The sequence below is a fragment of the Leptodactylus fuscus genome, chromosome 11 (genome assembly GCF_031893055.1).
Source record: "Leptodactylus fuscus isolate aLepFus1 chromosome 11, aLepFus1.hap2, whole genome shotgun sequence".
Taxonomy (NCBI): Eukaryota; Metazoa; Chordata; class Amphibia; order Anura; family Leptodactylidae; genus Leptodactylus; species Leptodactylus fuscus.
In genome coordinates this window covers 12,427,069-12,709,845 of record NC_134275.1, presented here as the reverse complement: position 1 = coordinate 12,709,845, position 282,777 = coordinate 12,427,069, and the positions used below count along the sequence as shown (strand labels likewise).

The window sequence follows — 282,777 nt, the reverse complement described above, 5'->3', positions numbered from 1 at the left end:
GTGACGTATGTAGTACACAGGTGCAGGGGGGTGCGGTGTGTGACGTATGTAGTACACAGGTGCAGGGGGATGCGGTGCGGTGTGTGACGTATGTAGTACACAGGAGCAGGGGGATGCGGTGCGGTGTGTGACGTACGCCGTACACAGGAGCAGGGGGATGCGGTGCGGTGTGTGACGTATGTAGTACACAGGTGCAGGGGGGTGCGGTGTGTGACGTATGTAGTACACAGGTGCAGGGGGATGCGGTGCGGTGTGTGACGTATGTAGTACACAGGTGCAGGGGGATGCGGTGCGGTGTGTGACGTATGTAGTACACAGGTGCAGGGGGGTGCGGTGTGTGACGTATGTAGTACACAGGAGCAGGGGGATGCGGTGCGGTGTGTGACGTACACCGTACACAGGAGCAGGGGGATGCGGTGCGGTGTGTGACGTATGTAGTACACAGGTGCAGGGGGGTGCGGTGTGTGACGTATGTAGTACACAGGTGCAGGGGGATGCGGTGCGGTGTGTGACATATGTAGTACACAGGTGCAGGGGGATGCGGTGCGGTGTGTGACGTATGTAGTACACAGGTGCAGGGGGATGCGGTGCGGTGTGTGACGTATATAGTACACAGGTGCAGGGGGATGCGGTGCGGTGTGTGACGTATATAGTACACAGGTGCAGGGGGATGCGGTGCGGTGTGTGACGTATGTAGTACACAGGTGCAGGGGGATGCGGTGCGGTGTGTGACGTACGCCGCACACTGGTGCAGGGGGATGCGGTGCGGTGTGTGACGTAAGCTGTACACAGGTGCAGGATGATGCGGTGTGTGACGTACGCCATGCACGGGGATGCGGTGTAATGAGGTGGTGCTGTGCTCCCAGGTTAAACTGGGGCAGGAGGAGAGAGACTTCATTCTGTGGGGTAATTGGAGGGTGCATATAATGGGTGACTGTGGGGGCACATAAAAAAAAAAAAAGGGTGAATGGGTGGAGCTTAATTTGCTGCACATTGTGTCCCTCTATGTTGCTTGAGATTTGGGTGGTATGGAGACGGTGTAACAATGAACGGTGCGTTGTGTGTACAGTACACATGGAGACATTGCGTCATCCTTGGTGGCGAGGTCGCCTCACCCATCCTGTATATACACATCATGTGACCATGTGAGTGACATCACTAATCCTCTTCTGTTGTAGGCAGTTCGGACTCTGGACTTGGCTGCTGTGGCTGGATCCTGGTGATCGTCTCCTTCTTCTTCACCATCATCACATTCCCTGTATCAATATGGATGTGTATAAAGGTAAGGCAGGAAAGAGTGATAACGCGGTGTCCTCTGACCCCGCCCACTGATGACATCACTGTATGGTAATGATGGATCTGCCCCCACTGATGACATCACTGTATGGTAGTGATGGATCTGCCCCCACTGATGACATCACTGTATGGTAGTGATGGATCTGCCCCCACTGATGACATCACTGTATGGTAGTGATGGATCTGCCCCCACTGATGACATCATCGCTTCTCTGTAATGTCTTTTTTCCTGGTCTCAGATTGTGAAGGAATACGAGCGGGCAATCATCTTCAGACTGGGACGTATCCTGCGAGGAGGAGCGAAGGGGCCGGGTGAGTGACCCTACAATGTCCATGTTACACTGAACGGGTGCAGGATATTTGGGCCGCTGACCATGTGACTCCTCCGCAGGTCTATTCTTCGTTTTGCCCTGCACCGACAGCTTCATCAAGGTGGACATGAGGACCATCTCATTCGACATCCCCCCCCAGGAGGTAAGAGACGGGAGGTCCAGACTCCCATGAAGATAGCTGGAGTCACCGAGGCAGGTTGTCTGGTCCCAACCCCTTATGGATAACATGGGGCCACGCTGGGATTTTAGGGTTTTTCTCCCTCGTGTCTTCTCAGATCCTCACTAAAGACTCAGTGACGGTCAGCGTGGACGGCGTGGTGTACTACCGGGTCCAGAATGCCACCCTGGCTGTGGCCAATATCACCAATGCCGACTCTGCCACTCGCCTGCTGGCCCAGACCACCCTGCGCAACGTCCTGGGGACCAAGAACCTGTCCCAGATCCTGTCTGACCGCGAGGAGATCGCCCATAACATGCAGGTACCCAGCTCGCCGGCACCCCAAGGTCTGAGGCGCCCTAACGTACCCGGCCCACCAACACCCCAAGGTCTGGGGCACCCTCACATTCCCGGACCCCAACACCCCAAGGTCTGGGGTACCCTCACACACCCAGCTCTCCGCAACCCCAAGGTCTGGGGCGCCCTCACCCTTCACACATTTGTAGGCCCCTCCCTAATATAAAGAACATTCCAGAAGCTGCCCCCTGTCTTAGAGTCTCTGACCCAGTACAAATCTCCCCCCCCCTTTCCCGACAGCCTGTACCCGGGGGCTGTGGGGTCTTGAGGCAACCTAACCTGTCCCACGTGGTCTTGTCTGTCCCAGAAGTCTTGGGCTTTGTTCACACAGAACTTTACAAACTTAAGCCGCGCTGTCATGCTCTTCATAGATTGAGGCAACCCAACCCGACCCACATACGACCCCTCCCCCACGACCTTCCCCTCGGGCCAGGCTTATCCAGTCTTCTTCCTGACCACCCTGATGGGTGGCTTTGGTCTCTGAGGTCGTCACTGATGTCTGTCTTCTTTCATTTTGTATTAGTACACCTGAATGCTCCAGACCAGCAAACTGCTAAAAATTCTCTTGTACTAAAGACTGGCCCACCCCTGCCCCAAACCACGCCCATGGCCCCTCCCACTCAGGGCAAACATCATAAACCAAAAACCATTCCCATTTGGGCAGACAGTAATGGTGCCTGACCACCTCATAGACGTGGCTGACACTGTCTATTGTTGCCCTGCAGTCTACCTTGGATGTCGCCACAGATGACTGGGGCATTAAAGTGGAACGCGTGGAGATCAAAGATGTCAAGTTACCAGTCCAGCTGCAGAGGGCAATGGCGGCAGAAGCGGAGGCTGCACGAGAAGCCAGAGCCAAGGTAAAGCCTCAGCAGCACAGAGTATTTCAGGAGAGCAGTGTGCTGATCTTATAGGTCACAGGGTGAGAGTTACATAGTGGGAGGAGCAGGGTCCCCAGCAGTACAGAGTACATCAGGAGAGGAGTGTGCTGATCTTATAGAGGAGGTCACAGGGTGAGAGTTGCATAATTGAGGAGCAGGGTCACAGCAGTACAGAGTATTTCAGGTCACATATACCTATATTGTATGTACATTCTTGTGATTCCCCAGGGCTTGGCACGTCATCCATTCCCCCCCCCCCGCCTTCAGCCTGGTAGTAGTCAGGTGACCGGGTGTCTCCAGCACATACCAGTACTTATAAGGCAGTGATCTGGGGTTAGGGGTCACTGTACTTCCTGCCAGCACAATCCTCCCCAATCTGGCATACCAGTCCCTCTATAAATAACACTGTGACTCTTGCCCAACCTCAGCCACTGCTGGAGCCGCTTGTGTGTGTGTTACAATAGATCTGTAACCTGGGGTTATGCAAGTCTAAGACAGCAGCGCCACCACAGCTTGTGTCTGGTATTGCAATTGAAGTAAACTGGTTAGAGCTGCAATACCACACACAACCTGTAGAGGTGCTGTAAGAAAACCGCCGTGTTTCTGCAGTCAGCAGAACACGTAACAAAACTCCAACATGTGCAAGACCAGCGGCCACCAGCCTGTAACCAGCAAGGAAAAAATACTGACAGCAGCAGATATAGTTACCGTATTTTTCGGACTATAAGACGCACCTAGGTTTTAGAGGAGGAAAATAGGGAAAAAAATTTTTGAAGCAAAAACTGGTAAAATATTTAATATATGGGAGTTGTAGTTTTGCAACAGCTGCAAGGCCACATTGACAGGTGACCCTGCAGCTGTACGGGGATGCATAGAGTGTTTTTTTTTTTGCGGGGCCAGAAGTACTTTTTAGTTATACCATTTTGGGGAATATCTATTTCTTAGATCACCTTGTATTGAAAAAAAACCCGGTGGTTTATGATATGATTTTCTACTTTTATATATATATATATTCTAGGGACAGGAGGTGATTTAGAACTTTTATTTATTTCATATTTTTATTATACATTTTAAAGCTTTTTTTTTTTTTGTACTATTTTATTCCCCCCCCGGGGGCTTGAACCTACGGTCACTTGATTGCAAGTCCCATGGACGGCAATACAACTGTATTGCCGTCTATGGGACATTCTGTCTATTAGTATTACGGCTGGTCATAAACCCAGCCGCAATACTAATATAGCAGTGACAGGCCGGGGAGCCTCATTAGGCTCCCGGCTGTCACCCGAACAGGTCGGCTCCTGCGATATCGCCGCGCAGGAGCCAGCCTACAACTTCACAGGTATGGGGCCGGTGGGAGAAGGAGCCACCGATACTGACCCGGCATCCGCTGTACTAGAGAGGCGGATGCCGGCGAGGGATAGACGCTGGCACAGGTGCCGGGGCCTGAGACATCGCTGCGCTCCTCTGCCCTGCATGAAGCCAGCGGCGGGGGGACGGAGGAGCGGAATAGCATCACTCCTCCCGCCGCTGCTGGCTTCATGCAGGGCAGAGGAGCGCAGCGATGTCTCAGGCCCCGGCACCTGCATCTATCCCTTGCCGGCATCCGCCTCTCTAGTACAGCGGGTGCCAGGCGCCACATTCGGACTATAAGACACACCCTTCTTTTCCCCCCAAATTTGGGGGAAAAAAAGTGCGTCTTATAGTCCGAAAAATACGGTATATAGTCAATGGCAACCCCCCGATCCCGCACACAAGCAGTGTGACATAAGGAGCTGCCTGTATATAGAATATACAGTCACCACTAGGAGGAGCTCACTACATACAGAATATACAGTCCCCATTGGGAGAAGCTCACTACATACAGATTATACAGTCACCATTAGGGAGAGCTCACTACATACAGATTATACAGTCACCACTAGGAGGAGCTCACTACATACAGATTATACAGTCACCACTAGGAGAAGCTCACTACATACAGATTATACAGTCACCACTAGGGGGAGCTCACTACATACAGATTATACAGTCACCACTAGGGGGTGCTCACTATATAGAGATTATACAGTCACCACTAGGGGGAGCTCACTACATACAGATTATACAGTCACCACTAGGAGGAGCTCACTACATACAAATTATACAGTCACCACTAGGGAGAGCTCACTACATACAGATTATACAGTCACCACTAGGAGGAGCTCACTACATACAGAATATACAGTCCCCATTGGGAGAAGCTCACTACATACAGATTATACAGTCACCATTAGGGAGAGCTCACTACATACAGATTATACAGTCACCACTAGGAGGAGCTCACTACATACAGATTATACAGTCACCATTAGGGAGAGCTCACTACATACAGATTATACAGTCACCACTAGGAGGAGCTCACTACATACAGATTATACAGTCACCACTAGGGGGAGCTCACTACATACAGATTATACAGTCACCACTAGGGGGTGCTCACTATATAGAGATTATGCAGCACCTGTTGCCCTCAGGATGGTGACCTGGGCTCACACTGACTCCATCATGTACCTTTCCCTGCAGGTAATCGCTGCAGAAGGTGAAATGAACGCCTCTCGTGCCTTGAAAGAAGCCTCTATCGTCATGACAGAATCTCCAGCTGCGTTGCAGCTTCGCTACCTGCAGACTCTGACCACTATTGCTGCGGAGAAGAATTCCACCATTGTCTTCCCCCTGCCCATCGACCTGCTACAGGGAATCCTCTCAGGCCGTAAATAATCGCAGTAATATAATTGCGTCCTATCAGTACTGCGGGGCATGTTCCATTCCTCCAGTCCCTGCTCAGTCTGCCCCCGCGCTCTGACTTGGCTTTTTATTTAATCACATTTTATATCTATAATTAAATAAATGGAAGTTTCCATACGAGGCGACTCCTCCGCTCACTACCGTGTCCAGCATATCCTCTAGTCACAGCCAGAGCTGCAGCCACAATTCTGGGGATTGGCTATTGCAGTGGTAACCACAGCTCCGGCTGTGACTAGAGTCTGAGAATTTTCATTGGTTGGATCCAATCAAAGCTTTATTATTTTAAATATCCAAAACCGGCGCGATGTGGGGAAGGGCTTGTACACTCTGCGGGGTGCAGGGAGGGGCTTGTACACTCTGGAGGGTGCGGGGAGGAGCTTGTACAGTCTCTGGGGTGGGGGGCTCATAGGCAGTGAAGGCACATTAGTCGCTGACCACACATTATGGATCACATGTTCAACTCCGCTAGCGCCTTCTCCAGGGGATCCACCGCCCAGAAGTCACCATCCCAACCGAGGAACCAGCCTGTGAAGGTGGGGGGCTCATATCCCTGCTTGATAACTGTAATGGGGGTCCGCTTGTCTCTGCAGGAGGGGTCTGTCTCTATGTACTTGTAGGCTGAAAGAAAAGGGGGCAGCGTGAGACCCCATAATATGTACCAGAGGCTGGAGTAACCCCCTAAGCGCCCGCTTGCATATACACATACAGTGTGTGTGTGTGTATATATATATATATATATATATATATATATATATATATATATATATATATATATATATATATATATATACACACACACACACACACACACACGGAATATTCTGGAGTCTCCCCCCATATCTATCTATATATACACCCCGCTCACCTGAGGACTGCGCTTCTTTCTTCTCTTCCTCTTGAGCTTCATTTCCAATCCAGACAAAGACCTGAGAAGACAAGGAGGGGCCGTGTGGGTGATTGTCCTCTGGTGTCAGCCGTGTCCAGCACAGACAATGGAGGCCATTAACCTCTTACCTGGTCCCAGGTGTCCAGGATCATGACATCATCTGTGGCCAGATCATCCTGAGTGATCTCTCCAGGAACCTCCTCGATCTAGAAGAGACAAAAGAAGACGTGAGAACAGGGGCAGAGCCAAAACCTACCCACAAGACTCCGCCCCTGAGAAGCCACTTACGAGGAATCTGCCGGTTTTGTTGGAACAGGCGAAAAGACGCGGTGGGTGAGCGTTAAGCCGGTCCCTCAGCCTGGAGGAGGTGCGGTATGGAGCCTTCCCGCCCAGCGCCCCCCAAAAATCATCTGCAAGAGAAGAAGAAGAGTTAACCCCGCATAGTCCATGACCGCTGCATCCAATCCCCGCCCACACAGACTCCACTTACACCAAGAACATCACACGGCGTTTTTTGGGGTGAAATCTAAATCTGTTCCTACTGTAGAAATACAATCTCTCAGTCTGCCGGTGAGCCGTCTCTTACCGGTTTCTCTTCCTTCTGCGATTTCTGTGCCGGAGGCTCCAAGGACACTCAGCAGTTCCCGGGCTCCGCGCTTCTCAGGCTCGCTGGCGCCTTGTCCCACCCACAGGTAGGCGGCTGTCGGCGTCTTCAGGACAAAGGCATCATTGGAGTTGAGGTTGGCGGCAGAAGCGTCCACCTAGGGCAGGAGAGAAAGTCAGGGGGCGCCGGCGCTCTCCAGAGTCCTGTGCTCTGACTCTACAGCCTACTCACCTCCACTGCTCGCGTGCAGCCAGAAGATGAGGCGCGGACCTGGAAGAGGCGAATATCGGCGGCCACGCTCTGCCCCCCCTCGCGGGATGTCCCCCCCTTGTGGACAATCAGGGGTTTCCCTCCAAACAGGCTGAGCAGATGAGCCGGCTCCTTCCCCTGCACTACACGCACCTGCCGGACACAAGACGCCATCAGCGACCGCACTACAACTCCCAGAAGGACACTCACTGATATGAAGGCGCATTATCATTGCAGCGGTCACCTCCCAGACCAACACAACCCAGAGCAGTTGTCAAAGACAAAAACCAGAGAAAGATTAACAACTGTATAATCTGTATGTAGTGAGCTCCCTCTAGTGGTGACTGTATAATCTGTATGTAGTGAGCTCCCTCTAGTGGTGACTGTATAATCTGTATGTAGTGAGCTCCCCCTAGTGGTGACTGTATAATCTGTATGTAGTGCGCTCCCCCTAGTGGTGACTGTATAATCTGTATGTAGTGAGCTCCCCCTAGTGGTGACTGTATAATCTGTATGTAGTGAGCTCCCTCTAGTGGTGACATGTTTAATCTTCCTTGCACACCTGTACGGGGCAGCCACCCAGCTCCTCATCCAGGTTGGTGCTCAGGAAGGCGGAGGCAGTTATCTCGTCCTTTGATGAATCCAGTCCCTGCCTGTGAAAAGAGCAGAAATCAGTGGGGGTGGGTGGCAAGGCAGAGAATAACCCCTGAGGAGGGGTAGGGCAGGTCACAGAGCCTCATAAATGCCGTACCTCTACAGGAGTCCTAACAAGAGTTTCAGCGCCCTATGTCTTACACTCCGGTCACCTCCAGAGCTGCAGCCCCTACGCCTGTGTTGTCTATCACTTTTACTAGGGCAGGTACATTACAATTCTTTGCCCCAGCTCAGTGTGTGGCTTGGGGTATGCAGTGGATGTAATGCCCCTCCTGACCATAGCAGGGTAGGGGCGCTCATTACCAGGTGTAGATGATTTGTCCTTTCCTTCCGCCGTGGCTGTAATTATACAGAATGATGTAACTGTCACCGCCGTAAAACTGACCGTACAGATCAGCCGGAACCGCAACCTTCTCCGAGGACTCAACGCGCCAAATCTGTAAGAGAGCGAGAGACACTATAATCAGAACAACCACAAGACTGCCCCCTAGTGGGGGGGAAGAGAGAGAGAGAGAGAGAGAGAGAGAGAGAGAGAGAGAGAGATAGAACACTGCCGAGAGAGAGAGAGACAGAGAGAGCTAACATTGCCCCCCTAGGGGAGAGAACACTGCGGCTCCATCTCTCACCTGCTTTTCGCCGCTGCCGTCATCCACCATCCCGTGCTGTGCAGCCATGGCTGGGGACTCGTGCAGAGAGCTGACATCAAACGGAATGTTCTCGATTTTGGCGATGTGGTTGGGGACGTAAGCGACGCCCATCCCCTCCGTCTGGTCCTTGTCTCGCCAGTTCTTGAAGAATTGCTTGAAGAGCGGCGTCTCCCCGGACTCGGGGAGGACTTGGACCTGCAGGAGGGAGAAAACTGCCATGAGAGTGGGCTCAGCGCCCCTGGAGGACCTGCAGAGCGCACCACTGTCATCCCCAAGACACCTAATCTGACCGCAGGGGGCGCCAGAGACGTAGGAGAGGGCGGGGGGCGTCACAATGTCAGAGATCTTTTTGTAGGATCTGGCCTGGCTGTGGTTAATAGGGGGGCAATTACTTGTTCACATTGGGGCTGGGTGTCCAGACAGATCTTAATAATGAAGTCGCCATCTTGTGGTCACTCCGGGGATCTCGGCCTCATATTCACATCTGTTAGATTAGAAGTGATTGAGAGAAACCTGTAGGGCCGAGTTCACATCTGCGTCTGGTGTCTGTCCGCTTGCAATTAGTTTTTAGAGAAAAACAGTTTGGTACAAAAAGGATCCCAGTCGGTTACTGGCAGATCCCACAAAGATCAGTCAGTGGGAGTCAGTTCAAAGAAAATGGCCGCTTATGACGAGTGACCAGTTGCCAATTGTTTTTTTGGTTATGCTAATAAAGCCCTTTTGTATTTTGTGCCCCATTACTGCCCCCCCCCCCCTAATCACCCCTCCACCTCCGCACTCACCACCATATTTGCTTTGGCAATACCAAATGTCTATTCGGATGTGCCAATAAAGCTTTTTTTATTTGATTATATCTATGTATAGGTGTATGTATATGTGTATAGGTGCATGTATCTGTATAGGTGTATGTATATGTGTATAGGTGCATGTATCTGTATAGGTATATGTATAGGTGTATGTATAGGTGTATGTATAGGTGTATGTATAGGTGTATGTATAGGTGTATGTATAGGTGTATGTATAGGTGCATGTATAGGTGCATGTATAGGTGCATGTATAGGTGCATGTATAGGTGCATGTATAGGTGCATGTATAGGTGCATGTATATGTATAGGGGTATATGTATCTGTATAGGTGTATAGGTAGCTGTATAGGTGCATGTATATGTATAGGTATATGTATAGGTGTATATGTATCTGTATAGGTGTATATGTATAGGTGCATATATCTATGATACAAGATATAAGACATTTGGTGTTGTCAAAGCAAAAAGGAGGTTGGGAGTGGTGGAGGGGGGTGGGTACGGGGTCCGTGGATTGGGGGTTTGAGTGTCCTTAGGGTCTCGTCATTCTTGTTTGGGGCATGTGTATAGGTGTATGTTTGCAGCTATATATGTCTATATGTTTGTGTGTCGGGGGGGGGGGGGGGGGAATCTGGCACCTATACAGTATGAGTCACTTGACTGCGCCCTCACCTGGGTGTGTTTGGGGTATCCCATCTTGGAGATGAATTCGGTGGCGGTCTTCAGGGCCATCTTCCTCTCCTCCACATTGGCGTTCTTACCTGCACACATGATGGGGGTTATAGTACACAACATACTGCAGTACCATAAGGAGGCACTTACTTCCCTGCCCCCAACCCACATCTCTTCTATCAGTAAGGGCGTGGTCTGTGTGGTCAGAGGGTGTCACACTCCCAGCCCCCCCCCCCCCCCCGTACAAACCTTTCCAGACGAAGATCTTGCCGTCAGATCCATGGTCCAGGATGAAGCAGTCGTCAGAGTTGAGCGCAGATTGTGTGAAAGGGTTTTCATCGGCGACCAGAGACACCGACATCGCTCCGCCGCCATTAGAGACCTGGAATCATACGCCAGAGCGTCACCTGACAGCAGAGCAGGGAGTGGGGCGCGGGCTGGGAGCGGGAAGCAGGGGGCGGGGGCCAGGGAGCAGGAGGCAGGGAGAAGGGAGCACAAAGCAGGGGGCGGGGGCCAGGGAGCATGGAGGGGGCGCACACGCACCTTATACAGCTTGGCCAGCTTCCGGTTGGTGGCATCTGCTTTTACATCGTCTGTCGTTCCCTCCGGCAAATCCGGTTTATCGCCCAGAACCTGCCAAAACCGAGGCGGGAAAGTCACTCACTACGTCATGACAACCGCGCAGGGAGCCACAACAAGCCCCCAATGACCCCTAGTCTCCATCTCTCCCCACCCCATGACCCCCCTCAGTCTCTATCTCCCCATGACCTGTGGGGTACTACAACTCCCTGCATGCTATGGTTATTGATGATGAGGCGTAGCGGTGCAGTCCCAGTAGTGTCCAGCAGGTGTCGCTGAGTGATCAGGGGGGCGTCCTCCTGGCACCGCTCACTGTATATAATCTGCCCCCCCATTTACCGCAAAGTCCAAAGGGGGGGGGGGGGGGGGGCAAGAGCTGGAATGTCAGATGGGGCCAAAAATTATTAACCCTTGTGGTATCAGAAATCTCCAACTGAGGCAAAATAGAGAGCAATGGCGGCAGAAAAGGGTCCCAGAGGAGTCACTACAATCCAGGGGACAAACAGAGGAGACACTACAGCCCCCCCCCCCCCCATCCCAGGAACAGACAGACACCTACCTGAGGCTGGAGCTCAACCAATCAGGAAGCTTCAAAGCAGCAATAGAAACCCTGAAAGCAAAAGCCTGCAGAACCTTCTACGCCAGGGGCAGGGGTCTCAAACTTGCGGCCCTCAGGACGATAGTTCGCGGCCCCTGCGCAGCCCTCTGCATGTCCTGCTATGTCCCTTTAGTGTTTTACTTAAACTTACTTCCGATCACTCCCCCGCTCTTATAACAGCAATAGAAAGTGATGGGTGATCGGTGGAAAGCTAGTACTACTGAAGTTTAAAACTCAAGGACCTGTGTGTGACGTCAGACGTCACGAGACTAGGGAGGCGTGTCTTAGTGTGCCGGCCGGAAGATGAAACTGGGGCCACAGATGGAATGGGAACATGAAACTAGGGGCAGAGATGAGGGGGAGCATGAAAATGGGGGCAGATGGAGGGGGGGACATAAAATGGAGCAAATGAAGGGGGATATCAAACTGGGGAAGAAATGGTGGGGGGGAGATGAAACTGGGGGTAAATGAAGGGGGGCACTTAAACTGGGGACAACTGCAGGGGGGAGTAAACCGTGGGAGTAGCTGGAGGGGGACCTGTCTGCCTCTAGTTGTCCCCAGTTTATTGTCACCGTCCAGCTACCACTACAGTTTAATGTCTGCTTCTAGCCTCCCAAGTTTAATGTCCCCCACTAGTTGCCCCCAGTTTAATGTCCCACTTCAGCTGCCATTAATTTATTGCCCCCCTCCAACTACCCCCACTGTTTTATGTCCCCCTCCAGCTGCCCCAGTTTCATGTCCCCTCTAGTTTCCCCCAGTTTAAACTGGGGCACCAGGAGAGGGACCTAATACTGTGGGGCAGTTGGAAGGGAACATTATAATGTGGGGACATATAATGTACGGGTGACTGTAGGAGGATTATACAGTGTGGGGGCACATGAAAAAAATGAATAAGAATGGGCGGAGACATCATAAAATCGGGCGGAGCTAAATTTGCTGCGGTAAGCATAGCTTGTGGAAAACCTGATGCGGCCCGGCCTCACCCAGACTCTACCTCCAGCGGCCCCCGCGTAAATTGAGTTTGAGACCCCTGTTCTACGCTATCAGAAGACAACTGTACCACCTCAAACCACCGGTGAGGGTCTGGCTGAAGATATTTGACGCAGTCATCTCCCCGATCCTTCTCTATGGCAGCGAGGTTTGGGGCCCAGCCACCTACCCAGACCAGTCAAAGTGGGATTCCAGCCCAACAGAGACCTTCCACCTGGAGGTCCTCCATGTCCATAGCAGCACCTCCAACATGGGATGCCGGGCAGAGCTAGGCAGACTCCCCCTATGGCTCACCATGCAGAAGAGGGCGCTATCATTCTGGACACACTACAGCCCCCCCTCCCCATCCCGGGGACAGACAGGGGGGGGGGACACTACAGAGCCCATCTATAGCCCCTCCCCCCTTTACCTGGATCATCTTCTCGCGCTCCATCCCCTCCTCCACCACGTAGACCCGGGCCCGTCCGTGCCGCTCGTTGTCCCGGATGTCTTTGGCCACGGCCGTCGCTTTCAGCTTCTCAAACCGATTTGCCTTTGATCCGCACCACTGGTAGACTTCCTGTAAACAGGGGCGATCAGAGCGCAGGGTGTGAACAGGGACATAGCCCAGCGGTGACAACCAACAAGGCCGCCATTCCACCTACCACACAGTGTAACTATTCAGGGGTGCAGGAAAGCTGGGTGACACACAAGGATAACATGACAGCAGATAGGGCCCCAGTAACACTAGGATAACATGACAGCAGGTGGGGCCCCGGGGCCAAGTAACACTAGTATAACATGACAGCAGGTGGGGCCCCGGGCCCCAGTAACACTAGTATAACATGACAGCAGGTGGGGCCCCTATAACTTCTCTTACATCGCCCAGGTCCAGGATGAAGCAGTCTCCTTGGTTGAAGCTCCCCCAGGACACAGGGACCTCTGTGGCCCTCGCCATGCGCCGGCCCTTCACCTGCAGCAGTCGTTGGATACTAACATCATTGGGGACCACGTGATTGAATCCGGAGACCACGCCGCCAGCCTGGGGGCGCAAAACACAGACATTAGAAACCCCGCCCACAGTTCCGCTGACACACTGTGACGACACAGCCGCCACTTACCTTGTACTTGATGCCAGATTTAAAGTAACCCAAGAAGGCGGCGGACTCGTAGCCCTGGACCTCGCGGTTCTGGATGGGTTTACCCCCGAGGTGATCGTCCATCTGGACTGTGAAGATGGCAGCTGACCCGCTCTCATCCTGCGTGCACTCATCACCTGCCCCAAGACACCGGCCATTACCGCATGTAAGCCATTCTCCTCTTTTATCAGCCACCCCACCAAACCAGTTATTACACAGTGCAGAGGGGGGCAGAGCTCACTACACTAGCACCCCAGGGGGGGGCAGAGCTCACTACACTAGAACCCCAGGGGGGGGCAGAGCTCACTATACTACTACGCTGGGGGCTCTTCATGTTGGGGGTTGTGGCACTCACCCAGCCAGTAATGGAGGTCGTACTGCAGGTTGCCGGAGCGCTGCTTTATGGTGTTCAGGACGAGGTAGGCGTCTCCGGTGAAGAAGGATCCGTACTGAGAGCGCGGCACGGCCACCAGGTCAAACTTCTCCACCCTCCAGACCTGCAGGCCCGGTTCCCGCCCCGCCTTCTCAAACTCAGGGTGATCGACCACCATCTCTGCAGGCTGAAAGACAAGGGGGCGTCACCAACAAGCTCCACCTACCACCTGGCCACACCCACTCTGAAGGCTCCTTAGGCTGAGTTCACACAAATTTTTTTGATCAGGATTTTGATGCGGAATCCACGTCAAAATCCGCCTCCAAAAACCGCCTCCCAATAGAGTCCTATGTAATCCGCTAACAGAAAAAAGAAGCGACATGACCGTTCCTTAGGCGGATTCCACCTGAATAAAATCAATGGGAGCCAATGGGAGGCGGAAAAAGCCGCTTAAAAAAAAAACAAACCAAAACCGAAAAATGCTTCAAGTAAAAAACCATTTCCTAATTCCTGAAGCAGATTTTTTTCTCTCCAAAATCCTCGCCAAAAAACTGTGAACTTACCCTTATACACTGTATCAGATAATATACAAGAGCCCAAACTTCTCCTGTCCTGCACTGACACTTTGTATCAGACCCTCAGCTGTGAGAGCCAGACAAGGAGGCGGAGCCATGATGTCATATACAGAAAGCATCGAGTTTAGCAATAATAACCCCAATAGTATTCACACGACTATACTTCAGTCACAGCCAGAGCTGCGGCCCCACCAGGGATAATCACACGACTATACTCCAGTCACACCCAGAGCTGTGTCCCCACCAGGGATAATCACACGACTATACTCCAGTCACACCCAGAGCTGTGTCCCCACCAGGGATAATCACACGACTATACTCCAGTCACACCCGCAGCCCCACCAGGGATAATCACACGACTATACTCCAGTCACACCCACAGCCCCACCAGGGATAATCACACGACTATACTCCAGTCACACCCAGAGCTGTGTCCCCACCAGGGATAATCACACGACTATACTCCAGTCGCACCCAGAGCCGCGTCCCCACCAGGGATAATCACACGACTATACTCCAGTCACACCCACAGCTCCACCAGGGATAATCACACGACTATACTCCAGTCACACCCACAGCCGCAGCCCCACCAGGGATAATCACACGACTATACTCCAGTCACACCCAGAGCTGTGTCCCCACCAGGGATAATCACACGACTATACTCCAGTCGCACCCAGAGCCGTGTCCCCACCAGGGATAATCACACGACTATACTCCAGTCACACCCAGAGCTGTGTCCCCACCAGGGATAATCACACGACTATACTCCAGTCACACCCACAGCCCCACCAGGGATAATCACACGACTATACTCCAGTCACACCCAGAGCTGTGTCCCCACCAGGGATAATCACACGATTATACTCCAGTCACACCCAGAGCTGCTGTCCCATTCCCCTGGTCCTCACCGTGTGTCACTTCCAGGGTCAGCTATTTGCAGCTTCTATATTTAGACAGTGGGCGAGGCGTGAACTCCCCGAGACTGCCAGAAGAGCCCCCCAAATCCAATAGGAAAGCTGGGTAACAGCCAATATGGTTGATTCTCACATAGGCAGGCACTCAGCTTTCCTAGAGTCCTGCAGGGTAAAGCAGCTGATAGTCCGAGCAGACGTCTCAGCAGTGAGTCATGAAAACCACAAATATTTCGGGGCTGAGATCAGCGCCTCAGCATTAACCATTTCAGGAGTGGCAGAGCTGCGCTCTGGGCTGAATACAAGACCAGGCCGCAGTATGGACTGACACAGGTGGAGGGATGGAGCCCTGAATACCGGACATCGCCCCACGTAACGCGCACCAGACCTGAGGAGCGAGTCACACAAGGCGGACAACACCCAGCGGAGACTTCTGAGCCACATGGGGGAAGTAGTTCATGTCTGCCGAAACCACAATGACTCAATGACAGATGGAAGGAAGAAGGGGGGGGGGGAGAAGGGGGACAGGACAGACATGTAATATAAGCGAGCAGTGTATGTGACCCCCCCCCCCCCCAGGGTGAGCATGTGATGCGTGCAGGGTCAGGACACACATGTAGTATAAGCAAGCAGTGTATGTGACCACCCCCCCAGGGTAAGCATGTGATACATGCAGGGTCAGGACACACATGTAGAATAAGCGAGCAGTGTGAGCATCTGATGTGTGCAGGGTCAGGACACACGTAGTATAAGCGAGCAGTGCATGTGACCCCCCCAGGGTGAGCATGTGATGTGTGCAGGGTCAGGACACACGTAGTATAAGCGAGCAGTGTATGTGACCCCCCCAGGGTGAGCATGTGATGTGTGCAGGGTCAGAACACACGTAGTATAAGCGAGCAGTGTATGTGACCCCCCAGGGTGAGCATGTGATGTGTGCAGGGTCAGGACACACGTAGTATAAGCGAGCAGTGTATGTGACCCCCCCCAGGGTGAGCATGTGATGTGTGCAGGGTCAGGACACAAGTAGTATAAGCGAGCAGTGTGAGCATGTGATGTGTGCAGGGTCAGGACACACATGTAGTATAAGCGAGCAGTGCATGTGACCCCCCCCAGAGTGAGCATGTGATGTGTGCAGGGTCAGGACACACGTAGTATAAGCGAGCAGTGTATGTGACCCCCCCAGGGTGAGCATGTGATGCGTGCAGGGTCAGGACACATGTAGTATAAGCGAGCAGTGTATGTGACCCCCCAGGGTGAGCATGTGATGTGAGCAGGGTCAGGACACACGTAGTATAAGCGAGCAGTGTATGTGACCCCCCCAGGGTGAGCATGTGATGCGTGCAGGGTCAGGACACACGTAGTATAAGCGAGCAGTGTATGTGACCCCCCAGGGTGAGCATGTGATGTGTGCAGGGTCAGGACACACGTAGTATAAGCGAGCAGTGTATGTGACCCCCCAGGGTGAGCATGTGATGCCTGCAGGGTCAGGACACACATGTAGAATAAGCGAGCAGTGTGAGCATGTGATGTGTGCAGGGTCAGGACACACATATAGTATAAGCGAGAAGTGTGAGCATGTGATGTGTGTCCTGACCCTGCACACATGTAGTATAAGCGAGCCGTGTATGTGACCCCCCCCCAGGGTGAGCATGTTATGTGTGCAGGGTCAGGACACACGTAGTATAAGCGAGCAGTGTATGTGACCCCCCCCCAGGGTGAGCATGTGATGTGTGCAGGGTCAGGACACACGTAGTATAAGCGAGCAGTGTGAGCATGTGATGTGTGCAGGGTCAGGACACACATGTAGTATAAGCGAGCAGTGCATGTGACCCCCCCCGAGTGAGCATGTGATGTGTGCAGGGTCAGGACACACGTAGTATAAGTGAGCAGTGTATGTGACCCCCCAAGGTGAGCATGTGATGTGTGCAGGGTCAGGACACACGTAGTATAAGCGAGCAGTGTATGTGACCCCCCCAGGGTGAGCATGTGATGTGTGCAGGGTCAGGACACACGTAGTATAAGCGAGCAGTGTATGTGACCCCCCCCAGGGTGAGCATGTGATGCGTGCAGGGTCAGGACACACATGTAGTATAAGTGAGCAGCACACACCCGTGGTACACAGCACGCTCCTGATGACTCCGTGTTGCCCATGACTTCCCCTCCTGGTGGCAGCGGTGCAGCTGTCAGTGGCGGTCATCCATGTGCCCACTAACCTAACAAAGCATGCGGCAAAAAACACAAAACACAAGGAGCGAGCACAAGATCACCGATTAGTGGTCATGGCAGTTTCAGGCTGTTATATGGGAGGGCCGGGAGCAGAATATCCACCACCCCCCCTCCCCATAGCTGCACACTGCGGATCACCTCCTCACCATGGGGGGCGCTGTAGGACTTTAGGATTTCCATTTTTGGTTATTGTGCCAGTTTTGGCTGCTATATCTTTAGATGGATCTGGCCCAAGGCACAGAGGGGCCCCAAAATATAAGAGCCAACATCTGAACAATTGTACCACTTCTGATCCATCTCCCTCTGAATAAGCTACACAAGAATCCCGAGGGATGATTGGAGTAGCCGCTACGCCGTCTCCGCTAGGAGGAGGAGGATGATTGGAGTAGCCGCTACGCCGTCTCCGCTAGGAGGAGGAGGATGATTGGAGTAGCCGCTACGCCGTCTCCGCTAGGAGGAGGAGGATGATTGGAGTAGCCGCTACGCCGTCTCCGCTAGGAGGTGAAGGATGATGGGAGTATTAAACAGAGGAAATAGAGAGGGCAATCCTATTAAGGCCTCCAGAAGGAGGAGGAGGAGGAGGAGGCTGTATATAACTAGAACATCCTATGTGTGTGTGGGGAGGGGGGTAATTATCTCCCCCACTGCACATGTACAAGGCCTAGGATTAAAGCGCTGGCGCCGTCTCCTGCACAGCAGCGCTCACTTTGTGTCATTGATAGCAAATATCACATCCAATATCGCCAAAACCAACACACAGTAAGGCGCCACTAGCCGAGGGACCGGCCATGACACAACTAGTCAGCGAGGATCAGGCAGGGGAGGGGAAGGGGGTCTCCTGCCTCGCACACCGCCCGGGGGGAGGGGGGGGGCGGCGGCTCGCTCCTCCTGCTTCACATCGTCTCAGCGCAACAACAAAAGCAACTAAACTCTGCAATCCCACAGCCAATGCCAAGTCAGCCCAAAACTCCAGACTCCGCCTCCTGTCAGTGGAAAAGTCTAAAGGGTTGAGGGCCTGAGGGTCTGCAATAAGTTAGTGCAGGTAAGGCGGCATTCACACTATGCCTTGTGCTGTACCCCAGTGTGACAGGAGTCTGGCGGATGGGCAGCTGTGAGCGCCAATCTGGGTACAGTTACTATTGGTCCCAATGACAACAGCCAAATACTCCCATCACCCACATTACAGGCGAAATCTGGAGGCCCCTTACACAGGACTGCCGCCTTCCCCTCCGCCCCTTACACAGGACTGCCGCCTGCCTCTTACATAGGACTGCCGCCTGCCCCTTACACAGGACTGCCGCCTGCCCCTCCGCCCCTTACACAGGACTGCCGCCTGACCCTCCGCCCCTTACACAGGGCTGCCGCCTGCCCCTCCGCCCCTTACACAGGGCTGCCGCCTGCCCCTCCGCCCCTTACACAGGGCTGCCGCCTGCCCCTCCGCCCCTTACACAGGGCTGCCGCCTGCCCCTCCGCCCCTTACACAGGGCTGCCGCCTGCCCCTCCGCCCCTTACACAGGGCTGCCGCCTGCCCCTCCGCCCCTTACACAGGGCTGCCGCCTGCCCCTCCGCCCCTTACACAGGGCTGCCGCCTGCCCCTCCGCCCATTACACAGGGCTGCCGCCTGCCCCTCCGCCCATTACACAGGGCTGCCGCCTGCCCCTCCGCCCATTACACAGGGCTGCCGCCTGCCCCTCCGCCCCTTACACAGGGCTGCCGCCTGCCCCTCCGCCCCTTACACAGGGCTGCCGCCTGCCCCTCCGCCCCTTACACAGGGCTGCCGCCTGCCCCTCCGCCCCTTACACAGGGCTGCCGCCTGCCCCTCCGCCCCTTACACAGGGCTGCCGCCTGCCCCTCCGCCCCTTACACAGGACTGCCGCCTGACCCTCTGCCCCTTACACAGGACTGCCACCTGACCCTCTGCCCCTTACACAGGACTGCCCTCCATCCCTTACACAGGACTGCCCTCCATCCCTTACACAGGACTGCCCTCCGTCCCTTACACAGGACTGCCACCTGCCCCTCCACCCTTTACACAGGACTGCCCTCAGCCCCTTACACAGGACTGCTGCCTGCCCCTCCACTCCTTACATAGGACTGTCACCTGACCCTCCCTATGCTGCGGTTCTTATCACAGTGTGTATAGGGTCTTACGTGGCGCAGATGGAGAAGGTTTTAGTGCCAGAAGAAAGTTCTTACTATGTGTGCATATTGGTGCATGCAGGGAGTGGGCTGCACTGATTCCCACAGTGTGCCCAGCTCGGGCCCCCACCCCAGGGGCCCCACAGGGGCTTCTTACCTGCTCCTTATATACCCCGCACAGACAGCAAACCGGAGAGAAGTGAAGAAGAGGCAGGAAGGCAAAAAATAACCCCGGGGCGGCTCCACCCTGTGAGTCATGGCCAAAGCTCTGCTGACACCCCTGGAGAGAAGCGGTACTGCAGCCAGAGCTGCACAGTCTGATCGGGAGGGGATGTGCGAAAGAGGGGGGGAGGCAGGGGCAGCTAATGCATACCTCCCAACTTTTGAAGGGTAGAAAGAGGGACAAAATGTGCAGCAAATTTGGCTACGCCCACTTTTATGTTGACTTTGCCCATTCTCATTCATTTTTTATGTGCTCCCACACAGTATAATCCTCCTACAGTCACCCGTAAATTATATGTCCCCCCTCTCCATACATGAAAAAAAAGTCAAATCATTGATCATTTTACACAAAACTCCAAAATTGGTCCGGACAGAAGTATTGGCCCCCTCAACCTAATACTTGGTAGCACAACCTTTAGACACAATAACTGCGCACAACCGCTTCCGGTAACCAGCAATGAGTTTCTTACAAGGCTCTGCTGGAATCTTAGACCCTTCTTCTTTGGCAAACTGCTCCAGGTCCCCCCTGAGATGTGAAGGGGCCTTCTCCAAACTGCCACCAAGAGATCTCTCCTCCTCCCCCACAGGTGTTCTATGGGATTCAGGGCTGGACTCATTGCTGCCACTTTACAAGTCTCCAGGGCTTTCTCTCACCACCATTTTCTAGTGCTGACCTGAAGTGTGTTTTGGGTCATTGTCCTGCTGGAAGACCCCTGACCTCTGAGGGAGACCCAGCTTTCTCACACTGGATCCTACATTATGCTGCACAATGTGTTGGTCGTCTTCAGACTTCATAATGCCATGCACACGGTCAAGCAGTCCAGTGCCAGAGGCAGCAAAGCAACCCCAAACCATCAGGGAACCTCCGCCATGTCTGACTGTAGGGGGCGTCTTCTTTTCTTTGAAGGCCTCTTTTTTTCCCTGTAAACTCTATGTTGAGGCCTTTTCCTACTTTTGTCTCCTCTGACCAGAGAACATTCTTCCAAAACGGTTTTGGCTTTCTCAGGTAAGTTTTGGCAAACTCCAGCCTGGCTTTTTTCCGTCTCTGGGTAAGAAGTGGGGTCTTCCTGGGTCTCCTACCATACAGTCCCTTCTCATTCAGACGCTGACACTGAATAGTACGGGGTGACACTGTTGTACCCTCGGACTGCAGGGCAGCTTGAACTTGTTTGGATGTTAGATGAGGTTCTTTATCCGCCATCCGCACAATCTTGTGTTGAAATCTCTCGTCAATTTTTCTTTTCCGTCCACATCTAGGGAGGTTAGCCACAGTGCCATGGGTTTTAAACTTCTTGATGACACTGTGCACGGTAGACACAGGAACATTCAGGTCTGTGGAGATGGACTTGTAGCCTTGAGATTGCTTATGCTTCCTCACAATTTTGCTTCTCAAGTCCTCAGACAGTTCTTTGGTCTTCTTTCTTTTCTCCATGCTCAATGTGGTCACACAAGGACACAGGACAGAGGTTGAGTCAACTTTAATCCATTTCAACTGGCTGCAAGTGTGATTTAGTTATTGCCACCACCTGTTAGGTGCCTCAGGTAAGTAACAGGTTAATTACACAAATTAGAGAAGCATCACATGATTTTTCAAATAGTGCCAATACTTTTGTCCACCCCCTTGTTTATGTTTGGTATGGAATTATATCCAATTTAGCTTTTTTGACAATTCTTTTTGTGGTTTTCAATTGAAGAAAAATTAAATGAAGATAATAATACCAAAGAATTTGTGATTGCAATCATTTTCTGGAAGAAAATGAGTATTATCTGACAGAATTGCAGGGGTGCCAATACTTTTGGCCAACACTGTAGTTGTAGACGCGATGTGACCTCATCACAGCGCAGCGTTAAAGCAGGAGCTGAGCTGTGACAGTGCTTGCTTTAAAGAGGACCTTTCATGGTCCGGGGCACAGGCAGTTCTATATACTGCTGGAAAGCCGACAGTGCGCTGAAAGAGCTAGCAGTCCTGGTACCGTAGCTCTTTACAGTCAGAAGGGCGTACCTGACAGTCTGTCAGGAATGTCTTCCTCCACAGCAGTGCCTATCGCGCTGTGCTGTGTAAGCGGGGAGGAACGCCCCCTCCCCTCCTGATAGTACTCATCTATGGACGAGCACTGTGAGCAACAAAAAAACGCATCAAAAAACTGCTTGACATTTTGTCACCTTCCATTGACTTTATCTCCCTGATGTGGCTGAGAAAACCGCTAGTGGAAAAAAAATGCCAGTGACTCCCATTGAAATTAATGGGAGGTGGAAAAAAGTCCATGCGAACAGAATGGGATGTGTTTTGAAGCGCTCGTGTATACGTGTCTGAATGAGCGGAGCGTAAACTCTGTGTGAAGGGGCCCTAAGAGCCATCATACTCTGCAGCGCTGTACATTGTGCTGTATTCCCTATCTGTAGAGTGTGGGAGGAGAACATACAAACTACGTGCAGAGGTTGTGCTTGGCTGTAGTGATACTGAGCCATTGTGCTAACCACTTGGCCAACATCCAAACCACTGAGCCACCATCTTAACCACTGAGTCACTGTGCCAACCACTGAGCCAACAACCTAGCCACTGAGCCAACATTCTAACTACTGAGCCAACATGCTAATCACTGAGCCACCGTGCTAACCACTGAGCCAACACCGAGTCACTGAGTCACCATCTTAACACTGAACCACAGTACTAGCCACTGAGGAGTTATACAGGCAGTGAGGAGGTATACAGCTAGTGAGGAGGTATACAGCTAGTGAGGAGGTATACAGGCAGTGAGCAGGTATACGGGAAGTGAGGAGGTATACAGGCAGTGAGGAGGTATACAGCTAGTGAGGAGGAATACAGCTACTGAGGCAGGACAAAAACCCCAAAGAGGTCACCTAGCAAGAAAAAGCCAAAACCAACCAGAACAGCCCAGAACACTGACATAGAGACGATAAAGAGAATAGAGTACGCAGCCACTACAATGGCCACAACAACAGTGCACATAAACCAATCTGTCACCTACCTGGCCACACTGCTACCAACCAAAAATCCAGCCCGTCCTCTGCAGGACAGCTCATTACAAGGTTTACCCACCAAAGATGATACCACTAACTATCAGTAGTTGGAACATACAAGGGCTGAACGCCTCAGCCTTTGGATCTAAACCAAAAGATCCAGACTTCATAGACAGAATAAAAAATATAGACATCCAAATCCTCCAAAAGACATGGACCCGGGCAGAAAACGAGTCCCTAACGCCAAAGGGCTACAAGGAATTCTCTGTGCCCGCCCAGAAAAATAAGACCACCAAACATGGCCGGCACTCAGGAGGCCTACTAATATGGTTTAAGGAGGAGCTCAAAGAACACGTAAAAGCTACCAAATGTGGAACCAATCACATATGGATAAAAATAAGCAGCTCCATCCTCAGTGGCCAACAAGGCATCTATCTCTGTGCAGTATACATCCCCCCACCAGGGTCCCCCTACCATGACCCCGACACCTACGAGGTCCTACAAAGGAAAGCTGCCCAATTACAACCCAAAGGCAGAGTACTGATATGCGGAGACCTCAACACAAGGACAGGCACAGAGATAGACTAACTGCCCCCTGACGACACCCCACATGCCCAGGCCATACAATATACCAACGCAAACAACCGACCCGAAATCAAGACAGTGCTCACAAACTTCCATAGAAACACCTAGCATCCAGACCAACAGGGAGTCACCAGAGCTGTGAAGGATCTCAAGTACATCCTACAGACCACAGCAGAACTAGCAGGCCTGAAACTAATTAAACCCACAAACAGTCTCACAAATGGTTCGACAGCGACTGCGGAGCACTACGCCGTACCCTAAGAACAGCCTCCAACCAAAAACACAGAGACCCCAACAACAGAGAGACAAGGGAAGCCTACAACAATCTATGCAAGCAATACAAAGGCACCCTCAGAGAGAAGAAACAGAGGTACCTCTCCCACAAAATAGAGCAACTAGAGGACTCCCTCCAGGACAGCTCATTCTGGGAGACCTGGCACCACATGGGCACAAAGCCCAAGAAAAACTCTCTCCACATCCAAAATGGCAATATCTGGCTCAACTACTTCAGAGGTCTCTACAAAAACATCCCTGAAGAAGACCTAACCCCAGAACAGCAACAGATAATCACCAAACTGAGGGACATGGAGAAAGTCATCAAAGACTTCCAGAACCCTCTGGACTTGCCAATCACCATAAAAGATATACAGGAAAGAATTGCCCTGCTGAAAGGCAAAAAGGCCAGTGGCCCTGACGGCATCCTACCAGAGATGATCAAATATAGCCCTCCAGCAATACACGCAGCACTGGCAAAGCTATTCACCCTCGTGCTCAATGCTGGACACTTCCCCGAAGACTGGAACAAAGGCCTCATAACCCCCATCTACAAGAATGGAGACCAATATGACCCCAACAACTACAGAGGAATCTGCGTCAGCAGCACGCTGGGGAAACTGTTCAAATCATCAATAACAGAATCCTCACCTTCCTCACACAACACGGGGTCCTCAGCAAGAGCCAAGCAGGGTTCATGCCAAACCACCGCACCACAGACCATATCTACACCCTGCACAGCCTCATCAAGACGCACGTCCACAACACCAGAAGAGGCAAGATATTCGCCTGCTTCGTGGACTTTAAGAAGGCGTTCGACTCAGTATGGCACCCAGGCCTGCTCCTAAAACTCCTAGAGAGTGGAATAGGAGGAAGAACGTACGACGTCATCAAGAGCTCCTACACCGGAAACCAGTGCAGTGTGAAGGTGAATGGGAAAAGGACAGCATACTTCCAACAGGCCCGAGGGGTCAGACAAGGCTGTAGCCTGAGCCCAACGCTCTTCAAACATCTACATCAATGAACTGGCTACAGCCCTGGAGGCCTCACCAACCCCAGGCCTCACCCAGAACGACCCTAAGGTGAAGTTCCTGCTATACGCCGACGACCTCCTACTCCCTACCTACCGAGAAAGACCTCCAAGAAAGCCTGTCAGTGCTGGAAAACATTCAGTACCACATAGGCTCTACCCATCAACCAGAAGAAGACCAAAGTCATGGTATTTCAGAAGAAGGGCCACAATAAAGCCCCCACCCCAAAATTCACACTGAACGGCTCCACACTGGAGAAAACCAACAGCTACACCTACCTGGGGCTGGAGCTCAGCCAATCAGGAAGCTTCAAAGCAGCAATAGAAACCCTGAAAGCAAAAGCCTGCAGAACCTTCTACGCCATAAGAAGACAACTGTATCACCTCAAACCACCGGTGAGGGTCTGGCTGAAGATATTTGACGCAGTCATCACCCGATCCTTCTCCATGGCAGTGAGGTTTGGGGCCCAATCACCTACCCAGACCAGCCAAAATGGAACTCCAGCCCAACAGAGACCTTCCACCTGGAGTTCTGCAAATACCTGCTCAATGTCCATCGCAGCACCTCCAACATGGCCTGCAGGGCTGAGGTAGGCAGAGGCCTCCTATGGTACCATAAAGAAGAGGGCGCTAGCTTTCCAGGCGCACATTCAGGGGAGAAACCCCGACTCCTACCACCACCAAGCATGGCTAAGCCACATAATTCGAAAAAAACTAGACACCCCCCCCCCCAACCAAACAACAGCCAACCACCAAATCAAAAACACCAACAGATGACAACCAAGGCCGAAATAAAGGCGATCACAGAGGCAAACAGAGAGCGGTACATCGAGGAATGGAGAAACGAAATAAATAACTCCAAGAAACTCACCATGTACCAATCCCTAGAAAGGGACTACACCATGGCCACCTACCTGGAGAGAATACGCCACCCCAAACACAGACAGACCCTGAGCCGGTACAGATTGAGCGCCCACAACCTAGAGATGGAGACGGGGCGATACAGGCAGACGTACAAGCCACGGGAGAACAGACTGTGCCAGCACTGTGACCAGGGGGACCCTAGAAGACGAGACCCACTCCCTGCTACACTGCACCAAATACTCAGCTGTGAGGGCCGTCTACTACCAAAGACTCTCTGTCCACATCCCAGACTTCATATCTGCAGACGAGAAGAGGAAACTCTACATCCTACTGGGAGAAGAAGAGGCCACTGTGGAGATCGCTGCCCAATACGTGTCCAGCTGTCACCAAACAAGAAGAAGATGAGACACATGGACTATCAAACCACCCATTCCCCATTAAACCCCCCTAAGCCCCCCCCCCATCACCTGTCTACACCATACCCACCGACACCCACACGCCCCAAACAAGAACGAGGATACTCAAACCCCCAACCCATTGGACCCCGTACCCACCCCCCTACACCACCCTCAACATCCTTTGCTTTGGCAACACCAAACATTCTATTTTTTAGTATCACTAATAAAGCTCATTTGTATTTGTGTTCGGTATACAGGCAGTGAGGAGGTATACAGCTAGTGAGGAGGTATATAGGCAGTGAGAAGGTATACAGCTAGTGAGGAGGTATACAGGCAGTGAGGAGGTATACAGGCAGTGAGGAGGTATACAGCTAGTGAGGAGGTATACAGGAAGTGAGGAGGTATACAGTCAGTAAGGAGGTATACAGGCAGTGAGGAGGTATACAGCTAGTGAGGAGGTATACAGGCAGTGAGGAGGTATACAGTCAGTAAGGAGGTATACAGGCAGTGAGGAGGTATACAGCTAGTGAGGAGGTATACAGCTAGTGAGGAGGTATACAGGCAGTGAGGAGGTATACAGGCAATGAGGAGGTATACAGCTATTGAGGAGGTATACAGGCAGTGAGGAGGTATACAGCTAGGCAGATAGGGACAATAAGTGGGAGGGGGCTGTCACTGGCAGCCACTGATGGAAAATGCCTGTGGTCAGGGCCAGGAGGCTGCACAGCTGGACAGACAGGCGCTGGGATTGGACTGGTTTCCAGTGAGTCATTGCTGGAGATAATAGAAGACATGTGTCACCCTAAAGAGGATGTACCGAGGACTGTAGTGGAATACTGCCCCCTAGTGGACAAGCACAAACAACCACAGCACAGACAGCCACAGCACAACCAACCACAGCACAGACAGCCACAGCACAACCAACCACAGCACAGACAGCCACAGCACAGACAGCCACAGCACAAACAACCATAGCACAGACAACCATAGCACAGACAACCATAGCACAGACAAAGACAACACAGACAACCACAGCACAGACAATCACAGCACAGACAACCGCAACACAGACAACTGCAGCACAGACAACCACAGCAGAGACAACTGGTACTGTGTGCAGATGCACACATCTAATCCTCCCCCGTGTGGTATTGTGTGAAGAGGCGCGTATCTAATCCTCCGGCAAGTGAAACTGTGTGCAGACGTGCGTATCTAATCTTACGGCATGTGGTACTGTGTGCAGACGCGCGTATCTAATCCTCTGGCGTGTGGTACTGTGTGCTGAGATGCGTATGTAATTCTCTGCCATGTGGTATTGTATGCAAAGGCATGTATCTAATCCTGCCCCATGTGCTACTGTGCGCAGACGCAAGTATCTAATCCTCACCTATGTGGTATTGTGTGCAGTGGCACGTATCTAATCCTCCGGCATGTAGTATTGTGTGGAGAGGCGCATATCTAATCCTCTGGCATGTGGTATTGTGTGGAGAGGCGCATATCTAATCCTCTGGCATGTGGTACTGTGTGCAGAGGCACAAATCTAACCCTCCCCCGTGTGGTATTGTGTGCAGTGGCGTGTATCTAATCCTCTGGTGTGTGGTATTGTATGAAGACACATGTATCTAATCCTCTGGCGTATAGAAATGTGTGCAGATGTGCATATCTAATCCTCTGGCGTGTGGTACCGTGTGCAGATGCGCATATCTAATCCTCCCCCATGTGGTATTGTGTGCTGAGACGAGTATCTAATTCTCTGGCGTGTGGTACTGTGTGCAGAGGCATGTATCTAATCCTCCAAAGTGTGGTACTGTGTGCAGACGCACGTATCTAATCCTCCCCTGTGTGGTATTGTGTGAAGAGGCGCGTATCTAATCCTACGGCGTGTGGAACTGTGTGTAAATGTGCGTATCTAATCCTACGGCATGTGGTACTGAGTGCAGATGCGTGTATCTAATCCTATAGCGTGTACAACTGTGTGCAGACGCGCATATCTAATCCTCTAGCATGTGGTACTGTGTGCAGACGCATGTATCTAATCCTTCGGCATGTGGAACCGTGTGCAAACGCATGTATCTAATCCTTCAGTGTGTGGAACTGTGTGCAGAGGCGTGTATCTAATCCTCTGGCGTGTGATACTGTGTGCTGATCTGTGTATCTAATCCTCTGATGCATGTATCTCAGTTTGGATATCAGTGTTGTATTGTGCATGTGGAGTGACCGTGTGTATTGCAGTTGGAATATGAGTGAAAGACTTGCAGGTTTGTATTGGCTAAGGGGGCGGGGGGTATTGTGTCTGGAATGCTGTATCTCAGCAACGGTACATCCGAGCGAGTTGGAGTCTCGTCTTAAACCTTCCCGGATACCTGAAGTATCTCTGTACCAAATTTGGTCAAGATAGGTACAGTTGTTTGGTTTGCAATAGAGAACAGACAGACAGACAGAAATTCATTTTTATAATATAGAGAGATGAGTGGGGTTCTAGGCGCTGTTCACATGTATTGCACTGTATTTTCTTGTGTATATTCTAAATACAGATATTCTCTTCACTATTGACTGATAATATTTATTCAGCAGATTCCAGCTGTGACTGCCCCCTAGTGGGAACCTACAGCAGGAGCAGTATCACACTGTATTATCTGTGTATTATTTCCTATCTCTTTCTAGTCCTAACACTACACTAATCCATAGAACCCCCGACACTGTATTATCTGTGTATTATCTCCTATCTCTCTCTAGTCCTAACACCGCACTAATCCCCAGAACCCCACACACTGTTTTATTTATGTATCATCTCCTATCTCTCTCTAGTCCTAACACTACACTAATCCCCAGAACCCCCCCCCACTGTATTATCTATGTATTATCTCCTATCTCTCTCTCCTAAAACTACACTAATCCCCAGAACCCCCCCCCCCCGCACTGTATTATCTGTGTATTATCTCCTATCTCTCTCTAGTAATAACACTACATTAATCCCAACCCCCCCCTACACTGTATTATCTGTGCATTATCTCCTATCCCTCTCTAGTAATAACACTACACTAATCCCAGAACCCCCCCACACTGTATTATCTGTGTATTATCTCCTATCTCTCTCTAGTAATAACACTACACTAATCCCAGAACCCCTCCCACTTTATTATCTATGAAATATCTCCTATCTCTCTTTAGTAATAACACTACACTAATCCCCAGAACCCCCCACACTGTATTATCTCCTATCTCTCTCTCCTAACACTACACTAATCCCAGAACCCCCACACTGTATTATCTCCTATCTCTCTCTAGTCCTAACACTACACTAATACCCAGAACCCCCCACACTGTATTATCTATGTATTATCTCCTATCTCTCTCTCCTAACACTACACTAATCCCCAGAACCCCCCACACTGTATTATCTCCTATCTCTCTCTATTCCTAACACTACACTAATCCCCAGAACCCCCACACTGTATTATCTCCTATCTCTCTCTCCTAACACTACACTAATCCCCAGAACCCCCCACACTGTATTATCTCCTATCTCTCTCTCCTAACACTACACTAATCCCCAGAACCCCCCACACTGTATTATCTCCTATGTCTCTCTATTCCTAACACTACACTAATCCCAGAACCCCCCACTCTGTATTATCTGTGTATTATTTCCTATCTCTCTCTAGTAATAACACTACACTAATCCCTGAACCCCACACACTGTATTATCTGTGTATTATCTCCTATCTCTCTCTAGTAATAACACTACACTAATCCCAGAACCCCCCCCACTTTATTATCTATGAAATATCTCCTATCTCTCTCTAGTCCTAACACTACACTAATACCCAGAACCCCCCACACTGTATTATCTATGTATTATCTCCTATCTCTCTCTCCTAACACTACACTAATCCCCAGAACCCCCCACACTGTATTATCTCCTATCTCTCTCTATTCCTAACACTACACTAATCCCCAGAACCCCCACACTGTATTATCTCCTATCTCTCTCTCCTAACACTACACTAATCCCCAGAACCCCCCACACTGTATTATCGCCTATCTCTCTCTCCTAACACTACACTAATCCCCAGAACCCCCCACACTGTATTATCTCCTATCTCTCTCTATTCCTAACACTAATCCCAGAACCCCCCACACTGGATTATCTGTGTATGATCTCCTATCTCTCTCTAGTAATAACAGTACACTAATCCCTGAACCCCCCACACTGTATTATCTATGTATTATCTCCTCTCTAATCTCCCATGAGAATTCACAGGCACCTGCAAGCACAAGTTGTTTTCAGAGTCTCAGTAGTGCAGCCTCAGGCTTTGGGCCTGTAGGCCGAGTTCACACAGAGTTTTTTTGGTCAGGTTTTCAGGGAGAATCCATCTCAAAATCCTGACCAAAAAAATGGCTCACACAATGACAGCCGGTCAGTTTTTTTTTCCGCGAGCAACATGCCCATTCTTCAGGTGGATGCCATGGTCGGTTCAGCCTCGGATGTCCGCCTGAAGACACTCCCTCCCGACTAGTCCTAGGCCCATTCATTTGGGCTTAATCCGGAGTGGAGTGCAGTGGCTGGACGCCAATGCACTGCACCAACATCCAGTCACGGCTACCGTTTTTTTTTATCCGGAATCTGAGGCGGCCTCTGCATCAAATTTTTGATCAAAAAACTCTGTCTGAATTCAGCCTAATGTTGACTGGTTAGCAATGTCTGTCAGTCTCTTTGGAGTATGTTGGCGCCAGTGGTGAACCGAGCCTCTCTGCTGCCTGAGGTGGACGATCAAAAGACGCCCCCCCCCCTCCCCCCCGGTATAGAGTCTGGGGCGGGGGGGGGGGGGGAGGTCTTCATCTGTTGATTGTCCGCCTCAGACAGGAGGGGGTTGGGGGTGCTAACGGTAACATTACAATGTATACAAGGCAGTAATATTTTGTGCAGTAATACTCACAGGAGACGTCTTCCCACATTTCCCGTCTCTTCCCTTTGTACCGCCATGACCCCTCGAATTTAATAATCGGAGCCCCAGGGGAGGTGAGAGAACATAATAAACAGTGTTACTCACCTCTCCAGGATCCGATGTTAATCCTAGCAGGCTTCAGGCCTATATGGTAATGTGTCAGATGTCATGTGGTCTGGGATATTACCATATAGTCCCAAAGCCTGTGCTAGCAGTACCATACAGGCCCAAAGCCTGTGCTAGCAGTAACAGGCTATTACTACTAGCACAGGCTTCGTGCTTATATTGTAATATCCCAGACCACGTGACATCTCAGACATTACCATATAGGCCCGAAGCCTCCTAGAAGTAACATCGGATCCCGGAGAGGTGAGTAACACTGTTTGTTATGTTCCCTCACCTCCCCTGGGGCTCCGATTATTATACTTATTAGACCCCTGAGTATAATAATAGCCGTGGCCTATAGTACAAGGGGAAGCGGGGGCGGCAGTGAGCAGGTCCGGGAGGTTGGTAAATAGGCCGCTGCAGGCTGGGGATTCTGCAGCAGGTATCGGCCTATTAGAAAACCAAAAAAAAAGTTATTTTACTTAGCGACCTCGCACTGCTCCCGCTGCCGCCTCCTCTTCTCCCGGCAGTAAGACGTCTGCGTCTCAGCTTGGTGGCGTGATTAGGTGCTGAGACGCAGAGGTCAGAACGGCCGCTCTCCGGCGTTAGTATAGCGGAAAAAAAAGAGTAAAAATAAATAAATAAATTGCCCGTGCTGCCGCCCCCTCCGCAGCGCCGCCCGAGGCCGCTGCCTCACCTCGCCCTCGCTGGTCCCTCACTGGTTGGCACTGGTTGGCACTATATATCTCATATAGATCTTACACATCTCCTTGCACTGCCATTCTCACTCTCTGGATTTATACGCCATCATTGGCTGACCTGAGGTGTATTATTTATTCTGTAAATCACGTGTCCTTTCCCGGCCTGACAGGAGGAGCATTGGAGGAACCACAGACTGTAAGGCTCAGGACAAACCACAACAACCAATCAGACTGCAGCTACCACCAGACTGAGAATGATGCCATCTTTTTTGGTTGCCATGGGCAACCCCTGAGCCTGCGCCTCCACACTGTTAATATAAATAAAGTTGAGCTGTTTCCCTGACCACACCCACAGCGCAGCGTCTGACTGGACGAGGAGGCGGGGCGCGGAACTGAGAGGGTTAAGCCTCCCAGCTCACGTGATCCTTCGGACCGGTCCCGTGACAGCGCTCGTCCTCGCCTATTGCTGCGGCTGTTGAGGCGCGTACACATTAGCCCTGCCCACCCCTGACCCATTGGGAGCGCGCAGGGAAACCCCGTGCAAGCGCCGCAGCCATCTTGGAGAGACGGAGGCTTCCACTGAGAGAACTGAAGAGAGAAACCCCGGGAGCTGCCAGGACAGCGCCGCACAGTTAGGCCCGACCCGACTACACACCGTGCCGGACACGGAGCCTCCAGCGGAGACTGCACAGGTGAGGAGAAGGGCGGCGGCGGGGCCCGGAAACCTGACATCCGGCTCTATGTCAGCCGCCCCTAGTGGACAGCCTGTGGTATACACCCCGGCCCCCTACTGTATACCCGGATATCACCGCTATAGATGTCACCTCAGTATACACCCCGGCCCCCTACTGTACACCCAGATATCACCCCTATAGGTGTCACCTCAGTATACACCCCGGCCCCCTACTGTACACCCGGATATCACCCCTATAGGTGTCACCTCAGTATACACCCCGGCCCCCTACTGTACACCCGGATATCACCCCTATAGGTGTCACCTCAGTATACACCCCGGCCCCCTACTGTACACCCGGATATCACCGCTATAGATGTCACCTCAGTATACACCCCGGCCCCCTACTGTACACCCGGATATCACCCCTATAGGTGTCACCTCAGTATACATCCCGGCCCCCTACTGTACACCCGGATATCACCGCTATAGGTGTCACCTCAGTATACACCCCGGCCCCCTACTGTACACCCGGATATCACCGCTATAGGTGTCACCTCAGTAGACACCCTGGCCCCCTACTGTACACCCGGATATCACTGCTATAGGTGTCACCTCAGTATACACCCCGGCCCCCTACTGTACACCCGGATATCACCGCTATAGGTGTCACCTCAGTACACACCCCGGTCCCCTACTGTACTCCCGGATATCACCGCTATAGGTGTCACCTCAGTATACACCCCGGCCCCCTACTGTACACCCGGATATCACCGCTATAGGTGTCACCTTAGTATACACCCCGGCCCTCATCTATTGTACACCCGGATATCACCCCTATAGGTGTCACCTCAGTATACACCCCGGCCCCCTACTGTACACCCGGATATCACCGCTATAGGTGTCACCTCAGTATACACCCCGGCCCCCTACTGTACACCCGGATATCACCGCTATAGGTGTCACCTCAGTATACACCCCGGCCCTCATCTATTGTTCACCCGGATATCACCCCTATAGGTGTCACCTCAGTATACACCCCGGCCCCCTACTGTACACCTGGATATCACCCCTATAGGTGTCACCTCAGTATACACCCTGGCCCCCTACTGTACACCCGGATATCACCGCTATAGGTGTCACCTCAGTATACACCCCGGCCCCCTACTGTACACCCGGATATCACCGCTATAGGTGTCACCTCAGTATACACCCCGGCCCCCTACTGTACACCCGGATATCACTGCTATAGATGTCACCTCAGTATACACCCCGGCCCCCTACTGTACACCCGGATGTCACCGCTATAGGTGTCACCTCAGTATACACCCCGGCCCCCTACTGTATACCCGGATATCACCCCTATAGATGTCACCTCAGTATACACCCCGGCCCCCTACTGTACACCCGGATATCACTGCTATAGGTGTCACCTCAGTATACACCCCGGCCCCCTACTGTACACCTGGATATCACCCCTATAGGTGTCACCTCTGTATACACCCCGGCCCCCCTACTGTATACCCGGATATCACCGCTATAGGTGTCACCTCAGTATACACCCCGGCCCCCTACTGTACACCCGGATATCACTGCTATAGATGTCACCTCAGTATACACCCCGGCCCCCCTACTGTACACCCGGATATCACCGCTATAGATGTCACCTCAGTATACACCCCGGCCCCCCTACTGTACACCCGGGTATCACCGCTATAGGTGTCACCTCAGTATACACCCTGGCCCCCCTACTGTACACCCGGATATCACCGCTATAGATATCACCTCACTATACACCCCGGCCCCCTACTGTACACCCGGATGTCACATCAGTATACACCCCGGCCCCCCTACTGTATACCCGGATATCACCGCTATAGGTGTCACCTCAGTATACACTCTGGCCCCCTACTGTACACCCGGATATCACTGCTATAGGTGTCACCTCAGTAAACACCCTGGCCCCCCTACTGTACACCCGGGTATCACCGATATAGGTGTTACCTCGGTATACACCCCGGCCCCCTACTGTACACCCGGATGTCACCTCAGTATACACCCTGGCCCTCCTACTGTACACCCGGATATCACCCCTATAGATATCACCTCAGTACACACCCCGGCCCCCCCTACTGTACACTCGGATATCACCCCTATAGGTGTCACCTCCAGTATACACCCCGGCCCCCATCCATTGTACACCCGGGTATCACCGCTATAGGTGTCACCTCAGTATACACCCCGGCCCCCTACTGTACACCCGGATGTCACCTCAGTATACACCCTGACCCTCCTACTGTACACCCGGATATCACCGCTATAGGTGTCACCTCAGTATACACCCTGACACCCCCCCCCCCCCCACCACCACACACACACACACACACACACACACACACACACACACACACTGTACACCCGGATGTCACCCCGATAGGTGTCACCTCAGTATACACCCCGGCCCCCTACTGTACACCCGGATATCACCGCTATAGATAAGCGTCACCTCAGTATACACCCCAGCCCCCCCTACTGTACACCCAGATATCACCGCTATAGATAAGCGTCACCTCAGTATACACCCCAGCCCCCCCTACTGTACACCCAGATATCACCCCTATAGGTGTCACCTCAGTATACAACCCGGCCCCCTACTGTACACCCGGATATCACCCCTATAGGTGTCACCTCAGTATAAACCCCTGGGCCCCCCCTACTGTACACCCAGATATCACCCCTATAGGTGTCTCCTCAGTATACACCCCGGCCCCCTACTGTACACCCGGATATCACCCCTATTGGGCAGCGATCTCCACAGTGGCCTCTTCTTCTCCCAGTAGGATGTAGAGTTTCCTCTTCTCGTCTGCAGATATGAAGTCTGGGATGTGGGCAGAGAGTCTTTGGTAGTAGACGGCCGTCACAGCTGAGTATTTGGTGCAGTGTAGCAGGGAGTGGGTCTCGTCTTCTAGGGCCCCCTGGTCACAGTGCTGGCACAGTCTGTTCTCCCGTGGCTTGTACGTCTGCCTGTGTCGCCCCGTCTCCATCTCCAGGTTGTGGGCGCTCAGTCGGTACCGGCTCAGGGTCTGTCTGTGTTTGGGGTGGGGTATTCTCTCCAGGTAGGTGGCCATGGTGTAGTCTCTTTGCAGTGACTGGTACACGGTGAGTTTCTTGGAGTTATTTATTGCGCTTCTCCATTCCTCGATGTACCGCTCTTTGTTGCTCTCAATGACTCCTTTTATTTGAGCCTTGTTCAGGGCATGTTGGGGGTTTTGACTTGGCAGATGGCTGATGCTTGGTTGGGGGTGTCGGGTTTGCTCAGGGCTCTGTGGCTCAGCCAGGCTTGGTGGTGGTAAGAGCCAGGACTGCTGCCCGGTATGTGTGTCCAGAATGATAGCGCCCTCTTCTTTATGGTACCATAGGAGGCCTCTGCCTAGCTCTGCCCTGCAGGCCATGTTGGAGGTGTTGCGATGGACATGGAGCAGGTACTTGCAGAACTCCAGGTGGAAGGTCTCTGTTGGGCTGGAATCCCACTTTGACTGGTTTGGGTAGGTGGCTGGGCCCCAAACCTCACTGCCATAGAGAAGGATCGGAGCGATGACTGCATCAAATATCTTCAGCCAGACCCTCACCGGTGGTTTGAGGTGGTACAGTTGTCTTCTGATGGCGTAGAAGGTTCTGCAGGCTTTTGCTTTCAGGGTTTCTATTGCTGCTTTGAAGCTTCCTGATTGGCTGAGCTCCAGCCCCAGGTAGGTGTAGCTGTTGGTTTTCTCCAGTGTGGAGCCGTTCAGTGTGAATTTTGGGGTGGGGGCTTTGTTGTGGCCCTTCTTCTGAAATACCATGACTTTGGTGGTCTTCTGGTTGATGGGTAGGGCCCATGTGGTGCTGAATTTTTCCAGCACTGACAGGCTTTCTTGGAGGTCTTTCTCGGTGGGGGACAGGAGTAGGAGGTCGTTGGCGTATAGCAGGAACTTCACCTCCCGGTTTTTCAGGGTGAGGCCTCTAGGTGTCCCCTCAGGATACACCCCTGGGCCCCCCCACTGTACACCCGGATATCACCCCTATAGGTGTCCCCTCAGTATACACACCTTCCCCCCCCACACACACACCTGTACACCCAGATATCACCATTATAGGTGTCACCTCAGTATACACCCTGACCCCCTACTGTACACCCGGATATTGCCCTGCACCACTACAGATGAGTGTGTTATCTTCACATTCCCAGAATATTATCCTGAATCCCAATTTATCAGACTTCCCCCTCACCCCCCTTGCCTTCCCCCCAGAATACCTCCGTGTGTCTCTACTGGGGTAAAGCAGAGCACATAATACATCATCTACAGTGTTGGCCAAAAGTATTGGCACCCCTGCAATTCTGTCAGATAATACTCAGTTTCTTCCTGAAAATGATTGCAAGCACAAACTCTTTGGTATTATCTTCATTTAATTTGTCTTCAATGGAAAACCACAAAAAGAATTGTCAAAAAGCCAAGTTGGATATAATTCCACAGCAAACCTGTAATTAACAGCACCTGTTACTTACCTGAGGCACCTAACAGGTGGTGGCAATAACTAAATCACACTTGCAGCCAGTTGAAATGGATTAAAGTTGACTCAACCTCTGTCCTGTGTCCTTGTGTGACCACATTGAGCATGGAGAAAGGAAAGAAGACCAAAAAACTGTCTGAGGACTTGAGAAGTAAAATAGTGAGGAAGCATGAGCAATCTCAAGACTACAAGTCCATCTCCAAAGACCTGAATGTTCCTGTGTCTACTGTGCGCAGTGTCATCAAGAAGTGTAAAGCCCATGGCACTGTGACTAACCTCCCTAGATGTGGACGCAAAAGAAAAATTGACGCAAGATTGTGCGGATGGCGGATAAAGAACCTCGACTAACATCCAAACAAGTTCAAGCTGCCCTGCAGTCCGAGGGTACAACAGTGTCACCCCGTACTATCCGTCGGTGTCTGAATGAGAAGGGACTGTATGGTAGGAGACCCAAGAAGACCCCACTTCTTACCCAGAGACATAAGCCAGGCTGGAGTTTGCCAAAACTTACCTGAGAAAGCCAAAACCGTTTTGGAAGAATGTTCTCTGGTCAGATGAGACAAAAGTAGGAAAAGGCCTCAACATAGAGTTTACAGGAAAAAAAGAGGCCTTCAAAGAAAAGTAGACGCCCCCTACAGTCAGACATGGCGGAGGTTCCCTGATGTTCTGGGGTTGCTTTGCTGCCTCTGGCACTGGACTGCTTGACCGTGTGCATGGCATTATGAAGTCTGAAGACGACCAACACATTGTGCAGCATCATGTAGGGCCCAGTGTGAGAAAGCTGGGTCTCCCTCAGAGGTCAGGGCTCTTCCAGCAGGACAATGACCCAAAACACACTTCAGGTCAGCACTAGAAAATGGTGGTGAGAGAAAGCCCTGGAGACTTGTAAAGTGGCAGCAATGAGTCCAGCCCTGAATCCCATAGAACACCTGTGGGGGAGGGGGAGAGATCTCTTGGTGGCAGTTTGGAGAAGGCCCCCTTCACATCTCAGGGGGGACCTGGAGCAGTTTGCCAAAGAAGAATGGTCTAAGATTCCAGCAGAGCCTTGTAAGAAACTCATTGCTGGTTACTGGAAGCGGTTGTGCACAGTTATTGTGTCTAAAGGTTGTGCTACCAAGTATTAGGCTGAGGGGGCCAATACTTCTGTCCAGACCATTTTTGGAGTTTTGTGTAAAATGATCAATGATTTGGCTCTTTTTTTTTTTTTTTTTTTTTTTTTTTTTTTTCATTCTCTTTTGTGTTTTTTCATTGCAAGCAAAATAAATGAAGATATTACCAAAGAGTTTGTGCTTGTAATCATTTTCTGGAAGACACTGAGTATTTGACAGAATTGCAGGGGTGCCAATACTTTTGGCCAACACTGTATAATCTTGTTCTGTCACTCACATTGCAGATACACCCTAATATGCACAGACTCCTGGACAGCATCCTTATATACCACCCTGTACCCCAATATGTCATTGCTATAGGTAGCCCATATTAATGCACCCTGGTATGCATGTCTCCAGAGAGACAGTGGTCTGTCCTTCTGGTCTCCAAGAAAGAGAGTGTTCCCCGGTGTACGTGGCCTGTGAGAGGGTGAGCAAGCGCTCCCTGACATGGGTTTGTGTCAGGAGGCTCATGGTGTGGTAGGGGGTGCAGGCAGGGGGGGTTGAGGGTCCAGGAACCGCTCCTAGTATAGATGGTGGGTAGGAGCTGTTGTGGGCCGGCGGCGCACACCATATGTGTTGCAGGGGAGGAGGTGAATGAGGAGGGTTGTCCCTTTGTCAGGCCTGAGGAGAGGTGACGGAGGCTTCCTGAGACGCTGCCATGAATAAGTCATGATTACAGGCCAGGGACAGGAAGGAGAATCCAGAAGGGACTCGCCCTCATAGGCTCACGTGATGTCTCTGTAGTGTTTGCCACTAGGTGTATATACACAGGCTGTCACGTGATGTCTCTGTAGTGTTTGCCACTAGGTGTGTATACACAGGCTGTCACGTGATGTCTCTGTAGTGTTGGTCACTAGGTGTATATACACAGGCTGTCATGTTGTTCTTATTTATTTATATAGCACCATTACTTCCATGGTGCTTTACATTTGGGGGTTACATACAGTACACAGAATATACAGGTAGATATAATACTAACAATGACCGCCTGGCACAGTGGGGTAGAGGGCCCTGCCCGCGAGGGCTTACAATCTATGAGGGAAGAGGGTAGAGACAGAAGGAGAGGGGGAGACAGTACAGATGTCAGTGCGGTGATAGTGTTATTGGAGGGTGTAGGCCTTCCTGAATAAGGGAGTCTTCAGGGCCTTCTTTAAGCCTGTGATTGTGGGGGTCAGTCTTATGTGTTGTGGTAAGGAGTTCCAGAGTATGGGGGATGCACGGGAGAAATCTCGGAGACGGTGAGGAGCGGATGAGAGCAGAGCAGATCTCTGTAGTGTAGTGTTTGTCACTAGGTGTATATACACAGGCTGTCACGTTGTATCTCTGTAGTGTTGGTCACTAGGTGTATATACACAGGCTGTCATGTTGTATCTCTGTAGTGTTTGTCACTAGGTGTATATACACAGGCTGTCACGTTGTATCTCTGTAGTGTTGGGCACTAGGTGTATATACACAGGCTGTCACGTTGTATCTCTGTAGTGTTGGTCACTAGGTGTATATACACAGGCTGTCACGTTGTATCTCTGTAGTGTTGGTTACTAGATGTATATACACAGGCTGTCACGTTGTATCTGTAGTGTTGGTCACTAGGTGTATATACACAGGCTGTCACGTGGTGTCTCTGTAGTGTTGGTCACTAGGTGTATATACACAGGCTGTCACGTGGTGTCTCTGTAGTGTTGGTCACTAGGTGTATATACACAGGCTGTCACGTTGTATCTCTGTAGTGTTGGGCACTAGGTGTATATACACAGGCTGTCACGTGGTATCTCTGTAGTGTTGGGCACTAGGTGTATATACACAGGCTGTCACGTTGTATCTCTGTAGTGTTGGTCACTAGGTGTATATACACAGGCAGTCACGTTGTATCTCTGTAGTGTTGGTCACTAGGTGTATATACACAGGCTGTCACGTGGTGTCTCTGTAGTGTTGGTCACTAGGTGTATATACACAGGCTGTCACGTTGTATCTCTGTAGTGTTGGGCACTAGGTGTATATACACAGGCTGTCACGTGGTATCTCTGTAGTGTTGGGCACTAGGTGTATATACACAGGCTGTCACGTGGTATCTCTGTAGTGTTGGCCACTAGGTGTATATACACAGGCAGTCACGTTGTATCTCTGTAGTGTTGGTCACTAGGTGTATATACACAGGCAGTCACGTTGTATCTCTGTAGTGTTGGGCACTAGGTGTATATACACAGGCTGTCACGTGGTGTCTCTGTAGTGTTGGTCACTAGGTGTATATACACAGGCTGTCACGTTGTATCTCTGTAGTGTTGGTCACTAGGTGTATATACACAGGCTGTCACGTTGTATCTCTGTAGTGTGGTCACTAGGTGTATATACACAGGCTGTCACGTGGTATCTCTGTAGTGTGGTCACTAGGTGTATATACACAGGCAGTCACGTGGTGTCTCTGTAGTGTTGGTCACTAGGTGTATATACACAGGCAGTCACGTTGTATCTCTGTAGTGTTGGGCACTAGGTGTATATACACAGGCTGTCACGTGGTGTCTCTGTAGTGTTGGTCACTAGGTGTATATACACAGGCTGTCACGTTGTATCTCTGTAGTGTTGGTCACTAGGTGTATATACACAGGCTGTCACGTTGTATCTCTGTAGTGTGGTCACTAGGTGTATATACACAGGCTGTCACGTGGTATCTCTGTAGTGTGGTCACTAGGTGTATATACACAGGCAGTCACGTGGTGTCTCTGTAGTGTTGGGCACTAGGTGTATATACACAGGCTGTCACGTTGTATCTCTGTGGTGTTGGTCACTAGGTGTATATACACAGGCTGTCACGTGGTGTCTGTGTAGTGTTGGTCACTAGATGTATATACACAGGCTGTCACGTGGTATCTCTGTAGTGTGGTCACTAGGTGTATATACACAGGCTGTCACGTGGTGTCTGTGTACAGTCGGTCTCGGTGCTCACAGCCTCTTCTCTCTTTCCAGCAGGCTCGGACATCGGCTGACATTTGGTCGTCTCTTCCGCCTCCTGCCATCACGTATCAGGTAAGTCTCCAGTCACCTCTCAGGGCCCCTTCACACGGAGTAAATGCGGGTGTATTTTGGCAAAATACAGGTGTAAAAAATACACGTGTAAAATAAGACTCCCATTGACTTCAATGACATTTTTTTACACGTGTCAAAATACACATGTAAAATGTCATTGAAGTCAGTGGGAGTCTTATTTGTACACGTGTATTTTGCCAAAATACACGCGCGTTTACTCTGTGTGAAGGGACCCTCACCCTGCCCTGACCAGGTCGACCCCACAGCCCCTTTTTGGTGGGTAAGGACTATGATGTAATGGTGATATTGTGCTCGCTCTGGGGTTGTCCTGGTAGCATCAGCAGATGTTGTCACATGACTACCTTAAAGAAACACAAGACTGGAGGACACATGACAGGAAGTCCATATAGATTGGAGAAGCTGGGGTTATGTGTTAGGGTGCAGTGATGGGACGGTGACCCTGTGACCTGGGGTTATAATGGAGGGGGGTGCAGTGATGGGTCGGTGACCCTGTGACCTGGGGTTATAATGGAGGTGGGAGGGGGGGGGGTGCAGTGATGGGACGGTGACCCTGTGACCTGGGGTTATAATGGAGGGGGGAGGGGGGGTGCAGTGATGGGTCGGTGACCCTGTGACCTGGGGTTATAATGGAGGGGGGTGCAGTGATGGGTCGGTGACCCTGTGACCTGGGGTTATAATGGAGGGGGGAGGGGGGGTGCAGTGATGGGACGGTGACCCTGTGACCTGGGGTTATAATGGAGGGGGGTGCAGTGATGGGACGGTGACCCTGTGACCTGGGGTTATATTGGAGGGGGGGTGCAGTGATGGGTCGGTGACCCTGTGACCTGGGGTTATAATGGAGGTGGGAGGGGGGGGTGCAGTGATGGGTCATGACCCTGTGACCTGGGGTTATAATGGAGGGGGGGTGCAGTGCTGGGACGGTGACCCTGTGGCTATAACGGGTTAGGGGCACAGTGATGGGTCGGTGGTCTCCGGTACTTCTCACGTGAATCTTTCTTCTCCTCAGCACCATCATGGCCACCGCTCCTTACAACTACTCCTATATCTTCAAGTACATCATCATCGGTAAGTGGCTGCGCTGGCTCCTGGGGGTGGGGTTAAGTTTCAATCTTCAGGTGTATCCTGAGAATCAGTGGGAGGGGCCCAGCTCATGACTCCTCCCGCACAGTAGTTCCCAGTCCATGCTGCAAAGGAGATGTAACTCCTCCCACTTGTCATATATTTGTGTGACTCGCTGTGACAACTTTACTTGTGTTCTGTAGGTGACATGGGAGTCGGGAAATCCTGCCTGCTGCACCAATTTACAGAGAAGAAGTGTAAGTAAAGGGGGGGGCAGATATATATATGTGGAGGGGCGGGATGTAGATGTGTCTATCCCGCCTCCCTGCTGCTCACATGACTCTGCCCTCTCTGCAGTCATGGCGGACTGTCCTCACACTATCGGGGTGGAGTTTGGTACCCGGATCATTGAGGTCAGCGGCCAGAAGATTAAGCTGCAGATTTGGGACACGGCAGGGCAGGAACGTTTCCGGGCTGTCACTCGCAGCTATTACCGCGGAGCAGCCGGAGCGCTGATGGTGTATGACATCACCAGGTAAGTGCGAGCAGGACTCGCCGTAATCTGCCCCCGTGTGCCCCCCCTCACCTTGCTCTCGTCTCTGTAGGAGGAGCACATACAACCATTTAAGCAGTTGGCTGACAGACGCACGGAATCTCACCAACCCCAACACTGTAAGTATGGTGGGAGGGAGGGTCATGTGACCTGTCTGGAGGTGCGGTGGGAGGGAGGGTCATGTGACCTGTCTGGAGGTGCGGTGGGAGGGAGGGTCATGTGACCTGTCTGGAGGTGCCGTCCTGACTCCTCCCCTCTCTCCACAGGTCATTATTCTCATAGGCAATAAGGCGGACTTAGAGGCGCAGCGCGACGTCACCTACGAAGAGGCCAAACAGTTCGCTGAGGAGAACGGTACGTAGAGATCATCGGCAGGGGGAGCACTCTCCTCATCGGCAGGGCGAGCACTCTCCTCATCGGCTCTCACCCCCACACTCATCTCCTCTCTCCTTTCTCTCTAAAGGTCTCTTGTTCCTGGAAGCGAGTGCAAAAACGTAAGTGTCCCATGTGTAGCGATGCTGGGAGTAGTAGTGCCTGATGGGTGGGACTAAATGTGAACTGCAGTCTACCAGAACTCTCCCCAAATAGCTGTGTAGTGTGACCTATGTGGGGTGATGGGGTTCTTCTGCACTCCTTAGTGGGAGACCCTTCGGCCTCCTTCACATAGGTGCAGGTTGAGGTGGGCTCCGGCTTTGACTGATGGCCTTTTGTCCTCCCCTTGGGTCATGTGACTTGTCTCTCTTTCCACCCCAGAGGAGAGAATGTAGAGGACGCGTTCCTGGAGGCGGCCAAGAAAATCTACCAAAACATCCAGGATGGGAGCCTAGACCTGAACGCTGCCGAGTCCGGGGTCCAGCACAAGCCGTCAGCACCCCAGGGGGGCCGACTAACCAGCGAACCCCAACCCCAGAGGGAAGGCTGCGGCTGCTAGTGACCTGTGCGCGGGGGCCGCCATGTCTGACCTTTCCTCCTCTGTCTGTCTCTCGCAGTATTTTTGCTGCCCCGTTCTCTTCTGTCCATCCTACTGGTTAAATGAAAGGTGGGGGGTGGGGGGGCGCTGCGACAACGACAGTAACCGATACTAAACTGCTACGTAACTAGATGTATTCAGGTTGTCACGGCCGAAACGCCGCCTAATAAACACCCAAAACTCCAAACATTTCCTGCATGGTGTCCGTGTAGCCCCGTCTGTGACCTCTGTACAGCCCCACCCCCTCTCGTCCCCTTTCTCTCCTCCTCTAGCGCTTCATTTGCTGTGAATAACACGGTTGATCAGGGGCTCCGCCCACCCGCGGTCTGTCGCCCCTGTCGTCTCTTCCTGTCCCATGGGGGGGGGGGGGGTGTTAATACTTTTTACTTCTGTCTGAACTCTTTGTTGAATGAAAAGGATAAAATGTTTTGATTTTTTTTTTTTTTTTCTTCTCCGTGTACTTGGGGCGCCCCCTCCTCCGCGTCCCTCCCTCCATATTCGCCGTTTGTCCGTTTTTTTTGCACTGTGGCTTCTTTTGAGCTGTTTATTTTCGGAGCCCCCCTCCATTGTGGGCGGCTGCTGATGGGTGTAGTAGTCCTGATGACTCCCGAGGCCGCCGACTCCTCGCACATGTTTGTGTCTGGAGACTCTCTGGCTTTTAGATGGGATTTCTTGTGCGTTTTTAACACTACACTTGCTGGTGTGTCGGCGGTTTGGGCATTGGCTAGTTAGTGCGCTGACCCGACACTGCTACATGGAAGCATCACATGCTGTAGGCTCCACCCACAGGGCGAGGCCAGGTGGGCATGTGCGGTGTGGCCCCTTGAACATGGCTCTCTTTTTAATGATTATTCCGGGGTGTCTTTTTTTTTTTTTTTTGGGGGGGGGGGGGGGTCAGTGCATTTTGCATCCATCAGATCGGCAGATCATGTCTTGTGCAGGGACCACTCTATGACCACGGCTCGTCTCCCCCCGCCCTCCCGAGTGGCGGCCTCTACAGGCGGCTGCAGGATTTTCGGGCTGCTCTACTTCCCCTCAATGTAACAAGATGCTATTAATCTAAATATTTGTAAATAAAGTTCCTGGATCTAGATAATTTATGCGCAGTCTCCTCCTCCTTATTACCGCCGTCACATGACTCCACTGACCTCAGAGTGTCAGCTGCTTCCGATGCTTTTCTCCATACACGGCGCCCTGGTTGTGCCTGGTATTGCAGCTCATCGAGTTGTGGACAGCAGGGGGCGCTGTATAAGGAAAATGTCTGCCCCGGGATACATAGAAAGTATAAAGCTGCAAGATCACAGGCCAACCCCGCAGAGACCTGGATGGAAAGCAAGTCCCCCGGGGGGTGCTGTGATGCCACGGCTCTATACCATACACATACTGGGTACTCTGGAGGGGGGGCGCTGTGATACTGTGGCTCTATACCATACACATACTGGGGACTCGGGAGGGGGGGGAGCTGTGATACTGTGGCGCTATACCATACACATACTGGGTACTCTGGAGGGGAGGGGGGGTGCTGTGATACTGCGGCTCTATACCATACACATTTACTGGGTACACTGGAGGGGAGGGGGGTGCTGTGATACTGCGGCTCTATACCATACACATTTACTGGGTACACTGGAGGGGAGGGGGGTGCTGTGATACTGCAGCTCTATACCATACACATACTGGGTACTTTGGAGGGGAGGGGGGGCGCTGTGATACTGTGGCTCTATACCATACACATACTGGGTACTTTGGAGGGGAGGGGGGGCGCTGTGATACTGTGGCTCTATACCATACACATTTACTGGGTACATCGGAGGGGAGCTGTGATACTGTGGCTCTATACCATACACATTTACTGGGTACACTGGAGGGGAGGGGGGCGCTGTGATACTGCGGCTCTATACCATACACTTATACTTTTTGGGTACCCTGGGGAAGTTTTTTTGTTTTATATATATTTTGCCCCCTATATTTTTTTATAGGCCTCTGTGGACTCTCCAATTGGTCGGTTGTGTTACTTGTAGGCCACTTTTTTGTGTTAGATCTTCTGTAACTCATGCAGAGGTGAAAGAGTTAAAGGAACTTTTTGTGCAATGTCCCTTTAACAAAGTTAATATCCCTTTAATCTCTGCCACCTGGTAAATTTTCCTGAGTGTTGTAGTTCTCCTGCTTGAGCTCTTGGGCCGTGTTCACATATGCACTGAAGGCTGTTGTAGACAATGGGAGAACAACACCATCTACTATGAGCTGATGGCCTCTGACTACGCCGCCCCCCATAATGCCGGGGTATTACTATATATCGGGTCAATAAACTCAACCAGCACGTGTGTGCACATACGCCCCGCCCAGGAAGTTGCTCCATTTCCCGCAACACCAACAAGTGCCTGAAAAAGTCATTTATTCATAAAAATTGCCAGATACAAAAATAAATAAATCTGTACAAATAAGTCATGTGCCCGACTCCGAACCTCGAGGGGCTGCAAGTCCTGTCCTTGTGAGCTGGAGCGTGACCCCCGAATATAATGCGACCACAGCAACCCCTGAAATACAAGGAAAGTCCAATAAACCCAAATACACAGGATAACAAGTGCAAAGGTACGTACATAGGGGGCAGTATTATAGTAGTTATATTCTTGTACATAGTATTATAGCAGTTATATTTTTGGACATAGGAGGTAGTATTATAGTAGTTATATTCTTGTACATAGGAGGTAGTATTATAGTAGTTATATTCTTGTACATAGGAGCAGTATTATAGCAGTTATATTCTTGTACATAGGAGTAGTATTATAGTAGTTATATTCTTGTACATAGGAGGTAGTATTATAGTAGTTATATTCTTGTACATAGGAGCAGTATTATAGCAGTTATATTCTTGTACATAGGAGCAGTATTATAGTAGTTATATTCTTGTACATAGGAGTAGTATTATAGTAGTTATATTCTTGTACATAGGGGGCAGTATTATAGCAGTTATATTCCTGTACATAGGAGTAGTATTATAGCAGTTATATTCCTGTACATAGGAGCAGTATTATAGTAGTTATATTCTTGTACATAGGAGCAGTATTATAGTAGTTATATTCTTGTACATAGGAGCAGTATTATAGTAGTTATATTCTTGTACATAGGAGGTAGTATTATAGTAGTTATATTCTTGTACATAGTAGGTAGTATTATAGTAGTTATATTCTTGTACATAGGAGTAGTATTATAGCAGTTATATTCTTGTACATAGGAGCAGTATTATAGTAGTTATATTCTTGTACATAGGAGTAGTATTATAGCAGTTATATTCTTGTACATAGGAGTAGTATTATAGCAGTTATATTCTTGTACATAGGAGCAGTATTATAGTAGTTATATTCTTGTACATAGGAGCAGTATTATAGCAGTTATATTCCTGTACATAGGAGCAGTATTATAGCAGTTATATTCTTGTACATAGGAGCAGTATTATACTAGTTATATTCTTGTACATAGGAGCAGTATTATAGTAGTTATATTCTTGTACATAGGAGAAGTATTATAGTAGTTATATTCTTCAACATAGGGGGCAGTATCTATTGCATGATGTATACCTGATGATGTCTTACCTAGTCACTATTGGGTGTTGGGCTGTTTGAGGGCGGAGCTGATAATTCTGCTAGATCGGGTGCAGGGGAGATGCTGGATCTTGGTTTAAAACCCTATAACATAAGAGAGTTGTCAGTCCTGTGATCCTGGCGGAGTTTGGATTCGGGACACTCCGCCCTGTAATGGGTCACCAGTGGGGTCCTACAGGTCACTTCTTCTCTTCCAGCTCACCTGACTCTGTGACTGGATCAAGCCTGAAGAATTCTGGGAGTAAAACAGAGAATCTGCCGATACATTGGAGACCAAGTTGTCTAGTGTGTCGAGCTGTCGCCGGAGACTGTGCAGGGAGCCCTCCGTCTGCTGCCGCCCCCGGCTCAGCACATCCGCCTGTTTGGTCATTTGCTGGTGGAGCTGGGCCTAAAAGAGAGCACATGACATCATCCTGCACCAATCACAACCCAGTATCAGAGGAGTAAGAACACTGCGGCAGCTCCGCTTTGTTGTCACCCACCTTTCCCAGACAGAGATAATAAACTCCAATAATAAAATCCGCTGCCACTCACCTTCAGTCGGTCCTCCTGCTGTCGCAGCTTTTCTCGTAACGCCTTGCCGCGCCATTGTTCGTCCTGTGTAGAGAAGCAGCAGCAGCGCTGTTAGAGAGACGCAGGATCTTGTACATGATCTGGCAGTACAGCAGTGATCCGCTCACCAGTACATGATTCCTAGAGGTGATCTGATTCTCCAGGGGTGCGGAGTTTGCTGAGAAGGGGTCGTCGTCCTGCAGTCGCTCCAGCTGTGCCCGCAGGCTGAGGTTGTGCTGCAGGATGGGCTCTATATCCTCTGGCATCTGGTCAGCTGCGGTGCTCTGAATCTCCCGTAAGCTGCTACGGATCTCCAGCTTCACCTGGGCTTTTAACTCTTTCACCGCCTCATTGACCTCCTGCTGCCGCCGGTCCAACTCTTCCTGACTCTTCAACTGTAAAGACAACAGATCCTGTAGTACCGCACTAGAGCCACGAGGAGGGGGGTGTGTTACAATGTGTCAGTGCAGACAATCCTCTGTAAATGGTGCTCACCTGTCTCTGCAGCCGCTTGGCTCGCTCATGGTTGTCGTACGTGGCTTGTTCCATTGTTGTCAGCCGTTTCTTTAAGCTGCTGTTTTCTCGTTTCAGTTCCTAGAACGAACAGACGATGGTGGTGACACCTCACAGGACAGACAAGACTACAACTCTCAGCAGGCTCTGACCAGTTGTCACACCTCAGCCTCCTCTTCATGCTGCAGCCGCTGCTTGTTGATGGTTTCCTTCAGTGTGACAATTCTCTTCTTCCCGGAGGTCACCTCCTCTTGTAGCTGCCTCAGAACATGCCCAGACCTCTCCTGCTCCATCTGCAGAGCCGCCACCTCCTTGGCTTTTTCCTGTAGTTGTTCCTCTCGCTGTGACAGGCGGTGTTCTGGGAGAATAAGGAGATAAGCGTGAACGGGATAATGCAGCGCCACTAATCATAGGAGCTGTAGACCTCAGGGGAGACATCAGATAAGGCACACCCTGGGCGCTGCAGGTTGACGGTGTGGCTGCTCGTTGTGATCGGCGGTGACAGCGATATACTTACTGACTGTCTCCAGCGCCTCGCTCCACCTCTCTTCCTGCTGCAGTTTCAGGCTGCGCTGCTCCTGGACAAGCACTCGCTGGCTGATCATATCCAGGTTGTTCTGTCGCTCGGCCAGTTCCCTCTCATAGTTCTGCCTGTCAGTCTCTAGCTGTGCTGTGGCTTCCCTCAGTTGCTCTTCCTGGCCTTCACATTCTTTCATTATTTGCTTCAATCGCTGTGAAATTTTTTTTTGTGTATTAGAAGCAAGAAAAGCGATCCCTGTAAGATTCTGCAAGATCTTCTGACCCGATCCTGCCAGGGCATCACAATGAACAATCACATGATCCAGGGCAGGGGGAGCAGCAGAGGATCAGCTCAGACCCTACCAATCCCTAAAAAGGCTCTCAGCAGCCCCGGTCATGGGAGTGTGCTGCGGTCAGGGCACCAGTACTCTGCGGTGCCCCCTTGTGTCCTCACCCATTCCTGCTGGCTGACTTCCCGCCCCTTTGCCTCCACAGATCTTTGCAGCTGCTGCAGACGTTCGTCCGTCCTCTTCTCCTTCTCCTGCAGCAGTTGGTGTCTCTCCGCAGCATCTCGAATTTCCTCCTGTAGAGCCACCCTCTCCTGTAATGCCTCATCTTGCTGCTTGGTGGCAATCCTCAGATCCTGGAAGACAGTGGTCACATAAGGGAGGCTGCACACACGCCACTGGCCTACTGCTCTAGACAAGACGGGTACAGGCGGCCCTCTGCTCTAGCCAAGACGGGTACAGGCGGCCCTCCGCTCTAGCCAAGACGGGTACAGGCGGCCCTCTGCTCTAGCCAAGACGGGTACAGGCGGCCCTCCGCTCTAGCCAAGACGGTTACAGGCGGCCCTCCGCTCTAGCCAAGACGGGTACAGGCGGCCCTCCGCTCTAGCCAAGACGGGTACAGGCGGCCCTCCGCTCTAGCCAAGACGGGTACAGGCGGCCCTCCGCTCTAGCCAAGACGGGTACAGGCGGCCCTCCGCTCTAGCCAAGACGGTTACAGGCGGCCCTCCGCTCTAGCCAAGACGGGTACAGGCGGCCCTCCGCTCTAGCCAAGACGGGTACAGGCGGCCCTCCGCTCTAGCCATGACGGGTACAGGCGGCCCTCCGCTCTAGACAAGACTGGTACAGGCGGCCCTCCGCTCTAGCTAAGACAGGAACAAGGCGGCCCTCCGCTCTAGACAAGACGGGTACAGGCGGCCCTCCGCTCTAGACAAGACGGGTACAGGCGGCCCTCCGCTCTAGACAAGACGGGTACAGGCGGCCCTCCGCTCTAGACAAGACGGGTACAGGCGGCCCTCCGCTCTAGACAAGACGGGTACAGGCGGCCCTCTGCTCTAGACAAGACGGGTACAGGCGGCCCTCCGCTCTAGACAAGACGGGTACAGGCGGCCCTCCGCTCTAGACAAGACGGGTACAGGCGGCCCTCCGCTCTAGACAAGACGGGTACAGGCGGCCCTCCGCTCTAGACAAGACGGGTACAGGCGGCCCTCCGCTCTAGACAAGACGGGTACAGGCGGCCCTCCGCTCTAGACAAGACGGGTACAGGCGGCCCTCCGCTCTAGACAAGACGGGTACAGGCGGCCCTCCGCTCTAGACAAGACGGGTACAGGCGGCCCTCTGCTCTAGACAAGACGGGTACAGGCGGCCCTCTGCTCTAGACAAGACGGGTACAGGCGGCCCTCCGCTCTAGACAAGACGGGTACAGGCGGCCCTCCGCTCTAGACAAGACGGGTACAGGCGGCCCTCCGCTCTAGACAAGACGGGTACAGGCGGCCCTCCGCTCTAGACAAGACGGGTACAGGCGGCCCTCCGCTCTAGACAAGTTGAGAACTAAGCTTGAAATATCTGCACCGATTGTTAAGTCTTGACCATTTTTGCCCATTTTTCCAAGGGCCGGTCTCCACCACCTACTTGATCCAGTAGCCGCATCTGCTCCTTCAGGTCACCAAGTTCCTCAGTCAGACATGTCAGCTCCGCAGTCTTGTCTGAAACGTAACATGGATCAGTGAGTCGTAGGCTCGAGAATAACTGGAGCAGCAGCGTTTAGTGTCTCACCTTCCAGTATCTGCTGGACAGACGCCGCTTCCTGCCGCACGATTTCCTTCTGCTTGTTCAGCTGATTCAGCTCCTTCCGACAACTCCTTGTATCGGCCTCCAGTCTCTCCAGTGCGCTGGACGCCATCTTGTTACACTCCTCGGTGTCTGACAACACTCTGACAATGGGAAACAAAGGAACCAACTTACATAAAGTAAGGGAGTCAGACATCTATGTGCTCACCCTGCTGTAAACGACTGACCTGACTCCACCCCCAGCAGCTGACCCCACCTCCTGCTGCAGGTTAGTAACCTGACTCCGCCCCTGCCATCACCAGACGCCCTTCTGCTGCAGTGGTCCGCCCCCCAATGCTACAGGACTTTGCCCTTATCACAGGTGATCACAGGAGATCTCAACAATAGCAGGAGTTTTTCCAGCTACAATGCCTGTGGACACTGCCCCTAGTGGTGCTGATGGTGTATGACAATTACTTTTTGCTCCGGCCCAGTCTGCGTTGCAGCTCCAGGTTCTCTTCCTCCAGTTTCTCCCTCTCCTTGCTCAGGGAGTCCACCTTGTCCTGCAGGCCGTTCATCTGCGTCTTGAGGAGCTCCATCTCTTGCTGATCCTTCTCCAGTAGCTGCCGCTGCCGCTGCGCCTCTCCATGGACTCGTTGCAACGTCTTTTGCAGGTTCTCCAGCTCCAGCTTTCCCTGAAGACATAGAACTCATATATAACCCATTACTGGCACCGATCCCACAGTCACTGCACTCCAAAAGCCCAAACAGACGCCAATCTGGAAAACACACAGGATCTGCCATAAATGTCTTAGTGATGGAACTGGGAAGAAGCCACTGCAGTGGGCTGGAGCTGACGGGCAGCGTCGCCAGGCGGGGCAGGGCTGGAGCGAACAAGCAGCCTCACCTGGCAGGGCCGGAGCTGATGGGCAGCCTCACCTGGCGGGGCAGGACCGGAGCTGACGGGCAGCCTCACCTGGCAGGGCAGGGCCGGGGACTAATGGGCAGCCTTGCCGGGCCGCTACACTCCAGAAGGTCAGCCCATCAGACCTTTTATAGGAAACCCAGAGGGTGCAGACACCGCAGCACATCTCACCTTCAGCAGCAGTGACTGCGTCTTCTCCAGGTCATTGATCTTCTGCTCGTGCTGCAGTCTCAGGCCCTGGATCTCGCTGTTCTCCAACTGCTGCATTTCTAGAAGATGCTTCAGCTCTGATAAAGAAAAAAAATAAAGCCAAAAATCTAATAATACAAAGACCTGGTCTGCACCGATCCTGATGATGTCACCAGTCTACTGATCTAATAATACACAGACCTGGTCTGCACCGATCCTGATGATGTCACCAGTCTACTGATCTGATAATACATATACCTGGTCTGCACTGATCCTGATGATGTCACCAGTCTACTGATCTAATAATACATATACCTGGTCTGCACCGATCCTGATGATGTCACCAGTCTACTGATCTAATAATACATATACCTGGTCTGCACTGATCCTGATGATGTCACCAGTCTACTGATCTAATAATACACAGACCTGGTCTGCACCGATCCTGATGATGTCACCAGTCTACTGATCTAATAATACACAGACCTGGTCTGCACCGATCCTGATGATGTCACCAGTCTACTGATCTAATAATACACAGACCTGGTCTGCACCGATCCTGATGATGTCACCAGTCTACTGATCTAATAATACATATACCTGGTCTGCACTGATCCTGATGATGTCACCAGTCAGATATGATGTATATACCCTGTATCTCACCAGATTTCTGTTTTTGGCTCTCGGAGAAAGTTCTCTGCAGCTTCTCTTCTTCCTCCAGGATTTCCTGTCTCAGGGCTGCGAGCTGCGTCTTCTTCTCGTTCAGTTGTGCGCTCAGTTCTCCTTTCTGAACACTTAAATCTTCCAAGACAGATTTTACCTCCTTCAAAGATAAAAGTGAGGTTGAAAGAGGGGGGTGATGGCTGAGGAACCCAAAATACTGACCTTGCAGGCTCCTCCCCCACTACTCCTATTCCGCCCCTTTGCTGACCACACAGTCACAGATCTTACTTGTATTTGCCGCCTCTTGTCAGCCACGTCTCGCTCGCCATCCCGCAGGACGTCCTTCAGGTTCACTTTCTTCTGCTCAATGTGACTGTGGAGGAGCTGAAGCTGCTGCTTCTTGTGGCCCAGGATCCGATCCAGCTCAGCCGCCTGCTCCTGCTGTGCCAATATCTGTGGGTGACAGGCAGTGAGGACATTGCTGTGCCCCTGATCCCACCACAGGCAGGGGCGATGTACACGTACCTGTCCGCACAGTCGCTCCAGCGCGCTCCTCCGCTCTGCCACACTCTGCTGATGTTCTTCTTCCTTCTCCTCGGCCACTCCCATTTCTTCCTGAAGTTTCTGAAGACTGAAAAATGCAAAGTTAATAGAGAGGAGACAATGTGCGGAGCGGAGGCTGCGCCCGTGCACATGGAAGGGCCCTCACCTTTCTGACATGGCCTCTATTTTGTGGTTCAGGGACTGGAATTCGGCGTCTTTGCTGGCCATGACGCTGTTTATGCCCTGCAGGATATTCTCCTGCACCGCTCTGTGCTGCTCCAGGTCCCGAGCGCTGCTCTGCAGGACCCTGAGAAAGAAGGACCCCTCATTAACCCCATCCTGACCCGAGACCCCCCCTCCCCCCCCGAGGCCTCCACCACCCACCGCAGCTGCTGATCTGCTTTCACCAGGTTCACTGCCGTCTCCTGAGCTCGCCGCTCCAACTCCTCGGCATCACTCTCCGCACGGCACAGGCGCTGCTCAGCCACAGAGGATCTCTCAAGTAAAGCCACAGTCTGGAAAGGTAAAGAAGGATCTAAGATATTCACTATATACAGTACAGATCACTGATACTCGCTATATACAGTACTGATCACTATGATACACGCTATATACAGTACAGATCATTATAGATCACTATGATACACGCTATATACAGTACAGATCATTATAGATCACTATGATACACGCTATATACAATACAGATCATTATAGATCACTATGATACACGCTATATACAGTAGATCACTGATAGACGCGATATACAGTGCAGATCACTGATGCACACTATATACAGTACAGTACAGAGTTTCAGTCTCTTGACCAGTCTGACAGCAGGCAGTGTGTGATACAGCTGATGCAGACGTTGCAGCCCGTATTTGCCTGTGTGTATTAGGTCCTAGACTGAGACGCTTGCCATCAGTGCAGGTTCGGCTTATTGTCCTGGAGCCGCAGGCGATTTTCAGACTATAAATCAGTCTCTCTCAAAGTGGGCGATAACTCCCCCTTGTGGGCGCTGGAGGCCTAAAGGGGGGCGGGTAAAGGGCCCAGAGAAAATGGGGGGTGTTGAAAATATTAAGAAACTTGTTAGAAATCATCAGATCCCTTCACATTGGATTCGTTTTACATTGAAATGTTATAAGTGGAATAAAAGTTTTTCTCCATCTTCTCTCTAACATTGCGTTCTTTGCTCAGTCTCACGTACGATGTCAGAGAAGAGTTCTATGGCCGCGATCATTAAATGAAAGGAATGATTGGAGTGCGAGCACCTCTGATATAGGAGACAAGATGGGGCTGCAGCCTCCCCAGGTACCAACCTTGTCCTGTGTGTCCTTCATCTCGCTCTCCGCCCCCGCCAGACGCCGCTCGGCCTCTCGCAGCTCCGCTCTGCGTTTCAGGAGGGTTTTCTCCAAGCAATCGATCTCGTCCTGGATCTTGTTATGATCCTGCAGCGATCGCTCCAGCTCCAGCTCTGTGATCAGACTCTCCACATGACCATCCACAAAGCTCCTGGAGAAGGACATGACAGTGAGGTCAGAGCCATCACCAGGATTCTGCCCGGGCTGCGCTGCCCTGACAATCTCACATACTTCTGCTTGTGTCTCTTGACCGTGTCTTGTAACTCCTGGACCTCCCGCCTCAGCGCCTCTCTCCGATTCTCCAGGGCCGCCATGTCCTCCATTAAGGTCGCCTTCAGCAGCTTCTCTTTCTGCCGCCGAGACTTCAGGTGATGGATGATGTCCTCCAGACGTCTGAGCTCACTGTCCTGGAAACAAGCAAAGGATATACCTGTACAGAAGGGACGTGCCTGTACGGAGGGGATGCACCTGTACGCAGAGGACGCGCCTGTACGGAGAGGATGCACCTGTACGCAGAGGACGCGCCTGTACGGAGAGGATGCGCCTGTACGCAGAGGACGCGCCTGTATGGAGAGGATGCACCTGTACGCAGAGGACGCGCCTGTACGGAGAGGATGCACCTGTACGCAGAGGACGCGCCTGTATGGAGGGGATGCACCTGTACGCAGAGGACGCGCCTGTACGGAGAGGATGCACCTGTACGCAGAGGACGCGCCTGTATGGAGGGGATGCACCTGTACGCAGAGGACGCGCCTGTACGGAGAGGATGCGCCTGTATGCAGAGAACGCGCCTGTATACAGAAGCTCCCCCTCCCCCCCTTCCAGGCCTACAAACTCCATCATCCTACTGTAGGGAGATAACTGGGTAGCAGTAGCCAAATCTCATGTGTGGGGGCAGACGCGCAGACGGACCTCCTGGCTGCAGATAAAAGATAATGCCCCCCTTCCCCTGCTCACACATAACGAAAGGCACCTACCAGCTCATGGTGCGCAGACACGTTGCAGTGGAGGACGCCTGCTGGGATGATGGGAATGGTTAACTGTAGTGGCGGAGGTCCATACACAACTTGAGAGCCAACGGGTGGGGGTCCGTAAATAACAGTCCCGGGAGCTACCGGTCTGCCAGCAGAGGGTGGCGGGGGCCCATAAATCACAGAACCTTGTGGGACCGGAGCGCCATCTGGGAATACCGTATAAATAACAGAGCCAGGAGGAGGAACAAAGTGGCCGGAGTGCGCAACATCGACCGCATCATCTGCAAGGGAAAGAGCGATGAGTGGCCATGACAGGTGAGGGGCCCCACATACCGAAAACACTTCGCCCCTATTACCATGGCAGCGGGCGCTGACAGGACACGTTGAATACACCCAATGGCCGCCAGCAGTGGGCACAACAACGTCCTTCGCCCTGTGGTGACAGCTCTGCTGCTTAGCTGTGGAGGAAGTCATCGGGGAATGAAGGCCGACACCGGAGTCCTGACTGGAGGTCTGTCAGAGAGAAGGAGCGAAACATTATACAACGGGGAGACACAAGCAACTTCGTGTGGGGCGGCCCCCTGTCAGTATAACAAGGAGCGATTCCCCCCCTGCCAGTCAGTACTTTCCATCCTGTAAAGGGTTACTGCTCAGCCACATACTGAAGAGGTTCTCTGGCTTGTGGATAGACTACATTTCCAAGGACTCATCAGCTCTCACTTGGTGTGCCCCTCCTTTCTCCATTTGCTCGCTGAACTGCTCACAGGGAGGAGTAGTAAGCTTGCAAAGCATCAAGTGACCTCACATGTGGGAGGTGCTGATGATGGATGACAATTACTTTTTGCTTTGCAGATCCAGGTTACCTGTGATTTCATTGAAGGAGAAAGGAGGGGCCAGAGCGAGAGCGAAGACCGATGCAGCGAGTAAAAAAAAGCCAAGCAAAGGCTGCACAAGGGAGCAGCGAGGTCAGTGCTGCTGGAAATGGATCTGCAGTAGAGATAAGCGAGTACTGTTGGGATCAGCCGATCCGAACAGCACGCTCCATAGAAATGAATGGATGCACCTGGTACTTCCGCTTTGACGGAGGCCAACCGCTTAACCCCCCGCGTGCCGGCTACGTCCATTCATTTCTATGCGAGTGTGCTGTTCGGATCGGCTGATCCGAACTGTACTTGCTCATCTCTAATCTGCAGGACAGTTCTGGAAGCTGGAGCACCCCTTTAACCCTTTCCTGACATCCGCTGTACTAGTACGGCGCATGTCGGGTGTTTAATAGAGATGAGCGAGTACTGTTCGGATTAGCCGATCCGAATAGCACGCTCGCATAGAAATGAATGGACGTAGTCGGCACACGGGGGGTTACGCGACCGGCCGCCGTCAAAGCGGAAGTACCAGGTGCATCCATTCATTTCTATGGAGCGTGCTGTTCGGATCAGCTGATCCAAACAGTACTCGCTCATCTCTAGTGTTTAACTATGGTGGCCGCCCGGAAGTCGGGTGGCCGCCATAGCCACCGGGTGTCTACTGTGTTACACAGTAGACAGCCTGCGCTAATGCCTTCGATTAGTACCCGGACCGTTTAGAGGCATTAACCCCTCCGGTGCCTCAGTCAAAGGCGCCGGGGGTGCCATTTTCCCGGCGGCGCATGGGTGCTGCCATTTTGCCGGTGATCGCCGGCGCCTGGAGCAAGCTCCAAGGCCGAAGTCACTTTTCCATGACAGCCGGGAGCCTTGTAAATGCTCCCGGCCGGTCTGCAGTCTCTTTCTTTTGCAGGTTGGTCTATGCAGCCTGCAAAAGAAATGATGATTTTTTGCAATGAATTAGCATTGTAATGCATTGCATTAGTGATCAGACCCCCTGGGGTTCAGCACCCCTAGGTGGTCTAATAAATGCAAAAAAAAATAAATAAAAAAAAAAGTAAAAAAAAAAAATAAAATAAATTTTTTTTAAAAAGTATTAAAAATTCAAATCACCCCCCTTTCCCTAGAACACATATAAAAGTAGTTAAATACTGTGAAACACATACATGTTAGGTATCCCCGTGTCCGAAATCGCCCGCTCTACAAATCTATAAAAATATTTTTCCTGTACGGTAAACGCCGTAGCGGGAAAAATAGTCAAAATTGCCAAACCGCCGTTTTTTCACTGTTTTGATTCTGATAAAAATTAGAATAAAAAGTGATCAAAGCAATAACATTTCCCGAAAATGGTAGAACTAAAAACTACACCCGGCCCCGCAAAAAAGACGCCCTATACATCCCCGTACACGGACGTATAAAAAAGTTACGGCTGTCAGAATATGGCGACTTTTAGAAAAAAATTTTTTTAACACAGTTTTGAATTCTTTTTAAGCGGTTAAAATGTAAATAAAACCATAGAAATTTGGTATCCTCGGAATCATAACGAAACACAGAATACAGGGGACAGGTCATTTTGGCTGCACAGTGAACGCCGTAAAACCGAAGCCCATAAGAAAGTCGCAGAAATGCATTTTTTCTTCAAATCCACCACATTCTGAATTTTTTTCCAGCTTCCCAGTACATTATACAGAATAATTAATGGCGGCATCATGAAGAAAAATTTGTCCCGCAAAGATTAAGACCTCATATGGCTCTGGGAGCGGAGAAATAAAAAAATTATGGGGTTTAGAAGGAGGGGAGTCAAAAACGAAAAACAAAAAAATGCCATTGGCGGGACGGGGTTAAACCTGCAGTCAGCTGGTCAGTGTGAATGTGGAGCAGCCTTACAGGCGTCTTTTCTCTACTCACGTTGGAGGAGGTCGGCACGTAATACCAGTAACCCTTTCTCCAGAGCGGGTCGGCCATACTGCTGATGTAATCGCCCTGAGCGAGCGCACGTCTGAGCGAATCCACTTCATCCAGAAGATTCTCAATCTCCTCAGCGTTATCTGCAAGACACCGAAGTAATAGGAATAAGGAGGAGGGGGCGAGACCCCAGCCAAAGGGAAGAGCGGGCGAGACTTCATCCAGGGGGAAGAGCGGCGAGACCCCAGCGAAAGGGAAGAGCGGGCGAGACCCCAGCCGAAGGAAAGAGCAGGCGAGACCCCAGCCAAAGGGAAGAGCGGGCGAGACCCCAGCGAAAGGGAAGAGCGGGCGAGACCCCAGCCAAAGGGAAGAGCGGGCGAGACCCCAGCCAAAGGGAAGAGCGGGCGAGACCCCAGCCAAAGGGAAGAGCGGGCGAGACCCCAGCCAAAGGGAAGAGCGGGCGAGACCCCAGCCAAAGGGAAGAGCGGGCGAGACCCCAGCCAAAGGGAAGAGCGGGCGAGACCCCAGCCAAAGGGAAGAGCGGGCGAGACCCCAGCCAAAGGGAAGAGCGGGCGAGACCCCAGCCAAAGGGAAGAGCGGGCGAGACCCCAGCCAAAGGGAAGAGCGGGCGAGACCCCAGCCAAAGGGAAGAGCGGGCGAGACCCCAGCCAAAGGGAAGAGCGGGCGAGACCCCAGCCAAACACAGGAAAAGGGAAGAGCGGGTGAGACCTCAGGGAAAGGGAAGAGCGGGCGAGACCTAAGCTCCCCCACCCCCCTTACCTATAGCTTTACCAGTAGTTGTATGACAGTCTTTTAACCCCGTATTTCACCGGGTACAACCGCCATCCTCCTACATACACACATCATACAGTGCCCCCTGGTGGCCAGGTTGGGGTCTTACCTGCTCTGTTGTGCTTCAGCAGGTGTCGGAGTCGTTCCATCTCTGCTCGTTGTCTCTGCAGGTCCTGACTGAGTCGCTCAATCTCGGACTGTTGGGATTCGCTGAGTCCGTTCTCTGCATCCTGCAACTGTGACAAAAGCAGAGGCTGTGACCAGACAGAAGACACAGAGAGCAGTCACGGGCGGGGTCCCCCTGAATGCATCACCAACAGCCTAAGGAGAGGAAGGCCCCTATGCCGCTGACCCTCCCCCAGTAGTGTGGCTCCTGTGCCGCTGAACTCTCCCCAGTAGTGTGGCCCCTGTGCCGCTGACCTTCCCCCAGTAGTGTGGCCTCTGTGCTGCTGACCCTCCCCCAGTAGTGTAGCCCCTGTGCCGCTGACCCTCCCCCAGTAGTGTGGCCCCTGTGCCGCTGACCCCCCCCCCTAGTAGTGTGGCCCCTGTGCCGCTGAACCCCGCCCCCCCCCCCAGTAGTGTGGCCTCTGTGCTGCTGACCCTCCCCCAGTAGTGTGGCCCTTGTGCCGCTGACCCTCCCCCAGTAGTGTGGCCCCCTGTGCTGCTGACCCTCCCCCAGTAGTGTGGCCTCTGTGCTGCTGACCCTCCCCCAGTAGTGTGGCCCCTGTGCTGCTGACCCTCCCCCAGTAGTGTGGCCCTTGTGCCGCAGACCCCCCCAGTAGTGTGGCCCTGTCACCTGCTTCTCCTTGGTGCGGAGCAGTCCCTGTAGTAGTTCTATCTCTGCTTCTGCTTTAGAAAGGTCTTGAGCGGCCCGGGCCTGCTGGGAGTTGTAGTTCTCGGCTTCCAGCATCTCCTACAAAACAGTCCAGAAAATATTAGTCGTGTCAATCCTACAAATAAGATCAGTCTGTGGAGAAGAGGGCATGCTGAGAGTTGTAGTTTTCCCTGCAACAATAACAGGAACTGAACCTCATGGGGCCCCGACCTGAGATCTGAGCACATTGGAAGCTTACATGGGGCCCCGAAGTGAGATCTGAGCACATTGGAAGCTTACATGGGGCCCCGACCTGAGATATGAGCACACTGGAAGCTTACACGGGGGCCCGACCTGAGATCTCAGCACATTAGAAGCTTACACGGGGCCCCGACCTGAGATCTCAGCACATTAGAAGCTTACACGGGGCTCCGACCTGAGATCTCAGCACATTAGAAGCTTACATGGAGCCCGACCTGAGATCTGAGCACATTGGAAGCTTACATGGGGCCCCGACCTGAAATCTGAGCACATTGGAAGCTTACATGGGGCCCCGACCTGAGATAATTGAAGTTGCCAGTTTTGTACCTGTGCCCGCTCCTGGTTGATCTGGTGTACAGTGCCGTGCAGAGACCTCAGCTGGTCTTTGGTGTTAGTCAGTTCTGAGGCCGCCCACTTGTCGGACATGGCGACCGCCCTCCTCAGATCCTTCAGCTCATGGTCCAGGCCTGACAACTCTGCATGAGATTGAGAATCCTCCAATATCCTCTATATGACAAAAAAAAAACATTTACGAGTGGTAGGGAGCACTGTTATATACAGTTTACAGGGGGGAGCACTGCTATATACAGTATATGGGGGGGCACTGCCATATACAGTATACAGGGCAGGGGGGGGGCACTGCCATATACAGTATACCGGGGGGCACTGCCGTATACAGGGGGGAGCACTGCCAAATACAGTATACAGGGGGGGCACTGCCATATACAGTATATGGGAGGGGGGCACGCCATATACAGAATACTGGGGGGGGGCACTGCTATGTCTGTACATGGGAGGGCTCTGCTATGTGCAGTATATGGGGGGAGGCTCTGCTATGTGCAATATACGGGGGGCTCTGCTATGTACAGTACATGGGAGGGCTCTGCTATGTGCAGTATACGGGGAGGGCTCTGCTATGTGCAGTATACGGGGGGGAGGCTCTGCTATGTGCAATATACGGGGGGGCTCTGCTATGTACAGTACATGGGAGGGCTCTGCTATGTGCAGTATACGGGGGGGCTCTGCTATGTGCAGTATACGGGGGGGCTCTGCTATGTGCAGTATACGGGGGGGGGGGCTCTGCTATGTGCAGTATACGGGGGGGGGCTCTGCTATGTGCAGTATACGGGGGGGCTCTGCTATGTGCAGTATACGGGGGGCTCTGCTATGTGCAGTATACGGGGGGGGCTCTGCTATGTGCAGTATACGGGGGGGGCTCTGCTATGTGCAGTATACGGGGGGGCTCCGCTATGTGCAGTATACGGGGGGGGCTCTGCTATGTGCAGTATACGGGGGGGGGGGCCTGCTATGTGCAGTATACGGGGGGGGCTCTGCTATGTTCAGTATACGGGGGGGGGGCTCTGCTATGTGCAGTATACGGGAGGGGGGGGGCTCTGCTATGTGCAGTATACGGGGGGCTCTGCTATGTGCAGTATACGGGGGAACTCTGCTATGTGCAGTATACGGGGGGCCTGCTATGTGCAGTATACGGGGCGGGGGGGGGCTCTGCTATGTGCAGTATACGGGAGGGGGGGGGAGCTCTGCTATGTGCAGTATACGGGGGGGCTCTGCTATGTGCAGTATACGGGGGAACTCTGCTATGTGCAGTATACGGGGGGGGGGCTCTGCTATGTGCAGTATACGGGGGGGGCTCTGCTATGTTCAGTATACGGGGGGCTCTGCTATGTGCAGTATATGGGGAGGGCTCTGCTATGTGCAGTATACGGGGGGCTCTGCTATGTGCAGTATACGGGGGGCTCTGCTATGTGCAGCATATGAGGGGGCTCTGCTATGTGCAGTATACGGGGGGGGGGGGCCTGCTATGTGCAGTATACGGGGGGGGGGGCTCTGCTATGTTCAGTATACGGGGGGCTCTGCTATGTGCAGCATATGAGGGGGCTCTGCTATATGCAGTATACGGGGTGGGGCTCTGCTATGTGCAGTATATGGGGGGCTCTGCTATGTGGAGCATATGAGGGGGCTCTGGCTCCTCCTTCACCTCGGCCTCCCGCTCCCGCAGCTCCTCTTGCAATCTCTCTCGCTCTTCCTCAGCCTCCAGCAGCTGCTGGTCAGCCAGGCCCTGTATCTCCTCCATGGTCTTCAGCTTGTCGTGCAGCTGCAGCACCTCTTTCTCCAGCTGACGCACTTTTGCCGCGTTTTGCCTCTTTTCCAGCTGGATCTACAGGGCAGGAAAGAATCTGCGATCAATGTCTTCATTCCTGGAGGGGTTGGCGTCATCTGCAGTGAGGAAAACTTCAAGCAGCTTTAATGGCCGCCACAGCTTACAGCGGAGCTGACCTGTATACAGTACAGTCATACACTGCACACAGTCAGCAGAGGAAAAGCTGCTCTATAAGTGCCCCAGGACCATGCAGGAAATATGAAGAGAAGTACTGACTGTACTGCTTGGTGTCTGTTCAAACCCTCCTCCTCTCTCCTTACCCTGCTCTCAGCTGCCTTGTTGCAGGCCCTCTTATAGTCCTCGGGGGCCTGGCGGGCTCGCTCCTGCAGTGCGGCAACGTCTTCCTGCAGCTTCCTCTGCCGCTCCTGGGCCTCGCTCTTCTCTTCTTCTGACTTTGCCAGGATCTGATTCATCTGTTGCTGCAGCTCCGCAAGGTTGTGGCCCAGAACATCAGAGGGCCCCAGGCCCCTAAAGGGAAGAAGATGACCAATGACTCGGCCACATCTACAGCGGCAAAACTAGCACCAGCCTGCGGCGACGGCACATTGTGCTGCACTATAGAGTGTCCTCCAGCAGTCACCACCATCTATATGTACAATGGCTGGTACAACACTGACGTACCGGACATCCTCAGCGCCATCTATATGTACAATGGCTGGGATAACACTGACATACCGAACGTCCTCACCGCAATCTATACGTAGAATGGCTGGGATAACACTGACGTACCGGACTTCCCCCACTCCTGTCTGCAGTTTCCTCTTCAGCTCTGATATTCGGGCCGTGATCTGGTCGGGATGCACCAGGGTGTTTGTAGCGTCGCTGAGCTGAGCCTGGAGATTCTCCACCTGCGTCCTCAAGGAATCATTCTCAATCTGCAAAACATGTAGAAGATGTAACGGCAGAACATCTGCAACTAGTAAGACACATCTATGGTCCTGAGGTCAGCACTGAGGCTGGTCTAAGAGTCGGTCCTGGGGTCAGTACTGAGGTTGGTTGAAGGGGTGGGGGGGGAATCAGTACTGAGGATAGTCTAGGGAGTCAGTAATGAGGATGGTTGGGGGAAGGGGGGATTCAGTCGTGGGGTCAATACTGAAGTTGGTCGAAGAAGTGGGGGTGGGGGGGGGGGGTCGGTCCTGGGGTCAGTAATGAGGATGGTCCTGAGGTCAGTCTAGTGGTTAGTACTGGGGTCAGTCCAGACCATGTGGATTTACCTGCAGCTGCTGTACATGTGTTTGGTGCCTCCTGTTGTCCTGAGCTTGCTCTTGCAGGTTCTGGGCTGTGGTCACTGCGTTCTCCAGGGCTTGGCGCTCTTTCTCCAGCTCGGCTTTCCATGCAGAGTTCTCGGCCTGTGATCAGAGCAGATATTTGCGGTGTTTACTCCCTGGGGTGCACTCGCCCCTTCACCCGCTGTACCTGGTACTCACTTGCTGTTGTTTTCTGCACTGCTCCAGCTGCTGCTTTAGTTGATTGATCTCGGCCTCTCTGGCTCGGACTTGGGCCTCCATCTCAGCTTCATATACGCTCAGGTTGTCCTGCGTCTGACGTAGGGCCTCGTTCACATCCTGCTGCTCTTGCAGACTGCACTCCAATTCTTCAATCTCCTGTAATTACAACATCCAGTGCCGACACCAATATTACCGATTCAGGAGACGGAACGGAGAAAACTGCGAATATCAGACCCTTCAGGAATGATGAAGATTCGCTTTCAACATGAAAAATTATCAGAGCGATAATAACATCACTGAGGGATGACGAGAGGAGTGACCTGTGACCTGTACCTTCCTCAGGTGCTCGGCCTCCTGTGCTGCAGCCTCCAGCCGCTCGCGTTCATCATCCAGCTCCTCCAGCCTATGAAGCAGCAACGACCTCTCTGATTGCAGCTCCCGACACTCCTCGTGCGCCTGCCTGGCCTGACCCTTCACACTCTCCAGGTATTCCTGCAGGCCGGATATGATGCCCTCCAGATCTCTCTTCAGAGCCTCATTGGCAGCTATCTGACCTGTACATGGGAGGGGAGACAATGAGCAAGTGTGAACTGACACCAACAAAAGAGACCTGAGGAGCCACCAATATGGTGCAGAGACAGAAAGTCAAGGACATAAGAGAGGGGTCTGCACTACTTGTCACTCATCACACATGGCCCTCCTGACATGGCTGATAACAGATAGTAATAGATTGTATTCCCCTGTCCTACAGTCGGCCTCTCCCCTCCTGACATGACTGATAACAGATAGTAATAGATTGTATTCCCCTGTCCTACAGTCGGCCTCTCCTCTCCTGACATGGCTGATAACAGATAGTAATAGATTGTATTCCCCTGTCCTACAGTCGGCCTCTCCTGACATGGCTGATAACAGATAGTAATAGATTGTATTCCCCTGTCCTACAGTCGGCCTCTCCTGACATGGCTGATAACAGATAGTAATAGATTGTATTCCCCTGTCCTACAGTCGACCTCTCCTGACATGGCTGATAACAGATAGTAATAGATTGTAGTCACCAGTCCTACAGTCGACCTCTCCTGACATGGCTGATAACAGATAGTAATAGATTGTATTCTCCTGTCCTACAGTCGGCCTCTCCTGACATGGCTGATAACAGATAGTAATAGATTGTATTCCCCTGTCCTACAGTCGGCCTCTCCCCTCCTGACATGACTGATAACAGATAGTAATAGATTGTATTCCCCTGTCCTACAGTCAGCCTCTCCCCTCCTGACATGGCTGATAACAGATAGTAATAGATTGTAGTCACCTTTCCTACAGTCGGCCTCTCCTGACATGGCTGATAACAGATAGTAATAGATTGTATTCCCCTGTCCTACAGTCGGCCTCTCCTCTCCTGACATGGCTGATAACAGATAGTAATAGATTGTATTCCCCTGTCCTACAGTCGGCCTCTCCTGACATGGCTGATAACAGATAGTAATAGATTGTATTCTCCTGTCCTACAGTCGGCCTCTCCTGACATGGCTGATAACAGATAGTAATGGATTGTATTCTCCTGTCCTACAGTCGGCCTCTCCTGACATGGCTGATAACAGATAGTAATAGATTGTATTCTCCTGTCCTACAGTCGGCCTCTCCTCTCCTGACATGGCTGATAACACATAGTAATAGATTGTATTCCACCCCATCCTACAGTCGGCCTCTCCTCTCCTGACATGGCTGATAACAGAGGACAATAGAGCCATGTATACATTGTATAAGTGATTTCTTGAGTACGTTGCTACTCCAGTCGCACACAGAGCTGCAGCTTCTATTCTTTTGGTTTGTGAAAATTCTTTTCCCATTAGTAGTGTATCAGTCGGGGCAGTGCAATGTATCAGTCGGAGCAGTGCGGTGTATCAGTCGGGGCAGTGCAGTGTATCAGTCGGAGCAGTGCGGTGTATCAGTCGGAGAAGTGCGGTGTATCAGTCGGGGCAGTGCGGTGTATCAGTCGGAGCAGTGCGGTGTATCAGTCGGAGCAGTGCGGTGTATCAGTCGGGGCAGTGCGGTGTATCAGTCGGAGCAGTGCGGTGTATCAGTCGGGGCAGTGCAGTGTATCAGTCGGAGCAGTGCGGTGTATCAGTCGGAGCAGTGCGGTGTATCAGTTGGAGCAGTGCGGTGTATCAGTCGGAGCAGTGCGGTGTATCAGTCGGGGCAGTGCGGTGTATCAGTCGGGGCAGTGTGGTGTATCAGTCGGAGCAGTGCAGTTATTTCTGGCTCTTGCTCTACACAAGACAGATAAGAACATTCCGGATCCGCAGAGCACATCAGAAGGATAGTGAGTGAGGGCGAGGTTATTGTACCGTCTCCAACTTATCCACTCATTGCTGTATAAGATAATATGATCAGTGTCTCCGGAACGTCAGACAGGAGAGACCTACACCCCGTGTACTACAACACCCAGCAGTGCACAGGAATGACCAAGAGATAGATCAGCGGTGACATCACTGAGAATACAGCCTATGTATATACTAGAGATCAGTGGTGACATCACTGAGAATACAGCCTATCCATATACTAGAGATCAGCGGTGACATCACTGAGAATACAGCCGATGTATATACTAGAGATCAGCGGTGATATCACTGAGAATACAGCCTATGTATATACTAGAGATCAGCGGTGACATCACTGAGAATACAGCCTATCCATATACTAGAGATCAGCGGTGACATCACTGAGAATACAGCCTATCCCTATACTAGAGATCAGTGGTGACATCACTGAGAATACAGCCTATCCATATACTAGAGATCAGCGGTGACATCACTGAGAATACAGCCGATGTATATACTAGAGATCAGCGGTGATATCACTGAGAATACAGCCTATGTATATACTAGAGATCAGCGGTGACATCACTGAGAATACAGCCTATCCATATACTAGAGATCAGGAGTGACATCACTGAGAATACAGCCTATGTATATACTAGAGATCAGTGGTGACATCACTGAGAATACAGCTTATGTATATACTAGAGATCAGCGGTGACATCACTGAGAATACAGCCTATCCCTATACTAGAGATCAGGAGTGACATCACTGAGAATACAGCCTATGTATATACTAGAGATCAGCGGTGACATCACTGAGAATACAGCTTATGTATATACTAGAGATCAGCGGTGACATCACTGAGAATACAGCCTATCCATATACTAGAGATCAGCGGTGACATCACTGAGAATACAGCCTATCCATATACTAGAGATTAGCGGTGACATCACTGAGAATACAGCCTATCCATATACTAGAGATCAGCGGTGACATCACTGAGAATACAACCTATGTATATACTAGAGATCAGCGGTGACATCACTGAGAATACAACCTATGTATATAGTAGAGATCAGCGGTGACATCACTGAGAATACAGCCTATCCATATACTAGAGATCAGCGGTGACATTTCGAGGTCATACCTTCGGTGAGCTGCTGCTCCAGGTCTTTGATCTCCTCGGTCTCCCTGGCGATACGTGACAGCATCTCGTCCAGCCGCCCCTCCAGCTCCTTGTACTGTCTGTCCATCATCTCCAGCTGCTGTTCTTTACTGATCTTCTGAGCCGTTACATGGGACTGCAGAGGAAGGAGAAGCTCAGATACAGAGGACAGTTCTGTGTGCGGAGCTGCAGCGCCCCCCTACATGTAACAGCCAGCCGTATACACTCCCCTACCTGCAGACAGAGCGGAGGGAACAGGAGCCAAAATCCCCCCTGCAGCCAGGAACAGGTTAATGATTCATGAGCGAGGCCAAGCAGGAGGCGACAGCCTGGAGCTACCAGTGTGAACGGGGCCCCAGTAGGCTATACAATCCGCTGTGAGCCGGCCGACCTGCAGAGCATTGCACCCGGTCACTTCCTCAAACACTTTCAGAAACTTTGAGCGGTGGGTGAGAGGAGGTGGCGGAGCGCAGGATGTGACCGGACAGAACTGCAGCTCTGAGGGTTTGAAATCACAACACAGGAAGCCCTGAGAGCAGCCAATCAGAGGCAGCCTCTGCCCCCCCCCCCCCTTCCCTGCCTGTACAAGGAGCCGGGAAGAGATCATTAATAGATCCCTGAAGGGCAAAACATTATTACTGCACACAGTGTTTGTACACAGGATGATGAAAGAGGTCACATGTGTTATATATATATATATACATATATATATATATATACACCGTATTTTTCGGACTATAAGACGCGCTTTTTTCCCCCCAAATTTCGGAGGAAAATGAGGGTGCGTCTTATAGTCTGAATGTGGGTGGAGGAGTGGGTTTGCAGCATGGCCGCGCTACTGCCACCGCTAGTTTTCTTCAGCGGCAGTAGCGCGGCAATCTGCAGGCCCCGGCAGCTAAGACAGTCCCCGGCATCTGCTGTAATAGACCGGCGGATGCCGGGGACTGTCTTAGCTGCCGGGGCCTGCAGATTGCCGCGCTACTGCCACCGCTGGTTTTCTTCAGCGGCAGGAGTGTGACAATACTGCAGGCCCCGGCAGCTAAGACACTCCTGGCATCCGCCGGTCTATTACAGCAGATGCCGGGGACTGTCTTAGCTGCCGGGGCCGCGCTACTGCCGCTGAAGAAAACCAGCGGTGGAAGTAGCGCGGCCATGCTGCAAATCCACTCCTCCTCCACAGGTCCCGGCAGTCAGTTAGCCCCCCCCACCGGCCCCATACCTTTAGTGATGCAGGCCGGCTCCTGCACGGCGAGGCCGCAGGAGCCGACCTGTTCCGATGACAGCCGGGAGCCTAATGAAGGCTCCGGGGCCTGTCATAGATATATATTACTATCGCGGCTGGTCTATGACCCTCCGCGATAGTAATGTATAGAATCTCCCATAGACGGCAATACACTTGTATTGCCGTCTATGGGACTTGCAATCAAATGATTGCAGGTTCAAGCCCCCTAGGTGGGGGATATTAAAATAGTAAAAAAAACAAAAAAAAAACACTTAAAAAAATATAATAAAAAATAAAATAAATAAAAGTTCACCTCCTTTCCCTAGAATACATATAAAAGTATAACATTACTGTGAAACATACACATTAGGTATCCCTGTGTCTGAAAATGCCCGGTCTACTAATAGTTTTATGTACAGTGAACGTCAAAATCAAAAGTGCTAAACTGCCGGGTTTTTCTCTCTGTTTTGCCTCTGAATTAAATAAAAGGTGATCTAAGCAATAAACATTTCCCAAAATGGTATATCTAAAAAGTACACCTGGCCCCACAAAAAAAAACCGCCCTATACATCCCCGTACAGCTGCAGGGTCACCTGTCAATGTGGCCTTGCAGCTGTTCCAAAACTACAACTCCTATATATTAAATATTTTACCATTTTTTGCCTGAAAATTTTTTTTCCCTATTTTTCTCCTCTAAAACCTGGGTGCGTCTTATAGTCCGAAAAATACGGTATATCTCCACACACCAGGGAGGAAACGGCAAGGAGAGCGCAGGATACAGCTAATGCAAAGAGCGCAGTATACAGCTAATGCAAAGGGGAAGTAGCTGTGTACATCTGATATCTGGGGGGGGGGGGCTATGTACTGAGAAGTGTAGGATGGGCTGTGTACACCTCACATCTGGGGGGGGGCTATGTACTGAGTAGTGTACATACATTACATTACTTATCCTGTATTATACTCCAGAGCTGCGCTCACTATTCTGCTGGTGCAGTCACTGTATACATACATTACATTACTTATCCTGTATTATACTCCAGAGCTGCGCTCACTATTCTGCTGGTGCAGTCACTGTGTACATACATTACATTACTTATCCTGTATTATACTCCAGAGCTGCGCTCACTATTCTGCTGGTGCAGTCACTGTGTACATACATTACATTACTTATCCTGTATTATACTCCAGAGCTGCGCTCACTATTCTGCTGGTACAGTCACTGTGTACATACATTACATTACTTATCCTGTATTATACTCCAGAGCTGCGCTCGCTATTCTGCTGGTGCAGTCACTGTGTACATACATTACATTACTTATCCTGTATTATACTCCAGAGCTGCGCTCACTATTCTGCTGGTGCAGTCACTGCATACATACATTACATTACTTATCCTGTATTATACTCCAGAGCTGCGCTCACTATTCTGCTGGTGCAGTCACTGTGTACATACATTACATTACTTATCCTGTATTATACTCCAGAGCTGTGCTCACTATTCTGCTGGTGCAGTCACTGTGTACATACATTACATTACTTATCCTGTATTATACTCCAGAGCTGCGCTCACTATTCGTCATTGTCAGCAGCAGGCACTGATCTGGCCACAGAGGGAGCTCTGACCACTGGAGACACCTGGGATATACACTCAGTGGTCACAAGTCACGTGTAAGCGAGTCCCAGTGATCCCAGTGCCGGTTGTGTAAGATGTGACGATCAGTGTGACACGATACAGCCCATGGCGCTAGTGTCACCAGGATATCTGAGCAGTCTGAGGCAGACAGGTGTCTCGTGAACATGGCAGCACGTTGCGAGTTAAGTGACTTTGAACGAGGGATGATAATCGGAGCATGGAGCATAGCATTTTGGAGATTACCCGGGAATTTGGGTTTCCGAGGTCAACAGTGTCTCGGGTGGACCTGCAATATCTAAGAGACAACGTTGGCAGCCGTGTAAACCAGCACACCAGTCGACCACGAGTGTTCGATGAACGGACGTCACGTCACCTCCACAGAGTCGTACGGGGCTTTTGACGGTCTACTGTGAGTCAAATCGACACCAATTTGAATGTGGGGAGTCAGGAGCCCATTTCCACCAGGACTGTACGCCGTGAACTGAACCGCATAGGCTTCAACAGTCAACGCCCAACCCGGGTCTCTTTGTTGAAACCACAACACAGAGATTGAAGACTGGCACGGGCCCGTGACCATCGTCATTGGACCATGGAACAGTGGCGGCATGTGGCATGGTCTGATGAATCACGGCTCCAGTTGTACAGAGCCGATTGGCGTGTGAGAGTGTGGCATATGCCCCATGAAGCCATGAATCCTGCACGCCAACAGGGACATGTCCAGGCGAGAGGTGGCTCCGTCATGGTCGGGGCCGTGTTCACATGGTCACAATTGGGCCCTATTGTCTGGGTGCAGGGATCAATGACCGGTTCTCCATACCTGCACCTTCTGGCAGACCATCTGCACCCCTTTCTGGTGTTGGGAGTTCCCTGATGGGGAACAGGACAATGTAACATGTCATCGCTCGTTGGTGGCACGGGACTGGCTTAGTGAACACACCAGTAACCTCACGACCCTTGATTGGCTTGCCCACTCGCCCAACCTCAACCCCATAGAGCATTTATGGGATGCTGTGGATACCGGTGTCCGCTCCATGGACCCAGCGCCAACTATACAGGACCCATTGTGGGCTGCAATGCAGACTGCGAGGATCAACATCCCTCCAGAACTCTTCCAACACCTCGTGGAGTCCAGGCCTCGCCGTCTTACTGCAGTTATCAGGGAGCGCGGAGGGCTGACCTGCTATTACCGGAGCGGCCGGTACCTTCCCATGACTTTTGGCCACTGAGTGTATATCTATATCTCATCATGATACTGTCCGCCCTCCCCTTCCTGACCACCACTCACATGTCTCGGATCTTGGGGGCTGAGGTTGTCGAGGTGTCGCTGCAGCTCCTGGATCTCGCGCTGCTTCTTGTCCATGTCTCTCCGCTGACGCTCCATTTGCCTTTCCAGCGCCTGCGCCTCCTCCCTCAGCTGGTTGAGGAGTCCGATCCTGGCGCTCAGCTGGTGCCGAAGCTCCTCCTTCTCAGAATCGGGTATCTACATAGGAAAAAAAAAATCACGCCCATCAGACTCCGAGGAAAGCTGGATTGTAATACAACCTCCGAGATACTGGAGCAAAGGAGAAGGCGCAGTGAGCTACACCCCATTACAGCTGACACAAAACTTGTCACCAGCTTTCCTAGACTCCTGCACAGTAAATATGCATTGCTAATAGTCTAGCATACACTGCTGAAGGATTTGCTCTTCAGAAGAACAGGAAAGCTGAATGAATAGCCTAGCCAGTCAGCAACCAATGAAGGGGTTAATACGAAGGTCAGGGGCCTGTGAGGGGCGGCCGGTCTGATTCTGCCCCCTGCATGGAGGGCAGTCTGGCTGTTGGGGCAGGGAGATACTAAAAACAATTATTGTCGCTCTCTCTACGGATGCCCTCCAGGGGGCGCTGTTTACAGAAGTGCACCCCCCCCCAAACGCCCCCCACACCTTCTTCTGGGTCACAGCATCCTCCAGCTCCTTCAGTTCTTCAGACACTTTCAGGATCTGCTGCTCGGCCTGGACAATCTCCTGACGCAGCTCACTCAGCCTGGCTTCAGCTAAGACAAGAAAAATGAAGAAAATTCTGGAGCCACAATGTGAACAGACACCAACAGGTCTGCAAGTGTAACTACTAACCTGTAGTACTACAGCCCTCCTCATTGTGCTGCGCCCCCTAGTGGTCTCCTACAGCCTAACCCTCCTCATTGTGCTCTGTAGCAGGTTCTGCCCCCTAGTGGTCTCCTACAGCCTAACCCTCCTCATTATGCCATGTAGCAGGTCCTGCCCCCTAGTGGTCTCCAGAAGGCTAACCCTCCTTATTGTATTGTGTAGCAGGTCCTGCCCCCTAGGGGTCTCCTACAGCCTAACCCTCCTCATTGTGCTGTGTAGCAGGTCCTGCCCCCTAGTGGTCTCCTACAGCCTAACCCTCCTCATTGTACTGTGTAGCAGGTCCTGCCCCCTAGGGGTCTCCTACAGCCTAACCCTCCTCATTGTGCTGTGTAGCAGGTCCTGCCCCCTAGTGGTCTCCTACAGCCTAACCCTCCTCATTGTACTGTGTAGCAGGTCCTGCCCCCTAGGGGTCTCCTACAGCCTAACCCTCCTCATTGTGTTGTGTAGCAGGTCCTGCCCCCTAGTGGTCTCCTACAGCCTAACCCTCCTCATTGTGCCATGTAGCAGGTCTTTCCCCCTAGTGGTCTCCCGTAGCCCACCTGTGTATATTCTCACCTGCACGTATGTTTTTCTCCTTCTCGTTCAGGTCTACATCGAGGCTAGTGTGTATTCTGGCCCGGATCTGTTGATTTTTGATCTGGTCATCGGCATCAATCTCGATCCTTCCAACCTGTGCTTGCTGTGCAGTCTGGGGCAGGTAGTCCTCCTGCACATACAGGTTCCTTTTGTACCGGGCTTTACCAATGTACGGACTTTCTCCAGGAGCATCTTCAGCATCTGCCTCCTGTACAGGACAAATACATCAGGACCTTGCCGCAGGGAGTAAAACTCCGATCCTGTACTGTAGGAAGTAGTGCTGCTCAGCCTAAATATTAAAGGGGGCTTTTATCTCAGCCAGAGAGGTAATCAGTATATGACCAGTGGGATTGACACGTGGAACCTGCACTGACTAGCTGATCTGAGCACGTCTTGGTGCCTGAAGCCTCTGCAAAACATGGGTCCAAAAGCAGCTCTACAGTGCTGCTGGGGGTACTGCGGCCCTGTACACTGTATAGCGATGGTGTCGGAGTACTGCAGCCCTGTACACTGTATAGCGGCGGTGCCGGGGTATTGCGGCCCTGTACAGCGGTGGTGTCAGAGTACTGCGGCCCTGTACACTGTATAGCGGTAGTGTCGGAGTACTGCGGCCCTGTACACTGTTTATAGCGGTGGTGTCGGAGTACTGCGGCCCTGTACACTGTATAGCGATGCTGTCGGAGTACTGCGGCCCTGTACACTGAATAGCGGCGGTGCTGGGGTACTGCTGCCCTGTACACTGTATAACGATGCTGTCGGAGTACTGCGGTCCTGTACACTGTATAGCGATGGTGCTGGAGTACTGCAGCCCTGTACGCTGTATAGCGGCGGTACTGGGGTACTGCGGCCCTGTACACTGTATAGCGGCGGTGCTGGGGTACTGCGGCCCTGTACACTGTATAGCAGCGGTGCTGTCGGAGTACTGCGGCCCTGTACACTGTATAGCAGTGGTGTCAAAGTACTGCGGCCCTGTACACTGTATAGCGATGGTGCTGGAGTACTGCGGCCCTGTACGCTGTATAGCGGCGGTGCTGGGGTACTGTGGCCCTGTACACTGTATAGCGATGGTGCTGGGGTACTGCGGCCCTGTACACTGAATAGCGGCGGTGCTGGACTACTACAGATCTTTTGGCGGTGAATTCCACTGCAGAGGTGTCAGGCGCCAGGGTGTGGCCGGATCAGCTGACCAGTGCGGGGTGCAAATGTTCATTTCCGAATACAACATTAGAATTTAAAGAGAACAAAGGAACCTGAGGTCTGGAAATCCCTTTAAGACAGTCAGTAATTTACCTCACTATAAGAGCCTGGTGACAACCTCCACAGGTTCAATTATTGTCACCCTATGTGGTCACCCAGCTTGTCAAGAGGTCTGAACAGACTTGTCCTGCATGCAACACTATACGTGGCTGATCTGCCATTTAGGAGTTCAGGAAAACTGGGTAGCTGCTCATGTGGGAGATGTAACGATTGTCACCCAGCTTTCCTAGAGCACTGAGTAACAGATCTGACCAATCGTGAGATGGGAAGAATGGCAGGAAATAAGTGGGCACACAAGTGAGGAGATGAAGGCTGCACGGACTACGACTCTCATCAGTCACCTCAGAGGTCAGATATCCCAGGGGCTCAAACTTGGCGTCGATCTTGTAGAAGGCGAGCTCCTGCTCCAGCTCGTACTGCTTCTGACAGGCTCGGGTCAGCTCCAGCGTCTTCTGCTTCAGCTACAAAGGCAAGAAAGGAGATAAGCGAGGCAGGGCGACACCGGGACGGGCTCCACCTAGATCACAGCACACACGGCACAGGCTGCAGGGCGAACATGCTAGGGGTGGTAGTGCCCAACAGCCATCATATGACCAGCAATGGTCGAGTACCTCACACACGGCATGCAGGATGCCCACAAGTCTAATGGAGGAGATGACATGGAGGACTCATGCAGATGGCATGTGTCATGCAACCCACTATGGGGGAGACGGGCTCCGGTACCTGCACACAGGGGGCTGGACAGACGCTGCAAGGAGAAGACAAGGAGGAGTCAAAAAAGGAGATCCTGGAGCCACGACTGGCGCACGCACCGCTGCAGAACACCCCAACATACCCCATCATTACACAGCCGTTCTCAGTCTGAAGCTCACAGGCACAGCAGTGTGTTTCCATGACTACAGACTACAATCCCCTGTGTCAGTACAAGAAGGGGTGCCAGGGGCATCTGCCCATTCTCCAACCCTGGCAAGTAGCACGAGCGTACAAGCTTTCTATAATCCGGTATCAGGAGAATCAGGATGAGCAGAGCTGCAGGGTCTAGTAGAGCACAAACTTATGAGATAAGGAAAAGTCCTCAGTCACATGATGGGAGGGACCAACGAGGGGTAAGGAACCCCCCAGTGTAACCCCTCAGCTGGGCTGCACATATGGGGGGCTGTAGGAGGAAGTTCTCATCATCAATCAAATAAGACTACAAACCTATCTTCAAATACTTGTCATGTCTTATACTCCAGTCAGGCTGTGTTCACACCTCCCCTCCGTCTCCACTAGGATTTACAACCTCAAATCCGCTCAAAAAAAAAATGCAAAGAGAAAAGTCCTGGAAGCAGCGCCCTCTGATCTGCAGGTGTCTGCCTGTCTCTAGGTGTGCCCTCTTATTACACCGGTACAATAAGACCTTGTCTCTAGATGTCCCCTCTGTAAGCCGATGGCTGGTCAGGTAATGGAGGGGTGTACATCTCTCCCAGACTACTAAGGTGGGTGAGATGAGAAAACTCCAGAAGGAATGTTTGTTCTCTGCAGACAACTTTCGTCTGCTGATCATTTTGGTAAATGCTCAGTATTGGGCTGGATTTTTAGGAATGGCAGTGGGACCTGTCATTCCACCCCCCTCCAGTCCACACTTTGGGGATGTTCCAGCAGTGACTCAGCTGCAGAGAATGTCCTCGTTAAGGAGGCTTAAGAAGTCAGCTCCAGCAGCAGTCTTTGGCATTGCTTGGCTGTAGAGCTGACAGAGAGATCATATTTGTGGAGCTGTGTCCTGAATGATTCTACTGGCTTTTGATTTCTGTTCTTCTAGGTGAGGTAACCTATTCTATGTTAGTTAGAGCCTAGCCGGGCAGGGATTTATTTTTTTATTGTTTCCTTTTGTTGCTGCACTGACTTTTTTTTTGAGTGAAAATAATCTCTACCTTTGTTTTGGACTAAAAGAAACTGGACTTGTGTGTCTATGCCACCCCACCTAGCAACCCCAGACCCTGACAGACCTTGTCTCTAGATGTCCTCCCTTATTACACCCTGTACAATAAGACCTTGTCTCTAGATGTCCCCTCTTATTACACCGGTACAATAAGACCTTGTTTCTGGATTACACCCTGGATGTCTCTGTCACTCAGTGACTTACAATCTCACTCTTGGTGTCCATCTCTCGCTCCAACTCCTTGTAGTTCTTCTTGTGCTTCTGCACCTCCTCCCGTAAAGTCTTGTTCAGCTGGTCCTGATTGTGCAGCTCACTAAGGACCTTCGCCTTCTGAGCCTGCAGATCCTCGATCTCCTTCACCTTCTTCTCCACGTCCGTCTCCAGTTTCTCCATCTCCTCTACAAGAGCATTGGGTCAGGAGTATTAGCACATAACATTGTGGGACTATTCCTAATAAAAAGCCTCTGCAGGCCTTAGATTAATCCTGAGCAATGGGTGAGCACCTGAGGAGCCCGAGTCTGTGCTGCCCCTCCTGACCGCCTGGCTCAGCCCCCCCTCCCCCCAGTGCTTGGACTGCCCAGAATTACAAAAACATGCCAAAACCAGCGCCCACTTCTTTCTATAAGTTTTCTCTATTATTACATCTCGTTCCACACAAATGTTAGGAAGGAAGCCGCCATGGTTTTCCCCTTAGACACCTCCTTAAGGAGTCAGCATGCTGGGCACAGGGTCGCTGCTCCTCTCTGCAGGAATGTGAAGGTACAGGTAAGACTTAAAAAACACTAGTGGGAGACTCACCTAGATTAAACCTGGCGTGGGCCTCCTGTCTCTCCTGCTTGGTTATCATCTGTCCGTCCAAAGTGGTCAAGGAACGCAAGTGGAAGATGACGTAGTGGCGGTAATGGGGGAGACTGGCCACCGGGTTATCGGCCAAGGACAGGGACATCAGGTCCTTCAGTGGCTTCAGACGGGAGACATCCTGCAGCTGGAGGAGGAGGAGGAGGAGGAGGAGGAGGAGATGTTACCCGCAGCACGCACACACCTCACTGAACAGAACATCCCGACTTACCGATGAGATGACATTCTGCCCCAAGTTCAAGACCCGCAGAGCCTTCAGCTTCTTCCCCATCCAGGCAGGGATGTGCTCAATCTCATTAGCAGATAGGTTCAGTTTCTGAAGACTCTGCATGTGCTCCAGAGCTTCAATCTTACTGCAACACACAAGTCACATGTATGTGAAGTTGTGTTCATTCATAATGCCCTCTGAGCAGAGAAGGACAGCATGATAGCCACATACTGACAGTGCGGTGTAGTGTGAGGGTGGTGGAACTCAACTGATCCTGTAGGGGGAGGTATAGGGCTGGGGTGACAACAGCGCCTCTGCCGACAGTCAGGTCCTGGTGTCAGGGTGGTTTAGGGTTGTGGGTGACAGCGGCTGCTCTGCTGACAGTCAGTTCCTGGTGTTAGGGTGGTGGTACTCACCTGATGCGGTTGTGCGCCAGGTTCAGCTCCCGCAGTCTGCTCTGCCGCTCCAGCCTCTCGATCCTCTGGAGGAGGTTATGGCTGAGGTTCAGCACTTCCAGCCGCTCAAACTTCTCCAAGTTCTCTATATACTGTAGAGTAGATGAGCAGTCAGTCCTCTCATCAGCCAGCACCAGAGCTGCGTACACTAATAGTAAAGGTCCACAGACCCCCAATTGAAGGTCCCAGCTGGGCCTGTCCAGCATTTACACATGGTAAGACACACCTCTAACCCCCCCCAGTCCTGCCAATGTCCCCCCAGATTATGTTGTGCTCCCATACAGTTATACAGCCCTCCTGTGTATAGTGTATTGAGGAAGCCCCATATACAGTATAATGTCCCATAGTGGCCCCTGCACACACAATTATGCCCCGTAGTGGCCCCTGAACACAGTATTATGTCCCATAGTGGCCCAAGCACACAGTATTATGTCCCATAGTGGCCACTGCACACAGTATTATGTCTCATAGTGGCCCCTGCACACAGTATTATGTCTCATAGTGGCCCCTGCACACAGTATTATGTCCCATAGTGGCCCCTGCACACAGTATAATGTCCCATAGTGGCCCCTGCACACAGTATTATCCCCCATAGTGACCCCTGCACACAGTATTATGCCCCATAGTGGCCCCTGCACACAGTATTATGCCCCATAGTGGCCACTGCACACAGTATTATGCCCCATAGTGGCCCTGCACACAGTATTATGTCCCATAGTGGCTCCTGCACACAGTATTATCCCCCATAGTGGCCACTGCACACAGTATTATGCCCCATAGTGGCCCCTGCACACAGTATTATGCCCCATAGTGGCCACTGCACACGGTATTATACCCCATAGTGGCCCCTGCACACAGTATTATGTCCCATAGTGGCCCCTGCACATAGTATGCCCCCAGTTTTACACCCCATTAGTGTCTGAATTCCCTTCATAATGACAGTGAGAGCCCCAGATCTCCTACCCTGGATAAACGGATACAGCACGGGGGGGGGCAATGATCATGACATTGGAGCAGAGGTCCAGAGAGTCCACCAGACGAGCGCCCACCTACTACAGATCACAAAACTCACCTTAAACTTTTTACCTTCATCCTTAGAAAGGGAAAGATTCAGAGAGACGACGAGCGCCGGGTTGTCTTGCTTGGATAATTTCTGGATGAGAGATTCAGTGATGTAACGAACACCGGGGTCATCGCTTTCTAACAGGGAGAGAAAGGTTACGGTGAGAGAGGGCACATACACACACATTACTGTATACATTGTCAGGGTCTGGGGTTGCTAGGTGGGGGGCCAGACACACAAGTCCAGATTATTAGTCTGAAAATGATAGTGTTTTATTTTCACTCCAGAAACACACAGCGCAGCAACAAAAGAAACTATACAACAATAACTCCCGGCCCGGCTCTAAGTGATCACAGAACAGGTCACCTCACCTAGAATAGCAGACTCTATAGTAATTGGCATCATCCAGGACAGCTCCAATAGTGCGCCCATCCTGCCGGCCGTCCAGCCAAGCTCTGCCCCCGGTCTTCTGCTGGAGCGACCTCTTATATCCTCAGTGATGAGGACAATGCTCAGGAGCTGAGCCGCTGCAGGAACTGCCACAAAGTGTGGACTGGAGGGATGGGGGGGGTGGGGGTGGTGTAAGGAATGACAGGCCCCATCCAGCCCAAAAGTTATTGCTGAGAACAAAAATCATTCCTGGACTTTTCCCATCTCGCCCACCTGAGTAGTCTGTGTGACATGTGCACCCCCTCCATTATCTGACCGGCCACCGGCTTATGAGTACTGATAAACTGACTAGTCTGCGCCCGATGGAGAGCCAAAACTAGTCTGCGCCCGATGGAGAGCCACAATTAGTCTGCGCCCGATGGAGAGCCACAATTAGTCTGCGCCCGATGGAGAGCCACGACAAACTAGTCTGCACCCTATGGAGAGCCACGACAACTAGTCTGCACCCTATGGAGAGCCACGACCACTAGTCTGCACCCGATGGAGAACCACAACAACGAGTCTGCGCCCGATGGAGAGCCACAATTAGTCTGCGCCCGATGGAGAGCCACGACAACTAGTCTGCACCCTATGGAGAGCCACGACCACTAGTCTGCACCCGATGGAGAACCACAACAACGAGTCTGTGCCCGATGGAGAGCCACAACAACTAGTCTGTGCCCTATGGAGAGCCACGACAACTAGTCTGCGCCCTATGGAGAGCCACAACTATTCTGCGCCCGATGGAGAGCCACTACAACTAGTCTGCGCCCGATGGAGAGCCACGACAACTAGTCTGCACCCCAAGGAGAGCCACGACAACTAGTCTGTGCCCTATGGAGAGCCACGACAACTAGTCTGCACCCTATGGAGAGCCACGACCACTAGTCTGCACCCGATGGAGAACCACAACAACGAGTCTGTGCCCGATGGAGAGCCACGACAACTAGTCTGTGCCCTATGGAGAGCCACAACAACTAGTCTGTGCCCTATGGAGAGCCACGACAACTAGTCTGCGCCCTATGGAGAGCCACAACTATTCTGCGCCCGATGGAGAGCCACTACAACTAGTCTGCGCCCGATGGAGAGCCACGACAACTAGTCTGCACCCCAAGGAGAGCCACGACAACTAGTCTGTGCCCTATGGAGAGCCACGACAACTAGTCTGCGCCCGATGGAGAGCCATGACCACTAGTCTGCCTACACCTGCCAGGGGTCCGGCCTGAGCCACCTACACCAGCCAGGGGTCCGGCCTGAGCCACCTACACCAGCCAGGGGTCCGGCCGGCGCCACCTACATATAAGTTTCTCACCTTCTTTTATTTCAAACTCGGAGATGTCACTGTCCAGAGTCAGATGACGGCTGTGTCCGGAGGAGCCTCTTGGAGCATTCCTGGCAGTTGAAGATCTCATTTTCGGATTAGAAATGGCTGACAGTGGAGATCTGGAGGATTTCTTCATAATGCACTTTATGCAATGGAAAATAACATCAATATATCACCATCATGAGCTGTAGTGCTGTACATTACTGCGCAATACAGAACCCACAGAGGAGAACACAGTCCTGATCACAGGAGCTTACAATCTATAGTGTCCTCAGCACCAGGAGGAGGAGACAGACCTGATCACAGGAGCTTACAATCTATAGAGCGTCTCCAGCACTAGGAAAAGGAGACAGTCCTGACCACAGGAGCTTACAATCTATAGAGCGTCCTCAGCACCAGGAGGAGGACACAGACCTGATCACAGGAGCTTACAATCTATAGTGTCCTCAGCTCCAGGAGGAGGAGACAGTCCTGACCACAAGAGCTTACAATCTATATAGCGTCCTCAGCTCCAGGAGGAGGAGACAGACCTGATCACAGGAGCTTACAATCTATAGAGCGTCTCCAGCACTAGGAAAAGGAGACAGTCCTGACCACAGGAGCTTACAATCTATAGAGCGTCCTCAGCACCAGGAGGAGGACACAGACCTGATCACAGGAGCTTACAATCTATAGTGTCCTCAGCTCCAGGAGGAGGAGACAGTCCTGATCACAGGAGCTTACAATCTATAGTGTCCTCAGCAGCAGGAGGAGGAGACAGACCTGATCACAGGAGCTTACAATCTATAGAGCGTCTCCAGCACCAGGAAAAGGAGACAGTCCTGACCACAGGAGCTTACAATCTATAGAGCGTCCGCAGCACCAGGAGGAGGACACAGACCTGATCACAGGAGCTTACAATCTATAGTGTCCTCAGCACCAGGAGAAGGAGACAGTCCTGATCACAGGAGCTTACAATCTATAGAGCGTCTCCAGCACCAGGAAAAGGAGACAGTCCTGACCACAGGAGCTTACAATCTATAGCGTCCTCAGCACCAGGAAGAGACAAATGAGGAAAGAACACAAAACACTAAAGAGAAACTTCCTTCCTCTTCTCTGTATTTCAGAGAAAGATGAGCCGACCCTTCACCCCTCCCCTAGACACCAAACATGGTACAGACTGAACCACTACAATGTAAAACAGTCAGGAAGTCACTGGGCGGAGTAATAATATAATAATATCCCATATAGACCCAGGACATTATATAATAATATGACATATAGACCCAGGACTGTATATAATAATATGACATATAGACCCAGGACTGTACATAATAATATGACATATAGATCCAGGACTGTATATAATAATATGACATATAGATCCAGGACACTATATAATAATATGACATATAGACCCAGGACTGTATATAATAATATGACATATAGACCCAGGACTGTACATAATAATATGACATATAGATCCAGGACTGTATATAATAATATGACATATAGATCCAGGACACTATATAATAATATGACATATAGACCCAGGACTGTATATAATAATATGACATATAGACCCAGGACACTATATCATAATATGACATATAGACCCAGGACTGTATATAATAATATGACATATAGACCCAGGACACTATATAATAATGACATATAGATCCAGGACTGTATATAATAATATGACATATAGATCCAGGACTGTATATAATAATATGACATATAGATCCAGGACACTATATAATAATATGACATATAGACCCAGGACTGTATATAATAATGACATATAGACCCAGGACACTATATCATAATATGACATATAGACCCAGGACTGTATATAATAATATGACATATAGACCCAGGACACTATATAATAATGACATATAGATCCAGGACTGTATATAATAATATGACATATAGACCCAGGACTGTATATAATAATATGACATATAGACCCAGGACTGTATATAATAATATGACATATAGATCCAGGACTGTATATAATAATATGACATATAGACCCAGGAGACTATATAATAATATGACATATAGACCCAGGACATTATATAATAATATGACATATAGATCCAGGACTGTATATAATAATATGACATATAGACCCAGGACACTATATAATAATATGACATATAGATCCAGGACTGTATATAATAATATGACATATAGACCCAGGACTGTATATAATAATATGACATATAGATCCAGGACTGTATATAATAATATCACATATAGACCCAGGAGACTATATAATAATATGACATATAGACCCAGGACATTATATAATAATATCACATATAGACCCAGGACTGTATATAATAATATGACATATAGACCTAGGACACTATATAATAATATGACATATAGACCCAGGACATTATATAATAATATGACATATAGATCCAGGACTGTATATAATAATATGACATATAGACCCAGGACACTATATAATAATATGACATATAGATCCAGGACTGTATATAATAATATGACATATAGATCCAGGACTGTATATAATAATATGACATATAGACCCAGGACTGTATATAATAATATGACATATAGATCCAGGACATTATATAATAATATGACATATAGACCCAGGACAGTAAATAATAATATGACATATAGACCCAGGACAGTATATAATAATATGACATATAGACCCAGGACTGTATATAATAATATGACATATAGACCCAGGACTGTATATAATAATATGACATATAGACCCAGGACTGTATATAATATGACATATAGACCCAGGACTGTATATAATAATATGACATATAGACCCAGGACAGTATATAATAATATGACATATAGACCCAGGACAGTATATAATAATAAGACATATAGACCCAGGACTGTATATAATAATATGACATATAGACCCAAGACAGTATATCATAATATGACATATAGATCCAGGACATTATATAATAATATTACATATAGATCCAGGACATTATATAATAATATTACATATAGACCCAGGACATTATATAATAATATCACATATAGACCCAGGACAGTATATAATAATATGACATATAGATCCAGGACTGTATATAATAATATGACATATAGACCCAGGACTGTATATAATAATATGACATATAGACCCAGGACTGTATATAATAATATGACATATAGATCCAGGACTGTATATAATAATATAACATATAGACGAAGGACAGTATATAATAATAAGACATATAGACCCAGGACTGTATATAATAATATGACATATAGATCCAGGACATTATATAATAATATTACATATAGATCCAGGACATTATATAATAATATTACATATAGACCCAGGACAGTATATAATAATATGACATATAGATCCAGGACTGTATATAATAATATGACATATAGACCCAGGACTGTATATAATAATATGACATATAGACCCAGGACAGTATATAATAATATTACATATAGACCCAGGACAGTATATAATAATATGACATATAGACCCAGGACAGTATATAATAATATGACATATAGACCCAGGACTGTATATAATAATATGACATATAGACCCAGGACTGTATATAACAGTAGAGTATACACTTTTGTCCTGTACCTGCAGTATTATATAACATAAGAGTAGACTATAAGATATAACCCATCAGATCTGCCGCACTCACTTCCCTACAGCCGCCGTCTTTCACCTCCGCTCAGTGTGTACAGGCGTCAGCGTCTTGTAGGCCGCCGTTGTCATGGTAACGGTATGGCCGCCGCTTCCTCCAGTATTTTCCCGCCTCGCCGTCCTGTGATCTTCGGAGGAGGAGACTGAACGAGCAGGGCTCACCGAGACGCGGCCACAGCCGGGGAGAGCGGCCGGAAACGGGAGCTGCCAGCCGCCATCTTACCGGAGACACGGCCTCAACTGACAGGAGAACCACCTGATCCGGGGAGGGATAAGAGGAGAGACCGAGGAGAGACTGACAGGAGGAGAGACCGAGGAGAGGCTGACAGGAGGAGAGACCGAGGAGAGGCTGACAGGAGGAGAGACCGAGGAGAGGCTGACAGGAGGAGAGACCGAGGAGAGGCTGACAGGAGGAGAGACCGAGGAGAGGCTGACAGGAGGAGAGACCGAGGAGAGGCTGACAGGAGGAGAGACCGAGGAGAGGCTGACAGGAGGAGAGACCGAGGAGAGGCTGACAGGAGGAGAGACCGAGGAGAGGCTGACAGGAGGAGAGGCTGACAGGAGGAGAGACCGGGGAGAGGCTGACAGGAGGAGAGACCGAGGAGAGGCTGACAGGAGGAGAGACCGAGGAGAGGCTGACAGGAGGAGAGACCGAGGAGAGGCTGACAGGAATAGAGACCGAGGAGAGGCTGACAGGAGGAGAGACCGGGGAGAGGCTGACAGGAGGAGAGACCGAGGAGAGGCTGACAGGAGGAGAGACCGAGGAGAGGCTGACAGGAGGAGAGACCGAGGAGAGGCTGACAGGAGGAGAGGCTGACAGGAGGAGAGACCGGGGAGAGGCTGACAGGAGGAGAGACCGAGGAGAGGCTGACAGGAGGAGAGACCGAGGAGAGGCTGACAGGAGGAGAGACCGAGGAGAGGCTGACAGGAGGAGAGGCTGACAGGAGGAGAGACCGGGGAGAGGCTGACAGGAGGAGAGACCGAGGAGAGGCTGACAGGAGGAGAGACCGAGGAGAGGCTGACAGGAGGAGAGACCGAGGAGAGGCTGACAGGAGGAGAGGCTGACAGGAGGAGAGACCGGGGAGAGGCTGACAGGAGGAGAGACCGAGGAGAGGCTGACAGGAGGAGAGACCGAGGAGAGGCTGACAGGAGGAGAGACCGAGGAGAGGCTGACAGGAATAGAGACCGAGGAGAGGCTGACAGGAGGAGAGACCGGGGAGAGGCTGACAGGAGGAGAGACCGAGGAGAGGCTGACAGGAGGAGAGACCGAGGAGAGGCTGACAGGAGGAGAGACCGAGGAGAGGCTGACAGGAGGAGAGGCTGACAGGAGGAGAGACCGGGGAGAGGCTGACAGGAGGAGAGACCGAGGAGAGGCTGACAGGAGGAGAGACCGAGGAGAGGCTGACAGGAGGAGAGACCGAGGAGAGGCTGACAGGAATAGAGACCGAGGAGAGGCTGACAGGAATAGAGACCGAGGAGAAGCTGACAGGAGGAGAGACCGAGGAGAAGCTGACAGGAGGAGAGACCGAGGAGAGGCTGACAGGAGGAGAGACCGAGGAGAGGCTGACAGGAGGAGAGACCGAGGAGAGGCTGACAGGAGGAGAGACCGAGGAGAGGCTGACAGGAGGAGAGACCGAGGAGAGGCTGACAGGAGGAGAGACCGAGGAGAGGCTGACAGGAGGAGAGACCGAGGAGAGGCTGACAGGAGGAGAGACCGAGGAGAGGCTGACAGGAGGAGAGACCGAGGAGAGGCTGACAGGAGGAGAGACCGAGGAGAGGCTGACAGGAGGAGAGACCGAGGAGAGGCTGACAGGAATAGAGACCGAGGAGAGGCTGACAGGAGGAGAGACCGAGGAGAGGCTGACAGGAATAGAGACCGAGGAGAGGCTGACAGGAATAGAGACCGAGGAGAGGCTGACAGGAGGAGAGGCCGAGGAGAGGCTGACAGGAATAGAGACCGAGGAGAGGCTGACAGGAGGAGAGACCGGGGAGAGGATGACAGGAGGAGAGACCGAGGAGAGGCTGACAGGAGGAGAGACCGAGGAGAGGCTGACAGGAGGAGAGACCGAGGAGAGGCTGACAGGAGGAGAGACCGAGGAGAGGCTGACAGGAGGAGAGACCGAGGAGAGGCTGACAGGAGGAGAGACCGGGGAGAGGCTGACAGGAGGAGAGACCGGGGAGAGGCTGACAGGAGGAGAGACCGGGGAGAGGCTGACAGGAGGAGAGACCGGGGAGAGGCTGACAGGAGGAGAGACCGGGGAGAGGCTGACAGGAGGAGAGACCGAGGAGAGGCTGACAGGAGGAGAGACCGAGGAGAGGCTGACAGGAGGAGAGACCGAGGAGAGGCTGACAGGAGGAGAGACCGAGGAGAGGCTGACAGGAGGAGAGACCGAGGAGAGGCTGACAGGAGGAGAGACCGAGGAGAGGCTGACAGGAGGAGAGACCGAGGAGAGGCTGACAGGAGGAGAGACCGAGGAGAGGCTGACAGGAATAGAGACCGAGGAGAGGCTGACAGGAGGAGAGACCGAGGAGAGGCTGACAGGAATAGAGACCGAGGAGAGGCTGACAGGAGGAGAGACCGGGGAGAGGATGACAGGAGGAGAGACCGAGGAGAGGATGACAGGAGGAGAGACCGAGGAGAGGCTGACAGGAGGAGAGACCGAGGAGAGGCTGACAGGAGGAGAGACCGAGGAGAGGCTGACAGGAGGAGAGACCGAGGAGAGGCTGACAGGAGGAGAGACCGAGGAGAGGCTGACAGGAGGAGAGACCGAGGAGAGGCTGACAGGAGGAGAGACCGGGGAGAGGCTGACAGGAGGAGAGACCGGGGAGAGGCTGACAGGAGGAGAGACCGAGGAGAGGCTGACAGGAGGAGAGACCGAGGAGAGGCTGACAGGAGGAGAGACCGAGGAGAGGCTGACAGGAGGAGAGACCGAGGAGAGGCTGACAGGAGGAGAGACCGAGGAGAGGCTGACAGGAGGAGAGACCGAGGAGAGGCTGACAGGAATAGAGACCGAGGAGAGGCTGACAGGAGGAGAGACCGGGGAGAGGCTGACAGGAGGAGAGACCGAGGAGAGGCTGACAGGAGGAGAGACCGAGGAGAGGCTGACAGGAGGAGAGACCGAGGAGAGGCTGACAGGAGGAGAGGCTGACAGGAGGAGAGACCGGGGAGAGGCTGACAGGAGGAGAGACCGAGGAGAGGCTGACAGGAGGAGAGACCGAGGAGAGGCTGACAGGAGGAGAGACCGAGGAGAGGCTGACAGGAATAGAGACCGAGGAGAAGCTGACAGGAGGAGAGACCGAGGAGAGGCTGACAGGAATAGAGACCGAGGAGAAGCTGACAGGAGGAGAGACCGAGGAGAAGCTGACAGGAGGAGAGACCGAGGAGAGGCTGACAGGAGGAGAGACCGAGGAGAGGCTGACAGGAGGAGAGACCGAGGAGAGGCTGACAGGAGGAGAGACCGAGGAGAGGCTGACAGGAGGAGAGACCGAGGAGAGGCTGACAGGAGGAGAGACCGAGGAGAGGCTGACAGGAGGAGAGACCGAGGAGAGGCTGACAGGAGGAGAGACCGAGGAGAGGCTGACAGGAGGAGAGACCGAGGAGAGGCTGACAGGAGGAGAGACCGAGGAGAGGCTGACAGGAGGAGAGACCGAGGAGAGGCTGACAGGAATAGAGACCGAGGAGAGGCTGACAGGAGGAGAGACCGAGGAGAGGCTGACAGGAATAGAGACCGAGGAGAGGCTGACAGGAATAGAGACCGAGGAGAGGCTGACAGGAGGAGAGGCCGAGGAGAGGCTGACAGGAATAGAGACCGAGGAGAGGCTGACAGGAGGAGAGACCGGGGAGAGGATGACAGGAGGAGAGACCGAGGAGAGGCTGACAGGAGGAGAGACCGAGGAGAGGCTGACAGGAGGAGAGACCGAGGAGAGGCTGACAGGAGGAGAGACCGAGGAGAGGCTGACAGGAGGAGAGACCGAGGAGAGGCTGACAGGAGGAGAGACCGAGGAGAGGCTGACAGGAATAGAGACCGAGGAGAGGCTGACAGGAGGAGAGACCGAGGAGAGGCTGACAGGAGGAGAGACCGAGGAGAGGCTGACAGGAGGAGAGACCGAGGAGAGGCTGACAGGAGGAGAGACCGAGGAGAGGCTGACAGGAATAGAGACCGAGGAGAGGCTGACAGGAATAGAGACCGAGGAGAGGCTGACAGGAGGAGAGACCGAGGAGAGGCTGACAGGAGGAGAGGCTGACAGGAATAGAGACCGAGGAGAGGCTGACAGGAGGAGAGGCTGACAGGAGGAGAGACCGAGGAGAGGCTGACAGGAGGAGAGACCGAGGAGAGGCTGACAGGAGGAGAGACCGAGGAGAGGCTGACAGGAGGAGAGACCGAGGAGAGGCTGACAGGAGGAGAGACCGGGGAGAGGCTGACAGGAGGAGAGACCGGGGAGAGGCTGACAGGAGGAGAGACCGGGGAGAGGCTGACAGGAGGAGAGACCGAGGAGAGGCTGACAGGAGGAGAGACCGAGGAGAGGCTGACAGGAGGAGAGACCGAGGAGAGGCTGACAGGAGGAGAGACCGAGGAGAGGCTGACAGGAGGAGAGACCGAGGAGAGGCTGACAGGAGGAGAGACCGAGGAGAGGCTGACAGGAGGAGAGACCGAGGAGAGGCTGACAGGAATAGAGACCGAGGAGAGGCTGACAGGAGGAGAGACCGAGGAGAGGCTGACAAGAGGAGAGGCTGACAGGAATAGAGACCGAGGAGAGGCTGACAGGAGGAGAGACCGAGGAGAGGCTGACAGGAGGAGAGACCGAGGAGAGGCTGACAGGAGGAGAGACCGAGGAGAGGCTGACAGGAGGAGAGACCGAGGAGAGGCTGACAGGAGGAGAGGCTGACAGGAGGAGAGACCGGGGAGAGGCTGACAGGAGGAGAGACCGAGGAGAGGCTGACAGGAGGAGAGACCGAGGAGAGGCTGACAGGAGGAGAGACCGAGGAGAGGCTGACAGGAGGAGAGACCGAGGAGAGGCTGACAGGAGGAGAGACCGAGGAGAGGCTGACAGGAGGAGAGACCGAGGAGAGGCTGACAGGAATAGAGACCGAGGAGAGGCTGACAGGAGGAGAGGCTGACAGGAATAGAGACCGAGGAGAGGCTGACAGGAGGAGAGACCGAGGAGAGGCTGACAGGAGGAGAGACCGAGGAGAGGCTGACAGGAGGAGAGACCGAGGAGAGGCTGACAGGAGGAGAGGCTGACAGGAGGAGAGGCTGACAGGAGGAGAGGCTGACAGGAGGAGAGGCTGACAGGAGGAGAGACCGAGGAGAGGCTGACAGGAGGAGAGACCGAGGAGAGGCTGACAGGAGGAGAGACCGAGGAGAGGCTGACAGGAATAGAGACCGAGGAGAGGCTGACAGGAGGAGAGACCAGGGAGAGGCTGACAGGAATAGAGACCGAGGAGAGGCTGACAGGAGGAGAGACCGGGGAGAGGCTGACAGGAATAGAGACCGAGGAGAGGCTGACAGGAGGAGAGACCGAGGAGAGGCTGACAGGAATAGAGACCGAGGAGAGGCTGACAGGAGGAGAGACCGGGGAGAGGCTGACAGGAATAGAGACCGAGGAGAGGCTGACAGGAGGAGAGACCGAGGAGAGGCTGACAGGAGGAGAGACCGAGGAGAGGCTGACAGGAGGATAGACCGAGGAGAGGCTGACAGGAGGAGAGGCTGACAGGAGGAGAGACCGAGGAGAGGCTGACAGGAGGAGAGACCGAGGAGAGGCTGACAGGAGGAGAGACCGAGGAGAGGCTGACAGGAGGAGAGACCGAGGAGAGGCTGACAGGAGGAGAGACCGGGGAGAGGCTGACAGGAGGAGAGACCGGGGAGAGGCTGACAGGAGGAGAGACCGGGGAGAGGCTGACAGGAGGAGAGACCGGGGAGAGGCTGACAGGAGGAGAGACCGAGGAGAGGCTGACAGGAGGAGAGACCGAGGAGAGGCTGACAGGAGGAGAGACCGAGGAGAGGCTGACAGGAGGAGAGACCGAGGAGAGGCTGACAGGAATAGAGACCGAGGAGAGGCTGACAGGAGGAGAGACCGAGGAGAGGCTGACAGGAGGAGAGGCTGACAGGAATAGAGACCGAGGAGAGGCTGACAGGAGGAGAGGCCGAGGAGAGGCTGACAGGAATAGAGACCGAGGAGAGGCTGACAGGAGGAGAGACCGAGGAGAGGCTGACAGGAATAGAGACCGGGGAGAGGCTGACGGGAGGAGAGACCGAGGAGAGGCTGACGGGAGGAGAGACCGAGGAGAGGCTGACAGGAATAGAGACCGAGGAGAGGCTGACAGGAGGAGAGACCGAGGAGAGGCTGACAGGAGGAGAGACCGAGGAGAGGCTGACAGGAGGAGAGACCGAGGAGAGGCTGACAGGAGGAGAGACCGAGGAGAGGCTGACAGGAATAGAGACCGAGGAGAGGCTGACAGGAGGAGAGACCGGGGAGAGGCTGACAGGAGGAGAGACCGAGGAGAGGCTGACAGGAATAGAGACCGAGGAGAGGCTGACAGGAGGAGAGACCGAGGAGAGGCTGACAGGAGGAGAGACCGAGGAGAGGCTGACAGGAATAGAGACCGAGGAGAGGCTGACAGGAGGAGAGACCGAGGAGAGGCTGACAGGAATAGAGACCGAGGAGAGGCTGACAGGAGGAGAGGCTGACAGGAATAGAGACCGAAGAGAGGCTGACAGGAATAGAGACCGAGGAGAGGCTGACAGGAATAGAGACCGAGGAGAGGCTGACAGGAGGAGAGGCTGACAGGAATAGAGACCGAGGAGAGGCTGACAGGAGGAGAGACCGAGGAGAGGCTGACAGGAGGAGAGACCGAGGAGAGGCTGACAGGAGGAGAGACCGAGGAGAGGCTGACAGGAGGAGAGACCGAGGAGAGGCTGACAGGAGGAGAGACCGAGGAGACGCTGACAGGAATAGAGACCGAGGAGAAGCTGACAGGAGGAGAGGCTGACAGGAATAGAGACCGAGGAGAGGCTGACAGGAGGAGAGGCTGACAGGAGGAGAGACCGGGGAGAGGCTGACAGGAGGAGAGACCGGGGAGAGGCTGACAGGAGGAGAGACCGGGGAGAGGCTGACAGGAGGAGAGACCGAGGAGAGGCTGACAGGAGGAGAGACCGAGGAGAGGCTGACAGGAGGAGAGACCGAGGAGAGGCTGACAGGAATAGAGACCGAGGAGAGGCTGACAGGAGGAGAGACCGGGGAGAGGCTGACAGGAGGAGAGACCGAGGAGAGGCTGACAGGAATAGAGACCGAGGAGAGGCTGACAGGAATAGAGACCGAGGAGAGGCTGACAGGAATAGAGACCGAGTAGAGGCTGACAGGAGGAGAGACCGAGGAGAGGCTGACAGGAGGAGAGACTGACAGGAGGAGAGACCGAGGAGAGACTGACAGGAGGAGAGACCGAGGAGACGCTGACAGGAGGAGAGACCGGGGAGAGGCTGACAGGAGTTGTCAGATGCTTTAGTCCAGGTCTGGGAGGAGATCTCTCAGGAGACCATCCACAACCTCATCAGGAGCATGTCCAGGCGTTGTAGGGAGGTCATACAGGCCCGTGGAGGCCACACACACTACTCAGCCTCATACTGACAGGTTATATGGACATTACATCACAGTTGGATCCGCCTGTAGTGTGTGGGGGGGGACTCCAAATCCAGGCCTCCATTGGGTAATAAATGTGATTTCCATTGATGATTTTTGTGGGATTTTGTTGTCATCACATTCAGCTTTGTACAGAACAAATAATGAGAAGATTTCTTTCCTTCACATCCAGGAGGTGTTATTGGGGGGGGGGGCTGTAGTGTTAGAGCAGTGTATACATATCAGTGCAGATATCTATAGTGTAGATGTACTGTATATACACACACTAAACCAAAGTAGCAGGAGGGGCTCACTCCAGGCCTCACACATTACCAGACATCAGGACTGTCACAATTTACTGAACAAAATTCACGTTCTTATAAAAGGAGAGAAAAAAATCTTTATTACACATTACAAAATGTCCATCATGAGTATGAAATATCTATAGGGCATGTCTCTGTTTGCGTGTATCTAGGGTATGTGTGTCTATATTATAGTGTGTGTATCTATAGGGTATGTCTGTGTGTATAGGGTATGTTTGTGTATATAGTGTGTATCTATAGGGTATGTGTGTGCGTGTATATATAGGGGGTGTATATAGTGTGTGTATCTATAGGGTATGTCTGTGTGTATATATGATGTGTGTATCTATAGGGTATGTCTGTGTGTATATATGATGTGTGTATCTATAGGGTATGTCTGTGTGTATAGCTAGGGGATTTAACAATGGAAACAAGTTTCAGGCCATAAAGGACACTCAACCCTGAGAATATACCAAAGTACTTTGTGGGGCCTATAGCCGACACTATTATTCACATTGACCATATATAGGTTATATAGGCCATAGCCCATGAAGTAAGGTTATAGGGTAGGACTTCCTATTTATTGGACATTATATTGGCCGGTCTTTTCTAGTATTCCATATGTTACTCGGATATATAGTTATGTCTCCTTAGTTGAGTATTTGGGCCATGACCCATATATAGTGACCTGTGAATAATAGTGTCTATAGCGTTGACCTCATGTGATATATGTATTATGCCGCACACCTGATATAGGTGGGATTGTCTTCTTCTGGATACAAACAAAAGACTTGTCTAACATCAGTACCCTGGAAAGAAGGGCCATACAATCCCTGAGAAATAACAAAGACGTCATCGTTAAACCAGCCGGGGGTGCCATAGTCATGATGAACACATCAGCCTACATACAGGAGCCACACAGACAACTGACTGATACACACTATTACTCCAAATTAGATTCAGGCCCTACAGTGGAATACTCCAAAAAACTGAAAAAGGTTATCTCCGGCCTATCTGATGGAGCAAAAAGCCTAATCGACCTCATACCAGCAAGGACGGGGACCTTTTATATGCTTCCAAAACTGCACAAATGTGGGAACTCAGGGAGACCGATCATTTCATGTGTTGGCACCCTCACTGAACAGATCTCTGGATGGGTGGAGGGTACGTTTAAACCCTTAGTGTAGGATACAGCCAGCTACCTTCAGGATACTACAGACCTATTAAATAAACTATCCACTATAGGTCCTCTCCCAGATGGAACCATCCTGGCCACCATGGATGTAGAATCCTTGTACTCCAACATCCCACACCAGGACAGGGTAAATGCCTGCCAGATATTTATGGAAAAGCAAGGTATGAACGCTGAACCTGTGGTGAAACTCACAAAATTCATCCTTACCCACAATTACTTCTCCTTTGGTGACTGCATCTATCTACAGCAGACCGGCACCGCGATGGGGAGCAAAATGGCGCCACAGTACGCTAATCTTTTCATGGCCAAGCTTGAGCGTGACTTCCTATCCACCTGCACCACTATCGCTTCATTGACGATATCCTAATCCTGTGGACTGGGTCTGAGCAATAGCTGAAAACCTTCCATGAACAATTCATCCAGTTCCATCCCACCATCAACCTGACGCTCAATTACTCCTCTGAAATAAACTTCCTGGACACCATCATGAAGATACAGGACAACAAAGTTGAGACATCGCTGTATCGGAAGCCGATGAACCGCCCTACCTACCTAAGATGGGATAGCTTTCATCCCAAACACATAAAGAACTCCATTGTCTACAGCCAGGCTATCAGATACCATTGCATATGTTCAAACCCTGCAGATAGAGACGAACACCTTGGGGGCCTCAAAAACACATTCTTGAGGCAGGGTTACCATCCAAGAATAGGTGATAACCAAATTAACAGGGCCACAAGAATACCAAGATCAGCGTTATCAAAATACAGTACCAAATAGGAGAACAATCGGGAGCCCCTGGTCGTCACATATAACCCACACCTGGAGATGCTGAGAGGAATCACACGCAAATTACATCCATTACTACAAAAAGACAACCGTCTAAAATCCATATTTCCAGACCCCCCTCTCCTGTGCTATAGACAGCCACCAAACCTCAGGAATATGGTGATTAGCAGCTCACTGTCACCTCCAACTAACACAGGAACATTTCCATGCGGACAGAAAAGGTGCAAAACATGCCCCCACATACTGACCACTGACAAGATAGAGATACCAAACTCTAACAGGGAATATAAAATCCCAGGTATGTTCACCTGTAACACACCTAATGTAGTGTATTTAATAATATGCACCAAATGTTCCACTGAAAATCTGTATGTTGGAGAAACTGGTCAGAAGCTCAGAATGAGAATGAACGCACATCGCCATACAACTAGAGAACGAAGAATGGACCTTCCTGTGTCAAAACATTTCTGCAACGAAGATCATAATATCACCAATGACATGAAAATTGTGGTTTTAAGAGGGAATTTTAAATCCAGGAAACAGAGACGGATTTATGAGTACAAGTGCATGACCTTGTTTAACACTCTCCAGAAAGGGATGAATCTGTCATACGGGTTCATGGCATCCTACAGAAATCACTGAACTGAGACAGCCATAAAGACACTCTGAACTGATAAGAACATTACAAACTGATGAATTGTTTATTTGTATGTAACAATAACCTTCTTCCCCCCTCCCTCCTAGAATTCTATTCCTATGTATCCCTCTTGTACATAAATATGCTCCTTCAGAAATTGTTTTTAGATATACCTGAAGAAGAAGCCGAGAGCTTTGAACCGTTGTAATCTGTCATCATTATTAGTTAGCCATTAAAAAAGGGATCAATTACTGAAGACCACGGTACAAAAACAAACGTCTTCCTTTATCTGGATACTTATAGTGGACGCACATGACACACTAACCCTATAGATGTATATTCCTGCTATCCATAGGAGCTTGTCACTTATATTTTCAGGGTTGAGCGTTCTTTATGGGCTGCATCTTATTTCCAGCGGTCTGATGTGTATATATATATATATATATATATATATATATATATAATCTGATGTGTAGCGTGGCCCAGAGCCTCCCCGTTTCTCACTTAGTATTGCCCACTATACTGTATATATTGATTAGCTATATCTCTGGTAAGTATACATGTATAGGGGATGTCTATGTGTATCCAGTGACCTGCAGAAGTTTGCACACTCCGGCTCACAATGATATTATTGTCAACAGTTCAGCAAAAAATAAAAAAAAATCCTAAAGAGATGAAACAGAAGAATAATGGAAATTACAGACGGACGGCGAGCGGCCGTAACTGGACTGGTAACGTAAAGTAATCCAAAAGTCTGACTATAAGGTCAATCTGAACACGTGCCTATATACAAGTCTGTGCAAACACATGAGAGCCCTGAAATGTGGATATTATATACCTATATATATATACCCATATATATATATACATACACATATACCCATATATATATATATACCCCAGTCACTAACTGCAGAAGTATATATGTATGGGAGTGGGAGGGGTTTATAGAATCTGATCTCCGCCATCAGGAAGAGACCCCGACTAATGAGGGTTTACACTCTAGAACTCGCCCATCGCATTTCACCCCCATTGTATTCACGGGACCATCAGGAGGAACAATAAGATAGAAACAGAAATACGGTGAAAACTGCAACTCCTGTCACCCGCTGCAGCCGCGCTGTTGTACTGGCCCCTCCCACATGGCGGTTTTCATGTTTTGTTATTTTGAAAATGTAAAATATGAAAATAAATTATTATTTTAACCAAACAATCCATTGGGAATCTGTAATGTAATATGTAACGTGTAATATGTAACGTGTCATCTGTAATGTATGTAATATGTAACGTGTCATCTGTAATGTATGTAATATGTAACGTGTCATCTGTAATGTATGTAATATGTAACGTGTCATCTGTAATATATAACGTGTCATCTGTAATGTATGTAATATGTAACATGTCATCTGTAATGTATGTAATATGTAACGTGTCATCTGTAATGTATGTGATATATAACGTGTCATCTGTAATTGTATGTAATATGTAACGTGTCATCTGTAATGTATGTAATATGTAACGTGTCATCTGTAATATATGTAATATGTAGTGTGTCATCTGTAATGTATGTAATGTCATCTGTAATATATGTAATATGTAGTGTGTCATCTGTAATGTATGTAATATGTAACGTGTCATCTGTAATGTATGTGATATATAACGTGTCATCTGTAATTGTATGTAATATGTAACGTGTCATCTGTAATATATGTAATATGTAGTGTGTCATCTGTAATATATGTAATATGTAACGTGTCATCTGTAATGTTATAGGTTATATGTAATGTTGTATGTAATGTTATATATAATGTATCATCTGTAATGTTGTATGTAATGTTGTATGTTTATATGTAATGTTATATGTAATCTTGTGTCTTATAGATCACTTCCTCTTCACCTTGCTAAGCCCTTCACAATAACAATCTCTCTAACCAGGGGTGTCCAGACTTTTCTAGGCCACTGTGGCTGACGTGGCATGCCTGTGGTTGTAGTGTATACAGGTTTATACAGTATTTTCCTGTCACGTGTAGAGTCCAAGCATGTAGTCCTCCTGCCATACAGTCCGCTGCAGAGCTCCGTCCATGTTCTCCTCAGTCAGGCCATGCTGGGAGTTGTAGTTCTGCAGTGGACCTGCTGGTGACCTGCGCTAGATCTGATCTAACTTTTTGGCCACAATGAGATTCTCATACTCGGCCTCGAGCTGCAGCAGGGAGTCCATCAGGGGCCGACTACCTAGCTCTGCGGCCAGCAGTTTATGGCGCCTGATGCTGGACAGAGCATCTTTTAAGGCCATTGGCTCCTCAGCAGGGGCAGAAGCTTCCGCATCATTGGCCTCAGGGTCACTTTGGGGGTCGTCGTCCTCACAGCTGCCTGTGCCGTTGAAGCATTCGAGGTTTTCATCGATATTTTCAAAGTCAATGTTCACACTGGCCGCTTTACCAAGCTGGTTGAGAATAGCCAGAGTGCGGGCGATGTCCTCGTCATCATCATGGCTGACGTTAACTGTGGGCATGAACCCGCTCTGTAGGAAACCCCGCGTGATTGTCTCCGGCCTTACGTTATCCCATGCCATTTTCACCCAGCTCAGTGCATCGGCCACAGTGATGTCCTCAGCCAGCGCCTGCACCGACTGGCCGTCCTCCGTCCTGGCCAGCAGGGAACACAGCAGTTTCTTCCGGTAATGGATCTTGAAGGCGCGAATCACACCTTGGTGCATCGGTGGCCCCCATGATGTGCCGTCAGCTGGGAGGAGCTTGACCTCCACGTGTGACAGCTTTTCTGTACTGTGGCAGGGCACAATACCTGCAAAGAGTAAGATTCTTCGCTCCTGCAGCCGCATTCTATCATTCAGGTTCTCTATCCATGAGCGATAGATCTGACGTGTCATCCATGCTCTCTTGTTAGCATGCCGCCACACCCCCAGCGAGGGGTCGTCTGTCCTGTGGGGGTGCCCTGTAGTCGTGTGCACCACCAGCGGCTGCTCCTTGTCACCGCACAGGTTGGCACATAATGCCATGGTCAGTCTTTCTTCTGGCCAGCCTTTGCACTGGGCACTTTTTTCTAGTGATGTCTGCTCTGGGATGGCTTTGAAGAAGAGGCCGGTCTCCTCCATGTTGTAGATGTCGCTGTCCGCGTAGCCCCCTGTTATGACCTGTAAACATTCCTTCCAGGCCATGGCGTCATCGTCTCTCATCTCCACACTAGCACCTGAGACGGGATGGAAAACAATGTTGTGCCGTGTCCGGAACCTATTCAGCCATCCGTTACTGGCGTGAAAGTGGTGGAAGCCGAGCTGAGCGGCGATGTGTAGGGCCTTCTCCTGCAGCATGGGACCGCTTATAGGGAAGTGTTCGGAACGGACGTGGTAGAGCCAGTCCAGCAGCGCCTTGTTCACCTCCTCGTATGGCTGCCAGCGGCGTCTTCTTGAGTTCTCGTTCACATTCTCCTGCCACTGTCTCAGGTAATGTTCCCTGTTGGCTAGCGTGGCCTGGATCTGGGTTTTGCTGCAGTTAAACTCCCTGGCCAGGTCCCGCTGGGAGCGCCCCGCTTCACTCTCCTTAATCACTGAGATCCGGTCCCGTAGGGTCAAGATGCAGATTTTCCTTTTACTAGCAGAAGTTGCCATGTTTGCTACTCAGCCCTGGAACAAACCAAAGGAATCTCATAAGTTATGTCCTCATAAGACAACAATGTCCAACCAGCAGCAAGGGCATCACGAGACCACATATAGCCCCGCCATGCAGGACACCCCAATGACCCCTGCCCTGTCCCAGGATCATCCCCTCTACTACTCATCATGGCTGCCTCTTTGCCCAGTATGACACCATCGTGTAACAGTATATACTCCTCTCTATTCCTCTCCCCAGTATATACTCCTCTCTTTCCCTCTACCGGTATATACTCCTCTCTTTCCCTCTCCTAGTATATACTCCTCTCTATTCCTCTCCCCGGTATATACTCCTCTCTTTCCCTCTCCCGGTATATACTCCTCTCTATTACTCTCCAGGTATATACTCCTCTCTATTACTCTCCTGGTATATACTCCTCTCTTTTCCTCTCCCGGTATATACTCCTCTCTTTCGCTCTCCCTGGTATATACTCCTCTCTTTCCCTCTCCCGGTATATACTCCTCTCTATTACTCTCCTGGTATATACTCCTCTCTTTCCCTCTCCCGGTATATACTCCTCTCTTTCGCTCTCCCTGGTATATACTCCTCTCTTTCCCTCTCCCGGTATATACACCTCTCTTTCGCTCTCCCCAGTATATATTCCTCTCTTATCCCCCTCTCCCCGGTATAACCATCTCCTTACCAGTATGCTCCCTCTTTCCCCGTCTCGTGTGGCTCCTTCTCCCTTTCTCGCATGAGGATGGAGTTTCTCTTGGTTGGTGGGTGACGTAACAGTCAGGTGGTCTTGGGCGGTCATGTGATCCTCCAATGGTTTCAGTGCAGGAGGCAGTGGGGGGTGTAATGTGCTGAGGCAGGGGAGGAGGGTCTGCACAGACCTGGAGGGGGGAGACATTGGGAGCTGCTGTTGGAGGGGGAAGTCTGGTGCTGGAAGGGTTAACGTGCTGTAGATGGGGGCTGGGGTCCTGCACATCACCAATTTATTAATGTTTATTTATACAGCACCATTACTTCCATGGAGCTGTACATTATTATATTATTTCCATGGAGCTGTACATTATTATATTAATTTCATGGTGCTCTGTACATTATTATATTAATTTCATGGTGCTCTGTACATTATTATATTAATCCCAAGGTGCTGTACATTATTATAATAATCCATTGGTGCTCTGTACATTATTATATTACTTCCATGGTTCTCTCTACATTTTTATATCACTTCCATGGTGCTGTACATTATTATATTAATTCCATGGTGCTCTGTACATTATTATATTAATTCCATGGTGCTCTGTACATTATTATATTAATTCCATGGTGCTGTACATTATTATATTAATTCCATGGTGCTCTGTACATTATTATATTAATTCCATGGTGCTGTACATTATTATATTAATCCCATGGTGCTGTACATTATTATATTAATTCCATGGTGCTCTGTACATTATTATATTAATTCCATGGTGCTCTGTACATTATTATATTAATCCCATGGTGCTGTACATTATTATATTCCATGGTGCTCTGTACATTATTATATTAATTCCATGGTGCTGTACATTATTATATTAATCCCATGGTGCTGTACATTATTATATTAATTCCATGGTGCTCTGTACATTATTATATTAATTCCATGGTGCTCTGTACATTATTATATTAATCCCATGGTGCTGTACATTATTATATTCCATGGTGCTCTGTACATTATTATATTAATCCCATGGTGCTGTACATTATTATATTACTTCCATGGTGCTGTACATTTTTATATTAATCCCATGGTGCTGTACATTATTATATTCCATAGTGCTCTGTACATTATTATATTAATCCCATGGTGACAGGGGACAGGTGAGGTCAGTGATATATGGAGAGGACAGGCAGGGGCGGTTTTAGGCAAAATGGGGCCATACTGTAACATAGAGGCGCTGCCATACTGTAACATAGGGGTGTCACACTGTAAGGTAGGGGTGCTGCCATACTGTAACATAGGCGTGCTGCCATACTGCGCTCTCGGACACATACGTTTACTGCTATTTGCCTGGATACTCCTGTGCTTTTCCATTAGAAGCCATGTCAGTACATGTGTAACCTACAATTAGTGGTGAATGTATGTGGCTGGTAGCAGAGTGAGGTAACACCTGTAGGGGGCGACACATGATGTACCTGGATGCTGCCTTTATTCCCCGGCCACCGGTACTTGCACTTTTCTATAAGTGAAACGCAGATTAATTTCAGCCATTTTTATTTCCTGACTGTGCGGCAACAGCAAAGCCACAGCCGGGAATTAATGGGTGTCACACTTACCCCAAAGTGACGGCACTGATACCAGGGACTGGATTTGGCTATATCTGCACCCGGGTACACAGTGTCACCACCTGAAAAGAAACACCCAGAGGCTGAGGCCCCACATTGCAGAAACGCAGCTTTTGGATTATATTCATTAGAATTGTTCAGCAAGTTCTTCTCACAGTTTATGATCAAGGTCTCCTGATAAGATGGTCGGCTGTCCTCCTCACTCCCATACTCCCTTCATGTGGGAGACATGATACAAGAGCAAGGCCTCATCGTCAAACATTTCCAAGGTCTACTCACAATAATGAGCCAGTGTTGCCAGGTGTCCAAGATGGCGGACACGGATATTCATGTGTTAACGAATGTATTGGCCACGTGCTCATCGCCCATTTTATTAATTAACCAATTCTAATCTGCATTTCTATGTGATGTATTTTGTGATGCTTGAGTTGGCGTGAAGCCATTATTTCCTTTTATAATCTCATGCGCAGCCTCAATAAACCTGAGAGAATTATCATAGAGAACACACGTTGTGTCCTGTGAGCTTTCTTTTCCGAGCTCGTTATGATTAATTAATTTGGACATCTGACAATCTGAGACTGGAACCGCTTGGGTTCCGATAACAAGGGGGTTCTGTGCACTGACGCTGGGGGTCTGGGATGAGCTGACAGTAGGGATTTTCTGGGGGGGTCCAGGATTAGGGGATGTCACCAGAAGTAAGGAGTAGCTGGGAGGGGGACAGCGGGGGTAAGTAGGAGGGGAGGTGTCTGGGGCGGATAGCCTGCAGGTCTGTGAGTAGCTGTGCAGAGAGGGGCAGATGGGGGGGTACGAGAGATGGAGAGATGAGGGCTTTCTTACTGACATGGCTAGTTTGGGGTCAGTGGCGTAACTAGGAATAGCAGGTTCCCGTGCTGAACTTTTGACATGACCTTTACCCCCCCCAACACTGAAGATCCAAACCAACCGACCCCCCCCCCACACACATTCCTGCGCACATTTATAGCTTGCAAAACTGGGTGATAGTGTTGCCTCCATTAAGCTCCAGCTTTCCTAGGGTCCTGAATGGTAAATCCTCCCTGTTGCATATGGTGGTCGTGTTCTTCCTGTTTGCTTACACGGCTGCCCTCTGCTGTTTCCTCATAACATCCGTCTTACGTAACCTGAATATTCCCAAGATGATCGGAGGCCCCATGTAAGTGTGAGCCAGAAACTTCTCAGTGAGCTCCGGAGATGATTCTCCTGCAGATCCCTCTGCTGTGCCTGCTGTACGGGGACGGATGGGGCAACCCACTGATGTAAGTACAACGCCACGGCTACTGCATGATCTACAGTAGAGGCCACCGCCTTCCAACAGGGGTCACAGCAGCACAGAGTATTTCAGGAGAGGAGTGCGCTAATCATGTGACTTATTATGTATCCTATGTGTCTTCTATGTTTCTAGCCCCCACGTGACTGCCCCGGGAACATGGAGACTTGGTGTCCTGGAGTCGGTCGTCATTCGGACCCCCCAGCAGTCGGAGGGTTTCCCTGTGAAGGTTTCATTACTCAGTTACCCAGATAAGAAGACGACGTTCTCCTCGGCACTGCTGCCTCTGACTCCTGACAACCATTTCCAGGGAGTAGTGAAGTTGTCGGTGAGTGGGGGGGGAGATGTGCGGGGTCTCCGGGACTTGTACCTCATCTCACTCTGGTTCCCTCTGTGGTAGATTACAGCGGAGGATTCCCCCGGAGAGTTTTTGTATCTGATGGTGGAATCCAAAGTGTTCAGGGAAGAGGCGAGAATCCCGGTGAGCAGAGAGGCCCGGACCCCGATGGATGAGCCCGGTAATGTCTGCACCGCAGTGAGGGATATGTACTGAGGAGGAGGATGGATGAGCCCGGTAATGTCTGCACTGCAGTGAGGAATATGTACTGAGGAGGAGGATGGATGAGCCCGGTAATGTCTGCACTGCAGTGAGGGATATGTACTGAGGAGGAGGAGGATGGATGAGCCCGGTAATGTCTGCACTGCAGTGAGGGATATGTACTGAGGAGGAGGAGGATGGATGAGCCCGGTAATGTTTGCACTGCAGTGAGGGATATGTACTGAGCAGAAGGAGGATGGATGAGCCCGGTAATGTCTGCACTGCAGTGAGGGATATGTACTGAGGAGGAGGAGGATGGATGAGCCCAGTAATGTTTGCACTGCAGTGAGGGATATGTACTGAGGAGGAAAAGGATGGATGAGCCCGGTAATGTCTGCACTGCAGTGAGGGATATATACAGAGGAGAAGGAGGATGGATGAGCGGGTAATGTCTGCACTGCAGTGAGGGATATGTACTGAGGAGGAGGAGGATGGATGAGCCCGGTAATGTTTGCACTGCAGTGAGGGATATGTACTGAGGAGGAAAAGGATGGATGAGCCCGGTAATGTCTGCACTGCAGTGAGGGATATGTACTGAGCAGAAGGAGGATGGATGAGCGGGTAATGTCTGCACTGCAGGATATGTACTGAGGAGAAGGAGGATGAGCCCGGTAATATCTGCACTGCAGTGAGGGATATATACAGAGGAGAAGGAGGATGGATGAGCCCGGTAATGTCTGCACTGCAGGATATGTACTGAGGAGAAGGAGGATGAGCCCGGTAATATCTGCACTGCAGTGAGGGATATGTACTGAGGAGAAGGAGGATGAGCCCGGTAATGTCTGCACTGCAGTGAGGGATATGTACTAAGGAGAAGGAGGATGGATGAGCCCGGTAATGTCTGCACTGCAGTGAGGGATATGTACTAAGGAGAAGGAGGATGAGCACGGTAATGTCTGCACTGCAGTGAGGGATATGTACTGAGGAGGTTGCTGTTACTTTCTCTACTGGTCTATTATGGTTTATGCTGGCTTATGAAGAGTTAATCCGCCATTAATGTGCTGCTATGTGGATGGGCGTAGCACTGTACAGAGTCTTCTATAAGGTGGGAGGAGCTAGCTGTTACTTAGCGACCCCTCAGCCAGTTTGGGCTTGTACTGTCGGGTAGTTTTCTGACCATAATCAGTGGTCGTGTCCCATGTTATCCATGTATCCGACCATCGGCACTGCTGTACTGGTGAGGACACCCAGTGTGCCCATCATTCCCCCAGTAGTGACAGACATAGGCCTCTGATCCAGGGATTGCCCAGATGGACATGGTGACAAGGGTCAGAGGTCTGAGGACAGGTGAGGAGCAGAGGAGACTTCTGACCATGGATTCAGGTACGCCTGGAGTGTGAAGGAACCTGTCCCTCCATGTCACCCTGTGACCGGAGAAACTAACTAAGTAACCAGAGCGCCAGCTCTGCCTGTTTTATCGCCATCACCAGGGTAACCCAAAACATCACCCCCATGACTGTGCGGCCCCAGGGTCTGTGCGAGACCCTGTAGTGCTGATCATAGCAATAACGTAAAATGTGCGCCTTATCATATAGTAACCCCTTATAGAAGGAAGACGTCGGCGATGAAGTGGGTATAGAGCATGCAGTACGTGGTGTCCGCCCCCCAGAGCAGCGCTCCGGCCGAGGATTCTGGGCAGGGGACGATTCATTCTGATGAGAAACTTTTCTAATTCCAGATAAATCCAATCTCCGGAGAAGCCGGCGACAATCTGTGCGATCGGTGCTGACCGAGACGCAAATCCAGAGGATGAGTACGTTCCAGCTTTACATCCTTACATGGGGTACAGGGTAAGGGGGAGACCGCAGACTGTTACCCATAGCAACCAATCAGAATCCACCTCTACAGTATGGAGGCTCCTCCCCTAACATTGTGTCCTCCATATGATCTATACCCTCTATATACAGGAGGTCACCACACCTGACGTCTCCTATATATGCTAATGACCTTCTGATCCATTTTTCTATAAGATTCCATTTTCCCTCTGTTGGACACACCCCTGATCAAAGACACATGACTGACATAAGGTTATAGATAAAGTATGTGAAACCCTAAAGCTTGTTGACTTGTGTGACGTCTCTGTTCTCAGCCGCCGTATACCAGCCACATCCCAGACTCCTGAAATGTTGTCGTGACGGCTCTGACCATTATTCACAACATGAGAATTGTGACAGTAAACACATCGAAGAGTTAAAACCAAACTGTTACCGGGTCTATGGGGAATGCTGCAAGTACACGGAGAAGCAAATGGTCAAGAGGACGAGGGTATCTGGACTGGAACAGAACCCGGTGCTAATATACCCAGAGGAGCGGAACCCAGTGCTAATACACCCAGAGGAGCGGATTGCAATCAGCGTGACACACACCGGTCCCGGGGGTGTAAGCACCAGAACATTCATCAGCAGGATGGACCAGGACCTGTCTGTACAAGTGAGCAGCAAGATGTCTGAGACTGAGGTCAAAGTGTCGTTCAGGGCTCCGCCCCCTACGTATGGCGATCAGTGATCGGACAATATTAAATGCATTTACTGTGAAATCATTACAAAACTCATCAAGTTTAAATATACGGTCATATACTGAATCACCTGCTTACATTATCACTTACAAGACAGTGGATGCACCGCAGGCCCTCTCACAGTCCATATTAGACACCCGCTGCAGCAGGACGGAGACGGGCACATGTCTGACATCACAGAGGGGAGGAGGCAGGCACTGGTCTGACATCACACATGGGAGGAGGCGGATACATGTCTGACATCATATAGGGGAGGAGGCGGGCACATGTCTGACATCACAGAGGGGAAGAGGCGGGCACTGGTCTGACATGACACATGGGAGGAGGCGGATACATGTCTGACATCACAGAGGGGAGGAGGCTGGGACTGAATGGTGAGGACTCGGAGCAATAAGAAAACGCACTATCCAATGGACTTAAGGAGGAGGTGGAAGGAGAAGTGGTGGTAGAAGAAAGACTTGAATAGCTCGACCTGCTGGAACCATTTATATTTTGTTGATTTCTTTCCTTCATTATTGTACTTGCCTGAGTTGACCTCCGGGGTTGTTTTCATGTTCGGGCCAAGTTCTTCCTGTAATAATTTCTGACTTTCCGGCTGCAGTTGCTTTAGCTGGTTTATGTAGTCAATGTGATTGTGTATTATGGTGGCATCACAGCGAGATTGGCGGGTAACTGGCTCATGGTCTTGGGCGGGATGCCTTGAACTGAGACATACACTTGGTTCTGAAGAGCATCTGTCTCTAGCTGGACTCAGGCAGAACCAGAACCATTGCAGTTTAGTGGGCCATTGCTATAGCATTCTAGGATATCCATCTTGATTTTGCTCTGATAGCAGGCTGCCATTTCACTACACAGATCTCCTCTAATAACAAGGACTCCTCAAACATAACATCATCATCGTTTAATAAATTTGTCTCAGACTTGTCCAGGTCTGAAGATGCAAATTCGAGTTCATCTGAGGAGTCTTGTGCGTGTATAAGATGTATACCTATAGAACAGTCAAACTCAAGTCTATAGGTCTGAACTCACAGAAATGACAATTTACATAAAGATGTTGTGAGTTGCATATACGAACCTTACATTTAACAATTTTAGTGAATTTCTAAATTTCTATTAAATACTATTTTTTTTTTTTTTTTTTTTTTAAACCCCAAAATAGATTCTAAATCCTAAGGCCTGAAGTTCCTGTCAGTGGCATCCACAGGAAATCAGAATGGATTATTTAATAGCATGCCTACTAGGAATGGCGGGGGCCTGTGGCAAACTTTTGACATGGCCTCCCCCCCCCCCCCACCCCGACCGACATGGCCCCCTTTTCAGACCCCATAATATAATAATTGGAGACCCAAGGGAGGATACAATCATAAAAACACTGTTACTTAACTCTCTTGTGCTCCAGTGCACTCTCCGCTGATGTCGGCCATCTTTCTACCATTAAAGGCTATTCGTCTCTTACCTTTAGATGTGATCTCCGCCGCGCTGTTCCTTAGAAATACCGTTTTTTACCGGTATGTAAATTAGTTCTCTGGCAGCGATGGGGGCGGGCCCTAGCGCTGGAAATGCGATGGGGGCGTCCCCACTGCTGATGGAGAACACGATCCTGTGACGCCTCTATCTTCGGCTGGATCCTCCCCTTCTCTCTCGTCTTCCTCCTGCGTCACCTCTGACGCCTGCGCAGTTGGCTCTGCAGAGACACTAGTAGAGCCCACTGCGCATGCCATTTTTGGGAGGCCGCTCTTGCTCTTGTAGTTCAATGCAAAACCGGTATTTCTAAAGAACAGCACGGTGGAGATCACATCTAAAGGTAAGAGACGAATAGCCTTTCTAAAGGCTATTCCGACGTCTTATCCACAAAAAAAGAGGTTTTAATGGTAGAAACCCTTTAATGATGTACAGGACATCATATGAGCCCAAACTTGTCGCAACGCATAATGACGAAAGGCCCGACCCACGTGACATCTGGGACATAACATAAGTAGGCCTGAAGCCTTCTGGAGCCAGGAGAGGTAAGTGACTGTGTTTTTTATGTTCCCACACCTCTCCTGGGCCTCCGATCATTATACTCGGGGGTCTGAAAAGACCCCCCCCTCCCAAGTATAATGATAGCGTTTGTGGGGATCATGGGCCTGCAGACTCACTTTCCGATCCCAGTTCCTATTAAGAAAAAAAATCTGGCTCGGCCACTGCTACCCCAATAGTTACGCCTCACCTCCGCAGACTAAGTAGTAGCTATGTCAGGTACAGCAGGTCAGCTTTCATTTAGATGAATAGGAGCTGAACTTCGGTGGCCCACATGGCCTTTGCACAGTCTATGGAGCTGCGTGCCACTGGCTTCATACACTGTGCAGTTTCGGTGGGCCAAGACTGCTGATATTGGCTAGTTGGTATCTTTATCCCAGAAAAAAAAACAAGGAAAAAAAATGTAGCTCTGACCACCCTAAAGATATACAGCATACAATAAAGGAGTTCATCTAGTTTGGACTCATTTAGATTATATATCCTGAATTTCTTGTTGAATGATTTCTAACAGTTTACCTGACAAGTCATCCGTACTCCCAGATTCCAGCTTTTTGTGTTCGTTAAAGAGGGATGTAGCATCTGGTCCAAAGATAAGCTCGTAGTTTTCTATCTAGAATTGTACCAGAAGGGCCACCTGTATGAACAGAGCACATAGAAAAGTCAGTTAAAAGATCCCATTCTAAACATTGGTTTATGTGTATTCAGCGTTACCTTAGCTTGGGTTCGGTCAATCATTTGTACAGTCCATTGCTCTCATCCATTATAGGATGAAAACAATTAACTTATTCGTAATAACATGACTGATGTAGACAGAGTCCCGTCCTTCTGCATTCACAACAACAGACTTTACTAATGGAAGTGGAACGTACCCTCAGGACAGCAATTGAATAAAGTATCACAACATCCTAGCATAACCTGTGACAGACTGCAACTCACAACACAACCACTGAGTGGCAGCACAGACAAGGAGAGACGGCTCATAAAACTATGTTATCTTTTAAAAAGCTGGTCATGCTTCTCATCTCCTGAGCCAAGAGGAAAGGTAAGGAAGGACGCATCTGTAGTTCAGAAGACAGATTCATTTATTTTTTTCATTACTTTCAGATTGACTTATTATAATTAATATGCAAATCTATTCTCCAGGATGTAGGAGAGGAGAACAGTGCACTCTGTACGCCGCCCTCTAGAGGGCAGCATCCTTAACATCATGCATGACTCAGTTATGAAGTCTAATTAATCATGATGCGGATTTAATTGCCAAATTAGTATTTCTTTAGTCATTTCTTAATGAGTCAAAATGTTTAGATATTAAAGGGGTTGTCCCATCACAAGGATCCTATCTATACTGCTAGTTTATGTGGATTTAAGACTTTTCCTAAATGCATTGCTTTATCAAAACTGCTTTGTTTGGCCGCTATCTTAATTTATTCACTTCATTGTTTACACTCCGTTTCTATGGCCCTTGGGATTATCTGCTCATTTGTCAAGTGATGTAGCTGCCTGCTCTCAGAGGGGGAGGGAGGGGCTGGGAGCAGCTCTGAGGTGTTTGTGTCTGATAAGTAGCGGAGTTCTCAGATAGGGGAGGGGACAGCTCCAGGATTTCTGAGCTCTTATCAGTCGGTTTAATTGAATTTGGCTGATAAGGGCTCAGATAGGGAGTCCATTACCTCTGTATGTAATGCAAGCTGACTCAAATCCAGCTCTGATACATCAGCTTCACACTGTGGTAATTCATTTACAACCAATCCCGTGCAAGTGAAACCCCGCCCACCTATGTGCCAAGAAAAGCAGGAAGTGAAGAGAGCACAACAGCCTAAAGGTTAGTGAACAAGCGTCATGGGAATACCCCTTTAAGGAAATCAACAAAAAAAAAGGAACAAAGTGTGCAGCCATGTCAAATATACAGCTCAAAGGTGGACATCAGCCAGCAAACCTAGCTTCACACGAAATGAGTCCCCAGTACATTTAGTGTTTCTTTCCATCGCTAAGGGAAATATTTCTATAATTAGGATATCTGGAGTGCAAAATAGCAAATATACATAATAACTGCACCATGATCCCTGCCCTAGAATACTTACAGTGTAAGGTCAGAATAACGCTGGGTTCACACTAGCGCCCGGAATCTGTTCTGAGCTTTCCGTCTTCTGCATGCAGAAGACGGAAACCTGTCAGACCGGGTCCGGCCGGCCCGTAAATTTGCGGCCGCAAAATAACGCAGCGTATACGCTCGTTAAAATCAATGGGATCTTTTTGAGCGCTCAAACTCTGACACGCCGTATATGTGCCAGATCATTTTACATCGTGTGAACGCACCCTGGTGGTTGAGCTGATCTTCAGATTTCAAACTCCGATTTCCGATCATTTTCCAGCTGATCGCGATCGTGAAATTTGCTCGATCTCCAATCGGGATCCAATCCCGATCGCTCAACCCTACAAAGGATGTGACATGTAGAAATCCAACTGCCTGCATAACTGAATGTAAATAGGCAGCTTAAAGGGACAATTCACATTTCTAATACTGATTAGGACAGGCTATAATATTGTGAAGTGCCCTCAGAAGAAGGTTTTTCTACGGTCTGGCTAACTATAAATGAGATAAGGAAGCAAGAAGACATAATGGTAAATATTGTACTTGGTCTCATGATCTAAACTGACTTTAACCCCTTAGCGCTATTTCACAGGTTGTCCTTCAAAAAATAAGCCCTCAACCAACTCTGTGAACCAAAAAATAAAAACATTACACATCTCAGAAGATGGTGATGCAAAAATCATTGATTTATGTCCCCAAATGTGTTTTTGTTCTGCAGAATGACTAACGCATAATAATATAATATAAATGAGGTATCGCCGTAACCGCTCCGACCCGCAGAATAAAGGTCACATGTTACTTATGCTGTATGCTGCACGCCGTAACCGTACCGACCTGCAGAATAAAGGGAACATGTTACTTATGCTGTACACTGCACGCCGTAACCGTACTGACCCGCAGAATAAAGGGAACATGTTACTTATGCTGTACACTGCACGCCGTAACCGTACTGACCCGCAGAATAAAGGGAACATGTTACTTATGCTGTACACTGCACGCCGTAACCGTACCGACCCGCAGAATAAAGGTGACATGTTACTTATGCTGTATGCTGCACACCGTAACCGTACCGACCTGCAGAATAAAGGTGACATGTTACTTATGCTGTATGCTGCACACCGTAACCGTACCGACCTGCAGAATAAAGGGAACATGTTACTTATGCTGTATGCTGCACCGCTAAAAAAAAATATGAAAAGGTAAAAAGCTGGGAACGGTCTCTTTTTGTGATTGACAGGTATCTATGTATGACTGTATATACAGAGCTTTTCCTTTTGTATAATAGGTTGTTTGCAAATAGCACTACATGTCCCATGTCATGGGTTAGTAGCATTTTGCACAGAGGCACAAAAATCCAAAATTCGACAGAAATCTGATGTAATACGACATCAAGCCAAATAATAATTAACTCCAAACTTCAGTATAAATGTGAACCCTGCCCAGAAACTTCTCAGTGAGTTCCAGAGATGATCCTCCTGCAGATCCCTCTGCTGTGCCTGCTGTACGGGGACGGATGGGGAGACCCACTGATGTAAGCACAACGCCACGGCTACTGCATGATCTACAACAGCAGCACAGAGTATGTCAGGAGAGCTAATTATCTTACGAGAAGGGAGTCCCAGAAACACAGAGTATATTAGGAATGGGGTGTACTCATCATATGGGACCTCAAAGCAGCACAAAGTATTTTAGGAGAAGAGAGTGCTGATCTTATAAAGAGGTCACAGGGTGAGAGTTCCCAGCAGCACAGAGTATTTCAGGAGAGGAGTGTGCTAATCATGTGACTTATTATGTATCCTATGTGTCTTCTATGTTTCTAGCCCCCACGTGACTGCCCCGGGAACATGGAGACTTGGCGTCCTGGAGTCGGTCGTCATTCGGACCCCCCAGCAGTCGGAGGGTTTCCCTGTGAAGGTTTCATTACTCAGTTACCCAGATAAGAAGACGACATTCTCCTCGGCACTGCTGCCTCTGACTCCTGACAACCTTTTCCAGGGAGTAGTGAAGTTGTCGGTGAGTGTGTGTGGGGGGGGGGAGATGTGCGGGGTCTCCGGAACTTGTACCTCATCTCACTCTGGTTCCCTCTGTGGTAGATTACAGCGGAGGATTCCCCCGGAGAGTTTGTGTATCTGATGGTGGAATCCAAAGTGTTCAGGGAAGAGGCGAGAATCCCGGTGAGCAGAGAGGCCTGGACCCCGATGGATGAGCCCGGTAATGTCTGCACCGCAGTGATGGCTATGTACTGAGGAGAAAGATGGATGAGCCCGGTAATGTCTGCACTGCAGTGAGGGATATGTACTGAGGAGGAGGATGGATGAGCCCGGTAATGTCTGCACTGCAGTGAGGGATATGTACTGAGGAGGAGGATGGATGAGCCCGGGAATGTCTGCACTGCAGTGAGGGATATGTACTGAGGAGGAGGATGGATGAGCCCGGTAATGTCTGCACCGCAGTGAGGGATATGTACTGAGGAGGAGGATGGATGAGCCCGGTAATGTCTGCACCGCAGTGAGGGATATGTACTGAGGAGGAGGAGGATGGATGAGCCCGGGAATGTCTGCACTGCAGTGAGGGATATGTACTGAGGAGGAGGAGGATGGATGAGCCGGTAATGTCTGCACTGCAGTGAGGGATATGTACTGAAGAGGAGGAGGATGGATGAGCCCGGTAATGTCTGCACCACAGTGAGGGATATGTACTGAGGAGGAGGATGGATGAGCCCGGGAATGTCTACACTGCAGTGAGGGATATGTACTGAGGAGGAGGAGGATGGATGAGCCGGTAATGTCTGCACTGCAGTGAGGGATATGTACTGAAGAGGAGGAGGATGGATGAGCCCGGTAATGTCTGCACTGCAGTGAGGGATATGTACTGAAGAGGAGGAGGATGGATGAGCCCGGTAATGTCTGCACTGCAGTGAGGAATATGTACTGAGGAGGAAGAGGAGCCCGGTAATGTCTTCAATGCAGTGAGGAATATGTACTGAAGAGGAGGTGGATGGATGAGCCCGGTAATGTCTGCACTGCAGTGAGGCATATGTACTGAGGAGGAAGAGGAGCCCGGTAATGTCTTCAATGCAGTGAGGAATATGTACTGAAGAGGAGGAGGATGGATGAGCCTGGGAATGTCTGCACTGCAGTGAGGGCTATGTACTAAGGAGGAGGATGAGCCCGGTAATGTCTGCACTGCAGTGAGGGCTATGTACTAAGGAGGATGGATGCACTGCAGATTAATATGTTTTAATCTCAGTATACAGTCTAAATATATTACACTATACACTTAGCTGTAAGTGTTGACACCCCTGAAATTTCTCCCAGATATTTCTTATAACTCTGCTGGTTTTCTTTCTCAGGTTTATTTCCTTTGTGTGTTTTGGAACAAAAACACAGGAATAAAAATGTCAAAAATGAAATAATTTCACCCAAAACTCAAAAAATGAGCCAGACAATATCCCCCTCCCCTTCCTCAGCTTAATATTTGTTTGCTGATCCTTTGGAAACAATCCCTGAGATCAAGGTCTCCCTATACCCATCCACAAGCTTCTTACACCTCTCAGGTAAAATTTAAGGCCCCTTTTCTTTTGCTCCAGGTCTCTTATATTTGGGGTTGCCTCTTCTGCAGACGGCTCCAGATCTGTTCTTCTCTTCTGTCCACATCCAGGGAGATCCGCTACAGGGCCATGGGGTGGAAACTCCTAGATTATGTTGAGCAGCATGAACAAAGGAACAGATGTCTGGAGATGGACTTGTAACCTTGAGAATGTTGATATTCTCCACACTTTTGGTTTTCAGGTCCTCAAACTCTTCTATTCTTTCTGTTCTCCATGCTTAGGCGCACACAGACAAACAATGTACAGATTGAGAGGGCTTCTCTCCTTTGTATCTGGTTATATTGCCCACACCTGTTACTTGTATCCTTTGTATGTGGTGTCAGAGAGGATTCTTATATTACCCACACCTGTTACTTGTACACTTTGTATCTGGTGTCAGGGAGGATTTTTATATTACCCATACCTGTTACTTATATCCTTTGTATCCAGTGTCAGGGGGATTCTTCTACCACCTACACCTGTTACTTGCTTACTTAAAGTTATTTAACTCAAATTGTGTCCAGCCCATGTTTTGGAGTTTTGTGTGAAATTCTATCCAATTTTCCTTTTTCTCTCTGTTTTTTGTGTTGTTCCAATGCATAAAATAAACCCGAAAATAACAAAACCTGTGGAATTATAAGAACTGAATGAGACAAATGATTAATTTTCTGGAAACATTTCAGAAGTGTCAACACTTAAGGCCATGACTGTTCTTTGTCCCCTGCACTATCTGCTCCCCCTCTTACATCCCGCCTCATGCAGCTCTATAATCATGTAGTGAATGTGTGCAGCTCCAGAGCAGCGCTCCAGACAAGGATTCTGTGCAGGAGACATTTTATATTTCTTCTTCCAGATAAATCCGATCTCCGGAGAAGACGTCGACAGTCTGATCAATCTGTGCTCACCGAGATACAAATCCAGAATATGAGTATGTTACAGCGTTACCTCCTATCAAGGGGTACTGGGTAAGGGGTGACTGCAGTCCATTGGGGAGACCACAGACTGTTACCCATACCAGAGCGGACAGATAGGGTAGCCTCATATGATGTGATATAGTATATAAAGGGTTAGGTGAGTACTCTGGATATGGTGGAGAGCGGACAGATAGGATAGTCTCATGTGATCTAATGGATTATATGGAGGATTAGGTGACCTCTCTGGATATGGTCTAACAACTTTCCCAACTATCTAACTCAGTACCACTGACCTGGACCATCTACTCCACATCTCAGGAGCAACAAGCTGTTCAGGGGTACGTACTACACTACATAGACGTCTATCAGGGGCTTCTATTCTTACATCGCTAGCTAGTCACCTTCTCATCCACCTAGTATCTGATGTACAGACCAAGCACAGTCACTGCCCTGGCTACAGGAAATCCAAGGACCTAATTCACATGTGGCGCTGGCACTACAGTCACCAGTCTGCACTGAACTCAGTTATTCACCATCTAGTCACCTAACCCAGGACCCTTGTCTCTTAGTCCTCCTCGCAAACATCTCACCAGTCTCTGTATGGCATGGCTTCGCTCCTCTAGTACAGGCACCGACACACACAATGACACATTGCACCTATCACCTGTCATGCAGGTGTTGCCAGGGTTGTGGTTACATCCAAGCACACACGTAGTTTGCCAACTACTCACACCTTAGTATTGTGGGTGGAATCCATTCCCAGGTTTGTTATGAACATGGGGTCCGATACCTACTGCAGAGGATCCGCTCCACAGGACTCTCCCAGGATGGAGACCCAATCGTCCATGTGCTTTCCACTCCCCGTGATCCCTGCTTCCAGTCCTTATATAACCACCCCTCACAGGACCAGACAGTAGGAAGGTCAAAGCCGCCCCTAGGTCTAGATAAAAGAAACCGCGCCTGCACATCATCTACACATAGCAGATACCGCCCCCGCACATCATCTACACATAACAGAAACCGCCCCCGCACATCATCTAGTCATAGCAGAAACCGCCCCCGCACATCATCTACACATAACAGATACTGCCCCCGCACATCATCTAGACATAGCAGAAACCGCCCCCGCACATCATCTACACATAACAGATACTGCCCCCGCACATCATCTAGACATAGCAGAAACCGCCCCCGCACATCATCTACACATAGCAGAAACCACCCCCGCACATCATCTACACATAACAGATACTGCCCCCGCACATCATCTAGACATAGCAGAAACCGCCCCCGCACATCATCTACACATAACAGATACTGCCCCCGCACATCATCTAGACACAGCAGAAACCGCCCCCGCACATCATCTGGATTTATATACTCAATTATTTATTCCTTCTTTACAGACTGAACCCATTATCCCATTTTAGAATAAATTTCCTTTCTTCAAAGTCAAGTCTGTATGCCATCACCCTGTATATATATATATATATATATATATATATATATATATATATATATACATACCCCGAGTGCTGTAGACTGCTATTTACCTGAGTAACTTCTCTCTTCCCAGCCGAAATCTACCAGCCATATCCCAAACTCCTGAACTGTTGTTGGAAAGGCCACAGCCATTATTTACAGCATCAGAATTGTGAGCTGGAACGAAATAAAGGGTTAAAAATGCAGACCAAGCTGTACTGTTACCAGTCCAGTGTGGAGTGCTGCAAGTACACAGAGCAGCACATGTACAAGAGGGAGAGGGTATTTATGAGTTCATCCATCATGGAGCTTCCTCAACAGTTAGAATGTACAATCTATATAAACGACTGCAACATCACCATAGGGGCCGAGATCTCCGAAGACCAGCAGGAGCCGCCAACCACCGTCACCATAACACAGAGCAGTGCCGACGTCTCTGAACAAGATGGCCCCAACAAGAGGGGTTACACCTAGATGAAGACGAGCGGCCGAGCACAAGAAGGTTAAGATGATGCCATTGGACAGGTCTCCTGTTTCTGTTCCTTCTTCAGAGTAATAAGATTCTGCTGAAATAAACGCCTGGAACTCCATCGTGCAGAGCTGATCTTATACGTGTGTGTATTGTGTCATTGCATCGAACGCCGTCATGGTGTCATTCATATTGGGGCAGGGGGTCCTACTGCCAGAAGAGTATTAGACTGTGATCGCGTACAGCAGAACGAGTGCAAGCCTGGTTAGAAATTGTGGGTGTGGTTAGAAATTGTGGGTGTGGTTAGAAATTGTGGGTGTGGTTAGAAATAGGGATGAGCGAATCGATTCTGCAGAAGTGGAATTCGATCCAAATTTCAGGAGATCTTCGATTCGCCTAGAATCCGGATTTCCTCACGCTTTGATGCATCAAATTTCATTTTCTTATAAAATGGCGGCTGCACACGTTAGGACAAGGGGCAGGAACTCTGGGAACGCGGGATCCCCCATAATGCCAAGCGTGCAGCCAATCAGCAGCCACCCCAGTGATGTCACAGCCCTATAAATACCAGCCGCCATATCAGGTGCAGCTATTTCACATCGCACTCACTGCAGGGACAGACGTCAGCCGGAGCTCAGGACACGGAGAGAAAACAGATAGAAGATCAGGGAAGGAGGATTGTAGGGGAAGTATAGGGGGGAACCAGAGCGCACTACAATAACCAGCAGTCAGTGACTGAGGCCACATTATATGGCTGGAGATGGAACAAGGCGCCCCCCAAATACCCTCCCACCCCGGATACTCCCCATTTATAATCTACTCCTAATCAAAGCCTCACGCAACCCCCTCTAGAGCGCCTACCTGTGGAGGAGAAGAGAATCCAGACAGAGAGGAGTTTGCACGATGGAGCCGGCCCCGGCGAGAGTCACCGGTAATCCAAGGGTTAACACCAAAACCGCTAAAAAATAATGGTAATCAAAGGGTTAACAAGGAAACAAGATGGTGGCAACACAAGACTGAGACTATAAGTAGGCGGATACTTGGAGAAAACTGACAGTGACATCATCAGTCAGCGCCTAGATTAAAAGACCTCTCTTAGTAACCTGGTGTGCACTACAATAATTGTTCCCTAGAAACACTCCCCTGAGGTAGATGGTTCCCCCTAGTGTCACATTACAAGACCTCCCATCTCCTAGTAACCTGGTGTGCACTACAATAAGTGTCCCCTAGAAACACTCCCCTGAGGTAGATGGTTCCCCCTAGTGTCACATCACAGGACCTCTCGTCTCTTAGTAACCTGGTGTGCACTACAATAAGTGTCCCCTAGAAACATTCCCCTGAGGTAGATGGTTCCCCCTAGTGTCACATTACAAGGCCAAGCTCCTATCTGTGCCCAAGGATCCTCCATAGGTTACATATAGAGATGAGCGAACAGTGTTCTATCGAACTCATGTTCGATCGGATATTAGGCTGTTCGGCATGTTCGAATCGAATACCGCGTGGTAAAGTGCGCCATTACTCGATTCCCCTCCCACCTTCCCTGGCGCCTTTTTTGCTCCAATAACAGCGCAGGGTAGGTGGGACAGGAACTACGACACCGGTGACGTTGAAAAAAGTAGGCAAAACCCATTGGCTGCCGAAAACATGTGACCTCTAATTTAAAAGAACAGCGACGCCCAGCTTCGCGTCATTCTGAGCTTGCAATTCACCGGGGACGGAGGTTTCCGTCCAGTTAGATAGGGGTTAGATTCTGGGTAGGCAGGGACAGGCTAGGATAGGAAGGAGAAGACAACCAACAGCTCTTATAAGAGCTAAATTCCAGGGAGAAGCTTGTCAGTGTAACGTGGCACTGACGGGCTCAATCGCCGCAACCCAGCTTTCCCAGGATCCTGAATGGAATACACTGTCAGTGTATTCCCGTATACCCGATATATACCCCCGATACCCGTTCCAACGGTGTGCCCCCCCACCTTCACCCCAGAAATACCCTGCAAGTCCCCTAGCAATAGAATTGGGGCTATATACACCCACTATTTTTGCTACTGCCATATAGTGCCATTGTCTCACTGGGAATTCAAAGAATATATTGGGCTTACATATAACTTCAATTCCAAGGAGAAGCTTGTCAGTGTAACGTGGCACTGACGGGCTCAATCGCCGCAACCCAGCTTTCCCAGGATCCTGAATGGAACACACTGACAGTGTATTCCCGTATACCCCATATATACACCCCAAATCCCCGTTCCAACGGTGTGCCCCCCCACCTTCACCTCAGAAATACCCTGCAAGTCCCCTAGCAATAGAATTGGGGCTATATACACCCACAATTTTTACTACTGGTATACAGTGCCATTGTCTGACTGGGAATTCAAAGAATATATGGGGGTTACGTGCACCCACAATTTTTGCTACTGCTATACAGTGCCATTGTCTCACTGGGAATTCAAAGAATATATTGGGGTTATGTGCACCCACAATTTTTACTACTGGTATACAGTGCCATTGTCTGACTGGGAATTCAAAGAATATATGGGGGTTACGTGCACCCACAATTTTTACTACTGCCATATAGTGCCATTGTCTGACTGGGAATTCAAAGAATATATGGGGGTTACGTGCACCCACAATTTTTACTACTGGTATACAGTGCCATTGTCTGACTGGGAATTCAAAGAATATATTGGGGTTACGTGCACCCACAATTTTTGCTACTGCTATACAGTGCCATTGTCTCACTGGGAATTCAAAGAATATATTGGGGTTATGTGCACCCACAATTTTTACTACTGGTATATAGTGCCATTGTCTGACTGGGAATTCAAAGAATATATGGGGGTTACGTGCACCCACAATTTTTGCTACTGCTATACAGTGCCATTGTCTGACTGGGAATTCAAAGATTATATTGGGGTTATGTGCACCCACAATTTTTACTACTGGTATACAGTGCCATTGTCTCACTGGGAATTCAAAGATTATATTGGGGTTATGTGCACCCACAATTTTTACTACTGGTATACAGTGCCATTGTCTGACTGGGAATTCAAAGAATATATGGGGGTTACGTGCACCCACAATTTTTGCTACTGCTATACAGTGCCATTGTCTGACTGGGAATTCAAAGAATATATGGGGGTTACGTGCACCCACAATTTTTGCTACTGCTATACAGTGCCATTGTCTCACTGGGAATTCAAAGAATATATTGGGGTTATGTGCACCCACAATTTTTACTACTGGTATACAGTGCCATTGTCTGACTGGGAATTCAAAGAATATATGGGGGTTACGTGCACCCACAATTTTTGCTACTGCTATACAGTGCCATTGTCTCACTGGGAATTCAAAGAATATATGGGGGTTACGTGCACCCACAATTTTTGCTACTGCTATACAGTGCCATTGTCTCACTGGGAATTCAAAGATTATATTGGGGTTATGTGCACCCACAATTTTTACTACTGGTATACAGTGCCATTGTCTGACTGGGAATTCAAAGAATATATGGGGGTTACGTGCACCCACAATTTTTGCTACTGCTATACAGTGCCACTGTCTCACTGGGAATTCAAAGAATATATTGGGGTTACGTGCACCCACAATTTTTGCTACTGGTATATAGTGCCATTGTCTGACTGGGAATTCAAAGAATATATGGGGGTTACGTGCACCCACAATTTTTGCTACTGGTAGATAGTGCCATTGTCTCACTGGGAATTCCACAAATAATTTGGGGATTCATTCACCCTACATCTCAGGCTCTTGCCATATTCACCCAGGTTGTCAGTGCTGCACCAGCTCGTTCCCAGACAGCTCGGCCCGAAAAACACGTTACCTATATAGAGGATTTGGACAATGAAGACAACATGTTCTAAATCTAATGTCTGCACCTTCTCCAGAATTAAAATAAAGGCAGCGTTTAACTTTCAAATAGCACTGCACAAAGGAAGAGCTTATCAGCTTGTCTCATGACATGCTACTGAAAAGTGTCATTTGTGTATCTTAATGTAAATATAGTTGTATAAGCTTTTTGGGTTTTAGGCACTGCCAAGTTATTTATTACCACCCGCTCCCTTATAATGATGATGACGCCAAAGTCACTGTGGGTGTTCAGAGCTCACAGCTTTGGTTGACATTTGTCTTGCTCTCTGTCGGTACCAGCTGTCTTTTTGGATACCGTAAAGTTATGTTGACTTTATTAACAGCTATAGAAGCTTTAGCCAGGTTGTGACGGTGTGTAACCCTAACAACACTAAGTGGGATACACATTAATAGTCAGTCTATGTACGCTAAACGTATCACTGAAGTAATTTTTTTTCCCTCTCCCCTAATATAAGAAAGGAACAGACATTAGACCTAGACCGGGGTTCGAGGCTTGTAAAAATCCAGTATTATTTGTTCTTCATGATGTGAAATATGTGTTGAAAAGCAACCCAAGATGAAGTCAGCCATGTGTGCCAGTGTGTTACTTGGCATGCCTTTGCTGGCCCCAACTGTAAGGGTCACTCTCCATTTCCTCCATTTTCCACTCCCCTTCACACCATTTGTAGTGAAGCAATGGGATGCACTGAAGTGCACCCTCTAGCCTCGTGTGGGATAGGGACATCAGATGCCACTCCAACCCCCTCGTCTTCCTCCGCCAGCCAACGGTGCGAAGATGAGAGGAGTGTGCTCTGAATGTTTTCTGCCTAGCAGAGGCTAGTTCTCACTTACGAAAATGGCTCCACTTTGACCTGTATATCAGGCACAATGGTGTAGGTTTCAAAGAAACATGGCACCAACAAGTTGGAAAACGTGGGCCATGCGTGGACCGTGTTTGAGTCTGGCAAGCTCCAGATCTGCTACCAGGTTCCAGCCATTATCACAGGCGCAAAAATGCCAGGCCCCAGGTGTAGCAGGGAAAAAAAAATGCCATCTCAGCCAGGATGGCATCCCTGACCTCGGAGGCACTGTGCTGTCTGTCCCCCAAGCTGATGAGCTTCAGCACCGCCTGCTGACGTCTCCCCACTCCAGTGTTTTAGCGTTTGCCGCTAGTAGCTGTGGTGGAGGTTGCAGCGTCGTAGGGTTTCAGTCTACTCCTGCCATGGCCTGGGAGAGGAGATAGGCCACCCCAGTTTGCACCCGGGGAACAGACTCCACCACATTCACCCTGCCTGTCATTAAAGATAAGCACTGCAGCATCCCTGACCACAGGCGCTTGTCCATGTGTCGGTGGTCAAGTGGACCTTGCAGCAAAGCGCAGAGCTCTGGGCCCGACTGATGTTATGGGACACATGCAGGCACAAGGCAGGGACAGCACACCAAGAGAAGTAGTAACGGCTAGGCCCAGCATAGGGAGGTGCCCCAGCTGCCATCTGCTGACGGAAGGCCTGGGTCTCCAGAAGCATAAACAAACACCAACATCTCCAGGGCCAGCAGTTTATCGATGAGGCTGTTAAAGGCTTGGGCATGGGGGTGGGTTGTGTTGTACTTCTGCCTGCAATGAAAAGCTTGGGAAATGTGGAGTGGCTGGGAAGAGGCGCATGATGGTGCAGGCCAAAAGGGCGCATGAGGGTGAACTCCCCAATGTGTCAGAGATAGGTGTGTAGGTGTCCTTGCATCATATACTTGCACCATATTTGGCTTTGGAAGTTAATTTTGTGCCAAAAAGTGGTTAAGACAGCGATCCCTCAGCTACTCCCGTTACACTGTCTATTGAAGTTACCATCTGTGGAAGTGGACCACCATTTCTAAGATCCCAAAGGAAGCAGGCAAGAGATGTGCAGTTCAGAAAAAAAGATGAGAAAATAAGTGTAGGCTGTAGAGCACAGAGGGATCGGAGAGGACAGAGCTGGTGTCGGCCAGGTATTCCCACAACATGCGCCTATACTTGTCCCTCCTGGTGACACTAGGCCCCTGAGTGGCAGTAATTTGTCCAGGGGGGCCATTAACGTGTTCCAGACCTAGGAATAAGTCTTCCAACAGGGTAGAGTTTTGCATGCCTTTGCTTCTACCCACTGTTTTTGCTGCTTAGCTTCCCTCCACATCTACACTGCTTTCACCCCTAAACATCACCCCAGTTTATGCCTTTGTTTCTACCCTGTTTTTTTTGTTGAATTAGCTTCCCTCCACATCTACACTGCTTTAGCCCCTAAACATCACCCCAGTTTATGCCTTTGCTTCTACCCTTTTTTTTTGTTGAATTAGCTTCCCTCCACATCTACACTGCTTTAGCCCCTAAACATCACCCCAGTTTATGCCTTTGCTTCTACCCAGGTTTTTTGTTGATTTAGCTTCCCTCTACATCTACACTGCTTTATCCCCTAGACATCACCCCTGTCCATGTGGGGTCGGTGGCCTCGTCATCCACCAACTCCTCTTCCAATTGCGCACTGCCCCCTTACTGCAAACCGCACATGACCACAGCTTGCCTTGATGGCAACTGTGTCTCATGATCCCCACTTAGGTCCAGACAAGTCGGTGGCGGGTCCAAAACCCCAAAATTGGAAGGAAATGGCAGATGCTGCAGTATTTCTAACACCTGTTCCTGGTGCTCGGGCCTGGTCTGTGTTGTACCCTGCACCCTGCTAACGCAGCTGCCATATCCGAAGTTGTGCTGAGCGCATGCTAATGTTTCGTGTCCAGTGCAATGGATGGGATGGGATTTCACATAAGTCTGCCACCCATGGCCACTCATGGTTGAGCAACTGAGGGAGTTGACTTTGACGAACCCGAGGGTTTTGGAGTTGGAACTACATCAAAGGTCTGTGCTGCTCACACACTCTGCTCAACACATGATATGTTTAGTGCCAGCAGTGTGGAGACGTCGCACAACAGCCGTTGTTCCAGCAGGTACAGGCGTTGTAGGAGTGCATAGAGGCTAGCAGCAGCAACTATAGACTTTAAAAACTATCCGCACAAGCGCCACACTTTCACCAGTAGCTCAGGAACATTGGGGTACCTTTTTCAAAAGATTAGCAGCAATGAGTTAAAAACGTGGCCCAGGCATGGAATATGTTGCAGGCTGCCAAGCTACAGAGCCAATCCCAGGTTACGGCCATTATCACACATGACAACATGCCTGGGCCCAGGTGCAGTGGCAAAAACCACATTGCCGTCTCATCGAGGATGGCATGACTCACTTTGTAGGCAGTGTGCTGTCTGGCCCCCAAGCTGATGAGCTTCAGCACGGCCCGCTGACGTCTCCCCACACCAGTGTTGCAGTGTTTCCAGCTCGTAGCTGGGGTCAATTTAACAGCGGAGGAGGGTGGTGTTTCAGCCCTCCTCCCAGGAATGTTGTGTGGGGAGACAAGTCAGGCCACCACATTTTGCGACCCGGTCCACGCCTCAACTACATTCAACCACTGTGCCCAAATTGAAAGGTAGCGTCCCTGTCCGCATGCACTTGTCCATTCGTAACTGGTCACATGGAACTTTAGGGCTAAGCGCTGAATTTAGGGACCGCCTCATGTTTGGGGGAAAGTGCTGGTGTGGACGGCACAGTGCGGTGGCGCAGTAGACACTCTGCCCAAAAAGGGCAGAGTGTCCCCCAGCCGGGATTCCAACATCTCCTGGGCCAGATTTCTTGAGATGAGGCTGTTGAAGCCTTGGGCATGTGGGTGGGTTGCGCTGTACTTTAGCATGAAATGAAAGGCTTGGGAGATGGGGAGTTGCTGGGAAGAGGCGCATGATGGCGCGGGCAAAAGGAGAAATGGCAGGAAAAGGTGAGGATAAGGGTGAACTCCCCAAAGTGTCAGAGGCAGATGTGGAGGTGTCCTGGCTGCTGGTCTGGACTGCAGCGCCAGCCCTGTCAACAGTGGGAGAGGCAGTGGCCGCCAGGCCAAACGACGATTATCCTGCGTTTGCTCTCACCCACTGAGCCCAGGGCTTGCCTTCCAAATGATGGCACCCGCAAGAGGTGGTGAGATTCCTCTCCGCAGATCTCCAAACCATCTTGGACTTGCAAATTGCACTAAATTTGTCATGTAACTGACATGTATATGATGAGTCTATCCATTGTCTGTTCATTTTGGTGAAAGTCAGCCTGTCAGCTGACAGACAGCTGTGCTTGTCAGTGATGATGCCACCGGCTGCTTGTACCCCCAGTTTTTGCTGCTTAGCTTGCCTCCACATCCACACTGCTTTTGCCCCTACACATCACCCCTATCCATGCCTGTGCCTCTAGCCATGGTGCAGAAAGTGAGGGAGCTGACTCTGAGGAACCCTTGGGTTTTGTAGCTGGTACTCCATCAAAGGTCTCTGCTGCTCACACACCCTGCTGAACATACGGTATCTAGGGTTAGAGCGTGTGGTGACCTCGCACAACAGTAGGTGCTTCAGGCAGATGTAGGCCTTGCTGGAGTGTATTGCGGCTAGCTCCAGGTACTGTAGACTTGGGAAAGTGGGTGTCCAAGTGCCGCACTTTCACCCTTAGCTCAGCTAATTTGGGGTATGTTTTTAAAAATCATTGCACCACTACATTGAACACGTGGGCCAGGCATGGAACGTGTTGGAGGCTGGCAAGCTCCAGAGCCCTCCAACAAGCTAAAAAACCTGGCCCCAGGGGCAGCGGGGATAAACAAATTGCCATCTCATCCAGGATGGCATCCCTGACCTCAGAGGCAGTGTGCTGTCCGTCTCCCAAGCTGATGAGCTTCAGCCCAGCCTGCTGACGTCTCCCCACACCAGTGTTGCAGCGTTTTCAGCTCGTAGCTGGGGTCAATCTAACAGCGGAGGAGGAGGAGGGTGGTGTTTCAGCCCTCCTCCCAGGAATGTTTTGTGGGGAGACAAGTCAGGAAAATTCTTGAAACGGGAGAGTTTTGCATCTTTGCCCTTGCTGCCTATGGACATCCCTTTGCCTCTAGCCACCATTTTCCCTGCTTTGCTTGCCTCCACATCCACACTGCTTTTGCCCCTAGACATCACCCCAGTCCATGCCTTAGCTTGTACCCCCAGTTTTTCCTGCTTAGCTTGCCTCCACATCCACACTGCTTTTGCCCCTAGACATCACCCCAGTCCATGCCTTAGCTTGTACCCCCAGTTTTTCCTGCTTAGCTTGCCTCCACATCCACACTGCTTTTGCCCCTAGACATCACCCCAGTCCATGCCTTAGCTTGTACCCCCAGTTTTTCCTGCTTAGCTTGCCTCCACATCCACACTGCTTTTGCCCCTAGACATCACCCCAGTCCATGCCTTAGCTTGTACCCCCAGTTTTTCCTGCTTAGCTTGCCTCCACATCCACACTGCTTTTGCCCCTAGACATCACCCCAGTCCATGCCTTAGCTTGTACCCCCAGTTTTTCCTGCTTAGCTTGCCTCCACATCCACACTGCTTTTGCCCCTAGACATCACCCCAGTCCATGCCTTAGCTTGTACCCCCAGTTTTTCCTGCTTAGCTTGCCTCCACATCCACACTGCTTTTGCCCCTAGACATCACCCCAGTCCATGCCTTAGCTTGTACCCCGTTTTTCCTGCTTAGCTTGCCTCCACATCCACACTGCTTTTGCCCCTAGACATCACCCCAGTCCATGCCTTAGCTTGTACCCCCAGTTTTTCCTGCTTAGCTTGCCTCCACATCCACACTGCTTTTGCCCCTAGACATCACCCCAGTCCATGCCTTAGCTTGTACCCCCAGTTTTTCCTGCTTAGCTTGCCTCCACATCCACACTGCTTTTGCCCCTAGACATCACCCCAGTCCATGCCTTAGCTTGTACCCCCAGTTTTTCCTGCTTAGCTTGCCTCCACATCCACACTGCTTTTGCCCCTAGACATCACCCCAGTCCATGCCTTAGCTTGTACCCCCAGTTTTTCCTGCTTAGCTTGCCTCCACATCCACACTGCTTTTGCCCCTAGACATCACCCCAGTCCATGCCTTAGCTTGTACCCCCAGTTTTTCCTGCTTAGCTTGCCTCCACATCCACACTGCTTTTGCCCCTAGACATCACCCCAGTCCATGCCTTAGCTTGTACCCCGTTTTTCCTGCTTAGCTTGCCTCCACATCCACACTGCTTTTGCCCCTAGACATCACCCCAGTCCATGCCTTAGCTTGTACCCCCAGTTTTTCCTGCTTAGCTTGCCTCCACATCCACACTGCTTTTGCCCCTAGACATCACCCCAGTCCATGCCTTAGCTTGTACCCCCAGTTTTTCCTGCTTAGCTTGCCTCCACATCCACACTGCTTTTGCCCCTAGACATCACCCCAGTCCATGCCTTAGCTTGTACCCCCAGTTTTTCCTGCTTAGCTTGCCTCCACATCCACACTGCTTTTGCCCCTAGACATCATCCCTATCCATGCCTCTGCCCCTAGCCATAACTCTGCCACCCCTGGAAACTCATGGTGCAGAAACTTTGGGAGCTGACTTTGAGGAACCCTTGGGTTTTGTAGATGGAACTCCATCAAAGGTCTGTGCAGCTCACACACCCTGCTCAAGATATGGTATTGTAGGGTTTCAGTGTGTGTGAATGACGGACAACAGCCTGTGTTTGGACAGATGTAGGCCTTGCTAGAGTGTTTTTAGGCTAGCAGCGACTCCTGTGCACTTGCAAAAGTGGGCGCACAAGCGCCGCATTTTCAACAGTAGCTTTGGTACATTTGGGTATGTTTTTAAAAAACTTTGCACCACTAGGTTAGACGTGGGCCAAACATGGAACGTGTTGGAGGCTGGCAAGCTCCAGAGCCGCTACCAGGTTCCAGCCATTATCACAGGCGTAAAAATGCCAGGCCCCAGGTGTAGCAGGGAAAAAAAAAATGCCATCTCAGCCAGGATGGCATCCCTGACCTCGGAGGCACTGTGCTGTCTGTCCCCCAAGCTGATGAGCTTCAGCACCGCCTGCTGACGTCTCCCCACACCAGTGTTTTAGCATTTGCCGCTAGTAGCTGTGGTGGAGGTTGCAGCGTCGTAGGGTTTCAGTCTACTCCTGCCATGAATTTTGGCCTGGGAGAGGAGATAGGCCACCCCAGTTTGCACCCGGGGAACAGATTCCACCACATTCACCCTGCCTGTCATTAAAGATAAGCACTGCAGCATCCCTGACCACAGGCGCTTGTCCAAGTGTCGGTGGTCAAGTGGACCTTGCAGCAAAGCGCGGAACTAAGGGCCCACCTGATGTTGAGTGACACGTGCTGGTGCAAGGCAGGGACGCCACACCGGGAGAAGTTGAGACGGCTAGGGACGGCATAGTGAGGTGCCACAGTTGCCATCAGGTCCGGGAAGGCGGGAGTTTCAACAAGCCGGAACGCCAACCTCTCCTGGGCCAGCAGTTTAGCGATGTTGGCGTTCTAGGCTTGCGTGGGTGGTTAGCGGTGTATTTCTGCCGGAGCTCCAATGTCTGAGAGATGGTGGGTTGTTGTAAAGAAGCGCCTGATGGTGCAGGAGAAGGAGATAAGACAGAAACAGGGGAGGATGAGGGAGAAGTCAACAAAGTGGCGGAGGCAGATGAAGTGATGTCCTGGCTCGTCCTCTGGAGTGCATCGCCAGCACTGTGAGCAGAGGCAGTGACATGAACGGCGGGCGACGTTTGTCCTGCCGTTGCTGCCTGCCACTGATTCCATTGCTTGGATTCCAAATGCTGGTGCATTGAAGTGGTGGACAGGTTGCTCTTCTCAGGGCCCCTACTCGATTTCGAGAGGCAAATTGTGTAGACGACACTATATCTGTCCTCGGCGCATTCCTTGAAAAAACTCTACACCTTCAAGAAACGTGCCCTCGATGGGGGAGTTTTTCTGGGCTGGGTACAAAAGGGAACATCTTCGGACATTCCGGGTCTGGCCTGGCTTCGGCAAAGCAGCTGACCTCTGCCTCTGGACATGTCTCTGCCTCTAGCTACCCTTTTTGGTGCTGCACCTGCCTCAACATCCACACTACTTTCCCAGATTGACATCCGCCTTGTCCAGGTGGGGTCGGTGTCCTCGTCGTCCACCACCTCCTCTTCCAACTCCTGTCTCGCCTCCTCCTCCTGCACAATGCGCATGTCAACTGGCTGCCCTGACAGCAACTGCGTCTCATCGTCGTCGATGAGGGTGGGTTGCTGGTCATCCGCCACCAAATCGACCGAAGATGGAATGGAGGAGACTCTAGTGTTTGAGCATCTGGACACAGATACTCGTCTGTTAGGTCCGTGGAATCGCGAAATGGAGGGGCAGGTTGCGGTACAGTCAAAGGAAGGGAGAACAGCTCTGGGGAGCAGGGACAGTTGGGGTTATTGTTCTGGGAAGATTGGGAATTTTGGGTGGAAGGAGGACAAGACTGTTGGGTAAGAGGAGGTAGAGGCTGCCTGGCTGGTGGACAATGTGCTTTAAGCGTTATCCGACAACCCTTGCAAGACCTGTTTCTGGTTCTCGGGCCTACTAATCTTTGTACCATTCAGCCTAGTTAATGTGGAACTTTTGTGCAAAGCGCAGAACTTAGGGCCCGCCTGATGTTAAGGGACACACGCTGGTACAAGGCTCAACTCACCCTAAGTGCCAAAAACACTGCTGGTGCAAGGCTCTACTCATGCCAAGGGCCTCAATCTCTGCTGGTAGCTCAGCTTAAGGTCCTGTAACTTTGGAAGGGCTCATGTTAAGGGCTAGAAAAGTGAATTTTGGAAGGTCTTACCACATCACACACACACACACACACACACACTCAAAATGACAGTTAAGGGTGAGGGCTTTTGGAATTCCCATTGCCTATTCCATTTGTGGTTGTCATGGGGAACGTGATTTAAAGGGGTGGTTGTTACTGTTTGTTGAGCTTAAATTGGGGTTTGTGTCCATCCATTTGGGGAGTAAAGAAGGTTTCCAGGTATTTTCCCACTTTGATAGAGGTTTTTTTGAATGTGTAAAGTGTGTAGTTGTTAGGCTGTGATGTTGGGGTAATAGAGGGTCTTTGGTGTGTTAGATGCCCCCAGACATGCTTCCCCTGCTGTCCCAGTGTCATTCCAGAGGTGTTGGCATCATTTCCTGGGGTGTCATAGTGGACTTGGTGACCCTCCAGACACGGATTTGGGTTTCCCCCTTAACGAGTATCTGTTCCCCATAGACTATAATGGGGTTCGAAACCCGTTCGAACACACGAACATTGAGCGGCTGTTCGAATCGAATTTCGAACCTCGAACATTTTAGTGTTCGCTCATCTCTAGTTACATACTAACAGAGGGAAACACTTGTCACAGCTGAGGTTCTGTTACAGTTACCAGACATAAGTGAGGACCCTGGAGATATAGCCCTGAATCTTCCAGAACTTCACCTGCCACCTTCTTTGTGCAGTTTGAATATTTCCATGGCAAACCTCACTCATCTAATTACCACAGATGTTCAGAACCTCTTACACTATATTTGAGGTTTGCCTTAAGGGCCGACTGCCAGACTTTTAACACTTTCCTTTACAAGATTCCAATCAAAGTTTTTACCACTGTAACACATCACAATACTCTTACACAAGACTTAGACGTCAAATACTGTCATTGACTGAAAACAGCTTACACTATACAGTTACAAATTATTAAACCATATATTCATAATTGTCCATACATTAAACCAGTGATGTTACAATCTATCACTTATAGCTGCCAACGTAGCCACCTGCCCTATCTCTCCTTCCTCTCCCCCTCCTTGCTGACTTCTACCAAATCTTGTATACTGTATACCTCTGTTGAGATACAGAGGACAATAGGAGATGGGGGAGGGGCCTGACCTTCATTGTGAATTATCCAGATTTCAATCAGGGACAGGCAGGCAGCTTCTGATCTTTTCGGCCATTTTTGGTCTGATTCCTTGAATAAATGTTTCAACAATCATGGTGTTTTTCAAAGCATTATAGACCTGATTTCACCTAAAGTCTACTACCTTGGTGAGTGGTCTGCCATAATATGTTTCAGCAGACTGTCCCTTCTGTGCTCTGTTACTACCTTCAATCAGAGCATATATTCCTCTTTGTAACTTATAGCAAATCTTTTACACATTTTATATCCAATTAGTTCTCCCAGTCCTTCTCCCTATATCTTTATCTAGTCACCACTCATATAGCGCTAACAACACAATGCAGACCACATTAACCCTTTAGCTGGACTGTGAGTGGGTGCTCACTATACATTTCCTTACACTAAGGAAAATATACAAACACTTAATACCATATTTCTGTGACCATTCTTTTCTATACCTTTACTTAATGTTATCCAACTATTCAATATCTTACTTAATTTTTGATCCTGAACCCAGCCTCTATGGGTGGAGTCAGTTCCTTGCCAATGACTACTATTCAGGAGTCCAGTACAACAACATCCTGACTTCAACAATTTGCTACAGCTGTTCCCCACGGCTCTACTTCTCTCTCTTCTACTATCTCTTGGGCGGATTTCCATACTGGCTGACTCTGCACTTCTCCCATTCTGTTCTGCGTGCTTTCCTACTTCCCACTGTATCTTCCTTGTCCTTTTTTCACAAGATACAACACACTATATATGCTGTATCTAACTCAAAAGTGACTTTCAAGATCAGTTTAGAGGACATCCTCCTTCCCTCTGCCTTTTTCCTGCCCTTTTTTTTCCAAGATACAACTGTATCTAAATCAAAAGTGACTATTCAAGGTCAGATAGAGGATCCCAGGGATTACTATGTCCCTTTTGTCACGTGACTACTTAATTTCCACAGAACCCAAATGAGGAATACAATGAATGCATAACCACAACAGATCAGCTAACAATTTCAGCCCAAGTTTCTATCTAGCAACACCCATACAACATACTGCTCTTAGGTTCTTTGCAAAAAAGCTTGAGACATCTATATAAGGAACATATGTGTTTACCTCACAATCGGACAGGAAAACAAAAGTACTTAGAAACACAGATCAGACTGGTAAGAAAAAAATTCTTACCTGCAGCTGCTGACTTTGTTGGATCAGTGGTTCCAGGAACTTCTGTAATCACTGGTCATCCGGGGGAGCAGCAAACCATCTCCTTATCTCTCAAGCCGCACGTTGGAAGCGCCAATTTGTTAGGGACATCAAGGGGTCCTCATAATAGAGTATGTTGCAGAGCTCCAAATTAAATAACAGGCCTGGATGAGCTACACCTCATCCTTTGGGCCTGGAGAAGCCACACACACACAGCTGATAGTGTATCAAGTTCTAATTTTAATAGTGCAAAAAGGTAGTTTAAATACAATACAGACAAAAGCAGGTCCCTCAATCCTAGTCAATGCTTCTCTATGGGAAAAGTCACTTTGAGGGTGCGTTCCCACGATGTGAAATGGAGCGTGATCTGGCATGTATACGGTGTGTCAGAGTTTGAGTGCTCAAAAAGATCCCATTGATTTCAATGGGAGTTAAGAGCGTATACGCAGCGTTATTTTGCGCCCATAAATATTGTACTTGGTCTCATGATCTAAACTGACTTTAACCCCTTTGCGCTATTTCACGTACATGCACTTCAGGGAATGTGGTTAGTTCCCGCATTCCCACGTGCATGTATGTGATGGAGATCGCACGGGCTCAGAAGCAGAGCCCGTGCGATCACCACGGGAGCCCGGATGTATCGGACAGCCAGGCTCCCACTGTAACAGCTAATGCTAATGTAACAGCTGTAATGCTAAAAAAAAGTGATCAAAAAGTCATACATCCCCCAAAACAGTACCAATGAAAAGCACAGGTTGTTCCGCAAAAAATAAGCTCTCACCAACTCTGTGAACCGAAAAATAAAAACATTACACATCTCAGAAGATGGTGATGCAAAAATTATTGATTTATGTCCCCAAATGTGTTTTTGTTCTGCAGAATGACTAACACATAAAAATATAATATAAATGAGGTATCGCCGTAATCGTACCGACCAGCAGAATAAAGGGAACATGTTACTTATGCTGTAGGCCACACGCCGTAACCGTACCGACCCGCAGAATTTAGGTGACATGTTACTTATGCTGTAGGCTGCACGCCGTAACCGTACCGACCCGCAGAATAAAGGTGACATGTTACTTATGCTGTATGCTGCACACCGTAACCGTACCGACCTGCAGAATAAAGGTGACATGTTACTTATGCTGTATGCTGCACCGCGAAAAAAAAATATGAAAAGGTAAAAAGCTGGGAACGGTCTCTTTTTGTGATTGACAGGTATCTATGTATGACTGTATATACAGAGCTTTTCCTTTTGTATAATAGGTTGTTTGCAAATAGCACTACATGTCCCATGTCATGGGTTAGTAGCATTTTGCACAGAGGCACAAAAATCCAAAATTCGACAGAAATCTGATGTAATACGACATCAAGCCAAATAATAATTAACTCCAAACTTCAGTATAAATGTGAACCCTGCCCAGAAACTTCTCAGTGAGTTCCAGAGATGATCCTCCTGCAGATCCCTCTGCTGTGCCTGCTGTACGGGGACGGATGGGGAGACCCACTGATGTAAGCACAACGCCACGGCTACTGCATGATCTACAACAGGGGTCACAGCAGCACAGAGTATGTCAGGAGAGCTAATTATCTTACGAGAAGGGAGTCCCAGAAACACAGAGTATATTAGGAATGGGGTGTACTCATCATATGGGACCTCAAAGCAGCACAAAGTATTTTAGGAGAAGAGAGTGCTGATCTTATAAAGAGGTCACAGGGTGAGAGTCCCCAGCAGCACAGAGTATTTCAGGAGAGGAGTGTGCTAATCATGTGACTTATTATGTATCCTATGTGTCTTCTATGTTTCTAGCCCCCACGTGACTGCCCCGGGAACATGGAGACTTGGTGTCCTGGAGTCGGTCGTCATTCGGACCCCCCAGCAGTCGGAGGGTTTCCCTGTGAAGGTTTCATTACTCAGTTACCCAGATAAGAAGACGATGTTCTCCTCGGCACTGCTGCCTCTGACTCCTGACAACCTTTTCCAGGGAGTAGTGAAGTTGTCGGTGAGTGGGGGGGGGGGGGAGATGTGCGGGGTCTCCGGAACTTGTACCTCATCTCACTCTGGTTCCCTCTGTGGTAGATTACAGCGGAGGATTCCCCCGGAGAGTTTGTGTATCTGATGGTGGAATCCAAAGTGTTCAGGGAAGAGGCGAGAATCCCGGTGAGCAGAGAGGCCTGGACCCTGATGGATGAGCCCGGTAATGTCTGCACCGCAGTGAGGGATATGTACTGAGGAGGAGGATGGATGAGCCCGGTAATGTCTGCACTGCAGTGAGGGATATGTACTGAGGAGGAGGAGGATGGATGAGCCCGGTAATGTCTGCACTGCAGTGAGGGATATGTACTGAGGAGGAGGAGGATGGATCAGCCCGGTAATGTCTGCACTGCAGTGAGGGATATGTACTGAGGAGGATGGATGAGCCCGGGAATGTCTGCACTGCAGTTGAGGGATATGTACTGAGGAGGAGGAGGATGGATGAGCCCGGTAATGTCTGCACTGCAGTGAGGGATATGTACTGAAGAGGAGGAGGATGGATGAGCCCGGTAATGTCTGCACTGCAGTGAGGGATATGTACTGAGGAGGAGGAGGAGGAGGATGAGCTGGTAATGTCTGCACTGCATTGAGGGATATGTACTGAGAAGGAAGAGAATGAGCCCGGTAATTTCTGCACTGCAGTGAGGGATATGTACTGAGGAGGAGGATGGATGAGCCCGGTAATGTCTGCACTGCAGTGAGGGATATGTACTGAAGAGGAGGAGGATGGATGAGCCCGGTAATGTCTGCACTGCAGTGAGAGATATGTACTGAGGAGGAGGAGGAAGAGGATGAGCTGGTAATGTCTGCACTGCATTGAGGGATATGTACTGAGAAGGAAGAGAATGAGCCCGGTAATTTCTGCACTGCAGTGAGGAATATGTACTGAGGAGGAAGAGGAGCCCGGTAATGTCTTCAATGCAGTGAGGAATATGTACTGAAGAGGAGGAGGATGGATGAACCCGGGAATGTCTGCACTGCAGTGAGGCATATGTACTGAGGAGGATGAGCCCGGTAATGTCTGCACTGCAGTGAGGGATATGTACTGAGGATAAGGATGGATGAGCCCGGTAATGTCTGCACTGCAGTGAGGGATATGTACTGAGGATAAGGATGGATGAGCCCGGTAATGTCTGCACTGCAGTGAGGGATATGTACTGAGGAGAATGAATGCACTGCAGATTAATATGTTTTAATCTCAGTATACAGTCTATATATTACACTATACACTTAGCTGTAAGTGTTGACACCCCTGAAATTTCTCCCAGATATTTCTTATAACTCTGCTGGTTTTCTTTCTCAGGTTTATTTCCTTTGTGTGTTTTGGAACAAAAACACAGGAATAAAAATGTCAAAAATGAAATAATTTCACCCAAAACTCAAAAAATGAGCCGGACAATATCCCCCTCCCCTTCCTCAGCTTAATATTTGTTTGCTGATCCTTTGGAAACAATCCCTGAGCTCAAGGTCTCCCTATACCCATCCACAAGCTTCTTACACCTCTCAGGTAAAATTTAAGGCCCCTTTTCTTTTGCTCCAGGTCTCTTATATTTGGGGTTGCCTCTTCTGCAGACGGCTCCAGATCCGTTCTTCTCTTCTGTCCACATCCAGGGAGATCCGCTACAGGGCCATGGGGTGGAAACTCCTAGATTATGTTGAGCACCATGAACAAAGGAACAGATGTCTGGAGATGGACTTGTAACCTTGAGATTGTTGATATTCTCCACACTTTTGGTTTTCAGGTCCTCAAACTCTTCTACTCTTTCTGTTCTTCATGCTTAGGCGCACACAGACAAACAATGTACAGATTGAGAGGACTTCTCTCCTTTGTATCTGGTTATATTGCCCACACCTGTTACTTGTATCCTTTGTATGTGGTGTCAGAGAGGATTCTTATATTACCCACACCTGTTACTTGTATCCTTTGTATCTGGTGTCAGGGAGGATTTTTATATTACCCACCCCTGTTACTTATATCTTTTGTAACCGGTGTCAGGGGGATTCTTCTACCACCTACACCTGTTACTTGCCACAGGACAGCCTGAACCAACATCACAGGCTGGAAACAAAGTTATTTAACCCAAATTGTGTCCAGCCCATGTTTTGGAGTTTTGTGTGAAATTCTATCCAATTTTCCTTTTTCTCTCAGTTTTTTGTGTTGTTCCAATGCATAAAATAAACCCGAAAATAACAAAACCTGTGGAATTATAAGAACTGAAAGAGACAAATGATTAATTTTCTGGAAACATTTCAGGAGTGTCAACACTTATGGCCATGACTGTTCTTTGTCCCCTGCACTATCTGCTCCCCCTCTTACATCCCGCTTCATGCAGCTCTATAATCATGTAGTGAATGTGTGCAGCTCCAGAGCAGCGCTCCAGACAAGGATTCTGTGCAGGAGACATTTTATATTTCTTCTTCCAGATAAATCCGATCTCCGGAGAAGACGTCGACAGTCTGATCAATCTGTGCTCACCGAGATACAAATCCAGAATATGAGTATGTTACAGTGTTACCTCCTAACATGGGGTACTGGGTAAGGGGTGACTGCAGTCCATTGGGGAGACCACAGACTGTTACCCATACCAGAGCGGACAGATAGGGTAGCCTCATATGATGTGATATAGTATATAAAGGGTTAGGTGAGTACTCTGGATATGGTGGAGAGCGGACAGATAGGATAGTCTCATGTGATCTAATGGATTATATGGAGGATTAGGTGACCACTCTGGATATGGTCTAACAACTTTCCCAACTATCTAACTCAGTACCACTGACCTGGACCATCTACTCCACATCTCAGGAGCAACAAGCTGTTCAGGGGTACGTACTACACTACGTAGACATCTATCAGGGGCTTCTATTCTTACATCGCTAGCTACTCACCTTCTCATCCACCTAATATCTGATGTACAGACCAAACACAGTCTCTGCCCTGGCTACAGGAAATCCAAGGACCTAGTTCACATGTGGCACTGGCACTACAGTCACCAGTCTGCACTGAACTCAGTTATTCACCATCTAGTCACCTAACCCAGGACCTTTGTCTCTTAGTCCTCCTCACAAACATCTCACCAATCTCTGTATGACATGGCTTCTAGTACAGGCACCGAGACACACAATGACACATTGCAAAGGCTCAAACACTGCATAATCCACACAACATGGGGAGCGACTATCCTGTTCACCCATCACCTGTCACCGCATTCTCTCCTCTCATGCAGGTGTTGCCATGGTTGTGGTTACATCCAAGCACACACGTAGTTTGCCAACTACTCACACATTAGTATTGCTGGTGGAATCCATTCCCAGGTTTGTTATGAACATGGGGTCCGATCCCTACTGCAGAGGAGCCGCTCCACAGGACTCACTAGGATGGAGACCCAATCGTCCCTGTGCTTTCCACTCCCCGTGATCCCTGCTTCCAGGTCTTATATAACCACCCCTCACAGGACCAGACAGTAGGAAGGTCAAAGCCGCTCCTAGGTCTAGACATAACAGAAACCGCCCCTGCACATCATCTACACATAACAGATAGCGCCCCCGCACATCATCTACACATAACAGATACCGCCCCCGCATACCATCTACACATAACAGATAGCGCCCCTGCACATCATCTACACATAACAGATACCGCCCCCGCATACCATCTACACATAACAGATAGCGCCCCTGCACATCATCTACACATAACAGATACCGCCCCCGCGCATCATCTACACATAACAGATACCGCCCCCGCACATCATCTACACATAACAGATACTGCCCCCGCACATCATGTAGTCATAGCAGAAACCGCCCCCGCACATCATCTACACATAACAGATACTGCCCCCGCACATCATCTAGACATAACAGAAACTGCCCCCGCACATCATCTAGACATAGCAGAAACCACCCCCACACATCATCTACACATAACAGATACTGCCCCCGCACATCATCTACACATAACAGATACTGCCCCCGCACATCATTTACACATAACAGATACTGCCCCCGCACATCTAGACACAGCAGAAACCGCCCCCGCACATCATCTACACATAACAGATACCGCCCCCGCACATCATCTAGACATAGCAGAAACCACCCCCACACATCATCTACACATAACAGATACTGCCCCCGCACATCTAGACACAGCAGAAACCACCCCCGCACATCATCTACACATAACAGATACTGCCCCCGCACATCATCTACACATAACAGATACTGCCCCCGCACATCATCTACACATAACAGAAACCACCCCCACACATCATCTACACATAACAGATACTGCCCCCGCACATCATCTACACATAACAGAAACCGCCCCCACACATCATCTACACATAACAGATACTGCCCCCGCACATCATCTAGACACAGCAGAAACCGCCCCCGCACATCATCTGGATTTATATACTCTAATTATTTATTCCTTCTTTACAGACTGAACCCATTAACCCATCTTAGGCCGGGTTCACACGGAGTTACGTGCCGCGAGATTTGGCACGTAGACGCCGCGTGACCCTTTGCGTGCCGTACACGCTCCCATTCATTTCAATGGGAGCGGGGAGCGTATGCGCCGCGCTAGTTTGCGGCCGTGAATAAATGCACGGCCGCAAACTAGCGCGGCGCATACGCTCCCCGCTCCCATTGAAATGAATGGGAGCGTGTACGGCACGCAAAGGGTCACGCGGCGTCTACGTGCCAAATCTCGCGGCACGTAACTCCGTGTGAACCCGGCCTTAGAATAAATTTCCTTTCTTCATAGTCAAGTCTGTATGCCATCACTCGCTTTAATGGGTTCAGTCTGTAAAGAAAGAAAAAATAATTGAGTTATCAGCTGCTACAATGTGTATACATTTTTTTGGGACACCCTGTATATATACTGTAGACTGCTATTTACCTGAGTAACTTCTCTCTTCCCAGCCGAAATCTACCAGCCATATCCCAAACTCCTGAACTGTTGTTGGAACGGCCACAACCATTATTTACAGCATCGGAATTGTGAGCTGGAACGAAATAAAGGGTTAAAAGTGCGGAACAAGCTGTTATGTTACCAGTCCAGTGTGGAGTGCTGCAAGTACACGGAGAAGCACATGTACAAGAGGGAGAGGGCACTTATGAGTCCATCCGTGGAGCTTCCTCGTCCTCAACAGTTAGAATGTACAGTCTATATAAACGACTGCAACATCACCATAGAGGACGAGATCTCTGAAGACCAGCAGGAGCCGCCAACCACCGTCACCATGACACAGAGCAGTGCCGACGTCTCTGAACAAGATGGCCCCAACAAGAGGGGTTACACCTAGATGAAGACGAGCGGCCGAGCACAAGAAGGTTAAGATGATGCCATTGGACAGGTCTCCTGTTTCTGTTCCTTCTTCAGAGTAATAAGATTCTGCTGAAATAAACGCCTGGAACTCCATCGTGCAGAGCTGATCTTATACGTGTGTGTATTGTGTCATTGCATCGAACGCCGTCATGGTGTCATTCATATTGGGGCAGGGGGTCCTACTGCCAGAAGAGTATTAGACTGTGATCGCGTACGGCAGAATGAGTGCAAGCCTGGTTAGAAATTGTGGGTGTGGTTAGAAATTGTGGGTGTGGTTAGAAATTGTGGGTGTGGTTAGAAATAGGGATGAGCGAATCGATTCTGCAGAAGTGGAATTCGATCCAAATTTCAGGAGATCTTCGATTCGCCTAGAATCCGGATTTCCTCACGCTTTGATGCATCAAATTTCATTTTCTTATAAAATGGCGGCTGCACACGTTAGGACAAGGGGCAGGAACTCTGGGAATGCGGGATCCCCCATAATGCCAAGCGTGCAGCCAATCAGCAGCCGCCCCAGTGATGTCACAGCCCTATAAATACCAGCCGCCATATCAGGTGCAGCTATTTCACATCGCACTCACTGCAGGGACAGACGTCAGCCGGAGCTCAGGACACGGAGAGAAAACAGATAGAAGATCAGGGAAGGAGGATTGTAGGGGAAGTATAGGGGGGAACCAGAGCGCACTACAATAACCAGCAGTCAGTGACTGAGGCCACATTATATGGCTGGAGATGGAACAAGGCGCCCCCCAAATACCCTCCCACCCCGGATACTCCCCATTTATAATCTACTCCTAATCAAAGCCTCACGCAACCCCCTCTAGAGCGCCTACCTGTGGAGGAGAAGAGAATCCAGACAGAGAGGAGTTTGCACGATGGAGCCGGCCCCGGCGAGAGTCACCAGTAATCCAAGGGTTAACGCCGAAACTGCTTAAAAATAATGGTAATCAAAGGGTTAACAAGGAAACAAGATGGCGGCAACACAAGACTGAGACTATAAGTAGGCGGATACTTGGAGAAAACTGACAGTGACATCATCAGTCAGCGCCTAGATTAAAAGACCTCTCTTAGTAACCTGGTGTGCACTACAATAAGTGTTCCCTAGAAACACTCCCCTGAGGTAGATGGTTCCCCCTAGTGTCACATTACAAGACCTCCCATCTCTTAGTAACCTGGTGTGCACTACAATAAGTGTCCCCTAGAAACACTCCCCTGAGGTAGATGGTTCCCCCTAGTGTCACATTACAAGGCCAAGCTCCTACCTGTGCCCAAGGATCCTCCATAGGTTACATATTAACAGAGGGAAAACTTGCCACAGCTGAGGTTCTGTTACAGTTACCAGACATAAGTGAGGACCCTGGAGGAGATATAGCCCAGAATCTTCCAGAACTCTACCTGCCACCTTCTCACATTCTGTATACCTGTATCTGGTGGGTGACAGATGGACACTGTCCGTGGTGAGCCCTCAGACAGGATTTTGTGGTCCGTAGGTCTTGTAGACCCTTTGGCCTCCCCCATCCCTCTCTTTGTAGTGTTTGGATAGTTTCGGCCGTCAGATAGCCGAGCCTTGTAGGTTGTGTTGCGATCTGATACCGGACTCTGATTGACTTCTCGTCTTTATTTTTGTTGACAGACATTTCCAAGGATTCGGAGTCCGATCTAGTTTGTGAAGTGTCCTTTGTCATTGCGGGCCATCCCCTATGGTGCTAATCTCATCAGCACCTTGCGCACATGCATGCCCAGCTGAACGGGAAAGGGGAGAAAGCTGATACCAAACCCCTCAGATCTCCTCTCTCTATATTCTAGTCTAGGGTCTCTCTATATTGGGGTACAGTCTGGGGTCTTTGTATATTGGGGTCCAGTCTGGGGTCTCTCTCTATATTGGGGCCCAGTATGGGGCCTCTCTCTATGTTGGGGCCCAGCCTGGGGTCTCTCTCTATGTTGGGGCCCAGCCTGGGGTCTCTCTCTATGTTGGTGTCCAGTCTGGGGCCTCTCTCTATATTGGGGCCCAGTCTGGGGCCTCTCTCTATATTGGGGCACAGTCTGGGGTCTCTATATGTTGGGGCCCAGTCTGGGGTCTCTCTTTATATTGGAGTCCAGTCTGGGGCCTCTCTCTGTATTGGGGCCCAGTCTGGGGCCTCACTCTATATTGGGGCCCAGTCTGGGGTCTCTCTCTCTATATTGGGGCCCAGTCTGGGGTCTCTCTATGTTGGGGTCTGTGTTGTTCATGCTGTACTTCTTATGGTCTGATGTTTGGATGTTGCTTTCCTGGATTCCTGGCATGGAGGGGTTAGTGCGGGTGGCGGTGGCGATTCCGGGCATACGTGTTTGCTTAGTCTGGACTCTGTCCCCGCTTGCACAATTTGTTTGATCTCAGATTCCCTGGAACTGTCACCAAATATAATGGGTGACCTCCCGGTGAGAATTGTTATGTGACTCCTTATAGGCCTGCTGATTTGATGTATATGCTGCAGGAGCACCAGGGCTGTCACTAGTATACACCTCCAAATATCAAAGGGTGGAATGTGCGGTGCATGGCATGCTGCTGCAAATTTAGCTCCACCCACCTCTGTTTTGACCATGCCCATTGCCATCTATTTTTTTATGACCCCACACAGTATAATGCTCCTACATTCACCCTAACATGATATGCCCTGTCATTATAAAGCCCCCCCAGTATAATGTCCCCCCTCCATCAGCCCCCCAGTATAATGTCCCCCTCCATCTGCCCCCAGTATAATGTCCCCCTTCATCTGCCCCCACAGTATAATGTTCCCCTTCATCTGCCCCCCACAGTATAATGTTCCCCTCCATCTGCCCCTCAGTATAATGTCCCCCCTCCATCTGCCCCCACATTATAATGTCCCCTTCCATCTGCCCCCACAGTATAATGTCCCCTTTCATCTGCCCCCCAGTATAATGTCCCCCTCAATCTTCCCCCAGTATAATGTCCCCTTTCATCTGCCCCCACAGAATAATGTCCCCTCTCCATCTGCCCCCACAGTATAATGTCCCCCTCCATCTGCCCCCACAGTATAATGTCCCCTTCCATCTGCCCCCACAGTATAATGTCCCCACTCATCTGCCTCCCAGTATAATGTCCCCCTCGATCTTCCCCCCAGTATAATGTCCCGCCTCCATCTGCCCTACAGTATAATGTCCCCGTCCATCTGCCCCCACAGTATAATGTCCCCACTCATCTGCCCCCCAGTATAATGTCCCCCTCGATCTTACCCCCAGTATAATGTCCCGCCTCCATCTGCCCTACAGTATAATGTCCCCTTCCATCTGCCCCCACAGTATAATGTCCCCCCTCCATCTGCCCCCACAGTATAATGTCCCCCTCCATCTGCCCCCACAGTATAATGTCCCCCTCCATCTGCCCTACAGTATAATGTCCCATTCCATCTGCCCCCACAGTATAATGTCCCCCTCCATCTGCCCCCCCCGTATAATGTCCCCCTCGATCTTCCCCCCCAGTATAATGTCCCCCCTCCATCTGCCCTACAGTATAATGTCCCCTTCCATCTGCCCCCACAGTATAATGTCCCCCCTCCATCTGCCCCCACAGTATAATGTCCCCTTCCATCTGCCCCACAATATAATGTGCCCCTTCATCTGCCCCCACAGTATAATGTCCCCCTCGATTTGCCCCACAGTATAATGTCCCCCTCCATCTGCCCCCACAGTATAATGTCCCCCTTCATCTTCCCCCACAGTATAATGTCCCCCCTCCATCTGCCCCCACAGTATAATGTCCCCCCTCCATCTGCCCCCACAGTATAATGTCCCCTTCCATCTGCCGACATAGCTTTATGCCCCCCTCGTGATAACAAACATAACCCTCTAATCCTCCTTTCCCCTCTCCCTGCTGATCTTCTCTCCTGTCTCACATGCACTGCAGCAAAGATCGGGCCAGAAGTTGAAGTAGAGAAAGCGGCCCAGGGGAAACTCCTTGCATTCATCTTATCTGCGGGGGCAGGACCCAGAATCTGCTGTGGATTCCTACGTGTGAACATACCCTTATGAGGGTTGGGGATGCTGTGGCTGTCACTGTTATGGGGGTGCTGTGGCTGTTACTGTTATGGGGTGCTGTGTCTGTCACTGTTATGGGGGTGCTGTGGCTGTCACTGTTATGGGGGTGCTGTGGCTGTCACTGTTATGGGGTGCTGTGGCTGTTACTGTTATGGGGTGCTGTGGCTGTCACTGTTATGGGGTGCTGTGTCTGTCACTGTTATGGGGGTGCTGTGGCTGTTACTGTTATGGGGGTGCTGTGGCTGTTACTGTTATGGGGTGCTGTGGCTGTTACTGTTATGGGGTGCTGTGGCTGTTACTGTTATGGGGGTGCTGTGGCTGTTACTGTTATGCAGTGCTGTGGCTGTCACTGTTATGGGGGTGCTGAGGCTGTCACTGTTATGGGGGTGCTGAGGCTGTCACTGTTATGGGGATGCTGTGGCTGTCACTGTTATGGGGGTGCTGTGGCTGTCACTGTTATGGGGTTGCTGTGGCTGTCACTGTTATGGGGTTGCTGTGGCTGTCACTGTTATGGGGGTGCTGTGGCTGTCACTGTTATGGGGTGCTGTGGCTGTTACTGTTATGGGGGTACTGAGGCTGTCACTGTTATGGGGTGCTGTGGCTGTCACTGTTATGGGGGTACTGAGGCTGTCACTGTTATGGGGGTGCTGTGGCTGTCACTGTTATGGGGCTCTGTGGCTGTCACTGTTATGGGGTGCTGTGGCTGTCACTGTTATGGGGCTCTGTGGCTGTCACTGTTATGGGGTGCTGTGGCTGTTACTGTTATGGGGGTACTGAGGCTGTCACTGTTATGGGGGTGCTGTGGCTGTCACTGTTATGGGGCTCTGTGGCTGTCACTGTTATGGGGTGCTGTGGCTGTCACTGTTATGGGGGTACTGAGGCTGTCACTGTTATGGGGGTGCTGTGGCTGTCACTGTTATGGGGCTCTGTGGCTGTCACTGTTATGGGGTGCTGTGGCTGTCACTGTTATGGGGTGCTGTGGCTGTCACTGTTATGGGGCTCTGTGGCTGTCACTGTTATGGGGTGCTGTGGCTGTCACTGTTATGGGGCTCTGTGGCTGTCACTGTTATGGGGTGCTGTGGCTGTCACTGTTATGGGGGTACTGAGGCTGTCACTGTTATGGGGGTGCTGTGGCTGTCACTGTTATGGGGCTCTGTGGCTGTCACTGTTATGGGGTGCTGTGGCTGTCACTGTTATGGGGCTCTATGGCTGTCACTGTTATGGGGGTGCTGTGTCTGTCATTGTTATGGTGTCCCAACCCTCTAAACTAAGACAAGTGTATAAGGAGGTTCCCCGACATCAGAAAGGGGCAGATGAAGAGGTCCCCCCTGAGCTGCTGTTCACATTGTGCAGCAGGTCTATTGCATCACGGCTGCAGATCCCTGCACAAACACAGCAGATCAATCAGACTCTGGTCAGGGACGGCCCCTTACCCAAACAGATGAGCCCATCAAATAAATACCCCGCTGCGGGGCAAAGTATCAGAGTGAGGTGAGAGAGGCTGCAGCCACCATGATCCTCCTGTACATGGCTGCACTGTTCACACTGTATGGACCGGGCCACGGCCAGGAGCAGACGTAAGTCACATCCCCCCTCCCCCCCAGCACAGCTGCAGTCCCATGTAAATAGAACTGGAGTTTTATACAATGTGTCAGAGGATTGTTAGGATGGAATTGTAACAAACCCTCAGCTGTGATGGAAGTTTATCGGCCAAAGCCTTCCTGAGGCACCACAGCAGGTCGCATCAGGACGGACCCTGTCTCTACAATCAGTGTCTGCGGGTCCATGTACAGATATCTGACCAATATCTGTGCAATCACTTCTATAGCACTTTTAAATGTAACATATTTGAACATACATGTAATATAGCGCCCCCTACCCACACGCGTATACTGCGCTCAGACAAGGGGTGCATGTGTCCTGTACTGGGAGGGGGGAGCCCTATATACTCCTCCGCGCCCCCCCCCCCCCCAATAGATTCCATCATCCTCTATAGAATCCTCCTTCACCCCCCGGTCTCCCCATATACAGTAACTATCACATTATACTGTCTATATAGATGGGCCAGGTGGTGGCGCTGTCATTGGCTGAGGATCCCTGTCCTGTCTTTAGGTACCTGGTGATGGGCCCCCGGATGTGGCGAGTGGGTGCCGAGGAGGCGGTGCTTGTTCAGGGCTTCGGACAAAGAGAGAATTTCCCGGTTAGAATTTCGTTGCTCAGTTACCCCGACAAGAAGACAAAATTCTCCTTCCAGCACCTGGAACTGACGAAAGAGAACAACTACCAGGGGCTGGTGAGCCTGAAGGTGAGGGGGCGCTGCGGGGGTGACCGCCATGATGTCACAGCCACAGATCACCTGACTCTGGTGACTCTTCTTCTAGATAGAACCCAAGGATTTCCCCCGCCAGGAGGGCGGCGCCGCGCAGTACATCTACCTGGAGGCCCAGTCCAAGTCCTTCACCAAGGTGGAGCAAATCCCAGTCACACATCACAATGGATTCCTCTTCATCCAGACCGATAAACCCATCTACACCCCCGACCAGTCCGGTAACGTTCTCACTGCAGTGTCCTTGCTTTATGACTGCTGCAGAGGCGTAGCGAGGGGTTCAGTATGGGGAGGGGGCGCAGCTTGGGTATACCAGTACTATGACTATACGCTGTGCCACGTGGTGATGTATACCAGCGCTGTGCCGCGTGATAGTGTGGGTCAGGGCTGTGCTGTGTGTTAGTGTGGAATGATGCTGTGTCGCATGTGGTGATGTGGACCAGTGCTGTGCCACGTGGTGGTGTGGGCCGGTACTGTACTGCGTGGTGGTGTAGGTCGGCGCTGTCTCGTGTGGTAGTGTGGACCAGCACTGTACCGTGTGGTGGTGTGGGCTGGCACTGTGCTGTGACCCTTCCTCTATTTACATTCTACCATTTATTTCCTATTGGCCATGTCATGTAACTGCAGCCTGGTCCTATATACATATATACAGGACAAGGTCACTATAAACCGACAGCAAGCAGTGTGAACAGATGCCATGGCCTCGTCTATCGGGGGAAGCACGAGGGCACCTTCATTAAATAATTTCTCTTATATAAATGATCCCTTATGTACATAATAAGCCCTTATAGCTCCCCTCTATAGCCACAATGCCCCCCATTATATTAGTATAACGCCCCCAGCCTTGTACCCCCTGCCTGCCATCATTTGAAGGTCGGAGCAGTCGCCGTCTCTACATGTCTATGCCATGACCATGCCCTCTGTGTCTCTTGTTGTGATGTCATCGGAATGGCTTACATCATATATGTGCACCGACTTCCTGGAGATGCAAATAATAATGTGGGCCCCACGGAGTCAGTGGGCCCGGGGCCCCTCTAGCTACACTTCTGCGCACCTGTACAATGTGCCAATCACTGGGGGGCCAATTATTGGAGATATAATCATATTAGAGGTGGGGGCAATACAGGCAGGGCCGGAGCGGAAGGGGGATAGTAAGGGGGCAGTACACGCAGAGCGGCAATACACGCAGGGCCCGGGGGGAGACAATACACGCAGGGCGGCAATACACGCAGGACCCGGGGGGAGAAAATACACGCAGGGCGGCAATACACGCAGGGCCCGGGGGGAGATAATACACGCAGGGCGGCAATACATGCAGGGCCCGGGGGGAGACAATACACACAGGCTGCCTCTCTCCTGTTTGATGTGCAGCTCTGGAGATCGTCTTTTTGTCTTCACAGTGAAGCTTCGGATTTACTCCATGAACGAAGAACTGAGACCGGCGCGGAGAGAGGTCACCGTCACCTTCACTGTGAGTAACACCCCAAAGGGCAGTGATGGCAGACATAGGGGGTGCAACATCCACTGAAGTGCAGGAAATGTGGTGTGGTGGTAGCAGTGCTGCCCCATGGTGTGGTGTGTGGCGCTGCCTCGTGGTGTGTGGTGCTGCCTCGTGGTGTGGTGTGTGGCGCTGCTTCTAGGGGTGGCGGCAGAATATTTGGTCTTGAGCATTTTTCTGTCTTGTATCAGGACCCTGAAGAGGTGAAGATGGACGTCATTTCCCAGCAGGACGCTACTGGTATCATCTCCTTCCCGGACTTCAAGATTCCAGCCAATCCCAGGTAAGTGACCTTCTCCCCCCCGTCTCCAGCTGGGCAGGGATCTCTCCTCGGGGCTGTCGCCGCCATCTTGGTTTCTGAGACCAGTTCATATCACAGAACGAGCAGTAATGTCTCCTGTGAGAGCCTTAAAGGGCCAGTGCAGCCTAAAGCATCACTACTGGAGAGCAAGAGGTTCTGCAGCAGCCTAGCGTCAGTACTGAGCGGGTCTTGTTCACACTAGTGCTGCTTTGTGTTGTGTCCTCATCACTGACCACAAGGTGACAGTTCCTGTTTCTGCTCCTCAGATTTGGGATGTGGAAGGTTCAAGCCACCTATAGCGCAGATTACACGACCTCTACGACCGCCATGTTTGAAGTGAAAGAATACGGTAAAGACGTCATAACATGTCTGATGCTTGTGTCACCCGGAGCGGGCACGGAATAACGTAACGTCTCTGCTCTGCCGCAGTCCTGCCTCGATTTTTCGTCACCATAGAACCAAAACGGAACTTCATCTCCTACGAGACGTTCGAGGAATTCACAATCACAGTAAAGGCAAAGTAAGTGACCCCCCTCCCCCGAAGCACGATGGGAGTGACTACAACTCTCACTGTATCCTGAGTATGTTTATGCTGCCATATCCTAGTTTATTACTGAGATCTCACTGAGTAGACTTTCCCTGTTTACAGTTATTATTACGCCAAGAAGGTGGAGCAGGCGAGAGTCTTCATCCGCTATGGACTAATAGAGCGGGGCGAGAGAAAGATGATGCCAAAATCCATAGAATTGCAGATGGTAAAATCCCCCTTTCCCTCCGGCCTGTCACCTGGCTGCCCCTCAGTCATCGGGCCATACAATGGCCAAAATTCTCTTGTTGTACTTTGCAGATGTCTAATGGTGAAGCCGTGTTCCAGTTTAATGCTAAGCGGGCAATACAGGAGCTTGGATACTCGCAGCTGGAAGACCTGGATGGCTCCTACCTGTATATAACAGCCACTGTGGAGGAGACAGCAGGTAAGTATGAGTGTGCAGGGAAAAGAGAGCATCCATATCAGACTCTGCAGGAGAGGAGGATCACACAGTGAGAATATAGAGAGGAGAGCATCTATAGCAGACTCTGCGGGAGAGGAGGATCACACAATGAGTATATAGAGAGGAGAGCATCTATAGCAGACTGTGCGGGAGAGGAGGATCACACAATGAGTATATAGAGAGGAGAGCATCCATGGCAGACTGTGCGGGAGAGGAGGATCACACAATGAGTATATAGAGAGGAGAGCATCCATGGCAGACTGTGCGGGAGAGGAGGATCACACAATGAGTATATAGAGAGGAGAGCATCCATGGCAGACTCTGCGGGAGAGGAGGATCACACAATGAGTATATAGAGAGGAGAGCATCTATGGCAGACTCTGCAGGAGAGGAGGATCACACAGTGAGAATATAGTGAGGAGAGCATCCATGGCAGATTGTGTGGGAGAGGAGGATCACACAATGAGTATATAGAGAGGAGAGCATCCATGGCAGACTGTGCGGGAGAGGAGGATCACACAATGAGTATATAGAGAGGAGAGCATCCATGGCAGACTCTGCGGGAGAGGAGGATCACACAGTACAAGTATATAGAGAGGAGAGCATCCATAGCAGACTCTGCAGGGGAGGAGGATCACACAGTGAGTATACAGAGAGGAGAGCATCCATGGCAGACTCTGCAGGAGAGGAGGATCACACAGTGAGTATACAGAGAGGAGAGCATCCATAGCAGAGTGTGCGGGAGAGGAGGATCACACAACACAACTATATATAGAGGAGAGAATCCATGGCAGACTCTGCAGAAGAGGAGGATCACACAGTGAGTATACAGAGAGCAGAGGATCCATGGCAGACACTGCGGGAGAGGAGGATCACACAGTACGGGTATATGTGAGGATGGGGGGGTGTTAGCCCTGCAGTGTATATTATTGGATGGGGGGGCAGATCTTGCATGAATGTGTATTACTGGGAGAGACTCTTCCACATAAGTGATACTAGGAGGAGGCTGGAAGCCAAGATTGAAGCTCCGGGGGCAGAATGTTCTCTTGGTCCCACCCCTAATCCTGCACCCTCCATCTTGTCGTATTCTCAGGTGCTCAGTCTGAAGAGAGTGAAAACTCAGATGTCAAATTTGTCATAAGCCCCTACACCCTAAAACTGATCGGCACGTCCCTCTATGTAAAGCCAACGCTGCCCTACTATGTGAAGGTGAAGGCTGTACAATAATCCAGGGAATCAAGGCCCAAAGCTTAAGGCTGCACTACTGCAAGATTCTGCTGGCAATGTGCAGGGCATGATGTGAGGGTTGATTTGGATTTAGTTGAGGTCTCTCAGTAGTGCAGCCTCAGGACTTAGGCCTGGATGTTGAATTGATCTGATGGTCCTCTCCGCCCTCCATAACTACTGATGTCTCTTGTTTGTGACCAGGTCCAGGTGAAGGACACGTTGGACAATGCAGTGTCCGGTATTCAGCTGACACTCTCCGGAGACATGGTACAAGATGGCGGAGAAGTCCAGCCCCTAGAGAGCAGCAGTCTGGTCCAGCAGACTGACAGCAGGGGGATCGCTGTCTTTGTGGTCAACATCCCGGCCGGTGTAACTGCTCTGGATTTCAAGGTGAACTGTGACCACGGCCCCCCTGTGACGATGCCGCCGCCCGCTGAGGATCATTATAATGGCGTCCTTTCTTTATTAGGTAACAACAACTGACAGCAGCCTGCCCGACGAAAACCAGGCCAGCGCCGCGTACACTGCCACCGCCTACAGGTCACCCACCAAGAGCTACCTGTACATCAACTGGGCCCGGGAGAGCCAAGCCCTGCAGGTTGGAGACTTCCTCAATGTCCAGGTGGTGCCCAGCAGTCCATACCTGGCCAAACTGACCCATTACAGTTACATGGTGAGTGCGGAGGGGGGTATCTGGTACTGTACCCCTCTCTCATAAAGTGTACTATACCCTCACGTACGGGGGAGGGGTGTATGACACCTACATAATTTTTCGGCCTCTCTTCAGATCATTTCTAGGGGTAAGATTGTGACCTTTGATACGGTGCGGAGGGTTCATGAGTCGACCTCGCAGTATCTGAACATCCAGGTCACGTCCGCCATGGTGCCCTCCATCCGCCTCCTGGTCTATTACATCATCACAGGAGACTCCAGCGCCGAAATCGTGGCCGACTCCATTTGGGTGGACGTCAGAGAGAAGTGCGTCAATAATCAGGAGGTGAGACGTGGAGGATTGTACATTGTGTGTGTGATATAGAGATTAGATTGTCAGCTCCTGGGGTCAGGGATGATGGGAGTGTTACATTGTGTGTGATATAGAGATTAGATTGTCAGCTGTTTGGGGAGTCCTATGTGTGGCTGCTGTGCAGTGGTCAGTGGGGTCTCCGGGGGGCGCTGCACTCAGTACTCACTTGGTGCTTATCTCTTGGCTCCTCCTCCTCTTAGGTTCGGTTGTCGACCTCAGGGAGAGAGTTCAAGCCCAAAGCGTCGCTGCCACTGACCGTCCGAGCGCTGACCGGATCCATCATTGGCCTGTCTGCTGTGGACATCTCTGTCTATGACGTCACCAAAAAGAAGCAGAGACCGATGGACCGAGTAAGAGACAAATCTTCACCCCCCAGGACAGACCCTGTTATACTCTATGGGGGGGAGTCTGTTATACTGTATGGGGGTGGGTGGGCGCGTCTGTTATACTCTATGGGGGGGTCTGTTATACTCTATGGGGGGGTCTGTTATACTCTATGGGGGGTCTGTTATACTCTATGGGGGGTCTGTTATACTCTATGGGGGGTCTGTTATACTCTATGGGGGGGTCTGTTATACTCTATGGGGGGGTCTGTTATACTCTATGGGGGGTCTGTTATACTCTATGGGGGTCTGTTATACTGTATGGGGGGGTCTGTTATACTCTATGGGGGGGTCTGTTATACTCTATGGGGGGTCTGTTATACTGTATGGAGGGGTCTGTTATACTCTATGGGGGGGTCTGTTATACTCTATGGGGGGGTCTGTTATACTCTATGGGGGGTCTGTTATACTCTATGGGGGTCTGTTATACTGTATGGGGGGGTCTGTTATACTCTATGGGGGGGTCTGTTATACTCTATGGGGGGTCTGTTATACTGTATGGGGGGGTCTGTTATACTGTATGGGGGGGTCTGTTATACTCTATGGGGGGGTCTGTTATACTCTATGGGGGGGTCTGTTATACTCTATGGGGGGGTCTGTTATACTCTATGGGGGGGTCTGTTATACTCTATTGGGGGGGTCTGTTGTACTGTATGGGGGGGTCTGTTATACTCTATTGGAGGGGGTCTGTTATACTGTATGGGGGGGTCTGTTATACTCTATGGGGGGTCTGTTATACTCTATGGGGGGTCTGTTGTACTGTATGGGGGGGTCTGTTGTACTGTATGGGGGGGTCTGTTATACTCTATTGGAGGGGGTCTGTTATACTGTATGGGGGGGCTGTTATACTGTATGGGGGGGTCTGTTATACTCTATGGGGGGTCTGTTATACTCTATGGGGGGTCTGTTGTACTGTATGGGGGGGTCTGTTATAGTCTATGGGGGGGGGTCTGTTATACTGTATGGGGGGGTCTGTTATACTCTATTGGGGGGGTCTGTTGTACTCTATGGGGGGTCTGTTATACTCTATTGGGGGGTCTGTTGTACTGTATGGGGGGGTCTGTTATACTGTATTGGGGGGGTCTGTTATACTGTATGGGGGGGTCTGTTATACTGTATGGGGGGGTCTGTTATACTGTATTGGGGGGGTCTGTTATACTGTATGGGGGGGTCTGTTATACTCTATGGGGGGGTCTGTTATACTCTATGGGGGGGTCTGTAATACTCTATGGGGGGGTCTGTTATACTCTATGGGGGGGTCTGTAATACTCTATGGGGGGTCTGTTATACTCTATTGGGGGGTCTGTTGTACTGTATGGGGGGGTCTGTTATACTGTATGGGGGGGTCTGTTATACTCTATGGGGGGGTCTGTTATACTCTATGGGGGGGTCTGTAATACTCTATGGGGGGGTCTGTTATAGTCTATGGGGGGGGGGGGGGGGTCCACAGGTAGCTGCTTCATAAGCGGTGTGACCCTGGCATTCCCTGCACTGCTGCTCTGTAACAAACCCTCAGCTGTGATTGGTCTTCGGTCCGTTGCGTCCTCGCAGGTTCTCCGCAGGATTGAGGAGAGCGATCTCGGCTGTGGCGCTGGAGCGGGGAAGGACAACATGGACGTCTTTGAACTGGCCGGACTGACCTTCATTACTAACGCCAACATCCGGGCGTCGCAGAAGACAGGTAGAGGAGACGAGGGTTGTAGTATCCCAAAGCTACAGGAGCATGTCCAGTGGTCAGGCGTCTCCATGGCTACAGACTACGGTAGCCTGTGTAGTCAGACCCTGTTGTCATGGAGACTTTGGTCATTTTTTCTATTGGAAAGTTCTAACTGCAAGCACCGGGGGGGGGGGAGGTATGAGAGAGGCGCAAAGGGAAGGTGGAGCCAAGACTAGAGGCAGCAAATCAGAATCCTGCTCTGAAAATGGAAGCAGTTACTGGATTGGCTGCCACTGACGCCCCGCCCAGGGCATTGAACTCCTTGCGTATAATTTGATATTTCACTTTTCAGATCTGACATGTAATGAAATATTGAGAAGTAAACGTTTCGTAAACCTGGAAAACGAAATAAAAAAAGTAGGTGAGTCTTTCCCCCCCCCGGTGTGGTGGCCCCAGACTCAGGTATGAGAAGGTAAGATATAGCCGCACTCCCCTCTGCACGTCCTATGCACCGGAACAAGCGGACGCCACATAGCTATGATGCCGCTTATCCAACCACAGCTACAGAGCAAGGCTCGGTCCATGAGGAAGCTGCAGTAAGAGGTCAATTGTCTTCCACAGTCTGACCCCGCCCCTGTGACACCACCCCTGCAACAATGCCCCCGTAATAACGCTCCATGACCCCGCTCCTGTGACAACGCCTCCGTAACAACGCCCTGTGATCCCACCCCTGTGACCACACCCCTGTAACAACTCTCCGTGACCCCTCCCCTGTAACAACGCACTGTAACCCCACCCCTGTAAAAACGCCCCGTGACCCCACCCCTGTAACAACGCACTGTAACCCCACCCCTGTAACAACACCTTATGAACCCACCCCTGTAACAACGCCCCGTGACCCCACCCCTGTAACAACACCTTATGACCCCTCCCCTGTAACAACGCACTGTAACCCCACCCCTGTAACAACACCTTATGACCCCACCCCTGTAACAACGCCCCGTGACCCCACCCCTGTAACAACACCTTATGACCCCACCCCTGTAACAACGCCTCGTGACTCCACCCCTGTAAAAATGCCCCATGACCCCACACCTGTCACTCCGCCACCCCCCCTCGTGAGCTCCTCAAGGTCTCTTAACGATTGCTCTTCGTCAGCCAGCAAAACCTCCAACAAGCGGCTGCAGCAGTGCTGCATGGACGGGGGTGCCGCCTACAAGGAGGACCGCCAGTGCGAAGCGGGAGTGAATCGGGTCAAGAAGAGGCGAGTGCAGCCATGTGTCGACGCCTTCAAGACATGCTGCGAGATCATCAAGTCCCTGGTCACTGACCTCGCCCAAAAAAACCTAGGCATGGGACGCAAATGTGAGTAATTGTGGGAGGGGTAACCACAGTGTACTGAGACAGTAGGGTGATCTGCGCGGTGACGGCTGCGGGGAGGCGGAGCTATTACATCATGTGACATCTCTTCTTCTAGACGTCAAGGCGGTTCTTGATTTGGATGAGCCAGAAGTTCGCAGTTACTTTCCTGAGAGTTGGTTGTGGGAGGAGCTCGCCATCTCTGACAGGTGACCGCCATATTGTTATGGATGGGGGCGGGGCCTCACAACACTGCCGCTATAACATGGCATTCTCCATTTTCTTCCTAGACGAGGTTTCAAGGAAACTGTTCTGACCCTTCCAGACTCCTTGACCACATGGGAGATTCAGGGGATCGGCATGTCTGATAAAGGTGCGTTACCTGCCATAAATAATAATAAAGGAGGCGACCCCTCCAGACCCCTCTACAGGGAGAGTAATAGTAACTTTACAGCGCCCCTCAGTGGTGGTGCAGGACAGTGCCCCCTGGTGGTGATGGTACAGGACAGGGCCCCCTGGTGGTGGGTGGTACAGGACAGGACAGGGCCCCCTGATGGTGGTACTGGACAGGACAGCGCCCCCTGGTGGTACAGGACAGGACAGCAGAGGTCTCCACTCTCTGGCTTGGGCTCTTGCAGGTATTTGTGTGGCTGATCCGGTGCAGATCACGGTCTTTAAGGACTTGTTCATAGACGTGCAGCTGCCATACTCCGTGGTCCGAGGGGAACAGGTGGAGATCCAAGTCACCGTCTACAACTACAAGACCTACAGGGTTAAGGCAAGTTTCCGCTTCCAGGAAAGTTGTGTGTCAAAACTGACAAATTATGTAGGGAGATTGTATTATGAGCCATCTGGTTGTCACCCAGCTTCCCCATTATAATGTCCACCCCTCACTGCTGTCTCCTGTCAGGGCTGCGTCCGTGTGTCCGTGGGCAAAGAATTCTGTCAGGTGAGTGAACCGAAAAGCGATGTGCGCAGTATCCTGAAGGACTGCAGCGAGGAGTTCCTGCCGGAGGTCCCCAAATCCTTCACATATAACCTGCTGCCCCTGGAGCTGGGCCTGCACCCCATCACCTTCAGCCTGGAGGTCTACGTTAACAGCGAGAAAGTGGTGAAAACGCTGCGAGTGGTGGTGAGTGAGGAGCGGGCCCATGATGGGGGGAGGGCCCCTTTAAGTGGCGCATTCTGACTTTCTGCTCTTTTCCAGCCCGAGGGCATTAAGATGGAGCAGAACACAGGATTTACACTGGATCCCCAGGGTCTCCGCGGTATGTGCAGTCCCATGTAAATGTCATCTCTGGCCATTATCTCTGTCAGTGACTGGGTGACCTAGTCCTGCTAAGAGCTGAAGCTTTGCTTCAGTTGCATCCAGGATCACACACATTATAAGAGCCAGGACCAGGCTAGGACAGGCCATTCACTGACTGTAGGCCGAGATCTCCATAGTAACAGCTCTGATGCTGTGTGGTGGCGCCGCCTTCACCGTACAGATGGATTGTCAGCTCCTTGGACCTCATTGATGATCTGTTCACTTCAGGTGTGACAAAGAGGCAGCAAGATCTACAGTACAAGATCCCAGCCAACATCGTGCCCAAATCCAGGATCACCCGCATCTTCTCTATTAACGGTAAGGCGATGACCCCTGGGGTGGAACTACAAGTCCCAGAGTGCACTGCAAAACAGCCTCATTGCTCACAGCTAAGCTAAACTCCCACGCTGCAGTGTGCGCTGGGGCACAGCCTTGTGTTCAGACTAGGGAGGAAGAAAGAGGAGTCTGGGACAGGAGAAGTGGTGGTAGTGTGGTCCTGCATGCAGTGTTGGCCAAAAGTATTGGCACCCCTGCAATTCTGTCAGATAATACTCAGTTTCTTCCAGATAATGATTGCAATCACAAACTCTTTGGTATTATCTTCATTTATTTTGCTTGCAATGAAAAAACACAAAAGAGAATGAAAAAAAAAAGTCAAATCATTGATCATTTTACACAAAACTCCAAAAATGGGCCGACAAAAGTATTGGCCCCCTCAGCCTAATACTTGGTAGCACAACCTTTAGACACAATAACTGCGCACAACCGCTTCCGGTAACTATCAATGAGTTTCTTACAAGGCTCTGCTGGAATCTTAGACCATTCTTCTTTGGCAAACTGCTCCAGGTCCCCCCTGAGATGTGAAGGGGCCTTCTCCAAACTGCCATCAAGAGATCTCTCCCCCTCCCCCACAGGTGTTCTATGGGATTCAGGGCTGGACTCATTGCTGCCACTTTACAAGTCTCCAGGGCTTTCTCTCACCACCATTTTCTAGTGCTGACCTGAAGTGTGTTTCGGGTCATTGTCCTGCTGGAAGACCCCTGACCTCTGAGGGAGACCCAGCTTTCTCACACTGGGCCCTACATGATGCTGCACAATGTGTTGGTCGTCTTCAGACTTCATAATGCCATGCACACGGTCAAGCAGTCCAGTGCCAGAGGCAGCAAAGCAACCCCAAAACATCAGGGACCTCCGCCATGTCTGACTGTAGGGACCGTGTTCTTTTCTTTGAAGGCCTCTTTTTTTCCTGTAAACTCTATGTTGAGGCCTTTTCCTACTTTTGTCTCATCTGACCAAAGAACATTCTTCCAAAACGTTTTTTGGCTTTCTCAGGTAAGTTTTGGCAAACTCCAGCCTGGCTTATGTCTCTGGGTAAGAAGTGGGGTCTTCCTGGGTCTCCTACCATACAGTCCCTTCTCATTCAGACGCCGACGGATAGTACGGGGTGACACTGTTGTACCCTTGGACTGCAGGGCAGCTTGGACTTGTTTGGATGTTAGTCGAGGTTCTTTATCCGCCATCCGCACAATCTTGCGGTGAAATCTCTCGTCAATTTTTCTTTTCCGTCCCCATCTAGGGAGGTTAGCCACAGTGCCATGGGCTTTACACTTCTTGATGACAATGTGCACGGTAGATACAGGAACATTCAGGTCTTTGGAGATGGACTTTTAGTCTTGAGATTGCTCATGCTTCTTCACAATTTTGCTTCTCAAGTCCTCAGACAGTTCTTTGGTCTTCTTTCTTTTCTCCATGCTCAATGTGGTCACACAAGGACACAGGACAGAGGTTGAGTCAACTTTAATCCATTTCAACTGGCTGCAAGTGTGATTTAGTTATTGCCACCACCTGTTAGGTGCCTCAGGTAAGTAATAGGTGCTGTTAATTACACAAATTAGAGAAGCATCACGTGATTTTTCAAACAGTGCCAATACTTTTGTCCACCCTCTTTTTTATGTTTGGTGTGGAATTATATCCAATTTGGCTTTTTGACAATTCTTTTTGTGGTTTTCCATTGAAGACAAATTAAATGAAGATAATAATACCAAAGAATTTGTGATTGCAATCATTTTCTGGAAGAAAATGAGTATTATCTGACATAATTGCAGGGGTGCCAATACTTTTGGCCAACACTGTATGGGTCTGGAGAGGGTGGCAGCGTGGTACTGCACATGGCTCTGGAGGGGGTGGCGGTGTGCTCCTGCAGACCACTTTAGAGCTGAACATGTTTCTGTTATGTAATCCCAGGGAACATTCTAGGTGAGGTGATTGAGGCGGTCCTTAGTGCGGATGGGGTGAAGTACCTGGTCAGCATCCCCAGGGGCAGTGCTGAGATGGAGGTGGCACGCGTGGCGCCCATATTCTACGTCTATCACTACCTGGAGACCAAGCAGCAGTGGAAACTCTTGGGTGACAACGTCTTCGCTTCTCAGCTGGACTTGAAGAAAAAACTAAAAGAAGGTGACTCCCCAACCCCCGCCCAGCCAGCCACGCTCCTTTCACCCACCACATGTGTCCAATTCCCCGGCAGAGTCACCCCTAACATATTCTTTCTTGTAGGTGTGACCAGCGTCCTGTCATTCCGAAACCGAGATTACTCCTACAGTCTATGGAGGGACGGTGACCCCAGCACCTGGTATGTAGAGGGGCACAAAGGGTTACAGGTGCAGCACAATTCTGCAGGGAAAGTTGGGTGCCAATGTGATGCAGTCACTCAGCATGTGGGTTGGTTCCTCTGCAGGATGACGGCTTTTGCTCTGCGGATCTTTGGCGATGTTCAGCGGTACGTTCCGATCGATCAGATGTCCGTGTGTAACTCCCTCCTGTGGCTAGTAGAGAGGTGTCAGTCCAGAGATGGCTCCTTCCAGGAAAAGTCCTCCACCCAGCCCGTAAAAATACAGGTGAGGTTATCGGACATGTGTACACGTCCCTATAGAGCTGTATGTTCTGCTGCTGCAATTTATTCCTTGGTGTAGTGCTAACATCCAACCAGTAGGTGGTGCTGTTCTTGAGGAAAGTCCCAGCTCGTGATCAGGAAGTGGGTGTGGCCTGTAAGGTTATATAAGGGAGCATTGCTCTGTCCTGTGAGTCAGTGTCCACATCGGGGGGGGGGGGGGGGGAATGGAGGGGAAGATTAAACTGAGGCCAACTGGAGGGAGACATTAAACAGTGGGGGTCGCTAGATGTGGACATGTCTGCCTCCAGCTGTCCCCAGTTTAATGCCTCCCCTCTAGTCTCTTCATACTGTGGGGTAATGTGGGGGCATATAATGTTAGGGTGCATTATACAGTATGGGGGCACAAAGAAAAATGTACGAGAATGGGCGGAGTCAATGTAGAAGTGGGTGGAGCTAAATTTGGCCTGCCATACATTCTGTCCCTCTTACTATCATTTGAAAGTTGGGATGTATGCAGAGGTATTCCAGCACCTAGCATGGCGCAGGACCGCAATTAATCCTGTGTGTGCAGGGACCCCTTCAGTGCAAAGATGAGCATTACTCCGTGCCAACCACTGCTCCCTGGACCTGATGGAATCGCTGATTGCCCAAGAAGGGGTTAATTGTGGCCCTAATATGACCATGACTAACCTCCTGAGTGCAGGAACATCTTCAGCATGCCAAGAAGGGGTTACTAGATGTCATAGGCCAATGAACTGTAGTAACCCCTATCATGTGATGTCAACCAGCCAATGAACTCTAGTAACTCCTTTCTGGTTGGCAGAGTCCCGGGATGTACCACATTGTGCAGGGATTCCTTCCACTGGGGGTCCCTGCACAAGACTGCATTTCACCCTTACTCAGTCAATCAATGATCTTATCACAGAGGTTGGGGGAGCAGCGCCGATCTTGGGGTGTAGGGGGTGGGGTATAGGGAACGTTCTCTGGGACCGCTACGCTGTAGATTCAGCAGGAATATATTCAGATGGAAACAAATCTTTGGACAAAATTGACCAAACCTGAAAGGAAAGGTGAGGGGTTAACATGGGGGTTGTTGCAGTGAGGCCGGCTTCAGATGGGCATGTTTGGACCGTATCTCCCTGCACAACAGCACACTTCTATAGGGGGCGCTCTCTCATGTCTTCTCTCGCTGATGCTCTATATTGTGTTTTTAGGGCACCATCCCCCAAGAAGCTTCTGAGAAGACCCTATACCTTACCGCATACGTGGTTATCGGGATCCAAAAGACTTTAGACACGTGTCCACTCCAAGTAAGTACACCGCTACGCTGTATGTGCCGAGATATGTTACATGTAGGGCATACTATATATTGTCAGGGTCTGAGGTTGCTAGGTGGGGTGGCATAGACACAAAAGTCCAGATTTTCAGTCCAAAAAGGTAGTTTTATATTTACTCCACAAGGAACAGTGCAACAACAAAAAAAGAAAAAAAAAAACAATACAAAATAAATACCTGCCCGGCTAGGCTCTGACTAAACACATAAATACTGAGTATATATCGTATATACTCGAGTATAAGCCCACCCGAATATAAGCCGAGGCCCCTAATTTTACCACAAAAAACTGGGAAAACTTATTGACTGGAGTATAAGCCGGGGGGGGGGGGAAATGCAGCAGCTACTGGAAAATTTCAAAAACTAAAATGGACGGAATTTTTGGGTGCAGTAGGTGCTGGGGAAGGGGAGGGGGTGTTTTGGTTGTCTGTCTGCCCCTTCCCTGAGCTTGAGGACTGGGGATTTTCCCCGCTACTTGGAATTCAGCCTGGCTGTATATAGGGTATCTGCAGTGCTCCTATTAACCCCTTCCCGACGGAATAGGAGCACTGCAGATCCCCTATATTCAGCAGACTGGGCACTTTCAGATACAGAGATACCTAATGTTTAATGTTTCACAGTCATTTTCTATTTTGAGGGCAGGTTCACACCAGTGCCCGATCTCCGTTATGCAGGTTTCCGTTTCCTGCCCGAGAAACTGAGCAGGAGACGGAAATCGTCAGGCAGTTTTCAAACCCAAAAAGTGTCCGCCGGTTAGCGTCTTCTGCTCTCCGCGGCGAAACGTTTTTTTTAACCGGACACAGGACATGCAGGACTTTGTGTCCGGTAAAAGAAAAACCGGTTTCGCCACGGAGAGCAGAAGACACTCACCGGCGGACAATGAATGTCGGTTTCCGTCTTCTGCCGACAGAAAACGGAAACCTGCATAACAGAGATCGGGTGCTGGTGTGAACCCGCCCTTATATGTATTCTAGGGAAAGGAGTGATTTAGAACTTTTATTTATTATATTTTTTGAAAAACGTTTTTTTTCCGCTATTTTATCAGGGGACTTGAATCTGCAATCATTTGATTGCAAGTCCCATAGACGGCAATACAAGTGTGTTGCCGTCTATGGGAGATTCTCTACATTACTATTACGGATGGTCATAGACCAGCCGCAATAGTAATATAGCGATGACAGGCCTGGGAGCCTTCATTAGGCTCCCGGCTGTCATCAAAACAGGTCGGCTCCTGCGAGCTTGTCGTGTAGGAGCCAGCCTGCAACTTTAAAGGTGTGGGGACCGGCCCTGGGGCTAATTTTAATCTTGGAGGGGGGGGGGGAGGGGAGGAGGGCACCTCCGCTGTAACTCTTACAGTGGAGATGCCGAAGCAGCTCCGGCATTACCCACTGTAAGAGCTTACAGCGGAGGTGCTGGTTTTTATGGCAACCGCTCTGCAGCGGTGCCATTACACTTATGCCCAGTTCACACATGCTGATGTGTTCCGTCCGTAAGGGTCCGCATGAGGACCCCTAAAGACGGAACACAAGCGCAAGTGCAAGCGCTGTTCAGTTCAAGCGCACGGGCCCCATAGACTATAGTGGGGTCCGTGGGCTTGCCGCGCACTGTCCGCACGAATCGTTCGGTTGCGCTTGTATTCCGTCCGGAAGGGTCCTCATGCGGACTCCTTACGGACGGAACACATCAGCATGTGTGAACCGGGCCTTACGGACCCGGCATACAGACACCGGGGCGGGTGCCGGGGCCGCAGCATTGCCACGCTACTGCCAGGAGCTTGGCGATGCTGTACATTTCAATCTGCAGAAGTACTTACAGTACTTCTGCTAGCACGCCAGGAAGCAGACACACGCCGGGTGCAGGGCCTCAGCTTACATGGCAGTGGGGGGGCGGGGTCTGCGTTCCTGGCCTGCTATCAGAAAATTACCATAATGACTCTAGTATAAGCCGGGGAGCACTTTTTCAGCACAAAAACTCTTCTGAAAAACTCGGCTTATACTCGAGTATATACGGTAGGTTACCTCACCTATAATAGCGGATTCAATAGCAAAATTGAATAGTACAAGACACAGCTCCCACAGTGTGACCTTCCAGCTGGCCCTGCAGCCCAGCTCTGTCCAAAGTCTTCCTGCTGGAGCTGACCTTTTAAACCTCACTAATGAGGACGATCCACAGCAGCTGAGTCGCTGCAGAAACATACACAATGTGTGGACTGAAGGGGGGTGGAATGACAAGTCCCACTGCCAATCCTACCTGCCATTCCTAAAAAATCCAGCCCAATACTGAGCATGTAACAAAATGCTCAGCAGACAAAAGCTGTCTGCTGAGAACAAGTCATTCCTGGACTTTCTCTCATCTTGCCCACCTGAGTAGTCTGGGCGAGATCTACACCCCCTCCATTATTTTTCCGGTCATCGGCTTACAATATACACCATATATATATATATATATATATATATATATATATATATATATATATATATATATATACACAGTGTGCACATGAATGTATGAGGTGGAGGACATATATACACACACTGTATATAATATTATATACTGGACACCCTATATCCCCCCTTACACCCCCCGTTTTCCATGAGGCAGGTGCAGATCCCATTAACTCTTTCATTTCCGTTGTGTAGCAAGTGCAGAACTCTCTGAACCGTGCCATAGAGTATCTGTCCCGGGCCGCGGCCAATTCCCAGAGCACCTTCTCACTGGCGGTTACCGCCTATGCCCTGGCCATATCCGAGGCCACTCTGCAGAGTAAACGCTACACCAGGGAAAAGTTAAAGGGAGAAGCCTTCATCAAAGGAGCTGGTAAGTGTGGGGGCGCTCTGCTACCTGGCCGCTGGGGGTCATTGGTGGGCCGCGAGGGGGCGCTCTACTGTCTGGCTGGGGGGTGTTGGCAGGCCACTGGGGGGAGTTGACAGGCCATGAGGGGGCACTCTGCTGCCTGGGTGTGTGTGTGGCAGGAGGAGGATGATTGGGTTGGGGGCGCTCTGCTGCCAGTGACTGATCTCAGCTTGCCGAAGTAAATATGACCTGACCTATTAATCCTCCAAGCTGAGGGTCTGTTACAATGTATCGGTCTGGAATCCAGACAATGGTGTGTGATGATACAATGTAACATCCCCTCAGCTGCGAGCAGGAGTCTCACTTATAGCCAGCAGAGATTTTGGACCCCTGATGTGGCCCCTGGACGTCGGCTTACAGGATGGTTCTGTTGCGTTTTGCAGATTATTCCCCAGTTTATCGATATTGGAAAGATACACTGAAGAAATTTGACAGCACTGAGCCGAGCGCGGAGACGGCGAAAATGGTGGAGACGACCTCGTACGCTCTACTGACCATCCTGACAACCGGCGACAATGAGTATGCTAAACCCGTGGTGCGCTGGCTGAAGGAGCAGCAACGATATGGCGGCGGATTCTACTCCACCCAGGTGACTACATTGTATGAGGACGCAGCGCCTGACCCCTAACGTCCCCCGCCCGAGGTCACGAGCTTTAACCCTTCTGATTCCAGGATACAATCATTGCTCTCAAAGCACTGACAGAAGTCGCCATCTTGGAAGAGAAGCTCAACCTCGACATGGATGTGAAAGTGTCGTACAGGAAATCTGGCAACTTCCAGAGTTACCACCTGACCGAGGCACAGCCCTTCGCCAGGCCTATAGAGGTAAGAAATATAGGGGTTGTTCTCCAGTCGCATCCAGAGCTGCGGGAACTGTCCTGCTCTTAAATTAGATCTTAAGCCCCACACACTGCCATGATGGAGCCTCCATACCTGTACAGGTGATAAAGGGCGGGGGTGGCAGCGACCACATGATGGAGGCTCCATACCTGTACAGCGGATGGCGGGGGCGGCGGGGACCACATGATGGAGGCTCCATACCTGTACAGCGGATGGCGGGGGCGGCGGGGACCACATGATGGAGGCTCCATACCTGTACAGCGGATGGCGGGGGCGGCGGGGACCACATGATGGAGCCTCCATACCTGTACAGCGGATGGCGGGGGCGGCGGGGACCACATGATGGAGCCTCCATACCTGTACAGCGGATGGCGGGGGGCGGCGGTGACCACATGATGGAGCCTCCATACCTGTACAGCGGATGGCGGGGGCGGCGGTGACCACATGATGGAGCTTCCATACCTGTACAGCGGGTGGCGGAGGTATACTTCATTGTACTCATCTTTTATTTCCAGGTTCCCATTTTAGATGATCTGACGATTAGTACGAGGAGCGCCACGGGGATCGCCACCGGAAGTGTACGTACATGGGGGCAGTTACTTATGTTATCATCATACCTTCTGTTCATGTTGGCAGCAGGGAGGCAGAGTATCGGCTGGTGGAAACGTCTCCTGCAGCTCTACTACCTGACATTATTGCCTGGTGTGTCTTACAGGTTCGCACCGTCTATCACATCATGAGCCCGCCACAGGAGAACTGCAAATTTGAGCTCCGCATTCAGAAGAAGGAACAGCCATGTAAAGTATCGCCCTACATACATGACGTTTGCGCCTGTATATGATCTAGAATATTCCCTCCCTGCAGTACCTCTCTGAGTCTCTGGGGGCACCACATCCATTCTGTATATTACCGTATCTTAGCAGTGGGCAGGAAGCAGAGCCTGATTGTGGGGGGTTAGAAAGCTGCTGCACTATAAAGCAAGGCTTGGAGGGGCTTGTACTGATAACCTTCACCTTTCTTGTCACTGTCACCATTTAGCACAGACTGGAGAGTCCATATTTGATGATGACACATCGCAGATGCTGCTCCTAGAAGCCTGCGCCAGGTATGGGCCTTGTACACACACAAATCCTGTGGACTCTGATCTCATGAGTGGTAGTGCTACTGGGTACAAAAGTGGGTCAGAATCAGGCCCCACCTGGCGGTCGGGGTGATTGTCGCTAGGGTCCGGCCCCATTTAGTGATCAGGGTGATTGTTGCTAGGGTGCAGCCCCATCTGGCGGTTGGGGAAGTTGTCAGTAGGGTGTAGCCCCATCTGGCGGTTGGGGAAGTTGTCAGTAGGGTGCAGCCCCATCTGGCGGTTGGGGAAGTTGTCAGTAGGGTGCAGCCCCATCTGGCGGTTGGGGAAGTTGTCAGTAGGGTGCAGCCCCATCTGGCGGTTGGGGAAGTTGTCAGTAGGGTGCAGCCCCATCTGGCGGTTGGGGACGTTGTCAGTAGGGTGCAGCCCCATCTGGCGGTTGGGGACGTTGTCAGTAGGGTGCAGCCCCATCTGGCGGTTGGGGAAGTTGGCAGTATGGCGCGGCCCCATCTGGCAGTTACTTTTTTTACTTAATCTCCTATAGATTTAAACCCCAGAAAGATGAAATCCCGACATCTGGACAGACCGTCATGGAGATCTCGCTGATGACCGGGCTGGAGGCCGATGAGAAGCAAATACACAAGGTAACAACACCAACGCCGGCGGCAAATACAGAGGTCACATGATGAAGACCTGTAAAGTGTTGTGAGCTGCAGATTCAGCTCCTCGGAGGCTGGCACTATGTGGAATCCTCCATGTTATGTCTAGGGGGAGCCCCAGGAAATTATTGAATTGTCTTCTCCACTTTCAGCTGGTGAACAGAGTTGATCAGGTGGTGAGAGACTACAGCTTAGAAGACGGCAAAATCATCCTCCATTTTGAGTCGGTACGGCCATTACTGTGATGAATGTATCCTGACCCCACCTCCTCCTCCCTATAATAAGCGGGCTGTGCCATGACACCACCGCCATCTCCAACTCCTCCCTGTAATGGGCAGGCTGTGCCATGACCCCTGCCTCCTCATCCCTGTAATGAGCAGGCTGTGTCCTGACCCCACCTCCTCCCACTAATGGGCGGGCTGGGTCCTGACCCCACCCCCTCTCTTTAATGGGGTGGCTCTGTCATGACCTCACCTCCTCCATGTAATGGGTGGGCTGTGTCCTGACCTCTCCACTTGTAATAATCTTTCCCCCCGGCAGATCCCGTCTGATGAATTCGTCTGCACCCCATTATACATCAGGAAGCTCTTTAAGGTGTCCTTCATGAGCCCGGGGATATTTAAGGTCTACGAGTTCCATGCTCAAGGTATGGTCAGCGCTCTGCAGGGGTGGGCTCTTATCCTGTGTGGCAGGTTTATGGGCCATCTGAGCTCAGCTGTTGGGGGTGACATATTGTGGAGGGCAGTGCTCACTCTTCAGCCTCCATCATGTCTATAGTCTCCAGGGGTGACCTATGGGTGTGTGTGTGTGTGTGTGTGTGTGGGGGGGGGGGGGGTACAGGTCTCACCCTGTGGCCTCTGGATGTAACCAAAGGAGTTAATAGTGGTCAGCGCTCACCCTGGAGTCCCTGGGGGTGACATATGGGGGGAGGGCTGCATTCACTCTGGGGGTGACGGGAGTCAGTGCTGTGTCCGGCCTCTTACCTCTTACCCTTCTCCCCACAGAACAGGAGTGCAGCATTTTCTACAACCCCTTCCTGGATGAGAACCTGGTGCGAGTGTGCGCCGGAGACATCTGCAAATGTATTGAAGGTAACGGCGACTGCTAGGAGGGGCCGGCCCTAAGGAGAAGGGTCTGGGGGAGAACCTGTAAGACTCCACTCAGTGATAAAATATTGGACACTGCTGCAGGCCGCCATTACACGGATCCGCTATCTGTTCTGAGGGTCCTGGGGGGGTGGAGCCTGCGGTGAAAGAGTCCAACCAATGAGAGGAGCAGTGCACACTAAATTATAATCCAGTCAAATGTCCTCTACCTCATACACACCCTCGAGTGTCTGTCTGGTGCAAAACTCATCAGGCAACTGAACAAACTGTATATAGTCGTCCTGCCAAGCAGCTGTGGGGCCCCTGAGGGTGCAATTACCACTGCCGACTACCGCCCTCATCATGCCCCCCACTACCAACTACCACCCTCATCATACCTCCGACTACCGCCCTCATCATGCCCCCTACTATTGACTACCACCCTCACCACGATTCGTGTGTAATAACCGCCGTGACGTTGTGTCTTCAGGTGAATGTCCTAAAATGAAGAACAGACTGGACGGGAGCCGAACGGCGGAGCAGAGGAGGGAGGTGGCCTGCAAGGGGGACACGAGCTACGGTGAGAAGGATGTTCTCTTGTGTGCCCCTGTGTAAGGGCGGGGTCCGCACTGCACTGTGTAAGGGGTTTGGTGCACTGAATTGGTTACCTGTTCCCATCCTCACTGACTTCAGTTAATCCAGCGCTTTGTTACAATGTATCAGGAGTAAATGGAGGACACCATTACTGAGCAGACAGTCCTCTGTTACATTGTAGCAGTGTAGAGATTCTTTAGCTGAGCACAGCAGTTGGTTACAATGTATCAGGAGTACACAGAAGACACCATTACTGAGCGGGCAGGCCTCTGTTACATTGTAGCGGTGTAGAGATTCTTTAGCTGAGCACAGCAGTCGGTTACAATGTATCAGGAGTACACAGGGGACACCATTACTGAGCGGGCAGTCCTCTTTTACATTGTAGCAGTGTAGAGATTCTTTAGCTGAGCACAGCAGTTGGTTACAATGTATCAGGAGTACACAGAGGACACCATTACTGAGCGGGCAGGCCTCTGTTACATTGTAGCGGTGTAGAGATTCTTTAGCTGAGCACAGCAGTCGGTTACAGTGTAGCAGATTCTTCTCTCTTGTCCAGGACCTAAGGCTGATTGCTGTGATCTGCACTGATACATTGTAACAGGTCCCCAGCTGTGAGAAGTATTGGGTGAGGGTGGTCTGTAGCTGGTAATGTTCTCTGCGCCTGTGCAGGGCTGCTGGGGGTTTGCGCCATCATTTCATGTCTCGTTTCCTTCTCGCCCTATGCAGCATATAAAGTGGAAGCCGTTGCGTCAGAAGAGGAGGGGGAGTTTGTGAAATATACGGTGACCATCATGGACATATTCAATAAGGGTAAGTGTTGACCGCAGTCATAGACATGGCTGCCACAGCGAGTCTCTGCGCTCACACCGCGTCTTCTCTCGCACTCAGGCACAGCCGTGGTAAGGGTCAATAAACAAGTGCGGCTCATCAAGAAGAAGACGTGCGAGGAGTTCAGCCTGCGGAGGGGGGAGCAGTACCTCATCATGGGCAAGGACGGCCTCCGCATCAAAGGCCAGCGCGAATTCCAGTAAGTGCTAACAGCCATGGTTAAGGGCCAGAACCCAGCTTTCCTGCAGTCCTGAAGGACAGATCTGTCTAGTCCGCCATGCTGGGCGACAGACTGTCTGTGTCTTGTGCTGACTGGCTGTTTCCTCCCTGCAGGTACGAGTACCCCCTGGACTCCAGCACGTGGGTGGAGTGGTGGCCTCAGCCCTCATCCTGCAGCAGCCCGGCCTGTCAGCGACTACTCTCGGGCCTGGAGGACTTCTCAGAGAGCATCCTGCTGGACGGCTGCTAACTGCACGTCTGTCACCGGGTCTCACCTCATCTACTCCGGCCATGTAAATAATAAAATGATTGGTTGTCCCGAGTCACATGACCGAGTCTCCTGGCACGCCGGAATCACGGATGGGGCGGGGGTGCAGGATTACCAGGCAAAGCCCGGACACCAGGAATACAAAAATATCCAAAAAATCTCAAATGAAACAGCAGCTGCGTGACTCCACCCCCTAATATTACAGGGTAGGGATGACATCATCACAGCAGCAAATGTCACAGGACCCAGCAGGGCCGAGAAAACCAGCACAACGGTGACTGCAGCTCTGGATGTGATTACAGTATATGATTGAAAGAGAAAATTTAGTGAACTCTTTGAGCAGATTGGGATCCAGCACAGACACCACTGTCTGTTATTAGATACTAGCTTTTACCCGCGACTTCGTCTGCGGTGATTTGAGAATTGGGCGGACACAGACATGTGAAACTGTAAAAGTGCTTTAAAAAGTTTGGTGGGCTAGGAAATGTGATGTGATGTGTTGTATTGTGTATGTCGTGGTACAGACAATGTGATGTGTTGTATTGTGTATGTCGTGATACAGACAATGTGATGTGTTCAGACAATGTGATGTGTTGTATTGTGTAATGTGAGTGAGTAGAGTGAGGTCTACTCCTGAGGTGACAGTAAGGAGTGTGCAGGCAGGTTGTGACAGGAAATGCCAGGCACTGTGTGTGTGAGTCTATAGCTGGGGTTAGGAGTCCTGCTTTTGTGAGTCTCCTGCTAGGAAGCCATGTTGTTTAGTGGCACCAAAAGTAGCCTGTGACTCAATCCTAAGGGAAAACTATGTTTGTGGAAAATTGCACGCAAATCCGTCCAGGCGTTTTAGCGTGATTGAGGAACAAACATCCAAACTCACAAACATCCAAACACACAAACTTTCACACTTATAATATTAGTAGGATATCGTATATCTGACTGTATCCAGACAGTGCTTATCGCTGATACAGTCCGACACAGTGTGATAGACATGAGCGGTAAACCCTATCCAATAACAGACAATGATACTGATCCTGTCTATCACTGACACAGATACCGTCAGACATTGTATCACTGTCTGTTATTACATAGACTTGTCAGGTACCATCGGCTATGTTTCATATAGCACAGATAGTGGTACCGCTGATATCTTAGCGCTACAGGTGGACAGACATTGTATCAGGGATGGATTGGAGCGGGACCGCGTATCTAATAACTCTCAGACAGTAGGACGGCTCATACCCAGCAGTGACCCACAATCCTCTACCATGTTATACATATATTATCATAGCTGTAGGTTATTACATTCTAGGCTATAGTAAGAACACGTTAAAGCAATGCAGCTCTAGGTGTGACTGGAGTATAAGACAATTGAGCGCTACAGTACACAAGGAACTGTAAAATACCCTCAATAGAAAGTGATGTCAATTATATCACAATGGTAGAGAAGGAGCAAAGTATTAGTGAGTCATGTGACAGGAGGCGGGGCTTGTGCTGAATCCTCCATACATTATGTATATAATAATCTAAGATCGGGGGATATTAGCAATCCTTAGGGAGAGTCTGCACCTTCACAGGCATATGGAGGCTTACAAGTCATTCCTGCTCCACTGGGGGTTATGCGAAAAAAATATGCAAATCTGTTCTCCAGGATGTAATTAGGAAAACAGTGCCTCTGTATGCCGCCCTCTAGAGCAATAATCTATAGAAGGAAAAATAAACTTCGACCTCAAAAGTCAGTGATGTCATCACCAAAAAGAGCAAAAGTGCATGACTGACAGAAATACTACACTATATAATCTGTATGTAGTGAGCTCCCCCTAGTGGTGACTGTATAATCTGTATGTAGTGAGCTCCCTCTAGTGGTGACTGTATAATCTGTATGTAGTGAGCTCCCCTGGTGGTGACTGTATAATCTGTATGTAGTGAGCTCCTCCTAGTGGTGACTGCATAATCTGTATGTAGTGAGCTCCCCCTAGTGGTGACTGCATAATCTGTATGTAGTGAGCTCCCCCTAGTGGTGACTGCATAATCTGTATGTAGTGAGCTCTCCCTAGTGGTGACTGCATAATCTGTATGTAGTGAGCTCCCCCTAGTGGTGACTGCATAATCTGTATGTAGTGAGCTCTCCCTAGTGGTGACTGCATAATCTGTATGTAGTGAGCTCTCCCTAGTGGTGACTGTATAATCTGTATGTAGTGAGCTCCTCCTAGTGGTGACTGTATAATCTGTATGTAGTGAGCTCTCCCTAGTGGTGACTGCATAATCTGTATGTAGTGAGCTCCCCCTAATGGTGACTGTATAATCTGTATGTAGTGAGCTCTCCCTAGTGGTGACTGTATAATCTGTATGTAGTGAGCTCCTCCTAGTGGTGACTGTATAATCTGTATGTAGTGAGCTCCCCCTAGTGGTGACTGCATAATCTGTATGTAGTGAGCTCCCCCTAGTGGTGACTGCATAATCTGTATGTAGTGAGCTCCCCCTAGTGGTGACTGTATAATCTGTATGTAGTGAGCTCTCCCTAGTGGTGACTGCATAATCTGTATGTAGTGAGCTCCCCCTAGTGGTGACTGCATAATCTGTTTGTAGTGAGCTCCCCCTAGTGGTGACTGTATACTGTATGTAGTGAGCTCCTCCTAGTGGTGACTGCATAATCTGTATGTAGTGAGCTCCCCCTAGTGGTGACTGCATAATCTGTATGTAGTGAGCTCTCCCTAGTGGTGACTGTATACTGTATGTAGTGAGCTCCTCCTAGTGGTGACTGTATAATCTGTATGTAGTGAGCTCCCCCTAGTGGTAACTATATAATCTGTATGTAGTGAGCTCCCCCTAGTGGTGGCTTTAGGTAGCATAATTATGGATTAGGATTTGGAGCTCAGTAAGACTTGTTGCTCTAGTCTTTCACATGATTTATAGCTCCTTCAATGACATATGAGAGTACAGCAGGTTATTACAGGGCAGGTGACACTGTGTAACACAGGAGGCAGAGACTTCCATTACATCATCGATACAAACCATTAGTGGAAACTGGAAAATACAAGAAGTTTCCCTGAAACTACTGAGATCACTTATTACAGCAGGACCCTGTATAAGAAGATGCGTAATATCCTTATAACGTTAGCGTGAGGGAAGAAAAAATACCACAACATACTAAGGCTTGGTTCACACATCAGTACGAGACTAAAAACAGACTCATATACATACTGATTGCATACTGACACCTTTTTATACTGATAGGGGGCGTTCACACTACCGTCAGTGTCCGACAGCTAGTATCCGCTGCTAATGTCCGTGAAAAATCTTGTGCGGACATTAGCATCGGACACTAGCTGTGTCCGTGACATTTTGCATTGATTTAAATGGACATCGGGTGCGTTCTTTTACTGTCCGTGCCTGTCTTTAACTGTCCGTTGTTCCCAAAGATGTCCAACTTTTCAAACGGATACCAAAACTCGACGTGTAGGCTTTTGCTGTCTGCTTGAAAAGTCGGACATCTTTGGGAACGGTCAGTTAAGGACAGACACGACAGTAAAAGAACGCACCCGATGTCCATTTAAATGAAGGTAAAATGTCACAGACACAGCTAGTGTCCGATGCTAATGTACGTGCAAGATTTTGAACGGACATTAGCAGCGGACACTAGCTGTCGGACACCGATGGTCGTGTGAACGCCCCCTTAGAATTGTGCCTGCCGTTCAAGTTCTGACTATAGTACAAGACAATAACATGAATCAGGTTCAAACAACATAACCCCTCTATACTACAGGAAGAACCTCATAAACCCAAAGTTCTGGAACAATACAGTCGGCCTCTCCTGACATGGCTGATAACAGATAGTAATAGATTGTATTCCCCTGTCCTACAGTCGGCCTCTCCCCTCCCGACATGGCTGATAACAGATAGTAATAGATTGTATTCCCCTGTCCTACAGTCGGCCTCTCCCCTCCCGACATGGCTGATAACAGATAGTAATAGATTGTATTCCCCTGTCCTACAGTCGGCCTCTCCTCTCCCGACATGGCTGATAACAGATAGTAATAGATTGTATTCCCCTGTCCTACAGTCGGCCTCTCCTCTTCTGACATGGCTGATAACAGATAGTAATAGATTGTATTCCCCTGTCCTACAGTCGGCCTCTCCTGATATGGCTGATAACAGATAGTAATAGATTGTATTCCCCTGTCCTACAGTCGGCCTCTCCTCTCCTGACATGGCTGATAACAGATAGTAATAGATTGTATTCCCCTGTCCTACAGTCGGCCTCTCCTGATATGGCTGATAACAGATAGTAATAGATTGTATTCCCCTGTCCTACAGTCGGCCTCTCCTGATATGGCTGATAACAGATAGTAATAGATTGTATTCCCCTGTCCTACAGTCGGCCTCTCCCCTCCCGACATGGCTGATAACAGATAGTAATAGATTGTATTCCCCTGTCCTACAGTCGGCCTCTCCTCTCCCGACATGGCTGATAACAGATAGTAATAGATTGTATTCCCCTGTCCTACAGTCGGCCTCTCCCCTCCCGACATGGCTGATAACAGATAGCAATAGATTGTATTCACCTGTGCTACACCCTTAGCCCAGCCTCCACTCTGGCACATGTACAGTTAATCTACTTCCTGTTCCCCGGGCTGTGATGTCATCAGGGGATCTCCGTTTTTTTTTTTTTACAGATAAGTCTGGGCTCTTGCACTTTTGGGTGCTCAGACTGCAGTGATGGCCCAGACGAGGATCAGCCCCGGCTCAGCCCCTCATGAGAATGAGTTTGTGTTGGGATATCCGACCAGTATCTGTGACCACGAACCTGGCACCAAATATCTGTGCTGTAAGTGTAAGCTTGTCCTGAAGATGGCACTGCAGACTCTCTGTGGACACCGCTACTGCTCTTCCTGCCTCGCCTGGATGGTCAGGTCAGTCCTAGACATTAGAGTAATGGCTGAAGGCCCGGCCTGTCACAGCTGAGGTTCTGCTACTATTGTATCCAGTCTACATTGCTCAGCTGATACATTGTAACAAAGTATCAGGAAATGTCTAGACGTACAGTGTCCATATAAGGACATCCTCCGAGTCAGACATCAGATTAGTGCTAGTTTATTGCTCTGATACCTGATTACAAATACAAATGAGCTTTATTAGCATTACCAAAGAATAAGACATTTGGTGTTGCCAAAGCAAAAAGGAGGTTGGGGGTGGTGGACTGACACCTGACTCTGACACCTGACTACTGACACCTGACACATACAATATGCCTCCTAATGATGGGCCAGGATTACAGACCTCCCTGCTCACACTCAGTGGACTCACAGTAAAGGGGTGTGACCTACAACACAAAGAACATTGGAGTTTTAGGTGAATTTTTGCATCACTGTGTTGTAGGTCACGCCCCTTTACTGTGAGTCCACGCCCCTTTTTTCACAAGTTCTAAAAGTATTTAAAACACCTGATAAATGTGGCGCCCAACATGTTCCAGAATTTATTTGGTGACAATGATACCAGAATTCTGTATGTATGTGCTGGCTTGTATGTGATGTCTGATTCTCATCTCTGACTGAGTCACAAGTCTATCAGGTCTCATTTCAGCTTCTCAGCCTGCAGCTCCTATATACACTGTATCTTCTAACCCTGTTCAGATGCCATTCACTATGCTGTGGCAGTGGTCAGGTATCAAGTGTCAGGAATCAGGAGTCAGAATCAGGTATCAGTAGTCAGGTGTCAAACAAATCAGATGTGAGAAGTCGGGTATCAGAGCTATAAACTAGCATTAATCTGATGTTTGACTGTGATATCCGACATGTATACACGGATACACTGTGACAAGTATCAGCTCAGCCTTGTGGCTAATAGAGACATCTTGGCTATAAGCAGTCTAACTAGCAGCACAGAGTGTTTCAGCATGACACATAAAGGGGCTTTCCAGACCTGACAGCTATAGGCCTGATCTCAACAGCCCCCGAAATACCCAAAGAGCCTCGAAACCAGCAAACAGGAACCTGACACCCACTAAGTAGTCCCACGGGGGTGAGGGAAATCCTGACCCGTATACAGAGGAGATGACATCACTCCAACCAAGTGTAGTGCGTAGGCCTTATACTCCACTCACATCTAGAGCTGCACTCATACATCCTATACTCCACTCAGCTCCGGAGCTGCACTCATACATCCTATACTGCACTCACATCCAGAGCTGCACTCATACATCCTATACTGCACTCACACATCCTATACTCCACTCACGTCCAGAGCTGCAGTCAGAATTCTGCTATGACGTATGTAGATCACAAGTTACTCCACAAGCTGCATGGTTTCTCTCTCCTGTACAGAAGTTGTGAGTCTCCGATCTGCCCCAGGTGTGAGGAGGAGCCGAGCTCGGTGACAGCGGACAGCTACCTGGCAGAGGACAAGGTGGGTTCTAAGAAGGCCAACAGCAGCGCAGAGGATTTCAGGTGACCTCTATGCACACTACAAGCAGCTGCTAAGTATCAGGCTTCAGAACTAGAGGATAATGTATCAATAAGGTGGTGGCTTCAACTAAACCTGATGTCAGTGCAGATGAGAAGCTTCTGAGCTGGGGCAGCACGGTGGCTCAGTGGTCAGCACGGTGGCTCAGTGGTTAGCTCGGTGGCCAGCACTGTGGCTCGGTAGCTCAGTGGTCAGCACTGTAGCTTTGCAGCACTGGAGTCCTGGGTACGAATCCTGCCAAGGACAACATCTGCACGGAGATTGTATCTTCTCCCCGTGTTTGCCTGGGTTTCCTCCCTCACTCCAAAGACATCCTGATAGGGAACAATCTACACTGTGAATCCTATATGGGGCTCCCAATCTACGTTTAACAAAAGAAGCAGGTGTGAAAAGCGCCTTATATAGAGCACACAGTGTCAGGTACTGTGCGGGCCCTGGCAGCAGATCCTGGGGAATCCTACAATGTGTCTCGTGATGATCCAGATTTCTGTTTTAGGCCTTCAGTGACGCGGCCATCAATAAAGAGATCTCAGAATTAGGGGTTCACTGCCTGATGACGGGGTGCAAGTGGAGCGGGGTGCTGCGAGAGTACGAGGTGAGTGTAAGACCGTGGAGATCAGCGGTGACATCACTGAGAATACAACCTATGTATATACTAGAGATCAGCGGTGACATCACTGAGGATACAGCCTATGTATATACTAGAGATCAGCGGTGACATCACTGAGAATACAACCTATGTATATACTAGAGATCAGCGGTGACATCACTGAGAATACAGCCTATGTATATACTAGAGATCAGCGGTGACATCACTCAGAATACAACCTATGTATATACTAGAGATCAGCGGTGACATCACTGAGAATACAGCCTATGTATATACTAGAGATCAGCGGTGACATCACTCAGAATACAGCCTATGTATATACTAGAGATCAGCGGTGACATCACTGAGAATACAGCCTATGTATATACTAGAGATCAGCGGTGACATCACTCAGAATACAGCCTATATATATACTAGAGATCAGCGGTGACATCACTCAGAATACAGCCTATATATATACTAGAGATCAGCGGTGACATCACTCAGAATACAGCCTATCCATATACTAGAGATCAGCGGTGACATCACTCAGAATACAGCCTATATATATACTAGAGATCAGCGGTGACATCACTCAGAATACAGCCTATCCATATACTAGAGATCAGCGGTGACATCACTCAGAATACAGTATATATATATATATATATATATATATATATATATTAGAGATCAGCGGTGACATCACTGAGAATACAACCTATCCATATACTAGAGATCAGCGGTGACATCACTGAGAATACAACCTATGTATATACTAGAGATCAGCGGTGACATCACTGAGAATACAGCCTATGTATATATACTAGAGATCAGCGGTGACATCACTGAGGATACAGCCTATGTATATATATATTAGAGATCAGCGGTGACATCACTGAGGATACAGCCTATCCATATACTAGAGATCAGCGGTGACATCACTGAGAATACAGCCTATGTATATACTAGAGATCAGCGGTGACATCACGGAGAATATAGCCTATATATATATACAGTATATTAGAGATCAGCGGTGACATCACTGAGGATACAGCCTATGTATATACTAGAGATCAGCGATGACATCACTGAGGATACAGCCTATCCATATACTAGAGATCAGTGGTGACATCACTGAGAATACAGCCTATCCCAATACTAGAGATCCGCGGTGCCATCACTGAGAATACAGCCTATGTATATACTAGAGATCAGCGATGACATCACTGGATCACCGCTCATCCTCCTCTTCCGCAGGATCACCAGGCGGTCTGTGATTTCGCCCTTATCCGCTGTCACACGGGCTGCGGGGAAACGATTCAGAGGAGGTTTCTGGCCGACCACTTGCAGAGTGACTGCCCCAATAACTCCGTGCGGTGTCCGAGCGTCTCTGAGAGGATTTCCAGGCACCAGAGTGAGGTAAGACGTAACCTGCAGACACCGGAGAACTACAAGGCCCAGCTTTCCCAGCACACTGCTTGTATGGGTTACTCCTGAACACTGGTGACATGAGGGGTTCAGCCGCTGTGCTTTACCCTGCAGCTCCTCTCACTTCTCTCTCATTTCAGAATAACAATGGTGAGAACATTTTCTCCGAGGATCCGAGATCCCAAAAGTCAGATCAGTCTAAAGACAAAGTAAGGACCCCTGAGAAGGGCCCCAAACCCCCAAATACAGGATTCATGTGGATAAAATCATGTTCTCCCCCCCCCACAGACCCCTCCTCCGGCCTCCACACACTGCCGTTTTGCTGCTTTAGGCTGCTCCTACAGGGTAAGTAAAACTGAAGCGTGAAAAGGATCCTCTGTGCTGCTGTGGAACAAACCCCATCATGATGTGACCTCCACAATATTATATACACACCCAGAGTGTGTGTGTGTATATATATATATATATATATATATATATATATATATATGTGTAGTGAGCTCCCCCTAGTGGTGACTGTATATTCTGTATGTAGTGAGCTCCTCCTAGTGGTGACTGTATAATCTGTATGTAGTGAGCTCCTCCTAGTGGTGACTGTATATTCTGTATGTAGTGAGCTCCTCCTAGTGGTGTCTGTATAATCTGTATGTAGTGAGCTCCTCCTAGTGGTGACTGTATAATCTGTATGTAGTGAGCTCCTCCTAGTGGTGACTGTATAATCTGTATGTAGTGAGCTCCTCCTAGTGGTGACTGTATATTCTGTATGTAGTGAGCTCCTCCTAGTGATGACTGTATAATCTGTATGTAGTGAGCTCCCGCTAGTGGTGACTGTATAATCTGTATGTATTGAGCTCCTCCTAGTGGTGACTGTATATTCTGTATGTAGTGAGCTCCTCCTAGTGGTGACTGTATAATCTGTATGTAGTGAGCTCCTCCTAGTGATGACTGTATAATCTGTATGTAGTGAGCTCCCGCTAGTGGTGACTGTATAATCTGTATGTATTGAGCTCCTCCTAGTGGTGATTGTATAATCTGTATGTAGTGAGCTCCTCCTAGTGGTGATTGTATATTATGTATGTAGTGAGCTCCCGCTAGTGGTGACTGTATAATCTGTATGTAGTGAGCTCCCGCTAGTGGTGACTGTATAATCTGTATGTCGTGAGCTCCCCCTAGTGGTGACTGTATAATCTGTATGTAGTGAGCTCCCCCTAGTGGTGACTGTATAATCTGTATGTAGTGAGCTCCTCCTAGTGGTGACTGTATAATCTGTATATAGTGAGCTCCTCCTAGTGGTGACTGTATAATCTGTATGTAGTGAGCTTCCCCTAGTGGTGACTGTATAATCTGTATGTAGTGAGCTCCCCCTAGTGGTGACTGTATAATCTGTATGTAGTGAGCTCCTCCTAGTGTTGACTGTATAATCTGTATGTAGTGAGCTCCCCCTAGTGGTAGATGTATAATCTGTATGTAATGAGCTGCCCTTAGTGATGACTATATAATCTGTAGATAGTGAGCTCCTCCTATTGGTGACTGCTGGTATTACACTGTTATCCTGATCTCCTGTACAGATATCCAGCCCTATATACATTCTATATATTACATTCTATATGTGGACTGTTCTGTCCTAGGGGGTACTCTCATCATCACTGACTCTCCTTCTCTCCAGGGCAGCAGAGCGCAGGTGCGGGATCACGAGATGTCGGCGGTTGCGCTGCACATGTCTCTGGTGTTGCCGGTGTTACTACAGGTTCGGAGCAGTGTCTCGGCCTCTGCGCTTGTAACAAATGGATTCTGTGATCGCAACGGTGCGGACTGGAAGTTATCCCCCAGTGTGTATAATGGAGAGTCTGTCCAGGAGATCGCCACGGACTTCGGCCACCATAATGGCGACGTGTCGGGTTCCGATCTGATCTCCAGGATCTGTGCGCTGGAAACTCGGATACAGGTGGCTGAAAATATCATCATGGTGATGAACAGAGAGATCGACAGCTCTAGCGCCAAACTGACCTCAGCCCTGGAGCAGATCAAGCAGGAGCAATGCACGGTGCGGGCCTGCGAGGCAAAGGTGAGCTCCTGTGATGTCATAGACGCCTGAGCAGCACCTGTCTATGACATCACACCATGTATGATCTGTAGAGCCCCAGCCTGTGTGTGATGTCATAGCCGCTAGATCCTCCACAGTCTCTATGATGACATCACACTATGTATGATGTCACCGTGCCAGCTCCGCCCCTCATACCTGCTTTATCGCCTCCAGATCGCAGATTTACGCTGTACAATCGCCAAGAAGGACATTGAGATGAACGACTTACACGTGCAGATGGCGAATCTCGAGCAGACGTCGTACGATGGAATCTTCCTGTGGAAAATCTCCGACCTCACAAGGAAGTGTCAGGACGCGAGTACGGGGAGAACAGTCAGCCTGTACTCGCCAGGTAAGAGCTGCCATTACTGTATCCAGAGCATGCAACCTGTAGGGGGAGCCATCACATCATGTCACCTCCAGAGCTGCACTCACTATTCTGCTATTACATCATGTCTTATACTCCAGTCACATACAGAGCTGCAGCCACAGTTCTAGAAGTTTCTTCTTGAGGGTGGGGCAGTGTAAAGGCTTGGCTCTGCTGCGGCTTTTGACATGAGGCGGCAGCACAGTGCGGGGTGTAAACGGTGCCATTATGTCATGTAGACCTGGAGACAGCAGATGCAGCTTTGGTAGTGGCTGGAGTATAACAGCCATGATGTATGCAGGTTGGTCAGGGGGCGTGGCTCAGGCTGTGACCCCCTCTAATAATGCCCCCTGTGGTACCCCGCTAGTAATTGTGACCCCACATACAATGCCCCCGTGGTACCCCGCTAGTAACTCTGAACCCACATATACTGCCCTTGTGGTACCCCGCTAGTAACCCCTTTAATTCTGCCCCCTGTCATGATACAATGTAACAATTATAAAGGTAGAATGTTGTCATAATACAATGTAACAATATTTTAACCTCTTCCTCGCTGCAGCGTTCTACACTGCAAGATACGGCTACAAAGTCAGTCTCCGCGTTTACCTAAATGGAGACGGTGCGGGGAGGGGAACGCACATCTCCCTGTTCTTCACCATCATGAGAGGAGAATACGATGCCCTGCTGTCCTGGCCTTTCAAGCACAAGGTGAATCTGCGCTACAGTCTATAGAGGAGCCATGATAGTCTGGGCACCTCACACTGGCATCCTAGTGTTATGACGTGGGGGGGCGCCACTTACCATCTTGTTTCCCTGCAGGTGACGTTCATGCTGCTGGACCAGAGTAATCGCGAGCACATCATTGACGCGTTCCGCCCGGACACCATGTCCATCTCCTTCCAGCGGCCTGTGAGCGACATAAACATTGCCAGTGGCTGCCCCCTCTTCTGCCCTCTCTCCAAACTACAGCCTGCTAGGAGTAGCTACGTGAGGGACGACACCATGTTCATCCGCTGCATAATAGACACCAGTACGTAGTCACCGACCGCGACCAAACCACAACAGCCCCAAAAAGAATTGCGTACCCCCAAAAGAACGGAACGAGAAGAGACGCAGAAAATAACACAGCGGTGGCCTCACCGGTCACCCCTACAGCAGGCGACGGCCACCTAACAATCTGTATGTAGTCACCTATATATATATATATATATATGTATGTATACAGCTATAATTTCCTGGGAAATTGCAAACCAGACTCCGAATAAAACTCTGTAATTTCTATATAAAGTACACCACTGCCAGATGAAGAGTAAAGACTGCCGTTCAGGGTGTGTGGAAAGCTGGGTAAGATCAGATTCCATGCCCCTGGTCTGCTAGATGTGATGCCATGATTGGAGGCCTGCAGATATAAACACGCCGCTCCCCATGTAAGCGATCTCAGCGCCAGCTGCCGCCCCGTTACCTCCTGGCGGTGATATGGCGGTATACGGGATAATCTCTCCATCCTGTCACTATACAGTTACATGGCGCAGACATAACCTACCCGTATCTCCAGGCCAGCGCATGGCTACTCCATTACATAGAGAAAATTAAAGGGGAACTGATCCAGCGCAGTGGACGGCGGCCTCCACCATCAACAGCACATAGGTGAGAGCCTGGGCGCCATATTGTGGCTCTCTACTAGTCAGGTGGTATCACCGCAGGTATTTCTCAAGGCAAACATGGCAGCAATGCAAAAAGATTACAGGCAGTGTACTCATGTATTATATTCAACCATTGTCAGTGTAAACCGAAGTTCTGGATTCTATTCATGCACCAGGAGGCTCAGAGCCAAAAACCCCTTCATCCTATAACTTTCTGACAGACCTTGTGTATCTCCATTATTTACCATTTTCAAGACCACTTCTTGCTGTCAATGCCTAGACCTGCTCAGACAGCAGACAGGATGTTACAGTGTGTCAGTCCCTGTAGGAATCCGCCTGTCCTGATATATTGTGACAAAGCCTCAGCTGTCAACAGGACTAGGTTAAGGAGTTCTCATTCACTAACAGACTGCAGAGGCAGTAAAGGAAACATCAGACCCCTACAGGAGGGATAGGACGAGACCCCCAGAAAAGCCTCCCTCTACAGCTGCAGTGCCAACACTCATACTCAGGGGGCAGCAGTCCTACAATGTCAGCCATCACCAGGAATCCCATCAGACACCACTGATGAGTGTTACATCTGATCCTGAGTTTCTCCTTACTTACACATGAAGACTCTCATGCCCAACTGCCTTATATCTACCTACAAAGTGTCTGAATAAGTGAGCACCCTCTAGTGGTGATTGTATAATCTGTATGTAGTGAGCTCCCCCTAGTGGTGACTGTATAATCTGTATGTAGTGAGCTCCTCCTAGTGGTGACTGCATAATCTTTATGTAGTGAGCTCCCCCTAGTGGTGACTGTATAATCTGTATGTAGTGAGCTCCCCCTAGTGGTGACTGTATAATCTGTATGTAGTGAGCTCCCCCTAGTGGTGACTGTATAATCTGTATGTAGTGAGCTCCCCCTAGTGGTGACTGTATAATCTGTATGTAGTGAGCTCCCCCAAGTGGTGACTGTATAATCTGTATGTAGTGAGCTCCCCCTAGTGGTGACTGTATAATCTGTATGTAGTGAGCTCCTCCTAATGGTGACTGTATATTCTGTATGTAGTGAGCTCCCCCTAGTGGTGACTGTATAATCTGTATGTAGTGAGCTCCCCCTAGTGGTGACTGTATAATCTGTATCTAGTGAGCTCCCCCTAATGGTGACTGTATAATCTGTATGTAGTGAGCTCTCTCTAGTGGTGACTGTATAATCTGTATATAGCGAGCTCCTCCTAGTGGTGACTGTATAATCTGCATGTAATGAGCTCCCTCTAGTGGTGACTGTATAATCTGTATGTAGTGAGCTCCCCCTAGTGGTGGCTGTATAATCTGTATGTAGTGAGCTCCCCCTAGTGGTGACTGTATATTCTGTATGTAGTGAGTTCCCCCTAATGGTGACTGTATAATCTGTATGTAGTGAGCTCCTCCTAGTGGTGACTGTATATTCTGTATGTAGTGAGTTCCTCCTAGTGGTGACTGTATATTCTGTATGTAGTGAGCTCCTCCTAGTGGTGACTGTATATTCTGTATGTAGTGAGCTCCCCCTAATGGTGACTGTATAATCTGTATGTAGTGAGCTCCTCCTAGTGGTGGCTGCTATGTATATTGCTGTATCATAGAGAATCAGTGTAATGCCTAAGCAGATAGTATCAGTGGGGTTTAGATGTTTGCGCCCCAGTTGGGTCATTCTCAGGGTATATTCCCGTGTGGAGACCAGTGACTCCCCCCCCACACACACTTTTTCCCCCCCCAGGTCTCACACTGCGCTCACTTTCATCCCAGTAGAGATAATATGGAGATAAGTGAGGCTGGTGAGAAAGTTGTGACCTTGGTCCTGTAGTGTGTTCTGTGCAGTGACGCTGGAGGGGGCGCAGGGTCCGGGGTCTGCAGGTTTCAGGTAAGTCGCCCGATCTCCGGGATGTCCTAATAGACTTTGTGTCTCAATTCTTCCCCACTTCAGGATCCCTGCTTGTTGTCAGTTATGTCTCCTTAGACCAGACAGACCCTGGGAGACAAATCAGGGCTCGTACAGGCTCTCGTTCTGATAATGTGCACGCAGAACGAAAGGACAACCCCCCCCCCCCCACCAGGAGCCTCATCACAGGGGGCATCATACAATATATACATCACAGGGGCTGCTCTGAGCTCCCATAGACCCATACTCAGATATTTGGCGCCAACTCAAAACATCTGCAGTGCGGGAAAGTTCCCCTATATGTAATCAGATGTGGGGCCACAGAGCTGTGTATCTAATCCTATCCTGTGTGATACTGACTGCTGAGCTGTGTATCTAATCCTATCCTGTGTGATAGTGTATACTGAGCTGTGTATTTAATCCTATCCTGTGTGATACAGTCTGCTGAGCCGTGTATCTAATCCTACCATGTGTGATACTGTCTGCTGAGCTGTGTATCAAATCCTATCCTGTGTGATATTGTCTGCTGAGCCGTGTATCTAATCCTATCCTGTGTGATACGGTCTGCTGAGCTGTGTATCTAATCCTACCATGTGTGATACTGTATACTGTGCTGTGTATCTAATCCTATCCTGTGTGATATTGTCTGCTGAGTGGTGTATCTAATCCTATCCTGTGTGATACTGACTGCTGAGCTGTGTATCTAATCCTATCCTGTGTGATATTGTCTGCTGAGCGGTGTATCTAATCCTATCCTGTGTGATACTGACTGCTGAGCTGTGTATCTAATCCTATCCTGTGTGATACTGACTGCTGAGCTGTGTATCTAATCCTATCCTGTGTGATACTGACTGCTGAGCCGTGTATCTAATCCTATCCTGTGTGATACTGACTGCTGAGCCGTGTATCTAATCCTATCCTGTGTGATACTGTCTGCTGAGCCGTGTATCTAATCCTATCCTGTGTGATACTGACTGCTGAGCTGTGTATCTAATCCTATCCTGTGTGATACTGTATACTGAGCTGTGTATCTAATCCTATCCTGTGTGATACTGTCTGCTGAGCTGCGTATCTAATCCGTGATGTGCTCGCCCCCCCCCCCCCCCCCAGCAGCTGCAGAGAGGGGGTGCAGTCACTCACAAATGGCAGGTAACCCTGGAAGTGGGCAATGACATCATCACAGGGGAATATCAGGGGCAGCAGCGCCATCCACCAGCTATGTGAGGTATGTGCGGGGCCAGACCCCCCCCCCCCCCATTACTGTCCGCCTCCCCCCACCATCACTAGGCCCCCATTACTGTCCGCCCCAGCCTCCCTGCAAGGTGAACAAGAGGGATCTTATAGGGATGTGTACAGATCGGAGCCTGTAGGAGGGATCTACTGGGGAGACTTCATGTAGAGGTCAGTGAGAGACCACACAGTCTAATCATTTACCGTCTGCCGCTGGTGAGATCAGGATCAGTCAGGAGTCTCCAGCCTGGGATCCCTGCAGATAAATAACACCAAACATCAGCTATACAGCACCATATATACAGGACAATACAGTGTAGTATATAGAGTGAGGAGAGTACACAGGGTAGTATACGGGGAGGAAAGTACACAGGGCAGTATATACAGAGAGGAAAGCACACAGGGCAGTATATACAGGGAGAAGAGTACACAGGGCAGTATATACAGTGAGGAAAGCACACAGGGCAGTATATACAGTGAGGAAAGTACACAGGGCAGTATATACAGTGAGAATAGTACACAGGGCAGTATATACAGGGAGGAAAGTACAAAGGGCAGTATATACAGTGAGGAAAGTACACAGGGCAGTATATACAGTGAGGAAAGTACACAGGGCAGTATATACAGGGAGGAAAGCACACAGGGCAGTATATACAGGGAGAAGAGTACACAGGGCAGTATATACAGGGAGGAAAGTACACAGAGCAGTATATACAGGGAGGAAAGTACACAGGGCAGTATATACAGTGAGGAAAGTACACAGGGCAGTATATACAGTGAGAATAGTACACAGGGCAGTATATACAGGGAGGAAAGTACAAAGGGCAGTATATACAGAGAGGAAAGCACACAGGGCAGTATATACAGTGAGGAAAGCACACAGGGCAGTATATACAGGGAGGAAAGTACACAGGGCAGTATATACAGGGAGAAGAGTACACAGGGCAGTATATACAGTGAGGAAAGCACACAGGGCAGTATATACAGAGAGGAAAGTACACAGGGCAGTATATACAGGGAGGAAAGTACACAGGGCAGTATATACAGAGAGGAAAGTACACAGGGCAGTATATACAATGAGGAGAGTACACAGGGCAGTATATACAGGGAGGAAAGTACACAGGGCAGAATATACAGGGAGGAAAGTACACAGGGCAGTATATACAGTGAGGAAAGTACATAGGCAGTATATACAGTGTGAATAGTACACAGGGCTGTATATACAGGGAGGAAATTACACAGGGCAGTATATACAGTGAGGAAAGTACACAGGGCAGTATATACAGTGAGGAAAGTACACAGGGCAGTATATACAGTGAGGAAAGTACATAGGCAGTATATACAGTGTGAATAGTACACAGGGCAGTATATACAGTAAGGAAAGAACACAGAGCAGTATACACAGGGAGGAAAGTACACAGGGCTGTATATACAGTGAGGAAAGAACACAGCAGTATATACAGGGAGGAAAGTACACAGGGCAGTATATACAGAGAGAAAAGTACACAGGGCAGTATATACAGGGAGGAAAGAACACAGAGCAGTATATACAGGGAGGAAAGTACACAGGGCAGTATATACAGGGAGAAAAGTACACAGGGCAGTATATACAGGGAGGAAAGTACACAGGGCAGTATATACAGTGAGAATAGTACACAGGGCAGTATATACAGTGAGGAGAGAACACAGGGCAGTATATACAGTGAGAATAGTACACAGGGCAGTATATACAGGGAGGAAAGTACAGACGGCAGTATATACAGTGAGGAAAGTACACAGGGCAGTATATACAGTGAGGAGAGTACACACGGCAGTATATACAGGGAGGAAAGTACACAGGGCAGTATATACAGTGAGAATAGTACACAGGGCAGTATATACAGTGAGGAGAGAACACAGGGCAGTATATACAGTGAGGAAAGTACACAGGGCAGTATATACAGTGAGGAAAGTACACAGGGCAGTATATACAGGGAGGAAAGTACACAGGGCAGTATATAAAGGGAGGAAGGTACACAGGGTAGTATATACAGTGAGAATAGTACACAGGGGAGTATATAAAGGGAGGAAGGTACACAGGGTAGTATATACAGTGAGGAGAGTACACAAGGTAGTATATACAGGGAGGAAAGTACACAGGGCAGTATATACAGTGAGAATAGTACACAGGGCAGAATATACAGGGAGGAAATTACACAGGGCAGTATATACAGGGAGGAATTCCACAGGGCAGTATATACAGGGAGGAAAGTACACAGGGTAGTATATACAGTGAGGAAAGTACACAGGGCAGTATACAGTGAGGAAAGTACACAGGGCAGTATATACAGGGAGGAAAGTACACAGGGCAGTATATACAGTGAGGAAAGTACATAGGCAGTATATACAGTGTGAATAGTACACAGGGCAGTATATACAGTAAGGAAAGTACACAGGTCAGTATATACAGGGAGGAAGGTACACAGGGCAGTATATACAGTGAGGAGAGTACACAGGGCAGTATATACAGTGAGGAAAGTACACACGGCAGTATATACAGGGAGGAAAGTACACAGGGCAGTATATACAGAGAGGAAAGTACACAGGGCAGTATATACAGTGAGGAGAGTACACAGGGCAGTATATACAGTGAGAATAGTACACACGGCAGTATATACAGGGAGAAGAGTACACAGGGCAGTATATACAGAGAGGAAAGCACACAGGGCAGTATATACAGGGAGGAGAGTACACAGGGCAGTATATACAGGGAGGAAAGTACACAGGGCAGTATATACAGTGAGGAGAGTACACAGGGTAGTATATACAGTGAGAATAGTACACAGGGCAGTATATACAGGGAGGAAAGTACACAGGGCAGTATATACAGTGAGGAGAGTACATAGGCAGTATATACAGTGTGAATAGTACACAGGGCAGTATATACAGAGAGGAAAGCACACAGGGCAGTATATACAGGGAGGAAAGTACACAGGGCAGTATATACAGGGAGAAGAGTACACAGGGCAGTATATACAGAGAGGAGAGTACACAGGGTAGTATATACAGTGAGAATAGTACACAGTGCAGTATATACAGGGAGGAAAGTACACAGGGCAGTATATACAGTGGGAATAGTACACAGGGCAGTATATACAGGGAAGAAAGTACACACGGCAGTATATACAGTGAGGAAAGTACACAGGGCAGTATATACAGTGAGGAGAGTACACACGGCAGTATATACAGGGAGGAAAGTACACAGGGCAGTATATACAGTGAGAATAGTACACAGGGCAGTATATACAGTGAGGAGAGAACACAGGGCAGTATATACAGTGAGGAAAGTACACAGGGCAGTATATAAGGGGAGGAAGGTACACAGGGTAGTATATACAGTGAGAATAGTACACAGGGCAGTATATAAAGGGAGGAAGGTACACAGGGCAGTATATACAGCGAGGAGAGTACACAGGGCAGTATATACAGGGAGGAAAGTACACAGGGCAGTATATACAGCGAGGAGAGTACACAGGACAGTATATACAGTGAGAATAGTACACAGGGCAGTATATACAGGGAGGAAAGTACACAGGGCAGTATATACATGGTGGAAAGTACACAGGGCAGTATATACAGGGAGGAAAGTACACAGGGCAGTATATACAGGGAGGAAAGTACACAGGGCAGTATATACAGGGAGGAAAGTACACAGGGCAGTATATACAGGGAGGAGAGTACACAGGGCAGTATATACAGGGAGGAAAGTACACAGGGCAGTATATACAGTGAGGAGAGAACACAGGGCAGTATATACAGTGAGAATAGTACACAGGGCAGTATATACAGGGAGGAAAGTACAAAGGGCAGTATATACAGTGAGGAAAGTACACAGGGCAGTATATACAGTGAGGAGAGTACACATGACAGTATATACAGGGAGGAAAGTACACAGGGCAGTATATACAGTGAGAATAGTACACAGGGCAGTATATACAGTGAGGAGAGAACACAGGACAGTATATACAGTGAGGAAAGTACACAGGGCAGTATATACAGTGAGAATAGTACACAGGGCAGTATATACATTGAGGAAAGTACACAGGGCAGTATATACAGTGAGGAAAGTACACAGGGCAGTATATACAGGGAGGAAAGTACACAGGGCAGTATATACAGTGATAATAGTACACAGGGCAGAATATACAGGGAGGAAATTACACAGGGCAGTATATACAGGGAGGAAAGTACATATGGCAATATATACAGGGAGGAAAGTACACAGGGCAGTATATACAGTGAGGAGAGTACATAGGGCAGTATATACAGGGTGGAAAGTACACAGGGCAGTATATACAGTGAGGAGAGTACACAGGGCAGTATATACAGGGTGGAAAGTACACAGGGCAGTATATACAGAGAGGAAAGTACACAGGGCAGTATATACAGTGGGTCATTCCGTGTCAAGTGAACCAATGATTTTTCCCTCTATATTTTTAATTCTTTTGAGATTTTGTTATTTGGTAATAGTGTGTCAGAGAATGCAAAATGTGAAGAAAAAAAAATTCTAGAAATTTTTTTGGATTTTTAATTGATTTTCAAAGTTCAGAAAAAGTGTGAATTTCTGTGTTGCCTGTCTTTACATTTCTCCTCATAACTTAGACTAGAAAAAACATAGAGAAACAAAATAAACGCCACTCTACTCAGAACTATACAGCCTTTCACCAAATATGTCACAAGAGTATCTTTGTTAATATTTTACCCATGTGAACGCAAACGCAAAATTTTAAAACGCATTTCCGAAAAAAACGTTTTATTTAAAAATTTCAAAAAAATGCACATGGGCCTGCTAGGCCCTTAGCCACATCTGTACCAAAATTCAAGTTGGGATCGCGATGGGATAATATTTTAAACTATAACTATTACAGTGTCATTCCGAAAATCTTGAATTCAGATCTATTCAGCCTGTGGCCAGTGAAGTCCATGAAGTGGTAGAAGGCGGCACAAGATTGGTAATGGATGACATAACTGGTTATGTGACCTGTGAATATGATCGGTGCTGGTGGCTGGCTACTGTACTCTCCAAAGATTGTGAAAATGAAGACATAAAATTGACTTTTTTGCATCCTTCTGGTCCAGCACCATCCTTTGTGTATCCAAGAAAACCAGACATTTTACAAGTCAACAAAAATCAGATATTAACTCAGGTGGAGCCAAACACCATGACAGGCCGTACATACTCTTTGACACAAAAGGAAATGGCCATTGCTAGTAAGCGCTTATGGACAAGATTACATTTCACTCACTAGAAAGGACAAATTGATGATAAAAGGCCAGTAGTTTAGAAATGTCCTATCTAATTGTTTGATTAGTTCATATTTTATAGAATGAGGATTTATCTACTGGACTATTTTTCTTAATAAATTACATGTTTAGTGATATAATAAAAAACAATTGTTACATGTAGAAATAGGTGTTATAAATATTGGTTCTTGTACTCTTGTTAACATATAATTAGGATGAGACTATTTAGAAAATCGCACTTGAGGATATGAGCAGCTTTTTTCTTTCGGTTTGTTCAATGCATTCAGGTTGAAAATGCTGAACAAGCTGTGTTCTGATGATAAGATGTATTTGTTCTGGCACTTACAGTATTTGTTTTTTATGGTTTTTTTTATTGTTGCATATAAATGTTGAATTCATCAAGTTGTAATTTGAAAAGAAAAAAGGAAGAAGCTCACAAAAACATAAAATCAGATGATTCAAGGCTTAAAAAAAAAATTGATCCCAATTTGGTCCCAAGTTGAAAACCTGTACAAATATAAGCAAGAACACAAGTAACACAAATGCATTTTTTTTTACAATTTTAAAACATACGTTTTTTTCACAATTGCGCATCAAAATTTTGAATTTGATTTCTCCAAAACAAAATATAAAGAAACATCGTCTTGTGACATATCAAATGAAAGCCGGTACCGCTCTGAGAAAAATGATGCCTCTCCCACCTATTTATCTTAATTCTAGCCCAAGATATGTTAAAAAATGTAAAGCCATACCAGGCCAAAATTCACACTTTTTCAAAACTTTAGAAGTCTATAAAAAATTAACTGATGAAGAAAAAAATTCAAAACTTTTTATTTGTAATTAACTTAAGTTGTACTTCATAAAAAATAAAAATAAAAAAAAATCTAAAGACGTCAGGTAAAAAAAATATTCCTATTTGGATCACTTGATATGGAATGACCCCAGTGAGGAAAGTACATAGGCAGTATATACAGTGAGGAGAGAACACAGGGCAGTATATACAGAGAGGAAAGTACACAGGGAAGTATATACAATGAGGAGAGTACACAGGGCAGTATATACAGGGTGGAAAGTACACAGGGCAGTATATACAGTGAGGAAAGTACATAGGCAGTATATACAGTGTGAATAGTACACAGGGCAGTATATACAGGGTGGAAAGTACACAGGGTAGTATATACAGGGAGGAAAGTACACACGGCAGTATATACAGGGAGGAAAGTACACAGGGCAGTATATACAGGGAGGAGAGTACACAGGGCAGTATATACAGGGAGGAGAGTACATAGGCAGTATATACAGTGAGGAAAGTACACAGGGCAGTATATACAGGGTGGAAAGTACACAGGGTAGTATATACAGGGAGGAAAGTACACACGGCAGTATATACAGGGAGGAAAGTACACACGGCAGTATATACAGGGAGGAAAGTACACAGGGCAGTATATACAGTAAGGAAAGTACACAGGGCAGTATATACAGGGAGAAAAGTACACAGGGCAGTATATACAGGGAGGAAAGTACACAGGGCAGTATATACAGTGAGAATAGTACACAGGGCAGTATATACAGTGAGGAGAGTACACAGGGCAGTATATACAGGGAGGAAAGTACACAGGGCAGTATATACAGTGAGAATAGTACACAGGGCAGTATATACAGTGAGGAGAGAACACAGGGCAGTATATACAGTGAGAATAGTACACAGGGCAGTATATACAGGGAGGAAAGTACACATGGCAGTATATACAGTGAGGAAAGTACACAGGGCAGTATATACAGTGAGGAGAGTACACACGGAAGTATATACAGGGAGGAAAGTACACAGGGCAGTATATACAGTGAGAATAGTACACAGGGCAGTATATACAGTGAGGAGAGAACACAGGGCAGTATATACAGTGAGGAAAGTACACAGGGCAGTATATACAGGGAGGAAAGTACACAGGGCAGTATATAAAGGGAGGAAGGTACACAGGGTAGTATATACAGTGAGAATAGTACACAGGGCAGTATATAAAGGGAGGAAGGTACACAGGGTAGTATATACAGTGAGGAGAGTACACAAGGTAGTATATACAGGGAGGAAAGTACACAGGGCAGTATATACAGTGAGAATAGTACACAGGGCAGAATATACAGGGAGGAAATTACACAGGGCAGTATATACAGGGAGGAATTCCACAGGGCAGTATATACAGGGAGGAAAGTACACAGGGTAGTATATACAGTGAGGAAAGTACACAGGGCAGTATACAGTGAGGAAAGTACACAGGGCAGTATATACAGGGAGGAAAGTACATAGGCAGTATATACAGTGTGAATAGTACACAGGGCAGTATATACAGTAAGGAAAGTACACAGGGCAGTATATACAGGGAGGAAAGTACACAGGGCAGTATATACAGTGAGGAGAGTACACAGGGCAGTATATACAGTGAGGAAAGTACACACGGCAGTATATACAGGGAGGAAAGTACACAGGGCAGTATATACAGAGCGGAAAGTACAAAGGGCAGTATATACAGTGAGGAGAGTACACAGGGCAGTATATACAGGGAGGCAAGTACACAGGGCAGTATATACAGTGAGAATAGTACACACGGCAGTATATACAGTGAGGAGAGTACACAGGGCAGTATATACAGTGAGGAGAGTACACAGGGTAGTATATACAGGGAGGAAAGTACACAGGGTAGTATATACAGGGAGGAAAGTACACCGGGCAGTATATACAGTGAGAATAGTACACAGGGCAGTATATACAGGGAGGAAAGTACACAGGACAGTATATACAGGGAGGAAAGTACACAGGACAGTATACACAGTACAGTACACACGGGGCAGTATATACAGTACAGTACACAGGGCAGTATATACAGTACAGTACACACGGGGCAGTATGTACAGGGAGGAAGGTACACAGGACAATATATACAGTACACTACACAGGGCAGTATATACAGTACAGTACACATGACAGTATATACAGGACAGTACAGTACACAGGGCAGTATATACAGTACAGTACACAGGAAAGTATATACAGTACACACGGGGCAGTATATGCAGTACAGTACACAGGACAGTATATACAGTACAGTACAGTACACAGGGCAGTATATACAGGACAGTACACAGGGCAGTATATACAGTACAGTACACAGGGCAGTATATACAGTACAGTACACAGGAAAGTATATACAGTACACACGGGGCAGTATATACAGTACAGTACACAGGGCAGTATATACAGTACAGTACACAGGGCAGTATATACAGTACAGTACACAGGGCAGTATATACAGTACAGTACACAAGGGGCAGTCTATACAGTACAGTACACACGGGGCAGTGATGCGCTCTTCCGTCCCCTCCTGTCGCTGCCATGTGCAGGGCTGTGCGGCTTGTGTGCGGTGCGGCCCCCGGGCAGGCGGGGGTCTGTGCGGCCAATGATGGAGTCCGGGGGCGGCGGGGAGGGGGATCCTCATTACATAAGACAAACGTCAATAATTCGCGGGAAAACTGACGGCGGCTGAACATGGCGAAGAGCGGGGGAGCGGCCTGCGGTACCGCACTGTGAGGAAGACAGGTGAGCGCGGGAGAATGACCAGCGGTACCGCACGGTCAGGGAGAGAGGGGGGAACGGGGAAGCCCGGGAGGTGGACTGCGGTACCGCACTGTCAGGGAGCCGCGGGAGAGCCTGGGGGTGATATACTGAGGGAACATGACAGGAGCCCCGACATATACTGAGGTAACCCCGACATGTCAGGACCCCACATATACTGAGGTAACATGACAGGACCCCACATATACTGAGGTAACCCCCCGACATGTCAGGACCCCCACATATACTGAGGTAACCCCCCGACATGTCAGGACCCCCACATATACTGAGGTAACATGACAGGACCCCATATATACTGAGGTAACATGACAGGACCCCACATATACTGAGGTAACATGACAGGACCCCACATATACTGAGGTAACATGACAGGACCCCACATATACTGAGGTAACATGTCAGGACCCCACATATACTGAGGTAACCCCCCGACATGTCAGGACCCCCACATATACTGAGGTAACCCCCCCCGACATGTCAGGACCCCCACATATACTGAGGTAACCCCCCGACATGTAAGGAGCCCTCATATACTGAGGTAACCCCCCGACATGTCAGGAGCCCTCATATACTGAGGTAACCCCCCTGAGATGTCAGGACTCTCACATATACTGAGGTAACCCCCGACATGTCAGGACCCCCATATATACTGAGGTAACCCCCCGACATGTCAGGACCCCACATATACTGAGGTAACCCCCCGACATGTCAGGACCCCACATATACTGAGGTAACCCCCCGACATGTCAGGACCCCACATATACTGAGGTAACCCCGACATGTCAGGACTCTCACATATACTGAGGTAACCCCCGACATGTCAGGAGCCCCACATATACTGAGGTAACCCCGACATGTCAGGACTCTCACATATACTGAGGTAACCCCCGACATGTCAGGAGCCCCACATATACTGAGGTAACCCCCCGACATGTCAGGACCCCCCACATATACTGAGGTAACACCGACATGTCAGGACCCCACATATACTGAGGTAACCCCGACATGTCAGGACCCCACATATACTGAGGTAACCCCCCGACATGTCAGGACCCCACATATACTGAGGTAACCCCGACATGTCAGGACCCCACATATACTGAGGTAACCCCCCGACATGTCAGGAGCCCTCATATACTGAGGTAACCCCCCGACATGTCAGGAGCCCTCATATACTGAGGTAACCCCCCGACATGTCAGGAGCCCTCATATACTGAGGTAACCCCCCTGAGATGTCAGGACTCTCACATATACTGAGGTAACCCCCGACATGTCAGGACCCCCATATATACTGAGGTATCCCCCCCCCCCCCCCCCCGACATGTCAGGACCCCCACCTATACTGAGGTAACCCCCCGACTTGTCAGGACCCCCACATATACTGAGGTAACCCCCTGAGATGCCAGGACTCTCACATATACTGAGGTAACCCCCGACATGTCAGGACCCCACATATACTGAGGTCCCCCCCCCCCCCCCCCGACATGTCAGGACCCCCACATATACTGAGGTTTCCCCCCCCCCCCGACATGTCAGGACCCCACATATACTGAGGAACCCCCCCCCACACATGTCAGGACCCCCACATATACTGAGGTAACCCCCCCCCCCCCCCCCCCCGACATGTCAGGACCCCCCACATATACTGAGGTAACCCCCCCGACATGTCAGGAGCCCCACATATACTGAGGTAACCCCCCGACATGTCAGGACCCCACATATACTGAGGTAACCCCCCGACATGTCAGGACCCCACATATACTGAGGTAACCCCCCGACATGTCAGGACCCCACATATACTGAGGTAACCCCCCGACATGTCAGGACCCCACATATACTGAGGTAACCCCGACATGTCAGGACCCCACATATACTGAGGTAACCCCGACATGTCAGGACCCCACATATACTGAGGAACCCCCCCACACACATGTCAGGACCCCCACATATACTGAGGTAACCCCCCGACATGTCAGGACCCCACACATATACTGAGGTAACCCCCCGACATGTCAGGAGCCCCACATATACTGAGGTAACCCCCCCGACATGTCAGGACCCCCCACATATACTGAGGTAACCCCCCGACATGTCAGGACCCCCCACATATACTGAGGTAACCCCGACATGTCAGGACCCCACATATACTGAGGTAACCCCGACATGTCAGGACCCCACATATACTGAGGAACCCCCCCCCACACATGTCAGGACCCCCACATATACTGAGGTAACCCCCCCGACATGTCAGGAGCCCCACATATACTGAGGTAACCCCCCGACATGTCAGGACCCCACATATACTGAGGAACCCCCCCCCACACATGTCAGGACCCCCACATATACTGAGGTAACCCCCCCCCCCCCCCCCCCCGACATGTCAGGACCCCCCACATATACTGAGGTAACCCCCCGACATGTCAGGACCCCCCACATATACTGAGGTAACCCCGACATGTCAGGACCCCACATATACTGAGGTAACCCCGACATGTCAGGACCCCACATATACTGAGGAACCCCCCCCCACACATGTCAGGACCCCCACATATACTGAGGTAACCCCCCCCCCCCCCCGACATGTCAGGACCCCCCACATATACTGAGGTAACCCCCCCGACATGTCAGGAGCCCCACATATACTGAGGTAACCCCCCGACATGTCAGGACCCCACATATACTGAGGTAACCCCCCGACATGTCAGGACCCCACATATACTGAGGTTACCCCCCGACATGTCAGGACCCCACATATACTGAGGTAACCCCCCGACATGTGAGGACCCTACATATACTGAGGTAACCCCCCCGACATGTCAGGACCCCACATATACTGAGGTAACCCCCCGACATGTCAGGACCCCCACATATACTGAGGTAACCCCCCCGACATGTCAGGACCCCACATATACTGAGGTAACCCCGACATGTCAGGACCCCACATATACTGAGGTAACCCCCCGACATGTCAGGAGCCCCACATATACTGAGGTAACCCCCCGACATGTCAGGACCCCCCACATATACTGAGGTAACCCCGACATGTCAGGACCCCACATATACTGAGGTAACCCCGACATGTCAGGACCCCACATATACTGAGGTAACCCCCCGACATGTCAGGACCCCACATATACTGAGGTAACCCCGACATGTCAGGACCCCACATATACTGAGGTAACCCCCCGACATGTAAGGAGCCCTCATATACTGAGGTAACCCCCCGACATGTCAGGAGCCCTCATATACTGAGGTAACCCCCCTGAGATGTCAGGACTCTCACATATACTGAGGTAACCCCCGACATGTCAGGACCCCCAAATATACTGAGGTATCCCCCCCCCCCCCCCCGACATGTCAGGACCCCCACCTATACTGAGGTAACCCCGACATGTCAGGACCCCCACCTATACTGAGGTAACCCCCCGACTTGTCAGGACCCCCACATATACTGAGGTAACCCCCTGAGATGCCAGGACTCTCACATATACTGAGGTAACCCCCGACATGTCAGGACCCCACATATACTGAGGTTCCCCCCCCCCGACATGTCAGGACCCCCACATACACTGAGGTTTCCCCCCCTTCCCGACATGTCAGGACCCCACATATACTGAGGAAACACCCCCCCCCCCCCCCCCCACATGTCAGGACCCCACATATACTGAGGTAACCCCGAGGAGCGGCTGATCTGCAGCGGTGCAGGTAGTTGTAGACTTTGTGTGATATATTCCTGCGGATCTCCAGCAGTCAGACATTAGGGTGTGCTCATTGTAGCTTAGTCTGGACTAGAGATGAGCGAGTACTGTTCGGATCAGCCGATCCGAACAGCACGCTCCATAGAAATGAATGGATGCACCTGGTACTTCCGCTTGGACGTAGCCGGTGCGCTTAACCCCCCGCGTGCCGGCTACGTCCATTCATTTCTATGCGAGCGTGCTGTTCGGATGACCCGAACAGTACTCGCTCATCTCTAGTCTGGACGTCTTCACTCATTCATACTGCTGCTGTGTCTGGATTCCCAGGTCCCTGGTGCTGCGGTTCCGTCCTGGTGCTCACTGTGGGCCGCCATGACAGTGCGATCTCTTCATAGTAAAGACCTGTGCATTACCCATGTAGTGACACCACCACAAATTACCATGTCACCCCGTGATTCCTGCTCTAATGTAAGTAAACGGGGTCACGCGGTGACCCCAAGGATGCAAATAGATGGTGCTTTGGGAGCTTGACGTGTCGCATTTCAGGTGAATTCTGCCCGAGACGTTCCATTGACAGGAGACACGTACACCATCAACGTGAAATGAAGGCAAATACAGCGCCAAAATCCACATCCATTTTTGTGTCCCATCCCTGAAGCAGAAGTATTCTGCCTGACAAACTCGGTGTTAAATTCCTATGTGCGAACACCCCCTTAGGGTCAGCGTGTAACTCCATTCAGTGACAGTGTTAATGTAGCCCCACCCTCAGTGTAGCCTGCGCCTGGTTGTCAGAAGATTGAGTGTTATGTGTTAGTGCCACACCACCTGACAACCATAGGTAAGTGCACGGCGTCACCCGGCGCCCCTGAGGGTGCAGTGTCAAAAACCTCTCCAACAGAAGGTCACAATGTGAGGAGTGGAGGGTGCGAGGCCACAGTCACCGCCCAAGTCTTATAAGTGGCCCCGACCTGTTATCTGCTCCAAACTTGGGCCCCCTATGAGAAGAAGCCCACTAGTCACAGACTAAGGGTGAATTCACACTGAGTAAACGCTAGCTTATTCTGAACGTAAAACACGTTCAGAATAAGCGGCGTCTAAAGCAGCTCCATTCATCTCTATGGGAGCCGGCATACGAGCGCTCCCCATAGAAATGAATGGGCTGCTTCTTTCACTCCGTGCAGTCCCATTGAAGTGAATGGGGAGTGCCGGCGTGTACGCTCCGGCATGAGCAGAGCTTGCCGTATACGCCGGCACTCCCCATTCACTTCAATGGGACTGCACGGAGTGAAAGAAGCAGCCCATTCATTTCTATGGGGAGCGCTCGTATGCCGGCTCCCATAGAGATGAATGGAGCTGCTTTAGACGCCGCTTATTCTGAACGTGTTTTACGTTCAGAATAAGCTAGCGTTTACTCAGTGTGAATGCACCCTTAGATTGTAGGGCGGGGCCACACGGTGGCTCAGTGGTTAGCACTGCAGCGCTGGAGTCCTGGTGTTCAAATCCCGCCAAGGGCAAAAAACCATCTGCAAGGAGTTTGTATGTTCTCCCCGTGTCTGCATGGGTTTCCATCCCATATTCCAAAGACATACTGATAGGGAAAAATGTAGATTGTGAGCTCTATGTGGGGCTCATAAGATTGTAGGGCAGTCACCGGGGTCACCACAGCGCTCACACCTGCTGGACTATCCGTCATTGTGTGGCCTGGTCATGTGATTCTCGGTGCAGCCGCTATTACAAGGGGCCCCACTTCAGTTACACTAGGGATATTGGGGGTCATTGTCCACTGCCGGCCTAGGGTCACCCATCTGTCCATCTTCATGCTTCCCTGCTGACTCCCAGGCATGAGGTGCCCGGCGGCCATCATTATGTGCCCCTGCTGACTCCCAGGCATGGGGTGCCCGGCGGCCATCATCATGTGTCCCTGCTGACTCCCAGGCATGGGGTGCCCGGCGGCCATCATCATGTGTCCCTGCTGACTCCCAGGCATGGGGTGCCCGGCGGCCATCTTCTATGAGGCCCCTCTTTCTGTATGTGCTCTGTATGTCACTTGCTGGAGTACACGTCGTCCCGGAGTTCCCCTTTTACCAGATCTGACAAGATATGAAAGCAGCCGGTGCGGAGATCAGGACGTGTCCCACAGTGGTATGTGCAGAGCACCTCACCGGGGGGAAGATGGGGGGGGGGCCTTGTGTTCTTGAGGTTTTACATTATTAGAAAACAGGAAATACAAATTACAGCAAAGATTTCCGCTGTAACCTTAAGATTGTGAATAAGAGATCACTGGCAGAGCGAGGAGGCGACGGGGTGAGTAACCACTAGGGGGAGGTAATAGGGATGTGCAAGTACTAGACTGTAAGCTCTGCAGGCGACATGCTGCAGCTGCTGCAGAACCTCCTCACAAGATGTTGATTTGGATGTTGAGCACGGGCTGATTCTCCCTGAGCTCCTGTCTCTGAATGACGGGGTGACACAGGAACAGGAAGCTGCCACTGACTCATAAACAGAACTGCCCCGACCTCATTAACTGCTTCATGTCTGGGGGTGGCAGGTGCAGGGAGCGACATGGACCTAAGTACCCTCAGCTCCCTGAGGTGAATGCGCTCAGAAGGGTGGAGTGCAGAGGTCAGTGAAATGACAAGTCACATCTGGTTAACCCTTCATTCACACTGACTGTTATATTGCTCTGCCGTCACCTTATAACTTGTCATGTGTTATGTCCAGCAGCCATGGAGGAGCGGAGCCTGGAGCCAGCACTGCGAGATGTCTACACCTCCTGCGGGCACCTTCACCGATCAGCCATGGAATCTTCTGCAAAGAACGGGGAAGGCTGCTCAGACCTGATGGTCAGTCAAGCTGAGGGTCAGTACGTGCTGTGCCGCTGGACAGACGGCCTCTATTACCTCGGGAAAATTAAGAGGGTAAGTGCAAAGTAGAGTCTGGGGAATTACTGGTGAAGATGGCACCCCATGTCTGGACCCTCACCCCTCCCCACCCCATGTCAGGACGCCCCCCATCCCATGTCTGGACCCCCACCCCATGTCTGGACCCCCACCCAATTCCTCATTTTGCATTTTTATTCCTCCTTGTATTTGCGTGCAGTAAGCTGGCGCAGTCTGTTGGGGGTTGTAGTCTCATGTTGTAAGGTGCGGCGCTCTGTCTTGTAGGTGAGCAGTACAAAGCAGAGCTGCCTCGTGACCTTCGAAGACAACTCCAAGTACTGGGTCCTATGGAAGGACATTCAGCACGGTGAGTTACCAGCGCCTGGTGTGCAGGGTCCGTATATCAGGGTGTTATATACAGTATACACAGGGCTACAAAACCTTCCTATAGTGGGCACACATGGAGAGCCTCAGATAACTCCTCTGGACAGAAGTCACAAATGCTCCGTTCTAGGTCCATTGAGTACTTAGGATGTGAATAGGATGGAGGCCTGACTGTGCACTACAGGTAGCTTTGCTGCAATGTGTCAGCGCAGATGGATTAGCCTGGATACAGAATATTCCCTATACTGTACACTGGCGATACCCAACAGGGCTGCCTAGGAAACCCACTGGACGGCCCTACACCCTGGTTGGGAAGATGACCACATGCCTTTGTGCCCTTAGGACCTTTTTTTGTCTTTTGGTGATCATTTGCTAGGGGTGTCCTGAGGGAATGTTTTTTTTCTTTCTGAAAAGGTTGGGAAGCTCTGCTGTAGACTTGTAGCAAACCCTCAGCTCGGAGGCATTAATCCAGGACGTGGTTCTCTGGGCGGCCATATTATTCGTCGGTCTCGGCAGGATCGGATGACCGTTCATTGGTCGACAGTGTAGTAGTCTATGGTACTAGTAATGGACCAAGGAGACATTGCCATTATATGTATGAAAACATTGTAAAGATAAGAGAAACCCAGTGAGCAATGGGCCTGTTATTATGGGGGGATTCTGACTATATCGAGGCTACACTACTGCCTTGTTTACCTTGTTTATAAGCTGCTATTATAAGGTACGACAAGGCAGAAATCTGTAATAAGACAAGGAGAATCTCATCTTATTCTACACCAATGAACAACCTCCTGTAATGTCACCATATATTGTGACCGCAGATCATAGTCATGTCACACTACCATCCATATATACTGTATACTGCTCCCCTAATCTCTTGTACTGTGCTCACAGCCGGGGTACCTGGAGAGGAGCCCAAGTGTAATATCTGCATGGGAAAGACCAAAGCCCCGCTGAACGAGATCCTCATCTGTGGAAAGTGTGGACTTGGTAAGTGACATTGTGATAATGAGAGGCGGACACTCTGGGTACGGGATAATTACAGGCGGACACTTGGGGTACAGGATAATGACAGGTGGACACTCGGGGTATGGAATAATGACAGGTGGACACTCGGGGTATGGAATAATGACAGGTGGACACTCGGGGTATGGGATAATGACAGGCTGACACATGGGGTACAGGATAATGACAGGCTGACACTGGGGGTACAGGATAATGACAGGCTGACACTTGGGGTACAGGATAATGACAGGCTGATACTCGGGGTACAGGATAATGACAGGCTGATACTCGGGGTACAGGATAATGACAGGCTGATACTCGGGGTACAGGATAATGACAGGCTGACACTCGGGGTACAGGATAATGACAGGCTGACACTCTGGGTACAGGATAATGACAGACTGACACTCGGGGTACAAGATAATGACAGGCTGACACTCGGGGTACAGGGTAATGACAGGCTGACACTCGGGGTACAGGGTAATGACAGGCTGACACTCGGGGTACAGGGTAATGACAGGCTGACACTCGGGGTACAGGATAATGACAGGCTGACACTCTGGGTACAGGATAATGACAGGCTGACACTCGGGGTACAGGGTAATGACAGGCTGACACTCGGGGTACAGGGTAATGACAGGCCATTTCCCCGCCACTTCTAGCACTTATAATAATGGTTACATATCTACAGCAGCTATAGATCAGATTTTCCGGGGGTGTGCCCCTTTAATACAGTGTGATATAGTCCGTGTATAATTCTGCCTCACACAGCGGCCGCCGGTTATTACTGGGAAAGATGAAGCTTTCAGTCTGGGTGATTGTCGCTGAAAACTGTCTTATAAGCAGATTAGACCTTAATTATTACTGTATGTGTCCTGACTGCTGGGGGGGGCGCCAGATATGTCCATGGAGACTTCAGGAATAAAGCCTCTGTTCACACTGATATTTCCTGGTGCTCAGGTTTTCCGCCAGGCGTAGACTCTGACTTCTCAGCCACAATAGTTTCCTGACAGTCGCCCCACAATTGTACTTTGTCCTGCTGGTGACCATAAAATATCTGCACCCCGAGTTATGTATAAGAAGCTTCACCCTGGTGTCATGGAAAGTCCTGCAGCTCTCATAGACTCATCCTGCTCACACAGCTGATGGCTTGTTACAATGTATCAGTGATACTCTACTGACGTCTCTCCTGCTCACACAGCTGATGGCTTGTTACAATGTATCAGTGATACTCAGACATCTCTCCTGCTCACACAGCTGATGGCTTCTTACAATGTATCGGTGATAATCTGCTCACACAGCTGATGTGTTGTTACAATGTATAGGTGATACTCTGCTGACATCTCTCCTGCTCACACAGCTGATGGCTTGTTACAATGTATCAGTGATACTCAGACATCTCTCCTGCTCACACAGCTGATGGCTTGTTACATTGTATTGGTGATACTCTGCTGACATCTCTCCTGCTCTGCAGCTTTGCTCCAGTGTATCAGTGACAGACCATTTCATGATGTATTGAGGAGCAGCCCATGAGATCACAGACGTGTATCGGATTGATCAGCAGAGCAGGCCGCCTCCTCCTTGCCATTTCTCACACAGTCTTTTATGTTCCTGGCTCGGGTTTTTTGCCTCCTTGATGCTTAGTGTATTCTGGTTTTCAGGATATCATCAGAAGTGTCACATCCCGGCGGTGGAAAGTGGAGAGAATGGGATCCTGGAGCCGTGGTTCTGCAGACGCTGCATCTTTGTCCTGGCTGTCAGGGTAAGAGCGAATGGTCATCTATGGCCGACCTGCAACTATAAAGTGAGACCCAGTGAGACTCAGACATCCAGCGCTCCACAAACATGGCACAGCTGGGTGGTTTTCCCACTCAGGACCTCAAGATAGCTGGTTGGAGCCTCCTTAGGAGTTCTCATGGTGACTGTATTGCTTTTCACCCAGCTTTCTAGAGCTTATGAATGTAATGTGGCTTAGACATGCATTGATAAATGACTGCACGGTGAGATAGATTTGTTGTTCAGAGCTTTAGGAAAGCTGAGTGACAGGCCCACTGTGAGCTGTAATAGCAGTGGACTGCACTAGGGAGCAGCACCAAGAGCAACCACTAGGGAGCAGCACAGCACCAAGAGCGACCACTAGGGAGCGGCACCAAGAGTGACCACTAGGGAGTAGAGATGAGCGAACAGGAAAATGCTCGATATTCGTTTCGAATAGCCGCTCAATATTCGACTATTCGAACGAATATCGAACCCCTTTATAGTCTATGGGAGAAAATGCTTCGCTACAGGGGATCCCACCATTTGACTCAGGGGAGTCACCAAGTCCACTATGACACCCCAGGAAATAATGCCAACACCCTGGAATGCAACTGGGACAGCAGGGGAAGCATGTGTGGGGGCATCAAGTACCTTTATTATGTCGGGATCCCCTGTCAGCTTGCGATATGCCGGAGCTGACTTTTTCCCATAGGAATGTATTGACCAGCGTTGATTGGCCAGTGTACTGCATTCGGCCAATCAACGCTGGTTCTGCCTGAGGAGGCGGAGTCTAAAATCGGTCCTCAGCAGTTTCCATTCTGGTCCGATTTTAGACCCCGCCTCCTCCGGCAGAACCAGCGTTGATTGGCCGAATGCTATACAATGGCCAATCAACGCTGGTCAATGCATTCCTATGGCGAGATGAAGCAGACCTAGCCGTGCTGCACCCAATCATCCCTCCAACTACTCCTCCTGTCACACACACAGCTCTGCACTACTGCCAACCATCCCTCCATCTACTCCTCCTGTCACACACATCTCTGGTGTAACAGAGCTCAGCACACACTCAGCTCTGCTACATCTCTACACTCTGTTGTAGAGATGTAGCAGAGCTGATTGTGTGCTGAGCTCTGCTACACACGAGATGTGTGTGACAGGAGGATTAGATGGAGGGATGGTTGGGAGTAGTGCAGATACACCGGAGATGTAGCAGAGCTGGCCGATGTTAGCAGTCTGATGCAGCAGAGCTGAGTGTGTTAGTCTGCTGCATCTGACTGCTATATCTGCCAGCTCTGCTACATCGGGCCGTGTGCTCAGCTCAACTCCAGAGTAGTTGAGCTGAGTGTGCAGTATCGGATTAACCCCATCGAACGGAGTTCGCTCATCTCTACTAGGGAGCGGCACCAAGAGTGACCACTAGGGAGCGGCACAGCACCAAGAATGACCACTAGGGAGCGGCACCAAGAGCGACCACTAGGGAGCAGCACCATGAGCGAACACTAGGGAGCAGCACCAAGAGCAACCACTAGAGAGCAGCACAGCACCAGCTTGGCACATGAGGTTGGAGCCATCTATAGGCAGACATCACAACTTAACTCCACTGATACATTGTGACAAACCCTCTGCTGTAGACACAGTGACAGCCATAAGGCAGCCCCTTGAGGTTCCCCTTTGTTACTGTTTTTTCAGCCAAATACAGTTTAGAAGTTACCGGAGATCTTATCTAAACCCCAGCGAAAGGACTTGGGGCGATTGTTAAACGTGTCAGTGCTGAAGTTTCTGGGGAATCTGAAGATTTGTCTTGTACATAAATCATAAAGCATTAGTGTGTGTGTGAACAGATGCCAGAATTGTGCAGGTCAGTAATGACTCCTGGCTGATATTACACTGTCTTGCAGAAAGGAGGAGCTTTGAAGAAAGGTGCAATCGCAAAGACCCTGCAGGCGGTGAAGATGTTCCTGACGTACTGCCCGGAGGAGCTGGACTGGGACTCTGCTCACAGAACCAACCAGCAGCAGTGTTATTGTTACTGCGGGGGCCCTGGAGAGTAAGAGACACGATACACATATATATACACCAATATACCTTTACACATGTACACATACACTTACACATATACATACACACTCATATACATATATACTGTGGGGGAGGGGGCTCGGTAGCAGCAGTGGTGCGACCTACACAGTCAAGACAGGGACACAAAATGCAGCAAACTGGTTGCAGCAAAAACAGCAACTAACCACAGAAGTCTGTACGTGGGGTTATTACCAACCACACAACCAAAACAAAATAGCACAGGGACTCTCGCCGGACTCTCAGTGTTTCCAGACAGCACCTGGCTCTTCCACTCTCCCCCCCAGGAATTGCCATTATCTGCAGCCTCTTATGGGTCAGCAATGAGCCTCAGGATCTACACCTGTGCTGAGGCCTACTCAGGGGTGGACCTAGCCTCTCTGCTGACTGGGGTGCACAATCAAAATATGTCCCCCCCCCCCCCCTCGACTGAATACCGGGGATGGGGGTGTGTGCTAGTGGTAACATTACAGTAAATACAATGCAGTAATATTTTGTTACTCACAGGAGACGTCTTCTCACAGTTCTCGTCTCTTCCCTTTGGACCGCCATGACCACTTCTTCCAGCTGTGACTTGTCTCTGTAAAGTTTGCAACACAGACATCTTTGACTCCTCACTTCTCCACACTATATATATTTATTTTTATATATACCTTCTATTCTATAAATGTCCCTTGCATGTGGAATTATGCCCCACAGCATCCTCTGTAGCCTATATTATTTTCCACAGTGGCACAATAGACTGTGGGGCATAATAGAGGTTGCAGGGGCCGCTGTGGGGTATAATAGAGGTTGCAGGGGCAGCTGTTATGGTATTTATTATACTCCGGGGTCTAATAAGTATAATCAGAACCCCAGGGGAGGGGAGGGAACATAATAAACACTGTTACTCACCTCTCCTGAATCCGGTGTACAGACACACATTCATACACACATGGATATATACATACATACATACACACACACACTTTATTTCCGTCCACTTGGGTGAATATAAGAATCTCTGGGATCTTCCTATCGAAGTCTGTGCTCTTGTTCTCTGTTATCAGCCCCTCTCCTGCTGTGACATCCCTCACATCAGAAAAGATGGGCTACAGCTTACGAAGAAGTTTATGTGCCAAAAAAACTGGCGTCCATGTCTTACACCCCATTACCTGCGTTTTACAAACAGTTGTTGCACCTCATCCGGTGGTGGGTGGGGCTTGTTGAAAAAGGGGTGGGGTGTAAAGTGCACCAAATTATCAGACACTTAGGAAGATTTGGTGCAATTTAAGACAGTGTGGTGTCAGTTTATCTGCTCCCCACTTCCTCCCCCTGCCCACTCCATAGACTTCTGTGGATTGAGCAGTATAGCTTCAGGCGCGGGCTGATAACAGCAGGTAGTAGCTTCATAAACACAAAGCATTCAGGAGCGCAGCGTCTCTGTAATATGTACCGGGGTGTCCAAGGCTCCTGAATATCTGCTCAGCCTTATCATGGCTGTCTACATGGCGCTCAGGAACTTTGGAAAGCTGGATGATCCTGAGATAAAGATCCTGTAGTAGAAGTGTCCTCTTACAATGTTATACGGAGCAGTAGACGTCCCGACAGCCGGGATCCATTGCTGTGGCAGATAGTTATTATTATGTGGCTCCATCAATGGCCGCCGTGACTGATCTGAGCACGTCTGTCGTATTGTTGCAGGTGGTACCTGAAGATGATCCAGTGTTGCCGCTGTCGGCAGTGGTTCCACGAGGCCTGTATCCAGTGCCTGAATGAAGCCATGTTGTTTGGAGACAGGTACAGTCATTGCTCTGCGTCCCCCTCCCCACTTATAATGATGTCCAGTTATTTTTGGGGTCTCGGCTGTTACCAGGCATTAATTGGCGCAGAACTGACAGCGGCCGTACCCTGGGGTGGTCATGGCATGGGGCACGAGGGGTGGGAGAGAAAGATGATAGTATTGCATAGAGTTGTAAGTGACATCACAATGTCCGAAGGACGCAGATCTTTACACAGAGGGTACAACAGCTCTTAAAGGCAATGTCTTTATCATTTCTATCCATGGATAGCGTCAGTCTGGAGTGGCGGCTTTTACAATGAATTCTGTACATCTCTCTTCTAACACATGGGGCCGCCCTGTGCTACAGCTAAAACTTCCCCTGCCCTAATCCCTTCAGAAGCAGAAACATGGCCGCCCCCGGCTGACAGTGCTGTGTACAAGTAGGGGTGTCTTGTACTGGGGCAGGTGAGACAAGGGGGCAACTGTAATATGAATGAACCCGCAGACCCCCAGCAGCCTATCTCATACAGCAGAATTTAACCCTTTTGTTTTCTTTATAGGTTTTTCGTATTCTTTTGTTCGGTTTGTAACCACGGGGTGGAGTTTATCAAGCGACTGCCGCTGCGATGGTGAGAGCACAACGTGTCAGGACTGTGGCTTCATGGTCATTACGTGGTATTGTGGCTTATTCCTCCAAAGGTGCCGGCCTATACAAGGGGCCTATACAAGGGGCGTGGCTCAGTCATTATATATGTGCTAAGTTTATTACTCCATGTGTATGTCCACTTAGGAAAGATAAAGCTTGCAGAAAGGACGACAGTGTTCTGCCGCAGATGTTCTTATACTCGCTGATTTGGCGCAGCTTCCTCAAGGCTGACATTACTATGTGGTTCAGGGTCTTACTTCCTGGGGGTTATTTATCATCAGCCACTTGTCTTTTACACCGGTGTTACTATGGTGTGTATTTATGATGTCGGCGCCTCCTTGCGCACTTGTTAGGTTAGATGCGCCTTTTTTGGCCATGTGCACTTTGCCCCTTTGAATGCCCCTGCTTTACGCTGCCCGAGGTCTGAGGGTCATTTGTGCCTTTTATTTAACCCCTTTTTAAAAAGTCAAGTCACAAATACAGTGCGAAAGGATCTACGTGTAAGCCACGCCCCCTTCTCTCGCCAAAAATCTAAAGTGGCGACAGCGGCGATGACCTCTGGCAACAAATGCAAAATGTCTCCTAAATGAAATGTAAGGCAGAAAAAGACCTCAGAGAGGCGCGAGCAGCTGAATAATGTGCCCATTGTGCTTCCTCCAGGGTGGACATCGTTCACCTCGCTCTCTACAACCTCGGCGTCCTCAGTAAGAAGAAATACTTTGATTTTGAGGAGATCCTGACTTTTGTCAATGACAACTGGGAGCACCTGCAACTCGGGAAGGTAAGTAAGCGGAAAACCCGCAGCGCTAATTGTTACTGTATACTGAGCTGTATCTAATCCTATCCTGTGTGATACTGTCTGCTGAGCTGTGTATCTAATCCTATCCTGTATGATACTGTATACTGAGCTGTGTATCTAATCCTATCCTATGTGATACTGTATACTGAGCAGTGTATCTAATCCTATCCTGTGTGGTACTGTATACTAAGCTGTGTATCTAATCCTATCATGTGGGATACTGTCTGCTGAGCTGTGTATCTAATCCTATCCTGTTTGATACTGCTGAGCTGTGTATCTAATCCTATCCTGTGTGATACTGTCTGCTGAGCTGTGTATCTAATCCTATCCTGTGTGGTACTGTATACTAAGCTGTGTATCTAATCCTATCCTGTGTGGTACTGTATACTGAGCTGTGTATCTAATCCTATCCTGTGTGATACTGTCTGCTGAGCTGTGTAGCTGCCACCGATATTTGGAATTGATAGCATGAGATTGGAGGCAGAGATCCCACAAGTCGATGTTCTGGTGACTGCTGTGATCAATCTCTCACTTTGTTCTTTCTATAGACTGTATGTTTGCACTTCTATAGTCACCTGTCCCGCTCTATACTGACACTTCTCACCAGTCCTGCTCTATACTGACACTTCTCACCAGTCCCGCTCTATACTGACATTTCTCACCTGTCCCGCTCTATACTGACACGTCTCACCTGTCCCGCTCTATACTGACACGTCTCACCTGTCCCGCTCTATACTGACACGTCTCACCTGTCCCGCTCTATACTGACACTTCTCTCCTGTCCCGCTCTATACTGACACGTCTCACCTGTCCCGCTCTATACTGACACGTCTCACCTGTCCCGCTCTATACTGACACTTCTCACCTGTCCCGCTCTATACTGACATTTCTCACCTGTCCCGCTCTATACTGACACTTCTCTCCTGTCCCTATACTGACACTTCTCACCTGTCCCGCTCTACACTGACACCTCTCACCTGTCCCTATACTGACACTTCTCACCTGTCCCGCTCTATACTGACACTTCCCACCTGTCCCGCTCTATACTGACACGTCTCACATGTCCCGCTCTATACTGACCCTTCTCACCTGTCCCGCTCTACACTGACACTTCTCACCTGTCCCAGTCTATATTGACACTTCTCACCTGTCCCGCTCTATACTGACACTTCTCACCTGTCCCGCTCTATACTGACACTTCTCACCTGTCCCAGTCTATATTGACACTTCTCACCTGTCCCGCTCTATACTGACACTTCTCACCTGTCCCGCTCTATACTGACACTTCTCACCTGTCCCAGTCTATATTGACACTTCTCACCTGTCCCGCTCTATACTGACACTTCTCACCTGTCCCGCTCTATACTGACACTTCTCACCTGTCCCGCTCTATACTGACACTTCTCACCTGTCCCGCTCTGTACTGACACTTCTCACCTGTCCCGCTCTGTACTGACACTTCTCACCTGTCCCGCTCTATACTGACACTTCTCACCTGTCCCAGTCTATATTGACACTTCTCACCTGTCCCGCTCTATACTGACACTTCTCACCTGTCCCGCTCTATACTGACACTTCTCACCTGTCCCGCTCTATACTGACACTTCTCACCTGTCCCGCTCTATACTGACACTTCTCACCTGTCCCGATCAATACTGACACTTCTCACATGTCCCGCTCTATACTGGCACTTCTCACCTGTCCCGATCTATACTGACACTTCTCACCTGTCCCGATCTATACTGACACTTCTCACCTGTCCCGCTCTATACTGACACTTCTCACCTGTCCCGCTCTATACTGACACTTCTCACCTGTCCCAGTCTATATTGACACTTCTCACCTGTCCCGCTCTATACTGACACTTCTCACCTGTCCTGATCAATACTGACACTTCTCACCTGTCCCGCTCTGTACTGACACTTCTCACCTGTCCCGCTCTGTACTGACACTTCTCACCTGTCCCGCTCTGTACTGACACTTCTCACCTGTCCCGCTCTGTACTGACACTTCTCACCTGTCCCGCTCTATACTGACACTTCTCACCTGTCCCGCTCTGTACTGACACTTCTCACCTGTCCCGCTCTGTACTGACACTTCTCACCTGTCCCGCTCTATACTGACACTTCTCACCTGTCCTGATCAATACTGACACTTCTCACCTGTCCCGCTCTGTACTGACACTTCTCACCTGTCCCGCTCTGTACTGACACTTCTCACCTGTCCCGCTCTATACTGACACTTCTCACATGTCCCGCTCTGTACTGACACTTCTCACCTGTCCCGCTCTATATTGACACTTCTCACCTGTCCCAGTCTATATTGACACTTCTCACCTGTCCCGCTCTATACTGACACTTCTCACCTGTCCCGCTCTGTACTGACACTTCTCACCTGTCCCGCTCTATACTGACACTTCTCACCTGTCCCGCTCTGTACTGACACTTCTCACCTGTCCCGCTCTGTACTGACACTTCTCACCTGTCCCGCTCTGTACTGACACTTCTCACCTGTCCCGCTCTGTACTGACACTTCTCACCTGTCCCGCTCTGTACTGACACTTCTCACCTGTCCCGCTCTGTACTGACACTTCTCACCTGTCCCGCTCTGTACTGACACTTCTCACCTGTCCCGCTCTGTACTGACACTTCTCACCTGTCCCGGTCTATTCCGAGGCTTCTCACCCGTCAATCCTTGCACTTGTAGCTGTCGGTCACGCTGGTAGAAGATCGGGGGCAGCACCTTCTGGAAGCTTTAAACAGCTACAAAAGCAGGTGAGAGGCGTTTCCTGAGGGAATGTGGTGACAATGGAGGGTGCAGGGTAGTGTGCTGGGGTGGCGGTATGTTACCCTACCCAGGGCACATCATGGCCGCTCTGGAGCATTCACTGCATTGCTTATATAGCAGATCCAGTGATCTTGTGAGGTTACTGGGGGTCCTGGTGCACTTCACATTCTGAACATCATCTTGAGGATCTCATATATATATATATATATTGTAATTATATTTCAGGTTTCTTTATGGCAAAGAAATAAAGAGAAAAAAATGCATTTTCCGCCTCCGTATCCGGGTCCCGCCGAGTCCACCCAGTAAGCTCTTACCTGACAAGCTGCTGGGACAGACAGAGAACAGGTCTGGGGGTGACGTGAAGAAGAAGGCACGGAGCAAGTACAAAACCAGGTATTGTTGTGTGACGTGTCTAGCGCAGATCGGCCGCAGTGTCATCATGGCTGCATCTGACTATTCAATGTCTTGCCTGTTGCAGCCTGTTGCCCCGTGACCACCAGCGGCAGAAGAGGAGAGGCCTGTGCACGAAGCCGTCCCAGTTTCTCTTGGAGGATGCGATTCCCAGTGTCAGTGTCCCTTATCCTTCTCATTTCTCATTGTATACTTCCGCTCACCTTGGCATCTTCACACACATTTCCTCCTGACTTTACAGAGCGACTTCACCTCGGCTTGGAGCACAAACCACCACCTGGCCAGTATCTTTGACTTTACCTTGGATGAGATTCAAAGCCTAAAGAGGTAAATTCTGACAAGTCCGAACAATCTGAGACAATCTCTCCAGATCCGTTGTATTTGCCTCACTCATCGTTGTGCTGGCGCTTGCGCTCTGCTGCACAACATGCTGTGTTTATCCACCAGGTCCTGTAATGTATTTTCTTGTTGACTTTAGTGCAAGTTCTGGACAGAATTTCACTTCAGATCTGGATTCCAATGACGCCGCCAGTACGTCTGGTTCTGCATCTACCAGTCTGTCCTACGAGTCGCAGTAAGTGGCGCCGTTATTTGGTGCACAGCGGTACATGAAGGACATTGTGGCAGGTTCTTTACTCCAGAAACCAGGCTACTATTCCTGAAGGTTTGCTAAGATTGGATACAGGGTAGACCTTGTAGCCTGGACTCAGGCCTGACGGTCTGTTCACTGACGGCAAGCAGGGATCTAAGATTAGATGCAGGGTAGACCTTTTAGCCTAAACTCGGGGCTGACGGTCTGTTCACTGACAGCAAGCAGAGATCTAAGATTGGATACAGGGTAGACCTTGTAACCTAAACTCGGGGCTGACGGTCTGTTCACTGACAGCAAGCAGAGATCTAAGATTGGATACAGGGTAGACCTTGTAGCCTGGACTCGGGGCTGACGGTCTGTTCACTGACAGCAAGCAGAGATCTAAGATTGGATACAGGATAGACCTTGTAGCCTGGACTCAGGGCTGACTGTCTGTTCACTGACAGCAAGCAGAGATCTGGTAGATGTCAGGTGACTCAAAATACCTCATTGTTTCATGGTCAGAACAAATTTTTTGTGGCTTTAATCTTAATAACTCCCTTTACCTTGCCAGTAGCTGAATGAAGGGGCTCCGGAGCCCACAAAGCCTCTCCATTGTATACCAGGCACACAGCGCCTTCCATTGTATAGTGGTCATACCTGGTATTGCTGCTCAGTCCCATGTACTTAAGATGTGCTGACCAATAGATGTGACATCACAGGCTGTAAGGAGAGGGCACATCCCTCGCTCTGGGTTTGGCACAGGTTGGGGTCTCCCTTTTTTCCCCCCATTAAAACCCTTTGTTCCAAGTGTCATTATAACAGCCCACAGCGTATGTGAAAAACATTAAAAAGGCTCCTCAAAATGACTAGCAAGACCCGTAACTTGCCATAATCCCCTGCAACCCAAGGATATGTCATGAGTATTATAGTCCTGAACCATCCCTTTAACCTTCATGCTTTTTTTTTTTTTTTTTGTGGTTGCAGGGGCCATGTAGGAAGCAGGAAGAGAAAGCTGACTTCCAAGATGTATTCATCCTTTGACTCAAAGAGACGGGCTGTGAGCCATTGTGACCGCCAACACAGCTGCGCCAGCGAGTTGATAGAGTATACTAGGGCATCTGATTTCCAAGACAACAACATGGATGGCCATACCTACGAAAGCATCAGCGAAGACGACGTGTCGCTGCCGCACCTTAAGACCTCCATCACCAATTACTTTGGAGCTGCAGGCAGGTTGGCATGTGGAGAGAAGTACCAGGTCCTGGCGCGGAGAATCACTCCGGAGGGCAAAGTTCAGTATCTGGTAGAGTGGGATGGAACAACTCCATACTGAGAGAGTTATAGTCTAAGTATATATTGTGTATGTTAGTCAGATAAGCGGCGGCGGGGGAGGCAGGACTCCATGCTATGGGGCTGATGAGAGGCTCTGCTGCCGTCATGAGGGCGCTACTGTGTAAGTGTCAGAGACTTAGTAACTTGCTGCAATATGAAGAAAGCCCTTAATACAGGGGCAAAACCAAGTGGCCTTTCAGAATCCATTCCCTACAATGTGTATGGCGCAGTAATATGGCCGCCAGCATTCTCACTGACACCACAGAGTGGAGGACCAAAGACTTTGGCATTAGAGGCCTGACCAAGTAAAGCTTCATTGCTTGTTAGGCTCGGTTCACATTAGCATTTGGCTTCCGTTTGAGATTTTTTCGGCCAGTGTGCGGCAAGCAGACGGACCCCATTATAGTCTATGGGGTCCGTGTGCTTAACTGCACAGCGCTTGCAGTTGCTTTGGCATTCCGTTTGGGGGGTCCTCATGCAGACTCCTGCCGTATGGAAGCCAAACGCTAATGTGAACCGATCCTTAGACATGGTCACTGCCTGCACTTGTGGATACTGAATGAAGAGTCCACAGCTGAGGGTCTGGTACAGTGGAGTCTGTACAATCCTCTGCAAGCTAAATCTTCTGGACATCAGGTTTGATATACTGAACTATCTGGACAGGAGAGAGATTTGTGTGTGGCCTACAGAAGATTATGTAGACTTTACACCATTGTAGCAGATCCTCAGCTGTGAGAATCACTCACAACAATGGGGGGTCTGGAAATAGTGATTGTATCTGGTCAGACATGGACATAAGAGTCCGCGTGCTCTTGAAGTTCCTCCATACATGCTACACCATAACCCTGCGTCCTGCCCGGGCGCTGCACTCCGATCCTAGCAGTTTAACCCCTGAGGGGTCAGCAGCATCCATAGCATCTAAAGGGTTTGGCACAGGTTGGGGTCTCCCTTTTTCCCCCATTAAAACACTTTGTTCCAAGTGACATCATGACAGACCACAGCGTATGCAAAAAACAATAAAAATGCTCCCCAAAATAGGGCAGAAATGAATAGCAAGACCCGTAACTCGCCATAATACCCTGCATGTTACTACCGCTCCTCCACATCTGCACGCTGCAGCCTATTGTTGACCTGTGATTGGCTGGAGTGGTCACATGGGTCTTTGTACACTTCCAGCAGGGGGCGCCAGGACAGACGTTCAGAGCAGTTGCCCCCTTCCTACAGATTAGTTACAGCTCATGCACCTTAAATCTCCCTTATAGTGCGCTATGTCTCCATTATGAGTTACAGATAGGGAAGGGGCTGTGGTAACTATAGGTGGGCAGAGCTCTAACCCCCAGGATGGCTCCATTGTATTCAGGGTTTGTACTGAGGCCGCTTTCTGCTGCTGGGTTACACTGGTTCAGGCCGGCAATAACTATGGGGAGATAAAGCCCATGCGATGATATCAGTGAGCAAAACTGAAACCTGTGCAATGGATTGTCCATGGAGGCTGCAGAACTGCCATAGGGGGCGCAATGACACCTCTGATGTTATACATTACATCTCTTCTGTCTGTGATGTCATAGATACTCTACTTCCTTCTGTCTGTAGGGGGCACAGTGATCCCTACTGATGTCATAGTTACAGACAGAACACAGCACTGTAGGGGGCGCAGTGATCCCTACTGATGTCATACATGCAGTGCTGTCTTCTGTCTGTACGGGGTACAGTGATCCCTACTGATGTCATAGTTACAGTGCTGTCTTCTGTCTGTAGGGGGCACAGTAATCCCTACTTATGTCATAGTTACAGTGCTGTCTTCTGTCTGTAGGGGGCACAGTAATCCCTACTGATGTCATAGTTACAGTGCTATTTTCTGTCTGTAGGGGGCACAGTAATCCCTACTGATGTCATAGTTACAGTGCTATTTTCTGTCTGTAGGGGGCACAGTAATCCCTACTGATGTCATAGTTACAGTGCTATTTTCTGTCTGTAGGGGGCACAGTGATCCCTACTGATATCATACATGCAGTGCTGTCTTCTGTCTGTAGGGGGCACAGTGATCCCTACCAATGTCATACATGCAGTGCTGTCTTCTGTCTGTAGAGGGCACCCTGTAGTGATCGTTCCAATGTCATACATGTATCTGCCTGCAGAGGGCGCACTTTTATTACTCTACAGTATTTTTGTGAAGTGGTTTTCGGGTAGAACATAAAGCACTTAAGACGATGTAGCGGAGAAAGTAGCGGGAGCAGGTGGGGAGGTTGGCGTAACGTACTGGTCACCCCATTATTGCTGCAGTGGGATCTCTGGAATCCAGAACAGGAACAAAGTAAATTATTAGCAAACGATGGTCACAGAAGTGTCGCCCCTCCCCCACTCATGTCATGTCACATGTCACCAACTCGTGTCGTGTCCTATGGCCACCTGTGCCCCACCTGGAGACAGATGTCCTCCTGGTAATGATGGCGCTGCCTCCGCTTGTAACCAAGGAGGGGCACTGGGGTTCCAACAACCAGATACGAAGGGTGCCAAAGTGTTGCACACTGCGATGTATGTTTGCTGTAACCGTTAACACGGTGGTAACACTTTCACCACTTGTGCAGGACGTTCGGCCACTTTCCTGACGCATTTTATGTGCCCCAACAGGCTAGGTCAAAGCCCCTAAGAGAGGGGTACATGCTGTTCCCACGGCGACATAGGGGTTAAATGTCTTCGGCCAATCAGAAGATCCGCGTGGCCTCGTGCAGTCTTCAGAGGTGTAGCGCCCCTCTGGTTGTGTGTCAAGATGGCTGCCGGCTCTGTGGTCATGTGACAGGCGCAATAGTACACAGCTTCATGTAAATCTTTATCTACTCATTAGTATTTCTCATAATTAATATAAAGAGAAGAAATCATTTATTTTAGCGTCTGGCGAGTAACGATTGTATTTTATAGATCAGATTTTATCATTTGCTGCTAATAATCGTCTCCTCGCGAGATTCACGTGGATCCATTCCGTGTCGTGTGGACAATCGCCAGCGCAGTCTCTGAATATAATTAGTATATTATTATACAGAAGATGCTGCAGCTCCGCCGGATGCGTAGAGATTGTTATATTCTATCCGATTGTGATCTCACCGAGTGTAAGGAGGATCACAACCTGTATCAATAAAGTCTCCTATATTTTACCATGTGACACGCGCCTCATCAATGATGCTGAGTGGGTTCACAACCCCCTATTACCACTGAGCAGACACCCCAGTCCTGGCTGTCATGTCAACATCTCCATAAACCCCCGAGCTACCCCAGGCTCACACAGCACACAGGATGACTCCAGGACAGGGAATCAGATGTGATATTTCCCAGGTTTTGTTATGACAAACACCACCCACAATGCGTGAAACAAACGTGAACTCCCTATGTAGTGACCTCCACTATAAGGGACAATGCTGCACTTCAGGCTGATCTGTTCTGTGGGTGTTTTTGTGCAACTTATGGATCACATTTGTTTGAACCTCATTCACTTTCTGACATCATTGCATGTTACAACACAATGCCAACAATACGTTACAAATACATCCCAACTAGAGATGAGCGAATACTGTTCGGATCAGCCGATCCGAACAGCACGCACGCATTGAAATGAATGGACGTAGCCGGCACGCGGGGCGTTAAGCGGCCGGCCGGCGTCAAAGCGGAAGTACCAGGTGCTTCCATTCATTTCAATGCGTGCGTGCTGTTCGGATCGGCTGATCCGAACAGTACTCGCTCATCTCTAATCCCAACCTGTCCTAGAGTCGTTCTCTCCCCTCCTGACATGGCTGATAACAGATAGTAATAGATTGTATTCCCCTGTCCTACAGTCGGCCTCTCCTCTCCTGACATGGCTGATAACAGATAGTAATAGATTGTATTCCCCTGTCCTACAGTCGGCCTCTCCTCTCCTGACATGGCTGATAACAGATAGTAATAGATTGTATTCCCCTGTCCTACAGTCGGCCTCTCCTGACATGGCTGATAACAGATAGTAATAGATTGTATTCCCCTGTCCTACAGTCGGCCTCTCCTCTCCTGACATGGCTGATAACAGATAGTAATAGATTGTATTCCCCTGTCCTACAGTCGGCCTCTCCTCTCCTGACATGTCTGATAACAGATAGTAATAGATTGTATTCCCCTGTCTTAAAGTCGGCCTTTCCTCTCCTGACATGGCTGATAACAGATAGTAATAGATTGTATTCACCTGTCCTACAGTCAGCCTCTCCTCTCCTGACATGGCTGATAACAGATAGTAATAGATTGTATTCCCCTGTCCTACAGTCGGCCTCTCCTGATATGACTGATAACAGATAGTAATAGATTGTATTCCCCTGTCCTACAGTCGGCCTCTCCTCTCCTGACATGGCTGATAACAGATAGTAATAGATTGTATTCCCCTGTCCTACAGTCGGCCTCTCCTGACATGGCTGATAACAGATAGTAATAGATTATATTCCCCTGTCCTACAGTCGGCCTCACCTCTCCTGACATGGCTGATAACAGATAGTAATAGATTGTATTCACCTGTCCTACAGTCAGCCTCTCCTCTCCTGACATGGCTGATAACAGATAGTAATAGATTGTATTCCCCTGTCTTAAAGTCGGCCTCTCCTCTCCTGACATGGCTGATAACAGATAGTAATAGATTGTATTCCCCTGTCCTACAGTCGGCCTCTCCTCTCCTGATATGACTGATAACAGATAGTAATAGATTGTATTCCCCTGTCCTACAGTCGGCCTCTCCTCTCCTGACATGGCTGATAACAGATAGTAATAGATTGTATTCCCCTGTCCTACAGTCGGCCTCTCCTCTCCTGACATGGCTGATAACAGATAGTAATAGATTGTATTCCCCTGTCCTACAGTCGGCCTCTCCTCTCCTGACATGGCTGATAACAGATAGTAATAGATTGTATTCACCTGTGACACCTAGGGTGTCTTTATTAATTTTTTTTTTTTGAGGGGGGGGGGGTCAGATCTGTTGTTCTCTGAGGATATGGCATGAAGTAACCCCTTGAGGGGTCAGAGGTCACTTCCCCTACAGACTGATCATTATTATCCCTGTATATAACGCGGTCACATAACTCCGGCCTCAGGCTCCACCCCAGGCCTTCAGTTCAGACCACGGCTCCAATCCTCCGGCTGTTCCCACCAGTGGACATGTCACAATGACGACAAGTATAATGGCGGCCAGGCGCTGTCACTGAGCAGCTTTATGTCCTGACTGTCACCTCCTCAATGTACTTAGAATAGTCCACGTTCTCTTGGTCGATGGGCACAGTCATTAGATCAGGGGCTTCAAAGGGATGAACCAACCTGTAAGCAGGAGGGAGGGGGTTAATTCCAGTCTATTATATCATAGTAGTATATACAGTGCAATATACTGCCGCCTGGAAACCATCAACAAGCTGGTGTATCTATACATCTGGTCAGTACATCAGAACATGTCAGGCAAGCGTAGTAAAGGTCTGGATTATTGTAGTGTGGGGCGAGGCAGGGGTTAATGGGGGTGAAGAAGCTCCGTCAGCAGCAAGCAACCTACATGTTGATGGTTTCCAAGTAAAATGGACTGGGTTTCGTAAAAGAAAAAGTGGAACAGATGATTGTGTGTTGTGGGGGGGGGGGGAGGGATGTTAGGGGCTGTATATCATTTATTAGATAAGTAATTGCCCCCATGTCCAGATCACCTACGTACCGGATGTATCCTGATAACTCGTGTAACTTCACTGTCCGCGTCTTCACCATCTGCAAGGAAAAGGCAAGAGTGTCTGTGTGTAATAGGGTGGCATGTAGAGGCAGGAAGGTAAAGTATGTGACCCCCTCTACACACATTCAGCTCAAGAGCCTCCCAGCACCAACCATTCTAGATTATCAGTCACTACACCGTCACAGCTTCTAGAATATCAGTATCTGTTTGTTCTAGATAATCGGCTGTTCAGTTGTATTACATGATCACATGTTCTATATTAAAGGTTCTAGATTATAGTCCTTCTAGATGATCGACTATTCAGGACATTCTATCATTCATTATGGACCTTCTAGATCAGTAACCTCTGGATTATTGGCCATTTTACATGGTCAAACATCCTAAATTGTCCATCATTCTCTATGGTCAGACATTCTGGTATATCAATGTTCTAGATCAGCGATGAGAATCTTTTAGAGACCGAATGCCCAAACTGCAACCCAAAACCCACTAAATTATTGCAAAGTGCCAACACGGCAATCTAACCTTAATAGTCTGCGGACCCGCAAATTACAGTGATGTGAATAGGGCTTTACAGAGGTTTTACTGAGAGGTCTCGGCATCTGGTCCCTATATACATGTAATGTTCACTATATACAGCGCGCAGGATCTGTTATTACAGCCTGTACTAATATCACGTGTCCTATAAAACAAATACTCTCTGATATAAATAGAGACGGGGCCCCACAGAGTACAATCTGCCCCGCAGTGCGCCCCCCCCCACAGACAGGATTGCTCCTCAATACGCCCCCCACACACAGTATTATATGCTCCTCAGTACGCCCCCCCACAGTATTATATGCTCCTCAGTATTGCCCCCCCCACACAGTATTATATGCTCCTCAGTACGCCCCCCACAGTATTATATGCTCCTCAGTATTGCCCCCACACACAGAGTATTATATACTCCTCAGTATGCCCCACCATACAGTATTATATACTCCTCACTATGCCCCCCATACAGTATTATATGCTCCTCAGTACGCCCCCCCCCCACACACAGTATTATATGCTCCTCAGTATTGCCCCACACACACAGTATTATATACTCCTCAGTATGCCCCCATACAGTATTATATACTCCTCAGTATGCCCCCCATACAGTATTATATGCTCCTCAGTACGCCCCCCCCACACACAGTATTATATGCTCCTCAGTATTGCCCCACACACACAGTATTATATACTCCTCAGTATGCCCCCCCATACAGTATTATATACTCCTCAGTACGCCCCCCCACACACACAGTATTATATGCTCCTCAGTATGCCCCCCATACAGTATTATATGTTTCTCAGTACGCCCCCCCCACACACAGTATTATATGCTCCTCAGTATTGCCCCACACACACAGTATTATATACTCCTCAGTATGCCCCCCCATACAGTATTATATACTCCTCAGTACGCCCCCACACACACACAGTATTATATGCTCCTCAGTATGCCCCCCATACAGTATTATATACTCCTCAGTATGCCCCCCCATACAGTATTATATACTCCTCAGTATTGCCCCCACACACACACAGTATTATATGCTCCTCAGTACGCCCCCCCCCACACACACACAGTATTATATGCTCCTCAGAAAAACCCGACATGTAGGTTTTTTCTGTCCGCTTGAAAAGTCGGACATCTTTGCATGCGGACAGTGAAGGAAGGGCACGGAGTGCAAAAGAACGCACCCGATGCCCATTTAAATGAATGACAAGTGTCACGGACACAGCTAGTGCTAATGTCCGTGCCAGATTTTGAACGGACACTAGGAGCGGACACTACCTGTCGGACACTGACGGTAGTGTGAACGCCCCCTTAGTGAGGCGCGCGTGCCAGCAGAGAGGGCTCTGGGAGTGCCATAGGTTCTAGATGATCAGCTTTTCTAGATTCAGCGGTACCACAAGATCACATATTCTACATTATGGCCCAGGATTACATTACTGTCCTTCTGTTCTAGATCACCAGTCATTCTCCATGGATTGAGGTTCCTGATTACCGAACTGCTCTAGATAAACTGGTTATTCTACATGGTCAGACATTCTAGATTATAGATTGTCCTGGATTACCAACCTTGTAGTGATCATCTGTTCTAGATTATTAACTATGTGTATATAGTCAGATGTTGTAGTATAGTGAGGGGCCGGGTGCGGGGCATTCTAGATTATAGGCCTGTCAGGTGACTGCTGGTTATCCCGCAGGATTAGACTCGGGGAATGTGGAGATCACAGGGGAGGGGCGCTGCAGGGTGTGCGGGTGTTATAGGGGGGCTGCCCTAGGGGGCACTTACCAGCAGCACCTCGCTGGACTCCTCAATCTCCCCCTTCCAGATGTAGCTGCAGAAGAACAACAACAATCAGCACAAAGGGTTAATATGGCGGGGGCGTGGTCAGGATCACTATCTCCTCCCATATGGCTGACACCGCGGGGTCACCAATTACTGCAGATGTCTTAGTATCATCCACTCATCATGACTGGTAACAGGTTGTCACAGCCCCGCCCCCTGTTACTGACAACCAGCCTGTATATATCATGTCTGAGGGGTTGTCATAGCCCCGCCCCCTGTTACTGACACCCAGCCTGTATATATCATGTCTGAGAAGTTGTCACAGCCCCGCCCCCTGTCCTGGGGCGTGTACATTAGAGGTTGAATAATTGATGTTAGAGTTTCTCATATACTTACAGCGATGAGCTTTTTGGCATCATATTCACACTGGCAGCCAATCTCTTCTCCAGGAGGCCCCTAAGGAAACAAAACAGAGATCAGCGGCCGATAATACTGATAGCGCCGCTGCACACAGCCCAACATTCACCAGCAAGAATATGAGTGGATAAGCTATATTCTCAGTGATGTCACCGCTGATCTCTAGTATACGGATAGGCTGTATTCTCAGTGATGTCACCGCTGATCTCTAGTATATACATAGGCTGTATTCTCAGTGATGTCACCGCTGATCTCTAGTATATACATAGGTTGTATTCTCAGTGATGTCACCGCTGATCTCTAGTATATACATAGGCTGTATTCTCAGTGATGTCACTGCTGATCTCTAGTATATACATAGGCTGTATTCTCAGTGATGTCACCGCTGATCTCTAGTATATACACTCACCGGCCACTTTATTAGGTACACCATGCTAGTAACGGGTTGGACCCCCTTTTGCCTTCAGAACTGCCTTAATTCTTCGTGGCATAGATTCAACAAGGTGCTGGAAGCATTCCTCAGAGATTTTGGTCCATATTGACATGATGGCATCACACAGTTGCCGCAGATTTGTCGGCTGCACATCCATGATGCGAATCTCCCGTTCCACCACATCCCAAAGATGCTCCTCTATTGGATTGAGATCTGGTGACTGTGGAGGCCATTGGAGTACAGTGAACTCACTGTCATGTTCAAGAAACCAGTCTGAGATGATTCCAGCTTTATGACATGGCGCATTATCCTGCTGAAAGTAGCCATCAGATGTTGGGTACATTGTGGTCATAAAGGGATGGACATGGTCAGCAACAATACTCAGGTAGGCTTTGGCATTGCAACAATGCTCAATTGGTACCAAGGGGCCCAAAGAGTGCCAAGAAAATATTCCCCACACCATGACACCACCACCACCAGCCTGAACCATTGATACAAGGCAGGATGGATCCATGATTTCATGTTGTTGACGTCAAATTCTGACCCTACCATCCGAATGTCGCAGCAGAAATCGAGACTCATCAGACCAGGCAACGTTTTTCCAATCTTTAATTGTCCAATTTCGATGAGCTTGTGCAAATTGTAGCCTCAGTTTCCTGTTCTTAGCTGAAAGGAGTGGCACCCGGTGTGGTCTTCTGCTGCTGTAGCCCATCTGCCTCAAAGTTCGACGTACTGTGCGGCGTTCAGAGATGCTCTTCTGGCTACCTTGGTTGTAACGGGTGGCTATTTGAGTCACTGTTGCCTTTCTATCAGCTGGAACCAGTCTGGCCATTCTCCTCTGACCTCTGGCATCAACAACGCATTTCCGCCCACAGAACTGCCGCTCACTGGATGTTTTTTCTTTTTCGGACCATTCTCTGTAAACCCTAGAGATGGTTGTGCGTGAAAATCCCAGTAGATCAGCAGTTTCTGAAATACTCAGACCAGCCCTTCTGGCACCAACAACCATGCCACGTTCAAAGGCACTCAAATCACCTTTCTTCCCCATACTGATGCTCGGTTTGAACTGCAGGAGATTGTCTTGACCATGTCTACATGCCTAAATGCACTGAGTTGCCGCCATGTGATTGGCTGATTAGAAATTAAGTGTTAACGAGCAGTTGGACAGGTGTACCTAATAAAGTGGCCGGTGAGTGTATATAGGCTGTATTCTCAGTGATGTCACCGCTGATCTCTAGTATATGGATAGGCTGTATTCTCAGTGATGTCACCGCTGATCTCTAGTATATGGATAGGCTGTATTCTCAGTGATGTCACCGCTCATCTCTAGTATATATATAGGCTGTATTCTCAGTGATGGTCACAGCTGATCTCTGGTATATATATATAGGCTGTATTCTCAGTGATGTCACCGCTGATCTCTACTATATATATAGGCTGTATTCTCAGTGATGTCACCGCTGATCTCTAGTATATACATAAGCTGTATTGTCAGTGATGTCACCGCTGATCTCTGTGGTGTCTCTGGTCTCCACTCACTGTATATATTATATATACCTGGCGATCTCTCGGGCTATCTCCTCGTTGGGGCAGTTGATCAGGGCCAGGGAGTGAGATCCGGAGATGTAGCCTCCAGTAATGGTGCCATGCAGCTGCCACAATAAGCTCCACAATACGGGGTAGAGAAGAGACGATCCCACCATCACCTGTAACACAGAGGTGACATGTTGGGGGTCTCTGTATAGGGGGGTGGTCTCCTGGCCTGGTAGTTTGTTATAATGTATCAGTGCAGGCTCTTAGATTGTCTGTACTGGATACAATTGTAACAAACCTTCAGCTGTACCAGGACAGGTGTGAATGGGCTGCACATGAGGGGGCGCAGATGCAGCAGGTTGTGTTGTAGTCAGGAGATCTCTCCTTATCAGGGGCTGAGACGTCTCCCCGGACAGTACACAGAGAGGGCGAGAGTCACAAAGGGAAAGTGCCAGAATATACTGTCTAACTATTCATTGTAACCCCATGAAAGGGCACACGTTGTACTTTCGCTCTATAGGAGAACGCTCTACCTGCGCTCTATAGGAGAAAGTGTTACCTGCGCTCTATAGAGGAATACTCTACCTGCGCTCTATAGGAGAAAGTGCTACCTGCGCTCTATAGAGGAATGCTCTACCTGCGCTCTATAGGAGAAAGTGTTACCTGCGCTCTATAGGAGAACACTCTACCTGCGCTCTATAGAGGAACGCTCTACCTGCGCTCTATAGGAGAAAGTGCTACCTGCGATCTATAGAGGAATGCTCTACCTGCGCTCTATAGAGGAACGCTCTACCTGCGCTCTATAGGAGAAAGTGTTACCTGCGCTCTATAGGAGAACACTCTACCTGCGCTCTATAGAGGAACGCTCTACCTGCGCTCTATAGGAGAACACTCTACCTGCGCTCTATAGGAGAAAGTGTTACCTGCGCTCTATAGAGGAACGCTCTACCTGCGCTCTATAGGAGAACACTCTACCTGCGCTCTATAGGAGAAAGTGCTACTTGTGCTCTATAGGGGAACGTGCTATTTGCCCTGTATAGGGAGACTGGATAAGCTCTTCATGTCTCTCTTTCTGTCATGTGACGATGTTATAATACACAGTGGCCATGTCTAGGACCTATAGATTATTCTCCTGGACCCATCACTAGTTGTCAAGACTGTAAGTGACATCTTTTGATCGCCACAAAACTCTGAGAAGTTCATACTGACGTTACAACGTTCCACTGTTGTCAGGAAGGTTGTCTTGTAGTCAGCAGGCGGCAGCACAGGACTCCCTCAGCAAGCAGGGCGATACACTTAACCCCTCAGCTGCCGCGGCGGAGGAATGTGGCAGGGGTTGTGCGAGGACACCAGATGCAAGGGAGACGTGCTGACTAACCCTGTACAGCCCATCGAAATGTCACCTCCTGGCACATCCAACATGGGGGCTAAAGAAGAAAAGCAGCTCACCAGCACCGCTGTCATCCAGCCTGAGCGCAGCCAGTTCTGGGCAGGGACTTGACACCCCATGGTCAAAAGCTGTCTGACACCCCACCTTCCCTCATATCGGAGCTCTGCTCGCTGTGTGCCGCTCTACTCATGACTTGCCCTGTGGACTCAGCTGTCAATCTCTATCCCACCCCCTGCAACTCCCAACAAATCCCCTCCTGCCTCCATGTGCTGAGCCCTGCCCTGAGCCATCCTGTCATTACTGCTCCAACACCACCCGCCATCTGCAGATAGTAATAGATTGTATTCCCCTGTCCTACAGTCAGCCTCTCCTGACATGGCTGATAACAGATAGTAATAGATTGTAGTCACCTGTCCTACAGTCGGCCTCTCCTGACATGGCTGATAACAGATAGTAATAGATTGTAGTCACCTGTCCTACAGTCGGCCTCTCCTCTCCTGACATGGCTGATAACAGATAGTAATAGATTGTATTCCCCTGTCCTACAGTCGGCCTCTCCTCTCCTGACATGGCTGATAACAGATAGTAATAGATTGTATTCCCCTGTCCTACAGTCAGCCTCTCCTGACATGGCTGATAACAGATAGTAATAGATTGTAGTCACCTGTCCTACAGTCGGCCTCTCCTGACATGGCTGATAACAGATAGTAATAGATTGTATCCCCCTGTCCTACAGTCGGCCTCTCCTCTCCTGACATGGCTGATAACAGATAGTAATAGATTGTATTCCCCTGTCCTACAGTCGGCCTCTCTTGACATGGCTGATAACAGATAGTAATAGATTGTATCCCCCTGTCCTACAGTCGGCCTCTCCTCTCCTGACATGGCTGATAACAGATAGTAATAGATTGTATTCCCCTGTCCTACAGTCGGCCTCTCCTGACATGGCTGATAACAGATAGTAATAGATTGTATTCCCCTGTCCTACAGTCGGCCTCTCCCCTCCTGACATGGCTAATAACAGATAGTAATAGATGGTATCCCCCTGTCGTACAGTCGGCCTCTCCTCTCCTGACATGGCTGATAACAGATAGTAATAGATTGTATTCCCCTGTCCTACAGTCGGCCTCTCCTGACATGGCTAATAACAGATAGTAATAGATTGTATTCCCCTGTCCTACAGTCGGCCTCTCCCCTCCTGACATGGCTGATAACAGATAGTAATAGATTGTATTCCCCTGTCCTACAGTCGGCCTCTCCTGACATGGCTGATAACAGATAGTAATAGATTGTATTCTCTTGTACTACAGTCGGCCTCTCCTCTCCTGACATGGCTGATAACAGATAGTAATAGATTGTATTCCCCTGTCCTACAGTCGGCCTCTCCTCTCCTGACATGGCTGATAACAGATAGTAATAGATTGTATTCCCCTGTCCTACAGTCAGCCTCTCCTGACATGGCTGATAACAGATAGTAATAGATTGTATCCCCCTGTCCTACAGTCGGCCTCTCCTCTCCTGACATGGCTGATAACAGATAGTAATAGATTGTATTCCCCTGTCCTACAGTCGGCCTCTGCTGACATGGCTGATAACAGATAGTAATAGATTGTATTCCCCTGTCCTACAGTCGACCTCTCCTCTCCTGACATGGCTGATAACAGATAGTAATAGATTGTATTCCCCTGTCCTACAGTCGGCATCTCCTCTCCTGACATGGCTGATAACAGATAGTAATAGATTGTATTCCCCTGTCCTACAGTCGACCTCTCCTCTCCTGATATGGCTGATAACAGATAATAATAGATTGTATTCCCCTGTCCTACAGTCGGCCTCTGCTGACATGGCTGATAACAGATAGTAATAGATTGTATTCCCCTGTCCTACAGTTGGCCTCTCCTCTCCTGACATGGCTGATAACAGATAGTAATAGATTGTATTCCCCTGTCCTACAGTTGGCCTCTCCTCTCCTGACATGGCTGATAACAGATAGTAATAGATTGTATTCCCCTGTCCTACATTCGGCCTCTCCTCTCCTGACATGGCTGATAACAGATAGTAATAGATTGTATTCCCCTGTCCTACACTCGGCCTCTCCTCTCCTGACATGGCTGATAACAGATAGTAATAGATTGTATTCCCCTGTCCTACACTCGGCCTCTCCTCTCCTGACATGGCTGATAACAGATAGTAATAGATTGTATTCCCCTGTCCTACAGTCGGCCTCTGCTGACATGGCTGATAACAGATAGTAATAGATTGTATTCCCCTGTCCTACATTCGGCCTCTCCTCTCCTGACATGGCTGATAACAGATAGTAATAGATTGTATTCCCCTGTCCTACAGTCGGCCTCTGCTGACATGGCTGATAACAGATAGTAATAGATTGTATTCCCCTGTCCTACAGTCAGCCTCTCCCCTCCTGACATGGCTGATAACAGATAGTAATAGATTGTATTCCCCTGTCCTACAGTCAGCCTCTCCTCTCCTGACATGGCTGATAACAGATAGTAATAGATTATATTCCCCTGTCCTACAGTCGGCCTCTCCTGACATGGCTGATAACAGATAGTAATAGATTATATTCCCCTGTCCTACAGTCGGCCTCTCCTGACATGGCTGATAACAGATAGTAATAGATTGTATTCCCCTGTCCTACATTCGGCCTCTCCTCTCCTGACATGGCTGATAACAGATAGTAATAGATTGTATTCCCCTGTCCTACATTCGGCCTCTCCTCTCTTGACATGGCTGATAACAGATAGTAATAGATTGTATTCCCCTGTCCTACAGTCGGCCTCTCCTCTCCTGACATGGCTGATAACAGATAGTAATAGATTGTATTCCCCTGTCCTACATTCGGCCTCTCCTCTCCTGACATGGCTGATAACAGATAGTAATAGATTGTATTCCCCTGTCCTACATTCGGCCTCTCCTCTCCTGACATGGCTGATAACAGATAGTAATAGATTGTATTCCCCTGTCCTACAGTCGGCCTCTCCTGACATGGCTAATAACAGATAGTAATAGATTGTATTCCCCTGTCCTACAGTCGGCCTCTCCCCTCCTGACATGGCTGATAACAGATAGTAATAGATTGTATTCCCCTGTCCTACAGTCGGCCTCTCCTGACATGGCTGATAACAGATAGTAATAGATTGTATTCTCTTGTACTACAGTCGGCCTCTCCTCTCCTGACATGGCTGATAACAGATAGTAATAGATTGTATTCCCCTGTCCTACAGTCGGCCTCTCCTCTCCTGACATGGCTGATAACAGATAGTAATAGATTGTATTCCCCTGTCCTACAGTCAGCCTCTCCTGACATGGCTGATAACAGATAGTAATAGATTGTAGTCACCTGTCCTACAGTCGGCCTCTCCTGACATGGCTGATAACAGATAGTAATAGATTGTATCCCCCTGTCCTACAGTCGGCCTCTGCTGACATGGCTGATAACAGATAGTAATAGATTGTATTCCCCTGTCCTACAGTTGGCCTCTCCTCTCCTGACATGGCTGATAACAGATAGTAATAGATTGTATTCCCCTGTCCTACATTCGGCCTCTCCTCTCCTGACATGGCTGATAACAGATAGTAATAGATTGTATTCCCCTGTCCTACAGTCGGCCTCTCCCCTCCTGACATGGCTGATAACAGATAGTAATAGATTGTATTCCCCTGTCCTACAGTCGACCTCTCCTCTCCTGACATGGCTGATAACAGATAGTAATAGATTGTATTCCCCTGTCCTACAGTCGGCCTCTGCTGACATGGCTGATAACAGATAGTAATAGATTGTATTCCCCTGTCCTACATTCGGCCTCTCCTGACATGGCTGATAACAGATAGTAATAGATTGTATTCCCCTGTCCTACAGTTGGCCTCTCCTCTCCTGACATGGCTGATAACAGATAGTAATAGATTGTATTCCCCTGTCCTACAGTTGGCCTCTCCTCTCCTGACATGGCTGATAACAGATAGTAATAGATTGTATTCCCCTGTCCTACATTCGGCCTCTCCTCTCCTGACATGGCTGATAACAGATAGTAATAGATTGTATTCCCCTGTCCTACAGTCGGCCTCTCCCCTCCTGACATGGCTGATAACAGATAGTAATAGATTGTATTCCCCTGTCCTACACTCGGCCTCTCCTCTCCTGACATGGCTGATAACAGATAGTAATAGATTGTATTCCCCTGTCCTACAGTCGACCTCTCCTCTCCTGACATGGCTGATAACAGATAGTAATAGATTGTATTCCCCTGTCCTACAGTCGGCCTCTGCTGACATGGCTGATAACAGATAGTAATAGATTGTATTCCCCTGTCCTACAGTCGGCCTCTGCTGACATGGCTGATAACAGATAGTAATAGATTGTATTCCCCTGTCCTACATTCGGCCTCTCCTGACATGGCTGATAACAGATAGTAATAGATTGTATTCCCCTGTCCTACAGTTGGCCTCTCCTCTCCTGACATGGCTGATAACAGATAGTAATAGATTGTATTCCCCTGTCCTACAGTTGGCCTCTCCTCTCCTGACATGGCTGATAACAGATAGTAATAGATTGTATTCCCCTGTCCTACATTCGGCCTCTCCTCTCCTGACATGGCTGATAACAGATAGTAATAGATTGTATTCCCCTGTCCTACAGTCGGCCTCTCCCCTCCTGACATGGCTGATAACAGATAGTAATAGATTGTATTCCCCTGTCCTACACTCGGCCTCTCCTCTCCTGACATGGCTGATAACAGATAGTAATAGATTGTATTCCCCTGTCCTACAGTCGACCTCTCCTCTCCTGACATGGCTGATAACAGATAGTAATAGATTGTATTCCCCTGTCCTACAGTCGGCCTCTGCTGACATGGCTGATAACAGATAGTAATAGATTGTATTCCCCTGTCCTACATTCGGCCTCTCCTCTCTTGACATGGCTGATAACAGATAGTAATAGATTGTATTCCCCTGTCCTACAGTCGGCCTCTCCTCTCCTGACATGGCTGATAACAGATAGTAATAGATTGTATTCCCCTGTCCTACATTCGGCCTCTCCTCTCCTGACATGGCTGATAACAGATAGTAATAGATTGTATTCCCCTGTCCTACATTCGGCCTCTCCTCTCCTGACATGGCTGATAACAGATAGTAATAGATTGTATTCCCCTGTCCTACAGTCGGCCTCTCCTGACATGGCTGATAACAGATAGTAATAGATTGTATTCCCCTGTCCTACAGTCGGCCTCTCCTGACATGGCTGATAACAGATAGTAATAGATTGTATTCCCCTGTCCTACAGTCGGCCTCTCCTCTCCTGACATGGCAGATAACAGATAGTAATAGATTGTATTCCCCTGTCCTACAGTCGGCCTCTCCTGACATGGCTGATAACAGATAGTAATAGATTGTATTCCCCTGTCCTACATTCGGCCTCTCCTCTCCTGACATGGCTGATAACAGATAGTAATAGATTGTATTCCCCTGTCCTACAGTCGGCCTCTCCTGACATGGCTGATAACAGATAGTAATAGATTGTATTCCCCTGTCCTACAGTCGGCCTCTCCTCTCCTGACATGGCAGATAACAGATAGTAATAGATTGTATTCCCCTGTCCTACAGTCGGCCTCTCCTGACATGGCTGATAACAGATAGTAATAGATTGTATTCCCCTGTCCTACAGTCGGCCTCTCCTGACATGGCTGATAACAGATAGTAATAGATTGTATTCCCCTGTCCTACATTCGGCCTCTCCTCTCCTGACATGGCTGATAACAGATAGTAATAGATTGTATTCCCCTGTCCTACAGTCGGCCTCTCCTGACATGGCTGATAACAGATAGTAATAGATTGTATTCCCCTGTCCTACAGTCGGCCTCTCCTGACATGGCTGATAACAGATAGTAATAGATTGTATTCCCCTGTCCTACAGTCGGCCTCTCCTGACATGGCTGATAACAGATAGTAATAGATTGTAGTCACCTGTTGCTTGTCTTCCCACAATCCTCTGCTCTGTATTATCTGTCAGTGTTCTGTAACTCCTGGTCTATGATTATAATGCCAGATCTGCAGTGGAGACTGACACATATGCAGTGCAGCAGGTGAGAGATGATATAATGTACTGTATGTGCTATTCAGGATGTGTAGAAAGCTGGGTGATGTGTCTGTTAGTTTCCAGCAGGTAATAAGCGCTGCCTGTGCCTCTGTGGCCGATATAAAGACGTCTTTGAGCTGTGCAGACAGTGGAGCATTCAGCAGGTCCTGATAGTCTCCTCACTGTGTGCTCAGGATGTGCCAGGCCGCGCCGCTCGTCCTCTGGTACCATGGAGATGTCAGGTCAGACGGGGACGGCGGTGCTGTATACTGGAGAGTGTGCCTGTGCTGCAGTCAGGATACAACATGTCTGTCACAGAGTGCCCTCTGTGCTCAGCTATACAGTGCTCACCCTTTACAGGTGGCGCCCCCTATCACCAGGGCACTACAAACCATATAGTCCAGGTTTGCTGTGTACTACTGCAGATGTGACACCAAGAAATGGTGTGAGCAGAAGCAGGGCAAGTAATGAAGGCGCCCCTTGTGGTGGACAAGGGACCTGCAGACGCTTCCTGCTTCTCTCAATCTAATTTTGTCCCCTTTCAAAGTCTGTTATCTGGGCAAAACGTCTTCTAGTGTACCCCAGACATGTCTAGTAGTCACCGATCACTCACCGAGAGGTACACTACTCAAAAGTAGACTCTGAGAGCCTTTTATAGGCCAGTAGGGGGGGAAGCACTTTTATGCCCTCTAGTGGTAAGGTCTGGTATCTGATCCGACCACATCTATAATCATTTCTATATCTGCCTGGGACTGTAGTGCAGGAGCAGTGTCAGCCTGGGGGCGCTATATACACACGCACATATATATATATATATATATATATATATATATATATATATATATATATATATACAGTACCTCTATAGGCCTGTTACACCTGGCCGTCACCTCCACTTCTATTTACTGCTATGTCACCTGTCCAGGGAGGTGGATGCAACATCACCTATAGACTTGTATGGTGGACTGTTGTGGGCGTGCTCTGTCACCTGTACAGGGAGGGAACTGCAACATCACCTATAGAATTGTATGGCAGACTGCTGTGAGTGTGCTCTGTATAGGGAGGGGGCTGGGACATCACCTATAGACTTGTATGGCAGACTGTTGTGGGCGTGCTCTGTCACTTGTATTATTTATTTTATTTATTATGCTTACTTATATAGCGCCATCATATTCCGCAGCACTTTACAGATATTGTCGGTCACTGTCTCATATAGGGCTCACAATCTACATTCCCTATCAGGATGTCTTTGGTGTGTGGGAGGAAACAGAAGTACCCGGAGGAAACCCACCCAAACACGAGGAGAACATACAAACTCCTTGCAGATGTTTCCCTTGGCGGGATTTGAACCCAGGACTCCAGCACTGCAAGGCTGCAGTGCTAACCACTGAGCCACCATGCTGCCCACACCTGTATAGGGACATCACCTATAGACTTGTATGGCGGACTGCTGTGGTCGTGCTCTGTGACGCCATCTGGGTTCCTCTGGTGATGTGTGGCAGGCGACCTCTCCGCCCTCCATGACCATTTTTTCATACTGCAAATGTGGCGTCTGTGACTGGTGTGAACAGGGCTAAGATCCCACAGTGCGATATAGGAGACCCGATCATAGATGGCAGCAACACACTACAACTCCCAGTGTCCTCTGCTCACTGACGCCACGTCAGGGGGCGTGGCTCTGTAGCTCGTCTCTCCGTCGCTGTGACAACCGCCCCATTCGCGCGAGCTTTGGCGCTTGTCATCATGGCGGCGTCCATAGAGGAGCGGCTGTCAGCGCTGACAGGATCGGCCGAGCCCATGGAGGAGCTGAGGACCCTGAAGACGGCGGCGCTGGCCCTGCCCCTGAGCGCCCTGAGGGAGAGGGCCCCGCACATGCGGCTGGCCGCCATCTTCTCCCTCATGCAAGACAGTGACAAGTCAGTGTGCGGTACCGCAGCATACAAATATCATAGTGACCCCCATATACACCACATAATACACCCCAACATCATACTGACCCCATATATACCACATAATACACCCCAACATCATACTGACCCCATATATACCACATAATACACCCCAACATCATAGTGACCTCCATATACACCACATAATACACCCCAACATCATACTGACCCCATATATACCACATAATACACCCCAACATCATACTGACCCCATATATACCACATAATACACCCCAACATCATAGTGACTCCATATATACCACATAATACACCCCAGTATCATAGTGACCCCATATACACCACATAATACACCCCAGTATCATAGTGACCCCATATATATCACATAATACACCCCAACATCATAGTGACCCCATATACACCACATAATACACCCCAGTATCATAGTGACCCCATATATACCACATAATACACCCCAGTATCATAGTGACCCCATATATACCACATAATACACCCCAGTATCATAGTGACCCCATATATACCACATAATACACCCCAACATCATACTGACCCCATATATACCACATAATACACCCCAACATCATACTGACCCCATATATACCACATAATACACCCCAGTATCATAGTGACCCCATATATACCACATAATACACCCCAACATCATACTGACCCCATATATACCACATAATACACCCCAACATCATACTGACCCCATATATACCACATAATACACCCCAACATCATAGTGACTCCATATATACCACATAATACACCCCAGTATCATAGTGACCCCATATACACCACATAATACACCCCAGTATCATAGTGACCCCATATATATCACATAATACACCCCAACATCATAGTGACCCCATATACACCACATAATACACCCCAGTATCATAGTGACCCCATATATACCACATAATACACCCCAGTATCATAGTGACCCCATATATACCACATAATACACCCCAGTATCATAGTGACCCCATATATACCACATAATACACCCCAACATCATACTGACCCCATATATACCACATAATACACCCCAACATCATACTGACCCCATATATACCACATAATACACCCCAGTATCATAGTGACCCCATATATACCACATAATACACCCTAACATCATACTGACCCCATATATACCACATAATACACCCCAACATCATACTGACCCCATATACACCACATAATACACCCCAACATCATACTGACCCCATATATACCACATAATACACCCCAACATCATACTGACCCCATATATACCACATAATACACCCCAGTATCATAGTGACCCCCATATATACCACATAATACACCCCAACATCATACTGACCCCATATATACCACATAATACACCCCAGTATCATAGTGACCCCCATATACACCACATAATACACCCCAACATCATACTGACCCCATATATACCACATAATACACCCCAACATCATACTGACCCCATATACACCACATAATACACCCCAACATCATACTGACCCCATATATACCACATAATACACCCCAACATCATACTGACCCCATATATACCACATAATACACCCCAACATCATACTGACCCCATATACACCACATAATACACCCCAGTATCATAGTGACCCCATATATACCACATAATACACCCCAGTATCATAGTGACCCCATATACACCACATAATACACCCCAACATCATAGTGACCCCATATATACCACATAATACACCCCAGTATCATAGTGACCCCATATATACCACATAATACACCCCAACATCATACTGACCCCATATATACCACATAATACACCCCAGTATCATACTGACCCCATATATACCACATAATACACCCCAACATCATACTGACCCCATATATACCACATAATACACCCCAGTATCATAGTGACCCCATATATACCACATAATACACCCCAACATCATAGTGACCCCATATACACCACATAATACACCCCAACATCATAGTGACCCCATATATACCACATAATACACCCCAACATCATACTGACCCCATATATACCACATAATACACCCCAACATCATACTGACCCCATATATACCACATAATACACCCCAACATCATACTGACCCCATATATACCACATAATACACCCCAGTATCATAGTGACCCCATATATACCACATAATACACCCCAACATCATAGTGACCCCATATATACCACATAATACACCCCAGTATCATAGTGACCCCATATATACCACATAATACACCCCAGTATCATAGTGACCCCATATACACCACATAATACACCCCAGTATCATAGTGACCCCATATACACCACATAATACACCCCAACATCATACTGACCCCCATATATACCACATAATACACCCCAACATCATACTGACCCCATATATACCACATAATACACCCCAACATCATACTGACCCCATATATACCACATAATACACCCCAGTATCATAGTGACCCCATATATACCACATAATACACCCCAACATCATAGTGACCCCATATATACCACATAATACACCCCAACATCATACTGACCCCCATATATACCACATAATACACCCCAACATCATAGTGACCCCATATATACCACATAATACACCCCAACATCATACTGACCCCCATATATACCACATAATACACCCCAACATCATAGTGACCCCATATATACCACATAATACACCCCAGTATCATAGTGACCCCATATACACCACATAATACACCCCAGTATCATAGTGACCCCATATACACCACATAATACACCCCAACATCATACTGACCCCCATATATACCACATAATACACCCCAACATCATACTGACCCCATATATACCACATAATACACCCCAACATCATACTGACCCCATATATACCACATAATACACCCCAACATCATACTGACCCCATATATACCACATAATACACCCCAACATCATAGTGACCCCATATATACCACATAATACACCCCAGTATCATAGTGACCCCATATACACCACATAATACACCCCAACATCATAGTGACCCCATATATACCACATAATACACCCCAGTATCATAGTGACCCCATATACACCACATAATACACCCCAACATCATAGTGACCCCATATATACCACATAATACACCCCAGTATCATAGTGACCCCATATACACCACATAATACACCCCAACATCATAGTGACCCCCATATACACCACATAATACACCCCAACATCATAGTGACCCCATATATACCACATAATACACCCCAGTATCATAGTGACCCCATATATACCACATAATACACCCCAACATCATAGTGACCCCATATATACCACATAATACACCCCAACATCATACTGACCCCATATATACCACATAATACACCCCAACATCATACTGACCCCATATATACCACATAATACACCCCAACATCATACTGACCCCATATATACCACATAATACACCCCAACATCATAGTGACCCCATATATACCACATAATACACCCCAATATCATAGTGACCCCATATATACCACATAATACACCCCAACATCATACTGACCCCATATATACCACATAATACACCCCAGTATTATAGTGACCCCATATATACCACATAATACACCCCAACATCATAGTGACCCCATATATACCACATAATACACCCCAACATCATACTGACCCCATATATACCACATAATACACCCCAACATCATACTGACCCCATATATACCACATAATACACCCCAACATCATACTGACCCCATATATACCACATAATACACCCCAGTATTATAGTGACCCCATATATACCACATAATACACCCCAACATCATAGTGACCCCATATATACCACATAATACACCCCAACATCATACTGACCCCATATATACCACATAATACACCCCAACATCATACTGACCCCATATATACCACATAATACACCCCAACATCATACTGACCCCATATATACCACATAATACACCCCAACATCATACTGACCCCATATATACCACATAATACACCCCAACATCATACTGACCCCATATATACCACATAATACACCCCAGTATCATACTGACCCCATATATACCACATAATACACCCCAACATCATAGTGACCCCATATACACCGCATAATACACCCCAACATCATACTGACCCCATATATACCACATAATACACCCCAACATCATACTGACCCCATATATACCACATAATACACCCCAGTATCATAGTGACCCCATATATACCACATAATACACCCCAGTATCATAGTGACCCCATATATACCACATAATACACCCCAACATCATAGTGACCCCATATATACCACATAATACACCCCAACATCATAGTGACCCCATATATACCACATAATACACCCCAGTATCATAGTGACCCCATATACACCACATAATACACCCCAACATTATAGTGACCCCATATATACCACATAATACACCCCAACATCATAGTGACCCCATATATACCACATAATACACCCCAGTATCATAGTGACCCCATATATATATCACATAATACACCCCAGTGTCACAGTGACCCCATATATACCACATAATACACCCCAACATCATACTGACCCCATATATACCACATAATACACCCCAACATCATAGTGACCCCATATATACCACATAATACACCCCAACATCATAGTGACCCCATATATACCACATAATACACCCCAACATCATACTGACCCCATATATACCACATAATACACCCCAGTATCATAGTGACCCCATATATACCACATAATACACCCCAGTATCATAGTGACCCCATATATACCACATAATACACCCCAACATCATAGTGACCCCATATATACCACATAATACACCCCAGTATCATAGTGACCCCATATATACCACATAATACACCCCAACATCATAGTGACCCCATATATACCACATAATACACCCCAGTATTATAGTGACCCCATATATACCACATAATACACCCCAACATCATACTGACCCCATATATACCACATAATACACCCCAACATCATACTGACCCCATATATACCACATAATACACCCCAACATCATACTGACCCCATATACACCACATAATACACCCCAACATCATAGTGACCCCATATACACCGCATAATACACCCCAACATCATACTGACCCCATATATACCACATAATACACCCCAACATCATACTGACCCCATATATACCACATAATACACCCCAGTATCATAGTGACCCCATATATATCACATAATACACCCCAACATCATACTGACCCCATATACACCGCATAATACCCCCAACATCATAGTGACCCCCATATATACCACATAATACACCCCAGTATCATACTGACCCCATATATACCACATAATACACCCCAACATCATAGTGACCCCATATATACCACATAATACACCCCAGTATCATAGTGACCCCATATATACCACATAATACACCCCAACATCATAGTGACCCCATATATACCACATAATACACCCCAGTATCATAGTGACCCCATATATACCACATAATACACCCCAACATCATAGTGACCCCATATATACCACATAATACACCCCAGTATCATAGTGACCCCATATATACCACATAATACACCCCAACATCATAGTGACCCCATATATACCACATAATACACCCCAGTATCATAGTGACCCCATATATACCACATAATACACCCCAACATCATTCTGACCCCATATATACCACATAATACACCCCAACATCATACTGACCCCATATATACCACATAATACACCCCAACATCATAGTGACCCCCATATATACCACATAATACACCCCAACATCATACTGACCCCATATATACCACATAATACACCCCAGTATCATAGTGACCCCATATACACTGCATAATACCCCCCAACATCATAGTGACCCCCATATATACCACATAATACACCCCAGTATTATAGTGACCCCATATATACCACATAATACACCCCAGTATCATACTGACCCCATATATACCACATAATACACCCCAGTATCATAGTGACCCCATATATACCACATAATACACCCCAACATCATAGTGACCCCATATATACCACATAATACACCCCAACATCATACTGACCCCATATATACCACATAATACACCCCAACATCATACTGACCCCATATATACCACATAATACACCCCAACATCATAGTGACCCCATATATACCACATAATACACCCCAACATCATACTGACCCCATATATACCACATAATACCCCCCAACATCATAGTGACCCCCATATATACCACATAATACACCCCAGTATCATAGTGACCCCATATATACCACATAATACACCCCAGTATCATAGTGACCCCATATATACCACATAATACACCCCAATATCATAGTGACCCCATATATACCACATAATACAACCCAATATCATAGTGACCCCATATATACCACATAATACACCCCAGTATCATAGTGACCCCATATATACCACATAATACACCCCAACATCATAGTGACCCCATATATACCACATAATACACCCCAATATCATAGTGACCCCATATATACCACATAATACACCCCAGTATCATAGTGACCCCAGTATCATAGTGACCCCATATATACCACATAATACACCCCAACATCATAGTGACCCCATATATACCACATAATACACCCCAATTTCATAGTGACCCCATATATACCACATAATACACCCCAGTATTATAGTGACCCCATTTATACCACATAATACACCCCAGTATCATAGTGACCCCATATATACCACATAATACACCCCAACATCATAGTGACCCCATATATACCACATAATACACCCCAACATCATAGTGACCCCATATACACCACATAATACACCCCAGTATCATAGTGACCCCATATATACCACATAATACACCCCAACATCATAGTGACCCCATATATATCACATAATACACCCCAACATCATAGTGACCCCATATATATCACATAATACACCCCAATATCATACTGACCCCATATACACCGCATAATACCCCCCAACATCATAGTGACCCCCATATATACCACATAATACACCCCAGTATCATAGTGACCCCATATATACCACATAATACACCCCAACATCATAGTGACCCCATATATACCACATAATACACCCCAACATCATACTGACCCCATATATACCACATAATACACCCCAACATCATAGTGACCCCATATACACCACATAATACACCCCAGTATCATACTGACCCCATATATACCACATAATACACCCCAGTATTATAGTGACCCCATATATACCACATAATACACCCCAGTATCATAGTGACCCCATATATACCACATAATACACCCCAACATCATAGTGACTCCATATATACCACATAATACACCCCAACATCATAGTGACCCCATATACACCACATAATACACCCCAACATCATAGTGACTCCATATATATCACATAATACACCCCAACATCATAGTGACCCCATATATACCACATAATACACCCCAACATCATAGTGACCCCATATATACCACATAATACACCCCAACATTATAGTGACCCCATATATACCACATAATACACCCCAACATCATAGTGACCCCATATATACCACATAATACACCCCAACATCATACTGACCCCATATATACACCACATAATACACCCCAACATCATAGTGACCCCATATATACCACATAATACACCCCAGTATCATAGTGACCCCATATATACCACATAATACACCCCAACATCATAGTGACCCCGTATGTACCACATAATACACCCCAACATTATAGTGACCCCATATATACCACATAATACACCCCAACATCATAGTGACCCCATATATACCACATAATACACCCCAACATCATACTGACCCCATATACACCACATAATACACCCCAACATTATATTGACCCCATATATACCACATAATACACCCCAGTATTATAGTGACCCCATATACACCACATAATACACCCCAACATCATAGTGACCCCATATATACCACATAATACACCCCAACATCATAGTGACCCCATATATACCACATAATACACCCCAGTATTATAGTGACCCCATATATACCACATAATACACCCCAGTATCATAGTGACCCCATATATACCACATAATACACCCCAACATCATAGTGACCCCGTATGTACCACATAATACACCCCAACATTATAGTGACCCCATATATACCACATAATACACCCCAGTATTATAGTGACCCCATAAACACCACATAATACACCCCAACATCATAGTGACCCCATATATACCACATAATACACCCCAGTATTATAGTGACCCCATATATACACCACATAATACACTCCAACATCATAGTGACCCCATATATACCACATAATACACCCCAACATCATACTGACCCCATATATACCACATAATACACCCCAACATCATAGTGACCCCATATATACACCACATAATACACCCCAACATCATACTGACCCCATATATACACCACATAATACACCCCAACATCATAGTGACCCCATATATACCACATAATACACCCCAGTATCATAGTGACCCCATATACACCACATAATACACCCCAACATTATAGTGACCCCATATATACCACATAATACACCCCAACATCATAGTGACCCCATATATACCACATAATACACCCCAGTATCATAGTGACCCCATATATATATCACATAATACACCCCAGTATCACAGTGACCCCATATATACCACATAATACACCCCAACATCATACTGACCCCATATATACCACATAATACACCCCAACATCATAGTGACCCCATATATACCACATAATACACCCCAACATCATAGTGACCCCATATATACCACATAATACACCCCAACATCATACTGACCCCATATATACCACATAATACACCCCAACATCATACTGACCCCATATATACCACATAATACACCCCAACATCATAGTGACCCCATATATACCACATAATACACCCCAACATCATAGTGACCCCATATATACCACATAATACACCCCAACATCATAGTGACCCCATATATACCACATAATACACCCCAACATCATAGTGACCCCATATATACCACATAATACACCCCAACATCATAGTGACCCCATATATACCACATAATACACCCCAGTATCATAGTGACCCCATATATATATCACATAATACACCCCAACATCATAGTGACCCCATATATATATATATCACATAATACACCCCAACATCATAGTGACCCCATATATACCACATAATACACCCCAACATCATAGTGACCCCATATATACCACATAATACACCCCAGTATCATAGTGACCCCATATATACCACATAATACACCCCAACATCATAGTGACCCCATATATACCACATAATACACCCCAACATCATAGTGAACCCATATATACCACATAATACACCCCAACATCATAGTGACCCCATATATACCACATAATACACCCCAACATCATACTGACCCCATATATACCACATAATACACCCCAACATCATAGTGACCCCATATATACCACATAATACACCCCAATATCATAGTGACCCCATATATACCACATAATACACCCCAACATCATACTGACCCCATATATACCACATAATACACCCCAGTATTATAGTGACCCCATATATACCACATAATACACCCCAACATCATAGTGACCCCATATATACCACATAATACACCCCAGTATCATAGTGACCCCATATATACCACATAATACACCCCAACATCATACTGACCCCATATATACCACATAATACACCCCAGTATTATAGTGACCCCATATATACCACATAATACACCCCAACATCATAGTGACCCCATATATACCACATAATACACCCCAACATCATACTGACCCCATATATACCACATAATACACCCCAGTATCATAGTGACCCCATATGTACCACGTAATACACCCCAACATCATAGTGACCCCATATATACCACATAATACACCCCAGTATCATAGTGACCCCATATATACCACATAATACACCCCAACATCATAGTGACCCCATATATACCACATAATACACCCCAGTATCATAGTGACCCCATATGTACCACATAATACACCCCAACATCATACTGACCCCATATATACCACATAATACACCCCAACATCATACTGACCCCATATATACCACATAATACACCCCAGTATCATAGTGACCCCATATATACCACATAATACACCCCAGTATCATAGTGACCCCATATATACCACATAATACACCCCAACATCATAGTGACCCCATATATACCACATAATACACCCCAGTATCATAGTGTCCCCATATATACCACATAATACACCCCAACATCATACTGACCCCATATATACCACATAATACACCCCAGTATCATAGTGACCCCATATATACCACATAATACACCCCAACATCATAGTGACCCCATATATACCACATAATACACCCCAATATCATAGTGACCCCATATATACCACATAATACACCCCAACATCATACTGACCCCATATATACCACATAATACACCCCAACATCATACTGACCCCATATATACCACATAATACACCCCAGTATTATAGTGACCCCATATATACCACATAATACACCCCAGTATCATAGTGACCCCATATATACCACATAATACACCCCAGTATTATAGTGACCCCATATATACCACATAATACACCCCAACATCATACTGACCCCATATACACCACATAATACACCCCAACATCATAGTGACCCCATATACACCACATAATACACCCCAACATTATAGTGACCCCATATATACCACATAATACACCCCAACATCATAGTGACCCCATATATACCACATAATACACCCCAGTATCATAGTGACCCCATATATACCACATAATACACCCCAGTATCATAGTGACCCCATATACACCACATAATACACCCCAGTATCATAGTGACCCCATATATACCACATAATACACCCCAGTATTATAGTGACCCCATATATACCACATAATACACCCCAGTATCATAGTGACCCCATATATACCACATAATACACCCCAACATCATAGTGACTCCATATATACCACATAATACACCCCAACATCATAGTGACCCCATATATACCACATAATACACCCCAACATCATACTGACCCCATATATACCACATAATACACCCCAACATCATAGTGACTCCATATATATCACATAATACACCCCAACATCATAGTGACCCCATATATACCACATAATACACCCCAACATCATAGTGACTCCATATATATCACATAATACACCCCAACATCATAGTGACCCCATATATACCACATAATACACCCCAACATCATAGTGACCCCATATATACCACATAATACACCCCAGTATCATAGTGACCCCATATATACCACATAATACACCCCAACATCATAGTGACTCCATATATATCACATAATACACCCCAACATCATAGTGACCCCATATATACCACATAATACACCCCAACATCATAGTGACCCCATATATACCACATAATACACCCCAACATTATAGTGACCCCATATATACCACATAATACACCCCAACATCATAGTGACCCCATATATACCACATAATACACCCCAACATCATACTGACCCCATATATACACCACATAATACACCCCAACATCATACTGACCCCATATATACACCACATAATACACCCCAACATCATAGTGACCCCATATATACCACATAATACACCCCAGTATCATAGTGACCCCATATACACCACATAATACACCCCAACATTATATTGACCCCATATATACCACATAATACACCCCAGTATTATAGTGATCCCATATACACCACATAATACACCCCAACATCATAGTGACCCCATATATACCACATAATACACCCCAGTATCATAGTGACCCCATATATACCACATAATACACCCCAACATCATAGTGACCCCGTATGTACCACATAATACACCCCAACATTATAGTGACCCCATATATACCACATAATACACCCCAGTATCATAGTGACCCCATATACACCACATAATACACCCCAACATCATAGTGACCCCATATATACCACATAATACACCCCAACATCATAGTGACCCCATATATACCACATAATACACCCCAGTATTATAGTGACCCCATATATACCACATAATACACCCCAGTATCATAGTGACCCTATATATACCACATAATACACCCCAACATCATAGTGACCCCGTATGTACCACATAATACACCCCAACATTATAGTGACCCCATATACACCACATAATACACCCCAACATCATAGTGACCCCCATATATACCACATAATACACCCCAGTATTATAGTGACCCCATATATACCACATAATACACCCCAGTATCATAGTGACCCCATATATACCACATAATACACCCCAGTATCATAGTGACCCCATATATACACCACATAATACACTCCAACATCATAGTGACCCCATATATACCACATAATACACCCCAACATCATAGTGACCCCATATACACCACATAATACACCCCAACATCATACTGACCCCATATATACCACATAATACACCCCAACATCATAGTGACCCCATATATACACCACATAATACACCCCAACATCATACTGACCCCATATATACACCACATAATACACCCCAACATCATAGTGACCCCATATATACCACATAATACACCCCAGTATCATAGTGACCCCATATACACCACATAATACACCCCAACATTATAGTGACCCCATATATACCACATAATACACCCCAGTATTATAGTGACCCCATATACACCACATAATACACCCCAACATCATAGTGACCCCATATATACCACATAATACACCCCAACATCATAGTGACCCCATATATACCACATAATACACCCCAGTATTATAGTGACCCCATATATACCACATAATACACCCCAGTATCATAGTGACCCCATATATACCACATAATACACCCCAACATCATAGTGACCCCGTATGTACCACATAATACACCCCAACATTATAGTGACCCCATATATACCACATAATACACCCCAGTATTATAGTGACCCCATATATACCACATAATACACCCCAACATTATAGTGACCCCATATACACCACATAATACACCCCAACATCATAGTGACCCCATATACACCACATAATACACCCCAACATTATAGTGACCCCATATATTCTCATTTATTTTTTCATGTGCTCCTACACAGTATAATCCTCCTACAGTCACCCGTAAATTATGCCCCCCTCCATCCCTCCCCCAGTGTCATATACACCCTTCATCTGCCCCTAGTTTCATGTCCCCCCCTCCATCTCTGTCCCCAGTTTCATATCTCCGCAGTAACTCATTTTCATAAAACTCAGTTTCATAACTCCAGCTGGTAACAGCCTATTAAGAAAAATGAAAAAACCGCAGCGGTAGCGGCTGTCGCCGGGCCCCCTAATGTCCCGGGTCCTGTGGCAGCCGCTACCACTGCTACCATGGTAGTTACGCCACTGGTGCTTTACATGTGGGGGTTACATACAGTACACAGAATATACAGGCAGATGTAAAACTAACAATGACCGACTGGCACAGTGGGGTAGAGGGCCCTGCCCGCGAGGGATTACAGTCTATATTATTATTATTACAATTATTATTTATTATTATTATTACATTTTCTTTTTTCTTAGAATTCTTTCTCGCAGTTTTGTTGGTTTTCGGATTCTCCTGTTTCTTCATTGGCTGCCGTCTCTTTATTTGTATATACTTGCTATGTCCCCCACACCCTATATGGCTTTGCCCCCGACTGTCTTGTCCATTTACTTATTACTTTTCCTTTGTGTCCCCAGGGAGCAGGTTGCCTTGTGCGTCGCCATTCTGGAGAGATTACTTCAGGCGTCGGAGCCGCTCCACATCGCCAGGAATTATAGGGAGGAGCTTCAGAGGGGTCTGTACCATCCCGAGGACGCTGTGAAGCTGCTGGCGATATCACAGGTAGGGTGTGTTATATAGGATAGGGTACCATGAGGGGGGAGAGTGTCACTGGAATAGAGGTTATGGGAAGAATATGCAAGTCTGTCTCTCATGATTTAAATGAGGGAGACAGTGCCTCAGTCATTCTCCCCACTAGGGGGAGCTCCCTTTAACATCATGCCTGACCTTCCCAGAGGCCTTTGCTGCACATTCTTCCCATGATCCCTCACAGTGGAGCGCAAATGGCTTAATAAGACTCTACACCCCTACATAGTGGTCTCTCCCTAAGGAGTGACGATATCCCCTTAACCCTTTCTAGAAGCCTCTCACCTCTGCCAAGTCAGTTTTCTCTGCGCCGGGCTGAAGAGATCCAAATAGATCAAAACAGCTGTCCTAACTGACTTGGTAAAATCCCACATCATTGCAGCAAAGGCCTCTGGGAAGGTCGGGCATGATGTTAAAGGGAGCTCCCCCTAGTGGTGAGAATGACTGAGGCACTGTCTCCCTCATTTACATCATGGGAGACAGATTTGCATATTCTTCCCATAGACCACTCACAGTGGAGCGCAAATGGCTTAATAAGACTCCACACACCTACATGGTGGTCTCTCCCTAAGGAGTGACAATATCCCCTTAACCTGGAAAAGAGGTTAGTCATATACGACATGTGAAAAGGGGGGATTGGATCTCGGGAATATTTTGCAGGGGGTCTAGGTTATCACACAGGCAAGTGTCAGGGGCTCAGAATATCTCATGGACAGGGGCGGGTGCGCTCTGTAACGCTTTTCTTCTGAAGGTCGGTAGGATTGTGGAAAGTTCGGAGGCCGTGACTGAAATCCTAAACAACCTGGAGCTGCTGCAACAAATGATTGTGTGCATCGGTGGAGACAAGATGGCGGTGGCCAAGGAGGTGAGTGTGGGAGGACTGGTTCATACCATTGTGGTTCTGTATACGGATCCATATTAGGAATTGTCAGTGACCAGACCGTTTTGGACAGTCATTTCTGTGGACTGAACTGACCAATGTCATGTGCGCCTGTATACACTGCTCCAAAAACTACAGGACCCCCCCAATAACACCTCCTGGAAGTGAAGGAATGAAATCTTCTCATTGTTCTGTACAAAGCTGAATGTGATGACAACAAAATCACACAAAAACCATCAATGGAAATCACATTTATTACCCAATGGAGGCCTGGATATAGAGTCTCCCCCCCAAAAAAAAAATAAATAAATAAATAAATTAAAGTGGAAAACCCACTACAGGCTGATCCAACTGTGATGTAATGTCCATATAACCTGACAGTATGAGGCTGAGTAGTGTGTGTGGCCTCCACGGGCCTGTATGACCTCCCTACAACGCCTGGACATGCTCCTGATGAGGTTGGGGATGGTCTCCTGAGGGATCTCCTCCCAGACCTGGACTGAAGCATCTGACAACTCCTGTGGCAAAGTTGCCAGTCCTGGTGTTCTGTGGCAAAGTTGCCAGTCCTGGTGTTCTGTGGCAAATGCCAAGAATACTGCACAGTGTTGGGCTGTGAGCACAACCCACATCTGTGGACGTCGTGCCCTCATACCATCCTCATGGTGTCGGTCTCTAACCGTTTGTGCAGACACATGCACATTTGTGGCCTGCTGGGCTCTGGCAGTGCTCCACCTGTTCCTCCTTGCACAAAAGCGGAGGTAACGGTCCTGCTGCTGGGTTATTACCCTCCTATGGTCCCCTCCTTCTTGCCACAGATCACATTGATGTGCCATCCTGGATGAGCTGCACTACCGGAGCCACTTGTGTGGGGTGTACAGTCTGTTTCCTGCTACCACTAATGTGAACGTGACCAAAATAGCATTGGGACTGAGATGTGGTCTGTGGTCCCCGCCTGCAGAGCCCTCCTTTATTAAGTGTCTCCATAATGGCCAATAATTCCCATCTGTTGTCTATTCCATTTGCACAACAGCAGGTGACAGTGATAGTCAGTGTTGTCGGAGTTACATTGTCCCCTTTAGTTTTTTGAGCAGTGTATGATATATATACATAATGTGCGCCTATATATAATATCTGCAGTTCGGTGGTGCTATACACTGGTGGGCAGGTCTGCTGTACATAATGTGCACCTATACATATAATATCTGCAGTTCGGTGGTGCTATATACTGGAGGGCAGGTCTGCTGTACATAATGTGCACCTATATATATAATATCTGCAGTTCGGTGGTGCTATACACTGGAGGGCAGGTCTGCTGTACATAATGTGCACCTATATATATAATATCTGCAGTTCGGTGGTGCTATACACTGGAGGGCAGGTCTGCTGTACATAATGTGCACCTATACATATAATATCTGCAGTTCGGTGGTGCTATATACTGGAGGGCAGGTCTGTTGTACATAATGTGCACCTATATATATAATATCTGCAGTTCGGTGGTGCTATACACTGGAGGGCAGGTCTGCTGTACATAATATGCACGGAGACTCCTCACCTGGTCATAGTGCTCGTGATTGCAGCAAACCTACCTGTACTTCCTGTGATGTCATATCCTGGCTGCAGGAAATCACATGACATCCCATAAGAAGTGTCAGATTCCCGTTTCTGGCGATATGGATGTGTTCTGGTGTTTATTACATGACGTCACATGTCATAGCCACCATCTTTCTTCTCTGCAGGCAATTTCGTCCCTCTCCAGGATCGCTCGGAGCACGTCTGGATTACAGCTGCTGTTCGGGAGTAACTTGTTAGCGGACCTGAGAGCGGTTATGGCCGTCAGCGACATTGTTCGTTACCGAGTGTACGAGGTGATTATGTGTCAGACCTTTCCAGCTGGGCACTTCACCTTCTGCCATGTTATATCATCCAGCTTTCCCATATCCCTGCATGGCATCACTATCTTGTGTCATTTGACATCTTCCCTCCTTCCCTATCACTGTGTATATGAGTAGGGTGAAGATTGTGTTTAATAGGGGTTGCTGCCATCATTCTGGGGGTCTAATATGTCTCCCCTCTCTCGCTGCAGCTGGTGGTGGAGATCTCGTCCATATCTGTTGAGTCTCTGAGCTACTGCGCTAGTTGTGGCATTCTGTCCCAGTTACTGGAGGAGCTGACAGGGGACGACGTCCTGGTCAGGTCAGTGAGATTGGCACGTTATTCTGCAGGGTATCGCCCAGATGGCACAGGCTCTCCCAGTGTATATATGAGTGTACATGAAGCGCAGACTGTGTTCTGCAGGGTAACCTGTATGGAGATGGGCACTACACTGGTGGGCACACGTCATACTGCAGGGTAACCTGTATGGAGATGGTCACTACACTGGCGTGCACACATCATACTGCAGGGTAACCTTTATGGAGATGGTCACTACACTGGCGGGCACACCTGATACTGCAGGGTAACCTTTATGGAGATGGGCACTACACTGGCGTGCACACCTGATACTGCAGGGTAACCTTTATGGAGATGGTCACTACACTGGCGGGCACACCTGATACTGCAGGGTAACCTATATGGAGATGGTCACTACACTGGCGTGCACACCTGATACTGCAGGGTAACCTTTATGGAGATGGTCAATACACTGGCGGGCACATCTGATACTGCAGGGTAACCTTTATGGAGATGGTCAATACACTGGCGGGCACATCTGATACTGCAGGGTAACCTGTATGGAGATGGTCACTACACTGGCGGGCACACCTGATACTGCAGGGTAACCTATATGGAGATGGTCACTACACTGGCGTGCACACCTGATACTGCAGGGTAACCTTTATGGAGATGGTCAATACACTGGTGGGCACACCTGATACTGCAGGGTAACCTATATGGAGATGGTCACTACACTGGCGGGCACACCTGATACTGCAGGGTAACCTATATGGAGATGGTCACTACACTGGCGGGCACATCTGATACTGCAGGGTAACCTGTATGGAGATGGTCACTACACTGGCGGGCACACCTGATACTGCAGGGTAACCTATATGGAGATGGTCACTACACTGGCGGGCACACGTCATTCTGCAGGGTAACCTATATGGAGATGGTCACTACACTGGCGGGCACACGTCATTCTGCAGGGTAACCTGTATGGAGATGGGCACTACACTGCCGGGCACATCTGATACTGCAGGGTAACCTATATGGAGATGGTCACTACACTGGCGTGCACACCTGATACTGCAGGGTAACCTGTATGGAGATGGTCACTACACTGGCGTGCACACCTGATACTGCAGGGTAACCTTTATGGAGATGGTCAATACACTGGCGGGCACATCTGATACTGCAGGGTAACCTTTATGGAGATGGTCAATACACTGGCGGGCACATCTGATACTGCAGGGTAACCTGTATGGAGATGGTCACTACACTGGCGGGCACACCTGATACTGCAGGGTAACCTATATGGAGATGGTCACTACACTGGCGTGCACACCTGATACTGCAGGGTAACCTTTATGGAGATGGTCAATACACTGGTGGGCACACCTGATACTGCAGGGTAACCTATATGGAGATGGTCACTACACTGGCGGGCACACCTGATACTGCAGGGTAACCTATATGGAGATGGTCACTACACTGGCGGGCACATCTGATACTGCAGGGTAACCTGTATGGAGATGGTCACTACACTGGCGGGCACACCTGATACTGCAGGGTAACCTATATGGAGATGGTCACTACACTGGCGGGCACACGTCATTCTGCAGGGTAACCTATATGGAGATGGTCACTACACTGGCGGGCACACGTCATTCTGCAGGGTAACCTGTATGGAGATGGGCACTACACTGCCGGGCACATCTGATACTGCAGGGTAACCTATATGGAGATGGTCACTACACTGGCGTGCACACCTGATACTGCAGGGTAACCTGTATGGAGATGGTCAATACACTGGCGGGCACATCTGATACTGCAGGGTAACCTGTATGGAGATGGTCACTACACTGGCGGGCATACCTGATACTGCAGGGTAACCTTTATGGAGATGGTCAATACACTGGCGGGCACATCTGATACTGCAGGGTAACCTGTATGGAGATGGTCACTACACTGGCGGGCACACCTGATACTGCAGGGTAACCTATATGGAGATGGTCACTACACTGGCGGGCACACCTGATACTGCAGGGTAACCTGTATGGAGATGGTCACTACACTGGCGGGCACATCTGATACTGCAGGGTAACCTTTATGGAGATGGTCAATACACTGGTGGGCACATCTGATACTGCAGGGTAACCTGTATGGAGATGGTCACTACAATGGCGGGCACACCTGATACTGCAGGGTAACCTATATGGAGATGGTCACTACACTGGCGGGCACATCTGATACTGCAGGGTAACCTATATGGAGATGGTCACTACACTGGCGGGCACACGTCATTCTGCAGGGTAACCTATATGGAGATGGTCACTACACTGGCGGGCACACGTCATTCTGCAGGGTAACCTGTATGGAGATGGGCACTACACTGCCGGGCACATCTGATACTGCAGGGTAACCTATATGGAGATGGTCACTACACTGGCGTGCACACCTGATACTGCAGGGTAACCTGTATGGAGATGGTCAATACACTGGCGGGCACATCTGATACTGCAGGGTAACCTGTATGGAGATGGTCACTACACTGGCGGGCACACCTGATACTGCAGGGTAACCTTTATGGAGATGGTCAATACACTGGCGGGCACATCTGATACTGCAGGGTAACCTATATGGAGATGGTCAATACACTGGCGGGCACATCTGATACTGCAGGGTAACCTATATGGAGATGGTCAATACACTGCCGGGCACATCTGATACTGCAGGGTAACCTATATGGAGATGGTCAATACACTGGCGAGCACACTTGATACTGCAGGGTAACCTGTATGGAGATGGTCACTACACTGGCGGGCACACCTGATACTGCAGGGTAACCTGTATGGAGATGGTCACTACACTGGCGGGCACACCTGATACTGCAGGGTAACCTGTATGGAGATGGTCACTACACTGGCGGGCACACCTGATACTGCAGGGTAACCTATATGGAGATGGTCACTACACTGGCGGGCACATCTGATACTGCAGGGTAACCTATATGGAGATGGTCACTACACTGGCGGGCACATCTGATACTGCAGGGTAACCTGTATGGAGATGGTCACTACACTGGCGGGCACACGTCATTCTGCAGGGTAACCTGTATGGAGATGGGCACTACACTGGTGGGAACACATCATACTGCAGGGTATCCCCCAGATGGCACAGGCACTCCCAGTACATCTGTATGTGTACACGAGGGGCTCACTGTGTTGACCCATGTTTGTTTTCGCAGGGTAACCTGTATAGAGATGGTCACTACGCTGGCGGGCACACTTCACGGTCGTCAGTATCTTGCCCAGCAAGGAGTCATTGACAAGATATCAAACCTGATTGTTGGTGCAGACTCCGATCCGTTCTCAGGGTTCTACTTGCCAGGTGACAGTATTGGGGGAGTCTTTGGTGATATTTGGGGTCTCCTTCACGCCGCAGGCTCATGTTCGGGTTTGTGGTTTATAGGGCTGGTTAAATTCTTTGGCAATCTGGCGATCATGGACAGTGCGCAGCAGATCTGCGAGCATTACCCAGCATTCCTACGCAAAGTGTTTGATATGGCGGAAGGTCATGAAACCACCATGATCGGCGTCGCTGTGGACACACTGGGGATTCTGGGATCTAACATGGAAGGAAAACAAGTTTTACAGAAATCAGGTGAATATTGGGGTGGGGGTCACCATGCTGCATAATACATGACTTAAGGTGCTCTGTCTGTGAACTGGGGCTCTCTGAAGGGCTGATCAGCAGATGTCCTTGAGGCCGGACCCCCATTGATCGGACGGTGATGGCCCAGAAAGCCTAAATCCCCGAGATTCCCTTAAAGAGGACGGTCCCCTCTCCTGACATTTCTCAGGAAATACCCACTCACTGCCTTGTGATGTTCCTCCGTGATCCCTCTTGGAACTGTATGAATAAATTGAGCACTAGGTGTTCCCATTCTCCTGGTCACAGGGGTGTGCTCTTACATTGTCCAGTCATTACTCACCATGTATAGGGGCACACCTCATATAACCAGGAGGGATAATTGAGGAACATCACAATGCAGAGTTATAAGAAGTGGAGGCGACCTGTCCCCGATCATCTCCCTTGGGCCCTCATTATAGTTAGTGGGGTTTGTTGTACTCCATACAGTGTTGGCCAAAAGTATTGGCCCCCCTGCAATTCTGTCAGATAATACTCGTGTTCTTCCAGAAAATGATTACAAGCACAAACTCTTTGGTAATATCTTCATTTATTTTGCTTGCAATGAAAAAACACAAAAGAGAATGAAAAAAAAGTCAAATCATTGATCATTTTACACAAAACTCCAAAAATGGTCTGGACAGAAGTATTGGCCCCCTCAGCCTAATACTTGGTAGCACAACCTTTAGACACAATAACTGCGCACAACCGCTTCCGCTAACCAGCAATGAGTTTCTTACAAGGCTCTGCTGGAATTTTAGACCATTCTTCTTTGGCAAACTGCTCCAGATCCCCCCTGAGATGTGAAGGGGGCCTTCTCCAAACTGCCACCAAGAGATCTCTCCTCCTCCCCCACAGGTGTTCTATGGGATTCAGGGCTGGACTCATTGCTGCCACTTTACAAGTCTCCAGGGCTTTCTCTCACCACCATTTTCTAGTGCTGACCTGAAGTGTGTTTTGGGTCATTGTCCTGCTGGAAGACCCCTGACTTCTGAGGGAGACCCAGCTTTCTCACACTGGGCCCTACATTATGCTGCAAAATTTGTTGGTAGTCTTGGTTGGTAGACTTCATAATGCCATTTACACTTTCTCAGGTAAGTTTTGGCAAACTCCAGCCTGGCTTTTTATGTCTCTGGGTAAGAAGTGGGGTCTTCCTGGGTCTCCTACCATACAGTCCCTTCTCATTCAGACGCTGACGGATAGTACGGGGTGACACTGTTGTACCCTCGGACTGCAGGGCAGCTTGAACTTGTTTGGATGTTAGTCGAGGTTCTTTATCCGCCATCCGCACAATCTTGCGTTAAAATCTCTCGTCAATTTTTCTTTTCCGTCCACATCTAGGCAGGTTAGTCACAGTGCCATGGGCTTTAAACTTCCTGATGACACTGCGCACGGTAGACACAGGAACATTCTGATCTTTGGAGATGGACTTGTAGCCTTGAGATTGCTCATGCTTCCTCACACTTTTGCTTCTCAAGTCCTCAGACAGTTCTTTGGTCTTCTTTCTTTTCTCCATGCTCAATGTGGTGCACACAAGGACACAGGACAGAGGTGGAGTCAACTTTAATCCATTTCAACTGGCTGCAAGTGTGATTTAGTTATTGCCACCACCTGTTAGGTGTCTCAGGTAAGTAACAGGTGCTGTTAATTACACAAATTAGAGAAGCATCACATGATTTTTCAAACAGTGCCATTACTTTTGTCCACCCCCTTTTTATGTTTGGTGTGGAATTATATCCAATTGGGCTTTTTGACATTTCTTTTTGTGGTTTTCCATTGAAGACAAAATAAATGAAGATAATAATACCAAAGAATTTGTGATTGCAATCATTATCTGGAAGAAACTGAGTATTATCTGACAGAATTGCAGGGGTGACAATACTTTTGGCCAACACTGTATGTGTCCACTATTTTAGCAGTCCGTTGATCTTGTCCGGTGTCGATGTGAACGTGGCCTTACTATGTTTGTTCTTTCCCAACACATGTCGGTTCTTCCCTCTTTGCAACTTTTTATCTTCGCAACCGTTCCTTTCCCTCCTGTCTTGAGCTAGGCACTCTCTTGGTCACGCTCTCTCCCTTCTTGTACTGCCGGGCCCTCTCTTAGTCACGCTCTCTCCTTTCTTGTACTGCGCAGTGCCGCACCTCCCATGAGGCGACCTGAAGCGGGCTCTTCAGGCGGTGCTATGCCAGGGCCCCAGGGAGGGCGGCATTTTTGCTTACCTAAGCCAGTCCAGGACAAGCTGTCCTGGACTGGCTTAGCACAGAGCGGTGGATTGGGGAGGCCACTGGAGCAGCGCTGCTCCAGCAGCCTACCCTCACGCTCAGGCAGAGAGCAGGTCCTCTCCGTGCCTGCTCTCTACCTGCGAACGGTGCTAACCCCCGCCCCTTCTCTAAGTCCCGCCTGCTCCACCAGGGGGGGGCGGCTTTCTGTCGTTCACTTCGGGCGGTGAAAGGGGCAGGTTCACCCCTGCTGCTGGGTACTCTCTTGGTCACGCTGTCTCCCTTCTTGTATTGCTGGGTGCTCTCTTGGTCACGCTGTCTCCCTTCTTGTACTTCTGGGTGCTCTCTTGGTCACGCTCTCTCCCTTCTTGTACTGCCGGGCCCTCTCTTGGTCACGCTCTCTCCCTTCTTGTACTGCTGGGTGCTCTCTTGGTCACGCTCTCTCCCTTCTTGTACTGCTGGGTGCTCTCTTGGTCACACTCTCCCTCCCTTCTTGTACTGCCGGGCCCTCTCTTGGTCACGCTCTCTGCCTTCTTGTACTGCCGAGCACTCTCTTATTCATGCTCTCGCTCTATTCTTGTACTGCTGGGTGCTCTCTTGGTCACGCGCTCTCCCTTCTTGTACTGCCGGGCCCTCTCTTGGTCACGCTCTCTCCCTTCTTGTACTGCTGGGTGCTCTCTTGGTCACGCTCTCTCCCTTCTTGTACTGCTGGGTGCTCTCTTGGTCACGCTCTCTCCCTTCTTGTACTGCTGGGTGCTCTCTTGGTCACGCTCTCTCCCTTCTTGTACTGCAGAGCGCTCTCTTATTCACGCTCTCCCTCTATTCTTGTACTGCCGGGCCCTCTCTTGGTCACGCTCTCTCCCTTCTTGTACTGCTGGGTGCTCTCTTGGTCACGCTCTCTCCCTTCTTGTACTGCCGGGCCCTCTCTTGGTCACGCTCTCTCCCTTCTTGTACTGCTTGGTGCTCTCTTATTCACGCTCTCTCCCTCTATTCTTGTACTGCTGGGTGCTCTCTTGGTCACGCTCTCTCCCTTCTTGTACTGCCAGGCCCTCTCTTGGTCACGCTCTCTCTCTCCCTTCTTGTACTGCTGGGTGCTCTCTTGGTCACGCTCTCTCCCTTCTTGTACTGCTGGGTGCTCTCTTGGTCACGCTCTCTCCCTTCTTGTACTGCTGGGTGCTCTCTTGGTCACGCTCTCTCCCTTCTTGTACTGCAGAGCGCTCTCTTATTCACGCTCTCCCTCTATTCTTGTACTGCCGGGCCCTCTCTTGGTCACGCTCTCTCCCTTCTTGTACTGCTGGGTGCTCTCTTGGTCACGCTCTCTCCCTTCTTGTACTGCCGGGCCCTCTCTTGGTCACGCTCTCTCCCTTCTTGTACTGCTTGGTGCTCTCTTATTCACGCTCTCTCCCTCTATTCTTGTACTGCTGGGTGCTCTCTTGGTCACGCTCTCTCCCTTCTTGTACTGCCAGGCCCTCTCTTGGTCACGCTCTCTCTCTCCCTTCTTGTACTGCTGGGTGCTCTCTTGGTCACGCTCTCTCCCTTCTTGTACTGCTGGGTGCTCTCTTGGTCACGCTCTCTCCCTTCTTGTACTGCCGGGCCCTCTCTTGGTCACGCTCTCTACCTTCTTGTACTGCTGGGTGCTCTCTTGGTCACGCGCTCTACCTTCTTGTACTGCCGGGCCCTCTCTTGGTCACGCTCTCTCCCTTCTTGTACTGCTGGGTGCTCTCTTGGTCACGCGCTCTACCTTCTTGTACTGCTGGGTGCTCTCTTGGTCACGCTCTCTCCCTTCTTGTACTGCCGGGCTCTCTTGGTCACACTCTCTCTCCCTCCTTGTGCTGCTAGGTGCTCTCTTGGTCACGCTCTCTCTCCCCCTCCCTCCTTGTACTGCCGGGCACTCTCTTGGTCACGCTCCGTCCCTCCTGCTGTTCCGCTTGGCAGTGCCACCACTTCTTTCTGGATGTTTTTCTATTTATTTTTCTCTATCTCAGGAATCCGATTCATTCATGTTTTCAAGAGAATTGGTCACCATGCCAAAAATGCCCCAACAGAGCTGAGAGTGCGATGTCTGGACGCCATCTCCTCCATCATGTCCCTGCCGGTAAGTGTTGTCTGGAGGTCAGGGGACTCTGTCTGCTCCTCCTGGCTGGTGCTATCATATACTGTTCTTCTGCAGTTGGAGGATCACACCGAGGATCTTCTAGCAATGGCGGAGTCCTGGTTCCGGGGTCTGTGCCCACAGCCGATGGAGATGTTCCGCAGCATCGCCTCCCAGCCCTTCCCGGATCTGCACTGTGGAGCGCTGAAGGTTTTCACAGTAAGTGCCCCTGTAAATTGTGGGGTCCCAGCTGAGCACCTCAATGTGCTTCACATAATGGCAATGACTTCATAGCATAGGTAGTGTGGGCCATATTTCCACCCAGCTTTTCTTATAAACTGATATGTCTATGTAACAACTATTTTTCTGTCATCTCCCGTAGGCCGTCGCTAACCAGCCCTGGGCACAGAGGATGATGATAGACAGTCCAGGATTTGTGGAGTACATCGTGGACCGAACCGTCGATCAGGACAAAGATTCCAAGGACGCCAAGTTTGAACTTGTAAAAGCTCTTGTTAGCGCCAAAACCACAGCGGAAGTGTTTGGTAACCAACATTACCTGCGGCTGTGCGCCTATCACCGCGAGGGGCCCTACTATGTCAAAGCCGTGTCCACCGTGGCTGTGGAGGGCGCAGAGTAACAGGGCGCCCCCGCTGGGCACAGTCTGGAGCACTTGTTTACTTTTCTTTCGGAAATATACTGCTTTCTAAGAGCCTGGCTCCTGCGCTGTCTGTTGTCAGGGTGTAGAGAATCAAAGAGGCGCTGCTGCAGCACCCCTTCATGAGTGGCAGAGGGTGGGCATCACAGAGAGCTATGCTGGTGTAATGGAAGCTTCTGCTTGTTGCCAGTGCCAGCAGAGAGTTCTGGTCATTTACAGCAAGCAGAGATGTAGAGGACAGTGATGAGCCTCATAGGGGATGCAGAAGCTTCATTAGAAGAGGATTATATAGCACTAACATAGTCCATGGCGCGTTACAATGTCTGAATTGTCAGTGTTGTTTTTTACTTATCCCCACCACCACCACTGTTCCAGTGTCATGATGTGTCCTACTAAAGCAGCCATATGAGTTGAGGATACAGCGCCCCTCCTGTCTATGGCCATATGTGGTATTGCAGCTCAGCCAGACTCCTGAAGCCACAGCTTCTCCTAAACTCATACCGTCCCTTTAAGGCGATGGTACTTGCCATTGAATGGATGTAGTATCACATGGTGAAGCATAACCCTCAATATAAGGCGACTTTATTCCAGATCCACAATGTTCTCACAATATTCCTGCCGCAGACCGACAGCAAGAGGGAGACCTGAGGGGTGTCAGGAACGACCTAGGTGTGACCTCCGACTCCCCTAGGGGGCGCTGCTGTATAGAAGTGAGTCTGCACACTGTAATAGACAAGTGGTTCACAAACTTTCTGGAGGAGGAAGCCCCGCCCACAATCACACGCTGGATCTTCTCTTCTGATGTCTGTGTCATCACTGGTAATGGAGGTGGCTGAGTGACAACCGCTAACAGTGTCATTCCTGTCCCACAGTGGTTGTCACCCGTCTTAACACATGTGACAGATCTGTAATATCTTATTTACATCATTTTTCCTCTTATACCATGACCTGTTTTGTGTGTCAGTCTGATCTGCAGTGCTGGCTTTTTATTCATGAAGTAAATGTCTATAAATAAGCTGAATCTTTGATCTGCTTCTGTGGCTAGAACCTGTGTGTGGCGTCCTGGAGGATAAAGATGTGCCACGTGGCCATCAAAGCTTACAGTCTCTTGGGGTGCGTCCATCAGAACTTTCAGTATCTTAGGGTGTGTCCATCAGAACTTTCAGTCTCTCGGGGTGTGTCCATCAGAGCTTGCAGTCTCTCGGGGTGCGTCCATCAGAGCTTACAGTCTCTTGGGGTGCGTCCATCAGAGCTTACAGTCTCTTGGGGTGCGTCCATCAGAACTTTCAGTCTCTTGGGGTGCGTCCATCAGAACTTTCAGTCTCTTAGGGTGTGTCCATCAGAGCATGCAGTCTCTCGGGGTGTGTCCATCAGAGCTTGCAGTCTCTCGGGGTGTGTCCATCAAAGCTTGCAGTCTCTCGGGGTGTGTCCATCAGAGCTTGCAGTCTCTCGGGGTGTGTCCATCAGAGCTTGCAGTCTCTCGGGGTGTGTCCATCAGAGCTTGCAGTCTCTCGGGGTGCGTCCATCAGAGCTTGCAGTCTGTCTTGGGATGCGACCATCAGAACTTTCAGTATCTTGGGGTGCGTCCATCAGAACTTTCAGTATCTTGGGGTGTGTCCATCAGAGCTTGCTGTCTCTCGGGGTGCGCCCATCAGAGCTTGCAGTCTCTCGGGGTGCGACCATCAGAGCTTACAGTCTCTCGGGGTGCATCCATCAGAACTTGCTGTCTCTCGGGGTGCGCCCATCAGAGCTTGCAGTCTGTCTTGGAGTGTGTCCATCAGAACTTTCAGTCTCTTGGTTGTGTCCATCAGAGCTTGCAGTCTCTCGAGGTGTGTCCATCAGAGCTTGCAGTCTCTTGCGGTGTGTCCATCAGAGCTTGCAGTCTCTTGGGGAGCGTCCATCAGAGCTTGCAGTCTTGGGGTGCGTCCATCAAAACTTCCAGTCTCTTGGGTAGTGTCCATCAGAGCTTGCAGTCTCTTGCATTGTGTCCATCAGAGCATGTAGTCTCTTGGGTTGTTTCCATCAGAGCTTGCAGTCTCTTGCGTTGTGTCCATCAGTGCTTGTAGTCTCTTGGGTTGTTTCCATCAGAGCTTGCAGTCTCTTGCGTTGTGTCCATCAGTGCTTGTAGTCTCTTGGGTTGTGTCCATCAGAACTTTCAGTCTCTTGGTTGTGTCCATCAGAGCATGCAGTCTCTTGCATTGTGTCCATCAGAGCATGTAGTCTCTTGGGTTGTTTCCATCAGAGCTTGCAGTCTCTTGCGTTGTGTCCATCAGTGCTTGTAGTCTCTTGGGTTGTGTCCATCAGAACTTTCAGTCTCTTGGTTGTGTCCATCAGAGCATGCAGTCTCTTGCGTTGTGTCCATCAGAGCTTGTAGTCTCTTGGGTTGTGTCCATCAGAGTATGCAGTCTGTCTTTGGGGTGCGCCACGTGTCCAGTCTTTCTAGGCCGCCTGCAGATGTTCTTGGTCACCTGGATCTGTTCGCCAGTGAGCGGTTTATGGCGTCGATGGTCCCGGCACTGATTGGGTTGTTCTCCAGGCTGATGCTGGTGAGGAGACTGCCGACCCGCAGGCTTTCTATAATGGCGCGTCCCCCCTCCTCCCCTATATCATTACTGTCCAGGTCTAGGCTCCGCAGGCTGTGGTTCACCTGCATGACTTCAGCCACCAGTTTGGCCCCAGGGTCCCCCAGGCTGTTCTCATCCAGCAAGAGGTGAGTGAGGTTTGTGTTCTCCTTAATTGCATCAAACAGTTCTGCCCAGACATCAGTCGATGCCACCGAGCTCTGTGCCAGGCAGAGATGTCGGAGTGGTGGGTTACGCTTCAACAAGTTGGCGACACTCCTGAGGCCTTCACTGTCCATCTGATTCCCCCCTATATCCAGTTCTGTTAGCTGAAATCCTGAGATGTGAGGGGACAGGTCACTCGGCCCCCCCCAGACTGCAAACCAAAGATCAGAAAGGCCAGCCATGATCGTCTGAACACCGGCCGCACCCAAGTGGTTTCCGTATAACCTGTGGGAAGAAGCAGACAACAAAGACCATGTGACTGCAAGATACAAGGACACAACTAGGGGGCCCCATTAATACTCATCAGGCGAGGGCCCTTTAAATAACAGCCTGCTTGCTGAGGGTCTCCCACCCAGGGCGGGTCCTATTCCCACTAGACTCATTTTATGCCCTAACCAGCTCTAGACCCAGGACTGTCCCGCTGGGTGTTGTAGTTGTTCTCCAGGTGTTTGTCTCTATTCTTAGGGTGACTTGTAGTCTGGACTCACAGAAGGCTTTTCACACATGGCTTGTCCCGTAGCAGGCGGACCATCGTCTTGGCTCCATTGGGACCGATCTCGTTGAGATTCAGGTTGATGGTCTCCACCGCAGACTTGCTGGTGCTGATGGCAGGGGCGAGGTGGTGGAGGAGGGCGTCCGTCATGCCAGTATTCCTGAGGACAAGCTCATGCACCTCATCACATTCCTGGAGAACCGCAATCAGGTCTGCGATCTGAAGGAAAGACCAGTCAGGATCCAGGGATGTGTGATATATCGGCGAGTACAGTGCCAGGAGTGGTAACAGAGCCACCATCAATCTACTAATCTAACAAGTCCTCACCCCCAGTAATACAGTGGGCAATGAGCCCAGGGGGAGATGATGTGGATTCTGTTTTCTGGTAAATATAGGGTAGTCCAAGTCTCACCTGACTCACAAGACCCTCCGAGATCTGCTCCTGACTCAGTACTGCCACCTGCTGCTCCAGAACTGTAAGTGAAGAGCAAGATATATGGTAAGAATCAACTTCTGTGTAATATCACTGATATCTGACGTCACCTCCTGTATACTATCACTGATATCTGATGTCATCTCCTGTATAATATCACTGATATCTGATGTCACCTCCTGTATAATATCACTGATATCTGATGAGGTCACCTCCTGTATAATATCACTGATATCTGATGAGGTCACCTCCTGTATAATATCACTGATATCTGACGTCACCTTCTGTATAATATCACTGATATCTGACGTCACCTCCTGTATAATATCACTGATATCTGATGTCACCTCCTGTATAATATCACTGATATCTGAGGTCACCTCCTGTATAATATCACTGATATCTGATGTCATCTCCTGTATAATATCACTGATATCTGATGTCACCTCCTGTATAATATCACTGATATCTGATGAGGTCACCTCCTGTATAATATCACTGATATCTGATGAGGTCACCTCCTGTATAATATCACTGATATCTGACATCACCTCCTGTATAATATCACTGATATCTGATGTCACCTCCTGTATAATATCACTGATATCTGACGTCACCTCCTGTATAATATCACTGATATCTGACGTCACCTCCTGTATATCACTGATATCTGACGTCACCTCCTGTATAATATCACTGATATCTGACGTCACCTCCTGTATAATATCACTGATATCTGACGTCACCTCCTGTATACTATCACTGATATCTGATGTCATCTCCTGTATAATATCACTGATATCTGATGTCACCTCCTGTATAATATCACTGATATCTGATGAGGTCACCTCCTGTATAATATCACTGATATCTGATGAGGTCACCTCCTGTATAATATCACTGATATCTGACGTCACCTCCTGTATAATATCACTGATATCTGATGAGGTCACCTCCTGTATAATATCACTGATATCTGATGAGGTCACCTCCTGTATAATATCACTGATATCTGACGTCACCTCCTGTATAATATCACTGATATCTGACGTCACCTCCTGTATAATATCACTGATATCTGATGTCACCTCCTGTATAATATCACTGATATCTGAGGTCACCTCCTGTATAATATCACTGATATCTGATGTCATCTCCTGTATAATATCACTGATATCTGATGTCACCTCCTGTATAATATCACTGATATCTGAGGTCACCTCCTGTATAATATCACTGATATCTGATGTCATCTCCTGTATAATATCACTGATATCTGATGTCACCTCCTGTATAATATCACTGATATCTGATGAGGTCACCTCCTGTATAATATCACTCATATCTGATGAGGTCACCTCCTGTATAATATCACTGATATCTGACATCACCTCCTGTATAATATCACTGATATCTGATGTCACCTCCTGTATAATATCACTGATATCTGATGTCACCTCCTGTATAATATCACTGATATCTGACGTCACCTCCTGTATATCACTGATATCTGACGTCACCTCCTGTATAATATCACTGATATCTGACGTCACCTCCTGTATAATATCACTGATATCTGACGTCACCTCCTGTATACTATCACTGATATCTGATGTCATCTCCTGTATAATATCACTGATATCTGATGTCACCTCCTGTATAATATCACTGATATCTGATGAGGTCACCTCCTGTATAATATCACTGATATCTGATGAGGTCACCTCCTGTATAATATCACTGATATCTGACGTCACCTCCTGTATAATATCACTGATATCTGGCGTCACCTCCTGCATAATATCACTGATATCTGACGTCACCTCCTGTATAATATCACTGATATCTGACGTCACCTCCTGTATAATATCACTGATATCTGACGTCACCTCCTGTATAATATCACTGATCTCTGATGTCATCTCCTGTATAATATCACTGATATCTGACGTCACCTCCTGTATAATATCACTGATCTCTGATGTCATCTCCTGTATAATATCACTGATATCTGATAATGTCACCTCCTGTATAATATCACTGATCTCTGATGTCATCTCCTGTATAATATCACTGATATCTGATGTCATCTCCTGTATAATATCACTGATATCTGATGTCACCTCCTGTATAATATCACTGATATCTGACGTCACCTCCTGTATAATATCACTGATCTCTGATGTCATCTCCTGTATAATATCACTGATATCTGATGTCATCTCCTGTATAATATCACTGATATCTGATGTCACCTCCTGTATAATATCACTGATATCTGACGTCACCTCCTGTATAATATCACTGATATCTGACGTCACCTCCTGTATAATATCACTGATCTCTGATGTCATCTCCTGTATAATATCACTGATATCTGATAATGTCACCTCCTGCATAATATCACTGATATCTGATGTCACCTCCTGTATAATATCACTGATATCTGACGTCACCTCCTGTATAATATCACTGATATCTGACGTCACCTCCTGTATAATATCACTGATCTCTGATGTCATCTCCTGTATAATATCACTGATATCTGACGTCACCTCCTGTATAATATCACTGATCTCTGATGTCATCTCCTGTATAATATCACTGATATCTGATAATGTCACCTCCTGTATAATATCACTGATCTCTGATGTCATCTCCTGTATAATATCACTGATATCTGATGTCATCTCCTGTATAATATCACTGATATCTGATGTCACCTCCTGTATAATATCACTGATATCTGACGTCACCTCCTGTATAATATCACTGATCTCTGATGTCATCTCCTGTATAATATCACTGATATCTGATGTCATCTCCTGTATAATATCACTGATATCTGATGTCACCTCCTGTATAATATCACTGATATCTGACGTCACCTCCTGTATAATATCACTGATATCTGACGTCACCTCCTGTATAATATCACTGATCTCTGATGTCATCTCCTGTATAATATCACTGATATCTGATAATGTCACCTCCTGTATAATATCACTGATATCTGACGTCACCTCCTGTATAATATCACTGATATCTGATGTCACCTCCTGTATAATATCACTGATATCTGATAATGTCACCTCCTGTATAATATCACTGATCTCTGATGTCATCTCCTGTATAATATCACTGATATCTGATGTCATCTCCTGTATAATATCACTGATATCTGATGTCACCTCCTGTATAATATCACTGATATCTGATGTCATCTCCTGTATAATATCACTGATATCTGATGTCATCATCTGTATAATATTACTGATATCTGATGTCATATCCTGTATAATATCACTGATATCTGATGTCACCTCCTGTATAATATCACTGATATCTGACGTCACCTCCTGTATAATATCACTGATATCTGACGTCACCTCCTGTATAATATCACTGATATCTGACGTCACCTCCTGTATAATATCACTGATATCTGATGTCACCTCCTGTATAATATCACTGATATGTGACGTCACCTCCTGTATAATATCACTGATATCTGACGTCACCTCCTGTATAATATCACTGATATCTGACGTCACCTCCTGTATAATATCACTGATATCTGACGTCACCTCCTGTATAATATCACTGATATCTGACGTCACCTCCTGTATAATATCACTGATATCTGACGTCATCTCCTGTATAATATCACTGATATCTGACGTCACCTCCTGTATAATATCACTGATATCTGACGTCACCTCCTGTATAATATCACTGATATCTGACGTCACCTCCTGTATATAACAGTGTCCTGTACTCATAGTCATGTTGGTTGTTGTTTAGGCTTGTGACGCCGCACCTGTGATACCGCTGGGGTTGTCGGTGCTGTCACTGGAGTCGCTCAGTTCCACCTCTGAGTATACGTTCCGCTCGCTGGCTGCCGTCATCAGTCTTCTGTGAATTTCCCGCACTGCACACAATGGTGAGAGACGGTTATTACCTATGTTACATTGTTACTAGAGATGAGTGAGTACTGTTCGGATCAGCCGATCCGAACAGCACGCTCGCATAAAAATGAATGGACGTAGCCGGCACGCGGGGGGTTAAGCGGCCAGCCAACGTCAAAGCGGAAGTACCAGGTGCATCCATTCATTTCTATGGAGCGTGCTGTTCGGATCGGCTGATCCGAACAGTACTCGCTCATGTCTAATTGTTACACTTCTGCGGTTCCCATATACAGAGTATATACAGTCAGCGCCCCCTAGTGGCAGGGGGTTTGTGTCTCTGAATGATGATGGTCGTCACAGACGTCTGGGTCAATTTTTGCAGGTTCTCAGACATTTACTGGGGCTGGTGCACTATACTAGAATTTTGGGTTGGGACACTGATCCAGAGACTTGGGTGGAATCTTCCACTATATGGGAGACTTGCTGTCCACGGCAAGGGGGATTTACCTCTGGTTTATCGTGGTTAGACTTTAGTTTCCATCCAACATTATCAGGTATGTTACTATGTAGCCCCCCTCCCCTATGTTACTATGTATATATAGTGCCGCCCCCCTCCCCTGTTACTATGCGTTGCACTCGTGTAGCAGGGTCTCTACCTGAACCATTAGGCCCCTCCTCCACTTGGCGACTCCCAGGATCCATGTCCTGCTCTCCATTCGCTGCTCCGGACTCTCCTTGGTCTCTAGATATTTTGTTCTTAGTCCTTCTGGGTATATGTGCGGCTCCGGCTCTGCTGTGTACAGGGGCCCCGGGGATCCTGCCCTCTATTGCGGCCTCCGGCTGCTCCGATTTCTCTTCTTTCAGTGATTGTGTTCTGCAGTTTGTTCTAGAACCTGAGGGGGGGGGGGGGGGGAATACGTTCTAGGATTAGTTAGTCCTGCACATCCTCTGTCCATGTAGCAACGTCACTAACAATCCCTGTAGGGGCAGCACTGCTCCAGTCACACCCAAAGCTGCTGACAATCCCTGTAGGGGCAGAACTGCTCCAGTCACACCCAGAGCTGCTAACAATCCCTGTAGGGGCAGCACTGCTCCAGTCACACCCAGAGCTGCTAACAATCCCTGTAGGGGCAGCACTGCTCCAGTCACACCCAGAGCTGCTAACAATCCCTGTAGGGGCAGCACTGCTCCAGTCACACCCAGAGCTGCTAACAATCCCTGTAGGGGCAGCACTGCTCCAGTCACACCCAGAGCTGCTGACAATCCCTTTAGGGGCAGCACTGCTCCAGTCACACCCAGAGCTGCATGCAGAAGCCTCAATGACTAGCTAAGCAAACCCAGTGCCAGTCATGATGAAGGAAGCTGTTACCCAGCTTTCCCAGCAATGTGAGGGTCAGCAAGGGGGGTTCTTAGTAATATATGGGAAGGGGAGCTATGGCTGATGTCTATGGAGTCTTTATATGGGGTGGTAGTGCTGGTAGACTTCTTACCTCTTCTCCTCCTCCTTGGTTTCAGTTGCACTTTATTCTCTTGCTCGGAGTCGGATTCTTCCTTTCTCTGTGTTTTCTTCTTCTTTAGCCTCCTCTTCCTCACTGAGGGAGTGGACTGTGTGTTGGGAGGAACGGGGTAGAGGTTGTTGTGGGGTTCCCATATGTAGGCCTCCATGTTTCTCATTGTCTCCGCCTTGTGATTGGCTGCAATATCCGACCCATTATTAATTTTAACGTTTGTCCCCTTTCTGGATCTGCACATTAACCATAGCGAGGCCCTGGAGCCCACAGGGATAATGGGGTCTACGTGTGGTAGCGGGCTTGTTCATGGTAACCGGATCTGAGTGTGATAGCCTGGATGGGGTAGTGGGCTTGTTCATGGTAATGGAGTCTGGATGGGGTAGTGGGCTTGTTCATGGTGCCGGGGTCTGGATGGGGTAGTGGGCTTGTTTATGGTAATGGAGTCTGGATGGGGTAGTGGGCTTGTTCATGGTAATGGAGTCTGGATGGGGTAGTGGGCTTGTTCATGGTGCCGGGGTCTGGATGGGGTAGTGGGCTTGTTTATGGTGCTGGGGTCTGGATGGGGTAGTGGGCTTGTTTATGGTGCTGGGGTCTGGATGGGGTAGTGGGCTTGTTCATGGTGCCGGGGTCTGGATGGGGTAGCGGGCTTGTTCATGGTAATGAGGTCTGGATAGGGTAGTGGGCTTGGTCATGGTGCTGGGTCTGGATTGGGTAGTGGGCTTGTTCATGGTGCTGGGGTCTGGATGGGGTAGTGGGCTTGTTCATGGTGCCAGGGTCTGGATGGGATAGTGGGCTTGGTCATGGTGCTAGGGTCTGGATGGGGTAGTGGGCTTGTTTATGGTGCCGGGGTCTGGACGGGGTAGTGGGCTTGGTCATGGTGCTGGGGTCTGGACGGGGTAGTGGGCTTGGTCATGGTGCCGGGGTCTGGATGGGGTAGTGGGCTTGGTCATGGTGCCGGGGTCTGGACGGGGTAGTGGGCTTGTTCATGGTGCTGGGGTCTGGATGGGGTAGTGGGCTTGGTCATGGTGCCAGGGTCTGGATGGGGTAGTGGGCTTGGTCATGGTGCCAGGGTCCGGATGGAGTAGTGGGCTTGTTCATGGTAATGGAGTCTGGATGGGATAGTGGGCTTGGTCATGGTGCTAGGGTCTGGATGGGGTAGTGGGCTTGGTCATGGTGCTAGGGTCTGGATGGGGTAGTGAGCTTGTTCATGGTGCTGGGGTCTGGATGGGGTAGTGGGCTTGGTCATGGTGCTAGGGTCTGGATGGGGTAGTGGGCTTGGTCATGGTGCTAGGGTCTGGATGGGATAGTGGGCTTGGTCATGGTGCTGGGGTCTGGATGGGGTAGTGGGCTTGTTCATGGTGCTGGGGTCTGGATGGGGTAGCGGGCTTGTTCATGGTAATGGGGTCTGGATAGGGTAGTGGGCTTGGTCATGGTGCCGGGTCTGGATGAGGTAGTGGGCTTGTTCATGGTGCCGGGGTCTGGATGGGGTAGTGGGCTTGGTCATGGTAATAGAGTCTGGATGGGGTAGTGGGCTTGGTCATGGTGCCGGGGTCTGGATAGGGTAGTGGGCTTGTTCATGGTGCTGGGGTCTGGATGGGGTAGTGGGCTTGTTCATGGTGCTGGGGTCTGGATGGGGTTGTGGGCTTGTTTATGGTGCTGGGGTCTGGATGTGGTAGTGGGCTTGTTCATGATGCCAGGGTCTGGATGTGGTAGTGGGCTTGGTCATGGTGCTGGAGTCTGGATGGGGTAGCGGGCTTGGTCATGGTGCTGGGGTCTGGATGGGGCAGTGGGTTTGGTCATGGTGTTGGGGTCTGGATGGCGTGGTGGGCTTGGTCATGGTGCTGGAGTCTGGATGGGGTAGTGGGCTTGGTCATGGTGCTGGAGTCTGGATGGGATAGCGGGCTTGGTCATGGTGCTGGGGTCTAGATGGGGCAGTGGGTTTGGTCATGGTGTTGGGGTCTGGATGGCGTGGTGGGCTTTGTCATGGTGCTGGGGTCTGGATGGGGCAGTGGGTTTGGTCATGGTGTTGGGGTCTGTATGGCGTGGTGGGTTTGGTCATGGTATTGGGGTCTGCCATTGTCCACGTTGTGTATGTTATCAGTCAATTGCCCGATCACTATACAATAGTTGCTGCTCATTACTAAGAAGACCCCGTTGGTACGGTGTGAGCTGGGACAAATAGGGTGGGTGGATGTTTTGGGGTCTCAGTATGACCTTGCTATATAAGTTCCTCACACCTGGTTGAAGTGGTAACTTACCCTTCTCCTGACTGAGGGCGGACCCCTCGCCAGTGCTGCCTGATGACTGTTTCCTTCCAGATCTTGTTTTGAATTTCTTGTTGAGCTGGCCACATCTAGAAGACACAACACCAGTGACCCCTGCCCTGTCCACTCCTCAGTTATAGGGTGACTGTACCTCATACAGAGCCCTCCTAAATTCACACCATGACCTCTGATCTATTAGGCCCGCTCCCCCACCATACCTGTAACAAGGCCTCCCCCCGCTCAGCTGGGTGATTTGGAAGCAGCCTCGTCTTCCCTGCTGGAACCCCACATGGTGGCGATATTCACAGCACCAGCTGATCCGCGCCGCGATGAGCCCATTGATGTAGATGCTGGCACTGAAGGGATATCCGTAGTGACGGCGTGAGATGATGTGGAACGAGTCTGAGGCAGAGGATAGATGTTTGAATGCATAGAACTACAACTCCCAGCATGCACCAACAGAGTCCTGGGTAATGTGTGACATATAAAAGACAGGGGAAGGTACCCTGACTTTCCTCGTAGGAGCAAGGGGACTTACACTTCAGGCTCACCCTTGTGGAGGAGGGGACCATATTGAGATCTAAACCCTAGTGGAGCATTCACCCATGTAGGAGAGGCGGGATCTTACCATGACCCCGCCCATGAGGAGCCCCTACCTCCTTCCCTCTTCCCCATGGAGGAGGAATCTCACCATGACCCCGCCCATGAGGAGCAGGTTTGGGAGTGGTACTGGTGTCTTGACGTGGTCCTGTGGCACTTACCTCCAGGACTCAGGTAACCTTTGTACACACAGATGCTCTCGCCCCCGCAGATCTGCTGGAACATGCTGAGCTCGTCCTTGGGGTTGATGATCTCGCTGGTCATGGAGAAGCCGCTCCCCAGATACCGCAACGTCATCTTCACGTTCGATCGCATATTTAACGTTTGCGGTGTTATTTTATTGTTACAGTCAAAAGCAGATGGAGAATTCTGGAGGAGGAGAGGACGGAGTAAGCGCAGATCATCATGGCGTCTTATACTACGACTTAGCCCCTCCCACTAGTGCGACTACATGTAAGCGTGGCACTGGCTTGTAATGTGGACACTTGCCTGCCCCCCGGAGAGGGTGGGTATTGCCGGACTCTTCACCCGTAGAGCTCGTTGAATCAGTGGTGTAGCGTAGTCGATGCTGAAGTTCACGGTGTCCATAATCATAGACGTACATTTCAGGTATAGACTTGGTAAGCGGGTCATGACCCCGGGGTCAGCACTGACCACGTACTCCAGCCACGTGACTGTCTGCAGAGGAGGACAGCACATTAATGCCTCATTCCCCCTGGGTGTCTCAGCAGGGGGACAACTATCAAGTAGGGATTGTCCAAAGTGGAGTGAGGCCTCCATGTGAATTGTGTCATCCGATATCCCACAGTGGTCACAGAGCGCAGCTCTGGATGTGATTGGAGCAAAGTTATATTAAAGGGGAGACAGCGGCTGTGTGTAGATCTCAGCTCCCTGATGTGGTGATATAATGGGGTACACGGGCTGTATATAGATCTCAGCTCCCTGATGTGATATAATGGGGTACAAGGGCTGTATGTAGATCTCAGCTCCCTCTCGGTGATATATTGGGGTACAAGGGCTGTATGTAGATCTCAGCTCCCTCTCGGTGATATATTGGGGTACACAGGCTGTATGTAGATCTCAGCTCCCTCTCGGTGATATATTGGGGTACACAGGCTGTATGTAGATCTCAGCTCCCTCTCGGTGATATATTGGGGTACACGGGCTGTAGGTAGATCTCAGCTCCCTGACGTGGTGATATATTGGGGTACACGGGCTGTATGTAGATCTCAGCTTCCTCTCGGTGATATAATGGGGTACACGGGCTGTAGGTAGATCTCAGCTCCCTGATGTGATATAATGGGGTACAAGGGCTGTATGTAGATCTCAGCTCCCTCTCGGTGATATATTGGGGTACACAGGCTGTATGTAGATCTCAGCTCCCTCTCGGTGATATATTGGGGTACACGGGCTGTAGGTAGATCTCAGCTCCCTGACGTGGTGATATATTGGGGTACACGGGCTGTATGTAGATCTCAGCTTCCTCTCGGTGATATAATGGGGTACACGGGCTGTATATAGATCTCAGCTCCCTCTCAGTGATATAATGGGGTACACGAGCTGTATGTAGATCTCAGCTCCCTGATGTGGTGATATAATGGGGTACACGGGCTGTATATAGATCTCAGCTCCCTCTCAGTGATATAATGGGGTACACGAGCTGTATGTAGATCTCAGCTCCCTGATGTGATATAATGGGGTACAAGGGCTGTATGTAGATCTCAGCTCCCTCTCGGTGATATAATGGGGTACACGAGCTGTATGTAGATCTCAGCTCCCTGATGTGATATAATGGGGTACAAGGGCTGTATGTAGATCTCAGCTCCCTCTCGGTGATATAATGGGGTACACGGGCTGTATGTAGATCTCAGCTCCCTCTCGGTGATATATTGGGGTACACGGGCTGTAGGTAGATCTCAGCTCCCTGATGTGATATATTGGGGTACACGGGCTGTATGTAGATCTCAGCTTCCTCTCGTTGATATAATGGGGTACACGGGCTGTATGTAGATCTCAGCTCCCTCTCGGTGATATATTGGGGTACACGGGCTGTAGGTAGATCTCAGCTCCCTGACGTGGTGATATATTGGGGTACACGGGCTGTATGTAGATCTCAGCTTCCTCTCGGTGATATAATGGGGTACACGGGCTGTAGGTAGATCTCAGCTCCCTCTCGGTGATATAATGGGGTACATGGGCTGTTGACATGTGAGGTCGCCTGTACTTCCATGATTTGGGGTTAATATCTTGTTTGACACCCGACCCCAGCACAGGGTGACATGTGACCCGCGGCCGCTCCTCTGCACTTACAAGACACTAATGTGCTGTGAATTATGGATGAAGGAGCAGGCACTCTGACATTTTCATGCATCTTATGTGTGAACAGGGGTGTAATTAGATGCCCCTATAACCTATAGGCACAAGCTGGCCAGTTTCCCTAAATAATCCGGCGAGTTTGATTTAACTAACCTTGCAATCTTTCTCTAAATAATCTATTGAGACCATCCCCCTTCCCCTAGATCACCTGTGAGACTTCCCTTCCCCTAGATCACCTGTGAGACCCCCCTTCCCCTAGATTTTATCAGAGAGGGACGGGGCAGATAAAGAATATCAGGGGGGCAGATACAGGATATCAGAGGGGGACAGATACAGGATATCAGGGGGGGGGGAAGATAAAGAATATCAGAAAGAGACAGATATAGAATATCAGAGGGGATGGGGCAGATACAAAATATCAGGGGGATGGGGCAGATACAAAATATCAGAGGGGGGCATATACAGGATATCAGAGGGGACAGGGCAGATACAAGATATCAGAGGGGATGGGCAGATACAGAATATCAGAGGGGATGGGCAGATACAGAATATCAGAGGGGGGCATATACAGGATATCAGAGGGGACAGGGCAGATACAAGATATCAGAGGGGATGGGCAGATACAGAATATCAGAGGGGTCCAGATACAGAATATCAGAGGGGGGCAGATACAGGATATCAGAGGGGATGGGGCAGATACAGAATATCAGAGGGGTCCAGATACAGAATATCAGAGGGGGGCAGATACAGGATATCAGAGGGGGACAGATACAGGATATCAGGGGGGGGGGAGATAAAGAATATCAGAAAGAGACAGATATAGAATATCAGAGGGGATGGGGCAGATACAAAATATCAGAGGGGGGCATGTACAGGATATCAGAGGGGACAGGGCAGATACAGAATATCAGAGGGGGTGGGCAGATACAGAATATCAGAGGGGGGCAGATACAGGATATCAGAGGGGATGGGGCAGATACAGAATATCAGAGGGGTCCAGATACAGAATATCAGAGGGGGGCAGATACAGGATATCAGAGGGGGTCACCTCCAGGACATATACACATCCCGGACAAGACTTGCAGTTGTTTCACTCTGCCTGTGCAGGAATCCTCTCCCCGGTACTGACCTTGCTGTGCTCGGCGCTGGCTCTCATCTCTGGTGCTCTCCTCGCTCGCTCTCGTCTTGCAGTCTCAGTTGCTATGACGTCAGAGTCTTCAGGAGCCGCCTGGATACCTGGACATTGTTCAGGAGCATTGAGGGGTGGAGTGCAGCGCTCTAGTATATGGCGGTGCTATCAGTACACATGTGGAGGGGGTCATCTCTGTCACTAGTCTGCTGTTACTTCATGGCTTCTACTCCAGTCACACCCAGAGCTGCAGTCACCATTGTCTGTCATGTGTGGACCATCTAGCACTCTACTGATTCCTCTGGTGTAGGTATAATCCTGCAGCTCTGGATGTGTCCGGAGTATAAGACATGATGTGATAGCAGAATAGTGAGTGCAGCTCTGGATGTGACTGGAGTACCAAGCATGATGATCCTTAGAGTTACATGGAGATAAGCGACGCTGTGAGACATGGTTACATATTTATTACAGATTGTGCCGATACATCGTATCATTCAGTAACAACTATTTATACTTAAAGCTGACTCACTTGTGAGATGTGGCGGTAATCTGTGCCGCACCACGTAATGACCGCACTCTATAATTCATGTGTACAGATGAGGCTGCAATAAGGTGTCACAATCCGATCCTGGGAGACACCACCATTAATATCTCATTGTGGAGACCGCAGCGGCCCTGACCTCCTAAATAATAACCGCCATCTCCAAAATATCCACCGCACGAAGAGACCGCTGTGAGGTGTACAGGAAAGTGCGGAGAGCAACTTACCTCCTCCTCGTACTAATACGGTACACAGGGGGCGCTATTATAGTAGTTATATTCTTGTATATAGGGGCAGTATTATAGAAGTTATATTCTTGTACATAGGAGTAGTATTATAGTAGTGATATTCTTGTACATAGGAGGTAGTATTATAGTAGTTATATTCTTGTACATAGGGGGCAGTATTATAGTAGTTATATTCTTGTACATAGGAGCAGTATTATAGTAGTGATATTCTTGTACATAGGAGTAGTATTATAGTAGTTATATTCTTGTACATAGGGGGCAGTATTATAGTAGTTATATTCTTGTACATAGGAGCAGTATTATAGTAGTTATATTCTTGTACATAGGAGTAGTATTATAGTAGTTATATTCTTGTACATAGGAGTAGTATTATAGTAGTTATATTCTTGTACATAGGAGTAGTATTATAGTAGTTATATTCTTGTACATAGGAGTAGTATTATAGTAGTTATATTCTTGTACATAGGAGTAGTATTATAGTAGTTATATTCTTGTACATAGGAGCAGTATTATAGTAGTTATATTCTTGTATATAGGGGCAGTATTATAGTAGTTATATTCTTGTATATAGGAGCAGTATTATAGTAGTTATATTCTTGTACATAGGAGTAGTATTATAGTAGTTATATTCTTGTACATAGGAGCAGTATTATAGTAGTTATATTCTTGTACATAGGAGTAGTATTATAGAAGTTATATTCTTGTACATAGGAGCAGTATTATAGTAGTTATATTCTTGTACATAGGAGCAGTATTATAGTAGTGATATTCTTGTACATAGGAGTAGTATTATAGTAGTTATATTCTTGTACATAGGGGGCAGTATTATAGTAGTTATATTCTTGTACATAGGAGCAGTATTATACTAGTTATATTCTTGTACATAGGAGCAGTATTATAGTAGTTATATTCTTGTACATAGGAGTAGTATTATAGTAGTTAAATTCTTATACATAGGAGGTAGTATTATAGTAGTTATATTCTTGTACATAGGAGTAGTATTATAGTAGTTATATTCTTGTACATAGGAGCAGTATTATAGTAGTTATATTCTTGTACATAGAGAGCAGTATTATAGTAGTTATATTCTTGTACATAGGAGGTAGTATTATAGTAGTTATATTCCTGTACATAGGGAACAGTATTATAGTAGTTATATTCTTGTACATAGGAGTAGTATTATAGTAGTTATATTCTTGTACATAGGAGTAGTATTATAGTAGTTATATTCTTGTATATAGGAGTAGTATTATAGTAGTTATATTCTTATACATAGGAGGTAGTATTATAGTAGTCATATTCTTGTGCATAGGAGGTAGTATTATAGTAGTTATATTCTTATACATAGGAGGTAGTATTATAGTAGTCATATTCTTGTGCATAGGAGGTAGTATTATAGTAGTTATATTCTTGTACATAGGAGGTAGTATTATAGTAGTTATATTCTTGTACATAGGAGGTAGTATTATAGTAGTTATATTCTTGTACATAGGAGGTAGTATTATAGTAGTTATATTCTTGTACATAGGAGGTAGTATTATAGTAGTTATATTCTTGTACATAGGAGTAGTATTATAGTAGTTATATTCTTGTACATAGGAGCAGTATTATAGTAGTTATATTCTTGTACATAGGAGTAGTATTATAGTAGTTATATTCTTGGACATAAGAGGTAGTATTATAGTAGTTATATTCTTGTACATAGGAGCAGTATTATAATAGTTATATAACAGTCCGTGGAATCTCACCTTCCTCTTGTTTGGTGACAGCTGGACATGTATTGGGCAGTGATCTCCACAGTGGCCTCTTCTTCTCCCAGTAGGATGTAGAGTTTTCTCTTCTCGTCTGCAGATATGAAGTCTGGGATGTGGGCAGAGAATCTTTGGTAGTAGACGGCCCTCACGGCATTATACTAGTTATATTCTTGTACATAGGAACAGTATTATAGTAGTTATATACTTGTACATAGGAGGTAGTATTATAGTAGTTATATTCTTGTACATAGGAGTAGTATTATAGTAGTTATATACTTGTATATAGGAACAGTATTATAGTAGTTATATTCTTGTGCATAGGAGCAGTATTATAGTAGTTCTATTATTGTACATAGGAGCAGTATTATAGTAGTTATATTCTTGTACATAGGAGCAGTATTATAGTAGTTATATTCTTGTACATAGGGGGCAGTATTATAGTAGTTATATTCTTGTACATAGGAGCAGTATTATACTAGTTATATTCTTGTACATAGGAGCAGTATTATAGTAGTTATATTCTTGTACATAGGAGTAGTATTATAGTAGTTAAATTCTTATACATAGGAGGTAGTATTATAGTAGTTATATTCTTGTACATAGGAGTAGTATTATAGTAGTTATATTCTTGTACATAGGAGCAGTATTATAGTAGTTATATTCTTGTACATAGAGAGCAGTATTATAGTAGTTATATTCTTGTACATAGGAGGTAGTATTATAGTAGTTATATTCCTGTACATAGGGAACAGTATTATAGTAGTTATATTCTTGTACATAGGAGTAGTATTATAGTAGTTATATTCTTGTACATAGGAGTAGTATTATAGTAGTTATATTCTTGTATATAGGAGTAGTATTATAGTAGTTATATTCTTATACATAGGAGGTAGTATTATAGTAGTCATATTCTTGTGCATAGGAGGTAGTATTATAGTAGTTATATTCTTATACATAGGAGGTAGTATTATAGTAGTCATATTCTTGTGCATAGGAGGTAGTATTATAGTAGTTATATTCTTGTACATAGGAGGTAGTATTATAGTAGTTATATACTTGTACATAGGAGGTAGTATTATAGTAGTTATATTCTTGTACATAGGAGTAGTATTATAGTAGTTATATACTTGTATATAGGAACAGTATTATAGTAGTTATATTCTTGTGCATAGGAGCAGTATTATAGTAGTTCTATTATTGTACATAGGAGCAGTATTATAGTAGTTATATTCTTGTACATAGGAGCAGTATTATAGTAGTTATATTCTTGTACATAGGGGGCAGTATTATAGTAGTTATATTCTTGTACATAGGAGGTAGTATTATAGTAGTTATATTCTTGTACATAGGAGCAGTATTATAGTAGTTATATTCTTGTACATAGGAGCAGTATTATAGTAGTTATATTCTTGTACATAGGGGGCAGTATTATAGTAGTTATATTCTTGAACATAGGAGGTAGTATTATAGTAGTTCTATTCTTGTACATAGGAGCAGTATTGTAGTAGTTATATAACTGTCCGTGGAATCTCATCTTCCTCTTGTTTGGTGACAGCTGGACATGTATTGGGCAGCGATCTCCACAGTGGCCTCTTCTTCTCCCAGTAGGATGTAGAGTTTTCTCTTCTCGTCTGCAGATATGAAGTCTGGGATGTGGGCAGAGAATCTTTGGTAGTAGACGGCCCTCACGGCATAGGAGCAGTATTATAGTAGTTATATACTTGTACATAGGAGGTAGTATTATAGTAGTTATATTCTTGTACATAGGAGGTAGTATTATAGTAGTCATATTCTTGTATATAGGAGTAGTATTATAGTAGTTATATTCTTGTACATAGGAGCAGTATTATAGTAGTTATATTCTTGTACATAGGAGCAGTATTATAGTAGTTATATTCTTGTATATAGGGGGCAGTATTATAGTAGTTATATTCTTGTACATAGGAGGTAGTATTATAGTAGTTATATTCTTGTACATAGGAGGTAGTATTATAGTAGTCATATTCTTGTATATAGGAGTAGTATTATAGTAGTTATATTCTTGTACATAGGAGCAGTATTATAGTAGTTATATTCTTGTATATAGGAGCAGTATTATAGTAGTTATATTCTTGTATATAGGAGTAGTATTATAGTAGTTATATTCTTGTCCATAGGAGGTAGTATTATAGTAGTTATATTCTTGTATATAGGAGTAGTATTATAGTAGTTATATTCTTGTACATAGGAGCAGTATTATAGTAGTTATATTCTTGTACATAGGAGCAGTATTATAGTAGTTATATTCTTGTATATAGGAGTAGTATTATAGTAGTTATATTCTTGTACATAGGAGGTAGTATTATAGTAGTCATATTCTTGTATATAGGAGTAGTATTATAGTAGTTATATTCTTGTACATAGGAGCAGTATTATAGTAGTTATATTCTTGTACATAGGAGCAGTATTATAGTAGTTATATTCTTGTATATAGGGGGCAGTATTATAGTAGTTATATTCTTGTACATAGGAGGTAGTATTATAGTAGTTATATTCTTGTACATAGGAGGTAGTATTATAGTAGTCATATTCTTGTATATAGGAGTAGTATTATAGTAGTTATATTCTTGTACATAGGAGCAGTATTATAGTAGTTATATTCTTGTACATAGGAGCAGTATTATAGTAGTTCTATTCTTGTACATAGGAGCAGTATTATAGTAGTTATATTCTTGTACATAGGAGGAGTATTATAGTAGTTCTATTCTTGTACATAGGAGCAGTATTATAGTAGTTCTATTCTTGTACATAGGAGCAGTATTATAGTAGTTCTATTCTTGTACATAGGAGCAGTATTATAGTAGTTATATTCTTGTACATAGGAGTAGTATTATAGTAGTTCTATTCTTGTACATAGGAGCAGTATTATAGTAGTTATATTCTTGTACATAGGAGTAGTATTATAGTAGTTCTATTCTTGTACATAGGAGCAGTATTATAGTAGTTATATTCTTGTACATAGGAGGTAGTATTATAGTAGTTATATTCTTGTACATAGGAGGTAGTATTATAGTAGTCATATTCTTGTATATAGGAGTAGTATTATAGTAGTTATATTCTTGTACATAGGAGCAGTATTATAGTAGTTATATTCTTGTACATAGGAGCAGTATTATAGTAGTTATATTCTTGTATATAGGAGCAGTATTATAGTAGTTATATTCTTGTATATAGGAGTAGTATTATAGTAGTTATATTCTTGTCCATAGGAGGTAGTATTATAGTAGTTATATTCTTGTATATAGGAGTAGTATTATAGTAGTTATATTCTTGTACATAGGAGCAGTATTATAGTAGTTATATTCTTGTACATAGGAGCAGTATTATAGTAGTTATATTCTTGTATATAGGAGTAGTATTATAGTAGTTATATTCTTGTACATAGGAGGTAGTATTATAGTAGTCATATTCTTGTATATAGGAGTAGTATTATAGTAGTTATATTCTTGTGCATAGGAGCAGTATTATAGTAGTTATATTCTTGTACATAGGAGCAGTATTATAGTAGTTATATTCTTGTATATAGGGGGCAGTATTATAGTAGTTATATTCTTGTACATAGGAGGTAGTATTATAGTAGTTATATTCTTGTACATAGGAGGTAGTATTATAGTAGTCATATTCTTGTATATAGGAGTAGTATTATAGTAGTTATATTCTTGTACATAGGAGCAGTATTATAGTAGTTATATTCTTGTACATAGGAGCAGTATTATAGTAGTTATATTCTTGTATATAGGAGCAGTATTATAGTAGTTATATTCTTGTATATAGGAGTAGTATTATAGTAGTTATATTCTTGTCCATAGGAGGTAGTATTATAGTAGTTATATTCTTGTATATAGGAGTAGTATTATAGTAGTTATATTCTTGTACATAGGAGCAGTATTATAGTAGTTATATTCTTGTACATAGGAGCAGTATTATAGTAGTTATATTCTTGTACATAGGAGCAGTATTATAGTAGTTCTATTCTTGTACATAGGAGCAGTATTATAGTAGTTATATTCTTGTACATAGGAGCAGTATTATAGTAGTTCTATTCTTGTACATAGGAGCAGTATTATAGTAGTTATATTCTTGTACATAGGAGTAGTATTATAGTAGTTCTATTCTTGTACATAGGAGCAGTATTATAGTAGTTATATTCTTGTACATAGGAGTAGTATTATAGTAGTTATATTCTTGTACATAGGAGCAGTATTATAGTAGTTATATTCTTGTACATAGGAGCAGTATTATAGTAGTTATATTCTTGTACATAGGAGCAGTATTATAGTAGTTATATTCTTGTACATAGGAGCAGTATTATAGTAGTTCTATTCTTGTACATAGGAGCAGTATTATAGTAGTTATATTCTTGTACATAGGAGCAGTATTATAGTAGTTATATTCTTGTACATAGCAGTATTATAGTAGTTCTATTCTTGTACATAGGAGCAGTATTATAGTAGTTATATTCTTGTACATAGGAGCAGTATTATAGTAGTTATTTTCTTGTACATAGGAGCAGTATTGTAGTAGTTATATTCTTGTACATAGGAGCAGTATTATAGTAGTTATATTCTTGTACATAGAAGGTAGTATTATAGTAGTTATATTCTTGTACATAGGAGCAGTATTATAGTAGTTATATTCTTGTACATAGAAGGTAGTATTATAGTAGTTATATTCTTGTACATAGGAGCAGTATTATAGTAGTTATATTCTTGTACATAGCAGTATTATAGTAGTTCTATTCTTGTACATAGGAGCAGTATTATAGTAGTTCTAGTCTTGTACATAGGAGCAGTATTATAGTAGTTCTAGTCTTGTACATAGGAGTAGTATTATAGTAGTTATATTCTTGTACATAGGAGCAGTATTATAGTAGTTTTATTCTTGTACATAGGAGTAGTATTATAGTAGTTATATTCTTGTACATAGGAGCAGTATTATAGTAGTTATATTCTTGTACATAGGAGTAGTATTATAGTAGTTATATTCTTGTACATAGGAGCAGTATTATAGTAGTTATATTCTTGTACATAGGAGTAGTATTATAGTAGTTATGTTCTTGTACATAGGAGCAGTATTATAGTAGTTATATTCTTGTATATAGGGGGCAGTATTATTCTGATTTCCTGGCATTATTCGGAGTTTCTACTCTTTGGTCCCTTCCTTTAGTCTTAGGTGTTATCTGCCGCCTCTGGCGTTGTTCACATTCTCTGTCCACCAGTTTTCACTATTACTGATATATTTTGCACATTCAGACAAATTTCAGGGTTGGATCATTATTTTCCTATTTATTCTGAAACGTGTCACAGACTGCACACTGGTTTATGACAGCGATCCCATAAGAACAGATCTCCGTGTAAGATGGAGCTGAGCTGTGTGTTATACTCTAGTCATATCCAAAGCTGCATTCTAGATGCCTATGTTCTCCTGTAGAGATGAGCGAACACTAAAATGTTCGAGGTTCGAAATTCGATTCGAACAGCCGCTCACTGTTCGAGTGTTCGAATGGGTTTCGAACCCCATTATAGTCTATGGGGAACATAAACTCGTTAAGGGGGAAACCCAAATTCGTGTCTGGAGGGTCACCAAGTCCACTATGACACCCCAGGAAATGATACCAACACCCTGGAATGACACTGGGACAGCAGGGGAAGCATGTCTGGGGGCATAAAAGTCACTTTATTTCATGGAAATCCCTGTCAGTTTGCGATTTTCGCAAGCTAACTTTTCCCCATAGAAATGCATTGGCCAGTGCTGATTGGCCAGAGTACGGAACTCGACCAATCAGCGCTGGCTCTGCTGGAGGAGGCGGAGTCTAAGATAGCTCCACACCAGTCTCCATTCAGGTCCGACCTTAGACTCCGCCTCCTCCGGCAGAGCCAGCGCTGATTGGCCGAAGGCTGGCCAATGCATTCCTATGCGAATGCAGACTTAGCAGTGCTGAGTCAGTTTTGCTCAACTACACATCTGATGCACACTCGGCACTGCTACATCAGATGTAGCAATCTGATGTAGCAGAGCCGAGGGTGCACTAGAACCCCTGTGCAAACTCAGTTCACGCTAATAGAATGCATTGGCCAGCGCTGATTGGCCAATGCATTCTATTAGCCCGATGAAGTAGAGCTGAATGTGTGTGCTAAGCACACACATTCAGCACTGCTTCATCAAGCCAATACAATGCATTAGCCAGTGCTGATTGGCCAGAGTACGGAATTCGGCCAATCAGCGCTGGCTCTGCTGGAGGAGGCGGAGTCTAAGGTCGGACCTGAATGGAGACTGGTGTGGAGCGATCTTAGACTCCGCCTCCTCCAGCAGAGCCAGCGCTGATTGGCCGAATTCCGTACTCTGGCCAATCAGCACTGGCTAATGCATTGTATTGGCGTGATGAAGCAGTGCTGAATGTGTGTGCTTAGCACACACATTCAGCTCTACTTCATCGGGCTAATAGAATGCATTGGCCAATCAGCGCTGGCCAATGCATTCTATTAGCGTGAACTGAGTTTGCACAGGGGTTCTAGTGCACCCTCGGCTCTGCTACATCAGATTGCTACATCTGATGTAGCAGTGCCGAGTGTGCATCAGATGTGTAGTTGAGCAAAACTGACTCAGCACTGCTAAGTCTCTGCATTCGCATAGGAATGCATTGGCCAGCCTTCGGCCAATCAGCGCTGGCTCTGCCGGAGGAGGCGGAGTCTAAGGTCGGACCTGAATGGAGACTGGTGTGGAGCGATCTTAGACTCCGCCTCCTCCAGCAGAGCCAGCGCTGATTGGTCGAGTTCCGTACTCTGGCCAATCAGCGCTGGCCAATGCATTCTATTAGCCCGATGAAGTAGAGCTGAATGTGTGTGCTTAGCACACACATTCAGCTCTACTTCATCAGGCTAATAGAATACATTGGCCAATCAGCGCTGGCCAATGCATTCTATTAGCTTGATGAAGCAGAGTGTGCACAAGGGTTCAAGCGCACCCTCGGCTCTGATGTAGCAGAGCTGAGGGTGCACAAGGGTTCAAGTGCACCCTCGGCTCTCCTACATCAGAGCCGAGGGTGCGCTTGAACCCTTGTGCAGCCTCGGCTCTGCTACATCAGAGCCGAGGGTGCGCTTGAACCCTTGTGCACACTCTGCTTCATCAAGCTAATAGAATGCATTGGCCAGCACTGATTGGCCAGAGTACGGAATTCGGCCAATCAGCGCTGGCCAATGCATCCCTATGGGAAAAAGTTTATCTCACAAAAATCACAATTACACACCCGATAGAGCCCCAAAAAGTTATTTTTAATAACATTCCCCCCTAAATAAAGGTTATCCCTAGCTATCCCTGCCTGTACAGCTATCCCTGTCTCATAGTCACAAAGTTCACATTCTCATATGACCCGGATTTGAAATCCACTATTCGTCTAAAATGGAGGTCACCTGATTTCGGCAGCCAATGACTTTTTCCAATTTTTTTCAATGCCCCCAGTGTCGTAGTTCCTGTCCCACCTCCCCTGCGCTGTTATTGGTGCAAAAAAGGCGCCAGGGAAGGTGGGAGGGGAATCGAATTTTGGCGCACTTTACCACGTGGTGTTCGATTCGATTCGAACATGGCGAACACCCTGATATCCGATCGAACATGTGTTCGATAGAACACTGTTCGCTCATCTCTA

At 48.8% G+C, this 282,777-nt stretch overlaps 13 protein-coding genes and 1 long non-coding RNA gene across 19 annotated transcripts in view; 9 read left to right on the top strand and 5 right to left on the bottom strand.

The window, feature by feature from the left end:
• The window catches only part of STOM (stomatin), a 9,692-nt gene extending 3,767 nt beyond the window's left edge, over positions 1-5,925 (top strand). For both annotated transcript variants that reach the window (XM_075260755.1, XM_075260756.1), the window contains exons 2-7: positions 1,179-1,282; positions 1,536-1,608; positions 1,688-1,770; positions 1,904-2,107; positions 2,868-3,002; positions 5,586-5,925. In XM_075260755.1, coding sequence (XP_075116856.1) covers positions 1,179-1,282; positions 1,536-1,608; positions 1,688-1,770; positions 1,904-2,107; positions 2,868-3,002; positions 5,586-5,780 — 794 coding nt within the window. In that variant the 3' untranslated portion in view covers positions 5,781-5,925. The remainder of the gene's footprint in view (positions 1-1,178; positions 1,283-1,535; positions 1,609-1,687; positions 1,771-1,903; positions 2,108-2,867; positions 3,003-5,585) is intronic.
• A 128-nt stretch (positions 5,926-6,053) lies between these two features.
• On the bottom strand, positions 6,054-20,078 carry GSN (gelsolin). 2 transcript variants are annotated; one of them, XM_075260715.1, is made up of 17 exons: positions 19,991-20,078; positions 13,962-14,166; positions 13,589-13,743; positions 13,348-13,509; positions 12,898-13,047; positions 10,865-10,954; positions 10,571-10,703; positions 10,322-10,410; positions 8,827-9,042; positions 8,504-8,637; positions 8,109-8,199; positions 7,529-7,699; positions 7,280-7,454; positions 6,982-7,103; positions 6,822-6,899; positions 6,673-6,733; positions 6,054-6,425 (listed from the first exon to the last, which is right to left on the bottom strand). In XM_075260715.1, the coding sequence occupies exons 2-17, from the start codon at positions 14,155-14,157 to the stop codon at positions 6,256-6,258; spliced, it is 2,193 nt and encodes a 730-aa protein (XP_075116816.1). In that variant the 5' UTR covers positions 14,158-14,166; positions 19,991-20,078; the 3' UTR covers positions 6,054-6,255. The 2 variants fall into 2 exon arrangements, with proteins under 2 accessions (XP_075116816.1, XP_075116815.1); XM_075260714.1 differs by lacking the exon at positions 19,991-20,078 and adding an exon at positions 17,578-17,681.
• Positions 20,079-32,472: 12,394 nt separating this feature from the next.
• On the top strand, positions 32,473-45,038 carry RAB14 (RAB14, member RAS oncogene family). Of its 2 annotated transcripts, none has more exons than XM_075260761.1 (9): positions 32,473-32,634; positions 41,279-41,335; positions 42,363-42,421; positions 42,619-42,672; positions 42,773-42,950; positions 43,021-43,087; positions 43,235-43,322; positions 43,432-43,462; positions 43,722-45,038. In XM_075260761.1, the coding sequence occupies exons 3-9, from the start codon at positions 42,370-42,372 to the stop codon at positions 43,897-43,899; spliced, it is 648 nt and encodes a 215-aa protein (XP_075116862.1). In that variant the 5' UTR covers positions 32,473-32,634; positions 41,279-41,335; positions 42,363-42,369; the 3' UTR covers positions 43,900-45,038. The 2 variants fall into 2 exon arrangements, with proteins under 2 accessions (XP_075116862.1, XP_075116863.1); XM_075260762.1 differs by having other exon boundaries at positions 41,276-41,335.
• A 1,314-nt stretch (positions 45,039-46,352) lies between these two features.
• Positions 46,353-84,604, bottom strand: CNTRL (centriolin). Of its 3 annotated transcripts, none has more exons than XM_075260688.1 (44): positions 84,339-84,602; positions 80,657-80,810; positions 78,925-79,052; positions 77,814-77,944; positions 77,401-77,542; positions 77,130-77,316; positions 76,536-76,729; positions 74,752-74,871; positions 73,133-73,361; positions 72,356-72,465; positions 71,717-71,911; positions 67,559-67,712; positions 64,426-64,646; positions 64,072-64,248; positions 63,859-63,993; positions 63,374-63,519; positions 62,905-63,112; positions 62,462-62,641; positions 60,790-60,969; positions 60,184-60,300; positions 59,497-59,623; positions 58,599-58,738; positions 56,187-56,343; positions 55,834-56,111; positions 55,088-55,263; positions 54,815-55,007; positions 53,883-54,013; positions 53,665-53,805; positions 53,481-53,586; positions 53,244-53,408; positions 52,956-53,115; positions 52,275-52,390; positions 51,656-51,873; positions 51,185-51,342; positions 51,041-51,114; positions 49,579-49,767; positions 49,123-49,336; positions 48,770-48,963; positions 48,588-48,686; positions 48,221-48,487; positions 48,075-48,137; positions 47,743-47,928; positions 47,532-47,624; positions 46,353-46,475 (listed from the first exon to the last, which is right to left on the bottom strand). In XM_075260688.1, the coding sequence occupies exons 2-43, from the start codon at positions 80,802-80,804 to the stop codon at positions 47,532-47,534; spliced, it is 6,747 nt and encodes a 2,248-aa protein (XP_075116789.1). In that variant the 5' UTR covers positions 80,805-80,810; positions 84,339-84,602; the 3' UTR covers positions 46,353-46,475. The 3 variants fall into 3 exon arrangements, 2 of the variants coding, with proteins under 2 accessions (XP_075116789.1, XP_075116790.1); XM_075260689.1 differs by having other exon boundaries at positions 84,343-84,602; XR_012711861.1 differs by lacking the exons at positions 46,353-46,475; positions 47,532-47,624; positions 47,743-47,928; ... (2 more) ...; positions 49,123-49,336; positions 49,579-49,767 and having other exon boundaries at positions 48,593-48,686; positions 84,339-84,604.
• Positions 84,605-101,981: 17,377 nt separating this feature from the next.
• On the top strand, positions 101,982-106,115 carry LOC142185348 (uncharacterized). The gene is made up of 5 exons (XM_075260754.1): positions 101,982-102,109; positions 102,256-102,448; positions 102,521-102,638; positions 104,397-104,471; positions 104,808-106,115. Exons 1-5 carry the CDS (start codon positions 102,045-102,047, stop codon positions 105,221-105,223), a joined length of 867 nt encoding a protein of 288 aa, XP_075116855.1. The 5' UTR covers positions 101,982-102,044; the 3' UTR covers positions 105,224-106,115.
• Positions 106,116-110,807: 4,692 nt separating this feature from the next.
• Positions 110,808-115,800, top strand: LOC142184758 (uncharacterized). The gene is made up of 5 exons (XM_075259820.1): positions 110,808-110,872; positions 111,162-111,354; positions 111,435-111,552; positions 113,784-113,858; positions 115,421-115,800. The coding sequence occupies exons 1-5, from the start codon at positions 110,808-110,810 to the stop codon at positions 115,798-115,800; spliced, it is 831 nt and encodes a 276-aa protein (XP_075115921.1).
• Positions 115,801-132,092: 16,292 nt separating this feature from the next.
• Positions 132,093-134,383, top strand: LOC142184757 (complement C5-like). Its single transcript, XM_075259819.1, has 4 exons — positions 132,093-132,158; positions 132,457-132,649; positions 132,727-132,861; positions 134,222-134,383. Exons 1-4 carry the CDS (start codon positions 132,094-132,096, stop codon positions 134,381-134,383), a joined length of 555 nt encoding a protein of 184 aa, XP_075115920.1. The 5' UTR covers position 132,093.
• Positions 134,384-138,896: 4,513 nt separating this feature from the next.
• Positions 138,897-166,776, top strand: LOC142185359 (complement C5-like). The gene is made up of 41 exons (XM_075260769.1): positions 138,897-138,959; positions 144,164-144,356; positions 144,433-144,598; positions 145,778-145,848; positions 146,067-146,158; positions 146,443-146,525; positions 146,606-146,696; positions 146,826-146,931; positions 147,024-147,150; positions 148,262-148,377; positions 148,597-148,785; positions 148,865-149,068; positions 149,183-149,392; positions 149,620-149,769; positions 151,354-151,483; positions 151,812-151,880; positions 152,618-152,824; positions 152,937-153,027; positions 153,109-153,191; positions 153,457-153,596; positions 153,729-153,950; positions 154,026-154,086; positions 154,356-154,445; positions 156,372-156,584; positions 156,684-156,759; positions 156,865-157,024; positions 158,235-158,330; positions 160,993-161,170; positions 161,590-161,795; positions 161,879-162,031; positions 162,562-162,624; positions 162,762-162,843; positions 163,085-163,151; positions 163,669-163,768; positions 163,936-164,010; positions 164,324-164,429; positions 164,788-164,874; positions 165,359-165,448; positions 166,189-166,272; positions 166,351-166,489; positions 166,624-166,776. Exons 2-41 carry the CDS (start codon positions 144,174-144,176, stop codon positions 166,757-166,759), a joined length of 4,992 nt encoding a protein of 1,663 aa, XP_075116870.1. The 5' UTR covers positions 138,897-138,959; positions 144,164-144,173; the 3' UTR covers positions 166,760-166,776.
• A 4,717-nt stretch (positions 166,777-171,493) lies between these two features.
• On the top strand, positions 171,494-178,869 carry TRAF1 (TNF receptor associated factor 1). Its single transcript, XM_075260770.1, has 10 exons — positions 171,494-171,687; positions 173,098-173,179; positions 173,733-173,831; positions 175,086-175,247; positions 175,397-175,465; positions 175,545-175,601; positions 176,923-177,321; positions 177,514-177,691; positions 178,266-178,414; positions 178,526-178,869. The coding sequence occupies exons 1-10, from the start codon at positions 171,494-171,496 to the stop codon at positions 178,742-178,744; spliced, it is 1,608 nt and encodes a 535-aa protein (XP_075116871.1). The 3' UTR covers positions 178,745-178,869.
• Positions 178,870-191,288: 12,419 nt separating this feature from the next.
• PHF19 (PHD finger protein 19) lies at positions 191,289-211,542 on the top strand. The gene is made up of 15 exons (XM_075260734.1): positions 191,289-191,356; positions 197,812-198,008; positions 198,255-198,336; positions 199,248-199,343; positions 201,020-201,120; positions 203,015-203,163; positions 204,876-204,971; positions 205,515-205,583; positions 206,261-206,381; positions 209,106-209,173; positions 209,412-209,579; positions 209,665-209,752; positions 209,839-209,924; positions 210,076-210,171; positions 211,156-211,542. Exons 2-15 carry the CDS (start codon positions 197,817-197,819, stop codon positions 211,502-211,504), a joined length of 1,761 nt encoding a protein of 586 aa, XP_075116835.1. The 5' UTR covers positions 191,289-191,356; positions 197,812-197,816; the 3' UTR covers positions 211,505-211,542.
• Positions 211,543-216,428: 4,886 nt separating this feature from the next.
• On the bottom strand, positions 216,429-223,561 carry LOC142185355 (protein CutA homolog). Its single transcript, XM_075260764.1, has 6 exons — positions 223,370-223,561; positions 221,945-222,093; positions 219,934-219,993; positions 219,541-219,586; positions 217,202-217,251; positions 216,429-216,822 (listed from the first exon to the last, which is right to left on the bottom strand). The coding sequence occupies exons 1-6, from the start codon at positions 223,427-223,429 to the stop codon at positions 216,720-216,722; spliced, it is 468 nt and encodes a 155-aa protein (XP_075116865.1). The 5' UTR covers positions 223,430-223,561; the 3' UTR covers positions 216,429-216,719.
• A 7,581-nt stretch (positions 223,562-231,142) lies between these two features.
• PSMD5 (proteasome 26S subunit, non-ATPase 5) lies at positions 231,143-258,038 on the top strand. The gene is made up of 10 exons (XM_075260740.1): positions 231,143-231,320; positions 245,245-245,389; positions 246,165-246,278; positions 248,033-248,161; positions 248,380-248,489; positions 251,701-251,843; positions 251,925-252,116; positions 256,349-256,458; positions 256,534-256,674; positions 256,838-258,038. The coding sequence occupies exons 1-10, from the start codon at positions 231,148-231,150 to the stop codon at positions 257,093-257,095; spliced, it is 1,515 nt and encodes a 504-aa protein (XP_075116841.1). The 5' UTR covers positions 231,143-231,147; the 3' UTR covers positions 257,096-258,038.
• A 1,539-nt stretch (positions 258,039-259,577) lies between these two features.
• LOC142184756 (ribonuclease inhibitor-like) lies at positions 259,578-260,817 on the bottom strand. Its single transcript, XM_075259818.1, has 3 exons — positions 260,805-260,817; positions 260,388-260,611; positions 259,578-260,124 (listed from the first exon to the last, which is right to left on the bottom strand). The coding sequence occupies exons 2-3, from the start codon at positions 260,540-260,542 to the stop codon at positions 259,578-259,580; spliced, it is 702 nt and encodes a 233-aa protein (XP_075115919.1). The 5' UTR covers positions 260,543-260,611; positions 260,805-260,817.
• Positions 260,818-266,255: 5,438 nt separating this feature from the next.
• On the bottom strand, positions 266,256-269,474 carry LOC142185364 (uncharacterized). Its single transcript, XR_012711867.1, has 3 exons — positions 269,270-269,474; positions 268,503-268,910; positions 266,256-266,427 (listed from the first exon to the last, which is right to left on the bottom strand). It is a non-coding gene; the product is annotated as an uncharacterized LOC142185364 (long non-coding RNA).
• Positions 269,475-282,777: the final 13,303 nt, after the last annotated feature.

What these genes read in the sequence shown, in the direction of transcription:
- GSN (XM_075260714.1), bottom strand. Translation starts at nt 17,619, where the DNA reads ATGGGCAACACGGAGTCATCAGGAGCGTGCTGTGTACCACGG. An exon ending in TCATCCTGGACCTGGGCGAT is followed by an intron (nt 13,048 to 13,347) that starts GTAAGAGAAGTT and finishes CCCTGTTTACAG; the next exon opens with GAAGTCTACCAGTGGTGCGG. An exon ending in GCTGCACGCGAGCAGTGGAG is followed by an intron (nt 7,455 to 7,528) that starts GTGAGTAGGCTG and finishes CTCCTGCCCTAG; the next exon opens with GTGGACGCTTCTGCCGCCAA.
- RAB14 (XM_075260761.1), top strand. Translation starts at nt 42,370, where the DNA reads ATGGCCACCGCTCCTTACAACTACTCCTATATCTTCAAGTACATCATC. An exon ending in CCAATTTACAGAGAAGAAGT is followed by an intron (nt 42,673 to 42,772) that starts GTAAGTAAAGGG and finishes CCCTCTCTGCAG; the next exon opens with TCATGGCGGACTGTCCTCAC. An exon ending in ATCTCACCAACCCCAACACT is followed by an intron (nt 43,088 to 43,234) that starts GTAAGTATGGTG and finishes CTCTCTCCACAG; the next exon opens with GTCATTATTCTCATAGGCAA.
- CNTRL (XM_075260688.1), bottom strand. Translation starts at nt 80,804, where the DNA reads ATGAAGAAATCCTCCAGATCTCCACTGTCAGCCATTTCTAATCCGAAA. An exon ending in GGCAGAATGTCATCTCATCG is followed by an intron (nt 77,317 to 77,400) that starts GTAAGTCGGGAT and finishes CTCCTCCTCCAG; the next exon opens with CTGCAGGATGTCTCCCGTCT. An exon ending in CACATGTACAGCAGCTGCAG is followed by an intron (nt 63,520 to 63,858) that starts GTAAATCCACAT and finishes CATGTTTTGCAG; the next exon opens with ATTGAGAATGATTCCTTGAG.
- LOC142185348 (XM_075260754.1), top strand. Translation starts at nt 102,045, where the DNA reads ATGATTCTCCTGCAGATCCCTCTGCTGTGCCTGCTGTACGGGGACGGA. An exon ending in GGATGGGGCAACCCACTGAT is followed by an intron (nt 102,110 to 102,255) that starts GTAAGTACAACG and finishes CTATGTTTCTAG; the next exon opens with CCCCCACGTGACTGCCCCGG. An exon ending in GACCCCGATGGATGAGCCCG is followed by an intron (nt 102,639 to 104,396) that starts GTAATGTCTGCA and finishes TTCTAATTCCAG; the next exon opens with ATAAATCCAATCTCCGGAGA.
- LOC142184758 (XM_075259820.1), top strand. Translation starts at nt 110,808, where the DNA reads ATGATCCTCCTGCAGATCCCTCTGCTGTGCCTGCTGTACGGGGACGGA. An exon ending in GACCCCGATGGATGAGCCCG is followed by an intron (nt 111,553 to 113,783) that starts GTAATGTCTGCA and finishes TTCTTCTTCCAG; the next exon opens with ATAAATCCGATCTCCGGAGA. An exon ending in GATACAAATCCAGAATATGA is followed by an intron (nt 113,859 to 115,420) that starts GTATGTTACAGC and finishes CTCTCTTCCCAG; the next exon opens with CCGAAATCTACCAGCCATAT.
- LOC142184757 (XM_075259819.1), top strand. Translation starts at nt 132,094, where the DNA reads ATGATCCTCCTGCAGATCCCTCTGCTGTGCCTGCTGTACGGGGACGGA. An exon ending in GGATGGGGAGACCCACTGAT is followed by an intron (nt 132,159 to 132,456) that starts GTAAGCACAACG and finishes CTATGTTTCTAG; the next exon opens with CCCCCACGTGACTGCCCCGG. An exon ending in AGGGAGTAGTGAAGTTGTCG is followed by an intron (nt 132,650 to 132,726) that starts GTGAGTGGGGGG and finishes CCTCTGTGGTAG; the next exon opens with ATTACAGCGGAGGATTCCCC.
- LOC142185359 (XM_075260769.1), top strand. Translation starts at nt 144,174, where the DNA reads ATGGGCCCCCGGATGTGGCGAGTGGGTGCCGAGGAGGCGGTGCTTGTT. An exon ending in CGCTGCCCTACTATGTGAAG is followed by an intron (nt 148,378 to 148,596) that starts GTGAAGGCTGTA and finishes GTTTGTGACCAG; the next exon opens with GTCCAGGTGAAGGACACGTT. An exon ending in ATGAGAAGCAAATACACAAG is followed by an intron (nt 163,769 to 163,935) that starts GTAACAACACCA and finishes CTCCACTTTCAG; the next exon opens with CTGGTGAACAGAGTTGATCA.
- TRAF1 (XM_075260770.1), top strand. Translation starts at nt 171,494, where the DNA reads ATGGCCCAGACGAGGATCAGCCCCGGCTCAGCCCCTCATGAGAATGAG. An exon ending in TGCGGGCCTGCGAGGCAAAG is followed by an intron (nt 177,322 to 177,513) that starts GTGAGCTCCTGT and finishes TATCGCCTCCAG; the next exon opens with ATCGCAGATTTACGCTGTAC. An exon ending in CCTGGCCTTTCAAGCACAAG is followed by an intron (nt 178,415 to 178,525) that starts GTGAATCTGCGC and finishes GTTTCCCTGCAG; the next exon opens with GTGACGTTCATGCTGCTGGA.
- PHF19 (XM_075260734.1), top strand. Translation starts at nt 197,817, where the DNA reads ATGGAGGAGCGGAGCCTGGAGCCAGCACTGCGAGATGTCTACACCTCC. An exon ending in ACCTCGGGAAAATTAAGAGG is followed by an intron (nt 198,009 to 198,254) that starts GTAAGTGCAAAG and finishes TCTGTCTTGTAG; the next exon opens with GTGAGCAGTACAAAGCAGAG. An exon ending in AGCACCTGCAACTCGGGAAG is followed by an intron (nt 206,382 to 209,105) that starts GTAAGTAAGCGG and finishes TTGCACTTGTAG; the next exon opens with CTGTCGGTCACGCTGGTAGA.
- LOC142185355 (XM_075260764.1), bottom strand. Translation starts at nt 223,429, where the DNA reads ATGGGGTGTCAAGTCCCTGCCCAGAACTGGCTGCGCTCAGGCTGGATG. An exon ending in ATAGCCCGAGAGATCGCCAG is followed by an intron (nt 219,994 to 221,944) that starts GTATATATAATA and finishes TTGTTTCCTTAG; the next exon opens with GGGCCTCCTGGAGAAGAGAT. An exon ending in AGTCCAGCGAGGTGCTGCTG is followed by an intron (nt 217,252 to 219,540) that starts GTAAGTGCCCCC and finishes TTTTCCTTGCAG; the next exon opens with ATGGTGAAGACGCGGACAGT.
- PSMD5 (XM_075260740.1), top strand. Translation starts at nt 231,148, where the DNA reads ATGGCGGCGTCCATAGAGGAGCGGCTGTCAGCGCTGACAGGATCGGCC. An exon ending in ACAAGTTTTACAGAAATCAG is followed by an intron (nt 252,117 to 256,348) that starts GTGAATATTGGG and finishes TCTCTATCTCAG; the next exon opens with GAATCCGATTCATTCATGTT. An exon ending in CCTCCATCATGTCCCTGCCG is followed by an intron (nt 256,459 to 256,533) that starts GTAAGTGTTGTC and finishes GTTCTTCTGCAG; the next exon opens with TTGGAGGATCACACCGAGGA.
- LOC142184756 (XM_075259818.1), bottom strand. Translation starts at nt 260,542, where the DNA reads ATGACGGACGCCCTCCTCCACCACCTCGCCCCTGCCATCAGCACCAGC. An exon ending in CCATGTGTGAAAAGCCTTCT is followed by an intron (nt 260,125 to 260,387) that starts GTGAGTCCAGAC and finishes TTCTTCCCACAG; the next exon opens with GTTATACGGAAACCACTTGG.